At 40.1% G+C, this 288,358-nt stretch overlaps 5 protein-coding genes and 1 long non-coding RNA gene across 11 annotated transcripts; 1 reads left to right on the forward strand and 5 right to left on the reverse strand.

Moving 5' to 3' along the window:
* Nucleotides 1-1,123: 1,123 nt before the first annotated feature.
* LOC136563943 (uncharacterized) lies at nt 1,124-3,368 on the reverse strand. The gene is made up of 2 exons (XR_010784665.1): nt 3,168-3,368; nt 1,124-2,033 (listed from the first exon to the last, which is right to left on the reverse strand). It is a non-coding gene; the product is annotated as an uncharacterized lncRNA (long non-coding RNA).
* On the forward strand, nt 2,799-65,893 carry PPP4R1 (protein phosphatase 4 regulatory subunit 1). Of its 3 annotated transcripts, none has more exons than XM_066561608.1 (21): nt 2,799-2,903; nt 3,173-3,217; nt 17,923-18,058; nt 22,893-22,999; nt 36,859-37,001; nt 38,352-38,498; nt 40,072-40,179; nt 40,960-41,025; nt 43,124-43,282; nt 44,500-44,630; nt 45,732-46,255; nt 51,359-51,427; nt 53,463-53,638; nt 57,747-57,842; nt 59,122-59,307; nt 60,794-60,955; nt 61,432-61,532; nt 61,909-62,029; nt 62,126-62,260; nt 63,084-63,225; nt 64,800-65,893. In XM_066561608.1, the coding sequence occupies exons 1-21, from the start codon at nt 2,897-2,899 to the stop codon at nt 64,961-64,963; spliced, it is 2,925 nt and encodes a 974-aa protein (XP_066417705.1). In that variant the 5' UTR covers nt 2,799-2,896; the 3' UTR covers nt 64,964-65,893. The 3 variants fall into 3 exon arrangements, with proteins under 3 accessions (XP_066417705.1, XP_066417714.1, XP_066417721.1); XM_066561617.1 differs by having other exon boundaries at nt 17,974-18,058; XM_066561624.1 differs by lacking the exon at nt 51,359-51,427 and having other exon boundaries at nt 2,800-2,903.
* Nucleotides 65,894-71,767: 5,874 nt separating this feature from the next.
* On the reverse strand, nt 71,768-104,650 carry RALBP1 (ralA binding protein 1). The gene is made up of 10 exons (XM_066561645.1): nt 104,548-104,650; nt 87,809-88,102; nt 80,126-80,584; nt 77,999-78,348; nt 76,428-76,589; nt 75,828-75,959; nt 75,224-75,331; nt 74,363-74,484; nt 73,818-73,941; nt 71,768-73,577 (listed from the first exon to the last, which is right to left on the reverse strand). The coding sequence occupies exons 2-10, from the start codon at nt 88,050-88,052 to the stop codon at nt 73,314-73,316; spliced, it is 1,965 nt and encodes a 654-aa protein (XP_066417742.1). The 5' UTR covers nt 88,053-88,102; nt 104,548-104,650; the 3' UTR covers nt 71,768-73,313.
* Nucleotides 104,651-109,055: 4,405 nt separating this feature from the next.
* TWSG1 (twisted gastrulation BMP signaling modulator 1) lies at nt 109,056-132,727 on the reverse strand. 4 transcript variants are annotated; one of them, XM_066561659.1, is made up of 5 exons: nt 132,601-132,727; nt 130,477-130,642; nt 123,428-123,527; nt 119,559-119,825; nt 109,056-111,578 (listed from the first exon to the last, which is right to left on the reverse strand). In XM_066561659.1, exons 2-5 carry the CDS (start codon nt 130,597-130,599, stop codon nt 111,397-111,399), a joined length of 672 nt encoding a protein of 223 aa, XP_066417756.1. In that variant the 5' UTR covers nt 130,600-130,642; nt 132,601-132,727; the 3' UTR covers nt 109,056-111,396. The 4 variants fall into 4 exon arrangements, with proteins under 4 accessions (XP_066417756.1, XP_066417779.1, XP_066417764.1 ...); XM_066561682.1 differs by having other exon boundaries at nt 130,477-130,604; nt 132,601-132,703; XM_066561667.1 differs by having other exon boundaries at nt 130,477-130,661; nt 132,601-132,703.
* Nucleotides 132,728-134,826: 2,099 nt separating this feature from the next.
* On the reverse strand, nt 134,827-193,585 carry ANKRD12 (ankyrin repeat domain 12). The gene is made up of 12 exons (XM_066561693.1): nt 193,323-193,585; nt 174,105-174,242; nt 167,618-167,765; nt 160,615-160,761; nt 159,377-159,577; nt 156,010-156,152; nt 154,328-154,475; nt 147,233-151,914; nt 141,048-141,146; nt 139,025-139,168; nt 136,427-136,522; nt 134,827-136,101 (listed from the first exon to the last, which is right to left on the reverse strand). The coding sequence occupies exons 2-12, from the start codon at nt 174,189-174,191 to the stop codon at nt 135,916-135,918; spliced, it is 6,081 nt and encodes a 2,026-aa protein (XP_066417790.1). The 5' UTR covers nt 174,192-174,242; nt 193,323-193,585; the 3' UTR covers nt 134,827-135,915.
* Nucleotides 193,586-199,269: 5,684 nt separating this feature from the next.
* Nucleotides 199,270-211,440, reverse strand: NDUFV2 (NADH:ubiquinone oxidoreductase core subunit V2). The gene is made up of 8 exons (XM_066561705.1): nt 211,280-211,440; nt 210,154-210,216; nt 204,404-204,466; nt 204,202-204,318; nt 202,468-202,636; nt 201,146-201,255; nt 200,351-200,427; nt 199,270-199,437 (listed from the first exon to the last, which is right to left on the reverse strand). Exons 1-8 carry the CDS (start codon nt 211,319-211,321, stop codon nt 199,344-199,346), a joined length of 735 nt encoding a protein of 244 aa, XP_066417802.1. The 5' UTR covers nt 211,322-211,440; the 3' UTR covers nt 199,270-199,343.
* Between the last annotated feature and the right edge of the window lie 76,918 nt (nt 211,441-288,358).

The raw sequence follows: 288,358 nt of genomic DNA on the forward strand, positions 1-288,358 counted from the left end.
CTTTATGTAAATATTACACTTTTACTTTATGGAAATGTCTTGCTGATTGCTATGGACTTTTTTGAGATACATCCTGGAGATAACAATGCAGGTGTCTTTTATCATGTGCAAAGGATCTTGTCAAGGAATCTTCCATTTGTATCCTTCCATCCCTAGCTTGAAGCAGTGGTGTAGTGTTTGTAGTGTGTTTTTTCCTTGAGATAGAGTGTGAGAAAATGTGAGTTTATCATTCTTCAGTTCTTTACTTCCCAGCGCCTGTAAGAGTACTTAAGCTGACTATGAGAACTCCTGCACAAAATCTGCTAGAACATTTTGGTAAGTGTTACATTACTAGCTCCTTAACAGGTCTTGTCTAATAAAGCAAGGCTGTCATGAACATTTTCTTCCATAATGAGGCATGCTGGTTTGGAAAGGCCATTCATCTGCCAGAGTCAGCATTTGTCCTGAACTTACAAGGTTCTCTGTCTGCCTCATCCATGACCAGTGGCCGGGAATGTTACCATCAACTTGAACTTTGGATCAGGCCCTGAAGGAGTACCTCTGGATTTACTGAGGCCAACAAGTTTAGAAGTACCTGGTTACTTATTCATTAAATGGGATTTTTCATTGAGTGTTGGCATTAAGCTTTTTTTGTTTGTTTGTTTTAATTAAATTATTTTCCTCCTACTATGAGTGTTGTCACTGTATGAGCCAAAGGTTTTGCCAGAGTTCCCGCTCACGGAGGAAGAGACCTTTCCTGATGGCTCCTAGTGATGGCGCTCGACCCAGCTGAGAATAAAATGAGGTCTTGAAGTACACCTAACTTTTCTGTTCTAAGTCTATTGCTATCACATCCAGCATTGCCAGAGATTTGTGATGTCAAATATTTCCCCTGAATCTCTTCTTAAATTACACTGGCAGAGAATAGCATGGTTCATATAACTTAGTCATGGTGAATTTACTTGATTTACTCAGCTTTTAAGGTTATATATCTGAACAAAAGACAATGTAAGAAAGATAATCAGTATCCAGTAGGCCCTAGTGGCCCATCCAAAGATTGTCAAATAGGACAGAGCTTGTTCTACAGGATTGTAAGGAAAGGGATGTATGGATTTTAAAAGATTACACATTTTCATTCACCAAGGCAAAGAGAATGAATGACTGTGGAGATTTAATCCTTGTACAATTCACCAAATAAAACGAAAAATTGTTTAAAAGCAGCTTACAAGACATACTATCAAGCACACAGTTAAAAACAGTGCTAATGAAATTACATCTTTTTTTGCAAACAAAAAATAATTTATTTTGCTTTTTTGTGTATTAACAACTTCATCAATTATTATGGAGGTTTAAAACAAGACTGTGGAAGACTCAGGTAATATTCCCAGGTAGCACTAGTACCAGTACTGGTCCTTTCCTCTATCAAGTGCCCTGGTTATCAACTGAATAGAGCATTTGTTTCATCCAACACTTTTAATATTCCAATTTACAGTGGAAAAAAATCTATTAAAACAGTTGAAATGAGAACCATTAGCAGTGACCAAAAGGTACAGCCAAAAAAAGCAGAAAACCATGCGCACCTTTGTGCCTATGTACACCTAAAGTGCCTGTTTTTAAAGCAGAAGTCAGAAGTCACAGCAGTGCAGTGGGGCAGTATCCTGTGTGTTTAAGCCATGGGATCCCAGCTGGAGAAACTTGGCAATTCACATGAGGAGGATGCTCGTGGGCTATGCAGTGGTGGTGGCACGGCTGCCTGTCACAGAACCATTAGGCTTGGAAGGGACCTTTGGAGATCATCTGGTCCAAACCCCCTGCCAAGTCATGGTCTCCCAGAGCAGGTGAGGCAAGAACACATCCAGGTGGGCTTTGAATGTCTCCAGAGAGGGACACTCCATCATCTCCTGGGACAGCTTGTTCCACTGCTCTGCCACGCTCTCAGTGCAAAGTTCTTCCTCATGTAGAGATGAAACTTCTTGTGTTTCGGTTTATGGCCATTGTTCCTCATCCTGTCACTGTGAACCACCGAAAAGAGTCTGGAACCATTTTCTTACCACCTGCCTTTGAGATATTTATATGCATTAACAAGAACCCCTCTCAGTCTTCTCCAGACTAAACATTGCCCAGCACCCACAGCCTCCTCTATGAGAGAGACTCCAGACTCCCAATAATCTTTGTGGCCCTCCACTGAACCCTCTCTAGGAGCTCCTTGTCTTTCTTGTACTGAGGAGCCCAGAAATGGACACAGCACGGCAGATGTGGCCCAGCCGAGGAGGAGGATCACCTCTCTGGACCTGCTGGCCACACTCTGCTCTGCTAGGTCACGGAACCTTCCTCCCCAGGTAACCCCACGACGCCGGAGGCAACTTCTCCAGCCCCGCTACCGCATCTGGAAGCGCCCCCACAGTGACCACGGCGAGGAGCACCGTCGGGGCCTTGCTCCAAGTGACCCCACAAACTTCACGGCAGGGGAAGCTTGGTGGCCTCGCCTCAGCCTGCCGGCGGGCGGCAGGAGGAGCCCGAGCCCAAGCCCCGCGTTGGTGGAGGAGCGCGTAGGACAGGTGAGCGAGCCGGGGCGTGTGGCCAAGCCCGGGCGCTCTCCAGACCCAGGGCCAGCCCGGGCGGCTCCGGCCGTGAGTCAGAGCGCGGCGAGGGGAGGCGCGGCCGCCTCAGCGAGCGAGCAGCGAGAGCGGCTCCGCCGGGCGGAGGCGGGGGCAGCGTGTCCGGCCCAGACCCCTCCTCCCGCCTTCCTCCGCCCGCTCCCTCCTCCCTCCCTGCGCGGCTCTCCCGGGGACGCGGAGAGGCGCCGCCGGGCCCAGGGCCTGGACCGTACGGGTGCCCGCCCTCTCCCACCGCCGCTCCCACCGCCCGGCCGCGGGCTGGATGTAGCCGGGCGCCCCGCGGGGGCTGCAGCAGCAAGATGGCGGGTAGGCATCGCCCCCCTCCCCCTTCCCGCACACGCCGCCTCCCCGGCGAGGCGCCAGCCCTCCCTCCTCTATCCCCCCTCCTTCTCCTCTCCCCCGCCCCGGCTTCGGGAGCGCTGCCCGCCGCTGTCCGGGCTCGGAACGCAGGGGCTGCGGGGCGGGTCGCGTCGGGGGGGGGCGCAGCCCGCGGGCGGGGCAGGGTCACGCGTGGCACCGAGGATCAGCGGGCGCATTGGCACATGGTGCGTGTGTGTGTGTCTCCCCCACCGCAGATCTGTCGCTGCTCCAGGAGGACCTGCAGGAGGAGATCGACGGATGTGAGTGGGGACGGGAGGGGAGCGGCGGGGCGGCTTTCGGGCGAGGAAGTGGCTTCCGCGGGGGAGCGCCCAGGGTGCATTGTGGGAGGCGGCGGGGAGGAGGAGGAGGAGGAAGCCGTGGCCATGCTCCGCGCTTCCCGGTGTCCATGACCCGGTCCCGGTCGCGCGTGGGGCTGCGCCGGGCGGGCCCGCGGGGTGCGTTGGGCGGCGGGCGGGGCGGGGGCGCCGTTAGCGGCCGCCCCGGAGGGAGCGAGGGAGGGGGGGAAGGAGGGATGGAGGCAGGGGAGGCTCTGCTTGCGGGGCGGCGTCCCCTCATGGCCCGGGCACGGCAGGGCGCCGGCGGGGAGGAGCAGGAGGAGGCTAGAGCTGCTGCATCTGCAGCAGCATGTGGGTTGCTCGTTCCTTTTATATCTCTGTATTTTGTATATCTTTTTTTTGCGTCCCCCATCCTTCCACCCCTCCCCCTCAGGCTCTCTCTTCCTTGTGGAGGGTCTGGAGCACATGTCCTGTGAGGAGCAGCTGTGGGAGCTGGGGATGTTTAGCCTGGAGAAAATAGGCTCCAGGAGGGACCTTTCTGCTCTTTACAGCTGCCTGAGCGGAGCTTGTGGCCGGGTGGGGGTCGGTCTCTTCTCCCAGGCAACCAGCGATAGGAGAGAGGCCATGGCCTCAGGCTGCGCCAGGGGACGCTCAGGCTGGACAGCAGGAGGGATTTGTTCTCAGAAAGGGTGCTTGGATATTGGAATTGACTGGCCAGGAGGTGGTGGAGTCAGTGTCCCCGGAGGTGCTTAAGGAAAGTGGAGGTGGCACTCAGTGGCATGGTGCAGTTGACAGGGTGGCATTTGGTCACGGGTTGGAGAGACGATCTCAGAAGTGTTTTCACACCTAACTGATTCTGTGAGTCCTGACCCCGCTGGAGAGATCTGTGCAGAAGAGTTGATGTCAGGGTGCAAAGTCGCAGAATTGTGGCTGGGGTGATGCAAAAATTACTAAGTCAGGGCTGAGAAGCCTTAGCATGGCAGACTAGGATGTTACTCAGATGAGAACATGTCTGTTGATCGTGTCGATACTGAGGAGTTTCTTGGAAGCTGAGGAGGATGAATTTTGGGTGGAAAGTGAAAATGGAGGTAGAGGCAGGCGCCTGCCGTGGGTGTGCAGACCCCCCTGAAGGTGTTGTGTTGGCTGTGCAGTCTGCAGGATATCCTCTCACCAGGGCTGGAGTGCAGGAAAAAAAAAAACCTTGTGTTTTGTGGCTTACATTTTTAGAGGAGAGCTATTTAAACTTTTCAGGTTTCAACTGATGCATCTTCTTTTTCACGTTTGTCAGCTGACATTTAGAAGGCTCCTATTGTGCTTTGCCTTGCACAAAGAGGGAGCCTTTCCCTCAGGCTTTTTTTTTTAAATTCAGTGTGATAAGTCGCTGTTTGGAAACTCTGGGATTACAGAGGACTTTTTCAGAAGGGACACACTTAACAAAAAAATAAAGTGCATTCTTTAGTTTCCACTTAGAATATGGCTTTAGTTGACTGTAAGACAGGAATTGAAATTATCTGTAGTCACTGGAGGGGTGACAGAAGCTGTGAGTTCCTGGTGCTGGTCTTACTGTTATGGTCTTCAAAAATGAAAAAAAAAATGCTTAGAGATATGACTCAGTCCAGATGAGAGCATCCTGAAGGCAGAAACCATAGAAATATAAAGATTTGAAACCTCATTAAAAATTACTGAGGTTTTGATGGAAGTAGATAAAAGCAAATGTCTCAATACTTATGCATGGTATTTTTGGAGGAAAAAAACAGGACTCTCTATGAATCAATATGTGCTGTTTGGATGTAGTTCAGTCACACAGTGGCTTTTATGGTTCTAAATTGTACATGTTCTTGGGTGGTGTCTGTGTGCCAAAGAAAAATAATACAGATCAAGGAGACTGTACATATCTAGTCAAAAGTCTGTTTCTTGTGCACTATTTACAATAGCTGTGTTTTGTACCCATATACAACATGTCTTACACAATTATGGAAGTGTTTCCAATTGATTGGTTGCACGTAAGAAAGAGACAATTAAAAAAAATAAGACACAAAGTTGCAACTCCTGCCTGAACCCCACCCTACCCTATCCCTCTGTTGTAAATATTTCAAATGTTTGCAGCTCTTTCAAGTAGCAGAGTTAGACACTGGTTTAGAGGTGTATTACTGAAGTAGTTGAATGCAATAGTGATAAAACTGGAAGAGCTGGCAGCTTTTATGTATGTGTGATTCTGCCAGCTGCATTCTTGCTAAAAGTGTGCTAAGCTATACTTCAAGACAAATAAGAGAGAAATACTTGCAAGCATACCTGTAGTCCTGGTTGTATAATTTAGGAGGAGGAATCAGATAAATGTAAAATAGTCTGATTGATTGACTGGCTGTTTTGAAAAGTGAACTATGTTTTCAGTAAATATTTGGGCTTTTTACTGGTCTGATATCAAGCAATAGCAAGACATCTGTGAGGGTGTGCTGGAGAAATCAGGAGTGTTTAAGACTGGATGCATGTGTCAAGATCTGGTTTGGACATCTGAAGCTGAGTCTCTGATTGTGCATTTGGCTCAGGACATTTCACTAGATTAGGTATTCATCTGTGGCTCATCAGTGAGCCTAGGTTTGAGTCTGAATCATGAACATTTTTTGTTGTTGTATTGTTTTGGGTTTTTTTCCCTTTGATAATGAGAATTTCCAGTGTGATTCAGTGTTTCCTCCTAAAGAAGGAAAATCATGAAGGTGACTTAAGAGCTACCTTTTGTTGGTCGTGTTCTAAAGCAGTAGGAGAAAGTCCTGGAGCTGAGCAAACAGCCACGCACAGTTCCTGCTGAAAGTAATGAACCAAGCATCTGTGCATCTTTTAGATAGGCAGAGTGAAGAACAGCTGGTTTATGATCTTTGTCTTTTAAGGTTTCTGGAGTCAAGTGTTTTACTGGAAAGTTGGAGTTTAATCAACAACTTGTACAACTGTACAATTAGTTCTTCTCCTCATTCATTATGCCAACTTGTTGGGAGCTAATTAACCTGAAATATAGAAGAGTAAAATATTATCTCTTTGGAGTACTGTTTTAATGGCAGCTTGTGAAACAAAGTTTACCTTTTCTCTGAAGAAAACTTGATAAATATGTAGGTTAATGAAACATTCCAAGATTTCAACAGGGAGCAGTAAATCTGCTGTTGGAGTAGTGGAGACCTTCAGAATATATGCTGTGGAAGGCATCTATTAAAAAAAAAAACAACCTTCCTTTTGTTGATTTGTTTAAGAGGTCAGAGATTAAACAAGAGCTTTTATAAGAAAGGCTTTCAGAGAGTGGTTGATAAACCAGCTGGATTGACTTTTAAATAATTAATTTCAGCTTTGGTTTGCATTTCTATTTTGAAAGCTTCATATTATTTTTCTGCTCTTGGTTGCTTGGTAACCACTGGAAAGCTCTGATTTTTTTTTCTTGAGGTGAATGCATACTTTACACCTGGTACATTAAACAGATGATTGCTTTAAGTAGTTACATAGCTTGCAAATGAAATGGCATTTCAGTATTTTGATTTTAGCTGATATTTCACTTCTGTAGATATAGCTCCTGATGTCAAAGGCTGTGATAATAATTGAAGAAATTCTGGTTCTTCAGGAATTCTTTAGGCAGTGGCTTTTCCTTGTTTGCTTGTTTGAAGTAAAAGGAAAAATAACCCAAACCCAAGACAGTGAGTGTACCCTGGCTGAACATACTGAATGCTAGAAAAGAAAAATTAATTCCTAGATGTGAGTTGTTTTGTGAAAGACAATTAATTGACTCTAACCCCCCCAAATAAGGAACATAAAATTGCATTTCATTTATGTAAAGATAAAGCTACGAAGAATCCATGTGTGATATTATCCATGAAAGGAAAAAAAGAATAAAGGCACCTCACTCTAAAGACAATAGAGTGAAAATTAAAAAATTCAAAGTGGAAGCCTGAGGAAGAATCTCCATCCCACTACTTGGATTGTTGATTTCCTGGCTCTTCTATCTGAAATCTTGCACAGTACACAAAAAGTCAGGGAAAATTTGGCTTTTATTCAAATCTTTTGTTTTGTGCCTACAAAATCAAAACAGAGTAGTATAACTGTCTAAGATAAGTACAGAAAAGAAAAGAAAATAGGCAGCAAAAATGGTTGAAAAGCGAACGTGGGCTTGGGGAAAATGAAGTGTTCTTTATGGCTCTTGCCAGACAGTTGGTGTTCCCCCTCCCCTGGCTGTTTCTGAAGGCTGAGCTGATCAGTCCAGATAGATGAAATGAAATGTACCATGATGCTGACGTCTTTCAGTCTGACCATTGATGTGTGCGGGATGTGTGCTCTGAAAAATAGAGCCATCTGCAATTAGAATTCAGATTTGGGAAGGGGATAGCTTTATTCAACTCAGTATTTTAATTGTGATTTAAATCAGGAGAGAAAAGAAATTTTGATCTGATAACTGGTTTTAATATTGTTTTACATTTGTTTTTGGAAAAAGTCTTTGTTAGTGGTAGCTGATAGCTGTATTTGCATGCAATGTCGGGACTTCTGGTAGTTGCAAGTATATGTGCATGCTTTGGTGGTTATGTAGCTTACTCAGATTGTGAAACTTTAGCTTTTGCCATGCTGACAATGGTAAATTTCCTTTTTCTGTACCCTTAGTTTCCAGATGTTTTAACTAAAAATGCAGAAGATTGAGTTTTAATATCTACACATTGTTTAGACAGTTCTAGTTTAGAACTATTAAAAATGGGTTTTTACAGATATATATATATATATATATATATATACATACACAAACTCTTATGTGTAGACTTGTTTTCTGTAGTGCTTATTGCTTTATTTCTTTAGCAGTAAGGTAGTTCTTGCAGTTGGCAAATCTAATGTTACTGTTTGGATTTTACTAGTGGATGAAACAGTTCTAAAAACTAAAAACAGAGTAGTGATGATCCAACATAGCTCTATTTTTTATTATTGAGTTCTTTTCCATTGATTAAACAGGGAGGACAGGTCTTCCTAGCCTCTCCTCCCAGCAGGCTTCTCAGTGAGTGAAACACTTTTTTAGCTGAGCTGAAGAAAATTCTCTTTGTGCATCTGCAGATGTCAAAAGCTGTTTTATCATTGATGCTATGTTCTTTTTCCAGGTGATGAGCAAATCATCTGGCATTAGCAGTGAGCTTGTGTTGGTTGAATGCTTTTAATTAAATTATTCTCTTAGGCTTACGGTAGGGCACAAGTCTCTTTCCAAATGGAAGCTAATTTAAATTTTTTTAACCTTTTTAAAGATAATTTAAGTTTAAAACAAGTTGTTTTTTTCTTTTTTGTTGTTGTTTTGTTTTTATAATAAAATCAGTCCGTATTTCCCTGCGGTGTCAAATCATAGTCACAGCTTGATGCTGTGTAGTAGTTTTTATTCTCTGGTAGTGAATTATGCTGGCACAACATGCATTCAGTATATTAAAATTCACCTTCCCTTTCCCACAGCTGTACATAGTAATATCAGAAGCTTTTGCACTGTGGCTTCTTTGTTCCTTCACCACAGAATAAGAATTAGCAGATTTTGTTATGCTGGTAGTTGTTTTGTATAGGCTGCACATTGTGCAACTCTTAGACTTAATTCCAGCTTTGAGTACAGCTAAATTTCCAACATGAGGTTCAGATAGATGCCCTGTTGCAGTACTGACCTTTTGGTCCCATCAGAGTCTGAGCTCTGGTGAGAGTGCTGAGATAGTTTGAGTTACTGGGTTGGCATTTAAGCATTGCAAAAAAGTAGTAACAGGCAGACTTTCTGTAGTGATTGGAATCAGTTCTCTGGGGTGACTGAGATTCTGCTTCTTTGGGAATCCAATAACCCGTTCCTTAATGCTAATGAAGCACACTTGTTAAGTCCCTTGTTTTCCCTGGAGATCAGGGTTTAATTCTCCCAACACTTCAGTTCATTTCTTTGTCTTTTAATGTGGTGATTGACCCTCACAGAAACTGGGAGACTCAGGTGGACGGCTGTGTCCCCATGGAATTCTGGTGTTAGTGGTCTCAGGTGGGTAATGGTTAGTCTCCCTTTCTCCAGCTACCTCTTAGGATCCTAGAGAAAAGAAGATGATGTGAGGAAAGGATTGTACTTGATTTGATGTAGGCTAATGAACCTTTCTCGTGCAGCTGCACATTTTTTCTCCATTACACCTAGTAGAGGATTGAAGAAGTAATTAGGATTGAAGAAGTAATTTTCTAGGCTTTCAGCTTTCTGAGGCCACTAGCATCACTTCTGATGTGGGAATGTGCTTTTCACCAGCCAACTTTTATTATCCCATCTCTGGCAGGGATCCTTAGTTAAGGTTGCCAGTTTGGTTTTTTTTTTCATTGTCTTATGATTTATCTTCCAGGGCTTTGGATATTCTCCTCCTTCTCCCTTTCTCTCCCACTTGCAGCTAAAAAACAGAGGGAGTGAAAGAGTCACGAAGGAGCTGGAAATGTTCAAAATCCTCGGCTTAAGATAGTGAAACCTTGGTGCTTGCAGTTATTTCTGACTGCTGACCTATTGTGGAGCTGGCAGACTGCAGTGTGTTGAAGCTGAAATGCTTTTCTTTCCTGTGTGTGCCTTTTGCTGGTAAGGCTTTCCCTCTGTGTGGGCAGGAGGTTTTCATTGCAAGAGTTATAACATGAGCAGAACTGGATGAAAGGATAGCTTCTGCTTTGAGAGCTGGAGGAACAGTTCCCTCTTTGGAAGAGCAGGCGAGGGACAGCTGCTCCTAAAGGTTCCCAGAATATCAGTGCTCCTCTGTCTGCTTTAGAAGGTACAGTATAAGAGAAACTAATGTGGCTGTTCCTTGGTTAGAGGGATGCTGCAGTTCTTTCTGGCAGTAGGGTGTTAAAACCCTACTGGATAGGTTAAAAAAGTGTCAGAAAATGTTTGTGAAGGGTGTTTGTTTGCAGCAGTGGAACAACACCACTGACAGTTGAGACTGCTAGTTTGGTGGGTTTTTCTTACTGTGTTTAAGGTAAAGAAAATAGAGAAGCAAATAGTAGCATAAATAATATGGGTTATTCTGTGTACAGTTTCTGGAAAAGTTAAATAGATTAATGTATAAAATGGACGTGGTATGTGAGTGATATTGCAGGCTGTTGAAACATTTTTCTCTGATAAACAAATCCGCTTAGGGAATTTTTTTTGTGTTGTTGCCATAGTGCCTGAGCAGTTCCCAAATATTTGAATGGAGGAGAGACTACCTTTTCCTTCCTCTCTAGCCTACAGGAGGAACAGCTTGATTAGTCTGTAGGGATGCCTGCTTGTGCAAGTAATGTAAACATTAAATTGCATTGAAATGAACACCCATGAACACCCCAACCATGTTCATACTTTTTCTCTAAGAGTGAATCCACTGCATTCTGTCCTGCTCAACCTTCTCCCATAGACCAGTTTTAGACTTTATATGGAGCACAGACAGGAAGAGTGTAGAGAGTTGCAACAGGAATTTCTCTGTATGCCCAGGAAACACAGATGTTTATCTCACCTAGGGTTTTGAAAGCTGTCAAGCAGTGTCTCAAGAACTTTGTCTGGGATTTAAGTGGAGAGAGGAAAAGTGCAGTTTGAAAGTTGGAAGGGATTTATGTTGCAAAGCCATGTTTTATAGCTTATGGATGTCCCAGTTGTAGGGCTTGCCTTCTCTGCAGCGTTTAGCCCAAGTAACTGTATTTTAGTTACTGCAGTGATGCTGTCAAAGTCCCTGCACACTGGAACAACACTTGGTAGCTGATGTATTGTAACTCAGGCTGTCACATCAAGCATTGCAAAGCTTGCACAAGTCTTTGGAGTGTTTGAGCTTCAGCTGCTTGCTTCATGTCTCTCTTCCTTTTAGTTAGTCCAATGTTAAGGCACATATAGTTTGATCTTGGTGGTATTGTGGGTACCAGATACCCAGTTGTGTGGCAGAATTTGAGCATGGCCCCAAGCACAATGTCCTGTTGTGGTAGGACCAGAGAGAGCATGTTGGTTGAAGGTGGAAGTAGGATTTTCCTCCCAGTGCTACAAAATTCTCTGTCAGTCATGAGATCAGTTAAAAATCCCATGTACAGCAGTGCTCTGCAGAGAGAAAAGGGGTAGCTTTCTTTCACAGTAATGACCTTGTAGAGGAGAAAAAAGTACCTTAGAGGAGCTTCCTACTTGCAGTAGCTGGCTTTTTCTTCATTCCAACCTCATTCCACAATTCTTAAGTGCATGCAGTTATTTGGAAGGGATAGAAGACAGGGGCTTAAATGGCAGGGAACTTGAGTGCCTTGGTGATGGGCGTGACATGCTCCCTACAGGAAATAGGCAGACAGAATATAAATTGTTGATTGTTTTAACTGGTAGCTTGGATGTCCTTCTCTTTGTTTCAGTTTCCTCTGGAGCAGCATTTGTTGCAGGTCAAACTGTTAATTGGTAGAAGGTGCATTCAGCTGTTGTGCAAATAGATGACTAGTGAGCAATATGAGAGAGAACTATTCCTTTTTGTTGCGAGCAAATCAGGATTTTCAATGCTGCTTGCTGCCTGAAAGAAGCAAACTTGTGTATAGCTCCACCTCTTCTCTTTACTTAAAGAATTTTGTATTGCCCCTTGTTTCCTCTGATGCTTGATGAGAAATACAGCTCCTGTAGCAGCTTGATAGCTATCTTTTTGTGAAGGCCTCTGCTAAATAAAAATTTTCTCATGGCCTGTTACATTTAGATGACTGGGTCTTTAAAATTTGCTGTGTCGTGCTTGCATCGGTTTTGTGTGCAAACAGCTGCTGATTTTTTGATTCCTGTGTCTTTCATCTGCTAAGTGCTCCCCATCCCTAGCCCCTCAAACCTTTACTGGAGCTTTATTTTAAAGAGTTTGCTGTGTCTGTGCTTCTAGCTGTTAGCAAGCTCTGCTATCAAAGTGCTGCATAGGGGCTAATGTGGTAATTGCGTCAGAGCTGCTTTGCATTTCCACCTTTCTTATCTTCTTCCTTGCTCCTTCCTCCCTACTCCTTCTGCCCAACCCCCAAACCCAGTCCTGCTAAACTTGGAGTTCAGACAACAAAGTCTGTGCATACAGATGTAGTAACTTGACATTCATAAGAGGCTCAAGTCTGATAGTGCTCCATGGTTTGACAGGCTAATTTAGGGGAGAAACACAGAAGGAGAAGGGTGGTTCTTGTTTCTGCTAATATGGTAGGTGGGCTGGAATCTAACATTATCGCTTGCAGTGGTGACTTTTGCCAAGTAGAATAATACATGTTGTGGCTTCTCAGTTGCATTTTCAGTCTCAGACTGCAGCAGGAGGAAAACAGAGAAAGTAGGTTTTAAGTGTCTCATGGAAAAAACAGCTCCTGCTTTGTGATGGTGGGTTCTGTGATGACCAGTGAGTGATGCCTGGATGGTGCAGACAATATGGTAGAATTCAGCATGACAAGCTACACATTTTGTAAAATTTGTGTGATTGCCATTGCAGTAGCTGTTGGTTAATGTTACTGAAGCAGTGCAATAAATATGTGGTAGCAAATTAATCTGAAATAATGTCACTGATGCTTTGGTCTGTGTTGTCACCACAGAACCGGAGCTGGGACATCATGCAGTAGGAAAGAGTTAAGAGTAGTGAGTTCAGATGTGAGCAAATGCAGATGCTCATGCATTAGTGCTCATGGTGAGGTGAATTTTTGTAAGAAACTTTCTTACTTTCTGTAAGAAACACCACTTTGCAGCACATCAGAATCAATATGATGTTTCTTACAGAAAGTTACATAGAAATGAATGTGTTTACAATATTGAAGGGCTGAGAATACTACTTGTGTTTTGCAGAAGTCTGAACCTAAGGTGGATTTATTCTCTTGTAGCATGGAGGGCAATAATTTAGAACAAAACCTGCTGCTGCTATTTTGTGGTCATGATATCAAATGTCTGGGCTCATAAGATTACAATTCTTGCTTTACAGTTAAGCAGAAAAATTACTTGCCTGAACAGCAGAACAGAACTCAGTTCTTTCTGCATATAAGTGCTGTATTATCCTGAGTATAGATATGATAACAATTGATGTAGAGCATAATGAGTAGCTTATACTAAAATTGAATAAAAGTTTGTCCATTTTAGTAGATATATCTGCCACATAGTTTTTGCAGTAGATCATGAGAACTCTTTGGGGATACAGAAGATAAAATGAGAGAACTGTTAATATTAGTTGGAAATCTTGAATCCTTAAAGCTGTTTGTTTTTCAGCTTTCAGAATTGAAAGTTGCTTATTTTTTTTATTAGACTTCTTGTCACTGAGTTTCTATGCCAAAACAAAGAAGAATATGTTTCTGCCATGGGGCTCATAGGAAATACAGAAGAACAAGAAGAATACATATAGGCCTCATTACTGAACAGTCTACAGTAGAGAATTGTTTCTGCATTATTAAATAAGAAAAAACAGTAGTTATGTTTTTCAAATGTGATTTTGTGCACCTCTCTGTAAAAGATTCAGCATGAGAGACCTTTGTGAAAGATACTATGAGGGTGAGATATGTAGTAGAAAAACCAACTACCTTGAAAATTGGCCTAGAGGCTGTGGTTTTATAGGGGACTGAGTTTTAAATGGACCTCTGTTTTGTTGTATGCTCAGCCAAGCTTGGCAGTGGTTGACTAAGCACCCCTAAATGTAGTCTGCCTCAGCAAGATTGCTCTATAGTTGACATTAGTTAATAACTCTGTCACATTATTGTATCCTTGCCATAAAACGAGGGGAGCTTAGGGGAAACAGGAGAGCTTAAAGCAGGGAATGTTAATATATATTTTCACACAGTACAGTATGGACCAGCTGCAAGATAGATAGACAAGCTTGAGCAACTTCTACAAAAAAACACTCAAATGTTTTGATAGGAAAATGAAGGTGCACAGAGGAGAAGTTACTTGGCTTCTGTGATACAACAGAAGTTAATGGCAGTCAGACATGGAAGCAAAAGGCGGTGCCTGTCTTGTTATGTGATGCTTCCTTGTGTTTGGCAGTCATTGTGTAGAGTTTTGAAGAGAAACTTGAAAACTTTGTCTGGATAAATTATGAGTGTATTCATTTTGCTCTGCTTTGGTACTTGAATGTATGGAAATAGAAGCACTGTGATTGCTTTTGACATCATTGTACAATTGCTGTTTCTCCTCTTGACACCACTAGTGGCTTTGAACTCCTGGGATAGAGTGTTCTGATGGAAACTTCTGTTTAGCTCTACTTTTGCATGCTTACGTGTGAGCATGTAAGACCAGATTAGAAGGTAGTAAAGGCTCTGCACTAGCATTAGTTTCCAATGGTGTCTTGTAGCTTATATGCTTTCTGTGGATTTGGTCCAGACTTGTACCTGTTTGAAAAAGTAGAGAAAAATAAGAAAATTGACCCACAGTTTTTCTGCAGTAGATAAGTAGTACATGGCCCTGTTACCTGCTCTGCATTCTGAAGAGGGAAGAAATTTGTGTGTTCTGCATTTGAATTAAGCAGAATTTGTACTGGTTTTGACCAGCATAGAGTTTAAATTTCTCTATAATACCTTATCTGGGACAATGGTTTGGACTTGTGCTGAAACCAGTGTTGATAAATCACTGATGTATTAGTTACTGTTGAAGACAGGGCTTAAACACTGTCAGGGCCTTTTCTATTCCTCATGATGCCCTCCCAGTGAATAAGTTGGAAATGTGCAAAGTATCCCCATATAAGCTACTGTGGAGAACTTTATTGCTGTCCCAGCCAAAATCAGTACACTTGTGTTGTCTAGGGGTGTGGCTTGCATTGGTAAAATTCACAGAAGGTCCTGTGGTGCTTAGTCAAGTGCTCAAAGCTGGGTGGAAAGCAGAGTAGGGCTGAAGAGGCAATATTCAGTTAACAACCTTTTTGGTCACTGTTTTGGTGTAATGTGGAGGGAACAGCACAGTGACTTGGTTAATTGAATAATGCAAAATATGTTCTTTATGCATTTTAGATGAGGAGTGGTCAGGTGCTGGTGATTGATGTTTGTGGCAAGTTGAAGACCAGCATCCATGTGACGGGCTTTGTTGGAATTCTTTGTTAGTCTATGTTGAGTTCTTTGTTAGAATGGACTGTCTCTTTTGACTTGTACAGGTGTTGTGAAAGTGAAAATAAGTATGTAATGTAACAGCACTTTACTAGAACTGTGATACTTCATGTGCTGATTGATTTATTTTTACCACCCTTTTCTTCCCTGTATTATAGTTGTGTTAATCAAGATGCTGTCATTTGAATGATCTCTTCTATGACTATGAGCTGAGATGCTGGAATTATTTAAATAATAAATGTTGTTTGGTAGCAGAGGCATATCAAGCTCAATGTAGTGCTAAGCCTAATTTTACAATTCATAAACTCAGCAGAGCAAAATCCACACAACTCACAGTTTGAACTAGTAGGAGACATCAAACAGATAAATTGTAAGCAGATGCTCATATTTTTATCATTGATATTTACATCTGATATTGAGTGGTTTAGCAGTTGGATTGACTTGACTGGTTTCATGAGGCAAAAATTGTAGAAAAATAAATTTAGAGGGTAAAAGGAGGAACATAGAACAAGGCTGAGGTTGGGAACAGGGAAATTGAGTGAGTAAAATTGGTGGTGCGTGTAATGGTCAGCATTTTATTTTTTTGTATTCATGAGTTTGATAGCTAAGTAACGATTGTCAGCAGTATGGTTATTTTTATGTTGGTATTTTGACATACTTTCTTTAATTTATGTTTTTAAATTTACAGTATGATCAACAGACACTGAAATAGAAAAATAGGACCCTGTCATAGAAGTAACTGCACTGTCTGGTTTGGAGAGAAAGAGGCTGAGGGGTGACTTCATCACTTTCTGTAGATTCCTGAGAATGGGAAGTGGAGAAGGAAGTGATTTAAGTTTTGGTCAGCCCTGAGGTGTTTGGGCAGTTGGACTGGATGATAGTTGAAGATCTCTTCCACTGAAATAGTCTAGGTGTGAGATGGCAGAACTAGAAACACAGAAAAATCCTTGCTTTCAGTTGGATTTGTAGGTTGAATTAAAGGCCTGTGAGCCTGTGAAAGGACGTAGCCTGTTCCTAGTTAACTTAACCTGGCATAAAGTCCTAGCTTGTGCTATGAGTTCATTTTTACTCGCCTCCCACTTCCTGTGAAAATAAAACAGATTCTTGCAAAAAGCCCAAACTAAACAACAAAAATTAAACCCAAACAAACCCACAAACCCAAACCAAACACAAGTTCAAACAGTTATGTAAACCTGGAATTGCTAAACACTTTCCCTTTGTGTTGCAATAGCTTTTGGCAGCTGATCTTTCTTTTCAGCCTTCCCTTCCTCCCCCTGCAGTTCGTTATTCTATCCTCTACCTTACAAATATCTAACACCACTAATTCCCCTTCTCAGATTGCTCTTCCATTTCCTTTGGCTCCTAGTTCACTTTCTTCCTTTCTCCCATCTCTTAGATTGTTCTTACACTCTTGCTCTTTCCCCATCACTTTTTCATTTGATTTCTGGCAAGAATTTCATGTCCTATCAGCAACTGCAAAATCCGGTCTTTTGTGCAAGGACAGGATCAGTTGATGTCCATGGATTCCCTGTGTAGAAAATGGGAGAATTACTTAGTTTTTAAAAGGGTGCCATTACCTTAGTTTATGACTAAAAATATAACTCTCACAGAGCTCAGTATTTGTCTTTTGACATTTGAAGTACAGTAAGGAAGATGTTCAGGCAGTGGTAACTGTTTATGTATTCTGAATGTTGAAAATAATGACACACTATTTGGTAAGCAATTTATATAGCACAGCATAATTGTGTGGAAGGTAGAGGACAATAATATTTTTTTCTTCATTTTGTAGAGTTCATTTTTAAAAAGTTGTTGTTGGACTTGTAGGTCTGCATTCTGATCCTCTCTATTTGCAAGTTATGAAAAGGCATTTCAGGGAGATTTGGATAGACTGAAGAGTACAGGTAGTGTACTTTTGTGTTGTGTTTTCAGGACTAATGGAGGTGACCTTTCCAACAGGTGATCTCATTTGCAGCCAGAAGTGTGTGTTTGCTATGGGACTGAGTTTTAGAGCAGTTTTGAGGGCATACAGAAACTAAAAAGTGGTAATTCAAATCTTCATTCTTAAGTAGCTCTGCAGAACAGGATTGGACTTCTTTCCACTTCTTTGGTTCTATGTTGATAAATGTATATGAAGTTCCCTGATGATTTGCTGGTTAATAATTATGCAGTAATTGAAGTGACTTGTGCCCATTTTATTTGGTAGCCAGATCTAGCAACACACTCTGATTTTTTTTGGCATGCTTAGTTTAGATTTTTCTGTTTTAGAACAAAGTCTTTTTGGTCTGTTAGATCATGTTGTATAAACTTTGGGCTACTTGCAGCTATCATATTTGAGTTTGTGTCTTCAAAAAAAAAGCTGACTTTACAATTGGATAAAAGTAATTTGCTTGAGAAAAATATAAGGTATAAAAATACTCAGGAAGTTTAGTGATGAATCTTACTTGGGAACTTAGAGAAAATGACTCAAAATCCATTTATACATCATCAGTCACACTTGTATAGAAAAGACTTCATGGGGGCTGGGGAAGGTGGTGGGAGAATGTGATGCAGTTACTAAATATGTTGTCAATGGGACCTTGCCTAGATTTCTGTATTTCAGACCAACAACAGACATCATTTTAGTGTCAAACTACTGTGATTATAAGGAGTATTTCTGATGTCTCTGATAGTTGGTGTGGATGACTACAGCTCAGAGTCTGATGTGATTATTATACCTTCAGCCCTGGACTTTGTCTCACAAGATGAGATGTTGACGCCTTTGGGAAGATTGGACAAGTACGCTGCAAGTGAGAACATATTTAACAGGTATGCTTTTTAAATGTCTGTCTGGCTAATGGTATGCAAACTATTCATCTGATTCAAATCTGACTGAAGTTAATTTGCATGGAATACAAATAATTTCAAAAAACCCAGCACCTTTATGAAACTTCAGTTTCCACCCCTCCTTTTGTTTGCTCATGCGCCTCCTATTTAGAGAGAGCAAAATATTAGTGATAACAGAAAAACATTAGTTCACCTTTTAAGCAACTGTAGTAAAGGACTTCTTGAACTTCTTCCTTAATTGGAGAACATAATTTAGGTTTTTTTGCAGATGCTAACATTCCTGTTGGCACAGGACTGTAAGGTGATCGTAAACTCCGTCCATAACTGTGTGAAAGTAAGTTTAAGAAAATACTTCATGAACGGTCAGGAGAGCATAATGAACAGCCAAGAGATTGATTCTGAAATAAAGTTCTTGGCTTTCTCCTGTCAATCTCATCTGTAGTTTACAACTTGAGTATTGCTGCTTCTGGTTATTGAAAGTGAGCTTGCCCAGTTAATACTGTGTTCTGCATTTCCCCTTTTTTATTTCTGTAATGAGATGCCACTGAGATGGTTGTTTCATTTAAAAGCATAGGTATTGTAGCATACTTCAGACAGACACACATCCCACCTGATCCCTTTGCTCTCAGACGCTCTGCACTCAAATGGAGAAATTCAAGCCCATAGTTTATTTTAATTGGAACTGTAAATGGTAACATGATCACAGAAATGTATAAAATACGTTAACATTGAGATTTTCTGGTATTTTATTTGAACATGGCTTAGTTTGGGCTTCAAGTAAGCTTTTAATGAAGTGTGTTTGCTTTAATGCTGAATTCTTAATACAGTAATATGCAGAAGCAAAGTCTGTGATCAACCACCCAATAGGATAGCCTCTGTTTTGTTGTTCATGGCCTGGGTTTGGAAAGGATTTAGCCCTGTTCTTAACTTAAGTCACGTGAACTGTGCTTAAAATTCCACACTACGTGTGTGAACATATCATTGAATCAAAGCTGAAAATTGCAGAATGGTTTCTCTTGTTATAACCTGCATAAACCTGTATGCACTTATAACTTCTGAAATATGCATAATTTTCAAATTTTGTTTTTTCCCGAAATCCAAAATTGCTGTATTTTACAATTTAAGATGAAATTGACAGTTATACTACCAGGAGAGAGTTTTTGCATGTTTTCACTTTTCATGGGGAGGGAGGGAAGAGGAGCGTTCAGGTCTCCAGGTGACAATTATATAATAAAAGCCAGTAGGAAGGAGAACAAACTCAGAAACTCAGGTTGTGTATCTTCAGAAACTCAAGTTGTGTATCTTGAATTTTAACCAGCAGTGCTGTTCCTAGTATCTTACTTGCCCACCTAAGAAAAAACGGTGATTTCTCAGTATGGATTGCATTGGTTATGGGCATGCATAAACTGGGAACCCTTTTAATTGCTCTGTCCAGCTTTATGCACCCTGTGCTTTCCTGCAGGGAAAGGTGGTCGGACTAACTAGTTTTTCCTGATTTTTTTTTTCCCCTGTGTTTGCTTGTTTGGATTATTTTTGCTGGTACAAACATGTTTTTTAATCCTAGCTTTCTTTGTAGGCCTATTGTTACGTAGCATTAGAAAATACAGGAAATAGCAAATGATAATTATTAATGGTATAACTGAGTAGCACTTAGATCACAATAAATGATAGTGACTACTGCAGTCAGTTTCTGATGATTCAGCATTAGTCAGTCTCAGAATAATAGGAGGGATTTCTGCTAAGCAGAGGAACTGGAGCATTTAATATGAAAAAGATTAATTCAATTATATTCATTTATTCTTATGTCTTAGTATGGTATCAGCACATCCAATTACTAATGAGTAGTTTAAAAGTTTTAAAATACTATGATTGAGTTAATAATGCTTCAGTTGTTTCTGTGACCTGGAACCTGCATTTCTGTGGGAGCTTCATATTACACATTCCAAATTCTTGAAACATAATCATTGAATCTGGGTAAATTAGGGTAAGATATTTTTTCCCCCTTTAATTGGATGAATTTGCTTTTAGTATGGCAGGTTTTAATCTTTAAGTTTCATTTTAGGTATTATTTCTCTTTGCATTTGGTTTTATTATCCTTTTCTGTCTGGTTAATCGTCTACCTATGCAGCATATTTGCAGTCTGTGATTATATTGAATGATTAAAGTGAAGGGATTTTTAACAACTGCTGCAAAAGTCTAGTCTCCTTTAAGTGGATTCTTTGAGTGCTCATGATTTCTCAGCCATTTGTTCTGAGATGGAAATGAATCAGTGTCTGTGTCCTAAAAAATTTCAGGAGATGAGGCTTGGAAATAGCAATGTCTTCTTTGTTTAAATATGTAAGATTTCTCATAAGGTTAACTGAAAGAGAGAGAAGTAGGGAATCCTTTAACAGCTTCCCAAATGGTGGAAGGTTTTGCTTTGTGACAACTTTTGGTATGTTATGTTTTACATTTTTACTGGTTTAGGTGTTGCTCATGAGCACCACAGATGTTGCCTATGAGAATGGAGGGGAACCTGACAAATATTACAATAAATTGTTTATCGGCAAAATAAGGCAAGTGGGAGTCTGGCTGTGGTGTGATTATTGAAGAAGCAGCCTTCAGATTTGAGAAGCATCTCTAGGATATGTCTTAATAATCCAACATCACATTGCAGCAAGAGTACGTGTTGAGCAGAAAGCCAAAGTCATCACCCTGAAACATGGAGTCTTCTTGTGTCTGGTAGCACTGGTGTGTGTACATACATACAAGGATGATGATTCCTTTTTGCTACTTGCTTTAAAAACCAATTGCTAGTTGCTGGTGCAGTTTGGAGCTTAGCTTTTGTCTCTTTTTGGGTTTTTTTGTGTTAAAATCACTTGTGGGTTTTTTTAATCTTTATTCCCTTGAACTTGCTTCCATTCCTCATTAAGAAGGCTCGGAAGTGTAGAGCACTCACCAATAAATCTATTTGAATAGTGAGGCAGTTCCTGAACACAGTTCCTTCATTTCATATGAGGAATTATTGCTGCTTTTTCTCTTCAGACCAAAGCACATCTTGGCAGTAGTGCTGTTTGCTGTGGTTCCTCACTTGCTGAGACTCAGTGGGTTAGTTGACTTGTCTCTCACTTTCCAAGACTACATTAAATATGTAGGAGACACGTGTCCACACAGGCTGGTTTATGAAATTGCTTCATCTGTTCCTCTTCTCTTTTCAGAGGTGTCCAGCCCTTTAAAAAGACCAAGTCAACTCTGCTTCTAGGTTAGTGTGTCATGCAGTCTGTTTCCCTCTGTTAGGGTTTTTATGGCTGAATTTTAACTGCGTATCAAGATCTCTGCTGAGAGATGTACTTCTGTCAAGTTGAAAAGAGTGAGGGAGAAGAAATTAATTAAAGGCAAATGGTTTCTTCAGTTTGTTTTTTTAGAAGATTTTATACATCTGTATGTCAAAACAGTTTAATTTAAAATAGTTCTGCAACTGGCCAATGTGCAATATTTAAATTACTGATTTTCAGTAGGAGAAAATGTGTGCTTAGCTTTGGGAATTCATGGAAACCTCCTGCCTTTCTCTGATTGCATGGAATTGTGAAGTTCTTGAGCTTCCCTTGTGCACTAGGAATGTAACCATCTGTTCTCTTGTAAGTTGTTGACCACTGCTCACGTTCACTGCTTGTAGTGAACATAATAAAGTTTAGGTATGCCTCTGCTCTTGTCTACAGCACTGCTGTTTGTCAGCAGTGCTTCTACCTAGGCTACATCCTAGGAGTGTTTCTGTCCTTCATTTCTGTAATTACCTGGCACCTGACACTTGCTACTTCAGTGTTTTGTTGAGTTGCTCCAGGGCATTACCAGATCTACCAGTGTCTTGGACACTGTTCCTTGGCCCATTCCGATTCCATTATCCAGGGATAATTCTGCTAGCTCTCTGCACTGACATGTGACCCATGTTATCCAGTGGGGTAAGAAAAGAGTTATGCCATTGCAGGGTGTTTTTCAGGAGAAAGGTTGATTGCCACACATTCCCAGCTGCATTCAGGGCTGTCTAGGTACCTGATGGGTATGACTTTGTAGCACAGGCTATGGCAGAACCTTGGAGGACAAAATCCCAAATCTGACTATATCTCATCACTCATAAATTAATCCATAGAAAATTTTCTTGTGCATTTGAAGTAGTAACTGAGTTGATTATGACTTATTTAATATTTTTTTAATGTTTCTACTTTGCTTAATGTATGTCTCAGGTACACATGGGTTGGGTAGTACATGTTATTTTCACAGTACATACCCATAGCATTCAAATGAAGTTTGACTTTTAAATGTCAACCACCATTGGTTTAAATGTCAACTATAGCACCATTGGTATGAAAATCTTTGGCTTGAGTATTCATGCTTTTCTGAAATAAATTCAGAGTTCTATTTAAAAACATTTTAATGACACTAGTGTTACTTTGCTTTGTATGGAACAAGTTAAGGACGTCACAGATGAGGATGGATGGAAGGCTGATTCTGACTTCCTAACATTCAGCTCCTGTTTGCCCACTTAGAAGATGATTACTATTTCTGGTCTTGGTGGCTGGTTTCTCTTATCCTTGTAAATGAAAGGGATACTTTAATGTTATATTTAAAGGTTACAATTCTTTAAGATTATGCCAGGTATCAGAAGTAAGAATTCCCAAAGCAGGGCTAACTAAACTTACTATAATTTATAAATTGAATTTTAAGTAAATATATATAAAATTCTGTTTGGTGTAAGAAATTTCTCTGATTCACAACTTTTTGATTTAGCTGTATTTCTGGACACAAATAATGCTTCTTTTTAATCTTTCTTGTAAACTAGGCAAATGGTGGCTCGAAGTTTGCTGGACACTTTGAAGGAAGTCAGTGATGATGAGAGAGATTGTATTGCTGTGTTGGAGAGAATCAGCAGATTAGCTGATGATTCAGGTAGGTAGCACTAAACATTTTACTGGGTTGATGGGGGAAAATCAGAGGTTGTAAACCTGTGATTAGCACAGAAGCAGTATGTTCTTTCTCCAATATTCAAACGAGGCTTCTGCAAATTCAATAAATAGTGTAACATTTATTTTTTCTTAATCATCCCCCAAAGATGACTTTTTTCCTTACTGTTTTCATCAACAGATTTACACCCCTTCAAAATGTAGGACTGCAGCTTTCCAATAGTACATTTTTAAGTAACTTTTATTATTTACTTTTGCTACTCAAAAGATCTGCATGATTATTTTAGATTTGTAGATCGATATTTGTTTCTTGCCTTGAAAATAAACTTGGAAACCATCTGTGCAACACTCTCATAAGTTTTGATAGAATTTAAATGCTGAAGTTGTTCCTTTGCACCTTTTTGGGCAACCAGGCGTGCAGGTAAGAGAAGCAGCAAGAATTGGTAAAGATGCAAATATAGAATCAGAGAATGGTTTGGGTTGGAAGGGACCTACCATGGACAGGGACACCTTCCACAAAACCAGGTTGTTCAAAGCCCCATCCAGCCTGATCTTGAACACTTCCAGGGATGAGGTATCCACAGCTTCTGGGTAACCTGTTCCTGTGCCTCACCGTTCTCATAGTGAAGACTTTCTGCTATCTGCCTTCTTTCAGTTTGAAGCCATAACTGCTTATCAGTTTGAAGCCATTACTGCTTTACCTGGCTTTGTAAAAAGTCCCTCTCCAGCTCTCTTTCAGGCCTCCTTAGGTACCAGAAGGCTGCAGTAAGGTCTCCCAAGAGCCTTCTCTTCTCCAGGCTGAACAGCCCCAGCTCTGTCAGCCTTCTCTCATAGGACAGATTCTCAATCTCTCTGATCAGTTCCATTACCCTCCACTAGACTCACTGCTACAGCTCTACATCCTTCTCATCTTGAGATCCCCAGGGCTGGATGCAGCACTCCATATGGTGTCTCACCAGAGCAGGGGAGCAGAATCCCCTCCCTTGCCCTGCTGGCCGATGCTGCTTTTGATGCAGTTCAGGATGTGTTTGGCATTCTGGGCTGCACGTTGCTGGGTCGTGTTGAGCTTGTCATCAACCAACACCTCTGAATCTTTCTCCTCAGAGCTGCTCTTAATCCATTCTCTACTAACCCTGCATTGGTACCAAGGTTTGTCCCAGCCCAGGTGCAGGACCTTGTTCTTGGCCTTGTTGAAATTCATGAGGTTCACATGGATACACTTCTCGGGTACGTAAAGGTCCTTGTGGCTGCTGTCCCTTCCCTCCAGCATGTCAGTCCCACCACAGAGCTTAGTGTAGTGGGCAGACTTGCTGAGGGTGCTCTCCATCCCACTGTCCATGTCACCCACCAGGATGCTGAACCCAATATTGACCCCTAAGGAGCTCCAGTTGTCACTGGTCTCCCCGTGAATATCAAGCTGTTGACCACAACTGTTTGAGTGCAACCATCTAGCCAGCTGTTTATCCACTGAGTGGCCATCTCCCAAATCTGTGTCTGATTTAAAAACAAGGACTTAAAGACATAGTGTCAAATGTTTTGCATAAGTCCAGGTACATGAGGTCAGTTGCTCCTCCCTTATGCACCAACACTTTAACCCCATTGTAAAAAGCCAACAGATTTGCCAGGAGTGGTTTGGCCTTAGTGAAGTTGTGTTAGCTCTTACACATTACCTCCTTATTTTCCATGTGCCTTCTCACAGTTTCCAGGAGCAGCTGCACCATGGTCTTGCTAAGGCACCAAGGTGAGATGGCCCTGTGTCTTCTTTTTTTCTCTTTTTGAAAATGAGGGGTTTGTTTTCCCTTTTCAGGTTGGTGGGAACTTCAGTGGACTGCCACAATTCCCAAATATAATGGATAGTGTCTTAGCCACTCCTTCTGCCAGTTCCCTCAGGACCTGTGGATGCACTGCATCGGGTCCTGTGGACTCGTGCAGCTTCAGGTTCCTGAGATGATCTTGAACCTGATCTTCTGTTGTGGGCAGTTCTTCATTCTCCCAATCCCTTCCTTTGCCTTCTGGAACTCAGATGGAGAACTTGTCACTGAAGACTGAGGGAAAAACATCTTTGAGTACCTCAGCCATCTCCTTGTTTGGGGTAACCAGGTCTCCCTCTTTCTTCTACAGAGGACTCATATTTTGCCTAGTCTTCCTTTTATCACTGCTGTACCTATAGAACCTTTTCTTGTTACCCTTGACATCCCTGACCAGTTTTAATCCTTTAAAGCTTTAGCTTTCCTAACCCAGTCCCTGGCAGCTCGGACAATTTTTCTGTATTCCCCCTAGGCTACCAGTCCTTGCTTGCACCCTCTGCAGGCTTCCTCTTTTTTGCTTGAGTTTGTCCAAGAGCTCCTTGTACATCCATGCAGGCCTCCCAGTGTTCTTGCCTGACTAGTTCTTTGTTGGGATGTATTGCTCACGAACTTGGAGGAGGTGATCCTTGAATATTAACTAACTTTCTTGTGTAGCTGTTCCCTCGGGCTTTATCCCATGGTACCTCCACCAAGCAGATCCCTGAAGATGCCAAAAGTCTGCTTGTGAAATCCGGTGTAGTGAGCTTGCTTGTGCTCCCTCTTTGCAATGAGTAGGAAGGCTCTGTAGATCCAGTGTGTCTGTTGCTAATCAATATATTGAGACTGCTGAGTGTTTAGAATAAAAGGCAAAAGCAAGAGAAAAATTAAAAACAAATGTGAAAGAAAGGGAGTGCTTAAAAAGTCATGGGGAAGTGCATGAAGGGAAAAATGATGTGGACAGAGCTGTGGCAGAATTTTGGTTTAAAAATTATCTAGAAAGAATTAAGGGCTTGATTTCAACATAGCTAGATACAGTTGACATACCAGAAGGAAGAAAATCTAGCAGCAGAACATCAGAAAAGATCTGGTCATTCTTTTTTAATTGTTGGTATGCTATGAAGATAAATTTGTATTAAATCTTGAATGAGAAGAAAATGTTTCTTCTATTTAATGTCTGTTAGTTTTTCTCACTTCTTCTGGAACTGCAGAAGATAATGCTTTCCAAGGGTAAAAATATATTCTGCTGATTTCTGTTATTCTGTCACTACTGTCTTAATTTAAAATGCATGGTTTTATTTTTCTGAGGGAATGTCCTTGTTTAGCCAGGAAAAGTAGCCTGTTGTAAGCATTACATAATTGTATTGAGTACCTCTCCAAGGATTCTTTAAAAAGGAAAAAAAAGTCACTATTCACTTACAATAAAATGTGTCTTTAATTGAGAACAGTGGCGTGCTACTGTTTATAGAGTGCTTTCCTAGAAAAGCTCTGCTTCTGAAATCTGCATATACAGTTGCCTGTGAATAGTTTAGAGCATCAGACACTTTCTGAAGCTCCTCTTCAGTTTAGAAAATAGGACAGATGTGTCCAAGGGAAAATGGCCTCTTGCAGCAACTTGTAGCCTTAGGCTTTTCATTGGTGACCAACTAAGTGTGTCAAATTGAAGTTTATTTAGGCAGAAGTGTAGTGGAAGCCAAGAGTTGAGCTCAAATCAATTTGTTGCCTTTAACGAGGGTGGGGTACATTTTTAGTCAGAGCTGATATTTTCTCAGCGTCAGTAAAAGCAGCAGTTCAGGCTTTTCCTGCACTGTAGAAGTTGTCTCAGATCTGCCAAACTAGTAGTGCTGGATTCTGCAGCTGCCCCACAAATTAAATTTCTGCAAACTTAACTGTGAGTCTTGTGCCTCGAGCAGTTGCAGTATTGGACTTGGCTGGTTTCGGTAAGACAGGTTATTAGAATAGCCTTGTGTTTTAAACCATGTGAAAATTCAACAGGGAGCTTGATCTGCTTTGTATCTTCTTAATATATGAGCTTGACTATTATTCATACTAGAACACAGTGGATTTTTTTGTTTTGTTTTGGTTTTTTGGTTTTGTTTGCAGGGGTTTTGTTTTTTGTGTGTGTATGTTTAAGGTTGTTACTATTAGACTTATTAATTTTTGTCTTGCTTCTTTCCATTTACAGTATTTATTTTTCCAATTTGTCCATAAAACATAAAAGACCCTGAATTTAGAATAAGAAAACATTGTAAAAGTGCCTGTGTGTTTTAACTTGCTTGGTTAGGGCAAGATATTTGTATGGGTAGAGCCCTCCTGGAGTCAAACCTTCACGTTTGAATGTTTAAATAAATAAAAATAAAAACAAACTTGCAAGTCAAACTAATCTATGACTAAGTACAAGTCTTTTCATTTCTAACTGTTGATGCTTGTTAGTCTTATGCCAGTTCTTTTAACATTTGGAGCTCTTTGTCTTCTCTTGTCAAATCAAGTCACAGAAAGTCAGATTTTTTTTCCAATTTTTTTTTACAGTAATTGGTATAATGAGATTAAAATTGAAGAATATATCCAGGATACACAACATCTATTGTTTCTGGGCTACTGATGCTGTTTTCTAAAGTAGGGGTACAGCAGTGAACTAGAAATACCAGCTATTCTAAAGTTGCCCAGAGAGTGCTCTGCCCTGTTAATACCTTGCATTTTCAGAAATCTTGTAGTGGGGTTGATGTATTTCAGACATGTTCTTTGCTTGAAAAACAGTCAGTCTCAGGGTTTTTTTAAAATTCTTTGGGTTTGTGGTGTTTTGGTTTGGGTTTTTTTTTTTTTTTAGCTTTTTTCAGGTTTGTTTTGGTTGTTTTTAATACCTTTTAATAAGCTGGGGCTATGCTGAGACAGCCATTTCTGTGTTTAAAAGCAGGAGAATTTCCAATAATTTTCATTCTTCATCTACTGTGATGAAACTTTAAGAACCTAAATGTCATCTTGGTTGTGCTAAATACTGTTTTAATGTGGAATAAAAATATTCTTTACTAGAAAAATATCTGAGTCCAAATATGATAGTAGGATGGAAGAAAATTATGTGAGTATGGTTTGCTATGATTGATACATATATTGAGATTCCAACTGGGTAGCCAAGACACATTTTTTGAGGCATCATGGCAAAAGTAAATATTAGCTCTAAAACTGGTTTTATAAAAGCTTTTTTAAAAAAAATCTGAGAGAAAGAGCTTTTGATGGAAATTAATTTGGACCCTTTGAGTAGAGTTGTAGTGAATTGTATTTTGTGAAAGAGTTTTGATTACCATTGTTTCTGCACATACAAATGATATAAAGAGTGCCTTCTCCTGATAGTATCAGTTTGGACAGGGTAATTTGGACTCCTGGTAATGAATTAGTTCCAGTTTACACTTGTAGCCTTAAAATCAATCACAACATCAAAATGTTGTGTTTCTACTGGGAAAAAATACCCCCTTCAGGTGGTACTGGACATGAGCTGCTCCCAGTTCTGCCAGCACTGGGAGCAGCTCATGTCCAGTACCACCACCAGAGCATTTGCTCTGCCCTGTTGTCATGTGCTGCTCTTGTATGTATATGGCACAGAACAGCTGTTCCATGGAGGAAACCCATCAGTGGAATTTAGGGAATAATCCCCTGCCCCCAAGGCCCTTACTTGCTAAAGAAAGTTGTTCTCTGAATCTGAGTTATTTGTAAGACTTCTGTTTTTGTCTTCATTGCTGTACTTGGGTGTTGCTGTTAAATCTGTGATTCTGCTATGGAATTTGGGTGTTTTTCAGTCCTAAACTGGACATCCCTGCTGTCTTTGGCACCAAGTTTCCTAGAGTAGTGACAGCTAAGAAAGATACCTTGTAATGCTTTTGAATCTGCTGTTCAATCACTTTGTAATTTCTCTGTTTCTTTAGGGATGTTAGGTATGATTTCTCACTTAGATTTTTTTATGGTGTCTTTGAATCTATACAAACCAAGAAGTAGTTTGACATATAAGCTTAGTACTTGGCAAATGTTAAGTTATCCCCCATAAACCCTTGTTAGATCAAAAAATGCTTATCTTTGTATTAAGATAGCTGGGTCTTCTTCATTTTCAAATGTACACTGGCCACAGGCTTGTGAGAGCTTGAACAAGGGCCTTATGTCTGAGTTATTGACTTAAGTAAATAAGCATAATTCAAACTTTTTTTTTTTTGGTACCAGCTTGTGAGTGGCTTAGATGATACAAGATTTCATCACTGTGTGCTGAAGTGCAATTAACTGGCTTTAAAAGTTAGCCCCAGCCAGAATTACTGCATTACTGGCATTTTGCTTAGTGTGCAAGAGGCTTCAGAAGCTTCAAATTTTATTTTCTGAAGTTTCTTTAAAAGTGAAAGTCTCTATCTTTGTTCCTAAAATGCCTGTGTAATGTAGCTTACTATGAAATAGATATGCATAGATATCTTTTTAAAGAAATGATGGGGGAAAATAAAATGACATCCTGAAGGGCTGGTGCTTATTTGTCTGAATATAGCCAGCTAGGATGTTTTTCTTCTGAACGAAAAGTAATCTCTTTACTGCAAAGAATCACTTGTAAATGCAGTTTCCAAAACAACCTGATTTTGAAAACAATTATTAGGCTAATTGGTCATTAAATTTTGAAGCTCTATAATCAGGCTTAATGTGGATGGCCTCACAACCCTAATTACTTAATAGTGTGCTTGAATGGCTTTATTAATGTAGGTTAAATTACTGCTGTTGGTATTTTGAGACATGCCAACATTACCTGTCAAACAGCACATAGTGCAGCATTTAATTTAACAAAAATCTTCATATGTAAGCAATATTAATGGGAATGATAATATTTGCCTTTCTCCAGCTGCATTTTCTTCCCTTCCCCATCTTCATGTTCCAGGATTTTCCCTACCTCGTCTCCCACCTCATGCTACACTAAGAATTTTCTCCTAAGCTTGATGTAAACTTCTTTTGCCTCTCCATGCATCTGATGAGTGACTAATGATGACTTTTCCCTCGCTCATTAGTCTGTGTTTCACTTCTCGCTCTGCCAGTCAGTAGTGAAATCCATTTCTGGTTAGTAGGAGAAAAGAGCCTGACTACTGAAGCAGCACATGCATCAGCCTTTCTGCTGGACTCCTAAGCTAAATGGGATGGGCTCTGGTTGCAGTGTATTTCCACTTGTCGAGCTTTTATTTTATCTTCAAAAGAGGTAGAAAAGTCAGAGGGAAGGATGAAATGGGAAATGGTAGAAATCAAAAGGGAGAATGCGTGTGTTTGTAGAAAGAAGGAAAAAAGAGGGAAATGGAAGACTCTTTTAGGGAAAGAAGAGGATAGATAAAGCTGTGTCAGGGGAGGTTTAAGTTGAATATTAAGACAAGGTTCTTCACCCAGAGGATGGTTGGGTGCTGGAACAGGTTCCCCAGGGAAGTGGTCACAGCACAAGCCTGGCATAGTTCAAGAAGCATTTGGACAATGTTCTCAGGCACATGGTGTGACTCTTGGGGTGGTCCTCTGCAGGGCCAGGAGTTGGACTTTGATGATCCTTCTGGGTCCCTTCCAACTCAGGATATTCTGTGATTCTGTGAATTACTCTTTTATTGAATTGAAGTGTTAATGCAAAGCCATGCACTTACACCTTTCCCTGTTGCTCACAACCCTTAGTAAGAACAAAGGGCAATATTACTAATATTCAGGTGTCCTTAAAACTTCCATAAAAACTGTCAGTTAAAGCAGCTTTAGCATCATCAGTGGTTGTTCTTCATATACAGTTTTACAACACAAAAACCTTACAGCTCCTCACAAATCTAGTGGAAGTTCACTGCTGCTTGTATTTCAGAATGGTCATAGTGGGATAATGAAAGCACAGCAGACGTTTTTTAAAATACTGTTCTTTGCTGCAGAATAAAGCATTGTGAAATAAATCTAGTTGTGGGGTGGCACTGAGTAATGACTTGATTTATAAATAGCTGGTCTGAAGCAATTAGTTGGTATTACACTGTGCAGTTCTAAAATAATCCCTTTTTAATTTTCAGTATGCAGCTGATGGTGGTGCTTTACTGCCTCATAGCTGAAGTGGAATAGAGAGTGAACTAAAGCCTCAGCAGGGCTGAAATAAACATTAGACATTTATAGATCCAAGCTGATCTATAAATGTGTATGTGCTAGGAGTAGCCAAGTGAGCGTGCTGGCACTTTGCATGAGATGGTGTCAGATTTTAGGGGAAATGGTTTTTTTCATGGATAAAGAAGAAATAGTTAATTACTTCTATGATTTTAGAGTCAGTTTAGGATGTTGATTTGAATGGTCATTTGTGAAATAACTAAAACTGAGTGTTTGTTTAAGCAGAAAAAAGTCTGCCCAGGTTTTGTAGATGCTGATTTGAACATATTGATGGTTTTGTGTGATCTGGACATGAAGAGAGGTAGAACTGTGTCATTTTATTCTGGAAACTTCTTTTCCAAATTGTTTAATGAACAGAAGAAATGGAAGCTATTTTCAGTGTCTTCTGTCATTCTCTTAATTTTTCTTGATTCCTAAAACTCGGTTCGGTGTAATTCTGTATCTAGATAATACACTAGATATGATAGAATGAAATAAAATGCTAATGAGTAAGGAAATCTAGTATTTTATATTAATATTTATTTTCAAAGGTTTTGTTTTAACAGATTGCAGGGTTTCTTTTTAGTAGATTGCTACTTTAAGGAATAGATAGACTTTGTACTTTCAAGAGGTTGTTTGAAAAGATCATTTAAAAATACTTCCTCTGCTGAACAGAAAAATACTCTTCCAGGCAAATGTTATGTAGAACTTAGCTGTACAGAGATTTTTCCAGACTGCCTAAAATAGAAAGTTGACGTGAAGCAAAATTCTCGTCCTGGTTAGTTTATACTGTGTGAAAGCCTGGTCCTTGACTCTATTGTACAGTGCAGAAAACACAGAGGTGCAGACATATTCCCCAGCTGGATGAGCTTATGCTTTACAAAGCAACTTGTAACTGCTGTGCACTGTTCACTCTGTTGATAACTACTGGCTTTGGCAGAGGTAGAGTTAATTTTCTTCATAGTAACTAATATTGGGCCATGTTTTGAATTTGTGCTGGAAACAATGTTTAAGCTGCCTTCTTCACTGTGAAAGTGAGAGGAATTCGTACCTTCCCATGGGCAGGCAGCTGTTCAGCCATCCCCAGGAGAGCAGGGCTCCATCACACCTGACAGTGACTTGAGACCATAAACACCACCATTCCAAACTTCCTCCCATTCCTCCTTGTCCCTCAGCTCTATATGATCAACCTGACACCATGGTCTGGGGTGTCCCTGTGGTCAGTTGGGATCAGCTGTCCTGGCTGCATCCCCCCTTTGTGTGTCTCCTGCTGATTGCTGGTGAGGTGGGGTGAAAGGCAGAAGAGGCCCTGGCTCTGTCTAAGTGCTGCTCAGCAATAACTAAAACATCCCTTATCAGCCCTGTTTCCTGCAAAAATCAAAAACATGGCCCCGTACCAGCTACCATGAGGAAAATTAATGCTGACCAAAACTAACACAATGACCAAGCTGTAAATTTGGTTTTAAACAACAGGGAGGTTTAAACTGAAATGGCAGACACTGTTATGTATTGAAGCCTCCTGGAATCCCTGCTTGGAGCTGCCACCTGTTCAAACTAAAGACAAAGCTGAGGGATAGATGAAGGGAATAAGAAAGCACTCTGACTTCAGTAGATTTTTTTTGGCGTTGTTGCCTGGGTCTTAAGGAAACATAATGCAAAAAAAAGCTCTACTGTAACTGCATCAGACTGCAAGATTAGGCTCTATTCAGTACACACTGGAACATATGCCTCAGCCTTTGGAAGAATTGAGCTCTTATCTAAATTGGTAAGCTTAAGGTTCAGGTTCTTGCATAGCAGCAGTAATTCCCCAGAACAGCACAAACGCCTTTTGATGGCGAATTACAGTGTTGTGTTACACAGCCAGTTCCCTACACAGCCCTCCTTGTTCGCTGCTTTGAATCGACCTTACAAAGATCCCAGAGCTGGGTACTTAAAAGTTAGGGAATGTAAGAACTAAGGTGACTTTACAGTTCTAATTCACTCCTGGGCATGAATGTTTCAAATCTTTAATTGCATCATCTCATCTGCCCGTGTTCTTCACAAAGCCAGAGCTGACTTGGTAGCTCAGGAAGAAAGGGGCTCACTTTACATCTGCAGGTCGTTAGTATTGTTAGGCAGCTGACATAAGTGCTGCATAATAGATGAACCCTGTTCTGAAGGAAAAAGATCTTGTGGCTTTGGTACATCCTGCACTCTTGCTGGAGTGCTTCATAAAGAAATGTATAAATCCTGTTTCACAGCAAACCTCATCAATTTAGGGAAAGGGAGTGTTGCCGTTTCTTTATCAGTGGGTGGGCAAACTTTGGAGGTGTCAAAGAGGTATGCAAACAGTCTCCCCATTTTGAGTGCCTTGTGTCCAAAGTATGTACACAGCTCTTGATATACTTAATACAGCGTTCTTGTTGTCTTTGATTGCAGAGCTATTTCTTCAGCATCAAGACAGAGTTCAGACTGCAATCAAATGAGTAGTGTGCAGTTACTCTGTGAAGAGCCTGGTTTGAACATTTTGCACAGCTTCACACTAGAAGGAGGAATAAATTTGCTTTCCCAATATTTTGCTTCTTTCCCTCAGTTCTAGCACCTTCTTTTACCATTGCTTGCTTCCATCATCAGACAATTCTGCTACTTGAGGGAATTATGTGATTGCACAGGGAGATCAATATTAAGTGCCAGTTCTTGCTGTTTAATTATGCTGCTGTGGTGAGGCAAAAGCTGCATCAGCTAGATCAGTTCTTTGATAGGGTTTATTGTCTGGCTGCATGAACAGTAGCATTGGCATAAATGGAAGCTGCAGGTTTTGTGTCCGGGAGGGTGGGAACTGCCCGAAGCAAATTTAGAAGCCATTTAAGAAGAACTGCTGCCACGCATGCAGCCTCAGTCAAATTGATTTTGCTTACTCTCCATCTCCTTTGACCTCTGCCCTCTCTCCCTCCCTTCCCCCAGTCATCTTCTGTCTGCTACAAGAAACAAGGCATGAGTCCTAAGATGGGAGAACAAGACCCTAGGGATAAGTATTGTTACGTAAGTCTCCTGTGCCAATTGATCATTTCCTGGGCATGTCTTGAAATAACATCCTTCTAGGAAAGGTGGGCATGAGTTCCTCTAGCCCTGGCTTTGGGCACTGGTTCCCATTTCTTGACCATCAAGTTCCTGTCCTCCTTGCCCAGCCTGATGGTTACTCACTTTGCTCTGTTTGCCACCTACACCCTTTTCAAATTGCCCTTGGGAGAGGGGCTGTGTAGAGCCTGTTTGCAGAGACAATCTCTTGCTCTGCTTTCAGTGGATACTGGGCAGTTGCAAATGGAGGGTGCAAGGCTTCTTTAACTCAGCTACCTTTGAGCAGGTTGTCACACAGGTGGAAAAAACCACATTGATGTGTCAAAGTTGGCATGTGAAAGAACTCCTTTCTCAGGCACACTTCAAGCCCATCTTCCAGAACTGAAGAAGCCAGGCCTTGTCAGATAAAAGGACCAGAATTGAATTAAATGTAGGAAGAAAACAGTTACTTTTGCTGACTTGACTCTTGAAAGCACCTGATCTACTTTGGTTGACCCCCCCACACCACCTCATCCTAATGAACAATTTCACCTTCTCTTCCTCGTGTTCTAAGGACTGCTCTGGCAAATTTTTATAAGGAAGCAAAAGATGAGTTATTACAATAGGAATATTTTCTTTCTTTGCATTAGTATGATATGGCGACTGCAACTTTCAGAATCAATAATCTCATTAACTATTAGTTTGTCCTAGTTACAGGTGCATATTTTGGTGCTACAAATGGAGTGTTTGATCACAAAACTAGAATTCAGCATTTTGTTAAGGTGTGAATTTTTGTTAGATCTGCTAAAACTTGCACATAGTTTGTATAGTGTTCTTCAGGATCTGACTTCTTCAATATGAACTTCAGGATGCCAGTATTGCTTATGGAGTTCAACCTGCACATGTTTCAGAACATCTGAAGTTTCAACAAAAATGTTTTTCTACTGTGTGCTCCTGATAACATTTGGGAAGAGATACAGAAGAGATTGGAAGACTTTTTAACTTTATTGTCATGAACAGCAAACCTATATGATATTGATTTGTCTGAGACTTCATTTTGTATTTTGCAACTTGTTCAGCAACTCATAAACTTTCCAGAGTAACCCTGAGAGTGTTCAAGGCCAGGTTGGATAGGGCTTTGAGCAACCTGTCTAGTGGAGCCCCAACCACCAGGGTTTGGAACTAGATGATCTATAAGATCCCCCCCAACTTGGATTTTGTTACGTTTTTCTATAGGAAAAGTAATTTAAGTCTATAGTGAAGGAACTGGAGCCCACAAGCATTTAATTACTTTGTGTGCAGTGATCTTTTCTGTTGTCATTGTTCTCAGTGAAGAAAAGACTGCACGCAGCAGGGGACTTGCTTTGTCTTTGTTATGTTTTATTCAGACCTGAGTTTACACTTGTAGCCAGTGTTCAAGAAAGCCAAGTGCTGCACACATTTGCCATGTTAAATACAAATGCGTGTTGCATGCTTCTGTTTAACAAAAGGTTGTATTTTTAGTGAATCATGTTAATTACAAGTATTCCAAGGAAGATGGTTCAGGCTATACCATTTTTACCTGAACAACTTTTGGGTAAAAATTCAGTAAGGCATATGTATCTATCCTGTGACACATACATCTTATTATTTAAAATATTCTAAATCAAATTAGTGTAGTTTGAGAGTAACTGATGTTATGTCTTTTTGTAAGTAATCAGTTGACCAGTGGTAACTGCATATATCAGCAAATCCTGAAAGGGCAGAGGTACTCAGTTCAGATTTTTTTTATCCCCAGGGGGAAGTTAGGCACGTAATAAGGTTCTGCTTCTTAAATTGAATCTGTTTTTCTAATAGTTGGAATTGAATCTACATCTGTATTGTTTCTCTTGCTTCTTCTTTCATCCCCCAGATATATGTGCATATTCTGTGGGGATTAGGATTCATCCAGGCAGTGTGCCATTTCTTGAATTTAAAAATTTAATTAAATATTTTTTAAATAATCACCAACTTTGGTGAGAAACACATCTCAAAGGTTTAGCAGAAGCAGCTGGAAAGATGCTTTCCTTTTCCATCTGACAATTACATCAGTAGCCTTAAAAAGCAAAAAATGAAGAACAGCATCTGTGGTTATGGCTGGTTGTCTTGCTCAGTGGGATCTTTCCTGAGAGGCCGTGGCCCATACTCTCCCTCAGTTCCTTTCTGCTCACAGTGGTGCCAGTTCTGGGCTGACTTTCAGCATAGGAGGTTTCTGTGAAGTAGGTGATGCTCGTAGGGAGTTTGGACAATTCTGATGTAGCCATGATATTTTCTGAAAAATCCTCTCCTTAGGATTTTTCCTCCTGAGAAGCTGAGAGGCCTCAGGAACAAAATGTAAGCAATGATCTGCTGCTGTGGAATGCAACAGGTGGATCTGTGATTGGCCCATGTTGGTTGTTTCTAATCAATGGCCAATCACAGTCCAGCTGTCCAGACTGTCTTGGTCAGTCACAAGCCTTTGTTATTCCTTCTTTTTCTATTCTTAGCTGGCCTTCTGATGAAATCCTTTCTTCTATTATTTTAGTATAGTTTTAATATAATATATATCATAAAATAATAAATCAAGCCTTCTGAAACATGAAGTCAACATTCTCATCTCTTCCTTCATCTTAAGACCCCTGTGAACACCATCACATTCTGATACTCATAATGTTTGGTGGCTGGCTGTCTTACACCTCTTCTTTACTGAGAATGTGAGATGTGACTTTTTAGTAGTTCAGCAGCAGAGAGTGTACTATCTGGTTTTGTAAAAAGATGTCAAAATGAAGCTTGACAAACACACTGACATGAACACTTGAGAGCATACTTTGTATGTAGAGTGCTGTAAGAAGCTTACTCTTGAAGGATCTGGGAGCATGCTTGTAAACATATTGGGCCATTTTTTTTGGTTTTGTTTTGACCCTTACAGAGCCAACAGTGCGGGCAGAACTGATGGAACAGGTGCCTCATATTGCTATGTTCTGTCAAGAAAACAGACCTTCAATCCCTTATGCTTTTTCCAAATACCTGCTACCAATTGTGGTGCGATACCTCGCCGACCAGAATAACCAGGTAAGTTTCTGGTAGGAGTAGTTTGCTAGCTGGTGAAATACTGTTGCGATGCCAAATTATTTAAATTTAGCATGGTAAAAGTGTGTTATATTTTGGGATATAAGGATTTGGAATGGACATGAAATACATGATACTATAAATTTATTTAAAGAAAATGTAATGACAGTTTTTTACATTTAATGTGATCTGTCCTGATTTGGGGCCTTTTATCTGATATTGTATTCATATGGATAAAATTAGTCATTTAGACAAGTTTACATAACTTAAATTGTGGCAAAAAAGGAATAGTAGTAATAAGAAACGGAGTCCTTTGTATAATTCAGTTTTTTAACATCATGATGTACCTTCATTACCAGTTATTTGTATATCAATCCAATAAACCTTTTGGACTGAGCTCATGTGGTTTGTTTCTCTGCATGTATAAGTTAGCTTGTCCAAAGCTTTCTTGAGGCTTCTCCAGTCATTTCAGACTAGACTAATGCTAGTTGAGACATTATTTCCAATATTTTAGGCCTCTTGAGTTGGTCACTTTTTTCCCTGCCCTTTTCAAAATATACAGAGTTAAAAATAACTACCCAAACCTATTTTTCTTAGTAGTTGTTTTGCTAATTCATGTGTAATAAAATAACTCTACTTTTGTTTGATGTTCTCCTGCTAGAAGATTCAGTAATTGTTTTCATTGTGTTAACCTCTGTTAAATAGTTCATTGGGCTGTGGATCTCTGAAACAAAAAGCTCAAAGGTGTTTCCAAAATTGCTGCATTGCAGTATGTGTAGTCTCTTGCTCTATGTAATGTTTTCTCTTCTGGTGAAATTACTCCTTTTGGAGGTAGGGGTTAGCAAGCTATGGCGTCAGTAATGGGTATCTTATTTTTGCACAATTTTTTTTCAAGTGGGACTAAGCAGAAATGTGTCTCAGAATTTAAAGGCATTGGAAATAAACACAGTTTCTCCTTGCCAGCCTATTTCTTGTTAATCTCAGAAAAAGAGGATTTGTTAAGTATTAGAAATTCGTTGCTCTCCATTAATTGTGCTGCTTTTTCTTTGCACATTTGCTTCAAATTTGCCATGACTGCTCTTTTCGACATTAAAACAAATTGTGTGTGAACCCAAGAAACACCTGCACATTGTCAATTAAAGCAGGTATCCACCTCCATACTTCCCAAAACACAGGACAGCAAACTTGAAGTGCTTGCAGAAGCACTTGTGGAGCACTTGTCCTGTCACTGTGTGCAGTTAGTACTGCTGTGTGTTGGTATATAGGTACAGCTTCCAAAATACAGCACGCAGGTATTTCAAAAAATAAAACTGTCTTGAAATTGTTGGTTCAGTTTTTGTCTTTTTGTGGCAGGTCAGAAAAACAAGCCAGGCAGCGTTGTTAGTGCTGTTGGAGCAAGAGCTCATCGAGAGATACGATGTGGAGACCAAAGTGTGCCCTGTGCTGATAGATCTGACAGCTCCAGACAGCAACGACGATGTGAAGACAGAAGCTGTGGCTGTAAGTAACAGCAGTGCCAAATCACACAGCCAAAAATTTGCCTGAATGCTTGATAGTGCAGTGGGGGTGGTGTGTTTCCAAGTGGCACAGCCATTACTAAAAAGAAAATGTTATATTCCCTCTCCATAACAAATCTGTAACTTCTTCTGTGCTGTGTCAGTGCTGTACACTCAGGTCAAGTTAAGATTTAAATTCAAAAACTTACATATACTATTTAAAAAAACCCCAGCTGGACAAGACAGTGCAGGGGATAATTTTATTGACTCCTAAAACATCTGCTGTGTTGTCTTTTTAGTTTTTTGAATGTTTGTCTGTTTATTTTATGGAAGTTTAAATTGCCTGTGTGGAAAATTTCCATCAGTTCAAAAGCTTTAATGCCTCAGTTCTGTTGCTCCTTGCTGTATGTGTGTTCTCTTTATTGATTTTGTGGTGTTTTATTGGACAAAGTAATAAGCATCTGAGTTGATTAACTCATGGTTGGTTGGTTGGTGGCCATTTTTTTGCATTAGACACAACCTTTGTAATTAAATTGTGTGTGTTGAATTAAAATAGTTAGTAGATGAGTTAATTTATAATGGAGAAATGGCAGATGTAGGCCCTTTTGTTTCCTTTTTTTATTGCAATTTATATTGCTGCTTTCTGCTGGGTGAACTTTTTTCTGTTCTTTTTGCTTGAGAGAGACCTCATTTAATATTTTACTTTCCTACAGTGGCTGGACTGATAAACAATAAAAAGTCTCTAGCACTGTTGGATTTGGCACCAAATTTCTAGTGCTTCTTGATGAAGCTTTCAACTACAAAAGGGAATAAAGTATAAACAGACTAGTTTTATCTGTCTTCATGTTTTTGAAGGTATTGAAACTTGACAGAAATTTCTGTACCTCATCAACCCCCTAGAGGTTAGAAAAGTCATCATTTTTTATTATAGGGGAATGAATGTAAATAGTTCTGCTGACATGGTGGGGAATAGTAAATGTAAAATTCTTTTTGCTTTTTAAAGCTTTTTTTTTAAGTTTCAGTACAAATTAGAATGAAAGAGCAGTTAGAGAAAAGACGGGTCTTTTTTGGTGTGATACATTTCTTTGGGAATTTTATGTTTGGGAGTTGCATGTATGCAGTGTGGTGTTGTAATTAATTTTAAACCATACAGGACTCAGAAGTCTCTTAAGCATATTAATTGTCAAGAATTTTCTGTTAATTATACATATGTACATTTTGTATTGAAATAGTAAAAGAATCATGTACTTTTTTTTAAGATCTGTTGGGTAACAGGAGAATAATTTCTAAGAGTCTAATTATCTTTGTTAGCTGGGAATTTGATTCAGTTTATTGGAAGATCAATGTCATCTTCTACACCTGTGTCATGTCATGACAAGTAAATGGGAAACACAGTTCTTTGCAAAAGTGGCCAAACCTTTTCAATTCAAATGGCATTTTGTTTTCACTATTTTTTCACAGTTTTCAGTAAAATTATGTTCATCAGGATAGAGAGTAGATGTAAAAAGCCTCTGCTCAGCTGACACAGAATGGTGTGTTATGCAAGCATCTCTGATTAATGTCTGTCTTGTCATTAGATTATGTGCAAAATGGCCTCCATGGTTGGAAAGGACATCACAGAAAGACTTGTGCTTCCCAGGTTCTGCGAGATGTGCTGTGACTGCAGGATGTTTCATGTTCGTAAGGTATGAATTATGAGCATCTGGTCTGGATTATCTGTGAAAAAATGCGTCATGTGCTTGGAACTTGCATGTGACTAAGAAACTTCCCTGGTAGATCTCATTTGTGACACGTGTTAAGTGAAAGCTGTTTTTGTATCTCACATTTCCACAAATTTTAGTATTTGACACTGAGGTTTTTTTCCAGAATCACTACCCTTATTACTAGAAACAAAGAAAGAATCTGCTTGTCCTTATGCTATAGATAGCTGCAGTGTGATTGGGCATTTGTCCTTATGGTTGTGTTGGGAGCCAGGAAAACATGAACCAACTGTGGCTGATACAGCGTCAGCCACCTGAGCTCATATCTCTGTGCACAGATGGAATTCAAGATGCTCATCTTCATCAAAGATGAAGTAAACCAGTATTCCATCATGATGTTTAGGTGTGGAGTTATAAGCTATCCAGTGGCAGTGTTTGCTCATCCTGCCACTGGATAGCTTATTTCCCTTGATAGCTGCATGTGTTCTTTAATTTGACAGCACCTCAAATACATTTTATCCTCTTTTATTTTCATTTAAGTTCTGGGGTTCTTTTGTGATTAAAAAAGACTGACTAATTTTTAAGAAAATAAAATTATTTATTTTTTAAAAAGCATGGAAAATGATGGAATGGGAAAGTAGCTCATAATGAGTTTGCAACAAAACATATTTTTCTGATTTTAGAAGTTGTTTATTTTTTTCGCCTTGGATTTTGCTGTATTAAAACAATCGTCTGAGTATTTAATTCTTGCATTCTGTCTGCAAGGTATGTGCAGCCAATTTTGGAGATATCTGCAGTGTGGTTGGACAGCAAGCCACTGAAGAAATGCTGGTAAGCCATTTCTTAAAGGGTTTTTCTTCTTAATACAGCTCAGGAGTGGAGCCAGACAAGCTACTGAAGAAGAGCAGTTCATGAGAGATTGCAGACACAGGGGAGTGTGGCAGGGGGATAAAGTACTGAGAGTGCTGAGGCTTATGTGTTGATATTATCTCTTCAAGTCAGTTTTCCTGCCTCAAACAGCCTCCTGGAAAGGAGGGAAAGAGAAAGTAAAGTAAAGGAAATAAGTGAATCTCAGAAATAACAAATGAAATAAAGGGAAGAGAGAGAAATTCAAAATGGAAGAGCAGGGAACTGGATAGAGTGGTGAGAATAGGATCCTTAACTGTGCACGCTTTCCCATGGTGGGTCTGGGGAGCTAGTGGATGTTGATAGATTTGGAGATGTGACAAGGCTAGGGAGGAGAAATCATCTTGGCAGGCTCTGGGATCCCTCTTCAAGCATTCTCCTCTTGGGAATGTGGACAGTGAGCTTGTGGAGGGCCAGCAGAGGCTGATGAATCAGTGCCCTGAATTAGCGAGGGACTTAGATGGACAGAGTGTAAATGCAGGCATGACTTCTGCCAAAGGCTCTGCAACTTTTTGCAGTTGTGGTGTTGGGACAGGTAGGCCTATTGTGGCTCTCGGGCCATTTCTTATACCCTTAAAGCATTTGCTGCATTTTTCTCTAGCTATTGAGCGATTCAAGTCATTTGGTAGTGAAGTTTAGTTGTGTGGATTTGCATCCCATATGCTTCCTGATTTGGGATGTAAATTGATTTCTCTCACACAACTGCCTTTTTAGTGATTAGCGTAATGAATTTGGATTAAAACTTTGTAGAGGGTGCACTTAAACTACTATGCAATAAAAAGTGATGATTATTTCATTTGAAAGCAGTAATGTGTGGCAGGACAGCTGGGGTTCTCTTTCTATAACAGAAAATGCCATTTTCTACTCTTCTTGGATTATTATTAGAAAAAAGGAGGGATGTGAAAAGCTGAATGATAAAACTTCATTTTCTAATCTAAAAGCTTTTTTAAATTAGAGGCAAAGTCCAGGATACTTGGCTGCAGAGAGCAGAGACAGCTGAACATGAATAAATGTGAACAAGGCTGTAGCAACAGCCATTGGATTGGTCATATTTTGTCACTGTGCCTGTTGCAAAGCCAAGGCAGCTGTGCCTCACCTGCACTCTGTCCACCCTTACCATTACTGTGTCCAAAAAGCCCAAGCACCTGAGCACCTTCAAAATGCTTCAGTTATATTAGTAAAAGCACTGCTCTGTTCAAACATGTTTTCTCTTGAGCAAATGCAGTCTTTCTCTCATTCCCCTGTTCTTCTTTGCAGTTGCATTGTAGGATAGATGGTGGCAGAGGTTGATAAATCTAACAATGACAAGTGTAGGTAGAAAATGAAGTTTTTTCTTCCTGAAGATGCTGTTTAGTATTTCAGTAAGAATCTTACAAAAAATCTGAAGTGATCTCTGATAGGTAAAATGTTAATCATAGAATCAAAAAATGTCAAGGTTTGGAAGGGACCTTAAAGATCATCTAGTTCCAACCTCCCCTGTTATGGGCAGGGATGCTTTCCACTAGATCAGGTTATTCAAGAGCTTACCCACCTGGCCTTGAACACTTCCAGGCTTGGGGCATCCACAATCTACCTGGCAGTGTGTTCCAGTGCCTTACCACCCTTGCAGTAAAGAATTGCTTCCTAATAATGCACCAGTATTATTTTTCTTGTGCCTGCTTTAAAAGAATGGTGTAGACATGAGGTCTTGTCTTTTGATACGTTTGTTGGTCTTGGGGGTGTTTTAGAAGTTGGGCTTTTTGGGGACTTTCTGGGGGTATACATCAGGTTTAAGAGTTAGTACTTCCTTGCAATTCTTCAGAGAGGTGAATTTTCCTTATCTGTTTCAATAAGTAATAGGAAAGCAGCAGATTAGAAGTGTAGTGCTACTGAATGTGTGTTCTTTGTCTTGCAAATGTTAAACTGTGCATCTGAGTATGAAGGTGGACAACCAGGTGAAGAAAATGAATGTGAAAAGAGAACTTGTTTTGAAACAAATGCTGCTTATTAAGACTTGCAAACTCACTTACTGTATTCCTAACAGCTGCCAAGGTTTTTCCAGCTCTGCTCTGATAATGTGTGGGGAGTTAGGAAAGCCTGTGCTGAGTGCTTCATGGCAGTTTCTTGTGCAACATCACAGGAAGTCCGGAGGACAAAATTGTCAACCCTTTTTATTAATTTGATTAGTGATCCTTCCCGATGGGTAAGAATTGCTTTTTATTTTTTTAATAGCTGTTGTATTTGAAGGATTTTACTGCAGTACTCTATGTAGAACTTCTCATGGGTGTGGGTAATCTAACTTATTCCATGCACCTCAGGCAAAATTGTTCTTAAACTGGTTAGTTCATTGATGGGTGTAGAGACTTCCTCACATTTTTACAGCAGCATGTAAGAAAAACTCTGTCAGTGGAGTAGCTTTTTTTAGCTACAGAATTGCCTGTGATTAATATTGCTGAGAATCATTAACAAAACTGGAAAATAAATTATGATAGACTTGTTCTTCTTCAGGTTCCCTACCACCATGTTGTTTTTTGAGGGAGGGCGTGGTGGAGTTTGTGGTTGGTTTGGAGGTTGATTAGTTTTGGCTTTTGTGGGTATTTTGGATGTTAGCGGTGGGGAGTGTCTTATTAATTAAATTTTTATTGTTTCTTAGGTGGTGGGTTTTTGTTTGCAGTTTTTTTTAGGGGGGTTGGGTGGGATTTTTTTGTTGTTTCTGGGGGGATAGGTTGGTTTTTTGTTTGGGGTTTTTTATTATTTGCCATATTGAAGATTTAGTTTTAAACCTTAAGTTTGTTGCTAAGCAGACAACTTCCAAGAGCAAAGGATCATCTGCACAGAAGCATGACCTCATGGATCTTAGACAGTCATGGAAGTTGTAGCCCAGCAGAACTAATCAAATAACAAAAATTGAGATAGAGAATTGTTGAGAAGAGGAGAATAAACAGTAGGAGAAAGGAGGAGCAAATGCACGGCATAGCCAGATAGGAAAGGGAAAGAAATGTAATGCTTATCAGTCAAATTTCTGAAAGTGAAATGTCTGTTTCCTGTACATGATGGTTTTTTTTCCTTTCAAGTTGTTAAAATTCTGAGCTGATCTCTCAAATTTACCTGCTTCTATTATCTAAACAGATTCTTCCTCCTTTGGTTGTGGGGAATAAGCCTGTCAGTTTGGTAGCCTGTGATTTAACTGGTTTCACCGTGCTTTTTCATTTTTCTTAACATTTTTTTTAAACTTGGACTCTGTATACATCTGGCTGATTCTTTCCAGACAAGAGCCTCTGCTCTTGATTTCCTTAGTAGGCTTACAACCCTTTCAATTCCTAGTAGCAGGCATTTTATGTTTTCTAGGACAGCAAGATTTATATATAATATATATATATATACATTTATATGTATAATTTTGTTTTTTCACCCTTCTAGGTTCGCCAAGCAGCTTTTCAGTCTCTGGGGCCTTTCATATCAACTTTTGCTAATCCATCCAGCAGTGGCCAGTACTTTAAAGAAGAAGATGGTAAAAACCCAGAAGATTGTGATTCTGCGCAGGAGAACAGGTAAATTTGCTAAATCTACAAATTAATTTTGCCTCCTTGTTCTTCTTCTCCATGAGCTGTTAGAAAAACTAACTTTCCTGGATAAATTGAATATTTAGTAAATGGAAAGATCTGGATCTTCTCACCTCCATAGACCAGAATTAGGAGAGATGACTGACTTGATAGACAAGGGAGAGCAGTGTGTACTGTGTACCTGGGTGTTTTTTTTGGCATGGTCTCCTGTAAGATCCTTCTGGAGAAGCTGCTGAAGTTGGGTTGGATGAGAAGATAGTGAGGTGGGCTAAAGGCCCTGGCTGGGCCCAGGGGCACTGGTCAGCAGCACAGTGAAACGGTCACTGACCGTGTGTCAAGAGGGGTCAGCACTGATTGAGTCCAGTTCTGTTTAACATCCTCTTTAGTGATCTGAGTGGTGGAGCAGGGTGTGGCCTCAGCAGCTCTGCTGATGGCACAAAGCCGGCAGGAGTGGCTGCTTCACCCACAGGGTCGTGCTGCCATCCAGAGGGAGACATGGAGAGGCACACTGGAGAGGGGGCAGTGGAGGGCCACAAAATTGACAGATTGTTGCATCTCTCCTGGAGAGAGTCTGAGAGAGACGGGACTTCAGCCTGAGAAGAGAGGGCTCACTGGGGGGGTCTTACCAATGTTCATAAACACATGAGGAGAGAGTGAAAAGAGAATGAAGCTGGACTCTTTTCAGTGATGCTCAGTGACACAACCAGAGTCAATGGCCACAGCCCCAAACACAGGAGGTCCCCTCTGAACATCAAAACCTACTTTTTTTACTGTGAGGATGACTAAGCACTGGCAAAGGTTGTCCATGAAGGCTGTGGAGTATCCATCCTCTGAAGTACTCAAAACCTGTCTGGACACAAATCCTAGGCAAGTGGTTCTGGTTGTCCCTACTTGAACAAGGAGGTTTGCCCAGGTGGCTTCTAGAGGTCCTTTCCAACCTTGACCCTTCTATGATTCTATGACTTCTGTTTTGTTACAGCATAAATAAATTTACTTTGACAAATAACAAGTTGATAGCATGTGTGTGAATTTTCAAGAGCATAACAAGTGCATTTTGGTTTTTTAATGTCCATTTTCTTTGGCATTCAGCAGTGAGCAAGTCAGGACCACAGAAGATGGCACAACAGATGAAGAGCACAACAGGACAGAGGATCTGTCTTCACATTGTGATGATAGTGATGATTTTGCAACAAAACTTGAAAATGTCATAGAAGATCAGAATACAGTGTCAAATAACTCCAAGAGGGAAAGTGATTTCCAGACTGAATCATCCTTCCATTGCACTTTGCCTTCAGAATCTTGTGGGGAAATGGCGGATGAGAATGAGCAAAGTTCTCATTGCTGCACAGCAGCTGTGCAGGAGGCTGGGCTGAATTCACAGGAAACCTCTCTTTCAGAGCAGGAATTATACAATTCTTTCCATTTCTGGAGGACTCCACTTCCTGAAATAGATATTGACTTTGAGCTTCAGCAGAGTTGTGATATAAAACTCGATAGAGAAATTCAGGAACTCACTATGCCAGTGTCTCCAAGCATTCCTATGGCAACAAGGAAAGAATTAGAAGAAATGATAGAAAATTTGGAACCCCATATAGACGATCCAGATGTTAAAGGTATGGTAAAGATACTGAAGCATTTTTAATGTTTGGAGATATGTATATGTTGCTTCAGCAGTTTGTGCTTTAACCTCTTAGTTATTTTAAAAGTCAGAAGTACTGTTTTCTCCTGGTCCTCAAAGAGATTGAGGAAAATTGATAGTCAATTAAAAGGGAATTTGCATTTGTGTAAAGATGTTTAAAAGGAGTATAATTCCTTTTATAAACTGAATGCATGTGCAGTTAGGCAGTATAAAGTTCTGTCTGCCTGTTTTGACATTATAATCAAATAGATGGTTCAAAGGCATAAGCTGTTGATAAGCAAGTTTATTCCTAATTAGCATACATGCAAAATAAGGCAGATTAAGAGGGTTTTATTTTTTTAATTATCAGTGTGAATTATGGTTTTCTTTTTACTCATTATCCCTTTGATTTTGGATGAAATAGTCTCCATTTTTTTCTGCAAAGGCTTTATTTATTGCAGTCACATGTTTACAGCTTTAATGCAACAAGTTTGTCAGATCAGGCTGATAATTGATCCAAGCTGAGTTCTTGAAGTGAACACACATTCTCCATTTTAAAAGCTCTTGAAGAATGGAGAAGAGTTTCATAAGTGTGATGAGGTGGTGGAGCAGCACTTCAGAGACACCTCCTCAGCTAAAAGGACTTGGCTCTTCTACACATACTTACTGGAAATAGGTTTTTCTTGGTATTCATATGCTGAATAAATTCTAAGACACATTGGCTTGAGTGTCACAGTCAGAAAGTCTGGAGGGACCACTAAGGAGGAAGCCATGTTATTTTGGAGCTGAAGAATCTCTAGGGGGGAAGCATGCCTCTATACCAGAAGAAGTAGGAGGAAAAGGGGCAAGTTGGGGGAAAATATTTTAGAATAAGCTGATACTGCTTTCAACTTCATTTTACTGTTGGTAGGTTGATATGCTAATAACTTTTCTTAAATCCATTTTGTACTTTTATCTAATCACTTGTGAAGTCAGCAGATAAAACTTTGCTTTAGGAGTGCTTTGGGCACTAAGGAAAGAGGTAAGAAAAAAATTTCACCCTTGCTAATGACTTCAGTCTTCATATAACCCATCTCTGAAGCCAGCTGCAGAAGCTTGCACTGCTGCTCAGGTTTACTTTGTAAAGCTGTTCTGTCTATAGTTAGAGAACATACCTTAATGCATAAATTACAGTGGTTTATGTAAGCATGTAGTTGTACATCCAGAATTGTTCTGTGTTACGAGTTTGTTTATCATGTGTGTTCATGTCTTGTTTCAGAGCAGGTTTTTGGAATTCTTTTTGTTTGTTTGTAGGTCTCTTGACTGGGTGTCAGGAGATTTTTTGTGGAGTTGTTGACCAACATTTGCGCATTTAAGTAGAAGAAAACTGTTCCTAGGTTGTCAACACCATGGGTTCCCCCACTCTGACTTGGTCAAGGCTGTGTAGTGAAGCCCCATAAAACATTCCTCCTAAATTTTCTACTCTTTTTCCTCCTGCCCGTGCTCTTGTTATTCAGTCTAAGTGCTCAAGAAGCTGGAATTTAACAACATGCCTGTTTCAATTTAGTAATATTGCAGTTTTAATTTTGCACCAAGTGCAAGTAGTATTAATTTTGCATGCTTGTCTGAAACGCTGTGGCACACATAGAAGTGGTTGATATCCAGACTTTAGTCTGAGTAGCTGATTTAATACCTGTGTTTTGAATCTTATGCTTCCTAAATTGTGACAAAAGGTAGGCTTGCTCTGGGGGTAATCCAGAAGATCAGAGCCCTGTCTTTGCTCATGGCAATATAATCTAAAAATGTTGTTGCAAACTGATGGTATTAATATTCAATCAAAAGCTTATCTTTAATCTGTTTTCATGGAAATTTTATGAAACTACCTAATTTCACAGATAATTTTGTCTCCAGTATACATGGCTTACAAATGTATGCCAAACAGCCCTGATCCCAAATGGTCCATAGGGCCTTACCCTGCCTGCACTTCCCCTCTCTGCAAAGCTGGCCATTATGTTTTTGAGTCTTGTACTGTGAGTAGGCTTTGCTTTGACAGCAATCACTGAGCAAGCTAGGAGGGTTTTTTTCCTCTCTTTATTTCTTTTTAAATCCCTGTGATCTTTTTCTTGCACTTATTTTCTTCATTGGCTTGCTGTCACCTAAGTCCTGGACTCCTGCTTCCATGCTGTGCTCCTGTCTTTATTGCTGCATTCCCAGCCAAGGGATGGGAGTAGAAGATGCTGTGTTCTCTGTGGTGGGTAAGTGGAGGCCTGCCATACTGGAGAGCTTCCATGGGTACACATCTTCTGGCTTCTGTAGCAAATTGGCCAAGGATCCTGAAGGCATGACAAGATGAAGTGATGAGGTGTGGTTTGGGAATGAGACTGCAGTGTATGATGTTTTGCGTGTGTCAGTAAGATAAAGTTGTTCAGATGACCTTGTCTCTGGCTGTACCTTGCCTCTCTACGCTTGACTGTGCAAATTCAGCAGCCTTCTTTTGACATGGGTTTTTGGTTGTTTCTTTTTTCTTTTTTTTTTTCTTTTTTTTTCCTTTTTTTTAATGTTTTAGAAATTTATGAGAAGAAGAAAATTAGTTCCTGTTGTGTGGAATCATAATGGCACAGGATTTTTGCAGTTTCTTAAGATCACACTGAATTTTTATTACTTGACACTGCAGCATATATAGTGATGGTAATAAGGTGCTGTTCTTCACTGGTCAGTCAGAGGAGGTTGATGATTTCTATTCTGCTAGTTGGTTTCAGAGCCCGTCCCTGACAGCTGAGACAGATGTGGAGATTTGGTGCTGAAGTTCAACCAGCAATTATTCTTTCTGAGTCAGAAAAATATGGTTTTGTTGGGGTTTTCTTAGTGTTTTTTTTTTGTTGTTGTTCCTTCCTCCCATCACCCTCTGCTTTGCACTGGATGTTCATCCCTAGCAGCTGTTATATGTATTCCCCCTCCTATTTCCTTTGTTATTTTCATTTCCTTTCTGGGTTTGGCATTCCTCTGCTTCACATGTCTCACTTCACCCTTGTGGGTTGTATGAGTTGCTTCTCCCCTCACCGGCTTGCATCATTGTAGCAGAAATACTGAGAAAGAATAACTCAGTTCTTACCTGAGGAGTACCTGAGTGTACCATGCCAATGGGAAAAGTCAAAGGAAAGGCATCACCAGGTTGCGTAGCCCAGAGCATGGCATGTTCAGTGCATATCCCCATCTTCCAGATGCCTTGGATGCCAAACACTAAGGGGTTGCTGTTTACATACACACTGGTCATGGTTGTGTGGTTTGGGTTTGGTGTTTTGTGTTGGGGTTTTTTTTTTTGGGTAGGGGGGGTGGGTAGTATTGGTTTGTTTGGGGTTTTCTCAGTGCACTTCAATAGAGCAGTTTCTGTTTCAAGCCTTAGATCTTTGCTTCAAGGTGTGGAGACTGATGAGATCTCCAGCAAAACCAGTTTTTTAACGGTCGTCAGTAACCAGTATAGAATAATTTTTTTCCCTAATCTTGTTCTCAAAAAAGGATAAACTGCTTCACCTGAATCTCACTCTTTACCTTGGGGTTTTCCTTCCATAACTAGCTTATTGCAAAGTGATAAATCTGAGCAATAGGTGGTTGAGCATTCAGCAACTGAGATAAAGAGAGAGCCTGTCTTCTCACAGGCAAACTGCTGGCTACCAGAGCTACACAGGCTGTGCAAAGTTAAGCACTGCTATTGTAATCCCTCTTGAAAGGACCTTTCCAATCCACTGGCCAGACATCTGGAAGGTCTCAGGCTGGGAGATGGGAACCTGCATGTTCCTGTGAAGTAAGCCAGCTTTTTAAAAATCATCACAGGGTCTTCTTTCAGGTCACGTTTTTCCAGTTCCCCTGAGGCTGCTGCTGTCTTCACTTCCTTCAGAGATTGCTTTTCTTTCCTCAGATGTTTTTATTTCTTTATTTTTCTTTCCACAGACTTTTTATTCAACTGCCTTTATCTTATGATCTGTATAGAAGGGGCTAAATCGTGTAATGTCAGCTTTTCTTAATATTATTTGGGGGAATAGAGGAAGCCTGACTTGTAGGCTACTGAGGCTGACTGTAGCCTAAGCCACTTAGTTACAAGCTGCTTTGCCAAAAGGAGACCTAATATGGACAAACCAGCCCAAATGTGGGGTCAATTGATCCCATTCCCTTATAAGAACTATAAGTTAGGTTACAGGCACTGCCTGCAATAAAAGTCTAAAACATGTTGTTGATGGAACAGGTGAGGAGTAAGTGGAGAAGAAACTGTTCTTATGTTTCAGTTACTTCATCTCTGTACCCATTGCTGCCCATAGCTTTTGCATCTGAGTACAAAGTAAGGGTAGGGAAGGCAGATCCTTTAGAAAAAAGAAAGAAAGTAAAAAGAAGAAAAAAATAAATGAAACATCAATGTATTCTAGTGAAACATCAGGAGAAACAGAAAACAACAATAAGGTTTATTGAAAGGACAGAAACTCCTGAAAACAAGGAAATTCAGTAAGACCAGATAAAATATGATTTAGAATTTATAGATTGTACCAGTTATTTTAAGATGCAGGTACAGTAGCCAAGACTAAATTCCTCTTTTCTTTTTTTAAATACATCTCACCTGAATGAAAGTTAAAGAAAGAGTTAATTAATGGTCTAAGATCCAGTGAACATTGACTTTATCTGAGCCATGCAGTTACCTAAGTTCTGTGCTATGTGCAAAACTGACCTTTACACTCCAATTTTTACTGACAGTAGTTGTGAAAGCTGGTTAGCCAGAGATTCCCTTCTTGAAGCATTTCTCTGTCATTCACAAAAGGGGAGCTTTATCCTTTACTTGAATTTGAAATGATTTTCTGGAAACCATTGCCTGCCTCATGTCAGGAGGGAATCTCTTCATGAGAGATGAGGAGCAGCAGCAATGCTTGACTCTTCTTTTAGCGAGGACCTTAAATATTTATGGACTTTCAGTGAATGGCAGCACTGAAGTCACAGATAAGCACTGAAAGAAAGCACTTGCCAGTCAATGAAATCCTTGGGAGTTTGGCTTCTCCTGTCCTTCACCCCCACACCTTGAGATTGTAGAATTGACAAGAAGCTGAGGAAATGCACATTTTTGTCATATTTCTTCTAGGGCAGGCAGAGGAAATCAGGACAGGTGTTGTCTCCATCCTGTTAAAGCCCCTAAGCAAGGGCAGTCCAGGTATGCAGGCTGAGAGTGGGGCATGGGTGGGGAATATATCTTGGAAAATTCTCAATACCTGCTGTAGATACTTTTATTGCTATAAGTAATCTTTGTTAGCTCTGAAATATACAGAAAATACATATACAGTATTGAAGCAGTATGTGTTTACCTAGTTGGGGTAAGCTTTCTTCACTTTTCAGTGAAGGTGAGAGCACATTTTTCATGAAGTTGTCCTTCATGAAAGACGTCTTCAAGAAAAATGTCTCAATGTGCAGCAGAATATAATTATTTTCCATTTTCTTGTTTGATTTCTCTAAATTAAAATAGTTTGGAAATAAGCCAGGCATTTCTTGCCCTAGCATAGCCACTTATTTTCCCTGGTATTGGGGGATGATTTATTTAACATTTAAGTTTTGGGAAAATTTATTAACCTTGATCTTTTTTATTCTCATGGGTCTTAGAGTACACAAGTTTATTGTCAGTGAAGTAATACTTGTAGAGTAAGGTTGCAGCAGTCTTATTAATATTAGAAACAGTAAATTTCCTTATTTTTATATATTTATATGTAAATTATATATATTATTTAAACTATATTTTTCACATGTTTTATAGTGGAAGTATTAGTATTATGTTGGTTATACTTTAAGTTTTTAACAGTTTGTTTTTCCTGTTTCATGTTGAGGAATACAGTAATAAAGCAATAATATCTTTGGGTTATTTTTTCAGAAATTGAAGAGAGTTAGAGAGTTAGCATTGCATATTTTAAAAAAATGTCTTTATTCCTGCTCATGTGAACCCACAGTGTGTTTTCCAATTTTTGCTAGATTTTGCTAAGGCTTCTAATCTAAGATTTTGCTGAGTTAACAATTTTTGTTTCTTGTAACAGCTGTATATCTGTATATCTGTTTCTTCTATCTACAAATGAGTCCAACTTTCTTTATTTAGTACTTGTTAACAACCATATTGAAAATGCTGGAGGGAGTAATTCAGAATTCTGTAGTTTAGTATGGCAATGTGGGATTAAAAAGGAGCATATGGGTTGTCACGTAATTTCACAGTGAACATTTAAGAAACCATGGAAAAGACAAAATCTATGAGGAACAGATCTTCCGGATGGCTGGATAAATTTAATAAGTGAGGAGATAATTCCTCCCTGCCTTCTTGGAAAGAAGAGGAGGAGGAGAGTGGCAGGGTAGATTAATCTGCACTGAATTCTGTGTCACTTGCAACTGAGATTGCCCCTGATATCTGATCTCAGGTCAGGCTATAGCCAAGGAGCATTGCTCAACAAAGCTTTCTCTAACTGGCAGCAAACAGAGGGGTGGAAATCAGAGTAGCCTCAGAACTGCTGGATCTTTTCCAACAGAGTGGATAGCAGAGTATAAAGTGCTAATGCCTTTTTTAGATGAATAAGAGAACATCACACAGTGCAACCTTCTTATTTGTTTGGAGGATCCAAGAAGGCTGAAGTATTGGGTCTGGCATATTTCTATATAGATCTCCCTTTAGAGTTGCTATTAAAATGTAAGAATTTAATGAGCATATATAAAGGGAGAAACAACCCCTCAGAACTGAAATCCTTTGTGTATTACAAAACCTGTTCTCAATCTTTGTTTGAATTAGTTCGTCCCTCTGTCTCTTAGTCCCACCTCCCACAAATGGCCCAGTCTCTAAGTTAATATTTGTGGGCTATTCTGCCCCAAAAAAAACTATTTGCACCATTAATATTTACTAAAATTGTTAAAGAGCTGATGCTGCCATAACAGCAGTCTCTTATTCGTCTTGAGTTATGGGGTTTGTTTGTTTATTTCAGCTTTAGGGACAAATTTCACTGGACTATGGTTTGGTTGAGTACCCTAGAAAAAGAGTGAAGTCTTAATCTAGCACTTAATTCGTCCCTAGTTTGGGATTTAACAATAGGATATTAAGTTGGTGTACCTCTCCTGTAGTTCCTCCACCATCTTTCAGTTCTGTCTAAAAGTTGAATCTATGGACTTGCTAAAAGTTTTATTGCAGTTTAGTCTCTCATGTATTTGTCTTTCGTGTACTGCAGCACAAGTGGAGGTGTTGTCTGCTGCACTCAGAGCATCCAGTTTGCATCCTCAAGAAGAAACAATGGCCAGTGTTGGCAAGGGAACAGATTCACAGACTGAACTAACCATCAATGACCAACAGAGTTTTAAACCTATACTGGGTGATATTGTGCCTTTAATTGGTGACACTGTTGAGGTAAGAAGAGAGTTTTGTACTTTATTTTTTCCCATTAGGATTTTCAGGGCTCCAGTAACAGAGCTGTAATTTGCATTCATGGGATGATTGCAGCCAAATGCTTTCTACTTTTGGCTGGTGTGGCATTCCCTTTTGTTGGATGCTATTGAAGTGCTAGCTACTAAAATAAAATTACTTGTGTTGGGTGCCTTTGTTTTTGCCAATTCTGTGCTTGTCCATGTAAATTCTTTAAACTGTTTCTGTTAAAATCTGTTACAGAATTTCTGTTAAAATCTCTGTGACTGTTGCATTTGCAGATGTTTTAATGCTACCACATTTTATTAATGTGAAAGTGCCTTGCTTAAAATAGATTCCCTACTGATAATGAGTGAATCTTCTTCTCCAGTGCCCTTCCTTGAACCTGGAGAATGAGATACTTTGTTCTCATTCTCTTTGCTCCCTGTGAATTGGTTCATTATGGTTTACTGGTCTGCATCAGAGAAGTTCAGGACCTGCAACTGAGATGTTGTGTGGACTGCTGGAATATTCTAGCAATCAGTAACATCTTGAAGTTTTTTGCATTTACTTCTTCAGATCTTCTCCCTGTTTCCTGCCTGACTGTAGTTCTGGCATTTGATACTCTTTTCTGTTCTTTGCTGTGTCAGGCCAAACCTACTACATCACTTGCATGCCACAAGCTCAGGTGGTATTAAATGCTGTTGTGCTGCAGATAGCAATGGTTCCAAAATAGGCTCCATAAAACAAGAGCAAGTGATTTGTTGAATCACTCTACTGAAATTGTGTTTTCCAGATGAAATTTTGACAAGCATCTTTGAAATGTCTAGTAGTTAATACCAGTTCAGTATAAAATATTTTTGTCCTTCTTGAATTAGAGCAGTGTTTCTTGATGGCATTTAATTAACTTTTTCTCTAAGCTGTTGGACTACCATCTAGACCAAAAACATACAAGGAGTTCAGGAATGTGGCATTTACATGGTTACTGCTGATGATACACAATCATAATTTAACTCTACAAATGTGATTTGTTTCAAAAACACCAGACTGCCTCCAATTCCTTTATGTCAGGCTCAAAATGCTTTTTTTCTTATAGGATCTCTTCTTTCTAATGCTTACCTGAAACTACAGTGTACATTTATCCTCCATTCTTAAGAATTTTGGGGGGTGGTGAGGGTGGTGTTAGTGCAGAGAGACCTGTCCTGAGCTTTATGCTCTTGTGTGCAGAGTATAGTGCTGACAGAAAATTTGACAACCAGTCGCATCGCTGGTATATGTTGATTTTGCATGTTTCAGTTTTATGCTTCAAGAGGATGCTCCTAATCTGTCAGTTTCTTGTTTGTTACTGGCACTGAATCAAGTCCTCATTTTACAAGTGAGCAGATATTATAGAGGTGACCTAGAATTCTGGGAATCAAGCTGTGATCTGTTGAGCAAGTAGATTGTTGCCCCTAGCAGTGAAGAGACCACTGATTTTCACAGGTGGTTGTTGGGGTTTTTTAGTTTGGTCGGGGTTTTGTTGTGGTGGTGATTGTTTTCTTCTTGTTTTTTTCTTGAGATTTTTTTAAGTCTCAGCATAGCAGTGTGTCAGTAGGGTACCAGACTCTTGAGAGAAGTGAAGCTGTCCAGCATTTTATATTTGAATGCAGCCTGCACAGTTCTGCACATGCTCCAGTAAGCAAAACCACATTCTGCTTGTCCTTTGGCAGCTGTACTGGTTCATGAAGGAGTTAATGCTGCATGTTAAAGAGAGATTCTCTATTCAAATGAAAATAAATGATGTAATAGAGTGGACCAGTAAGATTTTTGGGACATGATGAAGCTTGTTTGTTGAGGGCAGCTGTTTATTTTTTCTCAGGAGGCACTGTGTTTTTATTTTCTTTAGGTTTTATGTTCTTTATAAGGTTTAATAAGGGGATGTGTATTGGAATCTGTTTTTATTTGGAGGTAGAGGGAGAAAGGAAACTGGGCTAAAACCTTCTCACTCCTGTCTGGCACAAGTACCTCTTTCTAATAAGAATAGGATGGATGCCAGGAGGAGATGGAGTCCTGACACTGGCCTCTTCTTTGTTTGGGCCAGCTCCTCTGTCAGGAAGCACCAGCACTGCCTGTCCTGGTGTGCAACCCGTGACACAGAGCAGAGGTCTTTGGAGCACAACCCCAGAGCTCTTGTAACACAGCCAAGGGAAGCTTAGCCTTAGAGATCTGTAAGAGAGATCATGGCAAAGATTTTGCATTTGGTACACAAGATGCTTTCAGGCTAAACCCTGCTGAATTTTCATGTCCTGGCTCTCTGCAATGCTCAGTTTGGTGTGTGCATGGAAGAAGATGGAACTTCATTTTCAGGGGTGGAGATACTGCATAACCTAAATACTGACTGATGGCTGTCCTGCTTCTCTACTGAAGCTCTTTCTCTCTGGAATGCATATCTGACTTTGAAAGTGGCTGAGTGAAAACATTCCCATCTGTGACACCCTCCATTATATTCAGTGTTTGACTTGGTTCAATCCATAAAGTATGATTTTTTAAGCTTGAGCTTTTGGAACTGAGCAGGGAATGTGAGATGGAGTCCTGTCACTTTTATTGGAACAGAATGATGACTAACCTCTGGTCCCATGCAAACTGGCACCTCATGGAAGCACTGTGGCTAGGGTGTACTGGCTGCCTCATAATTCCATGATGTGCAAGACATCAAAACTGATGACTGGCAATGCTGAAAATAATCTCTTTTTCAGGGGGGAAAAAAACCCAAACAAACAAAAGGCTAAAAAAGAGTGAAGGAGGAATTGACTGTCAAACTAAAAATCCTGCAGAGATAGTTTTCAGAGCCTCTGGAGGTTTTACAGTTGGAGCTGTGTGCTGCTGGACACATTTAGTTATGGAGTTGCTTGCAAATCTGTTCTTTCCTTGGGTCTTTAACACCTTCTTGCTGCTGCCTCTTAAGCCTGACAGGTGACATGGACTGCTGTGCCAGAGATATGCAATTGCCTCACAGCTCTGCCTGTTCTTTATCACCTGTAATTATACCTCAGCAGCTAAAATTGCAGCCCAGTGCTTAGATGAAAGCAGCTTGTGGAGAGGGAAAAAGCAACTGTCTGAACTCAAACCAAGGAAGACAGATTGTATCCTGGAGGCTTTTTTGGGGAAGAATTTTGTAGTTTGCTGGAAAATTCTTGTTGTCAAAATGATCTGAGCAGCTGGTGGAAGTAGGCATATTCTTGTTGCTTGTGTTGACCCTAGGAGCTCACCCTACAGCATTTGTGAATAGATAGATACCTTGGCTCAAATCTAGCAAAAATGCCTTTGTCCTGTTCCAGCACACAGCAGCCTGATGTACTTTTCAGATATTCATTGCATTCTGCTTGAAATTCATGGTTTGTTACACGAAGCCCATTGTATCTGGGGAACTGCACTTGTAAGGAAAGTGTCAGTGCTGCATCCCCTCTGCAGCACAGTTCATTACAGCCCATCACACCTCTGCCACTCCTCAAGGCCCAGATGTGTAGCCAAGGTGCTAAAATGATCGCTGAAAATTATTTTAATAGGACTGCTGAGAGAAGCTACGACTCTTGTCAGCAGCTGTGGCCAAGTAGTAGGACTCAGTTTTATAAGGTGAAGCTTATCCAGAGAAAGTTAAAGAATAATCACCTCCAGGAAGGGTGCAACAGCATAAGTCTCATCAGGTTCTACTCTTCAGTGTGAGGGTGGCTTTGTTTTGACCATTTTCTAGCACAAATCCAAAGAAACAAATCCATCAAAATCAGCTATGGGTGTTTTCTTACTTTCCATTCAGGGGAGAAGCAATGGGACTCATATGTTAGTTATATTTTCCTTAATGCAGTCTCAAAAGTACTCCTCTCCTGTTATTTTCATTCCATAAGAACCAAAATGGAGCTGAGTAAGAGGCGCTTCTCTTTGAAATTAAAAGTGGATTTGTCTTGCAGACCTTTTGATTTTGGGCTGCAGCAAAATTGTATTTGATATTAAAACATATATTCCTTTAATCTAAGAAATAGACTCTGAGGCAAGGACAGCACTTCTTGATGTTGGTATTTCTTTTGTGTTTAATCTTAGAGTGTGTTTTATGTGACCTTTTATTTTCTTTTTTTCACAGAGTATGGATTCTACACTTCACTATATTCATAATGATTCAGATTTGAGTACCAACAGTAGTTTCAGCCCTGAAGAAGAAAGAAAATCCAAAGTACAGGTAAATGACAGTGATTTCTGGTTTTCTTATATGTAGCAGATAAGTGAAATTTTTAAAAATATATATGGGTATTTCCTTTATCCCTTTTTTCATTCAGTCATTTCTGACATGATCTAGTTTCTATTAAATACCTCTTAATTAAGTAGTTTTAAATTAGTCCTTGTTTCCAGAGTCAATGGCTTCATTTAGCAATTGTTTCCGTTACATTTATGCATGAGAGATGACAATATTATTTTGACATGAGATAACAGTTGTCATAGATCTTCAGGCTCTGTTTCATTTGGTTTAGTTTTCAATGGGAACCATGCTGTAGTGGGACTTAGGTTATTGAGGAAACAGGATGAGGATGGGTTTTTTTATTACATGTTTTGAGAGGAACCACCCCCACCCCTTGATAGCTTTTTGCAGAACAGTTTTGAAAGTGTTTCATTAAGCTGGAACTGCCTCTGGTATTTTTTCCAAAAGGAATCAAGTGTTTGTTGTTCCGTAGTCTGTGCATCAGTGTGACTCCTTGAGTGGGAATCTCAGTCCCTCACTTGTTCTTGGCAGTGGAGCTATTCAGCAGCTGTGTTAGGCAAATGCTCTTGTGCACCCCTTCATAGAGTCAGTCCCTGACACAGCTGAAGCAAAGGCAGTGGTAAAGAGGTTTTCACAGAATTTTGGTTCAGATGCTTTGATTCCTCAGTGGACAGAAGGATAGTTCTTCACCAGAGATCTCTTTGTCTCTGGAGAAGCCTCTTTCTCCCTGTTGACTGTTCAGGGAGTTTGGAAGCAGTATTGAACACACTGTAGTCTGCTCCCTCCCCTTCCCTGCTTCCCAAGGCATTCTAATTTAGTTTTCTTCTCTCCACCTTTTCAAGATTTTGAGAGAATTAGGAAAGGTTTTTTTGAGCAAGTCACATCATTTGCTGTTTTACCTGTCTTTATGGGTGGCATAAAATGGCCAATTGGCACAACATGTGAGCCTGAATGTTTGCAAAGGGTAGAATGCAGTCTTTCCATTTCCTAGACTCCCTAAGGAGACTTGTCCACTTGCTTCTCTCTTGAGTTGGTCTGTGCATTTTCAAATAGCCCCTAGTCATGTTATTGTTCCTTTGGAACCTTTTGGTGGAACTTAGCAGATACAAAACTGTTGTGCTCTTATTAAGACACTGTAATTAAATAATATTCTGTAGTGATGGGGAAAAAAGTGGGGAAGAAAGAATGCCCTGGAATGATAGTGAGCCTTATGAGGAGTAAATGAAAATGGTGTGGGTGCTGTGCCTTTCTCCTGCTGCAGGATGTTGTACCTCAAGCCTTGCTGGATCAGTATCTCTCCATGACTGATCCGTCCCGCGCACAAACAGTGGACACAGAGATTGCCAAGCACTGCGCCTACAGCCTGCCCGGCGTGGCACTGACCCTGGGCAGGCAGAACTGGCACTGCTTGAAGGACACCTACGAGACTCTGGCATCTGACATGCAGGTGAGCTCAAGCAGTGAACAGTCTGAAATTCTGACATGTGACAAAGACTAATTGCGACCTCTGTAGTGGTTTCTCTTGTTCACTGGATGTTGGGCTGTTGTGCTTTTTACACAGAGCTTTCCATCCCTGGCGTTATTCTACAAGGAATGGTGGTGCAGTGGTTGTTTCAGAGGAGGCAGGGGGTGTGGTGCTCAGGTAGTAAAGAAATGGGCAGGTTAGAGTGGGAGATGGATCTCCAGTAGGAAAATGAGGGCAGGTTTCTGATTTTCCGTGCATGCTTGAGATCTTCTGGCAGTGTCTGGGAGCCTCCTAGGTTTGAGAATTTGGGCTGTGCTGCTGTGTGAGCAGACATGCCCCTGCAGGCATGTCTGGAGCTCAGTGAGTCAGCCTCACACCAGGCCTTGGTGCCACATCCAGTTAGTCATACAGGAATAACATCTCTATCACCATGCAGCAGCACTGCTGCTTTAAAAACAAATCCTGGAAATAGCAGCATTTTCCTTGTTGTCAGGTGGTAAGGAGGTGGCTTTCTGCATTTTGTGGTTTACAATTGTTTCCCAGACCTCCTTTGTTTCCTTTTTTGGAGATGCTCTTTTTATTTTTTTAAATATTCTCAGACTGCTTCACCTCTCTTGAACTCGCTGCTTGCTCTGTCAGAACAGCAGTTCTCAGTGATACATTGTGAGTAATTTTATACATGGCTATTGCTCATGTTTTCCAGGCTCCCTTACAGCCATTAAAAACAACCAGCTAATAATTTAAAACACAAGTAAAAACAAATTGCCCTGTGTGCAGAAGTGTCCAGAATTTATCACCAGTCTAATCTGAATTACGATTGGATCACCAAACCAGGGCAAAAGAACAGTGCCCATGCTAATTGGAAAGTGCTGGCTAAAGAATAGAGATATTATTTTATTTTTAAAAGACTTTCTTGAAATAATTACTCAAATTAAACAATGTGCCCTCAATTTAGGGTGTCTGATAGCTCCACTGGTCCTTGGGCTGTTTGGGCACCAAGTGTGGAAGAAACTACCTATTATGGAAGCTAAAATATACCAGCTGAAATATTGTGGGATATATGTCTTACTCATTTTAGTTTTAAAAGCAGAATGAGACAATAGTAGCATGAAACTAATTTATGCTGAAGAATTTAAAGCAAAAAGTAATGTGTGCAAGAGCACTGATGTCAGGAATACTATTTTGCTTCCTGGCACCTGGAAAATTAAAATATTTTGATGACTTATATTTGAATAGTTCCTTGATATGGAGGTGGAAGAAATGATACCTTGTCATTTGTTTTCTCTTCCATTTTCTTTTCTTTTTTTTTTTTTCATTTTAAATTTCCAGCGTAATTTTCAGTTGTTATATGAGACACTGTAAAGATATATGTAAGTAGTGGAATTTACTGTGAGTCCAGCTTGGATACTGACCCTCAGGTTTGCCTGCAGCACTTTGGATCAATAACATTGATTTGTTTCTATTGCAGTGGAAGGTTCGGCGGACACTGGCATTTTCTATACATGAGCTTGCTGTCATCCTTGGAGACCAGCTTACAGCTGGAGATTTAGTTCCTGTCTTCAATGGCTTTTTGAAGGACCTCGATGAAGTGAGGATAGGTGTGCTTAAGCACTTGCATGACTTCCTGAAGGTATGTCTGTGTTCTGCCCATGTAACTCTGTGGCAATCTCTGCCACAGAGTTGCAAGAGATCTCGGTTGTTGCTACTTGATTTTCTCTGAAGAGCTTTGTTCATGTTTATTCAGTATAGGATATTTTTTTTGGCTCTAATCTGTCTACACAACTTACTTGTCAAATTTCTGTAGAGGTTTCTTTGTAACTGCCTCATTTCTGGAGCCGAGAGACACAAATCCTAAAACTATCTTTACTATTTATGCCTCCTTTCTTAGAGTAAAAGAAGAGACTTGTCACTTTTTCCTTTCAGTAGTGCCCCATGCGATTTTACAGTCTTAAGCATTGCACAGTTTAGCCCAGAAAAGCAACACTGTTGCTAGATTTAAGGGTTTTGAAATAAAAAGAGTGTTTCATTAGTTGTATTTAAAGCTCTTGTTCTGTCTGCTGATTGTAGCCTGTAGCTCTTTATGTAAGTTTGTATTTACTGTTTCAGCTTCTTCATGTTGACAAAAGACGAGAGTATCTTTATCAGCTTCAGGAATTCCTAGTGACTGATAACAGCAGGAACTGGCGTTTCCGTGCTGAGCTGGCTGAGTATGTGCTTTTCAGAATGATTATTTTTATTGTTGTGGATATTGAAAAATGTGAAAATCATATGATAGATGTTTTGCAGTCTTATTCATAATTTAATTTTTTATTAGTAGATGGTTCTTCTCCTCCTCCACATGTCCCCCTTGCTTAAAAATTCCCAGTAGTTGTATTGGCATTATTGTGAATAAGTGGCAGCTTGATATTTGCAAGTGACCCACATTCAAGATGATGGCACTAAAAATAGATTTTGCTTCCCAGTAACTTCATTATGGCCACATTGCATATTTGATAAGTGTTGTCATATAAATGATGATACCCAGTTAAGCTCCCTTTTTTCTTATTGTGGCACACTCTCTTTGGTTGTTCTTCCATCTTGTAGGCAGCTGATTTTGCTCCTAGACCTGTACAGTGCCAGGGACATCTATGACTACCTGCGGCCTATCGCTTTCAGCCTCTGTGCAGACAAAGTGTCCTCTGTCCGCTGGATTTCCTACAAGCTGGTAAAGCAATCTAAATAAATTTAGGGTGTCAGACTTCTGAGTGTTGGTGGGAGTAATTTTTTAATTTACTTTTTTATTCCTTCTTATTTCTTCAAGGTTAGTGAAATGGTAAAAAAGCTGTACATGGCTTCAACACCAACCTTCGTGGTAGACCTCATGAATGAACTTGTTGAAAAGTTCTGTAGATGCCACAAATGGTCTGGTCGGCAGACTTTTGTCTTTATTTGCCAGGTGAAATGTCTTTTCATTTATATTCTGGGGGTTTGGGGAAGTTGGGTTGTTTGTTTGCTTTTTGTTTTTGTTTGAGTGGTGGTGGTGAGCAGAATTAAGGGGACTGGAGCTCTCCAGCTGTCCATTGGCACTATATTGGTGAATATTTGAGAGCATTGTTTCCAAAGGAATAGTTTCATGGCTGTTTTTTTCTCTGTTTCTCCATAGACGAGCTTGACTGCATCTTTAGCTCAGCATATTAGCACCAGGTCATCAAATCTGATATTGAATATAGAGCACAAGTGTAGCAAAATAATCTCTGAGTTGGGAAGCTACTTTGTTGCTCAGCATGAAATGAGATTGGTATAATAAATCTTTAGAAATCAATGCGTAGGTGCTGCCTGTACCTCTTCAATCAGCTTGTGCAGCTTGGTCAAACCAATGCATTCTCAGCAAAACAAACAGGAATTGAAACTAGTTGGGATCCCAAGGAAATGGTCAAATTTGGAGGCTGAAGCAGAGGTGCAGACTGAGAGCCACTGTGGCTCCTGCCCAGGTGGACAGTTCTTTGAAGTATTTGGAGAAATGTGAGCTTTGAGCTTATTTAGAGAATTGTTATTGCTATTAACCATTTTTGTCTCAATATAGTATCTAGTTTAAACAAAGACTAAATTAACTGTGAGAAGGATTGTAAAGGTCCTCTGCTTTTCTCTCCTGTTTTCAAGTTGTACAGTGATTAAAAAAAAAAAGGGGAAAAAAAGGAGTTCCAGGTTTCTGATTATGTGTTGAGATTTCATCCTCCCTGTGCTGAAATGTAATGAAATTGCCTCTGTGTTCCTGCCAGACTATCAGTGAAGATGACTGCCTGCCCATGGACCAGTTTGCTGTGCATCTGTTGCCACACTTACTACACTTGGCATCTGACAAGGTTCCAAATGTTCGAGTCCTGCTCGCAAAAACATTGAAGCAAACCCTTTTAGAGAAAGGTTAGTGGCAGAAAGAGTTGCAATGGGCTGGCTGCACAGGGGTTTTTTGTCCCTCAGTTTTCCTAAATTCAACTGGGAAAGAAGAAGCAACATCAGATGTGGGCTGCTGTTGCTTTTACTCTCTTTGATGTGAGATATTACCTTGGCTGACATGAAGCTATGACCCTGTTGTGGTGTCCCACCTGCTGTTGTGTAATGTTGAGGAAATGAGTTCTTGCTCATATGCCAGCCTGTTCCTTTGGTGTCATTTTCCATGAATGGGCTGCTTGGTAGAGGTGTCATCAGAAAGCACAAGTGAGCAACTAGCATCTGTGAAGTTGTTCAACAGTGCCCTTTATTTAGTTTAGAAAATAAAAAAGTTGATGTTGTGTGTAATAAGACAGAAAAATATACACAAATATAAACTACCATTTGTTTTTTCTCACTGGAGGAGAAGAGATGGCTGATGTTTGGGCTTTATATTTTATGGTAGCAGTGGGAAGAAAGCTTCTCTGGATTCTCTTCAGGGAAATAAGATATGCAGCTCTCAAATTGCAGAGTGTGCTTAGGAAAGCATCTCCAGTGCATTGCAGGTGCCAGAAGAGTCAGCAGTGCTCAGAGCCCAAAGCACTGTTAAGGAAAGCAAAGAAAAGCAGCATTAGAAGTATTAGGCTATTTTCGAAGACAGCTGAGTGTCTACACTTGAAATACTTCATCCATTTCTGGTCACGTCCACTCTCAGCACCATACACTGGCTTGAGGACTGCTGAGCTGTTGGGAGCTGCCTTGTGCATGCTGACTGAGGAAGCATATGGAGGCAGCTGAGACGGATGAGCTGATGGGCAGATTTATCTTCTGTTAACTGTGCCAAGGATGTCACTGTTCTTCCTGCTCTCACATGGCATTGGTGTTTTTTGTGTCCCCCACGTGGATAGTGCACCTCCATTCTGCATTGCCACTACTTAAACTTGTGGCAGGTAGTCTCTGCCTCAGAGGTGCTCTGTGTCTGATTAGGGAGGGTGGATAGATTGGGGAAGGCAGGTTTAAAAAATCAGTTCAGGAGTTTTTAAACCTCAGATCTCAACTAATCTTCCTGTGAGCCATTTTTAGTTACACTGCTTTTTTGCACCTTGTGTTCATCGAATGTTGGAACTTCTTCCACTCTTATTTCATATTATCTTACATCTATAATTTGATGATTACTTGGCAGGACTGGCAGGGAAATGGAGTGGCATGGCCATGGGTTGGTGGTATCTTTCCTTTGTCACAAATACAAGCACTCTCATCTGGAGTTGTACCAGGCTTTTCCTTCCTCTTTGTCCATGGAGTTTGGCACCCTTTTATACTGAAGGGCTGTAGAAATCCTGTACTTGTGCAACATCATTAGAACAACTGTATTCTGAAACATTAAATGATTTTTAAGGTGAATTCATAGATATATTTGGAAGTGTCTTGTGTGCCTCCTCAGATATTCCAGTTGGACTGTAAGAGTGCACTGTCCTCTGAAATTTTGTATCTCACGGCGTATGATGAGGCTGGCATTGAATTATCTGCTGCCCTTTCCTCCCATAAGTTTTGTGCATTTTCTCTTACAGAGTATTTCCTGAATTCTGCCAACTCTCACCAAGAAGCTGTGGAGCAAACAATTATGGCTCTTCAAATGGATGGTGACAGTGATGTCAAGTACTTTGCCAGCATCCACCCTGCCAGTACCAAAATTGCGGATGATGCCATGAGCACTGCTTCATCAACTTACTAAGTTCCCAATGTTGCTATAATTAAAAAAAAAAAAAAATTAAACCAACTATCCTCAAATGCTTCTAAAATGGTTGATTTAGAGCAACCTCTTTGGAAGGAGGGATTTCTTGCCAGATTTAACAGGTGGATGTTATCTAAACCTGATAACCAGGGATTTTAAGTCAAGGCAAAGTAAACATACCTGTGTCAGCTTGACTTTAGAAAAACACTGCTCAGAGGATTATTTTTGCCACCGAAGCCTTAAATCTTCTGTCTTCCTGAACAAATGAAACTTGAATTGGCAGATCATTTTCATTGTAGAAAGGATGTGATGATTTCCAGAGACCTGCATTGTTTCTCCTGAGGAGTTAACTTAGCAAGTATTTTCTGTAGCAGCTGATGGGTGGGATGGCCAGAGAGGCGAGTTTGTACAGGGACTGAGACCTCCAGTATTAGAGCTAAAGTTTTTATCAGTCAAGGACTTGATTTGTGTGCAGCTGGGCACACCCTTAAGTGGGAATAGCTTTGATGTTTGTAAATGGGAAAAGTAGAAATTTGGATTTCTCTTAAGGGCTCAGTGCTAACACTAAACTAGAATCTGATTTTAATCCTTAAATGCAGCATATTGCTGTATCCATTAGCAGAAAACTTTGCTGAGTACCTGTGTCCTAATTATTTTCATGCTGGTCATGACCTAAAGGAAATTTATTAGCACATGTACTTTAAGTCAGGTATTTTTAACTTGATCATGATCAGCTCTGAAGGTGCAACTTTTTTCTTCATATACTGTACATATCTGTGAGCCTCCTTGGAGTGCTGCAGTCTAATCATGTTGTTTAAAAGCTGTTGTGATACAAGTTGTTCTCTACTTGTCCAAATAAAATTTATTAATAAGATGGAAAGAAATCTTGTGACCTTTTTAAGACATTAAAAAAATAAGTTTGAAATTTAAGTGGACTTTTTCTTTCAGTTTTCTACACTTTGGTGGCTATTCCAGGGGCAAGGGGTTTGTTTAATGATTGTGAAGAATTCTGCATTTTGAGATGGAATATGCTACAGCACAGATGTACTTTGACCATATTGTTGAGGTTTTGCTGGATTCTTCCAAGTGTCCCTTTTGCCTGGGAGCCTCTTGCCTCCAGCCTGAAATGTCATCTTGGCTGGAAGTAAGTCTGAACATCCACCTCAGTTGGATTTACAGAAAACTGTGAGTCCAGACTGCCCTTAACCTGCCTGCAGTCCATTGACTGCTTTCCTTTCCTCTCATTTAAAATTACTCCAGTGTCTCTTTCTGTGTCTTCCAGGGAGAACTTCCTTAAATCGCCTTTCTTCCAGCCTGCAGAACCCAAAGTGTGTGAAGTTTTTTTTTTCCCCCAAGGAAGTAGAAATGGCTGTGGCAGCTTATCTTTGATGTATTTTAGCAGAACATTTTCACTTATCAGTCAGGTACCTGATGCCCTGGCAGTTGAGCCTTAGGGGGATATCTGTTTTTCACCTCCTGTTTTTTTGGAAAATAGATTATTCTGCAGTTTCTTCTCTTGTAAACAGAAAGTTGCTATTTGCTCCCCAGAGGCTGTTTTTGTACTCCTTAGCACAGCCATGGAGGTGGTTAAGATGCAGAGCCATCTCTTTCTGCCTTGAAATGTGGTGAGTTTGGAGTTTTTTTGGGTAAGTTTGATTTCCTAAATTGCAGAGTTTTTTTCTTTTATGCTTGAGGACTTTTGCGGGATTTCTTTATTACTTTTTGTAGATGTGTGTTTTTCATCTGCTTTTTTGGTGTAGATTTTTAATATAATTTTTTTTTCCTATGCATGTCCCTTTTCAAAATTGGCAAAATCCCTGGAGGACTAGGCAGGGTGACAGTGCTGTGGATGGCAGCAGGCTGTGTGGAAGCAGGGAGTAGTGCAGCTCTCCCTGCTGCCCTAAGGAGAGCACCTGAAAGTGACTCATCTTCTCCCAGGCCAGATGGTTCCCATTTCAGCAATATGCATTGAAGTGCAGTTGATTTCTTCATTTTGTTCAGAGAACATAAATCCCATCATCTGAGGGGTTTTTTTGCCTTGTGTCTGGCAATTAAGTTGTAGTTGAATTGTGTGTGAACAGGACCTGTTGAGACCAGAGCACAGTATTCACTGGAGGAGTATTGGGGTTTAAATCCCAGTGTTTGGAGTCTGAAATTAACATGGCCCAACCTATTTCCATCACACCACTCATGTACTCTTCCACTAGTCCAGAAAAATGAAGGATTATATCTGATCCCTTTATTTTCTAGTTACTTCAAGGTAAAACACTTCTATGTTGAAAAATGAGACAGAATTTCTGGATGCTTTATTTATGCAGTAGTGGCTCAGGCTAGGAATCAGAGAGAGTGTTTGAAGCTTTTCCTAAGGAAGACTTGAGTGTTTTCAGTTTCAGAGTGCCTGAATCTCCCTTTCATGTAACAGCTGAAGACCATCTCCAGTGAAGAGGAGAAATGGCTTTGTCCTTTCTCCTCCACCCAGCCTGTCATGCATCTATCCCTTTCTTTTCTGCTCTATTTGATGATTCCCAAGAAGCAGAGGGGAAGGAAAGACTTGCTTTATTGTCAGCATTTCCCTGGAGCATTTGATCTACAGCCTGAGGGATGTGGACTCTATTGCTGAACTCTGATAAGGGAATTTCTCATGCCAGCAGTGTTAGCAGTGCCAATAATTCAATCTTCATTCTGTCCCTAAGGATATGGGGTTTGGGGAAATGTGCATCCTTGTTCTGAGCACTGCTAAAGGGTGCTGGTTCTTCTGTGGAGCAGTGTCAGGGGGTGCTGCCAGACATCCTGCTGAATTACCTCCTGGGTGCCTTTCCTGAAGAAAGATTTGAGCTCTGTACCTCAGTTCATTTCTCTTTTGGTCAGTGTTTCCTGAGCAGAAAGGGAGGTGGCTCCCAAATTGCCATCTGTTCGTTCATGGTTTTCAAAAGCTGTATCATCACTCAACTTTCACCTGCTTGGTAGAATACCAGATTGGTTCTTCACAGCAATTTTCATTGTTTGCCATTTAATCTTTTAGGTCACTCATCTTGCATCTTCTTCCTGAGAATTCTTCACAGGAAACTCCTTTTATTCCCATGTCCTGCTTGCAGTGCTGCCTTACTCCCACTTGCTGTTTTTCACAGCAGCTTCTCTCCCTTCAGTTGTTTCTCCCCCAGGGACCCATCAGGATTTGGTATGGCCATTTCCTCACCACACTTGCCTGCAGATTTCATGCCAATAAAACCGGTAAATGTCTGCAACTCTGTTGGGGGGGGTGTTTATAACCAAGACATGAGCAAGGCTTGGAAATTGTTTTTTTCCTGCTCTGAATGTCCCAGATGGCTGCTGCACAAGCTCCTGGCCCCGTGGGTTCATTAGGACAACAGAACAGCAGGGCACTTGTTAGAGCCTTGTTAGTGCTCGGCCCCTTGTCCCTGTACTGCCAGCAGTCAGGCTGCAGAGGTGGCTGGTTGGAATTGGGAGTGGAGGGGCAGGAGGGCAGAGTCTGTCCCATGGCTCTGGCACTCTCTGATTGAGTTCCCTCCTGCTGGCAAAGGCTCCTGTTGGTCCCTTGTCTTTTGCTGGGGAAGCTGGTGTGCACCTCACGTTTTCTGACCTGGTTTCAGGAAGGATAAGAAGAGGAGTCTGAGGCAGGCAGGTGGGCAGAAGCTGGTTCTGTATTCCACTTACTCTGTCCTTCCTGATACTGATGGGAAGGGTTTGTCTCCCTGTCTGTGCCAGCATGGAAAAGATATTTCAAGTGATCAATCATTTCTGTATGTGCAGAGTACTGAGAGACTGCCTTAAAATATGAAAGTATGACAGAAAACCTCATTTTGCATGATCTTCTCCCTCTGCCCGAGTGCCTTCAGATTCTGCCTGTTAGTTTTAATTAACATTCTGTTTAGATCAGAAAAATAAATAAAGAGCCCAAATTAATAGGATTATTTTAGGGTTCAGTTGCTGTTGAGGTTGATTAGAATACTCTGTCACTTAGCAGAGATAAATAACCAAATGTTTAAACATCTTACAGCTCTCTGATCATTGTCTGCTTGAAATTCTGTGACCTATTTCTGCAGACATATAATAACGTCTCTGTGTGGGAAATGCTTAAAGGGATTACCTGCAGGTGCTTTGGGATTGTGACTGTGACAAGTGAAGGTACTGAGCACACTTCTCTGCATGTTTTTTAGCAAGGCTGAGAGGAGGAGACATGCACTGTTTGAACATCAAAAGGAATTTAATTTATTTTTCAGTCAGTCTGGGTTTGCGGTGTAAGAAAAACCCAAATAAACTCCATTTGAGTAAGGTACTGACAAGGCACAAATGGGGCCAGGCCATTTCTCTTGTACTGGTCATTGATCTCATGGTTTCTTCTGGTCTCTTGGCTGAGGGTTTTGGGTTTTTTTAAGTTTTTTCCAGTCACCTCCTGGATCTTTGTGCCTGACACTGTTTCCTGTAGGCAGTGCTGTCAGCAGAAATGTCCTGCCCCCATCTCCCTCAGGGACCTGCACTGGGATAAGCCCAGGCAGTGACTCTCAGTAGTGGGAGTGTGCAGCAGCAGGAGCTCATTGGGACTCCCAGGCACATCCCCTGTGTGGCAGCAAGTGGTGTTCATTGGTGCAGAAATGTGGGATGCAGTATTCCCATCTCTCAAATACAAAATGCTGGGATTGCAGACTGCCATGGTGATCTGCGGCGTTGTAGATGAACAAGGCTATGGCTGTGCTCAAGGCTCCCTTCCCCCTCCAAGGACCAGCTGTGGTTCTTCTCCTGGACCAGGGGGTTCAGAGACAAGAGGAATTTGGGAAGGGGAAAAGTCCATGCAGAGCAGCCCAGTTTGCAGAGTTGGTCTGAGAACTCTCGTGGTTCGGATGGGGAATTTTTCCAGGCTGTGGGAGTGGGGCTGTCTGGTTTAGAATCATATGTTTGTGCAGTGTTATCCTTTGGCAAAGCTTCCAGCTCAGGCTGTTAAGGCAGCAACACAAGAAACTCCAGAGGAAACGTGGCAGCAAGTCCTTTGTGTCAGCAGTGACAGTGGCAATGCAGAGTGCGCCGGGAGGGGCCTGTCCTGACAGGTTCTGTGGCTCTCCACCTCTGGGAGAGGGTGGGGCAGCAGCCCAGGGCTTCCTCCGAGGGACAGGAAGGACAGACAGCCGTGCTCTGGCGCAGGGCACGGTGCTGTGGCTTCTGCTGCTGGAGTGTGTTTTAAAGAACACAGTGGAGAACTTGTGCTGTTGGATATAAGCCATGTTATATGGGTCTGGACGAGGCATTTTTCCCTGTGCAGATGAAGCATTGGGAGTAAGAGCTGCTTGCTGAGAAATGGAAACCTTGACAGATGAAGCTTGGTCAGACCTCTTTGGCAGAGGTTCAGGTTGAGGTTTTAATTGTTATCTATTTTTTTTTAATTGAAAGAAATTAGCTTTACATGGTCAGGTATCAAATTCTTGGCTTCAGTACATAGATTTTAAAAATTGCTACTTAACTCATCAATCTGAGGGGACAGAGAAATAAAAGTCCCCCCAGTGCTAGTGTAGGAACAGTGAATAGAGGTGGAAACCTTCTGTACAGGAGTCCTTTATGTCCATGGTAAAGGACAATGAATTTCTGGAGGCCCATCTAGCATTTTATTTTTTTTTTTATCTTTCAGAAAAAAAAAATAATAAAACAACCCCAGTTCTTCTTAGCTGTTCAGACAATACCAGTTCACTTCAGGCTGCTGCTTTTCAGGTAAAAAGAGGGAGGGAAAAATCCTGCTTGGTGTGCCAGATGTCTAAGGCTGTTCCAAGTACAGCTGCAGTATTTCAATGGGTATAAAAGCTGTTGTGATTTCAGTAACCTGTGGGCAACCCCCCTCTTTGTGTCCTGCCTCACTGGCACAGGAATCCCAATGATTTGTTCATATGGTGCTTCCTGATCCCTTGGGCTTGGGACTGTTGGATGTGACCGATCTGTTCCAGGCCTGTGTTGGAAAGGGGTGTCAGAACAAGCCAGGTGTGTCATTGTCACCCATCCTATCACCTGGGGCCACCTCTAGTGGAAGTGCTCAGATTTGAAGAAGGGAGCCAAAGGCCAATCACTCACAAATGTTAAGTCCAGAACAGCAGAATTAATGTTGTGAGCTTGTTCCTGCCTCTTTTCAGTAAATGTAAATCAGTCTGGTATTTTGTCCAAAGGGTTTGACAGAGATGCTGCTGCTGCACTTGGCAGACACAGGCTCTATAAGGTGTTAGGTCTTAGAGGCTTATTTTAAGTCAGCTCAAATGACACTTTGATTTATATAACCTGGTCCTTTAGGATGTGTATGTGCTTCACACAGGTGCCCAGGCTGCTCAGGTATTTTTCTATGGCCCTTGGGATTGAGAAATACATTATGTGATTTGAACAGCACACTCAGATTATTGTGCTGCAGTTACTTTCCACTTTATTTGAAATTAGCTTTGGCTTTTTTTGGCTAATGATTCACAACTGCCACGTGCAGGCTTTCCAATGGCTGCTGCTCTGTGGCTTTTTCACAGCAGGCATTGGGATGAGGAAGCTGCTTCCGTGCTTGGGGTAGCCAGGTCCCCCGGCAGAGGAGGAGCAGGAGCGCAGCCCCAGCCTCACCTGTGCTGAGGCACAGAACAATTCAAACATCTCTCAGGTGGTTTGACACCAAGTTTCTGCTTACAGGAGCTGTGCTGCTGCAGGAGCAACAGCTCCACCTGTTTCAGACCTTACTTTGAGTAATTTTTCATAGAAACTTCTCAGCTGCAGGCACCCACCTGAGAAGAATAACTGTGATCTGCATTATGAAGTAGATGAAGGAGAAACTACTTTCAAATGGCTGTTGAATTTATTTGCTTGATAAATACAATCCTAACAAAATAAAAGTTAACCAATATTAAGAGATTTGTCTGAAGAACATTAGAAAAATCCATGACAATTCAATAGGAATTAGTGTGAATTAAACAAACAAACAAAAAGTTTAAATATTGCCAGCAAATATAAAATGTATGTAACGAAGGCAAGGGAGAATGCTTTAGTTTACATTTGTAATCTGATCACATTTTCTGTGTTTATAAACTTTTTTCCAAATTTTAAAAAAATACTATGCTGTTTTTTCTATAACATATCAAAGCATTATTTGTACAAAAATCAAATCATGGCCAATGATTCACAACAGTGCAATAGATAAAGAATACAACCACATCCAACAGGTGCTGAAAATAAATATCCAGATTAAAAAATAAGATAGCCTATATGCACTCTGTGGAGTTTCTGTCTATCTATGGATTGAGGGCTGAGTCCAATGAGCGTATCCAAAACATTAAAGGGCCCTTAAATGCCAGTGTGGGTGGAGGATTTTGAAGGGCAGAAGCATTAAAAACAGCCAAACCCAAACCAAGTCCCGGGTAGTGGTGGTTGATTTGTTAAACACCAACAAAAGGAGGCTATTGCTGAACCCCCGGTGCCTCCCGTTGGTGTGGCTCTGCGGGCTCCTTTGGAATCCCAAGTGCCTGGCATTTGTGCAGGGGCAATGCTGTATTGCTTGGTCAGGCAGATACGTCCTAAAGACATGACCCCTCCCATCCCTGCCTACAAGCAGTGGCTTTTTCCAAGAGATGGAAACATTTAAAATGGATGAAGACAAAGCGCTTGGCTACACGGCAGCAGTGTGAACAGGGCCTGTCTCAAACAGGAGTGATGAGGGTGGTTAATGATGAGTCAGTGAGTTACCTACACTGCTAAAGGACATGGACATTTCCATCATTTGGGGACATAAATAACATCTCTCAAGTTTTTACACTTATTCAGTACATCTCAGAACAGAAATGAAGCTTAAGGGCATGTTAGGTAAACATGATACCCCACAGTCTCCCACCGTTTCAGCCAACCCAGAATAAATTTAAAGCTCCCTTGTATATAATCTGCATCAGAAAGGTATCAAAGGCACAAGCAAGAAGTGACTAGGTTAATAAGCAGAGATAATGGTGAATGAGGATGAACAGATCCACAAGGCAAATCATTAGTAAGTGTGGGTGGGTTTTGTTTTACTGAAAAGGAGATCTTCCAATTCTGCTCCAGTGAATGTAAATAATGATTTTGGTTTGAAATAAAACTGTTACTGAATTATTTTGAATCACCTGAAGGAAACCAGTCTTGAAATAATCTGATACTAACTGGAAAACTCTTCTGGCCTCTCCAAACTCACCTGAGTCTGATGAGTAGAAGCCACAAGTATTAGAGACAAAAGTCTCCAGGGCTTAAAAGAAAAGTTTCTTTACAGAATGTACACAGCCACCAATAATTTGTGCAGTTTGACTCAAATTACAGTAATTTGCACAGTTCGGTTGATTTCGTGCATAGCCAAGGAGCCAGATCAAATGGGAGTTTCTTTCCTGTCTTTACTTGGGGATGGCTTGACTTGCTGCTCCTTGCTTGCTTTTGGCTGCTCTTTGGCTGCTTTTGTCTCCAGGACAGTGTCTCTCTGCTGCTGAGAAACGCCCCCGCGCTTTTCCGGCTCCTCTTCCTCCTGGCCCTGCTGCTCGGATTTTGCGCGCTGCAGCAGGCGGAGCTGCACCCGCAGCTCGATGATGGCCTCGCGCTCTTCGTGAATCGCTTGGTTCAGGTGATTGTTCTTGATCTTTTAAGGAAGGGAAACAAATGCCAGGGAATGACAATATGTTCCTCTGACACACAGTAGCTCAGGGGTGTTTAGCACTGCTGGCCCAGGCAGCAACAGGGACTCGCACACAGCAGTAATTTAAAAGCTGCGTGTGGCTCACAAGCCTGGGCAAAACTGATGCACACAACCAGTTTGCACCTGTGCAATCACATGAGCACCACAGGAGAGAACCAGTGAATGCTAAGAACCAAATCCTACCTCCAGTTCCTCGTTCTGTCTCTGCAGATCCTCCAGGATGACCTGCAGCTCCTCCTCATCTTCACTCTCACTTTCACTCTCGGAAGAGTATTCCTCGGTTTCGCTGCGGCCGTGCTGCTGGCGACTGAAAGAGCAAGGGCAAATTCCACTTTAAATGCTTCCTTGAGTCTGCCAGAACTGTGGCAACACAAGAGACTTAACTTTCATCCCCTCAATCATCTGCCAGTGGTTTAAAGAGCAAAATCAGACTTCCATTTCAAAGCTTAATTACAAAAAAAAAAAAAGCGGTGATTTTATAGGGGGATTTTTTTAGTGCACAGGGTCAAGTTTCCTTTACATCATAATTCCATTGTTAAAACAATAGAAAATATCCTGCAAGATTCAAATTTGTCAAGACTTCAATAAAAACAAGTGGCTTTCAACTGTGATGTTCACTGGGTGAGCTTTTAAGTGTGGTTTGGAGTATTCTTTCAGCAAAGCATTTATGCATTTTTAATCCCAGCATGCTATCCTGGCTGGGCTCTGCTGTGAGCTGTCCCCTTTACCTTTGTATTTCAGCTATTTCTGCTCGGAGCCGATCTATTTCTTCCTTCTCGGAGGCGATCTGTCTCCGCAGAAACTGCTCCATGGCCAGCAGCTCTTCTTGTTCTGTTAAAATCTCATTCTCCTGCAATGATCAGTTAGTTCACTTAAAGACTTGACTTTATTTCCTACAGGAACATACAATAAGTATGAGATGATGCTGTTCTCTGAAATACTTTCGGTGGCAGTGGTTAGCATGTCTGCTTTGAACTTTGATCCATCAAGACCTCAAAGCAAATAAAAAGTTCAAACCCAACAATGTCTGTTCTAAATCCTCAAGATAATCACTATACTGAATAGTTGTGGAGATGACACACCAAATCCTGGTATGTTTGGCTGCCTTTCCTTAAATCACAGGGGAAAGCTCTGGCCAACCAGTAAAATAACTAGAAAAACTGAATTACGTGTCTTTGATCTTCTCCCCTCTGTACTTTCCTCCTTATATTCATTTTCAAAGCTACTGGGGGAAGCAACAGGAGGCAAAAAAGCCAAAAGAGTTGCCTTATTTCCTTTGATCAGCAGGAAAGCAGTTAACAGTACTGAACCTGGCTACATTGGGAAGTGGTGCTTTCTATGTACATGAACAACAAGGGCCACTTTTTTTTCTTTCACAGTGTCTCCTTTCTGCTGTTAAGCTCTGGGCTCACTCCTGCAGTCAGCATTCCTTCCCTGCTTCACTGGCCATTAAAACAAAGCCTTGTGGACACAGAGACCCCTCTGAGCCTGCAATGTCCCCTCTGCATCACAAGGGACAAAGGAGTGTTTAATAGATCTGAAATATAAAATACCATTACCAGGCAAACAGGTAAGTGCCTGCCAGCTACCTGTGCAAGCAGAATATTTATAACTTCTTCATTCTCATTCATTTCTTCTTTGGAGACATCCTCCTTTGAAAGGCTAGCAATTTCTTGTGCAATCTTTGTTTCACACTCCTGCCAGAGAAAGAAAACAACATTTAAAAGGACAGCTTCCCTGGGCAGTGTATTTGCTCTAAAAAATATTTTTTTAATGCTTTATTTTCCAAATTTAGAACCACCATCACAGTTGTCTTCCAAATTTTGAGCATGGTCTGTCCCATCTGTGGGACATAAAATAGTTTAAAAAACACTTCTCAGATTTGTTAACCTCAAGTCTTCCAGTAATTCCTCTTGGTACTCTAGGACTCAATGCAATGAGCATGTGCCCTAGCAAACATTAAGGTTTTCATCACACACACATTTTTCGTGAACAGCTGTGAAGATCTCCCTGTCCCTGTGAGAGCCAGCTAAGCAGAAAACACAATTGCTCATCAGGCATGTAAAGTTAAAATGAGAAAATCTGCAGCAAAGAAGACTGAAAGGTGTTTTGATCTGACTATGTGTCTCTGCACTGTTATGGATTAGGATCCATGATTTAGCTGTCTGGCCAATAAACAGGAAAGTTACCCACCTGTCTCTTAGCTTCTCTTAGTTTCCTTTTAAGAGCTGTTAAGATTCTCTGCACCTCCCAGAGTCTCTCTTCTTTGGATAAGTCTTTTATCCCTGCCTGCAAGTCTCTGTGTAAACAGTTCAGAAGGAACTCCTAGAAAGATTGCCAAAGAAATCATCTTTAAATATATTGTACCAGAGCAGATTGAAAAGGAAGATGTTTCTTGCTTTGTGGCAATGGCCTGGGAGTTCTGGTTTCAAACCTTGACATGTCCATGAACAAGTGTTAACACAAACCCAGCATGGATCCAGAGCCAGCTGAAGAGCAGTACTAAAGAAACCACCCTCCCTAATGGGCTCTCCTGACCCTCCTCCCACAACCAAAGTACTGACCTGCATAGCAAAGCACTCCATGGATGACACAGCTATGAGCATCACAAGACCATAACAACTTTCCACACATGAAAAAGGAAAGGAAATCATCAAGCTCTTCCCAGTGGTCTCACCAATAGGATAATTGTGATGGACTTAAAGCACGTGTTACAAACTTAGGAGAATTTTCTACTGAATGTATAAAATCCAGGGCAAAGATAAACAGAAAAACACTCAGGTAATTGCCAACCTGTCGCCTGATTTCTTCTTTGATGCTCTCTTGTGTTTCTGGAAGTGCTGGCATTGTTGCCATATTTGACCAGCGAAGAGGTTTTGTCACCTGCTTGAGGGTCACATTTCCAAAGAACTCTTGAACATGTGTAAAAAACACGTACAGGACCCGATTGCTGATCTGAAAAGGACAGGGGGATATTGGTTAAGATGATTTATTCTCATCATCTTTATCTGCAAAGCACAGTGTCCTCCAGAAACAGCAGCCTTTAGTAAACCTTTCTGTGAGCCACAGTCATGTCAGTCTGTCTTGAGATTAAAATCTGGATTGAAAAGTATCTTTACATTCAACAATGCGGTGTTGGCCTCAAGGGATCACTTCACTGTTTCTCTTACCTGTGCATCTGAGACACTTTCATACTAAACTCAGCATCTTCACATCTCTTAAACAACCAGAATTATTTCCATCACTGATAGACACAGAAATGCATTCAATCTCTTTGTACTCACGTAAAGACAGATAGCAAGAGGGAACATCAACCCTACTGTGTTATACCTGACGGCTGGCTACACCTGCTCTCTCTTCCCCCAACCTCTAAGTATTCTTACAGCTTCTCTCTCTGATGACTTAATATAGTAGAAAAAAGTAGTATGCAAGTATCTTTCACTATATTCCTTGTTTTAACCTGAGACAGAAGCAAGTATATTTATTTTGATACTTTATCTTCCACTGACATTTAAAAAATTATCCTGAAACAAATATTAGAGTTGTGTCATTACCTGCACTTCAATTGCTAAGATCTAGTTACCAACAAAACATGATTGGGCCTGCATTGTTTTACCCTAATTGTAACTTCTTTTCCTAGCTAGAGAGGTTTCTGGCATAGCAAAAAAGCCTGGAATAACAGCTGGCCCTTCTGCTATTGGGCCTCCACCTGGACTCTAATTATAAAGTCAGGCTTTTCTAACTTGTGGTGTTTGCTCTAGAAGATCCACACCCAGTAATGCCACATTTTCATCATGCACAGGACTAATTCTGAGCTGTGTTTAATGAAATATTTCCAAGATGTCTATTAAGGAATCAAGCAATCCAGAAACCACAAAATCTTACTGGAAAACCAAGTCAGTTGTTATTCCCCAGCCATTTGGCTGCAGACAACAAAGCCATTTTAACTAAGTCACTACTGCATCAGGAAGATCTACGTGCAGGACAGGGTTCATATTAAAATTAAGCAACAATATCTTAACTAAACTATCGCTGAATCAAAACCACACAGAAATTGTGTAGCTGTATGAATTACTGAGCAAAATCAACATTAAATGACTTCTCATAACAGAATTGAAAGACAGCAGTCTTTGTAATACTCTGATAATAACCCAAATATCAGACCCACAGTATGCAAGCCCACATGCAGAAAGTCTTTTGTTCCCCCTTTCCCAGCATTTCAGGTTCCTGAGGCATAAAGAGGAGCTGTAAATTAGCTACACTGTATCAGACAATACCCAATTCCCACCTGCAAAAGAATTCCTACAAAGAAATCTTTCTTGGGCTGCAGTTCTGCTCTAAGCCTTGCAGTGTGGAGCACGTACCTGAACAGTAGGGCTGAGCACTATAGAAATATTCTGGATGTTCATTTTTGTTTCTAGTTCCTTTGCAATAACATGGTCCATATGCACAATCAGCCATGAAATCAGGAGATGGTTACACTCTGGCAGCTCTTTGAGCAGCTTCTGGCACTCCTGAACTTTCTCAGCTTCTGTGCTCTTTCCACAAGCATCTTCAAAGCGGGGCATGAGCTCTTTGGTAAGCAGATTTTCGGGCAGTTCCCGTAGGTACTGTTTGAGCAAGCTGGCGACTGTGTTGGGCTCATATTCCTCCAGGTTTGGAGATTCCTCGCGATCATAGGCTGCCTTCAGCTCGTCAACTTTTGATTTTATTCCTTGAAATAGTTAGATCAAGAATTAAGAGAAAATTTGACTGTAAATGTCTAACAGTTATATTTAAACTTTTGGTTTTGGAGATGCCTTTATTTCACCTCTCCTTACAATTTCAGATAATTGAGAAGCACCTTCTAAAAGTTATGCACATGTAACAAAGTGAAAATCGTGACTCAAAATTACATGGTCACTGGTTCTAAAAGCACTGACTACTCCTATGAAGCAAAACCAAAGCACTGACAGAGCTCTGAATCAGAACAGGTACCAGCATTCCTTTTCATCAAGGAACACAAAATAGGGTGAGGAAAGGCTGGGGAACTCGAGATCAATTGTGTATTTGCATTAAGCTTCTTTCTGGCTGTTCAATTACCCATCCCTAACCCAGGCAGCAAATATGTTTTTAGTTCAGATGCTGTGTAACAAGCTCTACCTATAGCAGCTTTCCTTTGTCAAAACAAACCCCACACTTTTTAGTTTCCACATTTCCAGCTGGCCCTCCTCAGCAGAGGAATCTCACACAGGATCCTTGATTTGAGGCACCACATGATTAAAAGTGTGTTCACAATTATTCAACCCAGCCAAGATCTTCTACAAGGTGTTTGTATAACTCAGTGACATTCCGATCTTCCTAAGCTTGGGGAAATTTCATTCTTGCAGCTCAAACACCCACTCGAGTTACACCAACTTGGTGCACAACCCTGGCTTGGCTCATACTCAGTGAGCACAACTGGGCACACTCAGCCCCTGGAAAATGCCAGGAAAACATGCTCAGTTTCACGGCCAAAATGAGCCATCACAACAGCTGCAGGCCACTAAGGCACGGCAATGCTCTCTCTGAGCTCTCAATTTAAACAATGCTACACGCACAAGAGGGAGCTGTTGCACTGGAGAACATGTACAAAGAACACAGCAGAAATTAAGGAAAACACACCTGTGAAAACCCCCAACACATCGTGTGTAAAAAAATCAAGCAACCAAAATGTGTCACTAGCAACTGCTTAAGGTGCTGCAGTATTTCTGCATGCCCACCAAACACCATGCAGATGGACAGCAAGAAGATAGCTAGTGAAGCCTTTAAAATCATTTCATTACTGGTTTACAGTGAAGGGTAACTTGATTGAACATGCTTTTCCTGAAATTCCTTTCCTTGCTTGTTCTTGGTCCCTTCCAATGTAGCCACAGAAGTACTTACAGGAGCTGCATTTCTGGTGCAGCTCACAAATAAAGGGACTGTTTTGTCCAATGTGACTTAAACTGAGGTTTCACTTATGTAAGCTGGTGTTACACAACTACCACACTTAATTAGCTGCTGTTGCTAACCTTAGTGAAACTTGCATTTTCTGCTTATAAGCAAATTTGCTGAGAGAAAAGAAGTTTTCAAGAAAAAAATATACAATGGGACTAAATGGAAAAAGCAACTTAGTGGGAAGCATAAGCAATGAAATGGTTATAGCTCATCTTTGCTTTTGCTATCAGCTACCATTATATTTCTAAAGCAGAAGAAAAAATACAATATACTAACACATGTTATTCATTGCTACCATCCCATGACAAAAGCCAAAATAGGTGTGTTTTTACTGGCATTAAGTAGTACCACCACATTACCAATTTTTTCTGGTACTTCAGACCTACAAGTCTGCTAAACTTTGGCTAACCTGATTACCTTCTGGATAATTAATGGAGCTATAAACAGTGTGCCTAGATGTTGGAAGTGATAAAATAATAAGAAATTTGCAAGTAAAGACCTTAGGAACCTGGATGTCAGTGTGCCCAGAGTACCTGAAACTCTGTAGATGCCTTCACATTTCATGCCATACTTCTCTACGTAATCTATACATTCACGGAAAACTGCTGGCAGGCGGATGCCATCGTACATCATGGTCCTGTCTACTGCGTCAGACAAAGGAATGCCAAACACGGGTCTGTGACTTGGAACATCCACTTGAGGTATCTCTGTCTCTTGAATTGGCTTTTTCTTTTTCTTCTTCTCTTTCCACTGTTTTACAACATCTGCTGCAGTTAAGTCTTTTGACTTTTTCTCTTTGTGTTTGTCTTCCTTATGTTTTTCTTCCTTGTGTTTTTCATCTTTGGGTTTCTCTTTTATTTTAAAATCCTTCTCCTTCTTTTTGGAAAAGCTGGGTTTCTTGAAGACATGTATTCCCTTGGAGCGCTTCAACTTGGAAGGACTTTCAGCTTCGTCACCAGAACTGTCCTCTTGAAACGCAGCGTAGCCTTCCGCTGTTGGGCAAAGCAGGAGAAGGGAAGGGGACAGCTGTGAGTCTGTTTACTTTCCAGACAGCAACAACAAGAAGTTGCATGTAAGGAGGAGAGGGAAGAAGCAACAAGAATTAAAAAACAGTGCCTGTCTGACTCCTCGGAAGGTTTTCTTTAGTTAGACACTTGAGTGGATAAGGATTAAATCAAGTTGTATAATTACATCAAAGATAAGCCACAGAGCTCCTGAACGATCTAAACAATGAATACTTTATGTACTTACTCATAATGGCTATGTCCATCTTATGGGCTAGATTCCCATCTAATAGTCAAGGAAATGCAAAATAAAAACAACTGTCTGGCAACTTCTCTATGTTCCTGCAATCAACAGTATAAGAGTTGCTGTTAAGGATCATTGACTGCATACATAGAAGTCTAACAAATTTCAATTAACAACAAACTAAACTCCAGCCACCTAAAGTCCCAATCCTTTTCCAAAATATTATGAATTTAAAGACAAGTATGAAGTTAATAAAGTTTCAGTCTCAAATAAAATCCAAAAATCCCACTCCAAACATAAACCAAAAAAGCACTAGCACTTACTTTTCACTAGATGAATAACACAATTCCAGTAACACTAGAACAATACCTGCCCATGAAAGTGCAGATTTGCCTTAAAAAGCACATGGGAGAGATTCAAACAAGTCCCTGGGCTGAGCACACCACTCCAGCAGCAAACATCCAAGTGCTGTCTAAAACATGCACCGGGTGCTTTTAAGTCGCTACGCCTCTGCAGCTGGCCCTGCCTCACCTTCAGGCAAGAACACAAAAGTCTTTAAAGGTGGATTACAAAAAAACCCCAACAAACACACCAACAAAAAAAAAAAACAACCCACAAACGAACGCAGCAACATGCAATCCAACACAACTTTCAAGCCCACTAATTTTAATTTTACATATACAGAACCCCATGTAAGAAAAGTAAGCCTGAAACCTGGTCAACAATGGTGACATTGGACACGCCATCAGCACTAGCCAGGTCCCCAAGGCAGTGGGCAGCAAGCCCCCATTAGGAGCCCTTTGAGGCTCTTCCACTGCCTACAGGCAGAGCCTCTGCTCGAGTGAGGCAGCACTGACAGCCAAGTGCTCCTGCTGCCTGAATAGTTTTGGGCAGAGGAAAATTACCCTCTTGATAATATTCGAGCATATCTCGCATGAGGCTATCAGCTATAATTTTTTCCAAGTGGAATATCTGCAGAAGAACCAGGGGGCATTTAGTCTTTCCTCCTTCCAATTCTGAACTATACCAGACTGCAGAGTTTCTCAGCATTTTTTCAGCATATAAAAGAACTGTCTTTATTTTGAAGCCTCCTTGACTGGTAGAAGATAGCTTGTCATAGTCAAACAAATATAAGAATTTTATTAAAGCATGGAACTACCATAAGATAATTGCAATTGTTGAATCAGCTCAGTCTTTGCAGCTGATACTCTTCCCTAGGACTACCAAACACACACTTTCCTAGAAGACTGAAAAAGACTGTAGAACTGTTCCTGTCCAAGTGGATTTTAACATAAAAATGCAAACGTTAACTGAAGGCCAACCAGCAGCCAGGACTTCCCCTCCCTGCTTACTGACTATGTCACTTACTGGTTTTTGTAAACTAAACCCAGAAAGGGGCAAGGATTCAAATCTCACTCTGGTACAGAAGCAACTGCAGATCCACCAGCTACAGGACAAAGCAGGAGGACACATCTTGTGTTTTATGAGAATGACATGGGGCTGGCACCAAGGTTCAAGATGAACTTCAGAGATGTAAATTCCAAACAGAGAGCCAGGTGTCCCCCAGAGAGAGCCCGGAACAGTCTGCCCTCAGTGCTTCCTCCTGGGTAGCTGTGACAGCTCCCAGTCACACAGCGTGGGGGTCCCACACGCACACCAGGAAGTGCCAGCACTGGAACACAGGCTGGGAGGTTGGTGCCACCAACAGAGCACTGCTTACACATCCCAACACTGCACTCTGCAACACAATCTCCAGAGCCTTCCTAGGTCTGTGGTAATGTAACACCAGCAAGAGAACATTACTGAATCTGGTATTTCTTGAATTCGTGAGAAGACATCAAAGAGCAAGTTAAATACAAACCCAGCCTTTTAAAATTTATCTCAGTAACATAAGTCAACAAAGCTTAGAAACATAAACTAATACAGATTCACACAGAATATCCCAAGAGAGGATTTGCATGTCTCTCAAGAATAGCCTGATTTTCTTTACTATACTTTTGGTTATAAAATTGCTGTACCTCTTTCACCAGTGATGCAATTTACTGAAATATACACAACAAAAGTTTATATAGAAGAAACATTACCAAAAGTGCTTGAAAAATCAGGTAGTTTTAAATATGGAAAGAGTATTACCTACAGTATAGTAAACTGGTATTTCTGTCCACTGTTTCCTCAAGACTTCCAGGACTAATAGTACCCATTTTCCCATCACTCTATGCCACTGACATTTTCCTCCATCTATATGAGAACAGTACTAATGTAATAAATACTCCAATTTCACCAGCATAATGACACAGCATAATCTGCCAGTTCCTTTTGTTAGACTTTCCTTCCATAAGCATGCCTTCATTGCAGTTATTTTAAATGCAATGCTTCAAGTTACGTTACATGTAATGTAATGCTTGAAGTTCCCTTATCTTACTGAGAATTATAAAAAACCCTATTATTATTATTATTATTATTATTATTATTATTATTATTATTATTATTATTATTATTATTATTATTATTATTATTAAGAACAACAACAACAATAAATTCCAGTGTTACTCTGGAAAAATCTAGTTTACAGGCTTATAATCTTTGTCATGCAGCAAGTTCAGTGTCTCTATCAGTCTGCATACTTGGGAATACTTCTGTGTTCTCATAACAAAGCACCAAAGTCATGCTGTAGTATTTATTGTTAACTCCAAGGGTGGCATTATTCAGATCTACCATTTTGCAAACCTACTGCAAGAGACATTTTGTCCATTGGGTCTCTGATGGGTTTTTTAAAGTAAATTACAACTCTACAGCTGATTTGGCTCCCCAGGGAAATCTGCAGGATCTGTAATTAATTAATTGAAAGAAAACATGGATGGCTTTTACATATGAAAGAATTAGTAGGTCAAATATGACTGAAGTGCAGTGCAAGCATGAGTTACCTAATGTCAGTTTGTCAGAGGGACTGTCATCAGATTGTACAGCATTTCTAAGTAAAACTAAGACACACAAATGCACAATGAGCTTGAATAGATGGCTTCTACCTCCTCTCCTTGCCCACAAGATGCATTTTTATTATCAACAGAAACTTCCACCTTACAGACACTATCAACACTCACTATCCAACTTTCAATTAGATCAGTTTGTCTTTAATATTCACTTGATTCACTGATGTCACCACAGCACTGCCAAACAAATTCTGCATGCAAATTACTCTGCAGCACCGTGCCAGCAGAGCAAATGAAGCTGAAATAAGAAATTTCTCTTACTTTATTTTGATTTAAAATAATCACTGGCATTGAAAGGCAAACTTTTAAACTATCTGCAAATGGTACTTTGCTAATTAAACACACAGTGGTACATAGAAATATACAGTGATTTGTCAGCAGAACAGGATGTAGCAACGCACCCTATTTATCCCAAAGATAAACCCTGATATGAAGAGCCTCTAATCTTTATCAGGTGTAAGAATAACCTTTTAGTCTGCAGATCTGAAAACTGTATTCAGAGCTTCTCCACACATTGGACAGTAAAAATGTTTTGTTTGCAATAGCAGTGGTTTGGTTTCAGTCATCTACATTCTAAAGGAACACAGAGGAGCCCTGTCCAGCACATCAAGGATCTGTCTTTCAAAAATATTCCCTGAAATTTTCAGAAGAGTTCATATCAATGATCCTACTAACCTTTCACGTATAATTTAGTACAATTCAAATAATTCTCCATTTTCTTGAGAATTGTACAAAGAAAATCCAGTTTCTTGTAAACAAAAAAAATCCTAGCTGTATATTGAACCCATTCTGCCCATCAGCATCAATCTTCAGAAGTAAAATGAATAAGCAGAGTAAGATCTACTCCATACAGACTCTTTATCTACAGAAATTCTAATGGGAAGAAGAGCTTCTTCAGAGGTATTTTACCATAACATTTTTCTTCTGCAAGGAACTGCATATTTTATGGCTTTATCAACATGTGATTAGTGACAGGTGGTTAAACATTTTCAAAAATCAATTACAGTGGTTGCTGTTTCACATAATCCATTGCTGCTTAACACAGATCCACTTTTGCACTCCTGCTGTAACAGGACAAGTTCTGTTTGAGTCAGGGAACAGATCTGATTTAAAACTATGCCAGTAAAAAGAAAATTCCTTTTAATCCCTAGTAAATCTCCTAATCTAACTCACTCTACAGCCAACCAACACCCAGTCTATCAAAAGAGAGGGGAGAATAAAAATTAGTGGCTGAAACATTTTTCCAGTAGCTGATATTCCACATAAAAAACAATATTAAATTGAATTTTCTATTACCTCCAAAACATTTTTAGCACTTTTCCCCCAGAATAATTGCTGTGTATCATTAGGTTACTGACACTAACATGAAAAAATCAAATCATTAAATAACTATATCTATGTACAAAGATATGGAAAAGGATATTTTGCTAGCACACAAAAATGCTTTTTTATATAGGTGATAATAATGAAGCTAAGAATACATTACTCTTGCAGAAATTATTTACCTGAAAAACCAAACTGAGTAACTTTGGGGTATTTAACCTTCCCTGCTGCTCTTCAAGCACTTCTGAAGTTTACATTTAGAGTATTATCAAAATAGCTCAAGATTTTGTGGGATTAAATGCAGATACAGTTTCAGGTGTTAGAATGACTTTGTCATTAATTCACTAATATTGCAAGTTCAATAAACACTCACTCTGTCATAATGTAATGTTAACTTGTCTTTTTTTCACTGACACGTTCAGTTATATTTGTTTATATCCCAAACAGCATCATCATGGCAGGTTGTGCACTACTCAAAACCAAAGCAGGTAACCAGAAAAAATGAAAAGAAACAATCTGAAGACACACAACAAAATTGAAAAGGTGAAATAAAATGAAGAATCGAAAGGATGGGAGGAATAACAAAGGCCAAATCTGGAAGGAAAACTCTTAAAATCTACCATGATAAGCAACTGCACAGAACACTTGCAATTTAGACAGGTAAAGTCTATGTTGAGGGTATATTTACAATATTGATTATTTTTGGAGTGTATGAGATGTACTGAAAGCTTGGTATGTAAATTACTCTTCTATCTGACTGGCAATTATATGACAGACATATATTAGGGCCAAGAATGCTGAATGCCCTTTACATTAGTGCTGTAAGAGATTATTTTGTTCCTCCCAGATTTTGCATTTTTGTGTTCTTTGAGGACTTTTTCATACCTTTAAAGGTTCTTTTAAGTAACAGAGATTGCTTTATATCAGCTATAAAATCAGCTATAAAATGTGTTGCAATCTCTTGTGGAAAAAAACAGTTGCAGTGCCAATGTGCACAGACCCGTGTGGATTTGCTGAAGTAGCATTTTTCCTCCTAAACAACAGCCTTCAGCTACACTATCACCATGAGACACCCTGAATTCCATACAAAGAAATCCACATGATGAAAAATGTTGGCATCTACCAGTTCCAGATTTAGAGGTGTGCAATACAGAGCTCTAACAGAAAGCTGGACAGCAAAAAAAGCAACTACTGATAGCCTGAATTTAGACCTATCCAATCAATACCAAATTTTCAATGCCAATCCAGTAATCTGTATTAGGTCAATATGGTTTACATTACAGAAAATCACTAATGAATCACTTTTCTAAAAACCTGTAGGAATTTCAACTGTTGGTTTTAACTTGAGGATGCATCTTTGAGCTACAGTATTCTTTAGGCACACAGTTTTTAGTTAAAATAGCCATAGCCCTTCTTAACTGTGGTAGAAACAATTCCTGCATTCCAGGAAACTGGTTTGATTAAAAGCAGTGCAGTGACAGCAGATTCTTAAGGAGTGATTATTTAAATATGTGCATGCATATTACAAATAGTCATCATATTAATTCTAACAGAATACTGTCTCACTGTTTCTGATCTTCCAAATTCCACATGTAAGAAGTAGCAGGATACACTGTATCAGAGATTCAGACATTCTGAAATTTTGCTAAAACAAATACCACTTACAAAGTACTAGCACTTGGGCTGTGATATTTAGGTTTCAGAGACTTGGACAGGAAGTGTAATTCTGGTATTGAAAGTGCTCACTATCAGCTTAGTATTTCCAAGTGCCTTATTCTTTCAGAATATGTAAAAAAACTTTCTTGAATAAAAACTATTTCATGCTTTGAAAATTTTCTGCACAAATATAAAGGTGGGAAGTAATAGTTCTGTTGTTTTGGAGGACGGGTAAGCATTTAAGAAATTTCCACTCTGGATACTGATACACTGACAAAGGATTCTATAGTCAAAGGGTTACCTTCTTCTAACCTTTGCTCAGTGAGTTCTGGAAAATTCAGATCTCAGTGTTGGTTTCCACATTTTTGACCTCTGCAATAATACTTTGGCACTGCTGGAGGAAACTGCATGACCAGACTAAACTGAGAAGCTAGAGAAAAAAAACAACAGAGATTTTATGACTGCTCGAATAATGGTGCAGTGTGCACATGAAAACGTGGGATGGTACCCTGAATAAGGCAAACACAGAAGAAGGGGGACACATGGGAAAAGGGCTACAGCTGTTGAAACTGTTTCTTCCAAATGCACAAGTGTACAATTCAGATCAGACATACAGTTTTATTCTAGCTGGCACCTCAGCTATGATTAAAAATGGATATATTTGGAAACATGTTTGAAAACCTCCACTTAGAACGTGAAGAACCACTCCATGCCAGAATTTACCAATGCATCATGAAAGGTTTTGGATAAATGCATTTATTAGTAATTCTGGGCACATGCTTGGCACCTGTATCGCACAACAAAAGAAAATTAAGGTATGGAGTTTTTTTGCAAGAGAAACAGGTGCTGCACAAAGTCTGCTTGTAGCAGACTAAATTAACTTCCTCCACATTGAAACAAATTTAAAAGAACCCACTGGGAATACTTAGCAATTTTGAGAGAGAAAAAAGGAAAGAGAACTTGAAAGCATTGAATTAAAAAGAGAAGTTGTCTACTCACTTCTTTTTTCTTTTTTCTTAAATTTTCCTTTCTTCTTCCCATGCTCCTTTTCATCATCAGACACTATATCGGGAGGCTCATGTAAGCTGTCGTGAGGTGGTGAGGGCTCACCGGTGCGGTACAATCCGGGGAATTTTGTAGGACTGATCTCTTCAGAGCTGGGAGTACGAGCGAGTCCCCCACTGTGTTCTACCCGCCGGTGTTCACTGGGGCTGCTCGTGGGAGGCAGGAAGCACTCGGTCATTCTGATACCCAGAGAGCAAAGTGAAATCTTCTGCTACCTGTCCATCACACCTGCATCAGAAGAAAACAAAAAGAAAACCCACACAATTTTAAGCAATGGGTTTCAGAACACTTGGTTTAGAGCTTTACCCTGAAATCATAAACAGCAATACCTTCTACAACGAGAGTTCCAACTTCTGCCAAGACAGAGTAACAGAACATCAGGTCTTCAGCTCAGTGCTTGCAGAATTTGTGCATTAACTCCTGAGCCATATTAACATGAGGTCTGACATTTTAGCCATTTCTACTCTATGATATATAAAACATATATATTAAGTATCTGACTATTTTAATTGTTGAAATAATTCTTACAAAATTCATAGGCAGCTTGCATACTGATTGGTAGTATTTACTACAAATTAGTTTCCTAACTTTAATTTTTTTGGACATCAAATAGATTTGCCTGGAAGCTCAGAGTGTTTGTGAGCACTGCCCTTAAGGCAAAGATCATTTTCTTCTTTCCCAAGCATATTTTATAGATGCAAATAAGAACTCACCTAGCCTGTTGCAATAAGGGGGAAAATAAAATAAATACAGCTAAAGCAAATCCATCTTTTAATTATGCTGCTGCAAATTAAAGAAGGTAAAAAAATAATGATTATGCTTTTCTGGTATACAACAATTTCCCCTCTGAACAGGCTGGATCAGGTCATCTGCACCCAGATGCTGGTACATTGTTTGCTTGGGAGTTATGGCCAAATAAAAGTTTATACAAAAATTGCTAAAGGAAGCCAATGCATAAATTCTCAGCAGTGGCACTCATAAGCAAAATCTCTTCCTAGTACAGATAAATTTCAGAAATTCCACAGAATGGATATCCTGTATGGGACAGCGCACCTCTGGAGTCCACTTGGCTGGATTTGGCCCCTTGTGTCTAAATGGTCACAAAGGACACATTCCACAACACTCTTCAGCAGTATCACTCAACTCCAGGGCATTTATTTACAGATTGGTAGCATACAGAAAAAATACGACATGGTGTTGTATTCTGCCCAGTTAATACTTACAGATGAGTCCAGCTAAGTGGGTTTTGGGGAGGGTGATTTGTTCACTTTTTTGGGGTTGGAATTTTAATTTTTTTTTTTTTAATTCTCATCTTTCAGCTCTCTGTATGCAGATCAGAGTGAAATTTTAGAGTATGTATGCAACAGTATCTCCCTACAGGAGATCACTCACAGTGCTTATGGAAATTACCAGTTACTCAGATCAGAATTTGAATAGGGCACAGTAAGACACAGAATTACAATGAGAAAATATTAATGAAATCTTTATTTAATACTGTTCATTCCTTATTCTAGCTAAAGCAGAGGCACTGGCTAAAAATTAAGACAATGGGGTGTATTTGCAAATGCAATAAATTAAGACTGTACTTATGTTTCTTATTTTTTTATTTTACAGCCTCAAGAAAGCATTACTTTCCTATATGTAACATTGCCTAGGCCTTTAAATAAGGGAGAAATTTTATGATGCTCAAATTATATCAAGACCTATCAGCAGAAGAGAGCTTTTAAGCCTACTGAAAAAACCTCTTCCACTTTACTAATGGATGTTAATGTTCTACTGCCATATAAATCTTTACATTTCCTTTGGCTTTTACCATTTTCTTCTGACAGCAATAAAAGACTGAAAAAACCATGGACCTTCTAGGCATTTTGAGAAGGAACATTTCTAACAGGCTTGCTCTTCTGACAGTTTCTCCCTCTCAGACTTTTTCTTCCCAGTCTGTTACTGCCTCAGTCCTGCCTCCCCTCTGCAGCAGGTCCCTCCCCTCAAACTGCTTCTCTTCACCTGTGCAGTTCTCATGTGTCAGGGGATTCAGTAACTCACTGCTGCCATATGAGGAAGGTCACACTACTCCTCCATTAACTCTCCTCTGCCTCCAATTGCAGCAGTTTCCTCTTTGTGAGATGATTCAAGTTCCTAGCTGCTCCAACAGGCTTCTGCTGCTTGCTGAGCTGGCTTGTGGAAAAGCTCAACAAGCACTAGCAATGAAAAACAGAGAAGTGGTAGAACCACCATGACAGGAGTGCAATCCCTGTCTTTGGGCACCTCTGTTTTATCATACCGCACACACAGCTACATCTCCTCAGATTTCAGTTATTTCTTAGTATTTATAACTTAAAACTTTGATTTCTTTACCATCAAGTGTCAGCACTCCCATAGCTCTCGTCTAGACTTACCACTCTGTTTCACCTTTAATGTATCATAGACAATCTGATCTTCATCTGCTTTGGTCTCTGTGACTCAAGCTCAGCTTCCAACTTTCCCTTCATCTTGTTTTTCATTTGTGCAGTTCCTACTTTCCTGCTGCACACCACTTCCTTGCAGATAAAATTCTCTCCCTTCTTCCTCTGTTTCTTCTACCTGATTAGTTGCCAGTCCCCACTTCCTCCTGAATGTTCTCTGCTGCTGTTTTCTGTTACCTCATCTTTTCACCTTGTCCCCATTTCTCCCACTGGTTCTCAGTCTCTCCCCAGTACCACAAGAAGTCCTTTCTTACCTACCTGCCAACAGTGGGCTTCTTGACTCCCACCACTTCTCCTTCACTTGACATTTGACTCCTTCCACAGGAGCCACAAATGCTGTACATGACAGGATCAGAGAGCTTCTCGCAGTTCTGGCACCTTCTCAGACCTAGCTACTTTTTTCAGTACTCCCAAAATGCAGTTTCTTGAACCACCTTCCTGCTCAACACTGAGTCAGTCCTTCAGAATAACTGAATGTCAAATAGAAGCCTTCACTGAACATGGGCAGAATTGTGACCTCTCCTCCATCCCCCAAGGAAAGACTAAATTACAGGAGATTTTAAACATGGAAAGAAGGTACATCATTAAAACAAAATCTCCTCCATCATGCCATCACCATCTTTCTAGACCATAGACTAAGCACAGGAAAGTAGGTCGGGGAAAGGAAGGAAGATGCCTGCACAGGCAAAATAATGTGGTTTTTCAAGTCTCATTTTTGAAAATAACCAAACTCTTTCCTAAAAAAAATCAGTCTAAGCTGCATATTTAGTAAGTAAAGATGAGATTTAGAAAAAAAATAAAAAAGGGAAGACAGAGAGACATGACAGCCAGCTTTAATAGATCTCATTTTTAACAGTGTATCATCTAAGTTGGTATGAACACAGAAAAAGAAAAAGAAACATAGTCTGAAAGACCAAATTCAGCTCTTTCATTCACTACAGAAGGCTCCATTATTTCTGTTTTGCACTGAGTCTGTACTGTGACTTTGTGCTTTGTACCAATTGCAACAGCAGAAGCAAATTAGAGCAGGTGATTGCATGCACAGATGTTATTTTGTAAAGCTTCTGGGTGGAATGAAGGATGTGGATTTTTTCTGCAACAAGTATTATGCAAGACCACATCTGAAGCACAGTGGGTGTCCTCTGGTCATTCCATTTTGCCACAAACAGACACCTTCTGAATACCTGGGTGTTACACTGAAAATAGTCCCAAGAAATCACTAATCAAAGGATGGAGGCAGAGTGAGGACATTCACTCAGCTACCAGTACCTGCTCCACCATAATTATCCAAAAGTAAGACAGAGAGCACAGCAGTCCCTCACTCATCACCACAGACCTTCCAAATATCTGCATATGTGTGAAGGACCTGATTCTTGCAGAAGTGAGGCACACCAATTTTGGACAAAAATATCCTAGTAACAAACACAGCTCCATTTTGGAAAGCAATGAACCATAAGAAGAATAAAAACTATCACTTGTGGGCTAAGTATGTCAAAACACTTCAGAAACCATGAGTGGTACTCATATAACTGTTGAGGCTCTGGAATAAGATGAGAAGATCCAATTAGAATTTATTTACCAAGACTATACAAGGTCTGTATCACATCTAAGTTCTGTATCTACTGCATTTTTTACAACACACTGAAAAGCTTAATACAAATCTCTGTTTTCATTTGAACACTTCTTAGATGGCCTCTGATGTAATCCTGACATTTGACTGTATGGCAGCATTTCAGTCTTTCATTTAATAAGCAGTGGCCAGGTATAAAATCAGTGCCTTTTCCTTTCTTTAATAAGGTAACACAGCCATAAAAGGAGAAGGAATAAGGAAGTACTTCATGTAGACAGGCAAAGCAAGTTTAAAATTTCACAAGTCACAAGTAATCACACAAACACAGCATTAAGTAACTCCCCTGTGAGTCATGCACTCTTCATAATTGGCAAAAATTAAAGCCTCAAGAAGGGACTTCACAGAATTTTTTTGATAAAAAGAATAAAATACAAATTGTTTAGCAGAATTCAGCTCCTCAACCTCAGATTAGTTTACAGGGTACGTGATGCCATGAGAATGTTGGAAAATTTACTTCAAAGGAGGGTGTATAATCATATATTTGAAGTCACACAGGAGCAAGCTGTACATTTTTCAAATAATGCCAGCATCAGATCACCCCTAAAAGTAACAAAACTAGCTTTTGTGTGGTCTCTCATTTACCTGTAGATGGATAAAGTCTGGCAGCTGCAGCACCATCCAAGGCATTTCAAGTTCTGCTCTGAGAGTCCATTCCAGCTCAGGAGTGATATACAAACAGACAAAACTACTTAGCTCTCAACAATCAGTGAGCAACAGACCACATCCACATCTGAGTGGGCTCTTGGAGGAGCCAGCTCACATTTAGAATATGCAGCTGTATCCAGAATACTCCTTTTTACTGAGGGTATTCCAGTTCTTTAATAATCTAATCAGTATGGAGCCAGCCTTAAAATAAATAATTAAATAATACCATAGACATTTTAGAAAGATCGAAAATAAGGTTTCCAATCCCATTATGATAAAGTCTTGCAATTGCATGAAGATAAAATCTCCAGATATGTGGAAGCACATGCTTTCCAGTTTGGTTCACTTCAGGGAAAACAGTATTACAGCCCCTAGCCTACAAAATTCTGTAGAGCTCCATCAAGATGCAATTCACAGGCTGCTTCCAAGACACATTTTGGAAAAAACAAAAATGGGATCCCTGGAAGGGGATGGATGGTTGAATGCTTTGCTCCAGGAGAGAGCGCATTGGAAAGAGATGGACCAGAACTGCCTAGGAAAAGCCCCTGTCCCATGGTGCTGCCTCCAGCACTGGCTATACTGTCACACTCCTATTTTACTGTAACATCCCACTTCCTAGAAGAGGCAGGTATCCCACTACCTCTCCAAAGCAAGTAGTCTACAAGGAAAGTCTGGGCACAGATTTTTGTTACAGGGTAATAACCAAAGCCCTACACAGAGGGTACACAAACTGTGCCCCACAGGTGGCTCCCCCTGCCCTCCCCACCATGTGGCTCATTCCATCCTTCAGGGATATCAGAGCAAGTCCTCCCATGTCTTTCCTCAGCTGAACCAATGGCCATGGAAGCAGTTTCAAAGCAGTGTTCTACATTATGATAACAACCAAATATTTAAGAGGCATTCTTGCAAATAACTGTCCAGGTAACAAGCTGTTTAATTGCTTTGCATGGCAGCTTTCTCAAGTAACAAGCAGAAGGCCTGAACTCTGCACCACAAGGCACACAGGCACTGCACCCAGACCAGACTTCTGCAGGAGTATCTTGACTAATCGGCCACCTGCACTGCAACTGCTACTGCCCACCCTGAGAATAATCTCTCATTCTCCAAACTTCTTGGCAATGTGCTACTCCACTGTTCAGGATTTTCTGTTTTTAACCCCAGCAAATCCTGTTCTTGGTTCCCATGGTCTTGTCAGCACAAAGTAATCCAATACCTCCAGTAACAGTACTCAAGCCTGGTACATTAGTTTCTCACTCATGGTTTAGTCACACTCTTCCCCAGATTATCTCCATTTGCTTCCTTGTCCCCTTTCCTGCAGTGCAGCTCCTCCACAATCAGGACTGCACCTTGTCTATCTCACAATCTTTTCCTCACCAAGCAGGTGTTCACAACCTGGACCTGTGCAACACCAGTTTCACCATTCCTGTTCTCCACACCCAGTGTCTCATCTAACCTCACCTCTTGGCTGCTTGCTGTTTCCCAGGTTTCCCTCACCACCTTCTATTTCTCCCACACTCAGTTCTCATTAAAACTTCTGCAAATTATGGGCCACACATAAGCAAGGCAATCTGGGAGGTCTTCTCCAGCCAAATACAGGTTCCCCCTCTAAATTACAAATAGCACTAAAAAGATTTGCCTGATTAGCAAAATATTCATTACAAAATATTCATTATTACAGAAAAGAGATATATTCTTGCTAGCTGAATTCTCAGAAACAGTTTGAGGAATGTAGTTAGTGCTTTTTAAAAAGAAAATCAAATTGAAGTACCAGCCTCTGATACAAAACTTTTCAGCCCAAATTAAAATTTGGTAGCTTTTGATAAGAGCTGAATTGCTGAGAGTTGAATTGAATACTACAACTATCCTGCTAACATATTGAACCCTCCTATACTTCTGAAAACTGCCACACTGTGCAACATATCTAATACCCACTATTGTTTAGACTGGCTTTAGAATTATTCCTGGTGTGACAACCCTGCCCCTTCTCTCTTATCCGCCTCTCCAAATTCCCACTTGTACCACCAAGAGAATAGAAAGTTTTACTTTTAGTACTTAATAAAGGAAGGCAGGAAAATACAACAAAAGGTGTGCAGTTTACTTTCTTAAACACTATAAACAGCATCACCATGGGTTTTGTCTGCCCTTGGAACTGTATCCAAGTCTTTTTACAATTCACATTTTCTGACAAGCCCTTCAAAGAGCAGTCTAGTCCCCAAAGGTCTGCAGCAAGTTGTACAGAGATTATGATTTTGCAAATTAATACTAATTGTTATATTTTAATCAGTTCCTGGGCTGGATCTATTTAATGACAAATTCCTCTGATCAGAGATTTAAACTACAGCATTGCTCAGTCACACTCCAGTACCTGAATGCAGCCAGCTTGAGAACAGCTGTCAATTTAGTGGAGTCAGGGGAAAAAACCAAACATCCTAAACCCATGACTGGTTGAGCTGAATGTACTACAAATGACGTTTAAAAAGCAAATGCTATTCAGAGTAAAAAATGCAAAATTAAGCAGAAGAAAAACCAATGGATTTGGCATAAAATATTTTACAGGAGTTTTAAGCACTTCTGCTGTTCTTTCAACAGCATCTGCAGACTACCCGTGACAGATCAAACAACACAGAACAGAATCTAGTCTTCCAGAGAGGCCAGAGCTCTACACACTCAGTTCCAAACCCAGCAAAAAACAACTAGGCCTATAAAAACTGTATTTTTGTGTTCTGTGGGGATTTTTTAAAAGTGTCTCAGCTAACACATGCTAAAATACTAGAAATGGCAAGGGTAAACAGCAATTACCAAAGACTCTTTGCTTTGGATTTAACAGTGGCAGCAAATCTGGGAATGCCCACACACCAGAAATGCACACTACAATGCCCTGTAACAGCAGTAATTCACCTGGCAAACCCAACAGCAGCAGTGGAGAGGCAGTAAGGCACTGTGAGGCTCCTGCCAGCAGTGGAGCTCGAGCTCTGTGGGACTCTTGGGAACACGTTCAGCTGACACGTGCAGGCAGGTGCCCCTGCTGCTGCAGCACCATCACCTTTTGTACCCGTGCCAAGTACCGCGAAACCAGGGCTGGTGTGTGCCCCTCTACCAACATCACTTCACTGGGGTGTCTGCTGGTTTGTCCTCCTAGAGCCACCTAGTGCCACCCCCAAACACAGAGTGCCACAGAGAGCCTTGCCACACTCCATAAACCTGCTTAACACATAGAGGGAACGGCAGAGCATGGCTGCTGCACGGAGAGCTGCATGCTGAGTCCAGACAGTGTGGCTTTTTAATCCAGTATTCAAATATCATCTTTCAGACTGGATACAGAAAAAAAATCAATTAGAAGCACCATGCTTCTTCACTGAATTGGGTGAATTGTGATCGTTATTTTATTCATAGAATTTTCAAACAGCATTAACTTTGCAGAAGTCACTTCATAATCCTTTAACTGGGAAGGCAGTACAAACAATCCTTACCAAAGGCAAAGAATATTCAATTCTGTGGCCTTATCATACCCAGAAAGAAGCCATTTCTGAAAGTTTATTAGTGACACACAAACCTTTAGGGCTTGAACTGTGAAAATTATCTTTCTTATGCTTTACATTGCATTTTTGCCACCATCTATTGAGCATAGATGAAAAGATCTATCAATTACAGGACATCACTTGAACTGACAACTCCGTAGCAGAAGAGGAAGCAAAGAACAGCTTTGCTTGGATCTCTTCATAGTGTGATACAGGACACAGATTAAAAATTTCCATGTATGATTCATTTCATGTTTAAAACCCTGCATGTTCCAAGGCAACAATGGCAAAACATGTTCAGTTTCTAGTGAATATTAAATGGAACTATGGTGGTTGAGATAAAACCCATTCTACCATAACAGCAGAAAGGAAAAGTAAAAGAAGACTTTGATCCAGAAACAGTTTATTTTTAGTGATTATTTAATAACTGTTTCTATCAGCTGATTATTCTTAGTGATTATTTGATATCTATGTCTATCACCTTTGCTTTGGCTTAAAAGTCCTGTTTATTATCAAGCTAACATCAGTGGCTATTGACCTGAAAGTCAGCCTTCACTGGTTGCTTTATTAAGTCCAATTTGAGTAGAATCAAGCACAGACTGGGCTGCACGCAAACGTTTTCCCAACTTAACAATAATGGATCGACGTGTAACATTTCTGTGCTCCCAGCACAGCAGTTTTCAGCACAGCCTTATTGTAGATATAGTTCTACCCACCAAAAGGTTTTTTTCTGATGTAGCTTGTTTTATTTTGAGATCTGTTTTGAGACATGCCAACAAAATAATTGTTTTGCTGATCCATGTTATGTCTGCAGCAGGAACCTGCGGGAATAGATGTCAATGTCTTTCAAACTCATGTGATATATAAAAAAAAAAAGAAAAATTAGCATGGTATGTTACATTTCCATACAAGAGTAGGGCTATACCATCTCTTCTTCCCAGACGTATTCCCATTAATGCCAGTGACAGCTCTTCATCAACACCACATGAAGGATTTAGCCTTTCAGCAAATTTCTGAATTTTTAGTTATTTTTTTCAGTGCCATACGTAGAGATGGGATTAACAAGTTCTGCTTTCCGTGTCTGCCCCAGATTCACTCAATACCCAAGAGGAAAGTCAATTTAAATATTTACAAGCTCAGCAGATTATTAATTATGATTAACATCACCATCTCCAGGGCTGAGATGTTGCAAAAAGTCACGCATGTGAACACAGAAAGCATTCAGAAATACATACAAGGCAAGGTGTGGCACCACCCACCATGGGGCAGCTCTTGGTCTCTGCAGAGAAAGCAGGAATCTGCCATCCATTAAAATGCCAGTTACTGGGACAGCAGCAAGACCCACAAGTTCACACTATTTGCCTTGTCTTCTATCCCAATTTAGTCAGCCTTAGAAGAAAACTTACATGAAACACCTGCCTTCTAGAAAAATGTATAAATATCCTTAGAATTTAAAATTAAATTCACATATACTTTCTAAAACAGGTTTCATTTAGCTCAGTCTGTAGCATCTACTGCAGCAATTTTCAGCAATCCTACATGTTGAGAATACCACAAAAAACCTCCATACCTTAAGAAATTCAATGATTGATGTTTTCAACCTACTTGTCCAAAATAATAAAAATTAACTGAATAATAACACAAATACAACATTAAAAATACTGTATGCTTCAGAGATGGAGGAATGGTCTGGTATTTGATAGCACAGGACCAAAGAAGATCTGATTGCATTTCCAAATCTGTTGTGTTGCCTTGTCTAAACATAAGTCATGCTGCTTTAATTAAAATTAGAGCAGATAGTTTAATGGAAGTCTGAAAACACATAAGACCAAAGACGGCCTTTGTCCTATCCCTCCCTCAAAAGAAGATAAACTGCCTCCATCAGTGTAAGGCAGTTTTAAGAGTGGTGAAATCCTTGCACATAAGTACTAAAACCCACCAAATGTAATAAACCTACCTGTCAAAACATTCACCAAAACTGACTGTTCTAATGATGCACACCAACTGCAAACTTCTTTTACATGTTTGTGTGTCTTTTAGATGTGTTTGAAGTTTGACTGAAGTGACATTAAAACCTTACTTACTAAAGGATTTATCAAAAATGAGCAACCAAAAGAAGCACAGAAAACTGCAAAGAAATTTGATCATAGACCAAATAAAATATCATAAAATTGCAGCACACAAAATTAATGACATAGGTAAAACTGATGTGCCTTCTCCACTGCTTTTTGGGGTTGTATACAGGTTCTGGCATATTCAAAGATACATTTTGAAAGCCATTGCCAGAAAATTAGTTCTTATTTATCTTTGTGAAGGAACATGCATTTAAATATACATCCTGGTATATCAGTCACACTAATATACTGTAGCAGCTAAGAACTCCACAGGTTCATCACTTCCTCTTTCACCTGGAAAGCTGAAATTTGTTTCCTCCAACAATGTTTCAAAACCTGACTGCTTAAAAGGCATCTGCTCCCCAGTGGTGCAAACTGCATGAATTTTGGAGAACTGCAACCCCAAATTTCAGAATGAAATCTTTAGAAGCATGACCTGTGAAAGATCTCTGCATCTAGAATTAACAAGTGGCCAGCATGTGGAAAACTTAGAGAATTTGTCAAGATTAAAACACCTAAAGAACAAGAAAAGCTAAAACCACTGGACTGAAATAATCCAAGGAGGTTCTGGGTAAATCTGTTCAATCACTTGGTATTTTTGCCCCCAAGGTTTTAGTCCATTCAATCAATTAAAAATATCCCATAAAATATAAAAAGCTCCTTAGGCTATCTTAAAGGAATGGTATCTCCTTTTAAGCCACCGCAACTGAAATGTAGAAAAGGAAATTACTTTTTTCTTTGAATCCAGTTAAAAAACAAAAGGTATTTTGGGTTCTTTACAGATTAGCATTACACTTTTATATACAGCATTTGGTTCACAATATTAAAATCTACTGGAGCAGTACAAATACAGTAAAATATCTGTCAACTTAATTACCTTTTATCAGTAATTATACACTACATTAACACACTCAGTATTAAGTATGTGAAAGCAGTATACTGGATATAGGAAAACGATACCAGAGAATTATGAACTTCCATAGTATTCATGGCAGAAAACCACTACTACTACCATGAAATGAGAGAGTTTAATTGCTGGCATGTTTAGCACTAGAATTTACATTCAGCACTCAATTTAATTCATGCTAATAAAACTCACTGAAAATTTATTTTCATGGCAACATCCAGAAAAATTCTGCACCTGACTGCTGATCCTTGTATTTACAAAATACAACAGGGCAGGCTAGAAATGTTAAAGTAGCAACAAGCTTCATCACCAGGGTATCATAAATGTTAAACTTCACAAAAGCCATTAGAGGATAAACATTAAATTATAGCTTCAAGCTCATAGGTGTAAGTCCTATTTTACAAGTTAGATATGATTTTAAAGAGAAGTAATACCCTTGAAATTTTCTAACTTATTTTTTTATGAGAAAGAGAAGCTGCAATTTTTGCCACTGTGATATCCTTTTTCTACTAGTGTCAAGTTAAGAATTATCATCATATATTGTGTTTTCAAAAGTCATTCTTCAAGCTCTGGTAGTAGAGTTCTATGATCAGTTCCAAGAGCTCCTTTCTGCCAGATGTCTTGTCCTTTAGTGACAGGAAAAGCCCAGAGATCCTACTGAACTGTGAAACAGGAAGAAAACTTCATGAGCTGCCTTCACCCAGATAACAGAAACATGTGAAATTTTCATGCTAGAGAGGATGAAAATGTACAAAAATACATTTTATCTATACATAACTATTGGAATTGACTCAAGAATTAGTCACTGCTAAGAAATGTACAAAACAACGAACACGAAACTAAATTTATTCTCCTTAAAATAAATTTCAGTTTGGTCCAAACCTGCATTCTGATTTGGAATGTCAAACCTTACCACCCAGCACCCGCTCCTCTTTCTTCCTCTCCAGCAACCATCTGGCCCTTCCCACCTCATGCAAACAGCCATCACTCATCCCTTGCTTTCCTTGTGTGCCTCCAGAGACCAGAATAGCCAGTCTAAAAAAGCTCTGTTCCTTGTGGGTGAGAAAGAGAATAAAGATGGCAGAGTGGATATGAGGAATCTGCTCCTGCTGTTTGGGAAGCTGACCCTTCCACTGCACTGAAGGGTGGGATTATCCCTATCTATGAAAAAGCATAGCCTCCAGCAGGCAAAATGGGGCATCTGTGCACCTGCACACAGGGTCTGCCCCAGCACTGCACTCCGGTCGCGCTGCAGCTGGCACCAATCATGAACCATTCCCTGCTTCCTCCAGGGAACACAGAGCCTGCATCAAGCAAGGCAGGGATCACCTACAAGGTCATATCATAAATTAATGTGTACCACCAAGGATCATCATCCTTCTTTCAAAGAAATTTTCTCTTTGCATTGATTGCATAAGGTCTGTATTTCTGCCTACCTCCCTAGGACTTACAACAATTGAATAGACAGCAAGCTATTAACAATTATGGGCACACCAGGATAGATGAAGTGACTTACATCACATTCTTCAATTATTAGTATTATATCAGAATAGTTGCATTATTTTATTCTGCACTATTTCCTATTTCTGTAGAAAACAATACTAAATTAGCTTATTTAAAATACAACACTTGCTCTATAAATACTATAAACACTTCCTTTTAAACTCTGCTAAATATTACATTACTATTAATACACATTAACAATTCACTGTATGTACTGATTTATATTATTACTGTTTTAGCATCTGGCCAGCACTTTTTCATTATTATTATAAAATTATGTGTTTATTAAATGATTAGTTGCTATTTCTTAGTCAGGATCCTACACCAAGCTGCTTCTGGAAGAAACTAGGACATCTTCATTATCTGTACTTTTGCTTACTGAGCATCACAGGAACTAGACAAGGAAAAAAATACCAAATCATGTTCTCTATTTAAACACACCTTAATTAGTTATCAAAGGAAATACTGCTTGTAGGTAGTGAACTGATTGCTCTAAATGCTGTGATCTTGTGGCTTTGAATTTGCAGATCTCTGAGGTATATGTGGAATTCATCATTAGATAAGAAAAAGAGATGTTTTCTGTGCTTTTTTAATGCACAGCTAATAATAAAAAACACTAAGGACCCAGTTACACATTCCAAACATTTTTGGTCAGACACACTTTGTTCAGGTATTAAATGTTGTTTTTACCTTCTTATTATCCACTGAAGTCACTGTACCTGATATTTATCTTTTTCACAAATTCTTCCCTACTAGTTCAAAATTGTCACAGCACTTTACTGATGAAACCTAAATAAATGTTTTCCTAGTACATTATCCGCTAGTAACAGGACAGAATGAACTAGAAACTCCTTGGACATATTTGAGCCAACTCACTGCATGAGCCAACTTACTGGATCACCACTCCTTACTTGGGTAATACCATATAAATCCTCCACTTCCCAGCAGCTGCCCCAAGCAAGCTGTCATTCCCCAGTTTTTACTGCAGCCTAAAGATAAACTGGAATCGGGGAGCACTGGATCCCTGCTGCTATTCAGCTTTGCAGACTTGCTGTTACTGCCACCATCAAAGTCTGTTTCACTCTACTATACCTCCACACCTTCAACTGAGTTTGTATTCCTGATGTCAAGCCCAAAAGGCGAGGGATGGTTGGGATGAGAAGGGTAAGTGAATGGAGTCACACCTTTCCTTTCTCTAAACTCAGCCTGCATCCTTACCCTTCTGGTTTTGGCCATGGCAAGCAGAAGATGTAAACCTTATCTGGACAGCAGTCACCCCTCAACACCACCACCTCTGGGGATGCAGCCTAAGTAAAACTTCCTACTCCATAAGGTACTTCCAGCCCAGCTCTGGGCCCATTTGATATACTTTTTTTTTTTTAGCAACAATTTGAAAACTACCATCCATGAGACTCTGAGGAACAGCAGAAGGAGTTGATGAAGGATAGCACACCATGCACATAGCAAATCATGACTAGTGGTAAGGGTAGCAAAACATTCACTGATTCCACATAATCAGATACATTAGTTCAGAGACAAGCTTGGTAGATTATGCTACACTATCCTACTATAAACTGAAGGTAAATATCATCCTATATTTTGGCATTCTGGGGCTAGCTACATGATACCAAGCTTTACCCAAGGAAAGTAAGTTAGCATTTGGTGATATTTATTGCTGAACAGCAGCATCTTCCATATTAGTCTAAGAACTGCCTGCCCATAAGAAACAGCAGTGTTTACTCAGGAAATATGCAAAGCTTTTCTGCAAGAAAACACAGCTAAAACTCACTGGGAAGAGTGCCTGAAGGGTGCAGTGGAGATGAGAACTATAAAGAGTTAGATGCAGGGCTTGTGCATGTCAGCTTTGCTTTAAGGACATCTGCAGAACCAAGCCGTGCAGCTCTGAAGCAGGAATGCAGTTATTGCAATTCCAGGACAATTTATTCCAGTGTAGACATGCACATGTAGAAATGTAAACAATCTGCCCTATAGAAAAAGAACTTTCTTCCCCACATAACTAAAATCACACCAGTGATTTCACTGTGTAATCCTTGCTTTGGGGAAAAGCCCCACCAATCCATACTACAAAATATGCCCTCCTACCCCTGAATACACCTGAACTAAGACAGAACAATGTGCAGCAGTTGCACGTGGAGTATTAAGATTTGAAGGCAGCTATTCCCATGTTCCATTTCAGATGTGGGAACACTAAAGAAAATTTATTTTCTACAACCTAGAAATGAGATCTGTAAGACAGGAAATGTAAAGTTCTCTACTTCAACAAAATAGACATTGTATTCTTGTAGTTAGCTAGAAAATTATAGCAAAAGGGTTAATAAATTTCACACACTTAGAAGTACTAAATGCTCAAAACTACAACAGTTTGGAAGGGCTTTTTAAAATTCCTGTTTCTTTCTTGTTTATTTCTCTGTAGAAAAGAGCCCCCCAAGAGCTTGTCTCACTGACTGTAGGGATTATACCCAGACTGAGCTGAAATGAACTGAAGCACAGCACCATCCACCACGAGCTGTATGCAACACCTCAAGTAACATCAAAACCCAAATCTAATGGATCCCTCTGCCATTCCCCTGAAAGCTCATTAATAAATTTACATCCATTACCATCCTGCATCATATCCAACAAAAGCTTAACACCACCCCTGAAAGGGTGGGGGATGGCAGTGCAGAGCACTCACGGTAAGCACTTCAAGCCGTCTCCAGATCAGAAACCTATTTAAGGGCACAGTTAGGGCTGTTTTCCTGTGCTGAAACAAGGGACTTGCACAAATCACCCTGGTTTATGCAACTGGCAAAAAGGCCTTAGCCTGGGGTTTTTTAAATGATTACTTTCTATCAACAATTATCATTAACCTCAGGGACACTGGGGTGGAGTAAATCCAAACCACACCATTCTCATGAACAGATAATTCCAGTGTGGATTGCTGGCATTATCTTTGTCACTCATTTGAACATCTGTTATCACTTAAAAATAAGATGTATTTGCTCATACATCACCCACTAACATATCCTTGGAAGCATTCAAGGCCATCTGGGATGGGGCTCAGTGCAACCTGGTCTAGTGAAAGGTGTCCCTGCTCATGGCAGAAGGGCTGGAAGTAGATGGTCTCTGAGGCCCCTTCCAAACCATTCTGTGATTCTATGATGAACACTAACAGACAGTTTCTAAACAATATTATCAGGTAGGAAACATGACATCCTTAGAACCTGCTAGATGCAGAAAAATTACAACAGCAGTAAATTTTCTTTTACTGTTTTAAGATGAGACCTCTAGGTGAAGGTAAAAGAATATAAATCCCTGACCTCTCCCTCCCCACAAAAAAAAAAAAAAAAAACAACTAAAAACGACCTTGCAAAGAGCCAACCCGGAGCCCAAACTGAGCTGCAGCGAGCCCCGCACGATCCAAAGGGAGCAAACGCCTAAGGAAACAGGGCGCACAAGGTGCCCGTAAGGGCAGGGCAGGAGGGACAACACGGCCCGTAAGTATCGCACAGGGGCCGGACACCCGCCCGGGCGGGGAACGGAAGGGGAGAGGAAAGGAAGGGAAGGAAAAAAGCAAGGAAAGAAAGGAGAGAAGGAAGGAAGGAAGCAGGGAAGGCAAAGGAGAGGGAGGGTGAGCAGCGACCCGAGGGAAAATGGGCGGAGCCTCCCGAGGCCCCGCCCCTCCCTCCTGCTCGAGCAGCCCGCGCCGGCCCCTCCCCCACCCGGCAGCCGCGCGCGCCGCGGGGCGGTGGCGGCTCGCGCCGCCAGTTGTGCGCCCCCCCCCCCCCCCCACCCCTTCCTCCGCCCCCGCCCGCCCGCCCGGACCCGGAACGGCCCCGCGGCCCTCACCGGGCTGTCGGGCCGGACCGCCCGCCCCCCGCGCCCTGCACTGACCGTTGGGGGGTCCCGCTCGCCCGCGCAGCGGCTCCGCCTCGGCCTCAGGCGCGGCGGGCACGCCCCGCCTCGCGCCCCATCCCGCCGCCGCCGCCGCCCGGCGCTCGCAGGGACGGGCGGGGAGCGGCGCGAGCTCACGCCACCGCGCACGCGCCGCTGCCTCGCTCCGCGCGGCCGTGAGGGCGGGGAGGTGGGGCGGGCGGGCCCGGTCTCTCCCACCCAGGCGCGCAGAGCACGACGGGAGTTGTAGTTTCCCCCGGGGGACGCTGCCGTCAAGGGCACTACAGGTCGTTGCTGGCCGCTGCACTACAACTCCCAGCGGCCAGCACGCCGCGGGGGTGGTTCCAGCTTCTCTGCCCCCCAGGGCTGCTGAAGCCCCCAGGCCCGTGGAAGCAGGGTTTGGCTGCCTGAGGGGACCCCGGCCTCCGTCCCGGCGAGGGACCTCGGCGAGGGACCCCGGCGAGATATATGTGAAGCTCCCTCAACAGCCGCCCAGAGCCCGCAGGCAGCAGGTCCATCTCTCCTGTGGGAACACAAGGAACGTAAGCGTCCCTGAGCCATGGGCAGGCAGTGGCCCTTGTAGCCAAGAACGCCGATGATACCCTGGGCTGCAGTATGAAGAGCTTTGCCAGCACGTCGGGGGACGTGATCCTGCCCCTCTATTCAGCACTGGTGAGGCCGCATCTGGAGCTGTGTCCACTTTTGGGCTCCTCAGTACAAGAGAGACATGGAGCTCCTGGAGCAGATCCAGTGGAGGGCAACAAAGATATTTAAGGGGCCGGAGCATCTCTGTTATGAGGGAAGACTGAGGGAGCTGCATCTGTTCAGCCTTGGGAAGAGACAACTGGGAGGAGACCTCATCAATGTCTATAAGTATCTGAGGGAGGGAGGATGCCAAGAGGCTGGAGCCAGGCTCTTCTCAGTGGTGTCAAGCAATAGGGTAAGAGGCAGCAGGCAGAAACTGATTCACAGGAAGTTCTACTTGGATATATGGAAGAATTTCACCGTGCAGGTGATCATGCACTGGAACAGACTGCCCAGAGAGGTTGTGGAGTCTCCCTTGCTGGAGATATTCAAGCACCATCTGGACACAGATGTGTGCTGTGTGCTCTGGAATGATCCTCCTTGAGCAGAGAGGGTGGACCAGGTGACCCAGTGTTGTCCCTTCCAACCTGACCCATTCTGTGATTTTGTGATTCTTTTGCCAGTGATTAAAGATGGATATGGCCAGAGGAGTTGTGAGATTACACTATTCAGAATGAGAGGTCAGCAAGCACCACAATCCATCAGTCTCAGTGCGGGAGCTGACACAGCCCCATAGTGGGGGCACCTGGGCCACCTTCCATGTGATGTTACTGCTGACAGAACTCCTCAATTCACATGAGAACAGCCACTGGCTTTGGCTTCATCCCACATAATAAATCTGACCTCCTGAGAGGAGTTACCCACTTCTCTCTACTGCTTTCTGGAATGCGAGGGAAATGAAGAAAGGCTCTGGATGCTGCTTGAGGTGACCTGTGCCAAGGAACACATCCCCATCTCAAGATGCATCCTGTTTACAGTGGTGTTATAAGGAATGTTGTGGGGGTTTTTTTGCCTCTTACAATGCAAGTTTCTGTTACGTTGAGCACCTGCGTAATTTGAATCCCCTTCAGGACTGCTCATCAACAGGGGAATTTGTTTCAGTCAGAAGCAGGGCCGATTCATTCCCACAGCCTCAAGCATAATCCCCGGCCTATTGGACACATTAACATTGTGGCAGCGTGCCACCTGCTCCATTTATTCACTTGGGACTCAGTGCTGCTTAGTCCCCGTCGAATGAGCTCTTTGTGCCACCTCCTGCGGTAATGTAAAAGGTCCCCCACAGGAATTTGTGCTATTCAGTGGAAGCTACAAAAGGGAGGGTTGTAAACACTCCGATTAGTGTTGGAGCACAGCGATATTGTCTTCAGCACCTATTACATAACCTCGCAAATTCCAGGCTCCCTCCTCCTCTCCAGAAGAAACAGCGTAACAGCAAGGGCTCACCAGGCGATTTAACTTAACATCACAGCTAATGTGTTTCTTTTTTTGTTACATATAAAGGCCACCTTATTCCTGGCAGGAGAAGAGAGAAAGGGTAGTTCTGTAGCATCCCGTAGTAATTGGAGATGGTTCCCCATGAGGATCTCCACTTGAAGCGACAGTGGCCAGAGGCTCTCAGCTCTGAAGAATGTGTATTATTAGAGGCCACTGCCAACAAAAGGTCATGCACAATGGGCTCATCAGCTAATGAACCCAGAATGAATTTTCTCCCAGATTTTAAGGACAAACAAGTGATTGTGTGCAGTGCTGACTGTACCAATTTACTGCCATGTGAAACAGATTTGGATGATTTCTGACTTGCAAAATTCACTGTGGTCTGGGGCCAACTTACACAGACTGAGGCACTTTCTTACACCCTCAGCTTGCCCCACATTCACTCAGTAAACTCTTACTGCTTTAAAGACAAAGTGAAGCAAGGATTCTGAGGTGGCAAGCTCTCTGCTTGGAAAATCAGTCTCACTAATGTACCTGAGCTTCATAAAAGTAATAAAATAATAATGGAGCGGAGCTTCAGAAAGCATTTGGTCAGGGAAAGAAAAGGGAAAAGGCATAGATAGTGGTGTTAATGGATAATTCCTTCCTCCTATTACTGCTTCAAGAAAGCCAGTTCTGGAGTTGAGTTTGTCTTGGACAGATGGGAGTCTACATGGGCTGTACCATTCTGGGAAAACTTTAGACATGCTGTGTAATTCTCCTTAGCAATAAAGGAATACACAGCAAACATAAAAAGACTTAGCTTAGGAAATAAACTAGTTAGTCACATACTGAAACAAACAAGTGAAACAATGAGAGCCTGAAGATACAACAGGAAAACCTGGAAGTAGTAAATTAATCAATGCCTTTGGGGGAGAAAGTATGTTGTTCATAGAAATTACCACAGAGCAGGAGAACAGAGCCAATAAGGGTGTATGATGCTGAATTCTGCCTAAGCAACTCCTATGAGCAGTATTATGGAGCCATAGAATCACAGAATGCTTTGGGATGGAAGGGCCCTTAAAGACCATCTATTTCCAACCCCTCTGCCCTGAGCAGGAACATCTTCCCCTAGAACAGGTTGCTCAAAGCCAAATAATTCCAAGTTCTCTGCAGTAGGAAGAAAACTTATAAATACTTAATCAATAAAAAGTGTATAAAAAAACTTGAGTCTTGGCCACCTTTACATCCTAGATGTACTTGTCTGAATCAGGTTTGCTCTGTTTCTAGGAAGATTTTGTATCTGTGTTTTCCTATGTGAGTAGCACAAATTTTAATGATTTACTGGTACTTACTGTTGATTTGGTGAAATATCTCATTCCAAGGGAATGTGTCAAATCTTCATAAAAGTGTTCCTTTTGCCATGCCCAAGAGACATTACCATCCAACAGGAAAATATTAAGTTGTTTGGCTGTGCTCTGCAGGTATCCCATCAGCACAGTCTGTCTTCTCATTAAACTCCTCCCAGGCTATGAGTCTCCAGGCTTTTCCCATGAAGGTGGAAGTGCCAGCCATGGGACAGGGCACCATGGGTCACGGGGCTGGAGAGACCACAGCATATCCATGTTGGATGGGTCTGTGTGTCACTGTGCAATCGCCAGCAAACTTCAAGGCACTCCAGCCAGCAGGATGAGGGGCTTGGGAGCCAGCTAGCAGAATAGCCATAATTTTGGAAGGGACACTGGAGTGACCATAGATATATTATTAAAGATACAACAGGTGTTCTTATATTTATTTTTTTGGAATTAGATGTGAAATACATTAAGCATACTAAAAGAAAGCTAAGAACCTTATGAAATGACAGGAAAGCAATGTCACATTATGACCTCTGTACTCAAGTGTCTGTAAGGAAAAACAAACTTAAAAAACCTGAACAAAAACCCAAACCCCAAAGCAACTAAACAGAAACTTTTTACTTTTAAAGAAAGAATAACAAAAGGCCCTCCACCCCTTTTCGGTCAGACCCCCAACACACCAGGGATTTGTATAATTTCTTACTATATGAATTCCCTCTTTGCTTCCCTTTATGTTCAGTGATTTAAAATTCTGTCCCAAAGGACAGTGATAAAAGTGGCCAATGCTTTACTTGGAGAACATTCCTAACTAAAAGAAGCTTTAAAAACATGTTCTTATGAAGGTGATGGTTTGCTGGTTATCCAGACATAGGGTGAAATAAGAGACCCCAAAATAAATGGTGATTTTTTCCTGCAAAATTAATAAGACTAAATAAACAACTTTCTAAAATGGTTAGGTTTTTCAGAAAGAACATTCTGAGTATTCATCATTTATGTACATGTATTATGAAAAATACTTCAAAGCAACACTTTTAGGTATGGAAAAATCTGCTGGAGAGCTAATTCTTGGTATTATTCTATCCATCTAGATCAGTAACTTGTAATATGCTTCCTGGTAATGTTTCCCTGACAAACTCTTGAGAAAGAGCACACAAGAACCAGTAATGTCTTTTTATTAAAATACCTCTTAAAACACTCATCATCATAAAATACACTGGGTGTTGTTGCATGACATTTGTGTACACACAACACTTTCAGCAAATTCTAGACAGCATCAGGAATTACAAAAAGTAAGGCAAGCCCCAGAAGGTGTGCACTACCTTCTCTCAGGCCACAACAGACAACTGTGTTTACATTTTTATGCCATTCCCCCCAGTATTTCCTGGGACTCCTGTTAGGTTGCTCTCCCATTCCTCCTGCCCCCACTTGATTTGACCTCACAGTGAAATTCTGAGGATGTAAATGGAGACAGTGTCACAGATCCATGGGGCTGCAGATGCCTGACCAGAAACATCAGCCCTCTTCCTCCCCCAAGAAGATTCTGAGCTACCCTCATCTTTCCAATAATTTAAGACTGCAAAAATCTGAAGCATGCTAATGACCTCCTGCTTGCTTGATTGCTACGCGTCTCCTGTCTCGGTCAGGAACATGGATGCACCCTCCAGCTACAGTCACAGCTACTCTCGACATATTCTTCCTCTCCAATAATTTTAAGAAATTCTAGCAGAAAAAAAATATAACATGAATTGTAAAATATAGGAAGAACAACTCCTCCATTATAAGCTAAGTTTTTCTATTTTTGTCTATGATCTTTTATCACTTAAGTGTAAGTTTAAAGTATGAAGACATTCCATAATCCACTAGTTCAAAACAATAACATTCATCTTTCAAGTACATCTTTATAGCTGAAAAAGACACTGAAGAAAGTAATATTATTTAATGAGAGTAGATTTTTCTTTTATTATTATCATTATTATTATTATTATTATTCCATCTTATTGAAAGAACTGTATCATGAGAAAAACATTGAAAAAACATTCAGGAAAATTTTTCAACAAAATAAATGTAATATGACTGCTTTCATGTGTACATGGTACAGATAGACAGGTGTAACTAGAAAACAGTTTAATCCCTCTAGCTGTGGTTAATGAGAGAAAAATGAATAGTGAATAGTTCCTTTTTGTGTTTGCATATGTATATATGCATAAAAAATTGAAGGAGTTAAAACCTACATTATTATAAATACAAAAAGCTGATCATTAACTACTCATACACTTTATTCTTGTACTTAGTACCATTATCAGTGGACACCTTAAATCGGTCATAGTAACTGCTATGTAACTGTCAACATATAAAAACTCTTACTTAGAAAAATGCACAATGTTCTAAACTCAGAGCACTTTAACTTTGCCTTTGCAGACACATATTCCCTTCTTCAGTGACAAAAATTTATGGGGAAAAAACGAAGAAATTTAATATTAATAAAAATGTTTTGGAGTAAATATTCGCAGGAAATTACTAAATGGGAACATGCTTGCTGCCAGATGCTCAGCTGGTAGACCTGTACTACTTGCTTGTTCCTGTCATTTCATTCTTTATTCCTTTAGTCATTAAATCCATCATAGCTTTCATGTTTCCTTTACTGGACTAAATGTTCAGGGTGTAACAGCCCTAGAGAACAGTGCAACAGGTGGGAAATGCAATAGCACTTACCAGCTTTATTTTGGGATCTAAGAGAAGACTGAAAAGATTAATTTGTGTAACACATAAATTATGCATCATGGCCCCAGTGAAAAGAGAGCAGGGCAAATCAAACTTGGAGGAAAAGTATCCCATATATGGTGTTTTGCTGGGCAGCCCTTCTAAGAAGTTAGGATTTTATCCATAGCAGCCCATTCTTTGAACTTGAAGAGAAAGCATGAATTTTAATTTTTCTCCAAACGTCACTTCCACAATAAAAGCTAACCTTAAAAACTGGAAGGTAATAAAGTTAAAAAACAAAACCAGAAACCAAATCCCAAAAACCAAGCCCCTAAACAACATCCACCCTCCCTCCAACCTAGCAGCCATTTATTTATTTGTTGAATTTAGATAATGGAAATCTCATCACCGTATTCTAAAAGTTTCCCTACTCTAAACTACAAGACAGAGTACTATGTTCTGAAAACCAGTATAGACAGTACTTTCAAATCAAAGGAAAACAATCAGAACAATAATGATGAGCATGACTGTACCATTTGAGCAGAAACAGAGAAAAACAAGTTTAAAACATAGTGTTTAAACATCTACTAGTTAGCCTCGCTTATATGAATTAAAAAAAAAAAAAAAAAAGAAAAAAAGAAAACAGTTCTCTGATTTTATACATCCTCTTTTCCACCAGGTACATTTAATTGCAACCAGCAGGCACTCCACCAAAATGCAGTATTTGCAATCCCAGTCTCTTTAACCGAGACAGATTACTTTGGCCTCAGTATTGCTATATTACAATTTTCCTGCTTCAGAACATGCAGTTCATACATTTGACAGTTTTACTGCCATAGTCGATGCATTCTGGCCCAATGCACTCACAGCAGGCGTTGTGAAACCATCGGTATTTGGAAGCTCCCATGGACTCGCAAGAGATCTTGCACTGATGTATTGACATGCAGTCATCAAAGTACACCACAGTACACATGTGTTCTAAACCAAGAAGGGAAAAAAAGTTTGGTTTAAAAGGTGTTTTTAAAGGTTAGTTAGGAATTAGTTAAATGAGCAGCTGTAGAAGTATGATTGCAAACCGACAGGACTATGAGGCATAAGGAAAAAAGTGACAGTAAAAGCAGAGAGGCAAGGCAGAGAGACAAGGTAAAATCTATCAACTTCATATTTTCAGCATCTACAACTCAACCTGCTGTCTGATCTCCTGCTGGATTAATTTACTTCCATATTCACAGGCAAGAATGTTTTTAAGTTCTGTCCCCCAGTTATGAGAGCATAAGGATGAGTTATGCCAAAATTACAAGCAGGAATGAGTCCTCTGAAGGTAATATGCTACCACAAAAAACTTCAGGTTTAGAGAAGTTATTTTAAAAAACCATCAAAAACCATTATGTGGTTGTAAACGTTTCTTTCCCCCCGCCCCTGCCCCAAACTCCACAATGATCTTTAGCCAGATTAAATCACAGACCTAAATAATCCTTTTTTCATCAGCATGAAACTGCACACTTTTTTCTTTCTTTTTTTTAGCAACACCACCAGCTTTAATACTAATCTTAAGAAACCCCTTCTGCCTAAATGTTGACTTAGTGCTTCTAACACCCATGCAATTACTTGAAATGTCATGAAGTTTGGTGCTGCAACATCAAAATGGAGCTAAGGCATTCGCCACAACTATAAATAAAACCATTCCCCCCTCAGTCCACTGTCACCGTCATATTTTCTGAAAAATCCCTTTGCCCAGGATTCTTCTCCTTGGGAATCTGAGAAGCCTCAGAGAAAAAGGAAAACAATATGATCTCATTTGCTTCTCCTGTGTTTTGCTGCTTTGGAATGTGGTTTGGAGATTGTTTATCCAACAGGTGATTGATTGTTTCATTGTTTTCATGTGAATTGTTTTGCTTTAATGGCCAATCACGGTCAGGCTGTGTTGGGACTCTGGAAGGAGTCATCAGTTTTCATTAGTATCTTTCTAGCCTTCTGTCTGTATCTTTTCTCTATTCTTTAGTATAGTTTAGTTTAGTATTCTTTAATATAATATAGCATCATAAAATAATAAATTAGCCTTCCAAGAGCATGGAGATTCATCATTTCCTTCAATGACAGGGGTCCTCAGAAAATACCACAGTCCACTTCCAATTCTCCAAGCCGGCAGATTCCACCACCTTTCTTCTGTACTGACCAGGTGATTATACCATAAAACTTTGTTCATCCTCCAAAGGACCACAATTACATAACATTTACCCAGAGCATAACTTGGCAGACTTTGGGGAAAGCACAACTGACAGCTGTCTGCAAACAGGAATGTCTCCCTCAAGCAGATCAGAACAACTTGTGAGCAGGAGATGTCAAAGGGCCTTCTAGCCTATTACTACTCTTGGTGCACCTGGGAGAAACCCACTGATTTACATTCCAATGTGGATTAGAAAAAAGTAATACAAACTTAAATAGTAAATCAAGACAGTGGGTTTGGTTTGGTTTTTTTTAATTACTGATTTTGATCACTGTCAAATTATTATGCTACTACCAAAACAGCTGCAAGAAGGTCAGAGGATGTGCTGCCAGCCCACTGACAGCAACAGAGTATTCACTGCCTTGGTCAGGCTCCAAACTGATGTAAATGCCTTGCAGACACCAGATACAACAGGCAATAGGGATCTTGGGTAGGAGAGGCAGGCCCAGGGCTGAAGCAGTTTCTGCTCCAAGAAAAGCTGTGCTGCAGTTGTCAAAAAAAATCTTGCAGTACCTGAAGTACTGCTGGAAATATCAACAAAGTCCACTGTGGCTGTGTAAGTCCTCTCCCATTCTTGGCACTTCTATTTCTATAAGCCCTTATAATATATCCTGAGGCAAAGCAACCAGAGGAATAGAGTTCTCAGAGAACAAAATCTCTACCTGAAAGCAACCAACATGTCTACAGTTTCAATAAGGATGTTTGATTCACAGAGAGGAAGAGGAAAGAGCTGAACAGAAGTATGGTACCATGTGCAGAGTGATAGGTGTACACCTAAAGTGCACAGCCAAAGCTGAAAAGTAGTAGGGAGGTGCAGCCACCACAGCCTCAAAGGCAAGAAGGCAGAGGCCAGACAGAACTCCAACTTCTGTGGGGAATGCACAAGGACTTGGCAGCATTTCATCACCAGTGACAAAAAGTTCAGATTGCCATAGTCCCAAGAAGAAGCACACACCATCCATTCCTAGAAGTCCCAGATAGCTCCAGGTATCTGTTCCCTCTGCTCCTCACAGGAAGTTTTTAGTGGAAGGGTAGGGATGAGAAAGTAGGAGCAAGTCTCCAGACAGTATTCTCATTCCCATCAGTGATCCAAGTCAGTGCTGGGGTTCAAGCACAAGAACCTTACAGAAGCCTCTGTTGTACATTACTCATACTCTTTATATCCTTTTGCTTAATCTCTATTCAGTCCTTTGATTCCTTTTTAGTAGTTTTCTACTGAAGTGTTACTACATTAAGTTTGATCTGGGCCTGCCTCTCCTACCCAAGATCCCTATTGCCTGTTGCATTGTATCTGGTGTCTGCAAGGCATGTACATCAGAAATTCCATAGTCTTAGAAGGTGTCAGCTGGAGGAACAGAGCCTCTCCCTTGAAACAGGCAATCCTGGCTAATCTAGGAGAAGGCAAAATGATTCATGGCTATCTCCAGATTGGAGTGAAGCAGCTCTTCAGAGGAAGCAACCATCCAAGGGGTTGCCAGAAGTGCTCACTATCTGTTGATCATGGCACTCCAACTTGCAACACAGAAAGGGAAGCCTAGGGTAGGTCAGGGAAGTTATCAGGAAAGCTGTGCACACTCTGAGGTGTGCTAACTGCTCCCAGCACTTACAGACTGTCTTCACACCAGAGAATGTCCAGTCCCTTCTGCATAAGGAGACATCTGTGCTCACCTTCATGTTAACCTCATCTCTGACAGCCTCAGCACTGTTAGCACTGCTTCACAAGTCCTGCTGAAGCCTATCAGCTAATGCCTGCAGAAATGAAATAAACTTCCTGGGGAGGGAGAGCCTGTGATTTCTAGGATGTAAAGATCGATGACACTGAACAGGGAGACATATCTCTGGATAACGGAGGCCAGAGGAGCAGCAGCACCCAGCCTATGACTGGCAAAACTAGGTGGCATCAGTCAGCTCCTGAGAGACTGCAGACTGGTCTCCTGAATCACTCTCCCAGGACCAAAGCCAAAATTCAACCTTATTATGGTGGCAGTGACAGCCAAGGACATTAATCTTGACTGACTGGAGAGTAGAAAAGAAAGTTCATTTCCACCTGCACACAAGTCAAGGGGATTAGGTTCTTGAGGACAAGCACAAAAATGCTGCAAAGGGGAGAGAGCAGACTGCATGTGGCAGGCCAGAGCCAGCAGTAGATCCATCTGGTCCCAAGCACCTCTTGTAAGCATCTGGAGGATGTGCTCCATGCATATGTTATCAAATTGTTTCTGATGTCTTGCTCACTGAATGACTTGCCAGGTCTGAACAAGTCAGATTGTCCAGGGTGCACTTTGTTTGTCACAGGGCACTCCTGGTCCCCTCCTCAGCAACGCCTCTGTGCTCATGTGGAGGCTGAATTACTGAAAGCAGGAGTTCCTCCCCTCAAGCACTAAATCCTGCTCTATAGACTGCAAAAAGAGAGTTACACAGGGGAAAAAAATACATAACCTACAGGCTCAGCTGGGACCTGGGAGAGTACTTAAACTCTTTCACAGAGCTAATTACCAAGTCATCACTTGGCTCCCTCAGTGTAGATAAAAACAATATTACTTAGTGCAGCAACAGCTTTCTCATTTGCATTTTGCCAATTTTCACACCCTAAGGATGACAGACTGCAGATGCAGGGAGGGAGAAGGATGCAGCAGTAAACTTTTTTTCCCAGAACATTAATTTCTCACCTTTTCCCCCCTCACACTTCATACTCAGTGAAGGTTGTGTAGGAGAAACAATAATCAAGTCTAAATTAAAAGTGAACAGAAGAAACTACCAGGCTTTGCCATAAAACTATCTGTATGGGTGTAATATAGAAAAATTTAGCAACTCAGAGAACCTTTCCAGTTAATGATAACTTGCTGTATGGGATCTTTGCAGTTATATGTGCTGTGTAACTTCAGCTGTCTGCTGGCCATTTTATTGGTAGCTCTAAAAGTTCTTTAAAAAGATAACTGTCCATCCAGCAGTCATACCATTTTATCATAGAACAGCCTGGGTTGGAAGGGACCTTAAAGATCATCTAGCTCCAACCCCCCTTCTGTTGGCAGGGATGCACCTTCCACTAGGAGAAACACTAGTCTAGAGCAGTAGTGAAGGAAAAACAAGAACAAGATTAACCTGCAACTGCTTATGCACAATCCATTTACATAATCTACTACTTTTGGACAAGTCAATTTTATGTCAATCAATTTATAAAAAGAAACTTTAAAAAAAAAAAATCTTCCTAGACTACCTACAGAAGCAGGTGTCTCTTCACTGGAATTCTAGCTCTCCTCTCCCTGTTGCACTGGAGGGGAGCAGAATTGCAGACCAGACACCATGCCCTGTGTCACCAAGCAGTGTAAATCAGAAACCCTTAACAACAGCACAGATTTTGTTTTATTAATTGCCAAAAAATTATCTAGTTCTCCTCTCCCTCTCGCCAACATCCTGTCATCATCTGAAACAACTAAGCTTATTTAAATCTCTGAACTCACAGTTCAGAGCTCTGAGGGTATCAGCTAGAAGTACAGCAAAGAGAATGAAGTACAAATGCAGCTCCAGATTAGTAACCATCACAATCCTCTCTGAAGTAGAGGCTCAAGTGCCAGAAACAACTGATACAAAGAACTACAGCAGCTCCAGCAGCGCATGCATGACTTTGGCAGCTAAAACATTACAAGTCAGTTCACAGGAGGAAAGGGAAGACACTCATTAGGAAAATAACGGGGAAGTTCAAGGTCTGGTGGCTGGCTTCAGAGTAGGCTGGGGCGAGAAAGGAATGCTTTATATCCCACCGCACCCCACCTCCTCCCAGATCCACAGCCACCCTCCCTGGTGGTGGCTCCACGCCACTCAGGCACAAAGCTCGTGGTTCCCGTGGCTGGTGCTGCTTTTCCTGGCACTCACCCAGAACTGCATCAAGCAAGTCTGGCACCCTGGGCCAGCTTAATGGCGATCCCTGCGAGAGCGCGCAGGAAAGCTGAAATCAGAGCTGGGTTACACTATGTGACAAGGGGTATATGTAAGCTGTTGTACAATTTGTATTGTAAGCCTTTCCAAATTTTGGAATGTATTCCAGAAGACAGCACAGAGACCACTGTCCCCCTACAAAATCTACCTCTCATTAGCCCCTGTCGCTTAACAGGCCATGCCATCAGCTGCTGCCAGCACACCATGTTGGAGGGAAGCATGCAAAGAGCCACAGAAGAACCACAAAATGGAGGAGGCACAGCATTGTAAAGGAAACATAAAGCCTCTGTGTTCCTGCTCATAGGAATATTCTTTCAGATCCCTGATTGTCACAGCCTCAAACACAACGGCTTAGCAAGTCATCTTAAGGGTATGTCCATTTGCAAGACCTGCCTTCAAGCCTAGCAGCATTTCTGGGGTGAAGGAAAGGGTAAAGACTTGGTCTGTTTCTCCCACTGCAGGCTAAGCTTGTGTTTACTGCCACTGAGCAGACACATACACCTTCACAAACCCTCCCTCTCTTTCAGTGGCTCTAACACTTGCCAGCTTGTTAAAGCAGTGACCCATTGTGTGACTGAACTCTTTATGGGCAGAAGCCATCAGGCTCCAGAAACTCCCTCAGCTGCCTCACTGTGCCCATGCTCACAAGGTTCTTCAGTCCTGACCTACTGCCTGCCCCTCCACCTTTTGATTATGGTTTTTCCAATGAATTCAGCAAAACAGTATTGAAAACAATGCTACCCCATGGCTCACACAATATCCAGCACTCTTGGATGTCCAGCTGTTCTTCTTCCACCAAAATAAACATCAGCTGACCAAGGCCAGATGCTAATTTTTCTTTCCACCTCCTCTGTTCTCAATGCTGAAATCATCAATGTTTTTATAAGCAAAATTTAATATGACTTTTGAGAAAGCAGAGCACTACAAAGTTATTTACACTGTGACCAAGAAAAGAGACTCTTCAGCAGGCTTGTGTATTTAGATACTTAAAAGTATAGGAATAGGATGTGGAAAGTAACCTTCTATCTTTTCCAGTTCTTCACTGGTCACTAAGATGGAGAAGGCATAGCAAATGATTACAAGAACAGGCTGACATTTATTTCTGCTTTAAGTGTCTGCTGAGGCCTGAAAGCCAGTGGCATTTGGTAACTATTTCCAAATATAACTGTTGTTTTTGGACTGTCATCATTCCAGTAAGAGCTCTCTCAGCCTAATCTCTAATATGTTCCTAGTAAAAGAAATGAAGGGGACTTTTGACTAAGAAAAAATGTTGTGTTATGTATTTGTCTGTGTTGTTGAACTCAAAACTGCTCCACACCCTTGAGATGCAATTCAAATTCTAAGTTTAATCCAAAACTATCATTAGCCCATCCTGTTGGTACAGTAGTAAAGGACTGTCAGGGAACAGCCATCTGGATTTCAGTACCTAAGTACAGTGGGATATATTCGAGGCTTTACTAAACATAATTTTTTCCCCTGAGTTTAATTTATAATTGTAAGTACTATAGTCTTTGTTCACAGGGCTTTTCGTGGCTTTCCATTTTACATGACTTTGTACATTATTCTCATAATGGCAAGCAAGCATTTTAATAACATCAAAGACATATGAATGAGATGCTTTCTGCCCATCTGGTTTCCTAGTTCTGGAATTAATTTATTTTTCTAATGTGCCTTAGCCAAAGGAAATTAGAAAAGTTGCCATTATGGTTCCATTTAATCAGCAGCAGTCCCACTCAGAAACACAACTAGGTCATTGGTTCACACTGGTATGGAAAAGCAGCATGTCCATCAATTAGGGTATCTTTTATTGATAAGATAAAAGGGCCATCACAACAGCAACATATGGGGTTACGAATATTTAAAGTGTACGTTGGGAAGGAAGCAAAGCATTAATTGCACTAATAAATCAGATGCTCTTTTTCCCCTATTAAGCAGCAATTCCACTATGAACTGTTTATGAGATTCTTTAAAGCCTGACGTAATGATTTGCAGGGAAAAGTGTTTCAGGTTTAGTATGGAAACCAAGAAACAGTGTTTTTTTTATACCACTGTCAACACTAACTCAAACTTCTCATCTTTCCCCCACCCAACCACAGCAAACAGTATCCTGAAGTCTGTCCTCTAAACTGAAGGAAAGAATATAAAAAAATTATTATGAAATAGGAGGAATGAATCTGCAAGTTGAACCCCTATCACCAAGTTACTTGTTTTGAAGACAGTCTGCCACATATCCTTCCTTCATCAATCCTTCTAATCTCGCTTAGGTTTACTATTAATCCTGGATTTCATACAAAACATCCCTCTAAAGATTTGAAGTTACACCAGCTCAGATGAAATAAATAAACAACTGTTCCAGATACAAGAGCTTATGGCACATGGTTCCCTCAGTCCTCTTAAGCCATGTTTCAGTTGCCTACTTCTGCACCTATGTGTAATTTGGATTCAGGTTCTGGTCTGTCCTGTCTCCTAAGCTACAGATAACTGCTTCTAGGTCAGAGAACACTCCGTGCCAGTGCACATGAAACAACATGAACAAACTGCCTCATGCCACAGGAGTAATTATAGAGATAAACTCACGTGGTTCAGTGTCTCCTAAGAACATCAGTCATTTTAACACCATCTTCCACATTCCTCAACACCTTTGCCTCACTCCTTCTGTTATGTCATGCTCAAAATTAGGCACAAATTCTTATGGGAAAAGAAGAAGCGAGCATAGAGAATACAGGACATGCACTGAGAAGGCTCCTGGAAGAGAAAAGAGGAGATGCTAGGGATTTAGACACTACACTCATTACCTTTGTCACTGGAGTAAGGTGTGTGGACATTGTTGTTTGGAACAGAGATGTTCTGATGCTGTGGCTGGTTCACTGTTTCTAAAAAGGAGACGAGGTTCTCATGGTGTGACAGTTCTTCTGCCACAGGGAAGGAAACAATATTCCAGTTCAGCTGAGTATCCCCTTCTGTCAGTGCCCGGAAAAGGGAAGGAATTGGTTCATGCAACTCCTCGACAGTGCTCTTGGATGTCGGAGGTGTGTCACTGTAATTGCGAGGATTGCACATACCTGCAGAGGAAACAAACAGTAAATTACACAGAACTCCCCAAGCTCTTCTTGAAACAGGTAGGAATATTTGGAGAATTAAAATTACTTCTTTTTTTTGCTGAACAGAACAGAACTCTTTTGTATCTATCCCACTCTCAGCCCAATAGCAGAAGTGCTATCAAATAGAGCAGGATAAGTTTTCCATAACAGCAGGTTTTGGATTGTTCAGACTTCTACAAAACACACCTGTGACTTGTGGAAAGAAAAATCTAAATAGCACTTTGCTTCCCTGTCAGTGTTACAGCTTTGAAAATGGAGGGTTCTGTGGAAGGTTTGTTTTCCCTGGGAGAAGAGATTATACAAAGCACAGTATAATCGATAGGAGCATAAACCTGGCATGCAAGGTTAGGATTGAAGAAAGGGAGTATCTTGATAAGTCTGAGGTACATGAAACTTTTGATCACAATTCAAGTATTCCATCTCTGCTGCTGCAGCAGTGCACTAGATCTTTTTAGTCATCTGCCAGAGATACAAAGATCACTATCAGGACAGAGCATGAGTCTGAATTACTTCACTTGTGTAGAGATAGCCAAGATGAACCTCATTTTGCTACTTAGCTGGAGGGGCCACAACAGGCAAAATACTCATTTCTAGGTTACCTCTTCCTTCTTTTTCAACATCTTCTGCAGTATCTTTTTTGAAACCTTGTAATTTTTTTTCACTTTGCCAATTCCTACAAAATGTTTTTGTGATATGCAATGCTGGTTCCAGTTTTTTGTTAACCATTTAAACACTAATATTTATTACTAGCAATTAAACCAAAGGGTATTTCAATTTAAATCCAATCTGTGGAAACTTGCAAGATTAAAAAGAAAATTTGTATCTGCATAGGTATTTTAAACTCAGGAGTGATAAAACACTGTTAGAAGTCACCTGTCAAGAGACAGGCAAATCCATTTTCCCCATGTGCATCTGAATATAATTTTGGGTAGTTTCACAGACACAGGTTTAGACAGCTACAGCTGCAAAGTACACCAATTCCTGAAGTATTAAAGTCTTATGAGACATGAATGTTCAAAGTCTACCTGCCTCATACAACCAGAGAAGTATCTCCTGCTCCACAGATCCACTAGGGCTCTGGCTTCACAAATAATTGTGTTTAACTAGAGCCTTATCAAGCCCATAATCTTCTCAACCTAAGTAGATGGATTACCACGGTGAACAAAGCAGAGGGAAGTTTGTCCATGGTGATTAGCATGAGATCCAGCAAATCTTAAGCAAGTGGTTAGCATTACCAGCATTTGCTAACAGGAGTCTGCTCTATAAAAAGGTGAGCCAAACAGAGTAGAAAAAAAAAAAGCCTCTTTTCCAAAAAACATCCGGTCATAATAAAATATAATTCCACTTACACAAACACCCTACTGTACATGATTGTTTTCCTGCTCCTCTCAAGTAGGTTTGTTCTTTGCAGACCTTTCTAGACTCACTGCTTTAATAAAAAATTTCTATCACTTCCTTACCACCCTTTAATAAGCACTAATATTAACAATGCTTTAACAAGCACTATATTAACCATACAATTGCAATAGAGGATAACCACATGAAAATCAGTTAGGAAGATATCAAACCAGGTAAGAGTTTTGTACAGATACATCAAGGGATGTATGCTTTAGTTGATGTAGTTGTATTAATGTTGTGAAACAGAAACTAGTGGACCTTTCTAGACCTGTCAGACCAGACCTCTGTCAGGTAGGATTCAGAAAATAAATTTCACTGATAAAAAGGACACACAAGGGAAAAAAAACCCCAAAACATCAAGATTGTTTACCAAAATCCTGCAGAACGTATACAAGTTTGTGTGCGTACCAATGCAGTATGAAAATATTACCTTAAGATGGTACCAAAAAAATCATTGCTTATAGTTTAATGGGTAAATGCTCATCCACAAAGATCCTTCACTCTTACTGCTTTTAAAGGCATATGAATTATAATAATATTTTTATATAGTAAATATTATAAAATAGCAGCATTGGTTAAAAAGAAAATTAAGGTGTTTAACTTATGAGCAACCTGTAAGGATCAAACATGTCTACACTACTGCTTTGGAATGGATGAGAAGATGCAGAAATGGGCTATTAAAATGATGGAAGCAGATAAACCTTTACACAAGGGACTAGAAGAGCTTAACTCAAAGGGAACGGGGGACTTGTTGCTGTTCTCCCTCCTCCAGCATGTTTTTCCCTGTCAGAGAAGGGAGAGAACAGACACAAAACATGAGCACTAGTACAGTTAGTGGTGGAAGATAGGAGGCAATTCCTGCCCTCAAGGACATGACCTTTAAGACACAACAATCTATCTGCTTTTACATTAGACATGATCAGCTCATAAAGAAACTTAAAATACCAGCTCAGGTATCAGCAAAGAACTGTGTCTAGGGAGTCAGGTATGGCATGTATTCCTGTTTCCTCATTTGAATAAGGCTGCAGCAAGGATGATCCTACACTGAAGAGAAGAAGAATAGGACTGTGCCATAGAATCCAAAAAGTCCTGAGGCACCCAAAGAACCATCAGGAGAAGCTTTAGTTTACTCAATACTGGGAAACTGAACCTGAAACCTTGTTAATTCCTCTCCAGGAAAACACTATGGGAAAGAGCAGCAGAACAGTGAGTCACCTGCAGATTCATGAAAAGAAGCTCATGTGTGGACTTCACAATCCCAAGAGGTAGGTCCTTCTTCTCCCTAGAGATCAGTACACTATGCTTTGCTTTCTACACCAGGTTCTAAACCAGGGAAATAACCTGCACTGAAAGTGGGCATTTTGACACTAATCACCTTTATGAATTCAGAAAAAAACTGACTTAGAAAAGCTGAGAGCAGGTACAACACTCAAGATGCATCCCTTTCATGGAAGCCAGGATTTTGGATGGTGGCACAGGGAGACTTACAGCAGCCACAGGGAGATGAAGCTTTTGTTACATATAAAACAAGAAACAGAACTAGAATACAACCTTCTTGAGCTGAGACAGCACTCACTTGCAAAGATCTGGGCACTCTGAACACCACCTGTCAGCAGCAATGTCATCTAGTCCCACAGTAAAACCATATCTGCTTCTTTCTCACCCTTCTCAAAGAGCTCTTTTTGTAAGTAAAAGAGCAGTGGAAACACTAGGCCATGTATATTTACTAGCAGCCCCAACTCAGTCCTAAAGGTGTCCCAGTGCTGTACCTGTCAATGCACCCTTTACAGTAAGAAATCTCCAGAAACACAGAAACAGAAACACAGCATCCAACCCCACAAAACAGGCACTGGGGAGTTACCTCAAGATGACAATTCAAACAGGAGCTTTATGTTTGAGAGACAAAATTAATAATCAGCTATGATGACATTTAACAAGCAATACCTGGGCTACTGCCACCCCCAGCTCCAGAGAGCAGACACAGCCCTCAGATGTTTGGGTCTCCACAGCAATTTATTCCACAGCCACACAACCAGCTGTAAGGCGCTTAAAGCACAGATTCTGTCCCAGTGTTTTACTCCTATTTTAAGACTGTGACCTCAACATGTGGCAGGAGAAAGCAATGTAAAAAAAAGCAGGAATTCCCCCCAAAAGTGCAAACTTACCAACACAGTCACAGCACTCATCCCAAAGTGTGCCCAGGCAGAGCATACACTCCTTACAGCAGGAACAGTTCCCTTCCCCAGGGCGGCACTGACACAGCTCCTGGAATCAACAGACACTCATTACACTGCAGCAATCCCAGATGTAAAATAACTACACAGCAGAGTGATTTTTCCTCAAGCCACAACTCAAATTAGGGCATTAAAAAAGCTTAGTACACTAATACAGCAAGTAAACAGTGAAACAACTCCAGCCAAAAACTGATCCAAGTTTACAAAAGGATCTTTTGCAAGTTTGCTTTTTTTTTTCCTTAAAGGTGAAATTCTAAGGAGAAATCTGAAGCAAGCATTTAAAAGACAAAAATCCTATTCATGGGAAAGGTGTGTGCACTTCTGTGCATGTGCATGCCTAAATCTACAAGTTCTTTGAATGTTTTCCCACCACAACTGGAAACCGGGAGACCAATGCTTCTTTATATATAAATAGTGACCGTACATTATAATTTAACTAAAAAAGAAAGCTACTGTAAGCCACATATGCCCACTCAAGACATGCATGATGTCTACCATCACACCTATCCCTGGATCCTAAGAGGAACTTACCCATTTAAGTCATCTGACCACAGGACTTTCTGCATCTCCAAACACTTGTTACACATTGCTCTCTGTTTGCAACACTAGTGACCAAATTTTCCCCCCTTCCCACCCACCCCAGGTCTAGATGATTCATTTTTGCTATTATGAAAACAACATGCTTTGTCCCTCCAAACTGACACCTTGGGATACCTATGAGACTTCTAGAGCCTCTAGAAAGTGAAATTACCTACACAAGTACTTTTCTTTAACCATTAATAACCTAGAAAGATGGAAAAGGCGTGGAAACATAAAGACAAATATTTCTCTTCATACTACCTAAACCCAAAGTCTCTGGTTTAGCAGTCCTGCTGGAGACACACACTGTGGACTCAAAGCATGGAAAAAGTCGACAGGGATGAAGAAAATCTAAAAACTAGGCGGTCTCCTTCCCTCTAACTCAAATCCATACTAGTAACTCCAGTTTGGCCAAAAGACTGTGGCTGCATGACAATAATTCACAGCCTTGAATTACATCATAGCGCACAACGCAGACCGGCCAAGAAGTCCCTTTGGTTGTCCTGTGTAAGGATTTGGCTTTGATGACGTCTGTCTAACTATCACATTACACACAACTGGGGAGAAAACAAATCCTGTTACTGGAAACACTGACCACGGGATCGTTCCACCCCGGCTTTACTGGAAGAGCCATCGGCAAATCTGTTACACACCAGGCCCGGGAGGAGATTATGGCCATCCCCACTCTATGATCCCATTATCCAGAGGCAGAGGAGGGACACACTGCAGGAGGTGCTCGTGGACAGGAGAGAAGGGCAGGAAGGTGGTTTGGTTTGAAATTCTCCTATCCTGGAGTCTCCACCCATGGTTCCACCCCAGCTGGGCCAGGGGCACCTCTCCTTACAATGGTGGCAGGCACCAATGTCATTTTCCAAGTGGGGTTCCTTTCTGAAGAACCTTGGGAGAAGCTCAAATTGGGCAAAATCCCACTTTTAAAATAATTCCTTGCTTGCTATGGTTAAGAAGCACAAGGTAGGGGAGAAAGAGGCATTTTTATGGCAGATGTCAGGAACACATTTGCAAGGCACAGCAAGGTGCAGTCTTGCACCTGATCGTGTATGACTCCTGTTCTCTCTTTACTCTGCAAAACTGGCCACTGCAAATACCCACAGCCTGTTGGGCTGCACAGTGGCCACCCCTCGCTCGCACCAACTCAGGTGGGCACACAGAGGACCAGGGACAGCCCTTCAGAGAGGGAGGCCAGAGCAAAGTCTGTATTGGGAAAGGCCCCCAGAGCACAGCAAATGGAGCTGCAGGGCTCCCAGGCCTGCACAAGCCCTAGAATGTACTGCAGACAGGCTACAACGCAGTATAAATCCACTGATTCCTTATTTTTGCATTCACTTCATCCCAGATCACAAGTCATCTTGTATCCAGCAAAGAAACAAAATTCAGCAGCTATTGGTTGTGCTAGATAATGCTGAGAAATGCTGTCACCTGTAGAGTTTATTGTGACCTGTTTGCCTCATTGACTGATGAAGAGTGAACTGCTGCTTCACACTCATTTCTGCAAGTATTGAATTTTTATTTGCAGAGTGGAAAACTGGTAAGATTTATTACTTTTTCCTCCTAAAAATTTATGAATGGCACCTATCACTGTTTCCACACAAACTGTGCTGTTTCCAAGTAAAAGATGAAAACAGGCTGATTAACAAAATATGTACATTTTTCCACCACAGGAGACACCACAAACTTAGACAGATGACTTACGTGAGTTAATGATGCACTTCTAAAATATTTATCTTACCATTTGATAAACATATTTTGTCAGCTTTTAGAATAAAAAGCCTGAATAGAACAACTTTAAAAATAACCACGAGTTCAGCATTAAAAACATCCAACTTATTCTTCAACAGTTAAACCGGGCAAACAACTTTTACATTTTAAAGACACCAACAGGCCAGCATGTGGGAGGAGGCAATTCTCACTAAACTATTAAATGTAATGCATGAATAGAAGCCAGAAAGTTCACTAAACTAAAGTTGTTTTGGTTTTATGGAACAGTTCTCACAGAGAATTAAATGTAACCTTAAATTCTGCACTTGCAACCTGTTAACAAAAAATTCTGCTTAGCATCTACGTGTGTAAGCACTGACTTGGGGCCAGCACCATTACACCTACCAGTATTGTAACAAGTTTGTTTCTACAGGAAGGGCTCATGAGCTGTGCAATATTTAAGGGGTTTTTTGTTTGTTTGTTTTTTATTATTATTTCTTTATTTTAAAGTTGGAGGGAGAGGAAGGAAGAAAGAACGACCTGATTAGTTAGTGTTCTGCCACTTTGGGGCAATAACTGTATGTTTTTCCATATATCTGTTTGCACATCCATGGTTTCCTTACCCAGTTTTTGAGTCCTCCTGCCTGACTCATCCACACTGGATACCGGTACAGGATACATCTTTTTAAAAGAACGCTTACATGAGACGTGGGTGAAAGCAAGGCAGAATAAGGAACATTCCTTGTTGATAGCTGGGGGTGGTGAAGAGTCAGTGGAAGAAAATATTACTCATCAGTCAACTTGGCAACTTCCCAAGCTGAACTACTGAAGGTGCATTGGAGAATGTATTTTGCTAGGCAAGAAATAAGCCTCACAGTTTAAAAATACAGTATTAAGTAGGAAGTAGGCATGTTTGTACAATAAAGATATTCCTGCTCCACAGAGCAAACAAAAATTTTTAGAAAATGTTTGACATCTGAGTTTTTTCCGAAGCTTTCTTGAAATTCCAGAGACTATTTTCTTGGTGCAGGGAGAAGCAGGACCTGAAGGCATTGGAAACCTCTCTGCAAACTGGAAGGGGGAGTGAAAAAGAGCTTTTTTCCCTAGAACAGTTTAATAACAGAAAATCTCCTGGAAGTGAACCAACCAGAACTGTTTTGTTAACCCAACCGGGTTATGTACTGCAGCTACAACACACACTGGAAGCAATTTTTAGATGCTGAAGCCCTGAAGTTAAGGAGTGGCATTTATTTCATACCACAGGGCTAAAATGTCTTGGAAATTCTTTCAGGCTGACAAGTTTGTACACAGGATTAACAGGAGGCAAAAAAGACAGATGAAAAGAGATTTTAATTGGAACGATACCACATCAGCTGAGGTGGCTGCAGGTCCGTAGAGTTCAGAGAGAAAATCCTGTTTTCTCCACAAAACAACTCTCTTTAGAAAGATCATAAAACCATGCCTGAATTATAACACCATTTGTTTCCTATGCACAACAACAGTTTAAAGCACTGTTGCAGATGAGGCAGCGAAGCTCAGCTTCCAGCCCAACACTGACATTCCACCTGAGCCTGACTCCTGCCAGGAACTCTGCACCTCAAGAGCCAACCTGGAACCTTTTGCTGTGAACAATTGTGGGAACGTCTCATCTCGAGGTTTCTGCCTTCAAGGATTTCCTCCATGTTGCAAGGACACAATATGCCCTCCCCCCCGCCCAGTGAGGGCCTTTTCATCTCCTCCACACATGGAAACATCAAAACAACCCACGGGCCAAGCCAGCAGCAGATGTGCTCAATAAACACTCCACACACGCTCCCTGTGCACCCAGGGCTCCACCTGGAATGCGCGGCAGCGGTGGCTCGTGGACTCCGGTCCCCAGTCCCAGGGACATGGGAAGGAGCTACAGCCAGAGCCTTGAAGGGCCAAACCAATTTTGTGGACTCACTCTCTACACTCCCAAGTCTTACCCACAGCTCTCTCAACAGCTACAGGAAGCCACAAAGTTTCTTAGCGAGGGCTGAGCTTATGCAGAGAGATGCCTCAAGCTATTTTCTTCCAGGGTTTTGCTTAGGGAAAAAGAGGAGCACCAATAAAGCTAGAGCCCAGGATGCAAAGGGAAAACTGCATCCATGGGAGTTGTTGATCTCATGCACTGTTCTGGATCTAACAAAATAAATATTTATGTAGGGACCACCCTTAAGCAGAGGAGCTCCTAAGGAGTGGCAGTAATGACTGTACTGACTTCCAGCCATGTTGGCAAAAATATTTATGTTAACTGTATGCTTTTTGAGAGAGCAAGTCTCCTGTCCCTCTGTCTCCAGGACAGGCACCCTCCCTTTCTGCACACAGATGCAGATGACAAACACTCACAATCTGTTTGCTCCTCCAGTTGTCCCTGAGTTCTCTGAGTGACATTATCTGGGTTTCAAGATAGGGATTCTGCTGAACTTGAACAGCGATAAAAGTCGGTGAGGGAAAAACGTCATGCAATAGTCAAGCAACCTCCCTCAGCATGGTATTTTATTTTTAAGTTCAGATTCCTCCAGAGAGTTTAGAGGGGGGAAAAAAGTGCATGGATATACGCTACTTGCATATCTATCCAGGAAAGAACATGCATTTCATATGCCAGTGCAGCACTTCTGCCACAACAGCACTGAAGAAACAAAGGAAGCACTTTAAAACAAAGGAAAAAGCCAAGAAGAAAGATGACAATTGCTTCAAGTCAAAGCTTTAGGATATCTTCCTGTCCACAATCAGACTAGTCTGACCTGATCTGTTCTTCTATAAAGAATGAATACTGACTGGTAAGTCAGGCCTGTGTGCAGGAAGACAGCAGCCAGATGGTAAAAGCAAACAGTTTAATTCCCTTGCAACTGCACACAACTCACATGGCCTAGGCCACTTTAGGGTCTCAGAGAATTGCATTTGATTTGGATTTTAGGGAAATGCTTTAAAAAGGGACTCCACATCACCTGTACAAAGTAAGCGAGAACACACTTACCACAAGTAAAGCAGCTCAGTGGTTTCTCTGTATGCACAGGGCTGTGTTGCTACAGAGATGCCAACATAATCCAAGGAAAGCACAGTTGTATGAGCCATTTCCATGCACTGCTGAACCTCAGCCATTTATTGCCAGCTGAGTAAGGACTCTGGTAGCATTAACTCCACCCCTCCTGGGCTGTGCTCTATTCAGACTAGCTCATAAAAATAAAGTGTAAATGCTTGCTGTCTCAAGCTTGACTCGATAAGAGATGATTTCTCAAGAAGGAGATATCTGTTCTTTCACAGATGGTGGACTCCATCAGTGGCACCAGAAAAGGAGACACATCTTCCCTGTTGTCCCCTTTGCTTACAGAGAAACAAGCAGCAGATCAACAGCTTCCAGGACTGAAATCCAGCACCTGGACCAATAACTTTCCCCTGAATCAACAAATCTGTACCACTGGATTTACTATGTAAGTGCCATGTACATCCAACACCACAATTAGCATGTTACTTCTTACAAGTTACAATCCTGGAGCAGATTTTTAAAAATGCAAGAGAAGGGGCTTATAAGTGCATCAGTTTGTCACAGTGCACAGTGTCCAACATGCCAGCAAAACCACCGGAGTTCTGTTTGAAAAGGTAAAAATCAGAGGCCTCGTTCTTGCTCTCCTATTTAACAACTCCACAGATTGTGGTGGGGCTGGAAGAAGCAGCAATTTCTTTTTTTTTTTACTTTTAAAGCAAAGGCAGTGCAGAACCCAGAAAGAAGATGGTTCAGCCTACAGTCAGTCTTCATTCCACAGGATGGATTTGTGAATCTGGCAAGTGTTTTATTTGTAACCCAGACAAATTTTAGACAGAAGCCAGCAAAATGAAGTAAACATGGAAATGCTTGAGGCCACTTCTGCATCTCTTTTCAGGCTGTGACCATGCATTTACAGTAAGCACACTCACATCTTACTGCCATATGACGTTGGTGCTCTGTTATTGCCTTTCCAATCTACAAAGAGGCAGTAGGAAACAGTTGCTTTTAAAAAAGCTGCAGCTGACCACATGAAACCTCCTTTCTCAGTCTGGAGTCAAGAAGCATGCTCTGTTTACCATGACTAAAAAAATACTTGGTAGCTACCAGAACTGCTTGTAGTTTTGCTAGAAAAGGCCCTTTTGTTCTGCTGCACACAATATCTCTTAACTCCTGCCCTAAGAAGAGCAACCTGCTCTCACTTTGTTTCATTTACTGTACAGATATGCAGTGAGTCAAAAGTGGCACCTGGATTTAAAATCCATTGCCTACCAGTTCAGCTCATATGTATTTGGTTTGGTTTTTAGGCATCTTTTAATTCACTGTACAAGCATGATGCTATGGAGAGCATCAGGTGTCAACCCCTGGCCCTCTGCTTGAGACTTAAGGAACTGGACAAATTGAAAGTTAAGGGCAACATCTCAGACAGACATAATCCTTGGCCTGAAAAAGTTTCAATTAAAAAAAACCAAAAAGCATGCCCATATAAATATGCCCTTGGTATTCTCTGTCTATAAAATGGTTGTAAATCTGCACTTATATGGGTAGGAGATCAAACCAACCTCTTTACAGAGACACTACTTAACATAAAATGCCAGTTATTTGTATCTTTTCAGGAGGCGGTTTCAGGGCTGTTTTCTGCACACTGGAAAGCAGATGGAGGACGCAGGACTCGTACCTGTATCAGGCATTTGCTGACGTCGCTGGCACACAGAGCCTTGTTGCAGCCTGTTGAGGATGGGATCCACAGCAGGAACAGAAGGACAGTGACTGTGGGCGCTGCGATGTACTGTGACCTCATGTTTCCTGCAGGTGAGCAATTTTCACAAGTACTTCAACCAGCACTGAAACAAGAACCAGCGACTGAAAAGGCTGTTGGAACACAAGTTAAATTCCATTCCATTCCTCCCTTTCAATTCTTAAAATAAATATGAATATTTTTAAGAAATGCAAGCTGGGGTACTTAACAGCAAACCCAACCCCTCCTCCTCCAGCTAACTTGTTTGTACAAATCTTTCTGCTATTACACCTTTGGATTAAAACTGCAATAAAATTGAGGTGAGCAATCTCAAGTTTCCAGCATCAAATATGACATCCTATGATAAAAACTGCCTCAGATGAGAAAACCTACCAAAGGAGACTTAATTTTGTAAATGCCCAAAGCAAGAAGATGGGTTTTGTGTAGTATCTCCTCAGGCTAAGGTACACACAGGTCTGTAGGGCCAAGGCCACACAGCAACCACTTACAACAAGGTAAGTTGCCCCATCACCTTTAAGGCAGACAGGCAGCTATTTTCACATGGACTCTTAGATCAACCCAATCACAAAGTTGTTAACTTATTTTTTAAAAATATACAGACACCACCATTAAAAAAAAAAAAAGTACCAGACACTTTGAACAACGGAACTTTCAAAAGCCAAGCAAGTGTCTGAGGTCAACCTGAGACGACAAGCATCTGCTACATCAAACAGACAGGAACCGGGTTTGTTCAAAGCATTCCACCTTTCTCCCTTTGTGAAAACCCAGCCTGTCGGCAGGTGGTATTTGCCACGATTAGCAGCGTGCCACTCAGTTTTTACTTGCGCTTTGCATGTGAGCCCGGCTAAAAGAGGACCTATTGCACCAGGCACTGTACCAATATATAATAAAAGGCAGCCCATGTTTGGGCAAGCTTACAGTGAGCCTGTATTGTTCTCCTAAGAGAGAAAGAATGCTAATGGAGCACTGGATTGCTTTCTTTTGGTATCTAGAAGTGTTTTTCTGTTTTATGAACTACAAAACCCAGCACCCTCAATGAACAAAAAAGTGGAAAATGAAGGCACGATCTGGACATTCAAAGTCTGCGTCCGATTAGTCCTTCTTACAATGGTTGTTAAATGCCTCCGAATCTCGCTGTGCTGGGCACGCCGCCATCTGTACCAAGTTTTGCTGGGGAGACCCCCCTGCAAGACGCGGGGGCACGCAGGGAGAACACGGGATCTTTTCCCCCACCGCTTTCCCTCCCTGCCATCCGGAGCCAAGGACGCTTCCTTCCAGCAGCCACAGCCGCCGGCCCGGACCCGGACCCGGACCCGGCGGGTGCCGCATCCCGGGCGCGGGAGCGGAGGCGAGCACGCTGCCTGCGGAGGGGAGCGATCCAGGCGTGCTCCCGCACGGCTCAGCGCGGGGCTGCGTTACATAAAGGGTCCCGAGCAGCAGCGCCGGGCGATGCCGTCCCCACGGACACCCCTGGGGTGCGCACCGGGGTCCGGGTGTCCCTTCCCCGGCCTCCCCCCCCGCTCCAGTTCCGATTCACCGACGGCTGCTTTCCCAGAGTTTCATCCCGCGCGGCGTCCCCCCGGAGCAGGACCCCCGCCCGCCGCCCCTCCTGTCCCGCAGCCCACCGCGGCGGCACCGGCTCAGCATCGCTCCCCCGCTCCGCCGGGATCGCACCCAGGATGGAAAACTCCCCAAAAATCCCGCGCCCGGCTCCCCGTCCCCGCCGCAGCTCCCGAGAGGCCCGGGCCCCAAAGATGGCACTGCCAGGGGCCAGGAGGCCGGTGACAAGGAGAGAGATGTGGGAGAACACCCCCCCCGCCGGAGTGGCCCGGGGCAGGCGGGGCCCCGCACGGGGAGCGGGTCTCCTCCTCCTCCTCCTCCTCCTCGGGCAGGCACGCAGGCAGCGGGGCGGCCGCGCCGAGCCGCACCGAAACTTTCCTGCCACAAAGAAGCAGCCACGGCTCCGCTGCCTTCCCCACCTCCTCCTCCCCAGCCACCGGCTCCATCCCTGCCGCCCCCCGCCCACTACCCGGCGGCGCTCACCGGACGGCCCGGGCCGGGCACCCCGCGCTCCGCAGGCGGCTCTCGCTGCTCCGGAGGCGGCGGCGGCAGCAGCAACCCCGCGCCTCGTCCCACTGCTCCCCCCTCGGCCGCAGGCAGCGCGGAGGCGGCGGCCTCGCATCATCGCCCCGCCTCGGGGCACCGTCAGGCGCCGGGACCCTCCCCCCGGGACCCTCCGCCCCGGCGGGCGGCGGCTGCGCGGAGCGGGGCGGGAGGAGGAGGAGGAGGAGGAGGCGGCAGGGGCCGGTGGACGGGAGCTGCCGCCGGGACGTGTCTAGCGGGACGGCACGGGACGGCCAGGCCACTGCCTCCAGAGAGGCTTCTTCAGGGGAGGAGGAGGGAATACCCCCCGCAACCCGAGTGCGAAACTCGGGGTTCTGTGGGCAGGAGAGCAGCCCGGGAAGCCGGGTCAGGAGCAGCGGGCGCGGGGGTCTCTCCGAGCGGTCGCCGCGGGGAGCAGAGGGCGCCCGGAGCAGCGCTCCCGGGCCGGACGGAGGCGGGAGAAAAGGAACCGGGAGCAGCGCCCCTGGAAGCGCCAGCGGGGAACGCGATGAACTTCCCCGATGGCCGAGAAGGTGCAGGTGCCCGGGGGAGGGCAGGGGCCGCCTGCATTGGGAAGAGGCCCTGGGCTTCCGGACAATCTCTCCCAGGACCTCTAAAACGCGGCCGGACGGCGGCTTTATCCTCCCACGTGCCAAGCCCCAAGGGACCAAGGTAACAAGTTTGGTCCCTAGAAGAAAAACACAACAGGAGCCTGGCTGGGTACCCAGAAACTGAGAGTAGCTCTGGGGTTTCCCAGGAGGCAGCTGGACCCTGCCGAGGGAAACAGGGCCATCGCGCCAACGCGTTACTACCGTATTCCTCTCATCCCTTCTTCACAGCTCCCGGCACTCTGCTGAGGTAAATCATCCACAGGCCGCTGTCCTTAAACAACACAGGAGGTATCATCACACAGAGTAAACTCGGGGAAAGAAAAGAAAAGGAAAAAAAAAAAAAAGGGAACAAGCCTTGGATTCAAATCAGAGAAGCCAAGAGATCATTATCTATGGGTTTGAAACATTTGAAGCAATAAAACTTACTAAGAAGTTGCAATTGTAAAAACTCTGTTGCAGACACTGGGAAATAGTTTCTCCTTATAAAGAAGACCCAGACTAATGCTAAGAAACATCTGTCTTCAGATCTCCTTACAAGATACTGCCAAAATATTTTTCTTGTCTCCTGCAGACCAAGTACTTTTGTCACACACTTCTTTCCTAACACAGCCAAGACTTCTACAACCCAGTTTATTTTCTGTTCTTTTTGCTAGCTTCTTAACTACTGCTATCTCGTATTTCTGCCACTTCCAGTCTGTTACTTTTTACTACTCCAGCAACTATCTGATAGAAGTAACTTGTACCCACTTTCTAGTTAACACCTTGCAGCTTTATCCATTTTTCCTCATCTTTTCAAGCAGATAAAACAGATTTCTGCAGCATTTTAAGATTTTACAGCTATGTTCACAAGAGTATTTAACTTGGAGAAGAAATTCGCTTTTTCCTCAATAGTTTTAATTTTGAATGAGGTCAGGAAGATATTCCTGTAATAAAAGCAGGAACAACTTCTCCTTCCACAGGTACTTAACAAATTAAGAGTGAAAAAAAAACCCCCAACAACTCACAGGGCAGGAACTACATATTAATTGGCTTTCCTCTGCTTGAGTTACTATTTATTCTAAACTGGCACCAGCAGTGATGTGCAGAGGGAAGGAGTCTGCTGTACACAGAGTGTCTTGTTCGCTGCCCGTTTGCCCTCTGCCCCTGGAAATGCCCTCTGGACAGTCACACAAGCACAAGGAATAAGTTGTCTGGGGCAGCTCACCCACTCATTAAAAATCAGTTCAAACCCAAGGATTTTAAATCTCTTATTCTGAGTAACCAGCTGTCCTGCCCAAGCCTCACTTCCTTCAGAAATAATTTCACAGACATCAGATCTCAAGCATTCTTGAATAATTTACGGCCTGGAGGGTAACAAATCTTTTTCATGAATATCTGTAACCTCCTACTAATAAATAATTAACTGTCTGCTCATTAACAATACTAAGAATAAAAAGCATTAAATTTCACAACATGGAGATTTTTTTTTTAACTTTTCCATTGAGTCTCCTTATATATTCCAGGAATGCTAAGATTTGATGTATCAAATGTTCCAATACTAAGAAATTCCAACTAATAACATGACCAATAAAATTTATTAAGTATTATATTTACAACTATTTACATATCCCTTCCATAGATTAATATTAAAATAGACAATATACAATTTAAGAATTTTAATTCAAAGGCATTTTGTTGGAAAAAATAGGCTCTATTACGAGACCACCATATAAGAGCAAAAGGGTTTTTTTGTTTTACACAAAAATATTTTCAGTATAGGAAGTCATAGGTATGGCATTACAACAACAGACTAATATGAAGTATGATTTCGTAAATATTACAACAGTTTAGGTATCAGTTATTGAAGGGAAGGAGTTCAGAGTCCTGTGGAGCATGCAATACAGTTCAATCCTCTTACAGTTATGGTGATGAAACAAGCAGCTAAATCAAACGCATGCCATACAAAAAGGAACTGCCAACCAGGAACACACTACACTTAATAAAAACGACAACTTTGGTCCAATAAAACATTAGACAAAAACAGTTTTACAGTTAAAATATCTATTTTATACAGGTTTGAACAGTAATTACAAGACTATTTACATTTGCACAATATGTATAAAATAAATTATTTAAAAATGAAGACAATATTACATCTTTTTCAAAAAAGAAATCTGTACAGTAATTTACAAAACATAATAAGATTGATTCTTTTCCTCCAAGTCTTACACTTTCTTCCACAGGCTTTCTCATCATTTTTCTGTGGGAGTTCAACTGTTACTGAAGTTTCATAATACAAAGCTTTATAGCACATTTTAAGTATCGTTTGCTTTTTGGTGGATGTTTTAGTTATTAACAGCTTCCAGCGCTGTAAACTCACCAGGTTTTGTCATCTTTTTCAGCAATAAGCCCTAAAGCTACAGGCAATTTTAAAACAGAGATAACAGCAGTTACTAGGAATCTGAATTTAAAATCAGCATCCATCTTCTGTGTTTGAACAAGTGTCTGTGCCACACTTCTCTGTAGGAGCACCTGAATTATGGAGAAAGGTAGTATTCCACAGAATTAAGTGCTCTGTCTCAAAAGAAAAAATACCTTTTGTGCATCACTGCACCTCAGTCTCCAGCTGTCCACGGGGAGGGATGAGCCAGAACGGTGCTGGCTGTCATATGGGTGTCAGTTCAAAGTCATCATTAACATCAACAAGAGGAACATAAAATTCCTGAATTTCATAAATGCTGATAGATTTGTAGGTGGCAGGATCGAGCTCTTGCAGTTTAAGCTGCCACTCCAGTCTCTGCACCGCGTTCAGCGCCGCTGCTTCGTGCTGCTGCCTCATCAAAAGGCACGTCTGGTTTAAAATCGAGAAAGAAGTTATTGAAATATTTGAAAAAATACTATTGCAGCAAGTTTGCACATAGAAAATATCTCTAAGAGCCTCTCTGGTGATAGTAAATAATTCCCCCAGTATATATTTAGAAATTTGCAGACTATTCCATTACACTACATGGCAACAAAAGTTAGGTTTTTTCTATACTGATAGACCTTCCTTTGCGTTGCCTCCACAGAAGCCCATGATACTGCACACAAACCTACTCTTTATTCATCTCATCTTCATGTTGACATTAACTTTGGTCTGTTTTTTTTTTTTTAAGTGGAAAAACCAAGAAGTGTACCTTTAATTTGTCAAATTTATCATCCACGTCCTGCAGCCAGGACATGAACTGTCTTGCATTAAACCGATCCCTCACCGATGTTTTGCTGTCATCACTCTGCAAAAACCAAAAATTTATTAAAACCTGATGATTCAATCTGAAACATTAAAACACAAAACCTACTCTGTGGGACATAAACAGTAAACAATCCCACAAACACTGCTTCCCATGGAAAAACAGATTCAAAGTACAAAGGTATATGAAAATATAAATGTTGACCAACACTTCCTCTGTGAGCCAGCTGCTCACTAAAAATGGGTATTTTCAGATTTCCTCATGCTATTTACTGTGCTCTGGTTTTGAAATTTAGAATGGGAGGCTTAAAGATTTACACCCTAAAGTCTTAACTAATAAAAGATCCTTCCACAAAATGACTGTCTCTCTTTTTTCTCTTTAAAGTTCAGTATCAAATCAATATCCCTCAAGGAAAAGCAAAAACATTAATAAAGGAAAAATTAAGCAGCTTCATTTAACTGACAAGTTACACAAGTACTGAAAGCAATTAAAAAATATTTCCACCATCACAATCCCCAAAAGGAGATTAAAAAATTGAGCGGACCTGTATTATGTCCTGCTTAACAAAATAGTTTTATTTTTAATTCCAACTTTTTCAAAAGGATTTGGAATGTCACATCTGTCCACTGTGAAAAACTAGATTTACTCTATGCATAGTTCTAAAGCCAGACTATGCCAATCTAATATTTAAGTGATATTATATGATATAGTATATATATGATATATACTAAATACAAGAAGCTGCTGTTCCTCTTTCAGAGAGAAAAGAAGACACTGCTGGAATTTGTACACTGTAGCAGAAGGAACAAAAAGAAGCCCAACGAAATGTGCAAAGATTGACCTTTCTAGAGAACAAAATTAGTATTTGCTAATGAGGTAACAGGAAAATTGCAGAATGCACTACAAGACAATGTTTTCTTATGCATCTACATTCTTCCCATTAAACAAATTTTAATCAAACCATCAAGCTGGTAGTATAAAACATTGATTTCAATTATAAAAAAATATTTAATGATTTGCTGAACATTATATGCAATGTAATTTCCTAAGAAAAATTACCACAGACTAAAACACAAAGTTGTTGAAGCAGTGAGGGGGAAGGAGAGGCATTTTATTGCTCTTGTTATTATACAGATGGTAAAAAAAATGGCAGTACTTGGGGAGCACACCTCAACTTCTCCCCCAACAAAGATTCCTTTTGTTTCATAAATTCAAATATGGAATCAGCTTACTTAAAACAAATTGTAAAATGTTAACTACAAAAATGCAGTTATGTGCACAACTCATGTATTCTCATCTCTAAAAAGCTCAAGGCCTATGAATTGGAGCAGAAATAAAGCAAAGGATATTCCAAATTTTGGAAGAGAAACATTTTTGCCCTATCAGTTAGAAGTACTAAGGAAACGATGCTTTAAAAATTTGTCTGTGTGAAGCTTAAAAGGAGACAATATAATCTCCATAAACTGCTATCTCCTGCTGAATCACCTTGTAGGGCATAGCTCTAGTTCTTTAAAGACAGGGGAAAAATGTAGTAACTGACTGAAAAAACACTGGAAGCTGCAATAATTCTATAAAGGGCTGCAGAACCAATGTAAAATCTCCCATATGTTGGAAATGTATGTGCTTCATTTTAAAATGCCCAACATCCAATGCACCAACACTTTTATTACACCTAAAACATCAACATTTCCTCCTTGCATTATGTGCTTCTTACAGCCACTGTAACAGGTGTCAAATGCTGGTTCTGTGTTTGCTAATTGGAAAAACTGTCCACAAAATACCAACACCATGAGATTATTTTATCTTAAGAGATACAGCTGCAGCCAACTTTTGAGTGACAGTCCATACAACATACACAGATTGTGAAGCACATTTCTTATTTTATATGTTTTAATCAGGACTAAATACTCACACTGAACAGGTAAATAACAGGGCACAAGTAAGTCATATGAAGTCTGAAGTAATTTTGAAAAAGGTTATTTCATCTGGTAGCATTCAACATTTCACTGCTGGTCATCTGTTTTTTATGGTACAGTTCTAGCGGCTGCCTTGTACAGAGGAGGGAAGTATAATGTGGATACATCCACAAACATCTCCAGAGTTCATAAACCAATTTCATCACTTCACACACTACTGCATTCCAATTATCTGGATTACTGATAGATGTCATCTTCTATGCTGATAATTTCTTTGCTCTTGTTTAAGCTATATTTGTAAGCTTCAAAAACATGTTCTGTTTATGACTGAAATCTGTTTTTTATAACAAAATCAGCAGAGGAATGTTTTTATTTTATCCATCTCATAATTCCTGGACGTGAAAGAAAACGAGACATGGCAGAAAACAGAAAAAACACATACATACACCCATATCTCCCATTACTGTACACCCAATGGAGGCCTAATATAAGTAACAACCTATCATGGGCATAATCTTAATTCCAGGCAAATCAACAACAATTTTGCTATGGGAACAGAATTCTCTCTGAATGCTTGAGCTGGCTAGCAAGACCTTTTTGTCTGGAGCTGTGAAGGACAAATCTTTACCTGAGCATCCAGAGGCACGTTGTACACCTCAGCATCCAGGAGCACAGTGCAGGCACTGAAGGGCAGAGTTTGATTAGCCAAGGTCCTGGCTGCTCGGTAGTGAACACGTAAAACCTCTTGCTCATTAGAGACAATAAGCTTTTCCTAATTAAGATATCAACATACAGATATACATTTAGTAAGTTGAACATTCATACAAATGTCCACTAATTCAAACATATCTTTTCAGGGCTTACAGTTTTGAACACTGTGAGAAATTGGATTCTGAAGGTAGGAGGGGTTGTTCTTCTAATCAAATAGGAAATTTCAATTTGATGATGCAAAGATTGTCCCATGGATGTCAGAACTGAAAACACATTCTCCTTAGCCCCAGCCTTCACTGATGGCTGAATGTTTCCACTTACTGAGGCAAGTCCTGGTTAATGAAGGTGGTTAAAGATGAAAGGTAGGAGGAGCATAGGCTTGGAATACATATTTGTGAATGTTAACTGTATGAAGCCTTTTCTCCAGGCACAGTAGCCAAGCAAACTGAAGCAGAAATGCATTCTTTGCATGATAATTTTTTTAAAAACAACATGCAGTAACTCCCTAAGTTCACATCTGCATAAATATTCTTTCCTTTGGTTAGAATCATAGAGTCTGTGCTGGAATGGACCTTAAAGATTATCTATCTACAACCCCCCAGCTGTGGGCAAGAACACCCTCCACTAGACCAGTTTGGTCAGGGCTCCACACAGCCTGGCATTGAACACTGCCAGGGATGGGGCACCCACAGCTTCTCTGGGCAACCTGTTCCAGTGCCTCACCACCTCACAATAAAGAATTTTTCTTAATATCTTATCTAAATTTCTCTTCTTTTGGTTTACAACTGTACCTCCCCTTGTCTTACCACTATTTACCTGAGTTAAAAGTCACTTTGCCTCTTTTTCATAAGCTCCTTTAAGTACTGAAAAGCCCCAATGAAGTCTCCCAGGAGCCTTCTCTTATCCAGGCTGAACAGCCTCAGCTTTCTCAGTCTGTTCTCCATAAGAGAGGTGCTCCAGCCCTCTCATCAGTTTCCTGGCCCTGCTCTGGACTCACTCCAACAGGTCCATGTCCTCTTTCTGCTGGGGACCCCCGGGCTGGATGCAGCACTCTAAGGGGGGGATGTCACACCAGAGCAGAGTACAGGGACAGAATCCCTTCCCTTGCCCTGGTGGCCAAAGTACTTTTAGTTGCAACTGATTTCTTTTCACTCAGAACTTGAACCACGTTTACAATTTCTGTGCTGCTTATTTATTACTCTTCACTGAAATACTAAATTCAAGTAAAACCCCTCTCTCAGCTGGGTTTGTTAAGTCACACTGAAATTGTCAATTGAAAAAGTATCACACTGGGTTTGATGTGGCAGCTCCTTGTATAACTATGTGGAAATCCTTGTGATGCATCCATGTCAGAAAGGGGCCCTGTCTGTGCCCACAAGCTATCTGGCACACAATACTGGCATCTAAAGCTAGGTTACCAAGGAAAAAGGGCAACCTAAAACTAAAGAATACTCCTAAACCAGGAATATTTTCTCTATTTCTGTGCTCAAAATCAGTGATGATGACAGATGTAGCTCTAATATAATGTTAGGCAGTTTCTGAGCAGAATATTGCCAAACATGTTTCAGTCATAGAGCCACACGTGTCTCCTCTCAATACAGAATTTACTCTATCTTCAGTCAATTTGATTCTGAAGTCTACAACCATCATTAGCTTTCAAAACTACAGTGTGAAGCTTCTGCCTCTAGGATAAATCTGGGACACAACTCAGAGCAATTAAAAGGAAAAAGCTGTTGTCTTACCAACTTGAGGGTTCTGCAAACAGCTGTTCAAACTATTTTGCCCCTCCCCCCCCTTCGAAGTTTCTCCAATTAATAAATTTGGCTAGAAAGAAGATTACTTCTAAACATTGTTAAATTAAGAAAAATGTAGTCTGTTTGTTGAAAAGGCAAAAAATCCTAAAGCTTAAATCCAGGACATAAAAAATAAATTATTCTCACCCTTTCAATACTGTGCTGTAAACGTAGTTTCATCCTTACAACCTCCTGTTGTTTAAATAGTTCCTTAAGTGGGTCCGACAGTGATGGAGGTGGTGTAATCTGTGGAAAAAGTTTTATAAATAATATAGTGAATGTGTATTTCACATGTTTAGCATTGCTTATGTGATCTATTAAAAAAAACCCCAAGAAACAATAAGGCATTTTTAAAGAAAAATAATTTTACTTTTTACTTTCCATTAATTATGTGAATTCAATGTGTTTGCAGTGTTTGCAGTAAAAGGTTTTAAGAATTCCATACCATAAAATTAATAAACCCAAGTGAAAACAGCATTTCAAGCTGTTTAGAGCTTTTAACCAGTCATTATCAACATTCCATAGCTGTTCTTTTTAAAAGGCTACACTGTAGAATATAGTAAGAATACAACTTGCTTCCTGTTCTGAAGATTCTTTAAAGCAGAGCTGTTCGTTTTGAGAAGATAAAAACTACCTAGCAAAAAGAAAAAAGTAAAAAAAAGTAAAATATTGCTAAAAAAACCCCAAACCCCTTGATATATTCATACAATAGCCACAGCATTTTATACTGCACAAAAGATAATCAGCCATACTCCTAATCTTGCAATCACATAGAACACAGGCAAGCACAAAAAGCAGACTAGAGACCCACACAGTAGCTTGAAAAAGTGATTCTTCCTATCAGCTATTTAAGTAAGTTTTAAAAAAAACTTATTCCTTAGAAAGAAAATAATTTAAAAAATCAAATAGACTTGAGTGACATATAAATGCTGTTACTGATTTGCTATACTATAAACACTCTGCAACTTCAGTCAATTATGGTAAACAGCCAGAATTACTGTCTGGTCTGAGCTGTATGAAAAAACACTGACAAGGCACCTGGAGCCCTCCTGGCAACTGCAGAAATCAGATGCTTTTTCAGAAGTAAATAATAAACTTCTTGGCAGTTTTAAGGCTCCTCCCAAAGTTCACTTTCCTTTGTGCCAGTTCTATCTGACAATTCAGCATGGGTTTTAACACCTGACAGATGTAAGAGCACTGATACTGCTTTGCAAAGACTCATTCAAACTACATGAAACACTGCCTACTACCGCTGATACTCAAAACCTACAGCTCTAATACATACCTGCAGTTACTACTCATACCTAACACAAGCAGAAAGATAAATAACTCTTTCCAATAAAATAGATCCTTCAACTGTCAAGAAGTAATAAATCCATTATGGAAATACAGATACACTGTAGGTTAAACTAAACTATTAGTATAAATCTTGCAACTATACATTCCAGTAACAAAGTGATTTATCTACCAGAAATGCTTGAATTAGTATTATATTGGAAAATTATTTCAGGATAATTTTTTTCCCAATTGGAAGTTAGCCAATGTCTCTGGAATTATAGGACATAATCTGAATAACTGATTGCAGTTAATTCCTTAAAGTATTATATTGCATAAAATGATGTTCAACTCCTTCATATTTCAAACTACAGAACAAGATACACTTCATTTCACTTAGTGAAAACAATTTGGTTCTCAAACCAGTCACGTTTATGGCATATGCCATTTTGTGTAAAACAGCATATTTAAAAACAAATACACCCCCTATAGTATATTTTTCCTGAAGACTTTGTATTCATGGTACAGTACAATAGTGCTGTCAGAGTCTTTCAATAAAAATAAGACAAGATGCTTGTAAATAATACCAAGCTTTAATTTTAATAAACCCAAAACATCTCCCAAAATCTTCATGGTTTTGCTTACAGGAAAGCACACAGATAAGAAGCAAGACAGAGTATCTAAATAAGCTTTGGGTTTATGCACCTGGATTTTCCAGAAATAAAAATTTCAGAGCTGGCAAGCATCCATATCACTTGAACAATTTCACAGCATCACAGAATGGTCTGGGAAGGAAGGACAGAATGGTCTGGGTAGGAAGGGACCTCAGGGGTCATGGAGTTCCAAGCCCCCTGCCATGTGCAGGGATGTCACCCCCTAGACCACGTTACTCAAGGCCCCATCCAATCTGGCACTGAACACTTCCAGGGATGAGGCATCCACAGCTTCTCTTGGCAACCTGCTCCAGTGTCTCACCACTCTCACAGTGAAGAATTTTTTCCTACTACCTAATCTAAACCTGTCTCTCTCTCAGTTTGAAGCCATTCACCCTTGTAATGTCACTACATTTCAAATATTTTAAAATGTTATTCCCTTAAATTTACAGACAGTTTAATTGTGCAACAGAAATAAGAATCAATATCATAGAAATAATCTGATAATGAGCTGATCATTTGTGTGGACTTTTATTTAAACATGTAGAACTCTCTTTCAGCAGATTATATTCAGCCCTGAACACAGATTATGTTCAGACTTGTTGGACACTGACAGGTCTCCATGACTCCAGAGATCCCAACTGCCACTGGATACATTCATAAACTCTTCACTCCCACCCAGCTCAGCACCACCTGCCAAAATGTACAGCTAAATACTAGGTTTGGTTACAGACATTTATGGAATTTTCTGTTTTTTCCTCTCTTCTTGCAAACTTGGGAAGAGTGAGCCTCAGATCCTTAGAAGTCTGAACACAGGATTTGGGCAGTTGCACACCACCTGCTGGAAATCCCAGCTTGTGAACCAGCACTGGATTCAGACAAAGGAAATTGGTTTCTTTGAGACCAAAGGTCTGACTTAAAGGCTCTGAGGCAGGAACAGCCAGAGGAGCCTCCTGGACCTTCTAGTCAAAGAAATTATGACTAAAGAGAACACAAAAAACTGTCTAGGGAAAATACAAACACATAAGCTGGACTTGCAAGAACAGAGCATGAAACTGAACACCACACAAAAAAGGTGCCCTCTGTTTTTGCATAACCAAGTATCAAACTATTTTAAGGGCCCAGACTCCATACAGAAGAGAGGGAAACAAAGGGGCCCTGCCTGCTTCAGAGAATTCTCTTTTCCCAGTCTGAGAAATGACCCAGAAGAGCCAGACAGATCTTGGCCTTGTGCCTCTGCTCTACCTCCTTTGGAGCCAGCCATTAGAGCAGGTTTGATTGGCCAGAGCTCATGTTCAAGGCATGCCCTTCCCATCTCCAACACATCAAAATCCATCAGCAACTTTCCTGCAGGCCTTGCATGCTTCGAAACGAATACAGCTACAGCTGTATATCAACTCTTCACTCTATAAACCTTCAATCCTCATTTTGCTGCTACAAACCTCCACTCTTCTATGTCATCCAAACAACTGGCCTACTCTCATGCTCTATTTCATGCATTTTGAAAACATGTTTCTGGTAACACCCCTAAAATTAGATCTTACTACTTGAGTTTCTACAGCAATGCCAGGGAGACTGGACAGAATCCTCTTTACGAGAAACACATCTGAAAGATAGGCACAGGAGGCTGGCAGTGAATCATCCTGGCACCTCCTCTCAGGAAACAATACAGATAAAGATGACTGAACCCTGTAGAACATGGAATAACCTGAAAGGCAACAGAGCCAAGTACAATTGAAATTTCTCTGTTAGAAGATTTAGATTTGTTTCCTTCTATTTTGAACTGACCTGATGTCTCCTACCTTATGTTTTGTATTTGTACTGGTGAAAGGGAAGCCGTAATTCATACATGAATATCCTCACAGCCTTAGGTGATCCAGGTTGTAAATTACAATATATAAACAAGGCTGTGGAAACAAGGTTTTAGCACACCATCTCCTGGTTCCCACCTACAGCATGTCTGAAGTTCATCAGATAAACTACAGTGCATCATTAAAATTCCAATGCAGAGAACAGTAAACACACTGCTCCATACACCAACCATTCCCAGTTTTAGAGTGTCAGAGCTAAATATACAGTCTCCACACAGACCTACACAAAGGATATCTGTAACACAGGAATAATTAAAGAAAGAGTATCTACTTTCTCTCTATGTAAATTGATGAGGCAAAAATTTGGTTAACAGAGAATCATTAGAGAATTGAAGGAAAAAACTGCAAAACAAACATGACAAAAAGGTATTTTTACAGTTGCTCATTAAATTCTGCATTATAGGCATAACAACATGCTATTAATATTTCAGAGAGACAAAGCCTAGTCTTTATTTTCACTTTGTTGGACAATGTGTACAAGAAACAAACACTCATTTCTGAGAATGAAATGATCCTTAGTTTAGCAATTCTCCTGTTTATGGTATTTGTAACAGGAATTATTATGATTGTGATTTTCAATGGTGACAAAATAAAATCATTACATTGTGTACACAAGCCAATTCTGCCAATAAGTTAAATCTGAAATATTACTAATGCTTTAAACAGCATTTTTTTCTGAAAGGAAACCTAAGAAGTTTTATCAAAATTGTACATTTACAAAAGTGACAGTAATTAAATAAAGCACTTAGTTGCATTGGAGATTTTTCAGACAAACGAAACTGAATTGCTTACAGTATCTTCTTATTTAGAGCAAAACTCATGCTTTTTCTTACACTTTAATTCTAATGAAAATAATCACCAATTTCCTAATAATTTATTTTGGCTTCTCAAACTTTATCTTCTTCCTTTTTAGGAACTTGAAATAAAAAGTTCCACCTGTTCTCTCTACATCTGTAGAATATTACCAGGAGCATCAAAGCATATACAAAACAATTAACTGTTCAAAACATCATTACCATCAGAACATGCATGTGTAAGGAAGCAAACCAGAAATCTAAATGAGACAAAAATCAGTAACTACAATTCTTCAATTACATACTTACATTTTATCAACTTTTTTAAAAGAGGCTTTTTTTTTCAACAATAATTAAAAGCCATTGAGAATAGGAAGCACACATCCATCTCTGGTATTTTCTGAACCTGTTACCGGAGATTTTGCTCTCCAATACCTAAATTTATTTTCATTAACTGCAGAGTTCCTATTACACACAGCAATAGAGATAGGAAGTAATTATAAGGCAGTGCTTTAATATCAAAAGCTCTGCCCTCCTTATGGTGTCTACACACACATTGCCATTTATGACTGGGAATTGAATTCTATTGCTCAGGTAGAAGATGGGCCAGGAAAAAATATATTCCATGCCTCTCTACTTTCCACTTATCCCAAATTAAGCACTGAAGTGTGATGCCAAAGCAGTAAGCTGTAGCTTGGAAACAGTATGTACTTGACTAGCAGCAGCTTTAAAAAAAATTTAAATCTGTGTCTCCAGTGATAAAGATGTTACAGAAGCTGCAACAGCTACTGAGAAAGGTTTGCAGACTTGGGAAGGCTGACAGCCTGGTACATCGTGGTAAAGCTTACCTACACCCTGGTTCACCTACAGACCTTGCAAAAGGTCCTACCCACATCTTTCCTCAGACTGTAACTGGCCTAGTAATTCCCAAAGAATGAGAACAAACTGCTTGTACAGGGAATTAAGACTAGCTGCATAATGAAGCAAACATTTTAAAATTTACACATTAAACTTCCATTCACTACGTCATCAAAGAAATCCTCAACTCTACTGGAAAAAGCTAAAGCTTTTTACTCTCAAGTAAGGGTGAGTTACCTTAGATGAGCTGACATAATAACTTGACCATTCTAAAATGGAGAGCTTAGACCTAAACAAGTGTCTCTGAATGACAGATGTTCTTCAGTAAAAAGGAAAAGAAACCCTTGACATTATTTAATAAAATTATGAACACTTTAGATTGATGGATTACAAAAGCCAGGGCACAGCAGATTACATCTGCTGCTTTTGAGATAGCTGGCAGGCACTCTCCTGCTTAAAACATTTGGCAACAGACTTGGTATTTTGAAGCGCTGCATGTCCACCCCCCTCCAAACGAAACAGCTTTGACTAATTAGTTTTAACAAAATTATTGACAGCAGAAATTCAGAGAAGCTCTGAATAATTTACTTCACATTCTGAAAGAGCAGGCTTTACATACTTTGAAATATAGTACTTGCCTGTGTGCCCTTGACAGGTGTCATACATGGTTTGTCTCACAGTGACTGTGAAACCATTGTTTGTATTTCCAGTGAATAGGGCTTTTACATATGATGCTATTAATCAATATTAGTTAGACATAGGTCAACTTACTGCTTCCAGCAGAATATTCAGAAGCAAGTTAGGAAGAATATGGAAGTTACAAAAACAAAACTGAAACATGCCTTTCATTGCACTGCATATTGAAAGACCACGTTACTTACAGTTGGGATGCATATCTTGCTCAGGGGATTGCCATCCAGCAGGTAGGAGCCATTGAAGGTCACATATTCATCGTAATATTGAGGTGCCTGAGGAATAACACTGCACAGCAATTTACGCTTCTCCTCTATTTTCTTCCTTATGTGCAAGTATTCAAAATAGGGGTTTGCTCTCTCAGAACTGTACGGCTGAATCTCCTCAAGTTTCAAAGAATCAACAATAGCTGCCAATGACTGCTGGGTTTTCTCCTTGGCCTGCAGCAAAGAAGGGTTCGCTTGTACAGGCTGAGGCACGCGTGACACCTTCCTTTTACGTGGATGATGTACCTGAGCATCATCATCCTCAGTTAATCTAATTCTTGCTTTCATAGATGCTGACGATTCAGACTCTTTTTCTGATGTTTGTGTACAGCCAAGAGGATTCTGCTTGCCCTGGTTAGCAAGCAAATTTGCTCTGTTCCTTGTGATTCTTTGAGGTACTTCTTGCTGTTCCATCTTCTGATCCTCAGCAACCTCTTCTTCTACTTTAACTATTTGGCTGTATTTATGCACCTCTTCCTGTGTAATCTGTTGTGAACTATTTTCCAAATTGGATATAGAGGAGTACTGTGGTGGATCATCCACCAACACATTTTCTCTGTCTGCAGTGCAGGGGCTTTTATTAACCAATTCATTTGTAATTCCCTTTGACATTCCTGAACTTAGTTCACAGAGATCAACATTGGCTTTACTATCAACAACATGCACAGAGACCAACTTTTCTTGTTGGTCTTTTTCATTTCTAATATCTGAAGTATCTACTGTGTTACCATCCACTTCACTCAGGGCATTCTTACAAACAACTCTACTGAATGAGTTCACGTTTAACTGTGAACTGCAATCACTTTCAGGAGTATCCTTCTCTAATGGTAAATCATTCACCTTTTCATAGCTCTGTGAAACATCTTTTGCAGAGCTCTCAGAATATACAGCCACGGGTGCATCAGTCTTCCTAAAGTTTGAAGGGAAGAAAGCGTTTTCCAGCTCTCTGGTACTAGTAGTATCTGTTTCCAAAGGAGAAGTTGCAGTGTGAACTACATTTTGCTGCTGTACTAATGATGAATCTTGACTGATAATGCCTGGTAAAGAAACGTGTTTTGACACAACTGGAAGTGGCTGGATAGGCAAAGAACAAGGCGACTGTGAAGGCAAAATTGATGCAGATTCTTGAGAACCGGAACTTCCTTTAATTTCAGAGTGCTGAGGCAAAAATTCAGATACTTGTTGCTCTTTTAACGTCCTGCTCTCAGAATTATGCACTGCTATAATGCTTTTAGCATCTTGCTCTGGTACACCACAGCCTGAGCTGTTAAAGTCATTGTTTAATGAGTTAAGTCTGTCAAAAGGCACATCCCACGGTTTGGTTTGCTGAGTCACACCACTTTGACTACATGGCTCTAAATGCATGTTAGAGTCTTCCGAAGGGCTCATCTGAGCAATATCTTTAATGGTGCTTGTCCCCGTTGTTGCCTGCTTGCTGCTAACAGCTCTGTTGGGAGATGATGTGAAGTTTGACTGCAGAACAGCCACACTGCTTTGAAAATCTCTTTCAAGCGTGCTGCACAGTAGCTCTGGTTTAGGAGAAGTGCTATTGCAAGTCTGAACTGACGGCAGAGCGTTCTGGCTGTTTTCTTCTGATGTTCGAGGCTGTTTGCTGTGCTCAGAAACTGCAGCAGGCATGCTGCATCTTCGAACCTCTATAACAGGCCTACACTCATTTAAAACCAACTTAACATCTTCAGCAGATGCTGATCTAACATACATTTGTGGGAGCCTGTTCGTGAAAGGCGGCTTAATACGATCTGGCAACTCAGCAAGACCATCGGCCTCTTTTTCCACAAGGGCTGGTGATTTGGCACTTGCCAAAAATGGTGACTGTGAAAAAGAAATTTGGGAATCGGAACCTTCTGGCATAAAGTCCGAATCATACTCGATTACAGGCCTTGGAGTAGTAACTGTGGTATGGCAAGAATCCTCAGAGCTTGCAACAGAAACCATGGACACGGACCTGGAGCTCAGCCCCATCTTTTCACTTTCCGATTTGGGGGATCTGTTTAAATTATCTAAAACCAATGAAGCCTTTGCAACATTGACACTTCTTGTATCTACTGACTGTGATCTATTACTTGTAGCATCTTTCTGCTGTTTTTCCTTCATACAAACATCTGGCAACTCGGAACTTTTGGAACGAATCAGTTCTTTGCCTTTTACTTCAGCGAATGAGTGTTTGGGTTTTTCCTTCATTTTGTTATGCTCTGAACAAGTGCGGTTTCTCAAACGTTCCTTCTCTTTCTGTTTTATTTTTTCTTTATGCTTTCTATGCCACTGCTCTATTTCCAGATCTTTAAGGCTAAGCATTCTTTCGAAACTAGTTTGCATTAAATCATCGTTGACTAATCTTTTTTCTTTAGGTCGAGCATCCTTCGATGCAGGAGCTGGTTTAGGCTTAAGTTTCTCATGTTCAAGTTTTAGTTTAAGCAAACTACTTTGATGCAGTTTATCTTTGTGCTTATCCCTCTCTTTGTATCTGTCTATATCTTTATCTTTTTTATCTTTCTCTCTACCATCTGGAGTTTTCAACAAATCATCTTTTGGTTTTTCTTTCAAAGATGACAGTTTGTCATGAACTGTTTTACTACTTTCAGTAATAGTGCATCTTCTTTCCTCTTGCATATGTTTTGAGCTTGCTAGTGATGAGGTCTCCTTGTCTTTGGATTTGTCTTTTTTTTCAAATTCCTTTTCTTTAGTTCTATTTTTTTCTGATTTAGTATATTCAGATTCTTTTTCAGACTGTTTGAATTTTCTTTCAGTACAGTGTTTTTCTTTGCTTTCGGCCCAATGTCTGTCTTTATCAGCCTTTTCTTTATCATGCTTCTTATCAGTTTTTTCTTTATTTCTTTCCTTGTCATCAACTTTTTTAAGAGCACCCATGCTTTTTACTTTATCGTTTTCCTTATGGCACCTTTCTGCTTGCTGAAAACTGCACTTCTCCTTTACTTTCTCTGTATTCTCATTTACTTCTGCTTTATCTTTCTCCATTTTGTATTCATGCTTTAACTTTTTTTCTTTTTCTCCATGTTTTCTTTCTATCTTTTCAAAATCTTTTTCTTTGATTGAGAGTCGCTTTTCTGTCTTCTCTTTATTTTCCTTTAAATTCTTTTCCTGCTTTTCAGTATCTGTTTCTCTTTCTACTATATGTATGCTGGCTGCCTCATCTTTAACACCAAAACAGAACAATTCAATTTCTTTATCTGCAAGCGTAACTTCTTTTTCTTCTTTTGTATCTTTTGTTTTTTCATCCTTGAGAAACTTCTCGTTTTCCTTTTTGCTCTTCTCTTTTTCTCTCTCATCTTTAATACTTCTCTCTTTCTGGAACTGTCTCTCCTTAACTAACTTATCTTCTTTTGCCACATTTTTTTCTAGCTTTGATTTTCTGTCTGAAGAAAGAGATTCATGTTCTGTGTTTATCAAAGTATCATCATTTTCATCACTTTTGAAAAAGTTCTCTTTCCAAAATTCTCTGTCAAACTCAATACTTCTTTGAACCTCTTTACCAGTATCTTTATGTTTCTGTTTCTCTCTCTCCCCATCCTGTTCCTTTTTGTGCTTTTCCTTTTCTTTTTCTTTGTGCTTTAACTTATGCTTTTTAAGTGTTTTACCTTCCTTGTCAATTTTTCTCAAAGTATATTCTGAATTCTCAAATGTTGAGCTATTATCTTCCTCTTTAGTTTTAGGACTAGATTTTTCACCAAATTCCAAGTGAAAATCCTTTTGATGATGCTTGCTTTTTTCTTTGTGCTTGCAAGATTTGCCACTAGAACTTTCTACTAGATAATCAGAATCAGTGTTGTGATCATACCGAACTATTTCAGATTGCAGTGTTATTTCAGAACCTCCTGGTGATAAGCAAGTTTTGGTGTTTTCTTGCTTTAATGGTGTTGACTGCTTTTCACTTAACCCACAAGGATGCTTTGGAGATTTTCCAGCAGTGATATGAAACAGATGTAAAGAAGAATCTTCTTTTGAGGTAAAAGACTTCTTAAAGGTTTCTTCCTCTCTAGCTTTATCTAAAGAATCTAACCCAGAAGTAGCTATATTTGTTACTCTAGCATTTTCTTTTTCTTGCTTTACTTCTTGATTCTCTTTATTTTTGCTTTGATTTTTTACTTTCCTTTTAACTTTGCCCTTTTGCTTGTGCTCGTTTGTAACCATATATTCTTTCTTCACTCTGACATCAGAATTTGATGTCTCTGAAACAGAGCAAGGAGAGACCATTTTCTTGTCCTGCATTATTTCTTCATCTGAACTTTCAGAACTTGAATACAGAACTCTAGAGGGTTTCTGCTTTTTGTTTTTGAATGATTTTGAAAAGACAACTTTTTCTTGTTTCACAAATAAGCTGGTCTTTTCAACTTCAGTCTCATCTTCTTTCCTTGGGTCTTTTCTAAGAATATGTTTGTCATCAATCATTTTTTTCATTTCATCTTCATCATCGTCTTTGAACTCGTACTCATCTAGAGCAGATGGAAGGGGTGCCTTACTAGGGACCGTTTGTTTGCTGTTGTTGGCTACTGAGTCCTTTTCTGCTTCTGAATCAACATTCCCATCTACACTGGAAGGATTTACAGATGGAGCTTCTTCAGAATCTAGAGTAAGGAAAGCAAAAATTGAAATTGAAAAAATCAAATTGAATACTGATGGGACACTTGTCATACCTCAGGACAGAAGAGTTGAGTTCAGCAGTCACCTCTTTACAAATGAAAAAAGAATAAAACCTATCTTAAACACACAGCAAAACTTCTCACTAGAATTAAGCTTTTTAAGAGAAAACAAAAGGTCATGAAATCAAAGTTCTCCCCTTCCTTTACAGCTCTCACTTAGGCATGTAAAAATACAAAATAACATTTATATCTAATAAAAGTAATGCAGTTTAAATTTTGAAAACTTCACCTATTGTGCATAATTGCTGTATAACCTGACTCTTTCTAAAGGACAATACCCTACACAGATTGTTGAGAAATCAGTTGCTAAATAGTAACAAGTTTCTATTACACATATGTAAAAATATTTGTCTTAAGATCAATGCTTTCACTAAGCTGAAGTTGATTCTGTGAAGTGATGCCACAACTGTCCCTTAGAACAGAAGGACCACACACTGTATTTCAGGTTATTCTAATGCCAAAAAAGTTAACACTACATCAGAACATAGGGCAATGTGACTTTTTTTCTTTGAAGTATACCGAAACTTTGACTAGGAAATATTCCTAGGGTGTTGAGTTTTATGTAGAGAAACCAACTTTTACAATCATGTGACATGATGTTCTTTTTCATGTGCTTTTCACAGACCACAGAATGGCTGAGGTTGGAAGAGACCTCTGGAGATCATCTTATTCAACCCACCCTGCTCACGCAGGGATACCCAGAGCCAACTCCCCAGGACAATGCCCAGAAAGCTTTTGAATTATCTCCAAGGACAGAGACTCCACAGCCTCCCTGGACAACCCTTGCCACTGCTTGGTCATCCTCACAGTGAAAAAAATGTTTCCTGCTGTTCAGAGGGAACTTCCTGTGTTTCACTGTGTGCCCCTGCCTCCGGTCCTGTCACTGTGCAAAGTGACAAGAGCCCAGGTCTGTCCTCTTTGCAACCTCCCCTCAGGTATTTTTATGCATCAACAAGATTCCCCTGAGCCTTTGCTTTTCCAGGCTCTTTGTCATGTTCCTGGCCCTTCCCTGGACTCTCTCCATGGTGTCAATGTCTCTCCTGTACTGGGGAGCCCACACCTGGACCCAGCACTGCAGCTGTGGCCTCACCAGTGCTGAGCAGAGGGGGAGGATCACCTCCCTCAGCCTGCTGGCAACATTCCTCCTACTGCAGCCTGGGACACCACTGGCCTTCTCTGCAGCAAGGGCACATTGCTGGCTCATGGTCAAGCTGGTGTTGTTCAGCATGAGCCAGGGCTTTTTCTGCAAAGCTGCTTTTCCAGCTGGTCAGATCCCAATCTGCACTGCTGCTTGGATGTTTGCTCCTCCCCAGCTGCAGGACTTTGCACTTCCCCCTGCTGAACTACATGAGATTCCCACGAGCCCACTTCTCCAACATGGTAAAATTCCTCTGGATGGCAGCACAACTCTCTGATGCACCACCCACTCCTCCTCAGAATCCCCAGTTCTGTGTCATTAGGAAACTTCCCGATGGAACACTCTACCCCAGCTATTAATGAAGGTGTTAAACAGGAGTGGACACAGTACTGATCCAAAGTACAGAGGCAGTTACTGGTCTCCAAATAAACCTTGTGCCACTAATCACCGCCATACTGGCCTAGATGTTCAGCCAGTTTTCAATCCACCTCATTTCTTTTATCTAAAAGATTCTGAATTGTTGAATATTCTGTGAAAGCCAAATGAAAAGTTCCTGTCTGACACTCAAGTAAGTTACTCATGATCAAGAATCTTTTGCTTCTGAGGAGGCAACAGAATTCTTTCTGTGCTCCAAGAGGTGTTACATACTCCTCAATCTGCAGGAACACAGGAGAGACCAAGAATTACTGCCTCCCCTTCAGCAACTTACTTACCTGGTCACCCACAGAAACCAATGGTCCCACCCACTGGCAGGAACTTTTCTACACTGAGTAACTAAGTTACACCCATGTGAAACACTGACTTCTGATTGATCTACTAAAGATGGGCAGTGACTTTGGGGATATTTTTCACCATGAAACAAACCATCTCAGAAACACACTGTATCATAAAAAATATGGTATTTTCCTCTATATCTTTCTCTGGTAAAATCATCATTCTGATATTGAGTTGATCTGCAAAGTGGGAACGGCTTACTAAAGACAGAGAGAAAAGTAAAAAAAAAAATCAGAATACACATTTCAGGTAATTCAATTGAGAAATTTAACAAACTACCTCTAAAAATATAAGTGAAAGACAGCCTTAGCAATATCAATTGTTACCTGCAGCAAGCCTTAATAGCTTACACTACATAAAATATTAAGGCCACTTAAACTTAGGTGAAATGATGCATTAAGTATGCAATTAAATAGCTACTTTTACCTGAGCAACTGTCCTCGTCATCAGAGATGGGCACCTCTCTTTTCAATAGCATTTCCAATTCTTCAGTTTCAGCAACATCAACAGGCCTTTCCCCGTGCTTATTGGCTTGAAATGGATTTCCACCATGTCGAAGCAATAGCTTCACAATCTGCATCATTAAATAAATCAACTTTGAGGTTATCCATAACATGTTACTTGACCAGCATAAAAAAAACCCCACTGCACATGAAATGTAAGTAACACGATATGTGATCCTAAGTCCTATCTATGATACTGAGACTGGAAAGCAAGACTTCAGCAACTAAAATGTAAAGTCTAAGCAGTGCATAGAGTCTGCTCTGTAAAGGAGGTGAAGGGGAAGAGTAGAGACAGTTGCCCTTTGTTACACAGCATCATTATAAAAGAAAGAAACAGGGGCCTTTGTTCTTGCTGTTCTAGCGTTTCTTCACACCATTTATCTGGTTCCCCACCTACCAGGCTCTTTACTCCTCTGCAGTTGATTCACCCTCTTGCTCCAAATTTTATTCCACTTCAATAAGGAACAGATAAACTTTTGCAAATCACAGTACTATTGGTTTCCCCAGCAGTTCCAAAAAGCCCTGACAGAGATCCAAGTATCTAACTGGAGGAACAAAGCATCCCACCAGCAACTACATGCAATAAATCAAAATCATCAACTTCTCCATCATCAAATGCAACAATTTGTTAATATTACAGTGAATCCAAGGCCACTGCATTAGCACAGTGTCCAGTATTACTTTTTTTCCCTATGTATAAAGAATGTGGAAATTCAGCAGACAGTGATACCTTAACAGGAAGCTTCAGAATTATTCTGGTACATAATGTCAGTGAGATGGCCACAGGTACCAGTACTGATATCAGAAAAGCAAGAGGTCCTGTTCTCCAAGACTCTACAACAACTCTATGAAAGCATGATCTAAAGACCCAATTTGTTTACATACCTAAAAAACCAGTTACTAAACAGCTAATAAAAAAATTCCCAACAGATTATGATAATTAATTTCTCTCTTTTCCAGAAAAGCCTTTCACACTGAACATCTTGTTTGCAAGGTGTACTTGATTTAAGGATGTATTCTATCTTTTGCTTTATACAACAGATCGCATACCCAGTAATGAAATAAAGGAGATATAAAGGGAAAGCAGAGTCATTTCTGCATCTTATTAGCAGAAATCAAGAACAATTTGAAAGTTAATGTAAAGCACCTACAGATCTCCATTTATCTTCTCCAATAAGTGCTGATTGCTAAATTAAAAAAATAAGAAGAAAATATATATATCAATTTAAAAAGAAATATAGGATATATACCTTGAAATATTTATAAACATGTATGTACAATATACACGAATCCACAGTATACTTTTAGGAGACCATTTTCTTTTGAGAATCCTATACAGTAAAATTTCTCAAAAAAAGTCACTTAAGTGCTTATTTACTAAGAAACTAAAGATGAAACTTTTAAATATTTAAGAAAACAGATACTAGTAGAAAATATCTGGCAATAGAAGTCAGATGAAACAATCAGAAACAATTAGGTTGCTCCCAAAACAGCAGAAGTAGAACTACAAGGCCATATAACTGCAATGAGGACAGTGAGGATTTCTGAAGCTTCAGCATTTCAAACCACGTATTTATCCCCCTCCCACTCTCCCAGAACACTCACGTTTCTGTGTCCACTGCTAGCAGAATCATGAAGTGGGGTATCATCATCCAGGCCCTGTGTGTTCACATCTGCTCCCGCTGCTATCAGAACTTTAGCAACATCGTAGTAACCAACATTACAAGCTTCATGTAGTGGTGTCCAACCTAGAGTGAAGAAGGTAGGTTTAAGACAAAGATCAAAGATTTGGTTTTTCATTCCTGTGCCATAGATCTCTATTGCCTCTGAACATTTCAAAACACTCTCACACACAGTACTTGGCAGAACAGCAATGCCATCCATCTGATGAACAACACACACTTTATCAACTTCAAACCTCACATCGAATTCCAAGTTTTTCTGAGATTAAACAGTGGAATCACAAATCAAATAGTAGAAGACAAAATCTGGCACAAAATCCCCAGGCCAAACATATCAGAGATTCTTTGACTAGTAAACATTTGAACTCTGGTAAATACATATAAAAATAATATTATAATACATGGAAACCCTCTGATAACCACACTATTGGAAATGGTAAGTGTAGCAAATTGCCATAACCAGTGCTCCTTTAGAGTTACTGAACATGTACTAGGAATCAGTAACAACATCAGCAGCTAGATAACAAGCTATTAATAAATAATGGCAGTGAACTTATTCTGGTAATTCCCAGAACACTAGTCATTTTTTGCAATTATGATTTCCTCGAGTTCAGTGCTCATTCTCTGTAGCAGAGTGTCAATTGAAGATGACAACCCACACATGCTACATTCCTTACCTTAATTTCCTCTCCCTAGCTTGATGACTTCCACTTCATAGGTGACCTGAGCTGCTGTTGATGCCTTCTCAAAGCCCAGTTCTGGGGAGGCATTCAACTTTTGTTTCCAACATAACCAGTAAAAGAGTTTAATCGCATGAGCTTTGTATCTAATCAGTAGCAGTCTTGTACATCCATGAAGTGGAGGTACAGGAAACCCCTAAGTTATCTAATCCCTCAGTAATGGGATTTCTCACCTTCAGCCTTCACTCAACTTCCAAGCTGCCACTCATTTAAATTTTAAAAGCAGCTAAAAAAAAAAAAAGGAAAAAGAAAAAAAAAGGAAAAAAAGAAAAAAGGTTCTAAGTTATTCTAAAGCAAAACACTTCTTTCTGTTCTTCATACACTAAATTTCCTCTTCAATCATCACTTGGGTTACTCACTTCCAGCACTGTCTGGCTACCACCTCCATCTTTCCATTTTCTTGGCATTTGTCCTTTTCACACTCACCAACATGATAACACTCTTCTGCTCTCAGCCCTCTGATCCCTTTTATTCTCTGTATTAATTACCTTCATAACTTATTTTTCTCCACTGCTTTGCTTTTCCATCCTTTCACAATGTCCAGCCTGCCAACTCTAGTGCTGGCTTGCTGTCAGTATCTGTTTCCTTTACTCTTGTTCTCACACAGCAGTATCATTCTGGCAGATATCCCATGAACAGGGTTACTTCCTCCATTACTAATTCATTTTCTGCTCCTTTAGTTCTGCCAAATCCTTAGCTAAAAAACCTCTAATTCTCTAAACTACACTGCATCCTAAATTCCTACTTTTCTCCACTCATGACTCACTACTTTAATCCTCCCCCTCTTCTTGATCTCTCCCTCTGCGCAGTATTTTGAAGTTCAGCCATGTCTGCTTCTCACTTCAGATCACCAATAAAAAAATATCTCACTTGATCCCAAACAACTCCTCCAGAATTTTGAATGAAGCCTCCAACAACTTGTTTCCAATTGATTCTCAGAACCAGTTCTCAGCCACTGTCCTTTTCCTTTCATCTGCCTTTAAAATAAAATATCTGCCCTAGGTCAGACTGAGATGAAGCTGTGAAGTTAACTTCCTTCAGAGCAACCCCTACGGTAATGTGCACTGCATTTGGGAGCAACACCAGTACTCACAGCAGACTGGTGTTTTGGCTACTGCTGAACAGGGCTTGTGAAATGTCATGGTTTCTCTCTCCCTCCTCCTGCACCAGAGTTTGGGAGGGGACATAGCCAGGACAGCTACCCAAATGTGTATTCCATACCACAGGATGTCATGGAATAAAAGCTCACTGAAAGGACAGGGAAGGAGGGTAGTTTGTACATAATGGCATTGTCTTTCTTTCCAAGCATCTGTTACACCTGCTGAGGCCCTGCTTCCTGGGAAGGGACTGAATATTTGCCTGATGATAGGAAGTAGTGAATGAATTCCTCTTCTTCCCTTGCTTGCACAGGCAGCTTTTGCTGTTCTTATTAAATGGTCTTTAATAAAACCCACAAGGGTCTTTTTGTATCTTATTTTCTCCCAACACCTTGTTGAGGAAGGGATGTGAGAGAGCAGCTGGATGGGTGTCCGGCAGCCTGCCAAGGTCAACCCACTACATCTCTTCTTCAAGTGTTTCTATTATTCTCCCAGTGATTTCTATGGGCCTGTCTTCCCCTGAACCTCCCCCTCCTTTTCTAAAATTGCTCTTGTCAACAAGTTCTTCTCATCTCCCCTCTCAACTTCTTTGAAGATCTCATAGTGTTCTACTTCTGCTTGTCTTCTTCTCTTCCTCTACATGCCAGTCCTGGGCAGCTTCATGTTCAAATACAAATTCAGCTACCCTCTTCAAACCAAGAAATTACCCATCTATTTCTTACCTAAAGTCAAGATTTCAGTTCATCTCATTAATATCTTCTCTTGAAGTCAAGTTTGAGCTGACAACTAATTGTGCTATATAGTTCTCAGCTTCTTCCACAGGGGCCTGCTACCTCAACTCCTCTCAACCATTCCCTGAGAACATACTTCAGACCCATAAACCTAAGAATATTGTATATGTTACAACTTAACAAAGCTCATCAACCATTATGTAAATCACAGCAAATACTGACACATCAAATACTGACATATCAAAGCTGTCATTAATCCAGCAGGACTAGATGACAACTGCAACCATACCACTCTCCTCTGCCTTGCTGCCTATCAGTTGTCCCAGTGAAGACACTGCACATCACAGCACCATCACCTCCACCACTACTAAACTCTGCATCTCCTCACATAGCCCACAGTCTCACCATTTAATTCTGCCCAGCACAATCCTACCAAGTTCAGCAAGAACACAGAATCTGTGTGCACAGATTTCTGTCTACTGCACCAAGGCCCTGGACACAACTGAAACCTCTTGGGATTAAAACACTGTTCTAATCATACACTATGTACTACAGTGTCCCAGTACTACCACTGCCACTGGAAATGAAAAACACATCTTTGGGAATTTCCATGAAGTTATATTTTTTTCATTTGCATACAACATGAACTGAAAGGAAACCTCTGTTAACAAATTCAGTCTTACATTTAATTTATATAGTTAGGAGTACTCATATTAACTTACCTGCAAAATCTTTTACATTTACGTTTGCACCCAATCTGATTAGCTCCTTGACCTGTTTAACATCCCCTCGAATTGCTGCCATATGTAGAGGAGTTTCCCCTCGTTCGTTTCTCTTGTTAACTTTGTCCTTTTGTCTTGAAGAAGAGGTTGGAGTTTTCTTTTGTGTTGGTGTTGTTTGTAAGGAATGATTTAAGGTGGAATCTACAAAACAAGTTTTTAAATGGTCACTGTTAATTAAAGTGAGATGAAGTAAAAAGATTGTCAACACTTGCCTTCAAAGATGATAAATGACAGTGAATAATTATATTTAAATAAAAGACATTTCACCCTTCACAGGTGTCAGCACAATGCTGATTTGCAATGTGAAAAAGGGCATTTTGCAAAATCTTACTATTTTAAGCAAGTTTCTAGGAAAGATGAAGTCTATCCAAACTACAAGGTTCAAATACTCTGGTATAAATTCTCCTGAATCAAGACAAGGTGAGATCACACAGATGAGTATCTACCCTGCTTCCCCTTCCTCCAGCAAAATTCCACTATAATTTTATGTAGTGGGATGCCAGTTTAAAGAATTACAGTCTGTGTATTGTACTACATACAAATCATCACCTGTACCAACACAGCTGGACAGCTGGATAGCTCCTTAAGTTCCACAGCTGGGTGGATTGGATAGTTCCTTAAGGAAACCCACCCATTTGCTTTTAAATAGAAATTTTGTAAAAACTGTACACCTGTAGAACATATACATACATAAAGATTTTTTTAAAATGCAGCTGGACCAAGGACAGCTTGAAATGGTGAATTAAGAATAAGATGTCACCCCTCTCCCATTGAATCAGAAGGAAATGGTCCCATTTCCTCCTGAATTAATATCCTGCTCCAAAGTGAGAAAATGAGGTAATAATTAAGCTTCAATAAAAATAAAAAAATAAAGTATTTCAGGCTTTAAATAATCCATATGGAACAGTGTTTGAGAGGCAAAAATAAACAAAGGAAGAAATTAAATTTTCAGTTTTTACAGCTATCATGGTGCAAAGTTTTTCACACAAATATAGAAGATCAAAAATTTTTCATCAGATTAATCATCCATATGAAATAAATTTTTAACAGAAGTATGAATGATTTAAAATATTTGAAAAAAAGAAAAGACTGTTGAAAAACATCAGTGTTCTGAATATTCTGACTAGGACAGAATTAAACAGGCAGGAGGGAGAAAACTGTTAACTCTGTAAGATCACCTGGGCTGTTGTCTCTTGCTGTCATCTGCATGAGAAGTGCCATCTGTTTGCGCTCTGACAGAGGGTAACCAAACAGAATGCTAACGGGTGCTGATTTCTTATTCCCAGCATCCTTCTTCATTTTCTTTTTTTCCGGACCTTCCTTCTCTAGAAATAGGAACATTTCAAGACTCAAACTGTAGTTCAGTATATTTTTCTAAAAATAAAACCATCCTCTTAAGGCCTGTAAACATGTGACTGGTGACGGGTGATGAAAAACAGAAATTACACCTCTATCTTAGTGCATTTGCATTAGTGTTGGTTACCTGCTCTAATCATATTAGGATAATTAGCTACTGAGATAAAGCACTTAAAGCTGTAAGCAGGACTACAAAAAAATTCTAACAGATCAAAAACCTGTTTCATAGAAGGAATGCTGTGTATGTCACAACTTTAATTCTCAGAGATTAAAGCCAAGAACTTAAAATTTCTGTAAAATCAGCTGGTCAGCTTTCAACATTGAATACAGATCTGAGACTACGCTCTCTTCTACTTCTCTCAAGACACCATGGTAAAAATTAGGAACAGACTAGTTAATATTGGTATCTGCTAAGTAATTGGTTAAAAGATTGTTTCTCTCAAACTCATCCAGGTATTTTGTCTTAAAGCAATTTCTTCTCCAGAATTCATATCCTTCAAAAGCATACAGCTATTTTATATACATAACTTCTTTTTTTAATTCCTAATCTGCAGGCAACTCAGAGTCTTGAATACCTAAAAAACTAATTCAATATCCAAATCAGCACTAGTTGTGTTGTGCTCTATTGGTAAAAACATCTGTGTAGGAAAATTAAAAAAAACCCTTAACAATAAAATTGTACTTTAAATTTTTTACTGCAAGCATGCTGTTCTTTCTGCAATGAAAAGATACAGCATACAAATTTAGTACTTCCATTGAAATAACACATTTCAGATTGACCAACATAATCAGATATTTCTTAGCATATGCTATTTACTGCTCATGATTCTTTCCTTGAAAAACACACTTATTTTCATTCTGAATTATTCCTGACCATTCTATACCTATTTTCAGCTCAAGAAAATAATGTATCAAAATAAATGAAATAAAGTTTTTGATTATCTAGGTTTTACTTTTTTATATATTGAGATTGTCTGAGTTTTTTGGTTTTGCTTTTTTTTAAATCAGCACAATTTATTCCTGCCTCATGTTCAGTGCTCCATTTCAGTGGTAAATTATTCTTCTATTACACTTTATTAACACAGTGTTTGCAAAGCATTTCTAGATCTTACAAATCAAAAGCATCAAATAAGAACACCTGTTCTCACCAAGTTATACTGTAATTATGCACTTACTGCTCAAAAGGAGACAATTTAATTTAAATGGATATTAGACTTGATATATGTTGTCAGTAAATCTAAACAGTTCAACAAACAAAAATCAATATGATCAACAAAAAAGTCTTAAGATTATAGCAGGTGCACCTGATAATCCTGCCCCAAGATCTCATGGATATGAACTGGTTCTGACAAGAGGGGTGGAAGAAAGCAACAAACAAACAAACAAACAAACAACAACAAAAACAACAAAAACCAAAACAAAAAAGCCTGCAAAAAACAATAACAAAAAAACCCCAAGAGAAAGTGAGTAGGGCATATAAAAGAAAAAGTTCTATACATCAAAACAAAAAAATCCATGTTCCAAGAATACCAACACATAGCGCACTTTAATAGGACGTGACCAACTTAACATTTAGGAACTTCAACTTCTCAGCTATTCTTCATCTTACAGTAACAGAAAACTTTCACCACTGTGAACTTGATGTTTCTACAATTTGAACAGTAAAAACTTCCCTCATAAAGGAAAAGAATCAGTTTAATATATTAAGTTTAGATAGAATTTAATGTATAAAAATGACTATGAAACCCAAGTTGGTTTGGGGTTTTTTTGTTGTTGGTTTCTTTTGGTTTGGGTTTTTTTTTTTTTTTTTGGTTTGTTTTTGCTTTTTACATTTTCTATACTTTGTTTTCAGGTTCTATGGAATACAAATATCTTCTATTACATTCACATTCTCATCACTTTCTGCTGTTCTTCAGCAGTTAGAAATGAACTTATGTTCATTAGAAATAGAACATAAGAGATTTTTTTCACTTTTTATTAAAAAAATAAACTCTAGAACTCTTCCAGTGTCTTCATGTTCAACCACCTTTATTAAATAAACTTCATAATACACAGCCAAACCCCTCTGGACTATAGCTCTTTAACATTTTCCCTTGGCAACACAAGCTTTTCAATGAACACTAAAAAAAAATATTTTGAAATACTCAGGTTTTGTGAAACAGGAATTCAGGAGCATCTGAGTACTTATCTGTAAAAGGGCTCAATGAAATCCACCCACAATACTTAAAACGTACTGGCACGAGGAACATCAGAGACACTGGTGATTGTTTTAGGATAATTTACACATGACAGATTTTGTCCCAAGGCAACCAATAATATATCTGGTTTTTTGTTTGCTTGCCTTTTTTTCCCCAATTAGATAAATTACAAATACCCCCTCAAGTAATTTTTAATGTATTGGAAAATTAAATTATTAAGTAATGTAATATGTGGATTTCTCAAAACAAATCATGCCAAACTAACAGAGTATTTCATTTAGTAAAATAATCACCTCAGTGGATAAAGGAAATTAGGCAAAAAAACCCCGAAATCCAAACCCCAAATTCAAACTTCAGGGCTCATCATACACTGTTTTTATGTAAAAGACTACCAATATAGTCTAAATCGTAAAAATTAACAGGATCAAAAAAAAGGACCATGCAAAATTAAAATATGAACTGCTTGAAATGAATGTTATGAAGTCAGAAGATTGAATGATATACAACCAAAGAATAATATGTTCATTTCTAGGTCAAGACCACTTCTGCAGATGATGAAGTTCAGAGATAGAGTTTATGGAGCTCTGCGTGATCGCTGCAACCTGACTGAAGTTACTTCCAAGTTACTTCCAAGAGAAACACATCATGACTGGCTGTGTTTCCTACCCTCAGGGAAAGAGAAAGCATAGAATGTGATGCAGAGACCCCACAGTGTATTTAACAATGAAGAGATTTCAAGGTACTATTGTGATATCTAATTAATCAAGTTTATGACATATTTATTTAACAAAAGTTTATGACATATTTACTTAACAAAACCACCTCCACTTTCCTGCCTGTATCCCAAACAACAGTTAAATGAAGTTGTTATAGTTGAACAATAAGCCCAAATCCAGCAAGCAGTTTGTGAATGCTCCCTCCAACACTCCCACAAACCTCTTTAACTACAGAAATCATGAGCACAGGAACTGTGTTACTGTGATGTACCCATGCAGCAAGAAGAGGTCAGCTGTTTTGCTCTTCTGGATGTCAACTAAGTGCTAAAAGAAGTATGACTGTGCCAGGTTTGGACTACTTGAAAAACTGAAATTGAAGGAGTCAGAAAACAAAACCAAGATCCTGCTATAAATAGTAAATCTGGATAACATAATTTCCAAGAAAGATTAACAAATTACCACATTCAGTGTAATTGTAACTCATTGTTGTTCCTGAATAATCAACTCTGTAACAAGACTCTCTCAACAACTGAAATATTTTTAGGATCTGCAGTTATGTTTAATTATTATGAAAAATTCTAGCTTCTCTCTTCAGACTAGTATGGTGGAGAAAGCAAACAAATCTGACCTCTGCAAAATCAACACCTATTGCTCTTATTCCAATAACTGCATCAGAGGTTACTTAAAACTAACCAGATTACTTAAATAAATTAAGAAAATTTAAGCAACTCTGTTTAAGCAGTCTAAATAACTGATGGCTTTTCAATCAAATTATGGTTTTGGATTGGGAGACTTAAAATCAGAGAATTGATTTTAAAATATTTGAAAAATAATTCTGCTTTGATCATCCAATCCAGCAGTTTCAATCAAAGCTTGCATGTAGACTCCTTCCTAAGAGTTACTTATAAATAGGTTAAAGCTACACTGCAGTATAAACAAATTTGCCTGCAGGATGTATACATTGTATTATTTTTTTTGTGGTTGCTCTGACCAAGAACAGAGATGTCACAACGGAGCTCTCAGTTTCGGGAAGCCACCACAGCCAGGGGAGTGTCACAGCCCTGCACAACAGAAGAAACACAACAGGATGCTGCTGATAAAGACAGGGACAGAGTGTCCTTCCAGGTGTGTCCTGTTCCCAGGGGCCTCTTCAGAGGGCCACAGCTCTCCTGGGACTCACATTATCCTCCAGACCTGCACAGACGTGGCAGCTCCTGCAGCCTTCTCAACTGGCTGCAATCTTCATGGGTATCAAATTGTTAAGAAAGTAACTAAAAGGCTCAATCTCATAATACTGAATATAAATTTATTGCAGCATTTGCTTATGAAAAAAAATTAGATAAAGAGGTGGGCTATAATTGTTCTAGACTCTACAAATGCTGTTTGGTTTCAGTCTTGCCAAAACTGACTGGGTGTAAAATGTACTTTGTGTACAGTGTTGCAGAAATCAAATGGAAAAAAAAAACCCAAAACATTTCTGTGTTATGTCAACTTTCATTTTGGCTGTATATGTTCATTATCACTTGCAATATTTAGACAAAACCTGAAACACAACACAACAAAACAAAAAAAAGCCCACCAGAAAAAGGAGCAATTTTTACAAAAATCAGCAAAAAAAAAAAAAAAGGACAAAATTTAAGTTTACAGAAAATCCTGGAACTAGAACCAAGAAACCTTTAATGATGTAACGCTCTAAAAATTATGTATCACCATTCTTTGACTCGTTTACATGCCTAAACAGGATGAAATCCAATTGTCATGGAGTTTCTACAATCAGCTAGTAACCCTATAATGTAACTTGGGGATAAACCATTTATTAAACTATGAAACTAAAAATTTTTAAGTACCTCTAGCTACTTTTACATTTAGGGATTTTTAACTCAGACATATTTTTAAAGACCTTAAAGCTGATAGGAAGCTTTTCATTATCTTTTCTCCTTCCCCCTCTGTGTCCAATTACACTCTAATTTCCAAAAATTTACTTATTTCTTTCTCAACATTTACCATTTTCTGTACACAGCTATCAGGGAGACACTTCTGTCAGAAGTAACAGTTTAGCTCAGTGACAGCAAACCTTTTCCATGTATAATGCCATGTTTGTGCCAGAAGCAGCACTGCATTTCATGATCACTGATGTCACTCCTAATCCATGTCAGTGACAAACCTGGCACCAGTGTAAGTGTCTAATTCCCAGTGGTCTAATCTAATTGGTTAGGCACAGAATCTGCATTACAGGAACAGTTTTTTCATCCTAGCAGTGCTCCTCCTCTGAAGTTTCTGGAAGGTTTATGTACCAAGTTTCCCACCTGCAAAAGGGCAGTTGCTCTAACCTGCTCACCTCAGCAGAAATTAAAAGTTGACCAAGCTGTGGCATTTGCTAGCACAGTTAAGAGCCATGTGCCTTCTACTTTTATGCTAAATATTTCTTGCCCCTATTTGAACTGTCTATTTCACTTCCCTGCTAAAGCTTCTGACAAAAAAATTTTGTAGTGTGAGCATTGTCATTTTGTGCATATCTAAGCGTCTGAAGTAATCAATCTTGTTTGTGGCACTGTAACAATAGATGCTATAGCAAAAAACCCACAAAAAGTTCTGCTACTTTACAAGATGCTTGGGACAATGACTTATTTAAAGTTGATGGGGGTAAGAGGACATGTCAAAAGATTTGCAACAGAGAAAACTTTCAATATATATTTAACATTACAGCTAAATACATCTACTTCCATTATGAAGAAATAGTTATGGTCTAATATCAAGCAAAAAATTTAATAAAGCAGATGCTGGGAGCATACTTCTAATTTAGACATGGTCTTTTCAAAATCAGATGGTATCGTGAAAAGTGCAAGAATGCTGTAAAATCACTGGGAAGAGAACTAAAGCCAAGAGCATTGTTTTGTAATGTGACTATTTCAAATATGGATTTCATACTACAGTCTCTTTACAGTAATAAAAATATGCTTGTATTATCAAGTAGCCAAATCTGCATGAAATCAACCCTGAACAAAAATTAAACTCACACTGAGGTATACACTTCTACCTTGCATTTAAATCTAAGCATATTAAGGGAACTCTCTGGTCATGAAAATATTCAAATGTACAATAAGCAACATATAAAAAACTGTAGCACCAAGCCTTTGAGAAATTTGGGGAATTTCAATGCGTTCTGCTGGCCATGGATAGTGCTTGGTTATCAACGCAACTATTACTGAACTATTATTGCACAATGACACAGATAATTAATTATCTAAACCCAGAGATAACTGTACCTCTTGGAATGTATCCAGCTCCATCCATCTTGACTTGAAAAGAACTGTGTTAAGAATGGCAGTTTGAAGCCTTGAAATCAGTTCTAATATAAATAAGCCTAAGCTGGGAAGAACTACTTAGGCTCTGCAGAGAAAGTACAGGTGATAGGAACTTAAACTGAAAGGAAAGTGTGCTCTCCATGCCTAGTTTAGTTAGCTCTGTCACCCTAGCAACCTTTTCTATGAAGGACAGTACATCTACCAATCTATCCAAAGCTCCCTCCCCAAAAAAGGCTATGAAAGGCTGACAGCTGTGTCTCAAATCAAGGCATTCACATGGTTTTTCATCTGTTTACTCATTTGAACAAATGGACCTCTAGGGATGACAAAACAAAGAAAGATTTGTTACTGAAACAGAAGAAAAGAATGAGGTTAGGAAACAACTGGAGAATATAGATCAATGAAGGTGGCATGCTGGCTATTGCTAATGATAGGATGAAAGCCTATCAGACTGAGATGCAACAATCAGAAGGAAGCAAGCAACTTTTATACTTAGTATTCTTTTTAAAGAGAAAAAAAATCCACGTAAAAACATAACATACAATTAATTAAGTTAGGACGTATTTTACCAACAAATAATTAGTTAAGGAAATAAAAAGGTTCTACCTGCGTCTGAATTGCGATCTTCATTTCTGGATGGACTAATTGTAAAAGGAAGTTTACGTTTCATGGAAGACTTTTCTTTCATCTCCTTCCCCACATCACTCCTATCCACTTTTGGAGTTTTGCTGTAGGATGCAATCTTGTCCTTGCTCTAATATAAATAAAAAGTATACTAAGTAATTTTTGCATAAAGCAGGACAGTCTTATAATGTATACAGACTGAAAAGACTGATATGTGAGAATGCATGTGTATAAGTACGTGTATTACAAAATTTATTCAATAAACAAAAGAATCAATTGTCATTTATTTTTTAAATTACTAACTTCTATGTTATTTCTACTTTCAGACACATCACTGTAGAAATGCTGTTCACTATTAGAGGCTTGACTAATTAGCAAAGGAGCAACATAAACTGAACGAGAATTTGCCAAGTCTTGATGACCACCCCAATTTCCTTCCCTGACCATAACAATCCCACTAAAAGCACATTAAAAGCCCCCATTGAAATTTAGACTGTGAATTGCAAACCCCCAAAAACCCTTCTAATTACCCTCCCCTGCCTCCACTCCCACCCTGTGATCCATCAATATGTAATTCCCTTTCTATTTCAACAATAATAGTGCAATGTTTCAATTGAGAAAAATCTATGAAGAAATGTTTTAAACAGATATCAAATTTAGAAGAAAAAAGGTACAAGCTATTTGGATTCTTGAATTGTATATATCTAGAGATTTTGGCTTATAACCCTTATTTCAAATAAACAGAGAAAAACCTAAACAGGTTCACTATTAACTTATACTTGATTACTTCACTAATATGGAAGGAAAGAATGCAAAAGATATCAGGTTAGTGTAAAGAGAGAGAACTCTTGAGAGAACTCTCTGCAAACCCAACATCTTAGCTATCAATCAAGTTGCAATGCAGAGATATCTTTTCTGTCCAATACATGCTGCAGAAACAATTATCTACTCTGTCAGCTATCACAACTCTACAGCTTTATGTCATTCTTAGCACACGATCAGATGAAAGTACTAATAGATTAGCTTCCTAAAGGTAGAAGAAGAATATACACTCCCTTGCCAATCACTGAAAACCAAAAAGCTGGTCCTTGGTACTTCTTAAGTTTTATTCTGATTGGAGAAAAACTAAAAAATAACCTAAAGTAGAGGTACTGTTCTCAAAGGCACCTTTCCTTTTTCTTCAAAGAAACCAAACTCAGGTAGGAAGACATCATCTGACATGCTGAGTTTAAAATGTTGCTAAAAAGTTAGGCAGAAGTGATTAGAACAAGAACCTGTAACAAGCCCTACAAACTTCAGAAGACAAATATCTGTACAAGGGAAATGACAAAGAAGGCATTAGTCTGTATCAACAGAATTCCTGAAGTATAAAGGTTGCTGCCCTCAGAGAACACCTGTCATATTCACTCTAAGTTTAGAAACCCAAAAAATCAAAGTAAAATGCAGAATAAAATCCACACAACAAAACCAAAGACAACTCTCCTTCAAAAGCCCAAAGGAAACAACACCCTCTCCTTTTTATTTTTTTTTACATGCTAGAACAAAAAAAAATCTAAAAACCCAAACCCCTTAAGACTCCCCTGGGCCCTTGGAACATACAGTGCCTGTGGTATTAGTTATGAAAGAAGTTAATCCATCTAACAAGCCATCATTTCCAAATGCATCTCAAAGTTGGCAAGAGCAGATCCAAACTCCATTAAGCCTTTCTCCATCTCTTCCACCACACAGACAAGTTTCCAACTTGAGCCAACCCCACCAAGAGCTTTCTCATCCCTTGTTTCAAACAAACCAATTATTTCTCCTATCTATGTATGTGAATTTCCCACAATATGAAGTGGCATCAAAATTTTATTTCTTTCTCTAGAATATTATCTTATGTTTAGTACTATGCAATAAAAAGGATGAGCTAAAAATAATTTAAAATTTCTAAGCAGAAAATCTTGGTTTCAACTTGTTCAGTAGAGAAAAAAAACCCCACAACTTTTTGCAGTTGGTAATCTCTAAAAAGAATTCCTTTTTTGAGGGCATTCCTCAGTAAAAAACATCAGTAGGTGCTCACAAAGAGGCACAAGCTGCTTAAGTAATTTGATAGTGTTACATTCATTCTTAAATTGCTTATATGTATTATGTTAAATATTATGAACGATGCACTAGTTGTTGAATAATGACTGAAAATTAATTTTGTGATACTCTAATTAGGAGGAGAGACAGTTCAAAGTGCATACTTTCAGATAAACAAAAACACATTGAAAATTTTAGAAAAGGCTATACATAGAATACACAGAAACTGAAAATAAAAGGGAGACTATTTTGTTCTTTAGCTAATGTGGAAATAAGCATTCAGCATTCAGTGGTGGACTTTCCAATCCAAAAGATGCAACGAACAGGCTGTTTGAGAAGTCTGTATGAAGTTGATGCTATTTATTATTTTTGTATCTCTATTTCAGCATTGCCACCAATCAGATATGCAGACACCATCACAACTGAAAGAGAAGAAGAAGCAAAGAGCCCTGGCAAGGCAAATGTAAAATGACCGATTTGAAAAGCAGTCTTAATACAAAACAAAATAGGAAAAGCCAGGATAAAACCAAGGTCCTACAAACCGATAAAAATAATTAACTGTGCCATCACAAAATGCTGGGTTAGAAGACAGAAAACTCTTAATGGCATCCTGGATTCAACTCCAAGTAAAGGAAGTAGAGGAAGTACAAGTAGGAAGTAGAAACCCTGCAGGTTAGACCAGGCATTCCATTTTCAAGAGTGAGCATTCACTGTTCCAATTGTTCCTAGTCACTGCAAAAGCGTGGACATCTCTTTCTCAGGGTGTAAGGCAAGGTTCAAAACTCAGCATCAACAGGTCTGTTGCATTACTTTAATGTGACCCATGTAAGCAACCTAAAATGAAGTTGACATTTTTTATAAAATAATCTGTAAATCCTGTGGACTTTCTAAAGAGGCTGATTAATCTCAAGTGAAAACTGCTAATCAGAAAAACCCTGAAGAGATGTTGATGTTCAGAAAACTAAACTACTGCTGCAAAGTGAAAAGCGTTACATACTCTCCATGTCCACTACAGCTAGAGAACATTTAATGGGTTTAGACTGCAACAGGAGACTAGCAAAGGTTATTTATCCTTCTACTAAGTATCTAACTCTATGCCAGTCAGCATAATTAAGAATCAGAATAAACTGCCCAAGGAGACAGGAATTTCCATCAGGCAAGCCTTTAAAGAAAAGGTCTGGCAAACATCTGTCAGGAACTGAGTACAGCTTATTCTACTCTGGGGCAAATGGATGAACTGGATCTGCATGTCTCAACGTTTAATGCATGCCTCACTGGAGGATGTAGTAACAAGCAAGAATTTTCTCTGTCAACAAAACCATACTAGTGTGCTATGATGAGGAACACATTTTTAATCTGTTCAACAGGAACTGTCTCAGAAGGTTAACAAACAGCAGTCTGGAGAATTTCTTGATATCCCATTCCAGCTCTATTGTCTGGTACTGCTACAATGAATGACAAGACACAAAAGGAGACAACAGAGAGCCATATAATCTAGCAGATGTACTAAGCCCTGGGAGAACAAGCATTCTTTTTCTGCCTATCAAAGATAATTACATACTGAAGCATATTCTGTATGGTACCAAATGGTTTTGGGCACTATTGTTGGAGTCTTCCAAGGAGAGAATTAATTCTTACAAACTCCAAATGTGCTTCTCCTTTGGAAGAGATCTCCATAGTTTACTTCCTTAGTTTGGCCATATGAAGTATAAATTCACACAAATTAAAATTTTATCATGTTCATATGTTAACAAAATATCTCATGCCTCATGAGATAAAATAGCTCAAGCATTAGATGGTCTAGCTGCTGTATACACTTGTACTATTTTTTATGCTTGCCAGATGAGCAACTGAAATAAAAATACATGTACCCTAATGCATACATGATATAAACTCAGCTTATTAAGAGCTGAGTTAACAATGTTATTTCTAATGGGTCTTTTGAGTTCTCAGAAGACCTGAACACATAGTTGATTCACATAGCTATTCACTGGTTGTTAGGACTGCATAATAGGCATTAATTTCTGGACAAATATGAAAGATTATGCCTAATAATAACAACAGTAACTTCACTACATTTCTCTGTCAACAACTAAGAGTGCACAATTAGAACCAGCTAAACCATAGTGTAAAAACTATGAAATGAAAATAAAACCCTGCAAGTGTTTTTTCATTTATCTTATGCTAACCATTGGAATAGTCTTATGCCATTTAGGTCGCTACAGTTTTTATTTTGTGAAGAATGAGGATTTTTTTATGGACTGGTACCCTTTAGAAATACTTGTCACTTGTAAGAGGCACTGTTTTTTTATGAACATTATTTCACACTAGGCCTCAGCACTTCCTAACACCAATTACATTAGCTAAGGAATCCCTAACATTTTTCATACTTCTAATGATTTAAGAACTATAACTTTTAAATTCATGGCTGCAGATGTTTATGCATTGAGAAAAATCCTTATTTGCTTTACAGATATTTCCACTACCTTTTGAAGATATTTCATTAAAATTATCACTGTTGATTTGTCCTGGTCAATCTTTACATCAGATCTCTATATTTGTGTATGTAGCACAGATTTACCTTCATGACTTTGTGTTGTTCAAACTCACACTTTACTCTTAGCCTATAGCCTGCCTGATTTCAAATAATTCTCTTGGCTGAATCTAAATTATGACATTTTGGCAATATTTTCTCTATCTTTCCTAATCCACTCTGAAGAGTGCAGATTAGTCAAAGGCCAGCTGAACACTTCTGACAACTGTCCATTAGAGAACAGGTATGTGACAGTTTAAGTGACTATTTAACATAACCATGTATTCAGTCCTTCTCAAAATACGACAACTGTGTTTATTATGCTAAAAACCTGAATACAGGAATATTAACTGAAACACTTCTACTCTCCATTAATAATATTAATTCTCTGGGTTTTTTTAGGATCTTATATTACAAGTTGTTTTATATCATGCAATTCCAAACCAAACCCTACATTATTCTAATCTCAAGCTGTCCACTGTACCAGGGTGGACAGTGAGCAACATTGGACAGAACAGTGCAAGCAGTTTATCAGCTTACTTTTTGATATCAACTTCATCAGTCCATCATTGGGATTCCATATTCACAGCCTTTATCAAACTTCCATTCCCTACTCTTTCCCTAAATTACTGAATGACACTTCAATTAACTTGACCATATCCCAAATAAAGACCAGAATAAATGGGAAAAAAAAAGAAAACCCAACATTATTTCATCCCTTTACTAGTAAGCTGATTTCCTTTCCCCATTTTATTCTGTTATCTTCCTCGTCCTATCTAAGTAGTCCATCAGAGTCAGCAGAAAGAATTACCTTTGCCTCACTTTACTGGGACCAATGAAACAAAGTAGAAAGAGACTAAAAGGTCTAAAGGTTTCTATGAATGTTTGTGGAAGATAAAAAGTTACAAGTAGATGCTGAATCTTCTAATCTTTTCCTGTTTTTTAACCTCCTCCTGTCTTATATCCATTCATCATCAGATGGTCTTGCAGAGAATACAGATTTTGACACAAGAGTAAGTATGACCACACACACACAGAAAATCCTTTTCTAGAGAAGGCAGTTTTATAGATTGTTGGGAAACAAACAGATTCTCTCTCCTTAGGGCAATATACATGTCACTCATCATTGTCAATGGAGAGGATTACTCCAGCTTCTGTTATTCATTAGTAGCACAGATAAATCCGTGGTCTATTGTACAAGTGTACTAGGCAGACAAACTGAAGAACTGGGTGATTTGAAACTTGCCTCCAGAACTCTGAAAATCACGGGATACTTCACACTTATAAACAACAAACAACCCTTCAGCATGACATGATATTCCTTCATTTTCCAACACTCAAAAAATGGACTGTACAATTTTTAGATGGGACTCCCTTGTACAGGAGCTACTCTAAAGCTTTGTGCAGCATTTTGCTTTTAAGTTCTCCCTCACAGAGGGAGTAAGTCCCTCTGTTATAAAGGGATATTGGAAACTGCTGGGTTTTTTTGGTCTGTGCTCTGTCACAGGCCTTCACACATCTTGTGTGTTTGTTACAGAGAGAAATACACAGTAAAATAAAATAAAATATGGATTGTTGTTCTTGTGAGTACATGAAGATTTCAAATTAGCTAAGATATGGAGACTATATACTAACTTATATCAAATAAAACCAAAGCATCCAGCTCCTTTTAAATTAACTTCCACATTACAATAAAAGTAGAACTCTATCCCACAGTTTAACTTACAGTTAAATAAATGTAAAAATGTATAACTTTTTTCAATACTGAATACATCGGAACACAGATTAATATTTATTTCTTCCAATTACAGCAACAAAAATCATGAAACATGCTTCATCTTACTGAAATTAAAGGGGCATTAATAAAAAAATTACCTTTCTTGCAGTTGTTTTTTCCACCATGGTGCTATTGCTGTCAGAATTTTCAACTTGAACTGTTTTTGTAGACCCAAATTTGGGCATTTTATAGCTGTTTAGCTAGTTCTATCTTGTATCAGTGGGTTCATCCTGTGTCTGAAAAACAAACAAACAACATTACATAAAAATACACACAGCAGTGTCATTTCAGGACAAATGTTACTGCAGATGGTAGCAGAGCTGGATAGTACCCCAAAAAAGACGACTAATAACGACACCTGGCTTCAAGCATCTTCCTCACATGCAGCTCAAACCTTGGGGCAAAACCCCAAAAGGTCTAACACAGCTCTTGCTGGGGACGGTGTATGAAAAAAGCACCAAGTCACCTGCTAAACTACCTCATCCCTCTAGCTTACCTTTTTGGAAGACTGAACATTTTTGGCTATTTTAACAGGTTCATAGGCTCAATATCTCACTTCGTGTTAAATGTCCTAAGGCTTAAAAAGATGAACAAGATTTCTAGCAACATTGGAAAGAGAAATAAGGCTTCCTAGCCTGGGAAACTAAAACACTGTATACTCAAAGTAGTATGGGAAAAAAAAGTCAAGTCCTGTGATTTATGATTCTTTCTGGATCAAGAGATGTCCTTTAGAAGAAAAATCTTCTAAAGCTTAAACCTGGAACTAGAAACCTTAATTTCCACTGTCTATCAAATCAATTACATAAGCCACTAGTAGAGCCAGATATATATCTATATAAAGCTCCAAGAGCTGTGTAGTGTTTCATCTCCATGGTACACCAAACAAGTGTCATTACAGATTCACATGATGAAAGAGGTCTGACTTGCTTCTTCCACAGCAGGAAGAGCCACCCTTTTTGTAAGAATGGCTGAGAGGAAAGGTCACACAAAAGGTAAAACTGCATTTGACAGCACTTTAGAGCTGGTGATTTTTTATGGGTCTTTTTGAGTTGATGTATTTTGTTACAAGTATTTACATGATCACAATCTTACTGAGTTGTTGTAATTTTATGCCTGATCAAGTCATCATTTCAGGTACAACACTTCTACTGTTGCTTTACCATTAATGTTTTGGGATCATCACATAGAGAATCTGTTGCTGTTTTAGGACCATGGCCCCTATTTTGGTTTGACACAGTTAACTGACAACAAATCTGGTGCAGATAACTTTGAAAAAAACATTTTGCACACTACACCTGACACATGAGACATTGATATTCAAACAAATTTCTACATCCTGCCCACACATCCATCCCCCACAAAGCTTAAACCTTGGAAAATTTGAATATTTGTCTAAGATTAATACTGTTGTATACAACAACGTAACATGCTACTTTCTTAATCTTCCAGAATCGGAGGAGAAGAAAAGTTCAAAAAGCTAAATCCTTGAGACAGAGAAGGAGGCAATGTTGCACTAAGGTCTGCTGTTTTCCTCCCTTTCCCCTACACCTGAGGAAGTTGTTTTTTGTTTTGTTGGGGTTTTTTTTAACACTAACCACAAGCTTATGAAAAACAGGAAGAGATTAATTAGAAACAATCTCACATTCTATAACCAGAATCTTGTCTCCACTATGATACAATATTGTGAAACTCAATACTGTTCTACTCTTACTTAAGACAAAAGAAACATTAGTATACTCCATTTATGGAGTGTTAACAGGATTTATGCGGCCTTACTGATACAGAGAGTAATTGTTCAATTTTAATGAACATTAAAGCACATGGTTATCAGCCTTTTGTTTTTAGCTGCTTTTTGTAACACCTGCAGGAACAAAAAATGATTATCAGTTCAAAGAAGAGAAAGAAAACTACACTGAGTTTCCTGTCATTTTACAAAAAAACTTTCCTGAATCCTAAAAGAAGCAACAAGTTACTATCTTCACAGAATACTACTGTGCTGATTAGACCAAACATAATGTATTATCATAGTAGCAAATATCTGTTCCCATGGGTTTAACAAGGGACAAGTCATAAATATGCTTTTGCTCATTTAGTCTCTCAAATCCTCTCTGTAAGTTTCATTTGTAACTATTCCCATTGTATATATCATGATTCCCATTGTATATATCATGATTACAGCTACTTAAAAAAATCAATGGGTCAAAGCGTCCTTTATTATTTTAATCAGAATATTTTTCATTGCATATGCTGCTGTTTCCTTTCCTTCCTTTTTTACTGCTACCTGGCTCCCTGAAACTACCTCCATTCCTGCTTTGCTTCTCTTTCTTTCCTGGTTTCATATGCCATTCCCTGGTGTATGACAGCAAGAAGCCAAACTTAAAGAGCTCAGTAAAATTGATTTGCTTAGGCTTGGCTCCCTTGGTCTCATTTGCTTCACCAGCAGGAGTTGCTCTTCACAAAAGGCCTCCCTGCATGTCTCACCTGGACAGCAACAGTTTATTTTTTAAAATGGTAGAACAAAAAAACCCAGCCTCAAGTATTGTATAGGGGCAAGAGGATTATGAAAACACTTTCAAAATAGATTTCAATTAAAGGTATTTTTAATAATACAGTTAGCATAATATAGAAATAGAAATGAAAACAGAAAGCAAAGGATGTTTCCATTTTCTTTACCAAATGATCAACAGGCAGAAGCAGATGTGCAGGAAGTTCCACCTGAACATGAGAAGAACTTTATTGTGCAGGTGACCAAGCTCTGGGACAGTTAACCCAGAGAGGTCAGAGTCTCCCTCACTGGAGGTATTCAAAAACCCTCCAGACACAATCCTGTGCCATGTGCTCTGGGATGGCCCACTGCAGTCTCTTCCAACCTGACCCATTGATTCTGTAATCAAAAGTTAACGTGAATTCATGAACTTCTTGACCCAAGTCAAATATGCTTTTGAAAAAAAACCTGCTTTGGAAGTTCACCAAAACTGAGTGTTATATATTGGATTACCAAAGCAGAACCACCACACTCGAAGACTAACAAACAGCACTATTTCCATAAAGTGTTCCAAGTACCAGATTGTTGCACATTGTTGCACAATGGCTGTGTAAAATTTAAAACAGACATAAATGCATCACATATTTGAGGAAAAAACACTTTTCATAAAGAGTAGATATTAAAAAAATTATTAAAATATCACTATGGCGGCCCAGAAATTAGGCAAACTATTCAATTGATGATTACATAGTGTATATAGCAATAAAATTTTCTGCAGAAGAAGTGATTTTACTGACACTTCAACTTTTATTTCCATTTGTCTGGAGTTCAATGCCATTTCAACTCAAGTTCTAAACACAAATGTTTGCATTCATAGTGAAAATGTAGAACATTAACAGGGTCTTTCAGGGAAACCTAGATCTGTCTGCTTTGAGTTTTCCTCACTGCCATTTCTTAATGCAATTACTGGTTTATCAGACAATCTTGATGGCACATTTTGAATCACCAGAACCCTAAATTGAAAGTTAAACTCTTTACATCCAAATTATTCTCCTTTGTCACAACAAGCAGTGTCCTCACTTTTCATCTGACAGACAGGCACAGCTGTGCTTTCTCTCAAACAGACTGATTTCAAGCTTTTCAATAAAACAGAATTTGCTTCCTACTAAAGAAACTTCTCTGTATGTAACAAAATCAGATATTCTTATTTTATGTTTGGACATCTTTCTTGCACATTCATTACCTATAATGAGTCACACTACTGGAAATACTGTTGAACTCTTCTCTCGGTCATTTTCCAGCTAAGGAACTAAAAATTATATTTTCTCCTTGAAGTAATAAAGGTAAGCATTTAGACAAATCTATGGGCAGTGACATAAAATGCTAAGATTATTTAATATAAAAACCCCTGGACATAAAAAAAAAATCCCCCAAAAAATCCCACCAATCACCAGAATGTCAGATATAATTAGCTACAGAAAATTAGCGATATAATAAATGTCTAATGCCAACAAGTCACTGTATTAATTTGTATAAGCTTACAACTAGCACTGATGAAGAAGCTTTGAAAAAGCTTCTCCTTACCTATGCAAAAAACCAGGGAATTCAAGCAGTACTACAACAGTGCTGCTGCCACTGTCATTCACTCCTTTACCTCTTTCATTCTGTTCTTCTGAGAAATTAAGGGCCATGTGTTTGTGTTAGATGCATATGTATGAATCACTAATGACTTCCAAGCCTGTAGATGGATTTTCTTTTAATTTGACAGCAGCAGAAATTTTCAAATATATTAAGCACTCACAAATTTCATGGGAAAAGGTGGCCAGTGGATAATAAGAATAACAATAATAATCCATCACTGTTTTTTGCATGGGAAGGCTTCAATATGAGTTTCATGGCATACTATCTGGAAGACAACTCCACATGAGATGGCCTTTGTAAACCACTTTTCTTTCTTCTCTTAGCTATGGGGGGGAGTTTCAGTTGAGACCTGCACATTACCAGAGTCAGTCAACCACAAGACACAAATTGCTAAGAAATAAGCATCATTAGTTTTGGTGCTCACTGAACTACCTGTTTCCTTTCTGGTTCAGACTGTGTTCCCTTTAACACCTACAGCAAAATGTTACAGGATGCTTTGGGAAGGTTTTCTTTGGTAGCCCTGCTGTACAGCTGATCTTGAAGGTTAGCTGCCTGCTGGTACTACATCAAAGCAAGATTAACCTTCTATGGGAATATCAGAAATTGATGAGCTCATTTCCAAGACACTGCATCTACCCTCCTGCTCAAGAAAGCATCTGCATTTGAAAAGCAGGAGTCTAGAGTAAGGCTATCTTCTCAACTACCTCTGCTTCATCTGCAGGGAAGAAGAAAAACAAAACCAAAATCAAACAAACAAACAAAAAAAATCCCTCTCTCAATAAGGACTTACTCCAGACTGGGAAACAGTGAATCAACTATACCAAATTTCTGCTATAAATAGCTGACAGGAATGCTTCCGAATGTTATAATAAAATTAAACTACTGAAAATGACAACTATGGCTACATCTAAATTAGCAAGAAGTAAAGAATTATCAAGAGCAGATCTGTAGAGTAGAACAGCTGGTAATAAAATCCCAATTTACACTAGTCACATTTAGCAGATTTGCTCTGGACTACTTCTAGTGCAGTTCCATGTACTAAATGCACATTAAAGGCTGGAATACATTCAACAATTCCTAAACAAGTCTCAGCTTAAACAGGAGGAATCAAGCTCTGAAAACACTACACATAGCAAACTAAACTACAGTGAGGAGAGAGGATAGTCACTGATTTAAACTAAGACTGACCTGATTTTCTCTTAGCAATCTCCTCCTTCCCAGCCCTAGAAATTTGTCTCTTCCAAGTTTATTTTGAAATGGCTGGTATGATCTAGATCTCAAAGCTATTAAGAGTCTACCAAAGGAAAAAAAAATAGTTAGTGGATGAGTACAAGAGAGATGGCTAAAAACAGCTGAACTGAGGGAAAGGCAGGCAAAAGCCAACATTACATATTCTGCTCAGAGAAAGCCAGCTGGCCAACCCGTATGCACACACTGGCTAATTAAGAAGTATGTAGGTAGCTCACGCCTAGCCATACCAAATGTTATCTGCATTCTGGTGGGAGTGTGTCAAAGACAGATGAGGTTAACACACTGGGAGAAAGGGAACGGGTATAGTACAAAGGACCAAAAAGCTAGAGAAAACTGGTATTTTCAAATCTTGTAAGAAGCAAGAGTTTTAGCAAAAAGATGTTCATTTAACTAAGTTTAACACTCTGTGTTCTTTTTTCCTCTTATCAGGAAAGTGCAAATGACTTCAGTATTATATTTCACAACAAAAGCATCCTTCAGCAAATAGCTGAGAGAAGTGATTTCTTTCCAAAAGAGAGGTTAACTAATTATTGATGCTAAATGAAATGTGTGATGGGAGATGTAGCAGCACTGCCAATTATTTTCTTCTTATGGAACTCAGTCCTTCTGCACACAGTTACTCAACCAGAGCCACCTGCTACCCAATGAAATGGCTCCTGGTAAATTAACATGTAATCAGATCAGCATCTACCTTTTCACCTACAGTGTCCAGTAAGAAAGAAGGGCTTGAGACATAACAAGAAATTATTCAGGATATTTCAGTTAGAGGCTGGGGATGTGCTAAGAGCACAAGACCAGCAACTTGCTATTGTGAGGAAAGAGACCATTCAGGTTACAACATACAGTAAGAGGGCAGTGAAGTCCAGTAGGACAGGGCCAGGCTTTTCTGGGTTGCACCACATCTACAAAAAGAACATCTGTCTGTATTTTAACCTGGTATCCCACACAAATATGTCTAAAGCTTCAGATAAGCCAAATGACAGAATGCAACTGTGACAAGGAGGCAGTGGAGAGAGAGACTTGACAGGACAATGCTGAGAAGGGATTGTCTCTGGGAGGAAAGCACAGGGGACTTCATGATCAACACACAAATATTTTTCCTCAGAATATTTTTTTTCTGTGTTACAGAATACAAACCAGAAGCCTTTAGTCCTGTCATTCCTATGCCTTGTAAAAAAGCATGAGCATTCCATATCCTTTTTGTTTAAATTGAGAATGACCAGCTTATCCCTGTGGTCCATTTTCTATTACCTCCTTGGACAGGTATACTTGCAGAAATGAAGTTTCAAACATGGCTGATGTCTCATGAAAATGTCAAAAGGATGGTAAAGGATGGGAAACTGCCAAGAGCAAGCACTTAAAATCTCATCAGAACATTATACGAAACAGTGTTTTGTATAATGACCAATGTTCTGAAAGGTCAAAATTTCAGTTACTGCAGCCAGAAAAATATTTGTACCAAGGTCTTAATTGAAGAAAACAGTATCAAAACAGCTATTCTCTAATCATTAGAGCAGTTTATTTGATCTTTATAATGAAGACACTGAAAAGATCATTAAAGGCTTTATTTGAGCAGAAATATCTTAAGGTTCTTGTGTTACACAGATCCCCCCAAAAAAAGACTTCCTCTCAATCATTTAGCAACTGAGGGCACTGCTGTAGTCCAACACATATTACTGCCAAGTAGGAATAGGGAACATTTTAACTCCCTGGGTGCTAAAGTCAAAGTTGAATAGGTACAAAATCTAGACAGTAAAACATTTTTTCTAAAAAGCTGATAATACATTAGATATATGCAGCTATAATGGACTAAATATACACTGCAATACATCCCTACTGGCAAGCCTGCCTCCTGCTGCAGGCTAGAACCATATTATTCTCTACAAGCTCAAAGGAAACCACATTCTGCATAAGAAAAGATTAAATAAAAGGCTATTTGTGTACACTGTACTATGTGAGATTGTATTTTTACCATCACCACTTCCTGTATGTGGTACACACTATAATACCTTCAAACACAATGAACAGAACATTTTACCAGGCTCTTTTTGCCCTGCGCTCCATGTGTCTCATTGTACTCACAATTCAGTTCCCTGGCAGTAACCAGCAAATAAATTACTAACCACTACTGGCTTTAGGTAGCACAGCAATTTAGTATTGTAGAGAGAGCACTGTCTGAATGATACATGCAGTGGCTTTTGCAGATGAAAGGTGACAAGAACATTTTTATTTGGAAAATATTCACAAGGTCTTTTCACACAATTGCGACAGTTCAGTGCATGCACATTCCGGTGTCAGGGTTATGATGAAAGAACTAAGCTCCAACACAGTCTCAAACTAATGTGCCTAAGGCAACAGTCTGTTGCTGTATTAAGTGCAAATGCAGTACCCAGCACGGACATGAGTCACAAATTTGGCAGATTTTACAGCATCTGACGATAAAAATATGACAAAAACATTCTTGGTTCAGAAGTGAGAAATTCTTTTTTATTACATTTTTTCTTCAAGATTTGCACAATACTTGGGACAACTTTGTGGCTAGACCATGCAATGCTGGGATTAGTTCTACTCTTTTGCTATACCTATTGTGCAATCTTAGAGACAGTGCCTTACCTCTCCCCTGCAGCAGTTTGTCCTACCAGATTTTAGCCGATATAAAAAAAAAAATTGAAGAAAACAAGCATCATCCTAATAAACATACATTTCTGAAATATGTGCCATGAGCTAAGTTGTGTATATATATAGTGGGTTTTTTTGGAGACTCCTCAGATGCTAGCTAACAGACAGAACAGACTCACTGTCCTATCAGAGAGCATTCCTACATTTTAATTTGAAATGTTGAGATACTGAGATTCAAACATAAGAGTTGCCCAAATCTTTCTGCAATAAGCAAAATAAACTACTTATTTGAACTCCATTTTATAAAGGTGTCCTTTGTAAAATAAAGTGTAACAGTAAAACAGGCATGGGCAGTGACTACTCACAATCTCCAGAACAGCTTTTAATATACTCTGAAGTACCTACTCATTGCATACCAGACTACACTATACAGGGATAGGACGAAGGCCCTAAAAAACAGCCAACACGCAGGCAGCAAGAAAGATTTTCCAATACTTCAGCTGGAACTCACCACTACTTCCTACCAAAATAAGGAATGTATCTCATAGTCTAGGAATTTCTACTAGGAAGAGAAAAAAAAAATGAGAGGACATACAACTCTTTCCTATGCAGAAAACAAACAAAACCTTTGCAGTGATTTTGTTGCACTTGCCTATATAGTTTCTTGGGCTCCTACAGATAATCCCTATTTTAAGAGCCTGAGTTTACCTGTGCCTGGTTTCAAGTGTCAAATTCCACAGATTTCACAACACTCTTCAATTGATTTCTGTGGTAGTAGTAGCAGCTAGACACGTCAACTTCTTTATAACAAATATTCTCTAATGGAGTGTGACTGAATCTACAGCTTTCTAGTCAATCTTTAGTAAGATTTTTCTCCTCTTTTATTTTAACTAAACACATATTTATCAGAGAATACAAGAACTTCATTGTACATAGAATTAAAGAATAGTTGAGGGGAAGAGACATTTAGAGGTCCATTTAAGTCTCTCAGTTATCTAGTCAGATATTTTCAACTTGAGCTGAACTTAACACAGACCAGGTTGAGTTTGTTACTTGAGCAAAAAAACACAGTAAAAGAAGTATGGAAAGTACAAAACTTCCTAACTGTAGGCACCTATAAATCATGCAGCAGCACTTCACAGGCAGCACACTGTGGGAGAAGAAAAAACGTTGGCCCAAGATTTAATTTCCAAAATCCTATTTACTATTGAAAACACCACATCCCAGTATGTCTTAGATATGTGTTACATGGACTGACTTCAAGTTTAAAGGTGCTATTGGTTCATACATATGGTTCATTAGAGAGATCATGCTGTAACAGCTGTAAATACTGATCATCAGTAACAGCTGAGCAAGAGATGACTCCTCTTTTACATCACAGCTTGTCTTTAGAATTCCCTTGCACACCTTCCCAAAGGTTTTCTTGCAACTACATAATATTAAATATAAACCAAGTAAGGACTGAAACTTTTACTGGAGTAAATTGGACATTTCCTGTTTCACAAATTCTCAACTAAAATTCCAAAATCTACCTGTCAGAATAAAACCAACATGCTGACAACCTGGTGAAGTTCTGAGGAACCAACAACCACAAACAGCTGCAGCAAGTGGCTAAACTTGCTCCTAGAGAAAGATTATTTCTCACTCTTAACATGATTCCTGCTATTTCAGCTTGTCTTGATTTCTACCTTCTTAAAGGGATGAAAACTTCTACCATACCTTAAAAAAATACAACCAAAAACAACATCCTAAATAAAAAGCAGCATCTACCCCAGACAAGTCTAAAGAAATTACTATTCATAAATCAAAACCAGGAGTGTTCCAGCTCCCTTCACAAATATTAATTTCTTTTCACAATATTGCTGGAAGATGAAAATGCATTATTTCCTTTGTTTTACAGATGGCAAATTTGGTTGACAGAAATAAAGAAGCGAAGAAAAAATGAACTGAGTTTGACCACACTTGTAACATCAAAAACATTATTTTTGAGATTCTTTTGCATTAGATAGTAGTCAATACTTGTTTAGACCATAGCTACTATTGACTTAGTTTTCAAGTTCTGCAAGCAACCACTCTTTCTGCAGAAGGAAAAGGTCAAACAGTCTCAAAGCAGAAATCCCCATGTGAGGAAAACACTTAGCATGTGCTCATAAAAAGCCCATAGCTCACACAAAATCCAAAACAGACTGAAAATAGGTAATTTTCAGGGTAGGTGTTAAACTTCCTTCAACATTGGACCCTCTCTTCCTGTAATCTTCTTGTAAGTTACAGAACTTCTTTCAGCTTATGCCAGAGGACTCTTCTTAGAGCAGTAACCTAGACTGCACAAATGCATTTAACCCCAGACATTCGTACCGTTTATCATTTAAAGTGGAATATCATCCAAAATCCCATCAACTCATGATGCAGTTCTGCTGTGTGCAGCAGGGCAAATGAACAGTGCTGCTCTAATACAGAGCAGACAGCATTTCTGGCACAGCAGAAGGTAAAGGTTAGCCACACTGCAGAACACAGCAAGAAGTCATGCAAATACGGACAAGAAGCACTCGTTTTACTTCTTTTGCAACACACTCCTCCCATTTCCTTCCTCTACTTTCTCTGAAGTTTCCAGTCTCAAACAGATTCTGAGATCCTCCCACTGCAGATATCACTCCACTCATCAAGATTACCAAAAAAAAAAAAGAAAAAAATCAAAGCAGTTTGTTGGTATCACACTTCTAAACTCATATGGAATTAATTACTGTTTATGTCTTTCCAAGACACTGCAAAAACACATAAAAACGAACATTTTGTCAAAATATCCTTGCAGGTGCTATGTCAACCAACTGAATATTGTTTGGCATGTAAGACCTAAAAATTACTAGCAGAGCATGACAGAGGAAAAGAAAAAGGATCTCAAATATCTAAAAATGACCTTTAAAATTCTTTCACATGGATAACTGAAAAGGAAAGAGCTAAAAAAAAAAAATGTGGTAGTCTGTACTTTACTGTACTTTAACATCTCATAGCAGTATTGAAGACCAAGTATCCAAAAACATAGTTTTCAAAGGATGGGACACTCTCAAATTACTATTTAGATTCATGGACCCTAAACCTGTGTAAATCCGTGTGTATCAAGACCTATCCAGAAGAAGACAGCAAGAAACTGCCAACAAATCCCTGTAAGGTGCTGAGAAAGGGTAGAAAGCAAAAGGAGTAGAGAGGAGATTAATTCTTTTCTAACTCTTGTACAGCTCCTTTCTAGGATGTTCAACTCCTTCCTTACTTAAAAAATAGAAGTAAAAAAAATCCTTAGAAATTAATCTCTTTACATAACATTATTTAGGGTGAAAATACAATGTTGACAAACACAGCCTGAACAGACAGGATGGCACAACCTTGAAAACACATGAGCAGGAAAGATGGTGCTTTGCAAGATGGATCCCTTAGAAAGATTTTATATAAACAGAGAGTTGAGAAAGGAAAGCACTGATGAGAAGGTACCTGAAGGAAGAAGAAAGTAAGATCAAATATCATGATTTCTTTTTTCCATTTTTGAACAGAAATAGTTTCACAAGTCTGAAATCCTAAATATTAATTGTTTAGTAAAAGGAACACATAGGGTCAAGGAACTCTCTTTACAATAAGTACTTTCTGATTTATACAGAAATAGTACAGATGTCAATACTCAGGACAAACCTTCAGAACAGCAGTTCTACCAGCTTGAGATGATGGAATTCTCCATTATATCAGAGAAGTTTTTGAAGGGCTGTGGGCTTGCTTAATAGTGAACCATGCAGACTGGATACATATATTACAAATGAATTTGCAAAATCATAATCTTAAGTAATTAGTAACTTTCACAACAGGCTTGGAAAAAGGCAACTTTTTCTAGAAAAGTATGAAAGAATAGGACGTTTGATATCACAGTGGCATCCCAGACTGCACAGGAATGGCAGAATCTTTATCAATAAGCCAGTATTATCTTGCAAAAAAAACCCTGACCATTCTATTACCACTATCCATTCAATCATAGAATTTCCTCTCAGTAACCAAGAAAAGTGCTGCATGGAAAGCATTTACATTTTATGAAAAAACTGATTTAAAATTGAACAGCTTAAAGTACAAAACCTGGAAGTTTGTGGAACTTGCACCTGATGATATTTTCATTAAAGAATGGTTAGGAATTACTTAAAAGCAGAAACTCCTCCCCCTGATTCTGAAGCTTCTCTTTATGCATATAGACATACATTCCCTACCACAAAATGGGAAGGATAAGATGTAAGAAATGAATGTTCAGGAACAGGGTTATCTTGGGTTATCTCCTGGCATTATCAACAAACAAATAAACAAAAAAGCACTGCCTCTCCCAGAATGCTGACAAATCTTCCTTTCAGAAGTCAGACATCAACCCTCACTTCAGTGTGGCAGGAGTGGCTCCCACATAGTGACAAGGGGCATCATTCCTCCTGAACCACTTATACTATTTCTACAGCATTCCTTCATGTGGGCCAGTAAGGAACTGAACTGCTGCCAGAATTCAAGATGAATCTGAAGGACACTTGTCAGTATTGCATTATTCTCAAGTGCATTCCTCTACTCTCAGATTAACCCTTTGTCTTTTCATGGAGGATACTACCATTATTGTTCATACACTGGCTGGCTGCTCTTCAAGGAATCGTTAGAAAAAACCAAATAGAACGGCTTGAATAAAGAATTGTTTGTCTTCTTTAAAGAATTCCAAAGGATCAAAAAAAGGACTAAGTTCCTTTGCAGATGTTCTCAATATTCAAATAATTTCTGAATAAATTGTCTTATTGCTAATTATATTTCAGCTACTTTTCGTATTTCTCCTTCAGCAACAGAAAATAAGATTGTTTCACTTTCAGTTTCTCACTCACAAGCTCAGAGTCAAGCACCAGAAGAGACATTTTCCATTAAGTTATAGCACAAGTAATGTACAGAGGACATAGATGCATTTGTCTTTCTTTAAAAAGAAATATCAGAAACTGCATTTTTAACAGGCAAAATGAAGTCCAAAGAAGTCTTTCTTATGCAATCAGCTAATCAGTAATTTAAATATTTTTTTAAAATTACTTAATTAAGAATCTGTACAGCAGAACTTGGTAGAACGTACCACAGCTTTACAAGACTACCACACACAGGCAGTACAAGACGAATGCATCCTCTGACTATTAAAAATTAAATTAGTCAGGAAAAACACATTAACTACAACAGCTGAAAATTTATCAAGTCTTCAACGATAAGTTCAGCAAGGAATCTCAACGGACTAACTAAAATTAGAACATAATATTTTCCTTGCACTATTGGGCCAAATTCCAGGTTCAACTGGTCATGACCATAAGCACACTGCTCTAGCTGAGCCTGCAGGGAGCCTGGGAGGGACCATATTATGGGGTCAGAGGGGCCTTCTGACCTCAGCTGGTCCAGGATTCTGTCCCATGAATCAGAAATGCAGATATTCTTTACCTCAGCAGCAGGATGGCTATGGGCTGTTCTCTTCTCCTGCTGACACATTCAGCATAGGACAAGGTTTGTGTCTTCTACATTCTCCAGAAACTTATGCTATGTAGTTAGGACAGCATTTATTCTAACAAAACCTCACACAGCTGGCCAGAAGAGCTGGTGCATCTTGTGAGTATGGGTGCCATACTCCAACCGAGTCAGGACAACTGTGCAGAATGCAAACATCATACTCCTACTGAGGGAAAGACCTAGGGGTCAAAATAAACATTTACATGGAAAAGCAACCTCACCTCTTGGAATCAGACACAGATAAGTTTCCAGAGTGCCTGAAGGGATTGCCCTTTATTCTCAATAGTCTCTCAAAATAAAGGAGATTCTACAAAGAGGAATTCTATTCTAGGGAAATAAAAGAATGTGCTGGCCCAAGAACTCTGGCTCTTAGGAACCAAGAACACTTATTGCAAAATCCATCAGTCCTCCCTTTTAACCTACAAGTCTATAAACTTGAATGTTCACAGGTGCTTCCTCTTGAGTCTTTTTTAGGATGAGCTATGGGTTCAAAGGAAACACCTGCACAGTTTAGCTTAATATGATACACTCTTTAAACTACATGGAGAAGTGGAGTTGTAAACGTCAGGTTTGATCTACAGGTTATTACTTAAAGATGTAGCTAAATAAATATTTTTCAATTAAGAAAGATTATTGCATACACAGAATCTACCAGAATAAAACTTAAAAGCCTCTTTATCAGTGCTTTGACAAACATAAAATAAGCAAACCTACTGCCAAACAATTTTCAATCCTTCCACAGGAATCTACTTTCCCTCTGGAAACCTACAGATCTCCAAGACAAGAGATTTCATAACTATGCCATACGTTATTACTACAACCTCAATAATTTCTATCTAAATCTTCATAAAGTAATGATAATTTGCCAATCTAAAACCAAGAAAACCCACAACTTATCTGCAGCACTGCCAGAAAAAACATGACTTAAAACACACAAAGGCGCTTCAAAGGCTAATAACAGATGAAGTGCCAAGACCTACTCACAGTCCCTCAGTTATAGCAGGATTCAGGACAGGTAAAGCAGGTAGCTGGAGTGCTACCATTCATAAGAAGAATCTAAAGCAGTAGATGCAGGACAGAGAGCAATCTTGGCTTACTCATGTGTTTTCAAATGGATAACAGAGGTTTTTGTCCTGGCTAAATCGTGAAGACATGCAACATATTCAACAGGCTTTATTGCCACCTCTTGGCCATCACCAAAGCTCGCAAAAATAACAACAAAATCATCTGTCAGCTCCTTTACAGAAATAATCTTTCTTTGGGGGAAAAGAGATAGCAAGGGAACAGATGGAGTGGAAACAGAGAACAAGCAGAATACTGTTTGCAGACAAGTATAACTATTTAGGGCTGTAAAACTACAGTGAGTACTGCAGTTGACTTTCATTGAAGTTTTACTGTGTCATCTGGAGAATCGAAGGGACTGGAAAGCAAAGAACCAGGTATTTTCAAGACAAAAACTAGAATTATTTTTTATTTGCTTAGCAAAGGTAAAATGGGTGTCAAGACACCTGTTTCTTCTTGAAGTCAAAAGATAAATAGATTAGCATTACCCACACATGAAAGAGAACAACACCAATGAAAGGCCCATTTTCCCTTCATTACTAAACTAGTAGTAAGAACCCAGATTAGTAGGTTGCTGAAGAGTACAGAGCGCCACAGAACATTGGTTTCTCTCAGTTAGTTGTTTGTTGCACACAATATTGAAGGAAACAAACAAGAGGAAGACATTTCCACGAACCAGCCAAGAAAATTATCTGGCCAACAGAGCTTGAAAGGCTTGATAGCCAGATACCTCTTAAGTAGGAGTAATGCAAAAGGTTGGAAAGAGAAAGGAAACCATAGGAAATGTCTTTACACATAAGCTCATTTCTGCTGTCATCAAACAATGGAACTTTTTAAGATCTACTACAGAACACTTGGAAATGTGTAAGGGTTATTTGGGGTTTGTTGTACTGAATACCTTCTGAAGCCCAGAGAGGAAGAGAAAAACTGCTTTCTACCTGATGCTTTCCAGCCTCATGAATGTAAGACATAAGGCAAGGAAAGGGTTGTTCCAATACTCTCTATCTCCAGCAAGCTACTCAAGGGTAGAAAGCAGATTACCAGAGAAGAAAATTATATAAAGTTTTGCTCCTCAGAGTGCATTTTTAGTTTTTGCCTCTAATATAGCCCCTAATTCTGTCTCTAATGTTGCTAATGGCTTTTCTTAACATAAACCAGTGTGAAATCAACCCACTTGTGACATTATCACTACCTAGAGCACTCTGTGTAGAAGCCATGGAACTGGGGAGCATTTATTCATATGTTGCTTGTGAAAGACGAAAGCAGTTGCAGCAGACATAAGGATATCCTTCATCAGATCCAGGGAAATAATCTAAAATAAACTAGGGCAAAGTCATACTCTCAAGGGATTCATGTCTCTACATGAATATTTAGTCTTCAAGCAAGGTGGCAATAAAGGTCCTCAACTGCCTCCATAAGCTTACAGAAGACCTTTTAAGACTCTTCTATGTTCTGGAATAATAATGAACTGACAAAAAAAAACCCCTAAAGATTTTAGCAGAGCTCTGACTTTTGTTATTCTGTTAATAAAATCATTCAGTGTAATAACACAAAATGCAAGTCTGAGTTTGTGCTAATATTTATTTCATACCATCTGTCACTAGAGTCTAAGTAGATTCTAATGATGTAGTTAAAAAATAGTTTGATTTGGAGACTAAATGACCAATCAACATTTATAATATTCCATCTGCAAGAGAACACAGAAAAGAAGAAACACCAAACAGTCATGCCCAGCCCATCACTTTGTAGGGTAAGATCAAAAAAATGTCAAAAGTAGGTTGTTCTGAGTGTGTATATTAACAGTGTGGTAGCAGGTTAATCATTACTTATTTCGTGATCAATAGTTTTTTCCAGTTTTAAAGAGCACCAACTGCACTAGACTCTCAGGCAATTTCATCAGCCTAAGATGGTCCAAACATGGTAAATCAGTTCAACAAATACTATTTGTTTTCCTGCCTGTATGCCTAATACTGAGGAAGAAGTTCTGAATATTGAGGAAGAAGTTCTAGCTCAGTCATTTCTTAGGTGCCTATATTTCCACAAAAAAAGGATATCCAGGGCCTTGCACCTAGTTAAGTAAAAGCTGCAACAGCTTTTGGAGTTTCTAGCAGACATCTAAGGGTGCAAAGAAACTATTTTTTGAGAATGACTGGTGACCACTGATTTGTAAACATAGATATTCAACTTTCAGAGTATGCTTTTAATCCCATGGTTAAGTGGTAACATAGCAGTACCCCCTGCAACAGAAGCTTCACACAAGCATTCATTTAGCCTGCTTTTTAAAAGACCCTTTCCTCTAAGAAGTCACCAATTGTGCAAGCCTGTTGGAAGAAACTGCACACAGACTTCAGTTTGTGGCATGGGGCTTGCTTTCTTACACAACATCTGTCCTAAGCTTTAATGCCTGTAGTATTCTGAGTTCACAAACAATTCTGAATAATCCTCTGGGTGGGAGAAGAACACACAAAGAGATGGCAATAGAAAGGCAGAAATATTTATAATTGAAAGATTGAGCTGTCATCTTTGTGAAAGAACCAAAGGCTCTCTGATCAACTGCCCACGCTCAGTGATTACTACAGAAAAGCTTGGAAATAGGAAAAGGGACTCACACACCACACACTGAAAAACTAACTTTGCCACAAGAAAGCCATCATGGTCCTGTGAGTGCCAAGAAAAACATTGGTACTCCTTGACATTTTAGCTTGCAAAACACATACAGAAAAGTAGAACTATTAAGGGAAAGGTGGAATGTAAAAAGACACAGACAGTCAAGGGGTTCACCATTACCTTCCCAGAGAAATATTCTGCTGTACCTCAAACCCTACAATTTTATTTGAACAGAGCAGTTCTCAAGCTTGCAGAGAAACCTACTAAATCCACAGAGGGTGAGATTAAGGTCCCCAGCTGATCAAATCACAAGGTCAGCAGGGAGTCTGAATTTCCACCTCAAAGAATGAAGAAAAGCAAGAGATATGCAACACCTGCACAAACCTCAAATAAAAAGAACAGTTCAAACACCTTGACATCTCAGATAATGCTGAAGATCTGTGGCTCTGGGGACTTTTACCCAATGAACTATAGCAAAGGATTACTGCAGAAGAAGGAAAAGAAAGCACAGGCTCCTTGCACTACTCAGCACCTGCACAGCAGCTCACCATGTCCCTGCCTACAGTAACCAAGACTTGAGGACAACCAAGCTACCATCAACTTGCATACTGAAAAACACCCACACTCTTGCTGTTTCAAAATTAGAGAGAAGGAAGTGCCCCCAACCTCCAAATCAAGGCTTGTCAATAATTTGTCAAAATGAATTATTTTAATAATAGTTAATCATTTCTTATAGACATGATGATCTCACCCTTTCCTAGCATTCCAAAATTAGACAATTTTTTCCTGGAACATAAGTACATTTGGACTGCTCCACATCTGTCCAATAGCTTTTTGTTCCTGTAAGCATCACCACTCACTCACTTACTTTTCTCCATTAAAGATTTGTTTTATCCAATCAGTTACCTTGTAATTCAGGGGCATAGTATTCCCTTTCTTCCATATCACATGGGCTGCAGAAGAAAGGCATGGAACACAGTGACAGTGTCCAGGCAATTTCCATAGGAGCTCTACCCGATAATACCAATATTAAATAATTGATATTTAATATCAATATTAAATAACTGATATTGGAACATGTTGCTCAGGGAGGTGGTGGAATCAACACCTCTGGAGGTGTTTAAAGAAAGACAGGACATGGCACTTAGTGCCATGGTCTACTTGACATGATAGTGTTTGGTCATGGCTTGGACTTAGCGATCTCAGAGGTCTTTTACAACCTAATTGATTCTATGATTCTGCAAAAGATTTATTTTATTTGGGAGTTTAAAGTAAAAAAAGAATCCTTTGATTTCTTATTGCATACGTATTCTTTGGGAAAAAAAAGACCAAATAAAAAAAAAAAACCAAAAACCCTCCACCAAAACAAAAAAACCCAACCAAACAAGACTGAATATTATCAATCGTACCTCAAGAGTCTGACAGAAATTAGAATGAAGACCTGAGCAACTGAGCCTGGCATTCTCTCATTCTTTGCCCTTCCTTTGTTGCCTGCTGTCACCTGTGCAGCGCGAGTTGCCGCGCTCCGTGCACACCGGCGGCTGCCTGGCACTGGCAGGGGCGGCAGGGAACGAACGCGTTATGCTGCCGGGCAGCCTCGGCGGGGCCGCCACCGACGGAGCAACTCCCAAGGCTGCAGGGAGCAGCCGAAATTCCCGACACGGAGGCGGGGCGTGTGTGTTATGTGCGTGTGTGTCTCTGTGCCGTGCGTGTGTACACTGCCATGCCGCGCTCGGCACCCGCGCCCCGCTCGCCCGTGCCGCCTCACAACCTTCCCCGCACATTCCCGGCCCTGCCTCCCGCGGGAACCTCCCGTAGGCGGCGGGCCCCTCACGCCGGGCGGCGGGGCAGGAGCCAGGCTCGGCGGGCCAGGCGGTGACAGCGGCGGCCATGGCCCCCGCCGCGGCGCTGACGGGCTGACAGCGCGGCCGGACGGAGCAGGGCGGGAGGCGCGGTGCCCGCTGCCCGGGGGGACACGGCGGCAGCGCTGACACCGCCGAGGCGGGCACCGTGTGGGCGCTCCCCGGGCTCGGGGACAAGGGGGCGGCACCCCGCGGGCACCGGGTGGGGCCGGGGGTCCCCGCCGCGCGCCGGGAAGGTGCGCTCCGGTCCTTACCTTCTCCCGGGAGCACGGCAGCGGGACGCGTCCTCCTCCTCCTCCTGCTGCTGCTGCTGTCTCTGTGGACGGCGCGGCCGCGGGGAATCGGGCAGGGCAGCGAGTGCCGCCCGCAGTGCTCAGGGGCTGAGGCTCAGCCGCGGCTCCGGGGATTGCAAACACCCCGCCCGCCCTTGTTTCCTTCTTTCTTTCTCCCTTCCTTTCTTTCCTTCCTTCACCTTCCTCCCTTCCTTCCTTCCTTCCTTCTCTCCCTGTCTCTCCCTTCTTCCCTCTCTCCCTCCCTCCTTTCCTCACACCCCGCGCCGCCGCTCGGCTCCCCCCGCCCCCCTCCCAGCGGCGCTCCCATTGGTCGCGCGCCGCCCACGTGGGCCTCGCGCAGGGCACGGGACGCGGGCGAGCGGTGCCGCTGCCAACGACAGAGCGCTCGGGGCGGGGTGGGCAGCGCGGAGCTTCTCGCCATTCCCAGAGCCGTCCCCGTCCCGAAGGAGACGGGTGCGGACGCCCGCAGGGCGACGGGAAATAACGGGCTCGCGGGATGCCACACACGGACGGGGCTGGGACGAGGACTAGGGCGCGAGCATTGCGCATGCGCGGCGGGGGGGTTGCTGGGGGCAGTCGCGCATCCTCTTGGGCTGCGGCCGCTGGAACCTTCTGGAAATGGCGGCGGCGGCCCCGGCTGGTCACAGGGCGAGGTGGCGGACGAGAGCTTTTCCGGTCCGTGCCGCGGGACGGGAGCCAACCTAGAGCCACCAGCGCGTCCCGCTTCGCCTCGCTCCGTGCGGGCGCTGCCGCCCCCTCCCCGGAGAGGGGTTTTTCCGGCGGTGATGGCGCAGTGAGTTTTAACTGTCCGGCGCTCTGCGCGTGCGCGGCGGGCGCTGCCACCCCCTTCCATCCTGTGTTCTCTCCCGTCGCCGGGCGCTAGCAGGCACGGAGGGGCTGCGGCTAAAGGCCCCGCAGGTTTTGGGAGAAGCCCCCGGACGCAGGTGCGTGTGGCGCGGTGCCGGAGATCCCGGGGTGGCCGTTCGCTTTCGCGAAAGGCTGCGGGATGCTGATCCCGCCGCGCCTTGGGATGTGGGCAATGCTGCGTCCCCCCACCCTACACTCAGGCACGATTCCCATCCACCTGCCGCTGCAGGACAAGACAACTTCTGGGTTTCCAAACTAGTTTTTGGGGGTGTTCTGCTTGTACAAATGAGACAAACGTCATATAGAGACATCTAAGGGGTTACGGAGTTGACTGACGATGTAACCCTAGTTGCAGCCTTGGAAGGGGGTCATTCATCTGCTCTCGTGAAAGGTTTTGCATCTGCTTGTGACAATAGTAGTATGTGGCAGGACTTGAGGAACACGTCTGGTGCTGTACTCATGGCTTCTCGAGTAATGCTCTCCAGATCGCTTCTGGGAGGTGCTGAAGTGCTGCCAGGTGTAGTATTTTGACACGGCAGCTTTAAACAAAAACCCTTTAGCATAGTTTTAATTGCCGTGGTCACTCTGCTACTGGATGGCTTTATTCTGTTACTGGATAGAAATTCCTTAATATTTCTTATTCATCAGAAAAGTGAGTTTTTTTCAGTATCAAAAGATAACTTTGATTGAGGACACCTGTTATGTGGACTTGCCATATATTCTGATCCACCCCCATGATGTACTGGCACAGATAGAGGATAGCATCAAAAATGTCTCATATTCCCATGCTCCTTGGTTTACTGTTCATACAAACTTCTCTCACTTGCTTTCGCAATCTTCCTGTACAAATGCTGGTACAGGTAATTTGTGTTGTAAAACAACTGCCTTCACTTTAATTCGATTCTGTTAGTGTACAGTGGGTACTGTCTGGTGGCCAGGAACAGCTCTGTCAGCTGAGTGACCATGTCACATAGGGAGTTGCCTTCATATTCTTTTGTGTTTGGCTGATGGCAGAGGCTTCTCTAGAAGTGGAAAACTCTTGAGTAGCAGACAGCCCATAGGCTGTCAGCATAAGTGGAGTAAGAGCAGTTTGCAAAGGCAGAATATTTTTTCTTTTCATGGAATTATACATGGATCCACACTGTAAAACATGACAGGCTACAGGTGTGGCCTGCATTGTGATACTGCATTTTGATCCTTGTGTATGAGTAGTATGAAATTCCAGAAATTTTGTGTGTGTTAAGTGTTCATAACCAGCAGCTGAAGTATTGGGGAAGGAGTCTCATGATCAATATCTGCAGCAGGAGATGTTAAGATCTGATAATAATATCTGTCAGTAACTGGAAAAAAATACCATTCCTTAAGCCTTTTGTAAGAACTACTGTTTGGACTAATGAAATGTATCAGTCATTTGATCACTAGTTGCTACCCCTACAAGTGTTTCTTGCCCTTGTTTCCAGCAGCCCCTCCCTGTTACATCTGGCACAGCTGCAAGATGCTTTTGTAGCTGCCCTGTGTTGGTGTGCATAGGACTGCCCTTGATGTGCCCTCCCATCCTGTGTCACCAGCCCTGTGAACCACTGGTCTTAGGACAAACAGGTCCAGCATCTGGTTGAACTGAATTCAGTCTAGTATCTGAAGGACTGAAAATTTCAGACTGTGGTACCAAAATCTGACATAAGAACTTGCAGGATGCCACACAGGTGAAAGCATGTGCACCAGCCTCTAGCAGGTACCTAGCAGGTCAGCCCATAGGGCCAGCAAACATCCTGCACAGGTGGAATGGGATTTCACTGCTTCTCCTATTGAATAACAGAACACTGTTCCAGATAGCATTTTTCTAGCAGTGTGTGTGGCGGTCATGGAAATCTTTTCTGTTATCCAACATTACACACTTCATTGGGTATCTAGAATTTCCTATTCCTCCACACTTCCTTCTGTCTTCACCAAAGGAAAGAATCATCATCTCCCACTCTCGCAGTCCAGTGGATTCTTTTGGTGTCCTGTACTTCTGTGTCTTAAATCACATTTCCTTTCTCAAGACTACCTATTTTAAAATCTTCTCAAGGTAGTTGCTTTTATTTTTTTTCTTCCCCAGTTTCTTTTACTTTGTTATCTTCCACTTTTAGAGACTTAATATAATATGTGAGTTCTTTAATTTTTGCCTCATTCAGGAGAGGCAAAAAAGACCACTGAAAACACAGAATCTGTTGGTACTGGAGTAACAGTTTCAGGAACATGTGGACTGGTGCATTTTTTGCCTAACTCACCACCCAGTACTCTTATAATCCAGGATATTAACTGCTTGATTGGAACAGCAGAATTGGGAGTGTGTAATTATTTGACAGGTTAGTGCTACTGCCTAGAATTAATATTAGTGACCCTCTGCTATTGAGGATAATGACAATTCTGTCCTGTTAATATTTGTTACCAAATATGTCCTACTGTAAATGTATATAGTAAAATACACATTTTTAATACTAGTAAAACAAGCACAAGGTATTATCTACAGCTATTAAAAACAGAACAGAGAACTGGGAGGCATCAATTCTTGCAGTATTCTGCAACTCTTTCATAATGATCACTTTGCTAATTCTTATCACAATCCTGCATAAGTTACCATTGTGAAAATAATTTATTGTATATAGTTAACAGCTACATGTAACAAATAATGCAGAATATGTATTGCTACTTGAGATGTTTGAAATGTTAAAATTTCAACAAAACCCAAAATAATGTGATTTTTTTAAACCATTTAATACGATGATTTCCCAAACTTTTTTGAGGAGAAACCAGGACCATAAAGCCTCATATAATTGATTGATGAATGAAGAGGGTAAGATGAGAGAGAAGAGTAATAGTTATTTTCTTATATGTCTACAGTCATTTCACAGTCCTGTAGCTGTCCCTCTAGTACTCATTTTAAAGAGTGATGTATCAGATTTGTGCCATGCAGTAGGGATAATGTAAATTATCCTATTCTAGTCAAGTGATTGGCAGATTCTCACATGTTGCATCAAAATGACTGATAGCTTGTTTGTGGGACATCACTAACAATCTCCAAAATATGGGAACTGTGGAGGTCCATGTTCTGATCCTGAGACAGACATCAAAATTGTCACGTGCAGATGGAATAAATTGGGAAGAAAAGTGGGATAAGGCTACAAATTCTTTCTGGCTTTAAAAATGGGTGGAATCTGGCATTCTAGAGCTTTGTTTTTTGTATAGTTGGATGTTTCAACCTTGGCAGGTCCAAAACTGTTTCCCTTCAACACAATTATGCAATCCCATGGGATTTCACTGTTACATACAAAACCATGAGTAACTGTAGCACAGTACAGTTCCACAATGCATGCAACCTCCTCCCCTTTCAACATGTACTTCAAAGGTTAGGATAAGGTAAAGCTGTATGAACTAGAATCCAGCTTTGCTGTTAAAATGGAACAAACAGCGTACTCAGGCTGGGATACTGAAATGAGTCTGTCTTTGCATCAAGATGTGAGATGCCGTCTGCCTCATCTCATGTCTCTAGAAGTGCCACACAGTGCCAGATGCCTGGCCTGCTACAAGGCCTGAGGCTACTACAAACATGGAGTGACCTTTCAGAAGAGCATTCACAGGCTTTAAATGACAGATAAGATTTCAATCCATGTACTATTTTCTCCTGTGCACTATGTTCTGTACTGCTTCTACACAAGATTTTTTTTCATGCTTGTTTGGAAACTGCTTCACTCATGAGTTGTATCTATTTATTGAATTTTCTTTTCCATTTGTACGCAATTCAATTATTTCATTTTATAAATATAGTAATATGGAAGAGATAGCAAGTTTCTCATACGAATGGTTTACAGATATATTATGTTCCCAGAACTACCAACAGTAACACTGCTTTTTTAATGGCGTGTGAAGGAGCTTCACAGAGTGTGCTGAAATAAAGGTGGAGCATGATTAGACTATGTGACATAGCCGTTATGCAGGTAATCTGTAAAAACACCATTTAACTCTGAAGAGGGAGAATAGTTTGGTGAAGTACTATTAATTAGACTATCAAAACAAACTAAATATAATGTAGAATAAAATTATAAATGATACAGTTAAGCTTCATCTCTCTCATCAATTGTAATACAAATATAAGTTCCAAGGCAGATTTGAGACAAGACAGACACAATATGTCTGTCTCGGTGACTGATGTGTCCACATTTCCTAATTTACATGGAAATGTATGTCTGTATAGCTAAAGCAAATGCCCAGTTTTATAAACATAGGTATGAAGTCTCAGTATGCAGTCAATTTCTTAAAAAATTATCTTCAGCTTTTTTATATTGAAAGAAATTCCTCAATTTCACACAGATTAGTTCTTGCAAGTAGATGGTGCACAGTAATAAGGTCAAAGAAGGATCTGTGAATCAAAGATCCAGTGTCAGATATTATTACCCTTAAGCACATGTTGAACTGTTCTCATGTATTCTGTCTTCTCCCAACTCCATAGCTTGTCTGTACTAAATAAACTTGCAAAGGAAGTAAGTTGGTTTCTGTTGCTATTAATTCTTTTAGTAGAATACTGCTGCTCTTTGGGGCTTTACATTTTTCCTGATTACAGAATGATATTAAGAAGCATTAAGCATAAGAAGAACCACTTCTAACTGCAGCAATGAGATTTTTTTATATAACACGGCTCAGATAACCTTTCTTGTTTACGTGTGTTTGATTATAAATTGCCAATAAAAGTAACTTGATGAAGTTTTGTCAGATGATCTCCTTTCTTTTTGGTTCCTTGTGCCTTTGCCAGATCTGTAATTTAGCTTTTGCTTCTTCAAAGAGCTTTAGAAGAAGCTGAAATTTTCAATGACAGATCAAAAGATGAACTTTCCATCTCTCGTTGACCGTCAGTGGACATGCTCAGGGAGTCACCTTACACAGTCTACAGAACCACTTTTCTTATAATCTGGAATTGTGATTAAACTGTGCTGTAGTTAAAACCACAGTAAGTTAGATAGTCTAGTTGCTGTTAATTTTTAAAAGCAAAACATTAGAATGTACATAATTTTACTGAGATTGAAGATACTTTATTCTTTTCAGACATTCTTTTCAGTTCATCTTATATTACAAAAATCCTTAGAGATCATCTCGAACTCCAAAACCTGGTCCTTTGGGTGGTTCAGTCAGGGAAGTAAGGCCACCAGCTGGCTCACAAGAAAAACGTCCACTCCTGAAAAATGAAAGCAGTTTATTCATTGCTGATATTGATAAAAACTCAGATTCTGTTTAATCATTGGATAGAAGACAGTCAAAAATCTGACTTAAGGCTGAAGGCACTGTTTTTTGTTTTGTCCTTCCCATTCAACCTTCAGAAAAAGTGTGATGTAGCCGTTAAAGTGAAAGGGTTCCAAATCCAAGTAGTGACAAAAAAATTCATAACTGAAATGCAAGCTAGGACCACTTGTTGTCTTTTATATTCATTTATACTTGGCTAGGCAGCATCAAATTTTATCAATCACAGTTTCGTTATAGGTGGGTGCTTCCCTGTGTTTTTTTGAAACTGTAACTGTTTTAAGATTATTGTTCTTGTACTCAATACATCTTTATAGAAATAATAGGAATAAGTAACACCGAAGTCAAATTAATTTCCCCATTGACACAAATGTAGGTGGGCTAACAAAGAACAGTGGGAAATAACAGATAAGAGAGTTCAGCAGTAACACCTTTCTCACTAACTTACAATCTTTGGTTTTTGTCAGAAATCAGAAAAACCAACACAACCAGCCAACCAACAGGAATTTGTTGGTTTAAATGATCTAGACAAAAATTCCAACAGGTGACATCATTCACCTATTAAGTACTAAGACAAATCAGAATTCATGTTTTCACATTCCATGCTCCTCTGGTCAGTCACCAAGAACATGCAAATTCTCAGTTCTTTCCAGTTTGTTTTGGCTTTGAATACATGCACTTCTGTTCAGTAAATTAATTAATGCTTCTTAGCTGTAGGCTGTGAACTCAAATCACTGGAAAAGTAATTTAGTTTCTCAGAAGAATCACCTTCGTGTAGGTGACCAATATTATATATATAATTTATAAACACAGGCAATTATATATTATAGTTTGTTATACATATAGCTTACCTTGGGCCTGGTTTGGGAACTTTGCCAGCCTTCAGCTCATCAATTATGTCTTCAATATCTTTGGGTGTCAAATCTTCCTGTTTAAAAAAAACAAAAACATTACTGACAAAACTGAGAGAGTCACCAGTTATGCTAAATGCAGCAACTTAAATTTATCAGATTAGTGTGACCCTAGCACGGGTAATTTTGATCCTATCCATTAACACACATAGTGGCTTAAAGAATTTTCCTGCAGGAAAATTGAAAAGTCTACTGTCATTTTAACGTTGAGACTTTATTTTGTGTGTAGTTGCAGAAATTATATTAAAACAAACAATGTTTGTGTTTTCAGCTTCCTGATATTAGGGAGCTGGATCTCTGCCTACCCACTGCACACATGCCATGACACATAATGTGTGTCATGCAGAATGGTGTCGGCTGCAAGAAAAAGATTTTGGGTACAGTTCAAGACATCACTTCTTAAATTAGTGCATACTTTGCAACAGACTGCTTTAAAATGCTTTCAAAAGCTTATCAAATACCTATGTAAAAATTCCAGATGTACAAGCAGACCACAGTCACAAAAATGCATCACTCCTCTTGTATAATCAAGACAGTAGCTGAAATTAAAAATACACCGATACAAATGAAGTGTTCTAGCAAGAGGCCAAGAAACTAAAAGATGCTGCAGGATATGAGTTCTTCCTGTCACTAGGAATTGGAAAACTGACCACAACTTCACAATCTGGAACAACTGGAAAATACAGGTAAGCCAGCAAAGAAGCTTAATCTTTTAAAAGGGAATGTAGTACTTACATAGTAATTGTCATTTATTTGTACCATTGGTGCATTTACACAAGCACCCAAACATTCCACTTCTATCAGCGTGAAGAGCTTATCAGATGTTGTTTCCCCAACTTTAATACCTAAACCAATAAATTAATTAGGCTTAGTAGTGGTTATGAACAAGAGTAATAAAGCATGAATCTAAGTACTCCATGGACATTGCATTACTTGTAGTTGGACCTTAAAAGCATTTGCACAGTTAAGCCCCCTTAAATGAGTCAAAAATGTATCCATTAAACAGAAGTTTCTAATGAACCATTAAGTCAATTTTCAGATACATTTTTGAGACCTTGTTTACAGGTATGAATCACCGAAAAATAACCATGAAATGACAGTTCTAAGAAACACAACAGATCTACTCAAGAACATTTTTAGTAATCAGTACAATAAAATGGAAAAATAGGGACACATAGCTTTTGTGTGCTGATAGGAAATGCATTAATATACAATGTTGAATATTCCCAAATTAACCAACATCCAAACACTGTTAGCTACAAATTCATAAACAACTTTCAAGTTACACACAGAAGATGATTTACCAAACTGTACACATACTTAGCATCCATGGCATGTTACTGTTCTACTGCTAGAGATACAGACCTTCCCCAATATGCGAGTTAGTCCAAGTAACATCTCAGAATCTGATCTCTACAAAATACTTCCATGGAAGGAAGAATACTGAAAAGCAGTTTTCCTCCATTTACTAGTAGGAATGGGATGGAAATAATCAAAGTTGTAAGTAAGGCCTGTCTCAGTAGAAACTACAGAATCATCCTTACTGCTTTGATTTCTCAAGCTGAGAGTTTCAGTTGAAATTAAGCTATCTATGCAGTAACAAGACATTTCATCTAAATATGCCTTTTTGAGACAACAGAGTATATGAAATTACAGATGACTGGCAGCTGTTCTGCAGCTCTTATTACTGGTTCTTAGAAAAAGTTAACACAGCTTTTCATAGAAGGGGAAGAGTTGTCAGTTGCTGATCTTACCCTCTCTTCTCCCCATAACCACCCAAAAAGGAGGAAAAAAACCCAACCCAGACACAAAACCCCTGAGTACTCCTTACATTCCATGATGCACCATTCTAAATTGACTTCTTCCATGGAGAATTCATAAATTATCTTAACATCATGTTATCATCCAGAGGGACCTTGACAGGATAAAGAGTTTGGCCCATGTGAATCTTATAAAGCTGAACAAGGCCGGTTTTCCACTATAGGAAGAATTTTACTTCAGTACCATGAAACAAAGGTAAAAAAAGATAAGAAATAAATTACAAACTTGTATCATACCAAGTTTCTTCTTAATGGCTTCTAAAATGCTGTCAGAGTCTCGCAGCATGCACGGCGTGGTGGTGCAGACCTGAATGTGGTATTTCCCAACAGGTTTGCGATTGTACATGGTGTAGAAGGTTGCTACTTCATAGACTCTCATGGGAGGCATTTCTAAAACTTCAGCAACCTGTGAGAGGCAAAAACATGCTACATTGAATTCTCAGAGGGCAGCAGTAAGGGCATTTAGCAAACCACTTCAGTGAAGTCACCTGTCCTGTTTGCAGAAACAGGTAAGCAGGAGGGTGGGGGTGGGTATCAAAGCACAAATGTATTTTATTCCAAGCGCCAAGACCGGACACCTGAGTTCTCTGAGTGGCATTGTCCTGCTTGAGCACAAACTTGACTAAGCACAGTGAGGAGCTTGAGTCAGCTCCCCTCCAGGATCTCTTGTCAGACACGAGGGGATGCAAGGAGTCAGCTCTAGCTCACACTGCACTTGGGCTGTGTGAATGATCCAACCTATACGAGCCTGCTCACACTAATCCATGGAAGCCTTTTGGTAAGGAATACCTTTAAGCTGGTACTGTGCTTATCTAATTCATACAGAGCAGGTCTCTCTCAGGTTCTGTGACACACCAGGCTACATCTGCAGATTCCTGTCCCAGCTAATAAGTAAGGATTGGAGCATGATCTCCATGGAGCCAGTTCTAGTGCAAGTATCCCTGATCTCATTAACATGGAACCCTGGCAAACTGCTCAAGTTGAGAACTGGCTCTGGTTTCAATAGTGTAACTGTTTTATGTTCCAGTTTCTCTAGCAGGCAAATAACAAATCATGGAAAATATCTGTTCACTTAAAAGCCTTAAGATCATTTTAAACATAATATCAACCTGAAACTGAAATAAACTAATATACACTGCCAGCATTAATGGAGCTTTGAGGCTTTATGTCATGCTGTAGAAACTGTAGCAGACATAACTTGCCTTTCTTTAAATGCTCATTTACTGCCTTCAGTCATTCCTCTAATGCTCACAATCCCCACCTTAAATTTAATTTAAAACTTTACACTTTAAAATTGATGGTATGCCAGATGGTAACACAAAGTACAACAGATTTATTCATATGAATATAAACCAGATTTTTTTTATTTCTTGGTATTTGGTTACTGTCATGCAGCCTCTCACTTTGGAGCAGTGTAGTTGTTTGCCTGGTTATTTTGAAACAATTTTAATAATTAACCTGACAAGTCTTCTGGGCACTTGCTGTGAGGTGTTACTCAACACTCCTGACATCAACTACACTAACATTGCTCTGCAGAGTCCTTACAGATTTAGAGACTAAGTATAATCCAGGCAATGTGAAATGCCATTAATATGGGAGGAAGAAAACTCCACTGACATTACCTTTTTTTCTTCCCCCACATTCAGGAGTGAGCAAAATCAAGTCTCTGTTCCTAATTCTATGATCACTCTGGGAGAAGAGCCTATCTGATAGGTTTTATCTAATTTTTTATTTGTTCTGCCTGTAGTTTCTAGCAATGGGCTAATATTATATAAAAAGAGCCATAAGTTTTTCTGCATTAGTTTTCTCTTTTATTTTTAAAAATGTAGTCTCATAGGGAATTCTCCCAATTCTGTGCCACACGTAAATTTCCGTGTTTTAGTAAGGTTTATTAATTAATGTTAATATTCTAGTAAGATATTGAAAGAAAACAATAAAATTAGGCTTGAAAGATAATAAAGTACTAAATACCTTGTTCATAGCTGATATGGGCAGCCATCCATGCTGTCTTTGGGCCAAATCCAGTACTGCCATGACAGCTGCAGACTTGTGTCCCTCTGGGTAGTTGTTTATGATCGCTTCTATTCGCTTGTTAAAGGCAAAGAAGGAAAACAAATCAGTACTGCTCTAAAGACAAAGTCTGTGTATTCAACTTTTTTTTTGGTCTGCATACCTTGAGGTTATCAGGTGTGAACTCAAATGGAGTATCTGGATTGTTTTCAGGACTATCTCTATGCTTCAAGAAAAGAAGAAAAACGTGTAAAAATGGGTTGTTAGAAAAATATTCAGGACATATTTACTGTTGTAAAATACCTTCTTATTACACAGTTACAGTTGAGCTGCTTGAATAAAAACTATGTATTCCACATAAAAATAGAGTACCAAAGTGATTAAATATATTTGGGGAAGTTATCAAAAATATTGATAATTATTTCATCACACTTGAAAATCATTACCTATTCCCATTACTTCCTACTAAAGAAATTATTTACTGAGAAATACATGAAATTATTTATAGAGAAAATGTATGGTGTTGTTATCAAAATACATATTTTTAACACTGTTAATACAGTTTGATAATTATGTTCAAATTTACAATAGGCAGAGTGAGAATGCTCTGGTTAATACCCTAATAAACAAGAGACTAAAACAACAGTTCATTTTTCCCTTTACCATGAAACATTAATTTTAAAAAAGCTGCACAATTCATCAAAAAGTTTGTTGTAGAATTAAAACATCTGCACATTCAAACACATTATTAATCCATTTTAATATACTGTTTTGATTTGTAATGGATTTCAACATTTTCATTTTATATACAGTTCTGAATCAAAATGTAAGAAGCAGAATTCTGAATTAGTATTTCCAAAATAAGGTATTCTAATAAGTTATTTTTAAGGTGGTCTTCTAGGGAAACATCAAATTTTAATTATTTCTTCTATAGTCAGAAAATACAAATTTGGAGGTCTTGAAAAAAGTAACATTTTCCTGTAGCAAAATCTTAGTTCTGATGAAAATCCTTTTCCACCAGAAAATATTCCTGCACAGAATTTTTAGCTGTCTCTAAGCAGCTCATTTTGGTTTCTTTTAAACACCTATAGTTAAGTTTAATTCCAAACTTCATATGGTTTTCATATTGAGAAAATTGCAAATCAAAGGGAAAGTTTGTGGGAAAATACAAGCTATACTTGAGGCTTGATGTTAAAAGTAATCCACAACTAGCCAATAATAAAAGCTTTAGAAGTGCATTTCGAACAAAGTAGCCCCCTCCATTGATTTCCACTTGCATCATTTCCTCCAGTAACCGAGGGTGATTTTGCAGTTGCCACACTACACTCCTTACTAAGCAGCAAAGGATTTAGTGAAAACCTTAGCATTGCCAAGACACCTGCATACTGAAGTTTGTATCATCAGTGAAGAACTTAGACCATGTGTGGTCCACAGCTACTCTCAGATTTAGAAATTTTAATATGGAAATATTTCAAGGGCAAATACTTCAATTACATCCGTTGGTCTGTCCAGGGATTACCTTTGCTTATCCTGTCTATATCCCAAAGCAGACAATATGACTGCCACCATCAGTTTGAAAGCATTGTGCCCTCACCACAGTTTCAAGTCCAATATAAAACTACCTTTGATAAATACTTCACCAAGGATGACTTTCCTATAAGAACAGGAATTATAGAAAGATGAATGATGCCCTTTGAACACACTAATATCTTATTTAGTGTTAATTTCTTGCTTGTTTTACAACATAAAAGAGCTTTTAGGAACACAATTCCCATTATTTCAGACTGACCCTTCCAGATAAAGGATTTGATGACTCATATTTAGTCTTGGTGAGTGTTTTCTACCAATTTTATTGGTAGAAAAAGAGTTAAAAAGCTCTCAAAAAGAGGCTGATGGAGAGAAAACTGACTGGAAATACTGGACAACTTTTATTATTTTTTCCCTTACAGACCTTTCCATGTCTTAGCTGCACAGATCAATTCCACAATTCATGGTATTTCCATAACTTAGCTTTTCCTTCTCAAATCTGCATGCCTATTTTGCTATTATTTTGCCTTCCGTAGCTATTTGATAGTTAACAATTGTACTTCATCTCAATTGCTTTTGCAAATAAATGTATTTGCTTTATTAAAAACTCCCTCTTTGTCTGGAGCAGCTGTTCTTTTTGGTGTATCATCTCTAAATTGCTATCCTTAAATGCCCTACATGTGAAGAGGAATAATAAAGAGTTTATATTGGAAAATACAGGTGTAGCTGTAGCAAGGTTTCACGATATATTGTAAAGGCTATAGCAGAGGCGACCAATAAATAAAACATGCCACCTTTTATATTTTCCCTTTTCCCGAAAGGGCTTCATCTAATTCTGGGCCATGGAGAGTGACAGTTTTCATCAAGAGCTTACACAGTTCTAGGACTCCTGAGCAGTTAGGAATTTATATTTTCTCTAGTCTTACATTTATCTGACAATGTGCCATTTATCTGAGACATGCATACACTGACATGCTCCTAAATGACATGGGTGCATTTCCATGTTTTTTCAGGATACAGATTCTCGAGAGCAAGATCAGAAATAAGAACACAGTATTGGAAAGAGTGTTATTTTAAATTACAGAGTGGTTGAAGTTGGAAGGAACCTCTGGAAGTCATGTGGGTCAAACTCTGCTGAAGCAGAGACACCCAGAGCTGCTTGCCCAGGACTGTGTCCAGATGGCTTCTTCTCAATCTATCCAATAATGGAGACTCCACAAGCTTTCTGGGCAACCTGTGCCAGTGCTCTGTCACCCTCATAGTGAAAAAGTGTTTCCTGATGTTCTCTGAGGCCATTGCCTCTGGTCTTGTCACCTGGCACCACTGAAACGAGCCTGGCTCTGTTCTCTTTGCACTCTCCTCCCATGCAAGCCTTTTTCCAAGTCTCTTCTCGTGCTCCCCAATTTCCCAAAGTCTTATGTGACGTTTTCATTCTGTTCATACATTGACTGTATCACATTTCTATTGCAGAACAGAGCCTATTTAAGTAGGAACACCTTCACTGCAAAGGCTACCCAAGCCACAGATGCCAGTGCACTCCCATGGAAGCCACTAAGGCTGCTGAATGGTCACCTCATATTCCTTTTGCCACACCAACCTGGGCCATTTTATTATTATGCTTTCTTCTTTCCCAGTGATCCATCTGTCTTTCCTGGCACAGAAAATTATTAAAGAGCACTGAAGAATTACAACAGAATAGTTAGAATAATTTAGTTTCCATGTATACTGCCAAATCGTTGGCCTGAAACTTGACCTATGCCCTATGGTAAACACCAGTCCAAAGCACTCTAAACCAAAATGAGAGAACTGGGTGGTCTGCAGGGGCAATGTTTAGGGCAACAACCTGCTCAGAATCCATATCAAATCAGCACTGAAAAAACATGTATTACTTCTCCTTTAAGGGGAAAGTACCCTACATTCACTACTCCAACAGAACTCAAAATATAAACTCCTCTTACTTCAAGAATGGTAGAAGTGGTCTCAAACACAAGTATCTCACTGACCAACTTCACAAGTAACTAAAACTTGAATACAGCAATTCTTCAACCTTTTGTGCTGAACACCCTGTGCAGCCCTATGACAAAGCCCACATCAGGGCTGTTGATGTGTTAAAGAAACTCAGTCTGTGTATTGAAAACAATAAAGTAGCAGAGCTAAATTTTAGCTGATAAGAAGGCTAAAATCAGGTAAAAGTCAAGTATAGAGAATGCATGTTTCAATGAAGAAAGGTAATCATAATAAATGTCTCTGGAATCAGGCCTTCCCTAGGCATCAGAATGTAGAGATTTGGAGCATCACTCTTACAATCCTATGGGCAAACAATCTACCTAAGTTTGTACTTGATATCCTCTCACTGGAAGTGTGATGTAGCTGCCTGTGATGGCACTTTAATGATTGAGAGAAAGGCTCTTTCTGGGTGTTTCAGAATACCAAGGCATTTCAGCAGAAGTTCTCTTATTTATTTCTGTGTGTTTCTGTTAACATGTAACATGTTTGCAAAGGGAAGCACAGGCATGCCAATCAGAAATGCCTTTTAATACTAGATTTTGTGATAACCATGTTCCTTGCTAGCCTGTCCTCTGCTGTTACAACACAAATACACTGCATGCATTTACCTTCCTCATGTACAGATGAAAAGTGCAAGAAGCAGCAGCAATAAGCTTTGTAAAACAAACTCATGACATTTGTGTGTAAACTGACATACTAAGAGGACCACCACAACAGGTCTGAGTTACTTCCATTAGTCCTGCACGAGCAGTTTTTAAACAAACTTTTGATACTTCTGCTTGTAATTAAAAACCACCCAAACAAACAAAACCTTAAAAAGTTTTTCCTCAACAGAAATCCAGGAGGAGTCCAATTTTCTGATGTACATGAACACCTGGTGTTGATGAAAAGAATGCCTTTGTCTCAAACCAGCAGGACAAGTTTCCCTTGAAATCTCCCACTTTAGGTACCATCTGGAATTTAGTTAGGGCAAACAATTTCACACACATATAGTGACATCCAACTGTCTTCCTCCCATTACCTTTTACTTCAGAGAAGAAAAATTATTACCTTATTAGAAAACAACAACTGAGGAAAAAACAAGGAAAAACCAAGTTCTTATGCTCCTTTAGCAAAAATTCTGCTGCGGAATAAATCATCAAAGATGCTATTAAATAAACATCTGCAAAGCACTCAGCTTTTCTACTTGCCTTTCTCTGTTATCAGGCTCCTCCCTGCAGCAAATAATTTAAAAAATTACATAAATCTTGAATTTACAAAGCTATTTAGCTTCATATGTCAGACATAACAGCCATTAGGGTGCCAAAGACATCTTCTGCCTGTCTTCACCAACCTCCAACTATACTTGAAGTTTCCTAAATTGCCAGACTACAGCATTTCCTCTATTCCTTGAACACCAGCTCTCACCCTGTAAATCACCAGTTCCTGCTCAGATTTCTGGAAAATTACACAAAGCATATACTGAGATCCTATTAACTTCATTTTATGATTAAAGCTGTAGAGACAGCTGCAGAAAGGAAATAACAACAACAACGTGTCCAAAAATCCTGAGCACCTGTTTTCAACAGAGGTCAACTCTCTAGTAAAGGGCTGATTTTTACCATGTTTTGAGAAAATGCCAAATTATTCAGCTGTTAAACTGCAGACCAGCTAAAGCTCTGAATGAAGCAGAATGGCACAAAATACACACTCTCTTGAGATGCTTCAGGTTCTCTTCAGAAGTAGACAGGCAATACAGCTGCTTCACACACTTAAATTCAAGGGCTTTTTAGTTTTTTCAATTGCTACTACTGTTTATGCTTTTTATGACAGTGCTTAATGGCCTCAATTACAACTCATTGTATGACCTGCTGTATCACACAGAACATGAACAAGAACCGTACTTTTCAACTCCTGTAAACACAGCTAGGACCTGAGCCCACGGGTAATTCTGCACCAAATTTCAGAAAGCAAGAAACTGCACCTTTAAAAAGTTTAATGAGATTCAATTACAAACTCAACTAAAATAAATAAAGGAAACAAGAACTGGTTTATAATTAAATAAAGTTTAAGCAAAGTCTCATCTGCAATCACATACAAATTATGGAGCATTTTCACTCTATAAGGCAAGAAACACAAGAGACAAAAACTAAAATAAAAATTATGGAGCATTTTCACTATATAAGGCAAGAAACGCAAGAGACAAAAACTAAAATAAAACCTAAAATAAAACTCCATTACAACTCTAATAGAAGGCTCTATAGAAAAAAAAACCCTCTTTGTAAATGCCAGTAGGTTCTATAGCAAAGTTCTGCCCATCAGAAGCTTTTAGGCAGATTTGAAGAAGCACATGCCAGACTCTTCTGACCCATCCCCCTTACAGTAAAGCAGATTATTTACCACAAATAAGGCTCCAGTGGCATTGCGCTCTGCTGTTCCGTGCAAGTATCGGATATGTCTTGCCTACAAGTAAAGGACAGGGTTAATAATGCACATTCTACCAGTGGCTGCTTTCAGAACCAGTCTGATTGCCATTCTAACTGTAAGCCATTAATTCTACTGCCATCACTAATAACTTACAATAAGTCAAGAAGTGATTATTAAGGGCTCTCCTGTACTATTCGGAGAGCAAATCTCTCGACTCCCGCCTTGACCAGTTGAAACAATGTAGAAATTAAAGGATTTAACTCTGCTACTGCTAATTAAAATGCCTTGAACACAAATTCTCATCCAACATTTCATGAAGAATTCCCAATTTCTGACTTTACATGCTATCTGCTATAAAGTTTGCAGAAACCACTACTACTACTGAAATTCTTCTCCATAAGCATTTGCTGCTGAAGTTCTTCTCCAGTAATCATTTGCATGCTTCTTCAGCTTTAATCGAACCAAACGCTTAGAACTAGCACAGGAGGGCAATGTAAACACAAACCTGAAGAATGAACAGAACACAGACCTATAGGCAAGTTCTGTTCAACTATTCTCTGTACTCTCTAACACGCCAGAACAGATCAAGATTTCTAGATTCTGGCCGGTATTAGTAAGATTTGATAATTTTACCGCAAGTATTTATTCTATTAAAAATTAATTTTATATGAAATTACGTGTATTTTAATACTTGATTCTTGACCAATTCTGAGCTTTCTTAAAGTAGAATCACAGAATGCTTTAGGGTGGAAGGGAGCTAAAGATCATGTCGTTCCATGGGCGGGGACACCTTCCACCGGACCAGGCTGCTCACAGTCCCATCGAAGCTGGCCCCGAACGCTCCCAGGGATGGGAGAGGTCATATGACAGGGAAAGGCTGCAGCCATCCCGTGACATTACACTGCGTGAGCCGCTGCTAGAAACACTGAGCTGACCCGGCCGTCTTTGCACAAGAGCCGGCACTGCGGGTCCGCGGTCCACGGACTCGGATTCCAGGCACCGCCCTACCCGCAGGCCCCGTCCCCCACGCCCCGCCGCGGCCTCCCCGCTGTCCCGCGGCCTCTCCCGCTCCGGGCCGGGGTTGGCAGGGAGCCCTTACCGAGCGTGCGGCCGCAGCGCGCAGAACAGCGCACAGGAGCATGGCGGCGGCAGCGCCGATCCCCGCTCCTGCTGCTCCTGCCGCTCCTCCTTGTCCCGATCCCTCTCCTTGAGGCCCGGGCTCGCCCTCCTCCGAGCCGTGCCAAGGAGACCCGCAGCGCGCATGCGCCGGGGCGCGCCCGCAGCGCGCGTGCCCGCTGTGGGAGCGGGGGCTGTCCGGGCTGCCCGGGCCCGCGGGGATCCCGGCCCGCCAGGGAACGCGGCCTCAGGGGTGCCTTGGGATGTCCCCGGGAGTTACAGCCTCTCGTGGCACGCACCAGCGTGGAGAAAACAGATTCCTTCGGAAACAAGGGCTGGTAACAGCGGAAAAAGGGCAGAAAACTAGAGAGGGTTTCTTTCAGCCCTGTGTTTCCCACCTTCCTACCCACTTGTTTGGGCTGCTCGCACCTATGTTTTGTCCTCCTTTAGGAGAAACAATAAACATTGATGGTCTTTTTGGCCTCTGATAAGCGTTCTCGTATGACACCATAATCCAGTTAATACATAATACAGTTAATGCTGGAACTGAGGATCACAGAATCACAGAATGGTTTGGGTTGGAAGGGAATTAAACATCATCTAGTTCCAATCCCTGCCATGGGCAGAAACATCGCCCACTAGGCCAGGCTGCTCAGATCCCCATGCAGCCTGGGCTGGAACACTGCTGGGAATGGGGCATCCACAATTTATCTGGGCTAGATGGCAGTAACAGGCTCTTCCTTAGGTGCAGATGGATCCTCAGAACAAGGTTGGCAGGTCCATCCTTGTGTGAAAAACGTCAATCACTTGTTTTTAGAATTTTAAAAGTTTAGTAGTAATAAAATGTTTATAGAAATAGTAGTATAATTAGAGTAATGAAAATTTGGACAATTAGGATTTAGGACAATACGGGAGAATAAGAACAAAGTTACGGACGTCCGGGTACCTTTTTCTGGGCAAAATAAGCCCGAGAAAGGACCCACGTTAACAGAGGATTAACCCTTAAAAACAATAGCCTGTTGCATATTCATACACCTCATACATGGTGCATAAATTCCATTCAAGCACAGGATTCTGTCTGGTCAGTGTCAGCTTCTTCCTCTTAATCCTGATGGCGTCTTCAGGGCTGAGCAAGGTGGGAAGAAGTTTGTTTCTTCTGATAATGGAGCAATAAATTCTCTTCCTCTGAAAGATTTAAGGTGTCCTGTGGCTGCTATCTGGTGTGAGTACCTCATTCCTTTCTTAAAAAAATATCCCACATACATCGTTCCTATTTCAACATTAAGTTATAACCTAAAACTATATTTAACACACTAATTAAAAAAAAATAATACAGCATAACTTTCTAACATAACACATATAATATTCATTTTAATATTTGCGAAAAGCCAATAATAAAATACGGATTTTTCACATAGTGTGACACCATAATCCAGTTAATACAGTACAAATGCTGGAACTGAGGATCACAGAATCACAGAATGGTTTGGGTTGGAAGGGAACTTAAACATCACTAGTTCCAATCCCTGCCATGGGCAGGAACATCGCCCACTAGGCCAGGCTGCTCAGATCCCCATCCAGCCTGGGCTGGAACACTGCTGGGAATGGGGCATCCACAATTTATCTGGGCTAGATGGCAGTAACAGGCTCTTCCTTAGGTGCAGCTGGTTCTTAGGGACATGGTTCACAGGTCCATCCTTGTGCAGAGCCTTGATCATTCAGGTTTTGTGATGAGGAGTGCAAATGTATCTTTTACACTGTCAAATAAATTCACATTTTTCGAATAGCAGCCAAGAAGGAAGTCTTTTATTCCAATGAGTACTCAGCATTCTAGATTGGCAAAGCATCACCTGATGTTCCATATCTTTTATGATATCCTCCTTCTCTCTGAGGAGGAATCTCCCCTGCAGTCCCCACCCTCTCATCTACCCTAGCTTTCAGTGGGGCAGCCTTATTAATTTCATGAATTTCACACTGAAGACCTATCCATGCGTATTTCATTTTTTTACTAAAACTCTGATGATTTGCAAGTTGACATTGTGAGTAACAATTACATTTAATAAGTACACAGGAGAACAAAAATTCAGCTTTCCTTACAGTGTTTTCCTTCATCCAAAGCATTAACTTCCTTTTTCATCTCCTTACTTATGTTGAAAGACCCTCTTTTATTTTGTAGAAACTTTCAAAAAGGCAGGATTAGCTACAGCAGACTGAATTGTATTAAAAAGATTTTATGATTATAGTATGAATTTGTACTGACAAAATGATCCATCAGGGCACCTGTTGGGACAAAAGGCCAGGTTAGCAAGAGCCACAGTGGTCATGCCTGTGTAAGTGCACCTGAAAAAAGAAAGGTTTCCTGTAAAGAAACCTGCATGTATGGGGAGACAAGTGCCAGGATACATCTCAACAGATAGCTCTAGGGAAAACCCAAAACACAAAACATTGCATGTATTAGGACATTTTAGGATATTTATTGCTCTTTCAGATAATTGTATGTATACCTATAGGGATATGAACATATGTGCGCAGATATACTTGGGAGCTGTTAGTGTAATTTATGTCCTTTTAACAGAATACTTTTCATTTGTACTGGGGATCAGGCAGGATGTGGTATTAGCTCTGATTAGATTACTGCCCTTCAAATTTGGGTTCACTGTCGTCAGGGGTTGTGTTCCTGCTGCTTATTCATCATTTCCTCAATGCTGACAGATACTATCAGCATTTTTAATTTAAGTACTGCTACCAGTATTTCATATTTATATTGATTTGTTTTCACTGTTTACTTGTTCATAAACCTCACTTTTTCACTTGCAATCAAATAATTAATTTCTGTGTCATTTGATTTCTTTATTAGTATGCATTATGCCCAATAATTGCTTTCAGGCTTTTGACTTAAATGTAAATAATAGTAGAGATATTTAATGGCTGTTACATTACTCTCCATTTTGAAATACAAAAATAAACAAATCAGCTTTCGTTAATCTTTAACCCATTATTCATGTCCACATGTACAGGCATTCACTGTATATTTTCTGACATTCAAAAGTAGTACTTTCAGCCGCAGCAGTACAAGTAATATTAACCAATCATAGATGAAAATGTTAGATTTTTATTATTTTAGAATCATAGAATCATAGCACAGTTAGAAGAGACTTTTAAGATTATCTAGTTCTAACCCTGTTCAATGAGCAGCAACACCTTTCACTAGGCCAGGTTGCCCAGAGCCCCATCCAACCTGGCCTGGAACACCTCCAGGGATGGGGCATCCACAAATACATGCTCTAGCATTAAGTAATATAAATAGTATGTAATTTGCAGTGTGGGGACTGTGAATGCTGGCAAGCCATTTGAAGAGATTGTTTTGAAAGCAAGTCATCTGGAGAGAACCTAAAATCTATCAGATAGTATCAGAGACTTTTTATCCCATTAAAATACCTTTAAATAGCTCTGGTGTCAACTATGGAAAAGAGAAAAAAATAAGGCTATCAAGATCTCTCTGGTCTTTCAAAAAAAATTTTTTTAATACATTAGTATGTTTGTATTTAACCAGTACAGACATCTCTTTTAGGAAGTGTAAAAAACACAGGGGACAAACACAAGAGATCATATTAAATAATTAAGACCATAAAACATTGGAAAACAAAACATTCTCAGTTGCAGTCTTCATGTTGCTGTGCTGTACAGAAAACCAACCTCTATACCCTGGAGTGTTTCAGATTAATAAATGTTGTTATCCTTTTGATAGGTTAGCTTTAATTAATCAAAAAATTATATGTACTAAGAGAAAAATTAGTGTAAAATATGACCTGAGACCCATTTCTGTAAGCAAAGTAGAGGCAAAGTGCCTGGTTGCTTAACATACTCACTCAAGAACTGTAAAAATTAAAATGGGTATTTATTAGCATCACAGAAGAACTCCTCCAACAAAAGATGACTGTATGGGTAGTGTAGAGATTGCAGATGGAACCACTTCCACAGAACATTCTTCTTTAGAGAAATATCTACAAGAGAACAGAGACTAAAAAGAAAATGAGAAGGCACATAGAACATGGAATAAAAACAACCCACAATTACTTTTGTTAACTATTGGCCCAAAGGCATTGTACACTTTTACAAGTCCTGGACTTTCTACAAATGCAGTTGTTTCAATATGCTGTAGCAGTTTAACTTTTATGTGAAAGTACATTTCATATTATGTATGAAAGTGTAAATGGACTTAAAGTTTAAAAAGAATCCTTATTTAAGCTACTACTCAAATTATTTAGAAATATGTAATGATAACTTAAATGTACCCATAGAGATAGATACTTGTGCTGGGAATAAAATAATCATAGTATGAAATTAAAACTTTGTTACCCAAAGATGAAGAATTCTTTTCGAATGTGATTAGGAATTATTGAATTTATTTTAGAGATAGAAAAATGTGAGGAAAATGTGTACTGACCCCCAGTAAGCTACAAGAAGTCATCAAGAGCTGGGAAAGAACACAAGCCCACCAATTCTATGGGCATCCTATTCCACAGGCTCTATTTTTCTCCTAATCTGAGAGAAATTCAGTTCATAGTGACCAGACATTCATAATCCTTAATTTGCAGCATAGGAAGGGCACTAGGAACAAATTCTTCTGAATGAATAGGGAGGAATGAGGAGGTAAATACAGTCACACACTTAGCATTAGATACTTAAATGCCCAGGCTAGGGACCTGCAGTCTTTCTGGAGTTAGCTCACCCCTGTGCTCCCTTTCTATAGGGCCTGCAGGGCTACTTTCCTAGATTAGACTCCCAAATCAGGTAGCAAAAGCTGTAAGGAAGAACATCTTCCAGATAATGTACACAATTTAATTTTAATTCTTGCATTGCTTCTGTATTCAGGCTAAATATTAATTTAAGATGAAGAATGTTTTGATGTGTAAATAAACTGGTGTTAGAGACATTGCTTCTCTCTTCAACAAGGCTATGACAGGCTGGTGTGGCTTCCATTGGCATCTCCTCACTTTTTCATGTAAATAATCTCTGAAGTTCAAACACCATTCAGAAAAGGTATCAGCCTCTTTTTGCAGCAGCTTTGAACTTTCTTTATTCAAAAGGGCAACTAGAACTATAATTAGGTACAGCTAGCTGTCATTATATAGCTCATTTATTATTTATATCTTCCTCCCACAGTGCCTGTGAACCTCACATCTTGTGTTGGCAGAGATAGGAGTTTGAATGTTGTTTTCACAGGCTTTAAGCAGCACAGTAATCCCTGTGGCATGGCCCTGGATTTATAATCTGGGCTTCAGGGTGCTGACCTAATGCAGCCAGTGAGGTTACAGCCTGTAGCATCCCATGCCCAGAATTTACTGAGGCAATCTCTCTCCACCTTTCAGGCAAGCAATCAAGATGAACCCTCCTGCAGACAGCTACTCCCTGCCTGTACTCTAATTCTTGTCAATCCCTCACTGAGGTCTCTTCCCACCTCATGCTGGGTACATGATTGTTTTGATGTTTTGTGAGTTATTGTGTTACCAAGTTCTGAAAGGTATCTGGGAGATCGGAGAAGAATTAACTGTAATTTTCAGTGGAGACAAATATGGGAAGACCATAATTGGATGGAGTTTTAGGCAGTTTTCTTTTAAGCTCCTGATGGTCAGTAACACACTGTCTTTTTACAAAAACCCTGCATGACTAGAATGGTGACAGCTTTAGTAACAGGTTGCATTGCTTTGTCACGGTCTTTAAGAGCAAGTTTCCTCTCTTCTGCAGTATGCAGATTTATCTTTCTGGGATGCCTTCTTCCCCAGACCCTTCTCCATATATGACTAGCAGATGGAAAAGCAAGAACTTGAGAACAGCCTGGTGGGTATTGAGTGGGTGAAGTTAAAGCCGAATTCAGTAGAATTGCCAAAATAGTTTTGAAATATCTGTGGAGCTTTTTCCCTGCCTCTCCCATTTTAAAAAGAATAAATAAAGATTTAGACTACAAGTTGTTTTAGAAAGAGGGCAGTGCAGAAAAGGAAAACCAGTGACCTACTTAAAGAGAAATTAAAATGCATTACACCTCTCGGGGCTGAGGTTACAAAAAATAGTAACAAAAAAATGCAACACAATGAATGTGTGCATGAAAGGAGACAACATCTTCTTTTTCCCCTAAAGGCAGCAAAATTCTACCAGGAATTAATTTGCCTTCTGGTCAGATTATTATTATGCAGTTGTTATTATTATGCAGTTTAAAGGGCTGGTTTTACTTTGCCTAGTAAGACTTCTAGGGTACTGCCTTTCTAATGCATTAGTATCTTGTCTAAAAACAAATGCTGCTCGTTCTGTCAGGTATCCTAGGGCACAGTAAGTTTCTTCCCTCCTTGTCTACTATCCTGTCTATTATAATAATGATACTGTATTATAGTAACTTTTTCTACTGAGTGATTAGACACCATCCTAGATGACCAGAAGCTGTTTTTCATTTGTTCTTTAATCTTTGATCTGTTCACCTTGGATGGTCCTGGCAGGACTTTATGCTTCTGTTGGCATAGCTCTTGCTATCACCAGGTCAGATCTGCCTTTCCCTTGCATCAAAGTGGATCCTCAGGGAAGGAATCTATTTTACCTGATGTAAGCCAAAACATGCATTCCTACTCAGAGCTACCTTCACAGCCTTATGGATAATAATTACAAACACAGGAATTAAGTTTGTCTTATATCCAAAGCCTGGAGAGTAATTAACTGTGTTGGGAACAGACGGGCTGATTTGATACCTCAGTGATTTGTTAGAATCCAGCTGTTCCACACTTCTGATACCTGTGGTGAAACAAATCGCTGCCAAGCTGACAGGAGCATCCTGGTGCACAGATCCTGCTTGCAGCATGAGAGCCTCCCACAGCTGTGTTCCCTACACACTCACACCTTTCTGGGACCCAGCACCTAGCCTGGGTGCCAACAGAGTGATTGCCAGAGCCTGGGCCCAGCTTTCTCATGAAAACTGACACAGTGATACATGCTCATGCTGCAGAGCCTGAGAAGAGACAGAGGAGAGTTCCAGACCCAAAACCACACATGCCCTTACATGTTTGCAGTGTGCTATTCCTGCCCCAACAGAGAGTGAGACTTCAAATTTCCCATTTGTCTTCCTCTTCCGACCATGTTCCTAAGAACTTCATTTCATCCTTTCTTTTAGTTTCTGTTGCCCACTCAGCACTGTCTTTAATCATCGTCAGTCCTTCTAGTCACTCTTCTTTAGGTTGTCTTCTTCAAAGATCCAGGCATGATTTAACCCCTCCTCTCTTAAAATCTTAAAAACTCACCTGCCTTTCCTGTTGAGTACTTTATCATCCTTTCTCTTTACGTCTCTCAACATACAATTCCTATCTGGGGTTTCATTTAAAAAATTCCCACTTTAATGCAGATTTTGCCCTTGTGCTTTGCTGACTTCTAAGTCTATTATGTATTTCTATCACTCTCACATTCTTTTCTCCTTCCTGAACAAATGTCCTAGTGATTTCAATCTTTCCCCATTCACAGCCCTTCAGAATTTTGCTGCAAACACTTTCCCTAAATTTGGCCACCAAATATGGGAAAGTTCTGACTTTCCTTTATTCTCCAAAAGATTGCTTTTTCTTTCAAGACAAGCTGCATTTGGAACAGTTTCTTTTATTTAACCCCTGTAATTATTTTGATTCAATTCTACAATATCTATTTTGTGTCAGAAACTGGGTGACATCATGAACTATGGGACCAGCGAAGACACCAGGTATCATTTTGCATCCTGGACCCTTCCTGACTAAATCCATGGTTCAATCTGCATGACACTTGCTAACTGTCAATCACTCCTCAAAGATAAGCAAGGACCTACCTTGGCACTAACTCAACAGAAATGCCTGTCTCTGCTGCAGTGCTGCCATACAGACAATGCCCTCTCCATCTTGGACAATGTCCTTGTGCAGTGACAAGAGATCACCTGGCTTTGAATTGCCAGCTCAAGTTTGGCATCAATTCAGCCACCTGGGCTGCAGAATGGTGAGTCATGAACAAAAACCAAGTGCATGGGAAGTCCTGGGCAGGTCCTTGTGCAGGTCTGGTTTGGGTGGGTTTGTGGAAAATCTGTTACAATATGCATTGCCCAATTGTTTCATGTTTGCCCTGTGCTGCCCACTAGGAAGAAATTTATGAATATCTAATATGTGTATGAATATCTAATACAACCTTTTAATTCCTTGTTAAAGTTCTTCTTTGCTCTGATGACAACACTTGAGACTGCTGGAACTGATAGCAGACACACTGATGGGTACTGATGTGTCATTTTCTTGCACTTCCCCATCTGTCTTCTCCTGTTTATGCTTCGATTTAACCTCCTGGAGACAACATAGGATGTAAGAGAGGGGAACTCAGGGGAACTGTTCCAGTGACCAAACTAGTTCTAACATAAGAAATCTATATTGGAAATTACTGTAAAGACTTCACTGGAAGAGTGATGTAAAGGAAATGGGAACCAAATCCCAGTTTTGGCAGATGTATACTTCTCTCTCACAGTTTCTCCTCCATTTGTGGTGTGGATGATTCTAAACTGCCAAATGTAATATTTATTATCTCAAAATCTGCTCAAATCACTAGATGTTCAGTGCTTGGAATGCTGTCTTTCCTATTTTGCACAACCTAACTGTAACTAACTGGTGTTAAGTTATTCTTGTTTATTATGGAAATACAAAATGTGTTACTGTGCTCTTAATCTGCATAGACTGAAACCATCTGCTGTGGTTCACAGTTGAAGAACAGGAGATTAAAAATTCCCTCTAGTATTTGTATCCAGCCCTCATTAAACAAGTAATCATTACTGCTACCAAGTTGCAAGTCAGAGAAGTGCACAATCATCATCTTAACATTTAAGCATATGAATGACCTGTTCCTTTTTATAGAAAACCCAATATTTATGTGCACATTTATCTTTTGACTGATAGGAGAAGGCAGTTTACAGTGGCTCAGGTAGAGGAGGAGTAGAGGGTGTTCTCAGATGAGTCAGTGAGTAGCTCCATGCTGAGTAAAAGGTGATTTGACAAAAAAAGAGAAAGTCATGCTGTGCTCATTTGCAGGATGGCCTAGTTTACCTCCAGAATGTCAGGAAGCAAGACTCAGTAGGGTACATTTTGCAGTGAGAAGACCTTTTTGAGAAATATATTTTGTTTGTGTTGTACCTAAATATGCTACAAGTCTGCTTGAGTTAAAGCAGAAACATGAGGCGTCCTGCCTGCCTTTTACCCAGACATATCACAAGACTGTTTGACTTAGGAAGTGAAATATTGTGTAATACCTGTTTGCTCAGCATGGTTTCACAAAAGAGCTGAGATAATCATACCCAGACTGCAAAGACCTGAATCAGATGGTCAGCATGTAGTCAGCAAATCACCCACCTGGAGAGGCTGGACTGGACCTACACACAGAAAAGTGTAAAATCTGTCTGGCAGACAGAACAGACTGGCTCTGACCTAGAGAAAGAGGAAGCAAACCTTTGGACCAGACTGGTCTTGATCCACATGAAAACTATGTGTAAACAGAAGTGACACACAGTGGAGATTGGGGAAGGGAGAATACGCCTCCCTTAGTTCTGGCTTTGTGGGAACTCAGCACATCACTCCAGATGTCCAGAGTTGCCAGGAGAACCCTTGGGGGTCTCGGAAATCCTGGAATGTTGCCAAGAGTGCTTGGTGGCTTGATTTTGATCCATCCACAGAAGTGACAGCAGTTTGAGGACATGAGAATCACTTTAGAGTGAAGGGTGTAACAGGGACACATTTATAGGGTGAAATATAAACGTCAAGGTTTTTGGTACAGGGGGGTTATGGAGACAAGATGGAGGGATCAGGGCGTGTCTCATCCTTCTTCTTTCTTCTTCTTGTCTTCCATCTTCTGTGGTGATGTTGGCACTTGGGGATTGGTTTATGGTGAAGGTGCACTTGCCAACAGGGGTGAAAAGTATTGGGAAATAAAAGTAAATATCATGTACGTAGATTTTAGTATAAAAAGACATGACCGCCCCGTGGGTGGTCAGAGTGCCCTTGGCTGCCTTGCAGATCAGACCTCTGTTGGGCAGACAGAAAATTTTGTAGATAAGAAACAATAAACAATCTGAAGATCGAAAAGCTGAAGTCCAGACTCGTCCTTTGAAACGCGTGCCACCCAAGAACCACCCTACCCGTGTCGGGGCAGAGACAGACAGCCAGACCGGACATGGCTTCTCTTGGAGAGCTATCAAACTCATTCCCCACTGCCTTAGAGGCTGAGAATTGTTAAATGATGTAACCATCAGAAACCACAATGCAGCAGCAGTGTCACAGCATTGTAGATCTAAGGCTTCGTGTTTGGGTTTGTATGTTTAAACATTGCTTGATTTTTGTTTGCTAACAGGAGGTTTGCCTAAAAGCTGAGCATAAACAGATGCCTTCTTGAAGTGTTGACTGGTTCACCCTCTCAGAACTCTTCCATTACAATGGTCCCCAGGGCTCAGTTGCTCATCAGCAAAAAGCAGATTCTGGTACCAATACCAGTTTACCAGGCTTTGCAGGACCTGAGAAGAAACTCCTGCCAGGGGATGTAGTAACACACAGAAGCTGAGCACAGGAACAGGACATCTGTGAGTCCAGTAGACCAGGTCTCCTGTGCAATTAAGTACTGAAGTATTTTCATCCGTGTATTGAACACTAAGTATACTTACTGGTTTTGGATACTCAATATATGTAGATAGAATTGTATCCTGCACTTTACCCATGCACACCCTGTGTCATCCTCTGGCCATCAAAATACTGATTCAGTCTTGGTCTTAAATCCAGCTGAGTTAAACCAGAGGTGAATTTGGTTCTGTCTGATTGATAAGTAGATTCTTCTTCTGTTCTAAATTAAATGCAGAAAGAAATAAGAGCAGCAAGGCTAAATTTGTTAGAACAGATTTGAATCCTTATTTAGCTTTTTTTCCATGATGCAAGTCTTCAGCTCACTATCTACCCTTATGTTTCCTAGAACATATTTTGGATGATGATGCTGCACTCTTTCTGGAACCGTTTACTCAATGTATTTGTTGTATTTGCGCAACATTTTACAAACAAGATAGGTCAAATTTTTTCCTTGTTGACATAATTCAACAGGCTTCACATAGGTTCAGCTGGAAGGAATGTGGTCCAGTTAGTTTTGTTTAGAGATTTATTCAAAATTAATTTTAAACTCTAGGTTTGCACCTAACTTTCTGGCTGACTTTAGAATTGGAAAATGCCAAGGCCCATTTTTCACTTGTTAAAAATGACACGTGTGAATAAATGTAAGAAACTTCCAGGCCTTTGTCATTAGATTTTAATTGTATTTTTGATAAAAAAGCTTTCAACCACCGGTCTTTAAACTGTTTTCCAAAGAAAAGTTCTTTTTCCTATCCATTTAAGGGAGCAGGTTCACTCATAATTACCCTGGCCTGACTTCTAGAGGAAGCAATACACTAAGATCTAAGCTGTCAAAAGGAGGAACCACAGAGCTTCTTGATGGATTGAGTCTAGAGTCAGTTCAAAGAGGTTGAACCTTTTGCTGACTTCAAATATACAACATGTATTTTGTATCATAGAAGAAGTTTTAGAAGGAGGAGATGATACAAGGCAGTGTTGTGACCCTGTGAGTGCCTCAGAGAGTTTTAAACAGTGTAAGTTAACAGGCAGAGCTCCTCAGGCACAGACAGCCTCAGAACTGGGTAGGTGTAAAACTATCTTCACATCGAAAGATCTTGTAAGATGACTCAAGCATGGCACAGAATCTCACCCCAGTGCTTTATATCACCATACTTCCCATGTGTCATTATGAATATAACACTTTTCTCTCAGTCTGGAAAGGCCTGAAATAATGAGTTTTATACTCACAGCATCTTTATGCCTGGATGAATATTGTGCTAGTTTGGTTCTGAAGGTAGGCTCTCTAGCCAAGCCTTATAGATGCTGTAATCACCTGACTCCAGAGAAGATATAAAAATAATTGTGACTCCTTTTATCATATATGATGCAAATAGCATGCGTAGGTCTGTTTAGTTAGGCAGCCCTCCCACCTGATTTAAAACTGTCAAACTTCTCTCCTTGTGTCTAACACATACCTACATCCAGCAGTATTCTTTTCGTTCAAAACAAACAGAAATAGACCCCTTTTCAAGCAATGTGTAAGTAAATGTGTTTTAAGTAAATGCGGAACACATTGCCATGCAGAGTGTCCAAAGGCAAATTGTATGCAAGTTGAAAAAATGGAAATAAAGCAAGTTCATTATTTGTACCCCCACCAAATAAACAAAATAGGTACCAAAAGCTATGAAGCACAAACATCACCTCTGTGTGAGTGCCTGAGCTTCAGGCTGCAAGTATTTGTCGTCAGTATTTGCGTGCTCCATTAAAAAGTGACGTACTGCTGGCCACGGCAGGACTGGGTGGGTCTTCAGTGTGACCTCCTGCAGCCAATTCCATGTTCACACAGGATGTTTTTTAACATACAAGTGGAAAACAAAGGCCGATGCTGATACCATGTCTTAGCAGGCAAAATCATAAGCACTAAGTTCCTGTGAGGGTTTTTTCAGATATTCAGTTCACTTCAAACAAGTTCACGTCACAAAAAAAGTGAGAAACATTTAAACAAAGTTTTTTTTAAGGTTAGTGTTTGTTAAAAGACTAGGTTTGAGTCCTGAGGAATGCACATGGTCTTGAAAGGTTGGCATTTGTGAGGCTGCACTCTTACATGCTAACAGATGCAAAGTTAGCTTTTCTTTGTTTCTATATGGTGGGCACTGTATATTAATCTAGGATTGGTCAACAGCTGCATTAGAGCTTCTTCGTGAAGGTTTGACAGGTTGATTTATTCTGGCTTGTTATCACAAAACAAAAGGATGAAGTCAGGTTCAGCCTTTGATATGAGAGATCGACAGTCACAAGCAAAGTGCCGGTTGCTGCTGGGGCAGTGCCTTGTTCTGTCACAGCTGCTGTCTCCATCCTGCCATCCAATTGCTCCAAGAGCCCACAGTGCTGCACTTGCCGGCTGTAAAGGCCAAGCTGATGGAGAGCATCCAGCTGTGGCTCAGAGTAGTGCGAGGAGCGGGGCAGCTCCGCGGGCAGCGCCTCGGAGGCTCGGGAAGGACGCGGAGCGGGGCGCGCCCGGCGCTCGCTGCACGCCCGGTCATTGAGTGCCACCCAGCGGGGCTGGCGTGCGCTCCCGCTGCCGCACCCGGGACCGGAGCTGCGAATGCACCGGCGCTGCAGGGTCACAGCACACGGGGTTGGTGGAGCATTTTTTTCTTTTCGTGTGGCATTTTTTAGTTTTTTGCTTTTCTTTTTTTTTTTGTCTTTCTAGTTAAAATCTGAGGACCACTTATTTTCATATGAAATATATCAAATAGAGTGTCTGCTAGCTGTTACTGTGCAATGATTCTCTTTGCATTCATCTGTGATTTTCTCCAGTGATTTCTATTTTTGGGTTCATTATGGCCTTGTGTACAGCCTTTTTAAACTATTGGTAATAAAGTATTTCCACTTTAACCATGGTAACATAAAGTCTTCAGACGTGTAAAATATATTGTTTGTATATTTTTAATAAAGAAAGCCTGCTGGAGTAGACAGTTCTGTTGTGTATTTAGCAATTTATTACATTACCCCTACATTTTTGTTAGGTAGCTACTAAATTAAATACTAGAGAGGACCAAAGTCATTACCTAGCATTTGGAAGAAAATCCTGTGCAGGCTTTCTAGATCACAGTGCTTAATAGCTAAAAGAATCACACTTGGGAGCTGTGGGAGTTAGGTCTTTTCCTTCTCAAGAATGTATCTGTGAAGTATGGCACTTACCAAAATAAAAACTTGTGAGCAATGCTGGTGTTCAGAAGGTGGAACATAAGTTCTTAAAGCATTGTGAGTGTCAGAAGGGAGACATTACTGTACCCCCCAATCAATAGATGGCTCTATTCTCTGCCACTTGGAGCAGTCTTTTGAGAAGGACCTCCATTCAGGCTGTCCATTCATCTGTACTTAGGAAAGATTGGTAAAAGGTGAGAATTGTCACAATGCAAAAATCCACTTACATAAATTTTCATTCATTTATGATCTAAAACATGTGCCTGCAGTAGATAATGCACAGTATTCCCAAGCTATAGAACATATGACACAGAGGAAAGATGCAGACTGAGAAGATAATGTTGTTCTTCACAAATCTGGAATCCTGGAAAATCTTTGTTTATAAATTTATCCTCTGATGACAGCATGCAAGATAAAGTGGAACAGATACCAGACACTCTATGCTTGATCTTGTGGCTCCCTTTGTCAGAATAATTTTCATTATTTAGAATGGTTAATTTAATGGAAATGTTAGGAAAAAAAAAACCCTATTGAATGATTAAGTGCTATTCACACAGGTTAAATGTAGAGATGGAAATTAGCCTTCTTTTTCTTCTCCTGTATCCAATGGAATGAGAAAACTTTTTAACAGCTGAAATATTGTGTAAATGAATTGAGTATAAAAGCAGCCCTTAGAAATTAGAGCCCTAAAAAAGAGCTAAGAATATCACTGACTATTACATCCAAATTTGTAACTGTGTTGTGCCTCAAACATGTTTGTCTGCAAAGCATGTTCTTTCCCTTTTGTTGCCTTGTAACCAGGAAGATAATTTACTGCAGTTCTTTGGGAAGAACATGCACTTCTTCACACTGCTTAGCCAACAAAAGGGCAATGTGAGATTTTATGGGACAATTCCACTTTAGATGCTTGAACAATCCAACATGCCCTTGGTGGCTCAGGGACTGCAATGATGCAGCAATGTTTTTGGCCAGCACATGATGTCTGTGTGTCTTAGTTTCCCAAATGTGGAGTAAATTTTTACCACATTTTAAAATTTTTACCCATTTTAAATTTTTATGAGCCTAAAGGAGATAACAGATCAGGCAACATATTATTTATATTATATTTATTCATGTGCACAAATCTTTCCAGGAAACAGAGGCCTATAATTTGGTACAAAGCATACTTATGTTTTTACCCTTAGTGACAACAATTTTCATGCAAATAACAGAAACCAAAACATTCAGCTGCAAGCTTTGGGATTTGCACATGTAAGCACAGATCTATATATGGAGCTCCCCCTACTGAAAATGTGGTGCAGCTAATGCTCTGGTTCATATGGGAGGAAGAATTAAGAGGCACTAATTTGCATGTAAAATTCTAGGGATGTGCTGCTTCATGTTATGAAATTTTACTAATATACTAAACAATAGGAACATATTGTCACCATGTGTAAGTCCTATATCACCAGATTAATTCCTAGACATTTTCTTCATCGTTGTAACATATTAATGACTTCCATAACATCTGAATACACCCATACAACTTCAGACAACTAAATGATTTATGAGTTTACAAAGATTCTTTTCCACTTGATTTTTATCTTCTGAAACACAGTGTGTTGTCAGAAAACTAAAACCTGGCCAAGTAAGGACCTTGATGTTACCTGCTGCCACAATCCTTTAGTAAGGATTATGATGATGATGATGATGATGATGATGATGATGATGATGATGATTGATAATCCTGTGTAGTCCTTGGAAGAACAGCCACTGATGGGACAAGATCTCTACATAGATCTTGGGTATCCAATTTTTCCAAATTACCTTGTCAACCAAGAACCGGTGCTTGACTCGTTTCTTCAGTGCTGTGTCTTGACAATCCTTGGGAGATGCCTTGAGGGAAGTACTGAAAAGTGACATTTTGTAAAACAAATGGAAGTATTTTAAGCATTTTTTCTATCTTCACAGCCCTTATAGTTTCCTAAAAATCTGATTTTTTTCAGAGCTCAGCAATTCCTCTTATTTACATATGTGTGAGGACAGCCTCTTAATCTTAAGAAATCTTAATGTAACCCAATCTTCATCCTCAAAATGGCAATTAAGAACATTGCCTAAGTGAGCACACATTTTTATAAGCTAACCTTTGCAAGGCAGTAACTTGTGAATAGCAATTTCTCATCTCCCCTGCTATGCTGCAATTTAGTCCTCTGGAAAGACATTTTAGGTAAATTTACCAAAGGCAAATGTAATGATGATGATGATATATTAGGAGCTCCCAAGCTGGTTAGTTTTCAGAGGCAATAGAAATTTATGGAGATCAGTAAAACAGCCTGTGCTAGCCTCTGGTCACAAGATAAAAAGGTGTTTATTTTTAAAAACGCGAGTGAGGATTGAGAGTCATAATCTATTTTCCACACTATTGCACCAGGTCAAGGCACCTTTGGTGTTGCACAGGGAAAATGCAGCAGCCTGGATGCCCAGTGCTCCCCAAATACCAGCAGAGTTTCAGAGCCAGAACAGATATAAAATCCCCAGTCAGGTGAGCCAGTAGGTAACTGTTCCTGTGAGATGCCTGTATTCAGGATTACATGGGGATGCCATGCCCACTGTCGCCCCATCTCATTCCCTGGAGTACCAAGAGATCTAACAGCTTGTGTGATAGTGAGGTTGTGTTTCACACACTTTTAAAAAATAATAAACTCGTTTAAGGATTGTTCCCTCTGGGGAAGTTTTAATCTATGTTAGCTTAATTATAGCCCTGACAGAGGAAGGACAAGAGAGTTAATTTTAGTCTTCTTGTGAACCTTTATATGCTTTTAAGCTGGTTTTTGTTTTGGTTTGAAGTGCTTTTGAAGGGACATATATTAGGCTGAAAAGAGATATTCCAAATCATTAGAGAAACTACCTGCAGAAACTGTTGTGCCCTGTCAAAAGTATCAGTGTAACTTTAACTGTGTTCCTGTATCTATATGGATAATTTCACTCCACAGGAAAGTTTCTGCTTTGTAGCAGTGACTTTATATCCAAAAATATTCCCATTTTATTTCCCTGGGGTAGCAGTGGTCGGAAGCTCTGCTATGACTTGTGAGCCAATAACAAGGTGGGGATGGAGAGGAGTGTTCATCCAGCACTTAGTAGAAAGCTATGTTGGCTACATAACTAATTTCACTAATGGAACATAAATTCTCACTAATGGATTCCCACCAGAAATATTTTAATAGGTAGCATCTCTTTCGTAATACTCTATTTCTGGCTATGAACAGTTGCAAATTACAGTGGGGCTGGATAATACACCAGAACAACTGATTCTTTTTCAGCTCAAAAATACCCAATGCAATTACTCTACATAAAAATACCTGAAAATAGGTAGATTAAACTATCATCTACCTTTAGATAGAGCCTTTACACCACCAGAGTGACATAAGCAGCCTGGGAGCAGGGAGAACCAAGTTCAGAGTAGCAACAGGTGCAGATAGAGAAAATATGGAATTACTTGGTAAAGTACTAACAGTTGAGAAATTGAGAGATGTAACCCAAAAGCTGAACTCAATACATTAAAAGGACTAAAAATTGATACATATTCTCATACTGCTATTTGCAATGAGGTAGATAAATGTAATAGGTGTAACACTTGAGTGTATGAAAAAAGATCAGTATTTGATAAATATAATTACTGCTTCAAGAATTGTGAAAAAACCCAGAAAATCTGAAGCATCATATTGTAAACACTAATGCTAGAAAAGACAGAAATTAAAAATATCTCCTCAACAAACCTTCAAGCATCACAATTTTTAAGTAGAGAGGCAATTTCCTAAACCAGACTCTGCTAAGCTCAGAAAGAACAGAAGTATCAGATAAATGTGTCTGGCAAAAGGGTTATTTTACTACCCCAAGTTTGTGATTGAGGATGCAATATATGCATATAAATACATAAAGTAAGATTCCAAAATATGAATGTGTTTATTTACAAGTCCAGGGATTATACTTTACAATCAAATAAGAGCAACATCAAGACAATATTTCTATTGAGACATCCAGCTTCAGTTGTGGCTTTGTTATCTATGTACATAAATACATTCACAGGGAGCTCTATCTTCTGAAAATCTGGTGTTGACAACATCCTTGGTCAGGTGGGAGGAAGGACAAGAGAGGCACCAGTCTGCCTGTAAAACCCTAGAAAAATGCAGCCCCTAATATCATAAATATGGATCATACTGCAAACAAGTGTAGTTGCAAAAATAGGGTGACCCCAGGCTACCAATACAGTTGTTTTCTATCACAACAGGGAGTTTAACTGTGGTGGTTTCAAATTTAAACAGTCCAGAGGCTTTGTTGCTATGGCAGCATCAGCCCTCCACTTCAGAAGTCCAAATATATGTGATGCCATTCAAGTCCTTCCACATGTATCCTTTTTATTTCATAACAGAATGTTGGAGAGCCAGCATTTAACCATGCTAACACAACCACTGTGTTGAGCAGAGTTAAGGGTGTTGCTCTTAGGAAATACATTTCAGTGGCATCGAACTTGATGACAAGAACCATGACTCATAACACTGAAGAATGTTTTCATGGCTAATAATAGGCTGCAATTAATATTTTTCCTGAAAAACAGTTTCTGCTGTTACATAAGTCTGCAGATGATGATCTCAGGGACTACAATGATATTTTTATTCCAATCAGTCAGATGGCAGAATATTCTATAAAAGTAGAAGTGGGTTGTATTTATACTTACATGAGTCTTATTACTGGAGGTGCACCTTTCATCCTCAGTATGTTCATCTTCTCTCTGTTACTGATAGTCAATGTTAACTAAAAGCTCTTGTAAAATTGTGGATCTTTATTGCTAACCTCTGAAATGTTTCTGCAAGGTATGGCATTGATACATGTGACATACATGTATGATTATTGGCTCAGCTGAGAAAATTAGCCTTTCTTTTTTTCAAATTTTCACACAATCCTCCTGTTTTTCCTCGGTCAGGGAACTCACATATGTAGATTTTAAGAGATTGTTATGGAGGCCTGCAATCAGGAAAATTGCACCCTGGTTTCTCAGTTTTCCATTTAGTGCTTTCAAGCTTAGAGACTCCTGTGTGTGTTTTCCTCTGAATGAGGACTACAAAGGAGTCATGCATAATTTGTACATCCTTACAAGTATCCTGGAAACATCTCTTAATTTCTCAATCAGTAACTCAGCAGATCCTTTACTTTTTAAATCAGATTTTGTATATGTTTGGGTTTTTAATTTTATATCATGAATTTTGTTGCCAGGACTTGACAGGTCTTTGTAAATGCATCAGTGAAGACATGGGCTCCTCAGTATGTTGATGTTAAGACTATCCTGCACTTAATTCCTGTCAATTTGCATGAGAGAAAAATGGCATTTGGCTTCAGGTTCTAGTGCAAAAGAATGCCTTGGAACCCTTTGTTCAAGACTGGAATTGTTAAAGGGAAAAGAAAACTCTATGTGCAGACTTTATTGAGAAAGTATTTATCTACCATATACAAGATTTGAGATCTTGTATAGAAAGAAAGAAGGCAAGTAGCAATATTTGAAATCTTGTATAGAAAGGAAGTGAAGACAAAGTACAGTCATGGAATCATAGGCTGGTTTGGGTTGGAAGGGACCTTAAAGATCATCTAGATACCATCTCTTTCTGCCATGGACAGGGACACCTTCCACTGGACCAAGCTGCTCAAAGCTCCATCCAGCCTCGCCTTGAACACTGCCAGGGATGGGGCATCCACAGCTTCTCTGGGAAACGTTTTCAGTGCATCACCACTCTCGTAGTAATGGATTTCTTCCTAATATTTCATCTAATCCTGTCCTGTTTCACTTTAAAGCCATTTCCCCTTGTCCTAACCCTCTGTGCCCTTGTAAGAAGTCCCACTGTCCTTCTTGTAGGCTCTCTTCATGTAATGGAAGACTACTAGAAAGTCTCCCCAGACTGACAGATTACTGAAAGAACTGGTTGTAAAGTGTCTACTTGAATTATTTTCCAGTCATGATGTATATATTACTGCTTAATTAATAATTTATATTCTTAATCCTAGACATTTATTTAAATTAATAGAAAAGGGTAAGAAAGTTGCAGCCAGGATACTGAAGGACTTTCTTTTTTCCATTAAAAATAAAAGCAGATGCTGCAGCAGGCTTTAAAAAAGCTACAGAATTTGTTCTGAGGGCAGTAAATCTGACTTTTATCAAGCAAATTTGTAGGAGCTATAGGAGAGAATAAAATCAGACCATGGGATTTTATGTAAATGTAAATATGAGATATAGGGGAACATCAGCTCCGATTTCTTTTTAGTTGCAAGTTTATTGCAGTCTTTTGAAGGTGTCAATGAGCAGATCATTATGGTTGTTCATACAAATGGATTTTCAAAAATATTTAAAAGATTTCTTACCAAAGGCATGTAAAGCTAACATGAACAAAACCAGAAGATCTTTTTGGGATGAATATAATGTTGAAAAATAGGAAACAAATGTAGGAGTTAACATTCTATTTTCACAAATATATTTTTCATGTAATTAAATTCTTGCCATTGATCTAGAAAGGGTTTTACTTCAGCTGGGAAGGGTGCTGATAAAAATAATGACATTGATCTACAAAATGGAGCTACTCCCACAAGAAAAAGAGTAAGCAATCTCAAGATCATCAACTTGGAAAACATTCTGTGGGAGGGAAGGGGGAGAGATGTGTTAAATTTTATAATACCACAAGTAGTACAAAGAAGGGAGTTGAGGAATGGCTGTTCACTATTTCTGACAGTGTAAAAGCTACAGAATACTCATTGAAATCATTTGGTATCAGGTTTAAAAGCAAGCAAAGAGAGGAAAGTAGGCTCTGGTGAGACTTCATTATGGCCTTTCCAAATTTATGGGTAATTAGATTATAGGAAAGATGGGGACAGACTTTTCAGGAGGACCTGTAGGGATAGGACAAAGGGTAATGGTTTTAGGCTGAAAGAGGGTAGATACAAACTAAAAATAAGTTTCTTTGTTTTTGTTTTTTTTTTACCATTGGGGTAGTGAGACACAGGACCAGGTTGCCCAGAGAAGGGTTAGCCGCCTCATCCCTGAAGATATTTAAGGTGAGGTTGAATGGGGTCCTGAGCAACCTGGTCTAGTTGAAGATGTCCCTGCTTGATGCAGGGGAATTGGACTAGATGACCTTTAAAGATCCCTTGTGACCATTCTGTGATTCTAGGACACTGTCACCTGAGTGAACACCTACAAGTGAGCAGACTCCAGTGATTTGCATTGCTTGAGAAATGTGAAGGGCCTTACAGACATTTTGAGTCTTTATTTGTGTTTTATTGCTGTGAATAAGTAAATACATGCCTCTTGCTCAGCTTAATTTCACAGGCATCTTTCCACACAGCTACATATGATACGGAGGATGGATTCCAGGTTTTGTTTTGTTGTGTGCATGAAACATTACAGATTAGCAAGTTCCTTTTGAGACACTCAGAGCAGATGTTTTTATATGGCTGCAGAGCCAAACTGAACACAAGAATTACTATGAAAGGCTGAAGGCAGGACTGTGGGTGAAGAGAAAGATAGGCTTCTTTCACCCACTCTGGCTCTGTTTTCCCTCCTTCCCTAAGCCAGTCCAAGAAGATACTTTTACAATTTATTCATTTGTAAGAACTATTAGCTCCTACGGTGGAAAAAGGCTGCCCCTTGGAAGGCATTAAATTCCTGATGCATCGAGCAGAGCTGCTAATGCAATCAATCTCCTGCACTAAACAATGCTGGGCTCAGCATCAGTCTGCATTCAGCCTTATCAGCCCACTGAGGTTTGGTCCCTCTTGCAAATCCATAGGGTAAAGGCATCCTCTTATGTTGGCAGCACTCCCTCCTGTGTAGTGGGTCACGTCTAAATGCATCCAAATGCACCATCTGGCTTTTGAGTTTAGCAGCAGGTGTTGGCTTCCTCTGAAGAGAAAGAATTCAGTTTAAAAAAAACAGCCAGAACTTTGCTTATTTTGGGATAAAACTGAGATAAGTCCACAGATTTGTTAACTTAATGACCAAACTAGCTTTGGCAAATGAAAACAAAAGACAACAATGCTTGGAGTCGTATTAATCTGTTTTGTGCAGTGTGTACATTAGGTCTCTAGAATGATGTTTTCATAGGGTGTTTTTCTTATATGTTTGTGAAAAGCAGATAGGCCACTGGTTTTCAACTGATTTCCACCCAAACTCAGACTTTCTTACTCTTCTCCCTGCTTACTTTCAGTCTGGCTTTCCTCTCTTGCAGCAGAATCATGGTTATCTCTTTCCCGTCTAAACATCCATTCTTGACTTTATTTTTACTTCAAACTCTTCTCCATCTTATTTAATCTCACTACAAGCAATTCAGCATTTTAGATCTTACTAATTATTTTCCATCTCCTTTGCAGCTCCTGGCTCGTAGAGGGTTTGTCCAGCCCATTGCCTTCATTATTCCAACTCTCATCTCAGAACCAGTGCTCCTTTACTTTTCTCAGCCTGGTCTGGGGAGGTAGACTGAATTTCATAATGGTTGGGATGTGCCCCCAAGTACAGGGGAAGGAGGAAGAGAGAAACATCCACATTTGGACTGTGAAGGCTGCTCCCAGAACCAGGCATCATGCTCATGGGTGCAGCCACAACTTCCTAAAGTGTATTCCCCATCCAATGTATACCCCAAGGTCCTGGCCTGGGATTTCTGGAAGGTCTTAGAGTGAGTTTGTGCTGAGGATCTACAGGGTGATCAGATAAGATTTTTGACCACTGGGACAAATTTCATTCTATTGTCACACTCTACAACTGCTTAGGAGATGTAGGAGATGCACAGGAGGAAGCTGGTGGGCCAGAGAGGTGGGTCAGTATCCCTTTTAATGTTTGTTCTGCTCATATAACTGTGAGTGGTATCAGTAAATGAGGAGTACTTTGTAAAGGCTGAAAATCTACCTGCTTTAATAACCTCTGGAATACTGAGATTAACAACTGATACTTGGGGAAAGGGAGGGAGAGTAATCTCATTTTACTTTGTAAATCAGAGTAAATGTAGAATCTATTTAAGAGTGGCTACTGTAGAACATCAATCTCCTCTTTTTAGTCACTGCTTAGGATGTCATTGACATTTTGAAGCCCATACATAACACTGTTGATTATAACAACTGTTAATTAAATCTGCTTGGTTTGGTTTTGGTTTTGTTTTTTTTGGCTTTTATTTTCAGTAAGCCACTAGTGTTTTTTTAAAATGCATTCAAGCATTCATCTCTCCACAGATGTTTTATTCTTTCTGCAGAGTGAGAGGATATGCAGGCACAAGCAGAAATATCCTGAGTTCCCTGGAGAGCAGGTGGCCATACTTGTTTATCACCTGTGACCCAGAAAGAGAGAAGCCTGCCTTCTGCACAGCTTGAAGCAGGGACAGACCTGCTCCCTGAGTGACTGGCAAATGTAGCTGTAAATGCTGCAGTGCAGAGATTATGGTCCTGCAGCCTGAATAACCATCATCACAACATGACACCAAACTGGGAATGAGAGACCTGGCAGAGGAGGAAGAGGGAAGATGTCATTATTTGGGGATCAAAATTGGTATCCTATTCCTCCCCCTCAACCATATCACTGCTTTTCTTCTTGAGGGGTTTTTAATGTCAAAGATGTATTTGATGTAGTTGTTAGTGCTGAGAAATTAGCAAAAGTGGTTGAACAGTCATGCTGTCCTGCAGATATTGTCTTAACTCACCTAGAAGATTTTAAAATAAAATTCCTTAGGTTTTCATCTTGAACAAAGGTGACTCAGATGAGATCTTTACCCTTGGGCTGCAGATCACATTTCAGGCTGCCAGCCTGCAGGGAACATAAGAACTGATTATTCCTTTTACTGGAACAATTAAGACTAATGTGCAAGCTAAGAGCTGAAATGTCATCCTAAAGACAGGCTAGGAGCTGTAATAGCTCCTTCCCCTTGAGCTATTCATCCATAAGGTAGATACTCAGCTAATCCCTTGATCAGTTATGCTAATCTTGGAAGACATCTGACTAGCCACATATTTTATAGAGTCATAGAATCACAGTAGGACTTTGGCTGGAAGGGATCTCTAAAGGTCATCTAGTTCCAGCCTACCTGCTTTGGGCAAGGATGTTATTCTCCAGATCACGTTGCTCAAAATCTTATGCAGTTTGGCTTTGAGCACTTAGAGGGATGGGGTAGCCACAGTTTCTCTGGGCAATCTCTTCCAGTATCTGACCACCCTTAAAGAAAAAAAATTCTTCCTTATGACCAATCTAAATCTATCCTCTTTCAGTTTAAAACCATTTCCCCTTGTTCTATCATGTGGGCCTTGGTAAAAAGCTGTCCTACTCCTCAAGCCTGTCAAGATCCCTCTAGATGGCATCCCTTTCCTAAAGTGCACCAGTTTTACCACTCAGCCTGGTGCTGTCTGCAGATTAGCCTAGGGTGCATTCAGTGTCACTGTCCATGTCATTGGTGAAGAGATTAAATAGCATTGGCCCCAGTAGAGACCCTGGAGGAACACCATTTACCACAGGATTTCACCTGAACATTCAGGCATTGCCTGGGACTCTGGACACAACCATCCAGCCAGATCCTTGTTGATCTAACAATCCATGCATCAAACCTTCAATTCAGAGATAACAGTGTTGGGAGGGACCATATCAAAGGCCTTACAGATGTCCAGGTAGGTGACATCTGTAGCCTTTCCCCTGCCTGTTGATGCAGTCAGTCAGAGAAGGCCATGAAGTTGGTCAGGTATGATTTGCCCTTGGAGAAACCATGTTGGCTGTTTTTAATTAACTCCCTGTCTTCTGTATGTTTCATGTGTTTCAGCAAATCTTCTAGGAGGATCTGGTCCATGATGTTACTGCACATGGAGGTGAGTCTGAATGGTCAGTAGTTCCAGGGTCCTCCTTTCACCCAGCATTCCTGGGGACTTTGCTTGATTACCATGATTTTTGGAATATGATGGAGAGTGGCTTGGCTACTACATCAGTCAATTCCCTCAGTACCTGGGGATGCATCTCATCAGGTCCCATGGATTTAGGAATATTCAGGTTCTCCAGGTGCTCTTGAATCTGATTGTCACATAACCATGGGTTCCTAATCAACTTTTGAGGAAATAAACTACTTTTTAAACTTGGAATTTGCTCCCAATTCTGATACGTTCCTGAATTATTAATAAAAAAATCTTTTTAGTTTTCAGATAGCAGGAGCATCAGCTCAAAACTCTAATTCTTTCTTACTCAGAAAATAGTTTTCTGAGCTTGATTTCCTATTTTATGAGTATGTTTAAATCAAGTATTCTATCAAAATCTATGATCTGTTGAAATCTGAGAGGATAACTTCTTTTCATTTTCATATCTCTTAACTGCAATAAATATCTAAAAAACTTAAATTATAGAAAACAGATAACAAATTATTAAAAAGTAATGGTAAAAATACTTTTTTCATAATTTTTTCTTTGTCTTATTCTTATATTTTCCAAAAATAGCTCCAGCTGAAAATCTGGTTAAAATCAAGTGCATCAAATCAAGCAATAGCAAAGAAATTGTAACATGCATTAGCTTGACCAATTGGGAATAAAATCAGGTGCTTGCTATAAAAATATGGCCATCAAAATGTATCATACCTTTAAAAAGCAACAAAGAGGCTTGTTAGTCTCATTATTTAGCCATAGGGAAAAAATATAAAGAGAGAATTATAAGAGATTAAGTCACTTGATAGAGGGCAATCTTTTATTTTTTCTGGCCTCTTTCACTGAAAGGTTATGGTTGTAATCTAAGCCAATAAAAGCTAAAAAATCCCCTGTAACTAGCAAGCATAATTTTTCCATGGAAAACCTCAGTTTCACTAGAGGGAAAAATCTAAAAATCAAAATATAGTTTTCAGGGTGAAAAGGCCCAGGTGCAAACGTGTCATCTTAAGCACCTCACGCAATGTGATTTCACCATACTCAGAACACTTTCACAGAATGTATTGTTTATTTGTAATTCCTGTGTAATAAGAACGGATATTTTTTCCTTCTGTAGTTTAAATCTTTCTTCCACAGTGTCTTTTTAAGTATTTTCCAAACAGCTCTCCTTTCACTGGCTTTTTTATCATTTCTAGATAGACTGTCAAAAACTCTCAAACTTGGCTTGTTGCTGTTCTTTCCAGAGTCAATCCCCAAAGCACTCAGTGTACAGCTTTTGGTCTCTTGAAGTCAGTGGATGTGACTGCCTGCCTGACAGGTGGAGGGGAAAATCTGCATTGTCCTTTTTGGATTCAATTTGTGTGGAAATTTACAACTGCTCACATTTCTGGCAAACCGAAGCAGCAGAAAAAAAAGAAGCTCGCAATTGGATGCAGAAAATTTACTGTGACCTTATTTTGGAATTTCCATTGAAATGACATAATCTTGGCCAAAAAAATTGCAACAGCCTGCATCTGCATTCCTTCCATACAGTTTCACAAGCAGCACGTACATTCTTTCCCACTGTGAGAGCAAGGCCAACATATAAACTGAGTAGAGTAGTTATTATTCTCCTCCAGAATGCCACTGTTGATTTTCAGTCAGCACAACCCATTCCAACACCATGCATAATTTAGCCATTTTAAAGGTATTGAGGGAGCTCTAATGGGTTCACTTCCATGTAAGTAGTTAGATTACTTCTATGCATTCTGAGTTCAGCACTCTCTGAACTCTGCCTGATAGTTAAGCTATTAAGAATTAAGTCATTACCATGAAAATAATGATCTAGACTTCCAAGGAACCCCCTCTCTGAGATGGGGACAGCTTGCTTTTTCACACTGGCTTCAAAAGTCTTATTTGTGTTGTTAAAAAGGAATTGTGTCTAAAATAGAGAGAATGTAGCAAATTGATACAACATATGCAATCCAAGCATCTGGTTCAATGAATATAAAGCACCTCATTTCCAGTGAACTGCTTAGTTCAATCAATGGTTTACTCCTATGACTAATACTCTGCACCTTTTTCTGCGTGCAAGCTCAAAGCCTTCTCTTTAGGAAATCATATAAATTGAATGGATCCTTTCTAACAAAGCATGAAGATTCTTTGGTTCTTGTATTTTGTATTTAAGTTTTTGACAAATGAAAAAAATACAGAATTTTACTTCTATGACCATGAAAATGTATGTCTACCTTAGATTATCTCCTAAAATGACCAGTTTCTGATCATTCAAAGAGGAACACAGATTTCTCCATTACTTCTGAAAATGATCAAAATATTGGCTGGAGACCAAGAATCCCTTTTCATACTGTCTGCAGGAGGGAATGAGAAATCCATAACAATTGTCTGAACCAATAAATGATGTACAGTGGCTCTGAGGACACACAGAGAATTCAAGGACTAAGCTCTGCCAGGAATTTGGTGGCATTCATTCCAGTGACCCTTCATCCATTTTATATTTATATTCAAGTGCCACTTTTGGAGAACAGGTGATCTTGGGGCATCTTTTGGAAGTAAAGGAACAAGATATAAATCTCATGGTCCTGGCTGGATTTAGATACCCTGCAGCCTCTTCCCTTGCTACCACGGGGATTCAGTGGCCTGTGTGTTGCAGGCCAGCCCTGACGTGGTGTAACTGTATATCCTGGGACCAGGATGCTGTGAAAAGAGCTGTGTGGGAAATCCAAGAGCAGCCTTGTCAAGGGCCTTCCTTTCCATGGCTGGAGAGTTGCATTAAAGTCCAGGCACTCACCCCTGGTCGTTGCCTGAGCTACGCTGTACGTCAGTGCCTGGTCACCTGGTACAAGCAGGAACAAAAAAAGACCCTGTTCGTGATGGCAGCCTTCACAAGCATCTCACTCCAGTCCTTTAAACTATTGCCAGGAGCACAAGGCAGAAGTCTGGCAATGAAATTTGTGGCAGCTGAAGCCTTGGTTTTGCTGGAGAGAAGCCTGTATTTTAAATATCCATGCTAGGGAGTTGTGTCAAAGCCAATGTTATTATAGCCAGTTGTGTCTGGAAAAGGAAAGACAGACATGTACATAAGAAGCAGGAGACATGAGCTAAGAAAGAAGACTCATAATGAGTTCAGATTAGATTAAATTAAGGAAAGCAAAGTAATGCTTTTAAGAGAGAAAAAGAATCCTACCTATGCTTGTCCAATGATAGGTTTTTAATTACCTATTACCACCAGGGAAAGATGTCCTGCAGTCTCTGCAGTTACTGCTTTGAAAACATTAGTGGAAAGCAAAAGGCAAATCCAATGACAGGATTTATTATGGAAGGAAGAACTAGTGAAACAGGAAGAAACATTATGCTTCAACATAAATCCATTAATTGTCTCTCTAAGAAAAGAGACTGTAACTAAAAAAGAAAGAAAAAAAGAAAAAGAAAAATAGAAAAAGGATGATCTTTTTCTTGCATTAGCCCCGGTATGGTAGCAAACAGCTTACATGCTTTTTGTCAATGACCTGGATATGCTTTTCAGCTGTTTCAATCCCTTTGAAGCTGGCTGTTGTAGCTGTGAGTGGCACTTTGTGTTGAGTTTCCAGCCTTTGGACTCTTTCTCTCCAGACCATTAGATAGCAATTATTACAGTACACTTAAGGCAATTCTTACTAGACTAAGTTATGTTTAGTACTAATTTTGGAAAAAGTAGCTGGGAAATGGTTGAAACTGTCTGTGGCGTGTCAGCTACATAAATAAATTTTCCATTTTTCTTTTCTTTTACTAACAAAACACCACCAGGATACAAACTCATCCTATTTCATGGCAAAATTTCCAAGCCCTTCTAGATAGCCAAAATTTCTCAGAAATTCTCCTGAACCAAGTAGGAAATGAGCTTGCAAAACCAGCAAATATTGGAGTTGCAGCATCTGCAAAGTTTCTGCACCAGTACAGTCTAATATTTAAAACAAGAAGCAGCAGGGCTGGGCATTTACCTGTCTGCAAGGCACTGGCTGGCCTGTTCCCACTTGCTAGAAAACTCAGTAGAAATACAATGCCTCTCTTGCCAGAGATGTATCTTACGAGAAACAGGATCACACATGGCTGGAAAGCAAGATTAGCAGGTAAAGCCAAAGCTGGGATGGGGATTTCCTCTCATGTTACCTCTCAAATGCATTGACAGCATTTGGGCTCTCCAAATGCTGAGTGTTACCTACACAGATTTTATGCTCTATATGGGCCCTCCCATGCAGAACAGACAAGGAGGCTGCTTGAATTACCAGGGATATGGTTACCAGGCATATGGAGCATAAACAACAATCCTTTCTGTTCTATGGAATTTCTGATTTTATTGCAACTCGAATGTACTTCTGCAGTTTATTAGTATTTGAAGTAAATACAGACAAATAATAGTTGCTCCTTTTTTGACTAGATCTTTCTCATTCACCCAGATCAGGAGTCTGATCTCACATTTTTAAAGCAGGGTAAGCTCTTTCCATTAAAATTTCAGTTAATCCTGATTTATACAAGAACAGCAGAAGCAAGACCCAAGCCTCACATTTCCAGATGGAGGCCTTTTTGTTCAAGTTGTCATTCTATCTTTCTCATTCCCTGTCTGTAAATTTATTTGCAGCAGTTGCAATATTAGTCCTTATGAATGTTTTCACAGCACTGGGGGATCTTCCAATAGTGAGCTACCAAGAAAAAGAAAAGCATCTTCCATTTTCTAATGTGCCACCTGTAACCCCTCCATTAAGCAGGTCAGATTTTTTCATCATATTCCGTGCTCCAATGCACAGTAATTCTAGAGAGAATTCTAGCAGCTGAAAATGGGTATTTCTGACAGTAAAAAACCAGGTAGATTTAAAAATAATCCAGGGAAAATATTCTGTGAAGACATTCCTCTGTAATGTGTGATACACGACAGGTTGCAGATGGATCCTTTTTTATTTATCACTCAGTGAGGTGCCTGCCTACACGTCCCCAGTGTTATAATCCACTTGTAGCAGTCATCAAAAAGCAGAGATACCTGTGAAATGGAAAGTAAACAAGATCTTTGTTTTTGGCTTTGCCAAGGCAAATTTTCATGGCACATTAATAAAATTTGTACTTTGTTGGGACACTTAATATATACTCAAGAGTACATCCCCTTCCTTTGGGGATGCCATCACTTAGCAAGATGCTAAAAATGTCTTGAGAGAGGATCTAGCATCACTACTGCACTATTTTTTCCTCTCTGTGTATGCATGTGTGAAAACTTTGGCAGCTGCCTTGGAAAATCCACTGTACATTTTTCCTCCAAATTATCTTCCCCCCACTTTCTCCTCATTTTTTAGAACCATGGGTTTCAGACAAAATTAGATCCACATAGGGCAATTGCCTGTGTGGGTTCAGGTGAAATAATACTGAGAAAGCAGTTTTTTTCTGCTTTCTACTTTTCTACTGGTACCAAAAGTGCCAAATTCTACTTCCTCTGCTACTCTTAGCTCAGCAAATGGCCCCAGGCATTTTCAGTCATTGAGGGGTCGCTAAATTTGACTTTGTGAATTAGAACAAATTAGTGCAAATTAATGGCAAAGACTGAGGGGCAGGACCCTCAAAAAGATTTAAACCTCATATTCAGATGTCAAAACCAGGTATTACTGGATAGATATAGATATTGATATAAAATTCACTGTCTGAACAAATAGTGAAAAAATTCGGTCCTTATTCTGAGAGATGCTGTTACAACATGGAAGAGATACAGTTTTAGGTCCAAAATAATTATACCACAATTTTAGAAAAATCGAAGTGGAAGCAATCTAATGGAAAACCTTTTAAAAGCAGTAAAAATATATTCCAAAAATTCAGTGAAAACTATTACAGGTCTAAAATCTCTGGTTTTGGAAAAAAAAGAAAAAAGAAGGGAGTGGGGGTAAATAGGACAGATCTGAACTGTGAGAAGAACAGATAAAGTATCTAAAAATAGCCAGCCACTATTAGCAGTTGCCAAACATGCCTTGGAACTGTAATATAATTCTGCCTGGCCTGGAAAAGAACCCTTCCTGCAAATCACAGTCCCCAGGCGCCAAGGTAATAATGAGAATTGTTAGAAATTGTACAAAAATAAAAAATCAGGTGATACCATGGGCTCACTGAGCAAGTGCAGCATTAATGGCACTTGGAGGGCTCCATCTCAGGATACTCTCTCCAGACCAGAGAACACTCTGGAACCTGTACCCAGTGAACCAGGTATTCACCACATTTTATCCATTTTCAGGCAGACTTGGTTGACTCAGTAAGGCAGGGAATACTTGGGAATTCAGCAGCTGGAGAGGCTGCTTGAAGAGATTTGGAAGTCATTGAAGAGATGGGGATGGGGGAAAATATTAAGATTTCTGTTCTTTGTGTCACTGTGATCCTGGTGTTGCAGGGAACTTGACATAGCAATTAGGAATTTGCTCAGGGGTGGTTTCTCTGATGGTAGATTTGCTCAGCCTCAAACAAGCAAACAAACAAACAAACTTGCTATCCTCTCAATAGTGAGATATGTTTTAGTTACTGCCTGTGATTAAAGTCATTGTAACTTGTGGGCCTGGATGGGATCCACCCAAGGGTACTGAGGGATGTGGTGGAAGTGCTCACTGAGCCACTTTCCATCATTTGTCAGCAGTCCTGGCTTGACAGGGAGGTCCCAGTTGACTGGAGGTGAGCAAATGGGAGCCCCATCTATGCCCCAGGGTGGAAGGAGGACCCAGGGAACTGCAGTCCTGTCAGTCTTAGGCCATGCCAGGGAAGATCCCGGAGCAGATCATCCTGAGTGCCATCATGCAGCATGTTCAGGACAGCCAGGGCATCAGGCCCAGCCAGCACAGGTTGCTGTTTACAACTTCCTTTAAAAAAAGAGGGAGGTGCTGATCTCTTCCCTCTGGTCTCTGCTGATAGGATGCATGGAAATGACTTAAATCAGGGGAAGTTCACATTGAATATTAGGAATAGCTCTTCAATGAGAGAGTGGTCAGTCACAGGAATAAGTGGCCCAGGGAAGAGGTCATGACCCCAAACTTGGTGTTTGTGAAACCTTTGGACAACACATTTATGTATATGGTTAACTTCTATGTTGACCTGTGTGGAGTCAGTAGTTGGATTCAATGTTCCCTGTGGATTTCTTCCTACTCTGAATATTTTGTGATTTGATTCTATGGTTCATTGGTTCTATTTCAGCATAGCTGGGGGAAAGAGCTGAGATCAAGGTGCTGCAGGGGTAGATACAAAGTAAGGGAACAGCCTGTAGCCTGAAAGGTTACAGCATGGCAGGCTCTGGGCAGAGCTGGAGGTGAAGATCCCAGTTCAGGCTTGAACAATGAGCTGTCTACAGGGTGAGTATCAGTAGGTGTTTGGTGGTGAAGCTGCTATTATAACCAATAATAGTGGGCTACTGAGGGATTCAGATGCCTAAGAATGGGCTCCTAGTGCTATGTGAGGTGTCTCATTGTCTCTGGAACATCCATGCAGTGTGTGTATGACAGAGGACCCTCAGGAGACATTTAATCTTCTGGAAGAGCAGCACGACACCAGGCAAGATAAGATACTTCTAGTGCAAACACAAGACCAGTGTCTATGAACCCTCTTCATGTCTCCAGGGTAACCTGCCCCTGCAGTGGATGGATCTAGAGGATTATTGAATGCGTGTCAAAGTGTGCATTCCCAACTGCGTTGACTAGAGGTGTGATCCATTTGCCTGGACAAGGACATACACATCATCATTTGATAAGCCTCAAATATTTATCTTGTGCCAGCTGAGGTGGCCAGGGTGTCTTGCCTACACAAGCATAGTTATGTGTCATTTCAGATGGATGTATGTCCCCCTGATATCCTCTGCCCTATGTCCCAGCCTTGTGCGCCTCGGATTTCCTGGAGCATCTCAAATGGCAGTGGATGCCCATGTGTGAGAGAGTAAAGAGAGGCCCTAGGCCAAGGTCATCCTGCCTGGTGTCTAGCAGGATCTTTGCCCTGCAGCAGGACACAAATTCCCTGGGAGCTTCCTGTGATAGCTGCCCTTGAGAGTCTCAGACAGCACAGGACACCTATGATTTAGGAAGCTGAACTGACCCTTTAACCTCCTCTATGTGTAATGATGCCGCAGACAGCTGCCTTATAGGCAGCTACACTGTTCACACCTAAATTTAGGTGCCTGAATCACATTTTATAAATGGTTTCTAATCCCATCACTAATGAATGTCACCCTCTTTAGTTAGAGCCCCACACTGTTCCATCTCAGTTTCAGAAGCTGTGCAGCTCCAGTGTTACATAAACCATGCCAAGCTCCACTTTATCTCATTAGTCTGGCAGTCTGCATGGCAACTGGATGAAAGCACACGGGGAGTACAAGAAAGAGTTTGGAATAGAGTCTCAGAGCCTATCTGTGAGTGTGTGATTGGAAAGCTATCTGCAATCAAAGAAATTAAGGAAATATTTCTCTTTGCTGAAAAAAGGCTGCCTTCTCCTCATATTGTCCCACACAGTTCATGAAACAAATGAATGGGAAGAGCTTTGGATGAGTAAATTGCAGTGCAATAACATGTTGAGATGCAAGTTGTTGCATAAGATTCTTTGAACTTTTAGAAAATGTTTTGAAGGTACTTGTTATTATTCAGGTGTGACAGAAGGATTTATCTAACCTGGCATGCTATGCTTCCTTCCCTGATGATGCCCAAGGATCTGTTGTACAGTCACACATTGAATCTCCCAGCTGCTCTCATTAGTGGGCTGCCTGTGACAGCCAAATTTCAGCTTAAAGCTGTAGGTGGTGCCTTTGGGAAGCCCTTTTTAGCCCTTTTTCTGCTCCTGGAGGGACTCATATCTCTCACAGATGGGAAGGGCTCTTGTTGAGACACCAAGAACACGCCTGCCATGGATTGAAGAGAAAGTTTACACACCACTTCAAGTGTTAGCTTTCATAGCAACTCACTCCAAATATCAGGAATATGAATTGGCAGAGAAATTATTAAATACTTATCACCATCACCTCAACACCCCATGGTCAGGTGTAGCTACACATGGGACTGCTCAAGTATACAGGAGCACTCCAACTTGGGCCCTGTGCTATGGGAGGCATGTGAGCCCTCCTAATACAGCAAGAGGCTTCTTTGAGCTCCCTCTCAAAGCAGAAAAATGAAGTTAGTCAATCTAATTAGCTTTAGCAGTGGCCAGGAGGACTTGGTCCAATCAAATATCTGCTTGGAACTGCTCTCCTGCCTTGGTGCCACCCTCCAGAGCTGGATGACCAACAGTGCAGTCCCTGGCAGCAGGTCTGACACTCCCAGAGCTGGTCTGACTACAAGGAATGAATGACTTTGATGGTGGGCATCTGGTACCATTCCCCTCAGACAGTGTGGAGTGGAGCAGGAACTGTCTCCTATCCAAAGCTGTGAGATGTGTTCTGCAGGGCTGAGATAAGGGCACCTGTCCAGTCTTTATGGCAGCCTTGTGTTGATGAAGGGAGCAGAGCAAAGCCTTGTTGGGTGACAGAATCTGGCCCTTTCTGTTCACTTGTCCAGGTATAATTTGTAATGCTTCCCCAGGGAATGGATAGCATATTAATTCTCACTTTAACCTGTCCCTTTTAGTGATCTGAAGTATTCCTCAGAGATAGATCACAAACATACACTGCCAAGATGTGTGAACTTTTTCAAAGAAATACAGAATTTGTCCTAACTGGAATATCCCAGTGGTGAGTTCTGGAAAAGGCAGAATGATTTTGTCCCTGTTGCTGTAGGTGTCTGCTATAACAGTCTAAAGTAAAGTAAATTTGTTGAAATTCTGTTCTTAAACATAAAAGACTTTTGGCTCACTGAGCCTCAGAACTTTTTGACATTTTTTCACTAATTATTTATTGCTTTAAGACTCTAACTACCCTTTTTATTATAAAATCATAAAGAAAATGTCTCTTCTCAGAAAAACTTACTGTTCAAATAGGTGCAGAAGACAAGCATTGTATATTTTCTCTGTATTTTCTCTAAATATATGATCTATTGTTAAGTTAGAACAACTCAATAAATGGGGCTGGAATTATTTGCAGTAAAACTAAAAGCCCAGTCAGACTCCATGAACCCAGTCAGCAATATCTTTGTGGGGAACTCTATTTTTAGAGGGATCTCACAGGAGATATTTGTAACTACTCGCTCTGTTGTGGAGATGATTCTGTCACAGAATACTGCTGGACTTGTTTTGAAGGCAGATTTTGGAAGATTTTTATCATTGTTTGGGCTCTGAGTGATTTCTGGATGACAAATGAGCTCATCTGAATAATATGATGAAAGGACAACCTGCAGCTGTCCTGTTAATACTTACATAACAGCTCCTTAAGCCACTGTGCTGAATAGCATAAAAATAAAATGATTTATGTGTAAGTGCAATTCTGAAAATTTCATGTTCAGTTAATATAACTTTAAAAATTTCCTCGTGGAATAACTAACTTTGTAAAAAACATTTTTTATTTATAAATTTTATTTATAAAGAATGTAATATTATTTATAAAAATATTTAAGCAGAAGCATCCCGGAACTGAATTACCCAGTGCATACAGTTTGCAAATTTTGCAAATTGCAATTTAGTATAAAACATGGTGCATGTGCTGAAAAAATGTTTCAGTTTCTTGCTTTTGAAAGGGAAAAAAAAAGATCTGTAAATTCCATTGTATCTGTGCTGGGATAATTTTTGCATTTCTCAAATGTTTCCTAATGTTTACAATTTCTCCCTATCTCCTGTGTTTCTCAGCTGTTTCTGTGCTGGAGCCTTACAGAAGAGCAATAGCCCTCATACTGTAGTCATCAGACTTACAGTTATTGTCCTTCCTGAGGTTTTTACACAGAGTTATTGTTGGCTTGCTCTTTTTTTTTCTGCTTGTTGTCATGCAAATGTAGGAATAATGAGGTTAATATGTGGGTCAGATTCAACGCTGAAGAGGAAAGCCTTATGCATTTCCTGACAGTGTAAATTCCCAGGACCTTTGGACAGCTGGCTGGAGCATGGCAGCAGCCAACCACAAAGAGAAATGGGGACAGCAATAAAGAGAGCGGTGACAAGGTCTGGTCACTGCTGTCTCCCCTGGGAACAGTTTTGGGCTCCCTGTGCACAACTGCTGCAAATTTTGCCTAATGGTAGGGGGCTTGGATACAGCTTGAAGGTGCAGGGGTTAGCCTGAGCCTCCCAGGCTGAAGAGACCAGAAAATTGAGGCAAAAGAAGGACGTGACTCCTGTCTGCATGAGGGGTTTGTCATGCACAAAGCCTGATGTGTGAGGAGACAGAACTACATTTTGTCTGTGCCATTTTTCTATAACACTTGAAGAAACTCACTGGATTGCTAAAATGAATCACACATCCAACAGACAGGACACAAATGGATTTGTCCCTCTGTGTATTTTCTTTCATGCTGAAGTAGAACAAATCATGGAGATAAAGTTTGGCAACAATGCATTTCAGACTGCAAAAATTTCAGCACAAACAAATTATTTAGGTCAATATTTCAAGCCTTGTCCTCTCAAATGTGGTCCTGATTTGTAAGACAGATAGACAGAAGAGCCTGGGATTTACTTACTATTGCTAATAAACATTTTAACAAAAATTAATTAATTTTAAGAGGTTATTTATTAAGTTTTTGTCAATAGAGCTTGTTTGCCCCACTGTTACAATGAAGCCTGTTTTTTCCTTCATTGAGCTTTATAAAGAAATGTAATTTTCTATATATTCCCATATTCTTTGCATTAGCTAGAAATCAGTTTCCAGCTTTTTCTTCCAAGTTTCATGAAGGCTTAGACACGTTAATACTGTGAAAGTTGCCAGATGGTGTTTCTGCAGGTACTATTTACAAGTCCCATTTAACTGACAGTGTACTCAGACTTTAAAGAAATAAATTTTAATTGGGCTGTACCTGTTTTTAAAACCCACATTGAGTTTCATAACATAGCAAAGCCACTGAAATTCTCCCTTTAACTCATTCAGGCCAAATTTTGGAAATGCTCCTCTAAGAATATATGTGGGGACCATCATGACTAAAGACAGACTGAAGCAAGTGAACAAATGTTTCCCCAGAGCTGGGCCTGTTCTCCCCTAATAAAATCCCTTTTAGGGCTCCTTCTATGACTGCATCCCCCAACCCCCCAAACAAGCTCCCAGAGCACATTGCAATGTAAATTATAACGTGACTAATTATGAGAAACTTGCCTTTAAATTTTGTATTTGCTTTTAAATGGATGCTTGCCAAAATTGGTAACAGCTTTAAAATGGGTATATGAAAGCCAGGAATCTTACAAACAGGCGTGCTCATATGTACATTGAGATAAACACAGAGCAAAATGTGAGGTTTTGTCAGTTAGGGTTCTAAACCACATGTTTCAATTACTACTGAAATAAAAAACAACAAAACAATGATGTGCCATTAATAGGACTTTTGGATAAACTTTTGGTACGCAGGATTACTTGATTTAGCCTCTGATTTCCAACATCTGCTTTAGATTCTTAGCAAAGATATTCAATACTAATTATTTTGAGGTTTAGCAGCCATGCAAAACATATCTGTGAGTCCTGATAATTTCATGTCTCCTAGCCTTGAACTTCTGATCTGTTCATAACCACAAGACATTTTGTCAACACTTGGTGCTTTATTAAGTTTAAAGCATGTGCAGATTTGGGAAAATCTTTTGATTTTCCTCCTGGTTTCCTTCAATTGTATTGTTGTACAGTTTGCATTATTTTACCCAGCAGTGGGTGAATTTTTTTTTTGTTCTTGTGACCTGGATTAAACCCAACCTCAGGGAACTCTCTATGAAGTTGACATTGAGTCCTCCTGGCAAAAATGACAATGGTACCTACAAGGGCACAATGACCTTGGTGTCAATGACAGCATTCACCAAAGACTGGAGGCAAGATAAAATAACAAGTTACATGGCTTTTTGCCAGCTGCAAATGTAAGCTTTTGTAGGACTAACTCCATTTGTATGAATGTGTAACTAAACTCAGCAAAACTATTCCCCTCCTGGGTCTCAGCAAGAGCAGAGACAATATGTGATCAGTGTGCTCAATGGAAAAAGTGGCAGTAGGAGCTAAAAGTAGGAAAGTTCCTGGGCATTTCAGAACCCCCTCCTTTAGCAAGTGCTTCTCAAAGTAGAGAGAAGCTTTGCCCTGTGTGGGTCACCTCCTGGTGAAGCACTGAGGAGCAGACCCTCCTGTTCGCGCTCAAGCGCAGCGACGTTTCTAGTTTCTAGTGATCATCTTCATATAGAAACTGCAGACACAAACTTGTAAATCCTGTTTCTCAAAGGAAGCCCTTGAACATGGAAGCGTTCTCACAACAGAAGCATTCTTGTGAACAAGAAGTCACATCCTTGTCCTCAGCATGGCTGGTGATGAAAGAAGCTATTTAGGACTTCCCCTGCAGTTGGAAGTGTTATGGAATATGGATTCCAATTCTGCTTTCCCTCTGACCTTGGGAACTATGCTCAGGAAACTCTTTAGCATCACTGACTTTAAAATCATCAGAGATGGATATGACAGAGGTTGAATCCAGGTCAAGAGTCCTAAGAGCTGAGGGGCTCAAAGGTCCTCTGTGGAGAGCAATGTAAATCGAACTCTGAAGGGGAAAGTGGTTGTAGGGAAAAAACCTTTTTCTGGGTGAAGTAGTCTATGGTGCTCAAATACAGGCATGATCACATATGAAGAAACTGAATTTAGAGAAAGAAATAACCAGAAATAAGAAATGTAATAATTATACTATATCATAACTGTGATATTCAATAGAATATTGCAACTCCTTGCAGAAAATCATGTCTTCAGCCTGATTACAAAATTAAAAGAGAAAATATTTTAACTCAACAGAAAGCCCTTATATATACATACATACATACATACATACATAACATACATGCATATATATATATATTTTTTTTTTTTTATTATTTTTAATGCATCTTTGCTGATTAAAATTGTACTTTCCTCTTAAACATAACATAACCAGAGGGGAAGTATAAATAGATGTCATGGAGCTGTGATTGTTTCAAATTCATTGGACTGGCTAGCTGTCAGCAAGATAAATGAATCATCCGTACATAACTCATATTGTCATATTTATGTGAGTGGGATTGAAAAAAGAAAAGAAGTCAATAAAAATCAAATTGAAAAGGAAAATATTGCTGCAGTACGGTTTTCCAAATGCATGTGACAAGTGAAAATGAGATGTGATAAAAAGTGAAATGTGAAATATTTCAGGGTTTTTTACTATTGTTTATATGTTTTAATACTTTATAGTTTATATGCCAAGCATTAGCTCAGCATACAGGCTCATGAATTTTATCTGTTTCTTATTTAGACATGAGATGAGTAACATGGGTACAAAATGGGCAGATTTTCCAAATAACAATTACTAGCACTAGTAGTAATGGAGAAACTAGTTCAAATTAAAGCAAGACACAGTCAGGAATTAATTTAGGCATTTACACCAGGCATTCTGGGAGAAAAGAATCCCATCTCCTCAAGACAATACATTATATTTAGCAAGTGGGAACGTGAACCAGAGATGATCAAAGTATCAGACTGAGAGATGTTGGGGAGAGAAGTGATGAACCAACCTGATCAGAAGGAAATAAAGTTCCCATGCTCGAGCAACAGAAAATATCCCAACTTCCCTTTCCCTCCAGTGACATGAAAGAAAGACAGATAAGCCTTGTGCATTGCCACACTGGATGTATTCTGAGTGTCAGATCTCTTGGACCAGTTTTCCTCTTTTTATCCTTAGCAATTTTTTTCTAACACCTAAACATTCTAAAGTAGAATCCTAGTTTGAAAGGCTTGAGATGTTACAGCCACAAAAGAAACGTTAATCAGATATTAGAAAATATTATCTACTGTACTGTACATTGCTGAGTGGATATTTGTGTTGAAAACTCAGGAGCTAAGATGTCTGAAGTGTGGGGTGTGATGTTCCACAGACATGAAAAATGCTGAAGAAGCTCCAAATGTCCATCACTCGGTGTGAGTACCTCTAGAGCCCAGTAGCCACCTAATCAATGATGCTGAGGCCAGAGGAAGCCGCAGGGAAGGTGTTACATTATATTACAGTCCATCACACAAGAGCTCTGGAAGAGAGATGTGATAAAACACATTAATTAGTGATGCATTTTGATGACAAATCAATCATCACCTGAGCTTCTTTGTATTTATTGTTCCATTTGCTGTGCAGGGAATATGGAGAGGGGCAAAATCAGACATTGTAACAGGTATTGTTACACAAAACCCACCAGTCAATGAAAGAACTTCAAACCGTCCTGAGACCTTCCTGAGACCATCATCCCTTTGTGTGGATGAATAAGACTATGCCAGAATTTCAGGGGGGTGGTGGGAGGAGGGGAACATATAGTGGGTAGCCTTCCAAATCATCAATATAATGCTAAATTACCTTGTTTCAAAACCATATATCTTTATATAAAGAGTACCGCCTGTTCTAAAAATAAGAAGCCTTACTCTGATCCCATTCATAGCTCAATGAATTAGGGACATTGCCAGCAAGATCCACAGAGTTTCTTTAATGCAGAACAAGTCAGTGACAAACTGCATTCTGGATGAATCCTGGGGGCTAAGCATGTGACCCATAGCTGAGTCTTATTCTGTAATTGTAAAAGGCTTTTTGAAATCCATTTAAGTCTATTAGTGCTCCCAGAAAATTGTGCACTCATTCATTTTTCTCAAAACAAATATCCTGGACTTAATGGAGTGTAGTGTCCTTTCACTACCAGTACCGAAGAACTCAAATTATGCATTATTAAGCTATTAAACTGAACTGAACAAGAAGAAATGGCACTTACTGGCAAAACCACTGTTCTAAAATGCTTGGTGATAAGCTGTGGAAACATTAGCAAGCTGTTATAAAAGTGCCATCTCCTACCAGCAGCTATAATTTTGTTTCCTCTAACAGTTAGAACACATTTATGAACACGTCTTATGCACACACACATCTGCACAGAGGAAGGCGCATGCAGGGGTTTACCTGAGCTGTCACACACCGAGATGGCAGGGGATTTCAGCAAGCCAGCTCACTCCTGAGCAAGTTGCAAGCTGGTTCCTGCAGCATTCCTCTCATAAAGACACTGTTCCCTCTAAGTAGTCTCTAAATGCCCTCTGAAATCAGAGAGCTTCACAGACCTCAGGAGGTAAAGCAAAAAACCTTCACGAACCCCCAGATAGTTAGTGACATATTTTGATGACAAATGAAACATCACCTGAGTTTCTTTGCATTTATTGTTCCATTTGCTTTGCAGGGAATATGGAAAGGGGCAAAATCAGACATTGTAACAGATATTGTTACACTCTTGCTAGGTGATATGATTCATAAACTTGAGATTTTCAAACAAAAAGCAGATGACAAAACTACAAAGGCTTCAGGGGTGTGCAAATATCACAAATGATCATTTAATGCTTCATCTGTTTGAAAAATCTAGCAAAACTAAGCTATTTTTGACTTCAATGGTAACCAATTCAGTAACTTGGTCTTTGCCTCTTAGGGTGCTGTTCAAGACCCACAGTCAACCTCCATGATCTTTGCTTCACACTAGACTTATGGCAAAGCACTGCTTTCATTGCTTTGTCTGCAATGGTGACACCCATTATCACATATTTCATTTATTTTATCACTCTTTCTATTTTTATTCCCTGACATCAATTTTATAGGTGACAAACATTCTCTTGAGTTATGACTGAGTTGCCTCCTTACTCTTTCCCTAGCACTTGCATTAAAACCACATATTTGGATCTGCTTGCTCAAAATTGCTACAGTATGGAGTGAGAAGAGCAAATAAAAATGTTAATTAATTTTTCAGAGCTGATGGTGGAGCTAAGCCAGAGCTACTACCCCTCTCTACTTTTAGTAGGAGTTTTATGGTCAATGAGCCCAAGAAGAAAGTACATTCTCTTGAAAGTGTATAAGAAAATAAAAGTTTATACCATACCATGTCAAGTTGAAAGGAGTTCACAATGACTGTGCTCCCATCAATAAGTAGTTAGAGATTTATGACTGCAAATAAAGTTTTTCCACTCAGGGATGAGCTCAGCACCTGTTTTATGAAACACTGATATGGGCCATTACAGCCCAGTACAATGAACCAAGGCAGAATCCGTACACCTGCTGGGTTGATGGAAAAGCCCTGAACCCTTTCCTGCATCACCATGCAAGGAATCTGGCTGGAGCTACAATTTCCAAAGCATCATCCCTAAGGTTTAATACCTGAATCTCTGCTGCATGTTTTAGATATAAGTAGTCTGACCACTGAGCAATTATGGTCTCTTTGCCACCACTGAAATGAAACTGCCTTTACTCACATTTTTCACATTTGTGTTCAGCACATCTGGAGGTAGGTCTGAGGCTTCAGGCACTTGGTTGGTTGGTGCCATTCTGGGAGGGTGTAGGAATGCTGGCTGGTGAGGGGAGCATCAAGAAGAAGACACATCTGGGCTTCTTAACATCTTCCAGCTGCCTTTTTTTTTTTCTTTCTTTCCAAACACACAGTCATGAAATAAATTTGATACATTTCAAAGCAGAAACTCATTATAATCATAACCAGAGAATCACATAATAATGGAAATTATGTATTGGAACAAGGTCACTTATTGAGGAATGTGGATTTATTGTTCCATTTTATCAGCCATTAATATTAGGAAAGGAGAAACCCTCTCCTAAGAGTCAAAAACACACAAATTTTCAAGTGAACTTTATATTTAATAATCAGTTCAATTGGAGACAAGTAGACATTTACTTTTAGATTGCAAATAATTCTAGGACATTATAAAATGATGTACATTTTTATTGAATACTTTGTACAAATAAGTACACTGTATTATTTATTGAGGTCATAAATTCCCCAAATCCCCTCATCGAGTTCTGATTAATTGATATTTGACAAAGTGTTTAGTGCCATAGATGTTTGAAAATAAAGAACAGAAGAAAGCTGTATGTCATGAACTCTCCTGAGGAGCATTTAAATGCATAAGAATTAGATGCTCAGGATCACTTTATTATAAATATGCTCTTTCACCTTCTGTGTATTTTTGTTCATCCTTTCCCAAACCTGCTTTGGCCTTCCCTTGGAGGCGTGTAGGAGACAAATACATCCAAAGGTTGGTGGCATTAAAGAAGTGATTTTTTGAGATCACTTGTGAAAATGAGAGAATGATGTTATAAAAAAAGTGCATTTTCAGCCATGTTAAAATAAGCCTTCAGCTTTGCTGTGGGATAGTAATTTACCCTTTCATTTTTAACTCTTTCCTCTTATAGATATTTCCTAAGTTTCCTAAGTTTCTTATTTTCTAAGCGCTCCTAAGTTTCTTATTTTCTGCATTTCATTTTGGTCCCTGCAATGTTTTTCCATTTAATGGGCATTTAATTCCATGCTCCAAGGAGGACTTTTCTCAGCTCTTTAGGACCAGAAGTCTACATGGACTGGTTAACAGTGTACCTTTTGCTTCTCTGATTTTCTCCCGCCCAAGCACTTTTCAGAGTTCTGAGGAGAAATGCCAATAGGAGGATGATTAGTTTCCTGTGTAGCTTTTCACTCTGCTATCCCACTTCTTCAATTCTTCTTCTTTGTTGTACCACCACTGAAGACCCCAGTACATTTTTACCTTGAATCTTGTGCAGATGCTTGTGGTCTGGAAAAAAAAAAATGTTTTGCTTGCAACAACATGAGCCAAAAAAGTTTTTGAGAAAACAAAACTCAACAAAACAGAACCAAACAGGTGCAAGAGGTGGAAAGAAATGCTCTCCAGTGAAAATGTTGTTCCTTATACCTGGCTTCTGGTATTGTTGCACTTAAGAGCTTGATGGAAATGGGACAATGCAGATCCTGGCCACTGCAGAGGAGCCACAGAGCTCTCCTGAGGGAGCATCCATACACTTGCTAGACATCATAGAGAGTATGGAGTACAGTAGCCTGCCACCTCCATGGGGTACTTGCATTTGTGTTCATCTCTTGGGCCATATTTTTGGGTTGAGTGAAAAGATGGAACTATTTGCAGAAAATTAGCCCTCCTCACAGCAAAATCTCTGTACCCATCCTGCACTTCCCCTGGCTCCGTTTTCAGTCAAGCACTTTAGTCACGCTCCTGTCTTTGGCCAGGTTTTGGGGGAATGGGAAAAGTACATCATCAGAGGCTATCCAAAAAAGCAGAGCCTGCCACTCAATGGGGCAGCCTGCCTGCATCCGGAGACCCCTCTTCGGGGTCTGTCCCTGCTGCTGCCCGGGGACGCGGCTCTGCCCTTCCCTCCTGTGGAGCCCGACACCTCATTCCCTCTCAGCGCTCAGACCCCCCTTGCGTTGGCCCGTCCTCGTGTCCCCGTATCCCTCTGTCCTGGTGTCCCCGTGTCTCCGTGTCCCCTGTCCCGGTGTCCCGCTGTCCCGGTGTCCCCGTGGGCCCATGTCCCCATGTCCCGCTGTCCCCGTGTCCCGCTGTCCCCGTGTCCCAGTGTCTCCGTGTCTTGGTGTCCCGGTGTCCCCATGTCCCGTGTCCCTATGTCCCGGTTTCCCCGTGTCCCGTGTCCCTATGTCCCGATGTCCCCGGTGTCCCCATGTCCCCGTGTCCCAGTGTCCCTATATCCCCGTATCCCGGTGTCCCCGTGTCCCCGTGTCCCGATGTCCCCGTATGCCCGTGTCCCATATCCCTGTGTCCCTGTATGTCCGTGTCCCGGTGTTCCTACGTCCCCGTATCCCGGTGTCCCCGTGTCCCCGTGTCTCCGTGTCCCGGTGTCCCGTGTCCCGGTTTCTCCGTGTCCCCGCGTCCCGGTGTCCCGTGTCCCCGTGTCCCGGTGTCCCCGTGTCCCGTGTCCCCGCGTCCCGCTGTCCCCGTGTCCCGTGTCCCGGTGTCCCGGTCCCGATACCGACGCACGATGGCGCCGCAGCCCCCGCGGTGCCGCCGGGCGCTCTCTGCCGGGCGGCTGCGGCCAGCGGAGGCTTTCCCGCTGGGACAGACACCAAAGCCAGGCGACACAAACATCCCCACCTTGGAGTGACCGCCAGGGTGCGGGCAAAGGGACATCATGGATGTCCTCCGCTGTGTTTCGTGCCCCTCGGCGGCTCCCGGGGCCGTCGGATGTCCCACACAGCGGCTGAGCCACCAGCTCGGGGGGGAGTCAGACTTGCAAAAAGAAGAGGGGGGGATGAGTTTTTTCCTTTTCCAGAGGCAAATTTTCATGAGGGTGTGGGCTTGGAGAAGGTGTTGGAGGAATTTTGTGGCAGAAATGTCTATGGGTTACCTGCCTGTCCTCTTGGGACTCACCTGTAGAATAAGAGAGACACGGGTGAAAAGGTGGCACAAAGATGTGTTAGCTGAAATGTGCTCGCTGGACTGAAGCAGGATAAGAAGCAGTCAGCATTATGTATGCATAGTATACACACACATATATATGTATAAGTAATGCAGACTAAGGACATTATTGAGATTTAAATGCAAGGAAAAAAAGACCCAGCCTTCTTTTTTTTTACAAGCCTTTGACTTCATTCGCTTCCGTGCCTTCAAACACATGCAAAGTAAGGCCTAGCAAAATCTTTTGCTGCAAGCAAAAAGCAAAAACCGAGGAGCACTCTGAATGAACCTCTGTGCTTCCCTGCTGTGCTTGCTTTTCTTAGCTGGGTTAGGTAAAAACTCAGCAGAATTTGCTGTTGTGCCTCTGTTTCTCCAAAATCTATCACCACTGTGGAAAGAGGGAAGGAGTGAAGGGGGGAAGGGGCCATGTAATGCTTCATATGGCAAGGAATTCAGGAGGGGCAGTGTGGACTGAAGAGTGAAGGCGGGTGTGTCATTATCTGAAGGATTTTGTTGTGCCCCACTGCCTGTTAGGAAGCAGGAAGCAGCAATGCCCTGGCTGTGAGCTGTGGAGAATCAAGACCAGGTTTCCTGCTGCTGAGTCTCTGCCCAGCCATGCCTGGCACTGGGAGCCAGGCACTAGGGCAGCATGTGTATAAATAAACTCACCAGTGACTCCATGGATGTGCACGACTCTCATAACAGCATGGCTGAAGCTGTTGTCCTGAAGGCCTTATGCCAGCAATATCAGAGAATGGGGATTTGGGTGTAGCCTGGAGATAAGAAATGCAGCATTTTGGTGGGGCAAGGCCACCATTAGCTGAAATTTGCCATAAGCAATTTATCGGCATTTTCAGAAAGAGCCTGTTTGATAATAAGGTACTTTTCTTCCCCACCCTTCCCTAAGTACAAAAATATCCCATTCAGCTGTGCTGATCTCCAGACTGAAGTCAAGCCTGGAGGAGCTGTGGGAGTTGCTGATATGGTCTCATTTGGCAAGGGTGGAGCAGCATGCAGAGCTGGATTATTGTCAGTCAGGCTGACAAAGCAGAACAGAGCATCACCACAACAAAACCCTCTGACCCATGTTATGCAAAGCATTGTTTGTTTGTGACTGCTGGGCTTCTGGTAAAGAGAAAATCCTGAGAAAAACTTAATGGTCCTTTAAGGGAGCTCTTAAGAGGTTTTTTCAGCCCTGCAAATTATTTACGTTAACAGGCTGCTTACACATGTTGAAACTTGCTTAACAGTAAGTTATTACTTGTTATTGTTATATGTTGCTGAAAAAGGAGTATTTAAATACATACATTTTTAAAGGGTTTGTGAGAGGCAGCTGGATATAGTTATGTGGGGCAGAATTATGCTAAACATCAAGACCAACAAGAATTTAAACAGTGAACAAAGCAGGATTTCATATGGAGCCTTGTGTCTGGTGTACTGCCAAGCAGCCCTCTTTTCAGCTCTCCCTACCCCACGAGCTTCTGTTCCTGTCACAGACAAAAAAAGGGAAGAAAACCTTGGTCTTTTCTTTCAAGACATCATCAAAAACTTCCACTACATTGTCAAAGGGGGGCAGTCTCAAGCAAAGCAAAAGACTTAAAAAAGCAAATCCCTGTGAACCTGAGTGTTTATGGAAAATTCTGAGAGAGGTGCTTCATTTGATGCTGAGGAGTCCCTCTTGGCACAAGCCGCAGTTACATTTTTCACGGCCACAGGACCGAAAGGGCTCTCCCCTCTGAGTGCTTTTATAGGAGATGGTGAAACAGTGATGCAAAATCATAATGATTAAAGTGCAATACATAGCAGGCAGCAGAAATGAGCTGATAGTCTGTTGAAAAGAGCAGTAAATAATAAACAAGACTATTGAGAGATATGAAAAACTTAGCCTATTCTGTTGCTAATAGATAACAATGACAGTAGCCTGAGGACAAGGGTAGGAGAAAGCAATGAGTCTTTTCATAGCAGTATATCTTCTGTAGAATAAGAGGCAACAAAATTCAGTGAAAAACCCTCAGAAGACAATTTGTCTGTATGTGTTATTAATGCAGGAGGAAGAATTGAAAGTGTCTTCGGCCCCAGAGAGAGATGTGTGTGCATCACCCGTCTGCTCAGAGTGAGGGCAAAAAAAAGGCAAAGCACCAAATAACGAAGGAAATTCTGGATGATCAAAAAATCCAGACATAAATCTGTTAGTAGGATGAAGTATGAGGCAGTAGTGGCAACTGGATAAAATTAAACCAGTGAATCTGAACATTAAATGCTTCTCTGGCACATCTTATTTGTTTCACTGAGAATACACAGGAGCTGCAGCTGACAAATGGTGTTTATTAATGAGCTAATATACTGGATTTGAACACTGAGAGGGAAATAAAGCAAATGACTGACAGCACTGAACATTTTATCTTGATAGTTTCTGTAGAACACAGAGGCAGAGTATGTGCATCCCTCTTAGGCAGGTTGCTCAGGTCACCAAATGCTTTTGCCAAGAGGCAGCAAACCCATCCACTTCTCCAGCCTCAGCACCAATGTGCCTGCCCTAGGGAGCAGTTGCTAGAGTTGTGCCAGATTTTGGGTGCCTGCTGCACTATGCCAGCAAGTGACTACCTCAGTTTACAGTACAGTGACTTCTAGGACATGAAGACCTCAAACAATTTGAACATTATCAAATAAATATTATGTTGTAGGCAAGCTTTATTTATTCAGTTAGTGCTTTTATTAATATCTATGAATATATATGAATATTCATATTTATGAATTTATGTTAAAATAAATGTTTTATTTAGGTTAGAGTAGGACCCTAATTAAAAAGAACATAGTGAATGTATAGAAAGCAAAAAAGCCTGAGAAAGCCTCCAAATGCAAGATGTGACAGGAATTCAGATCCTTGGTTAAGGAAAACTATGTAAATAGTCAAAGTCTGCAGTAAGTGTATACAGGTGTCACACTGCTCAGTAAGGTGCCTCTCTTCTTCTCTCTTCTTGTATTGTTTCTGACAAAGATGACTTTCTGAGACAGGACACCAAACAAAACCCTTTGTCACTGAGGATGACCATGTTCTTACAACCACAACTGCTTACAGAAACTGGCAGAGTGGAATCTGTGTTTTTTCTTATGCAGGAACACCCTAGACTTGCCTGAGTGCAGGTTGGTTTCCATTTTAAAAACTCACCCAGAGCTGAGTGATGGTTTTGTATAGCGTGGTGATTCTGAGCTGTCTGAATGCAGAAGAGCTTTCATGACATTTTGCCCTCTCCCTCTGTGTCTCTCACCCAGAGAGGCAAGGTTTTCCACCCTGGCTTCCTACAGCACAAGAGGCCTAGAAAGCAGGAGCTGTAAGCTCCAGCTACCTAGAGATACTGTCCCTCTGAAGTCTCACCTGTAACTAGCCACCTTTTTTTTTTTTTTTTGAGTGAATCACCCACTTTTTAGATTTTTAATTCTACCAGAAGCCTCAGGCTTTCATAAGTAGGTTGTCAGAGATCCAAGCAGAGCACGAGAATGGTTCCACAGCTGGGTGCACTTTCTGGATTCCTGACTTCCTCACACCACCCCAAGTGCCTGTCTCTGCTCAGTACTCATGTTCAGGCACTTCCAGAACATTTTCAGAGCTTTCATACCTCTTGTCCAACCATTTAATGTTTTACCTCTGTCTTCTGTGGATCTCCAACTGTTTGGGTGGACCAAACACAAGCGTTAGTTCAGCTGGAGCTAAGCAGGCATTTACTTTCAGATTGCAAATAATTTTGGGACATTATAAAATAGTTTATATTTTTCTTATATAATTTCAAACATGAGAAGCTGTTTTACCTGTAGCTGTTTTACCTCCCTCTATATGTGCGATCTGCGATATTTACAAGCATTTGAAACATGAAGGGACCTACAGGGTGCCTTAGATTTATTGCAACACCTTGAAATCAGTGGAGAGTTGATAATCTTGGCCACAATGTAACTATGATGCATTTTTGTACCTTCCTGCAGTTTCTTATTACATCTGTGATGAAACAGAAGCACTGAATTAAATGGTTGAAGATGTGAATCTGCAGAACATATGTACCACTCTTTTAAATTCTGCTTAACACTTGCTTTGTCCTTAACAGTACAGCTTCTGAGCTCACTCTGAGTCTCCATATGGTTGTCCCCACAAAATGCCTCTGAGTGCACTGTTATTGTTCACATTCTACAGGATGCTCAGGAACAAGCAGATTAGGTGAACTACTTGATGACAACCAAGTCTTGTGAATTCCAGTCCAGTGTGTGGATTTGGGAATAATTTTCTATGCCAGATATTGATTGCTTTAAAAAAGGGTCCATGGGATACAATTTCAGACTTCTTAAATCTCAGTTGTGAAGAAAGAGATCAAATAAATTTCCCAGTCTCATTCCCCACTGATGGTGTGCCATGGGGCTTCTCCATCTTTCAGGCTAATTGTCATTTCACCTGTAATTCATTCTCCCACATCAGGTGTCTGAGACAGTGATCTAATATGCTGATAAAGGAGAATCCTGAGAGAAACAGAGATTTGGTTCTACACACCATAACTATTCGTGAAATTGGCTATCATCTCTATAATTACATTTTGTGCAAAAGCCAGATGAAGCTGAACTCACTGGGGAATAGGCTATCAAAAATTAATACACTTATCTTAGGGACAGAATTTCAGGTATTGTTTTGAGAGAACGAAAATACAATAAAATATTATCTTTATGGTGTTTTTATGTTTTTTTACAATGATGAGCAAGAGGAGATAAAGTATTAAACATTACATTTCAGAATGCTGTTGTGATTCTCCCATTTCCATTTCTGCCCCAGGGTGGGCTCCCAGGCTGGAATTTGGATAGGTTATGGAGCTCTGTGAGTTTAGCACATCCTGCTCATAAAGGAAGGAAGCTTGATCTCAAGAGATATGGGGAGACTGAATTAAGTGAAAACTGATCTCTGGAAGTTTAGAAGGATGTGCATGTACCTTGAGAGCTCTTCTGAGTAAATCTGTAGAGTTGCATCAAAAAAATCTGGTGGGGAAATCATGATGTTACCTTGTGAAAATTACCTATTAATTAAGCAGCACCCTGCCTCCTTACCCATTCCCCATACAAGATTTATTGATTTCTAGACAGAGTAATTTATGAGACTGGAAGGAGGAATTAGCAAGTGCCAGTCAGACAATTTATATTGGTGGGTTTCAACAGGAGAGCAGACAGTAAATTGTTGTGACTCGGTGCAGTGCTGTGAGTAGATGTAAATTGCCACCCACCAAGAGTTCAGAGCCATTAAGTGCCAACACTTATTGATTAGTATGTGCTTTTTCCTGCTAATGGCACCAGTTTCTGAACTGCCATGATATGATTCTGACATTCATTATAATTTCAGTGTCTTGAAGGGGACTCAGCTGCTTTTGCCCTTGACTTCTGTAAAAATCCTTCCTGGTGTCACCAGTGTTCTGTAGACCTGAATTACAAATACAGTGACAAGAGGCTAAGATCAAGGCTGCTGCCAGCCACCACACTGAAAGCATCCCCAGCAGAGGTGTGTGATAAGCTGTGCATGTTTGTGGGTAGTGAGAGAGCTGGGTCAAGGTAAGAAAGAAGGAGGAATAAATGCTGATGAAGATTCTTTCTGGCCTCTCCTCTCCCAAACCCACACAAGCTTCATTTTATACTCCCTTTTGTACTTAGCTGTCAGCCAGCATCTTACCCTGCAGAATCCTCAAAGAAGACAGATTTCACCCTTCTGTTCCCTGGGAAAGGACACTATTGGTTCCCTATCACTCATGATTAACAGACTAAATATGCTAAAATACAGAGTCATACCCTCCCTCAAATCTGTTAGCTGAGATCAGAAACAGTCTCTCTGATTCCTGCCAGCAACCAATCTTCTTCTGGGATCAACCACATCATCTCTTTTCCTGGCAGAGGATGGACTTGCAGAAGCATATGCTGAGAACAAAAAGGCCCAAAGGAAGTTTTGTCTCAGCTCCCAGGTGTATTTCTGCCAAGAGCTCAATCTGAAGGGCAGTGTCAGAGAAACCAACTAGGCAGAGCTATCTCTACAGAAGGGGAGAAGGATTTGGATGGGCAGGAGGCTGATGAAGAGAGGCTAAGCAGCTCCTCCTGACTGCTCTAATGGGACTCCTCTGGGCTGCTGCATACAGAAGACAGGGATTTCTTCAGGCCATGCCCTGGCCATTTCAGTCAGGTTGTGAAGCTGTACAAGCCCACAGGTTTGTTCAGTGGAGAAAGGGGAAAACCTGTGTTTAGAAGGGAGGAGTCTTTAAAGCACAGTTGTCAAAAACGACCAGTAACAGCCACAAGGTGCTAGACTATGTGAGCAGCTGGTATAACACCTACATACGTGGGAAATAGATAGCAGTTCCTTTTCTGGCACTTTAAAAAATCTTGTATAACTATCAGTTAAATTTGTCACACACAAAGGTCAAACAGATTTCATTCTGTCGTTTACTGTGGCCATCTCATCAGACAGCCAGGGTTTCTTTCAGAGTAAAGGGCTTTGTTCCTTCTTTACAGAAGTTCAAGTAAAACCAGAAGAAAAAAAAGATTTGCTCTCACTTGTCATCGCTCAAGACTTGCATGAGCTTGAATATCCACTAACTTCCTCACCCCAACAAATATAAACAGAATACTTTTTGTGTTGAAGGGAAACAGACTTTCTGGAGGGAACAGAGAAGAAAAGACTGGTTTTACCTTTGTCATTAACACTGTCACTCCTTCCCCAGAAGTTTGTTCCTTTAAAATATGTGGGAATGGTGAGGGTACACAGAGAGTTCAGAGACAGATGAACAGCAGAAGGGTGAGACAAGGATCCAGAGATCTCATTTTGTCACAATCTGCAGTTTCATAAGCATATCTCACCATGTTCCTAGTGGAGAGAAATCATAGGTATTTTTAAAAAAAATTATACAACCCTGCCATAAACTTTGCAGAATGAGATCAGGAAGAAAGGAATGAGAGTGCAGTTCTGAGAGCAGACATTATCCTTAGAGCTTGCCAAGTAATGGTTGATACCAGCTCACAGAGAAGCTGAGTCTCCACAGGTGTTCAGAACTCAGCTGCATCTGCCACAAAGTACATGGGAAGAATGTAGTTCAATTTTTGAATATGCAAGGATATCTCCTTGGGGAAGCAATGGCCTTAATGATGAAGGTTTGAAGGAGTGAAAACAATTCATTAGTCATAAAGAAATCTTGGTGAGCCACCCAGTCACTCAGGAATTTAAGATGATTCTTGTTCCCAGTAAGAATGCATATGGCTTTCAAAAACATGTAATAAGAATGAAGTGTTGCAAGAACTGGATCTGAAGAGTGAAGGAGTAAACAAAGGGAATTAATCTTTGGATTTTTAAAGTAAATTAAATCCCCCATTGAACTAGAAATCTGACACCTGAATAGTATGACAAATCAATGTGTCTGCCTTTCAAAGGCTGTCCTCCATCTTCTTTTGGTTTGTCCCAAAGAAAGATGCAAACCAGACTATGCAAAATACTTCCCAAACTAAAGTGCAGTCTGGCCACAGGACCCGCTTGTCACACTGTGATTGCAGGATAATGCAGCTCACAAACCACAATGCTGTGCCTGCTCCCATGTACACATTTCTTTCAGCTTTTGATTCATCTCTTTGTTCAGGCAACTTGAATTGCTCAGCACGTCTGTTTGGGCTTTTCAGAACAGGCTGATTCCTTACTGGAAGATAAATGGTGGATGTACAGCTTGAGGACATTCGTTCTTAGTTTACCTTAATCAGAGCCAGCCAAACCCAGGAAAGTGTTCTTCAGAGAACCATGTAATTATTTTGACATTTGGGTTTGTTCCAGTTTGAAATGAAATAAATTTTGTCAAAATTTCTAGAAGAAATTCTCTATGAAGAAATAAATCACACAGCAAGTACCAACAACATGTTTTTTTTTTGTAGTGCAATATGCCTCCTCAAGAGGTAGGTGTGCAAACCATTTGTTAAACAAATGTGCAGATGGTGGTGCTCCATATTTGGCATAGTCTGGAATGAGATCTTCCATGAATCCAAAAGGCCATCTCATCTAGAACTGGATGCTGAAGGGTTTTGGGCCTCTCAAGTAATTGCTTCCAGGACAGAAAATGTGGAAGTGGTGGTGAGGCAGTCCTGCACTGTGGTACAGTGCTGCTGAGAGCTGCTTTACCACACCACTACTGGCTCAAGAGGCAGCTTCCAGATGGAAAATTGAGTTTGATTAACTGAAGTCCTAATGAGAAAAAACACCACATCATGTCATGAGTTTTATAACTCAAGATCATGTTATTAAATCTTGTCCAATAACTATTAGCCAGTAACTGATGCAATTGCTCTCTCTGCTTGCACAGATGTAGCCGAAGCTCTCTTCACAGAGAGCAGCAGGCACAACTTTCCCAAGGATTTCTCCAAGGGAAAGGCAGTGAGAAACCCCAGAGAAGAAGAGAGAACAATTCTTATCTCCATTCGCTGTTCCTGTTGTTTGGCACATGTGGAATGTGTTATGGAGACTGTTTACCAAGAGTGATTTGTTAATTGGACTCTGCTGATGCTTGTTTGGATTGAATGGCCAGTTAGGTCAAAGCTGTGTCCTGACTGTTGGAGACAGTCACGGGTTTTTCTTCAGTATCTTTTTAGCATAGTATCTCTTTAGTATTGTTTTAGTACAGTTTTAGTGTAATATGACATAGCTTAATAAAGCAATTGTTCAGACTTCTGAAATCATGGAGTCAGAGCACATTATTCCCTATGTTGGGGTTGCCCTGCATTGATACACAGAGACCCCCTTCACTCTGAACAGAGGCAGCAAATGGATGTGTCCATCCTCCCTTCAGAGCAAAGCCAAAATTTGCATCACTTAGTAGTTCCCTACAGCCATTACATTAGGTTAGTTTCCTCATGCCATGCCATGCCATGCCATGCCATGCCATGCCATGCCATCTGCTCAGTGTAAAAGGCTTCCAGATCTGAAACACGCCTCTCCACATAGGTCCACAGCTTCCCTTTGCTGAGCCTGGCTGTCCATAGGCAGCCTGGAATACAAATAAAAGGAAAGGGATTGAAGTAAGGCTGTTTCAGGGCCAATTTGCATCAAAAGTTTGGATGGTGGACTTTTTTTTTTTTTTTTTGGCAATTTTTCAAATAAAATTCTGCAGTCAAAAGACTGCAGGAGTCAGAAGGCAGTTGGGAGAGCTCAACAATGCTCTTTGCCTTGTTGGGATCATTTGTCACACTGGCTTGGTAGTACAGAGTGAGATGAGTGTAATGTACCTTTGAAAATGCTTGCATTGCTTTTTCTACAATATCCATGTCCAGACACTTATGGAATATGCAGTTTTCTCTTGGTTAGTGTATTCTGCTAGATGCTGCTGCATTATTTCAGAAATGGGCAGAATTTTTGCTGGAGTGATTTTCCTCCTCACTTGGAAAGAAAATGTAACTTAGGAAGTAATAATTGTTGTAACATTTGAATCCATATATAACTGAAGACAAAGCTTATGTAAGGTATTCTTAAGTTCTGGAATTTTTTTATTTTTTAAGGATAGGGACATTTGCTGGAGAGGAAGATTATATTGGTGTCTTTAGTCAAGAAGATATCAGTGTGAATTCAGTCTTTATTTGGGAAGAGAGAGAAAGGGAAGAGTGAGGAAGAAAGTGATTTTCAGCACTGTAGTTCATATAAGGCTACAGCTTGTGCTTCATTAGACACTGAAGAATCAAAACCCTACTCATGATTAGGTGGGTTTGGATTTTTGAGAAGACGTGAGGGAAAAGTTGAGATTGTTATGAGTATGTTTTATGTTACTTTAGTTAATGGATAAAGTGAAATTGATATAAAGAGGCTTTCTGGTCACACATTAAACATATCGGGCTACTACACTAATATACAGAATGGCAGTCCTCTTAAACCACATTTATAGATATAACTATATATGTAGGTGGTATATATGTGTATATGTAAATTATATATATATATAAATGCATATATATATATACACATATATATAAAAATGTAAACATTAATTTCCTATATTATGGACAAGGGTATTAAAGGGTATGAAAACCTGGCAGATTATCCACCCCATTTACTAATACAGTGAGGGTTGATGTATGTCAGTTATACACAATACACACCAAACATAATGCATTCACTGTTACTCTGTCCATTAGATACTTGAGTAATGAGATTTCAAAAGCTTTTTGAGGGCTTGGCATTAACCTGGGAGATCTCCTACCCACTCTTTGTCTGCTGGAGATAGCACACTTCTTTTAATTTACAAAATGATTTAATGCACTGGGGCTTTGAAAGAGATGGAGTAGCCATCAGTAATGCCAGGGGGAACTGCAAACTGCAGATAGCAAGAAGCATTGAAAGCATTTCTGTTACACAACTTGCCAGGCTTATTTTTTAAAACATTATTAGTCAAACATACCACATTAGACAAATTATTTTGTAAATTTGCAATCTTAAGCAGCTTCATGTCAAAAAGCATTCAAAGTTTTACAAATGCAAAAAGAAGAGGAGTATATTGTTATGATGTTATTTAACTTGCCAGTGGTGGAAGAATGAGGATAATATAGCACCCTTACATCCATGTCCAATAGGACACCAAAACATGCAGAAGGCACCTAAATCTCTCTGCTGAGACAGATACTATGTGGGACTTTCCTGCAGTGTTTTATGATATCAGGGCTCACAGGCCTGCCCTGCCTGTCCTTCCATGGCAGACAGAAGACTGTAAATAAAATACTGCTGGTATCTGCCTGCTGACCCCAAAAGGGATCTCCAAGGTCTCATGTGTTGTAATGGAGGTGTGTAAATGCTCCAGTGGTTCTTTTGCTCTAAGGTGTTGTAAAGAAGAAGCAAGAGGCTGATGAGTTGGAAAGATCTCAAATAGTCTCAGTTTTTGATTGTTCCCATGATAAATGTCAGCCACTTGGAGATTGATGTTAGGCTCTGAATTTGGGTACAGGGCTGTTGTTATTTCCAGGGAAGCCAATATAATACTCTAGGGCGGAACAGGACCAAATGTCCAGTCTAAGTCACACTTCTGTCTTCTCTCTCTCAGAGTGGTTGTTCTGATATTTCCTGTCCTCATTTCCATCCTTTTTATCGTGGTTACTTAGAAAGCTGTTTCATTTCTTTGGTTCTCCTATGTCATCACAATGCATATGTACCAGTAAGGTACAAATGAGACATTTAGTATAGACTAAATCTGGACCTTTCCTCCCTCAGCAGTATTCAACATTCAGGCCAGAAATATTTGACAAAGCTCTAGGGTCTGTTTATCTTGGAGTAGGGCAAACTGATTACAGGGGTATTTAAAAATGCACTTCAGTTGCTGGGAGTTAATCTGAGCATTGTTAGAACCAGTCAGACAGAACAATGGGTTAAATTAGTCCTTGACTATTAGTTCAGTTTAAATTTGGCAAATATTCTACTTCATTACAGTAATCATCCCAGAGAGGGATATTCAGAGCTGGGTCTCTGTACAACAGCCCTGGTTGAAGTCCAGGGGCAGGAACAATCTTGCAGGGGCTTTTTCAGGAGCCATGCCTTGGTTCTTCCTTAGGAAAACCATTACTGGTAAGCTATAAGGAAAGATGGTTAGCAAAGTCTGAAAATGAATCAGGACCTTTTGGGCTATTTGTGTCTGGAGAGATTAATGAGCGGCCATATAAGCAATTTATTATACAGTAAACATGGGAAACAGTGAATGTAAGGAAGTCTGGTTTTCTTTAAGACCATGTTTAATTTCTAGCCTTGACCTCACTGCAATAATCAAAGCCTTTTTTGAGCGTCCTGTCATTCCTGCAGTTCCCTCTCCACTTAATCTTAAGCCTCTCCACAGTATCTCCAGGCCCTTCCCCACCCAGTCCTACCAGTGTGAAAGAGCTGGCTGTGGCCAGCTCTGATCTGGCACTTAAAATATGACAGGTAAACAGCCAGGTTCATGCTGTGGCCGTTAACTCAGCAGGCTAAGGATTTTCAAAAAAATTGTTGGGATTTAGGGCAAGATTTTGGTGCCTAGACATTTATGTCATTGCCCAAAACTGGCGTCCTGGTCTAGAGGCTTGCATATGGGACTGGAGCTAAGATACAACACCTATTGAAGACCTGCACTTCTCTGGAGCAGCAGATGGAGGATTCATGTGGACATCTAAAATAGCTCTAGATGTTTTTCTGAGCAATTGAATTGTCTCCCATTATCTATTTCAGCCTTTAAGTGCCAGATTTTATTTAAGTCAGCCAAGTAATGCTGAGTTGGACAAAGAGATAGACCTCCCAATGATACAGAATAGGCTTCATTTCCTCAGTAGATGGAGCTAAAAATGGTACTGAGTAGGCACAGAAAGTGAACATTTGTGCTACTGAAGTGTATCATTGCTTGGTAATTAGTGAAGAATAGTAGCTGGCTCTGCAAGTCACTGTGAACTGCTTCAAAAGCGTAGTCATCTTGCAGTGAGGTACTTGAAAAGGATCCCTCTATCATTCAACATTTTTTTTTCCACACTCCAACTTAATAACTTTTCTCTCTGAGACTTCTGACAAAATAGAGGTGTGTTAATAGTGTCTCCAAAACGAACAGGTCTCCAGACAACTAGATGGGGAACATTAGTGTTCAGGGTGAAATGAAACCAAGATAACAGCTTGTAGTCTTAAGCTTAACAGAATCATAGCATCACAAAATGTTTTAGCTTGGAAGACACCTTAAAGATCATTTAATTCCACCCCTCCTACCATTGGACCAGTTTGCTCAAAGCTCTATCCAACCTGGGTTTTTCTTGAACGCTTCCAGGAATTAAGTATCCATGACTTCTCAGGCCCACTGTGCCAGTGTCTCACCACCTTCACGGTAAATAATTTCTTCTTAACATCCAGTCTAAACCTGCCCTTTTTCAGTTTAAAGCCATTGCCCCTTGTCCTATCACTTCCTGCCCTTGTAAAAAGTCCCTCTCCTGGTCTCTTGTAAGCCCCCTTCAGGTACTGGAAGGTGCTGTAAGGTCTTCCCTGAGCCTTCTCTGCTCCAGGCTGAGCAACCCCAGCTCTCTCAGGAAGTCTCTACAGGAGAGGTTCTCCATCCCTCTGAACCTTTTCATGACATTTTTTTGAACTTTCCCCAACAGATCTGTGTATGCACATATGCATGTATGTATATATGAATGCATTAACACTTAGTGCAAGTCTTTCCACCTGTTAGATGTTGCACTCCATTTGTGGATATTGTAATGCTTCTCTCTTTAATAATCAGAAACAGCATCTGTCTGAATGTTACTGGTGTTCCAGAGGGCCTCTTAGGTTATATGTCATCACAGACAATATTTTTAAAAACTGTCTGTAGTAATAATTTGCCATAAGAAAACATGGAGAAATGGAACATATCCAAGGAATGAGGCTTTTCCCTTATTTCAGTAAAAGACTTGAAAGTTTCTTTCACTATTAGATAAGACATCACTACCATGACAAAGCATTTAGGGAATATTAGTATTGATAACATTTAATCTAAAGGTCAAAAAAGAAAAAAACCCGAACAAGCACCTTAAAAATTCCCCACTTTATTTGTTACAGGGCTCTCAAGATAAAATATTTTGAGACAGAACATTCTGAAAAGCAGAGTGAACACTGCACACTGAATTTAACAAGTAAAAATACTGACAGCTGTTCAAAGATAAGCTATTTCCTAGGTTTCCATAAAGAATTCCCTCATCTATACTGCTGAATTATTAAATAATTCAGTCCCCTGCTTTGATGAGTGAATTTTTTTAGGCAATGAATTTTCAGCTTTCTTTTTCCTACACCTCTCATTGGCTTTTATACAGCCATAAAACCATGACATAAACCAGAACATAATCCATCACACAGCATAACCTTCTGCAAATACCATGGGAGACTATGCTTCAAATATGACACTAATTTAGAAGCACTGAATTGGAATGTCTGTACCATGCAACTCTTTTGTGGGGGTAGAAAGAAAAGTCATCCTTAAACCAAAACTGAATGCAATTACTAGTGGGTCATTGTTGTTCCAGGCATTATGCTACACCTGTAAGCCAGAAGGGAAGTAAAATTTAGGCTCCTAACCATAAAGTATCATTCCAACAGGCTTTCAGCTTCTGATAGTCTTCACATGTGTGGGGATTCAACCCTGCATGGACACCGCAAATGGTTTGATGTTAAAACCAGCAAAGAACACCAGATCAAGAGAAAGACCCATGCCAGATCAAGATTCAATTTTACCTAAAATATCATCATATCTGCCCACAATGGCTACAACAGCTGCACCTCTCTACTGCCTACTGAGCACACATTGCCCGATAGTATTTTTGACAAAATTTTGCAATGAGTGAGAAGACGGTAAAAGATCTGTTAAACTATCCCTATGCCATTTTCACCTTCATATCATATCACAGAACACAAGCCTGCTTCTGTGCCTTGTAGTGCATTCAGAAAGCACTACAGAATACACCATTTAGGCAGTGAGCTGCTGCTTTTCAGTGCTTTTCCTGGGTGAATGTGTCACCAGTCTCTGTTCCTTCAGATGTCAATATGCTGCCAATGCCCCAATGACTCTCACAGCAGACATGGAAAGGATTACAGACCCTGTAGCCTCCCTGTTCATATATGAAGTGGTGCAACAGTGAGAGCAACAAACTCAGAGATACAGCAAGTCCATTTGGCATTAGTCTGGTGTGAAAAGGATTAGCTTTATTTTGAAAATTCTGACTGGGTGTAAGGGAATCTGGTAAATAAGATATTTGCTCAAGATTCCATCTGCATATTTACTTGGGATTTTACAACCTTACTCCACTGTTGCTCACATTCTTGGAAAGAGTGAGGAAACTAACAGGATTTCAAGTCTGAATGAATGCAGTGATGGTCAGCAGAGTCTTCTTCCACCCCTAATGGCACAGGGGGAAGCACTTTTTTCCCTCAGATGTGGATCTCTTTACAGCTGCTTGTACCACTAAGGGACCCAGGAAGCTTAAAGGGTTACTCTTTCATCCATGAGCCCTTCTGAGTGCTCACTAAGGGATAAGTTTGGTTTTTTCTCTAACATGTATGCTTTGTGTGTTGCATTAGCTTAATGACTGAGATCATGAGGTGATTTCATCATGGTAGGGCAGTCCTTGAAATGCTGCCTCATCTGGAAGCCAGTTAATAGAATAAAAAGCCTTCTTCTGCTGCCACAATAGAGAGCAGCAGAAACATTTGGGTTTCCGAGTCCAGAATATAATTTTCTCATGGATATTCTAGCAAGAACATTTTAAATTGAAGACTATTGAATGGAACCTCTTGCAAAGAGCTTAAGAAATTTTGTCTTATCTCAAGAGTATTAAATAAGTTGAGCTGAGCACCAATAGGATTTTATTTCCAAACCAAACAAATCCGGCCTAATTGGAAACCTTAAAAAAAACCCCAAAATTTAAAATATTTATGTTTTTTACAGAAAGATGAAATTTTTATAGGAAATGGATGCAGCATCTTTTTAATACATTGTACATGCTCATCTATACTGTTTTAGATGGTATAAAATTCAGTATTTGCTTCATGCTCCAGAAACTGCCAAATGTTTTCCATAACCCTTCTTCATATTAAAATATTTCAGATACATCTGTACTGCACTAAATCCTATGCTGCTATTTGGCATGAACTGTATCTTCAGACTGTTCTGCAGCGTTAAACTGTGCCAAGAATGAAGTATTGATTGCTACTTATTGTGCACAGCATACTAATAAATCCCAGCTTGGTGCCCTGGCCAGCCACATAATATATACATAGCCCTGGAGGAATGGCTTGTGCATTTTAATAGTGCTGTCCTAATGGAACAAGGCACTAACAAGTACCTTTCAGGATTCTGTGAGATGAAGGAATTGATCCAGCTGAGCCATTAGCATACACACTGTGAGCAAAAGCAACGGGCTGCCACGTCTTCAGTTTAGCTCATGGTGCTGGAACAGGGATGTCTCCACCTGGGCTGGAGGCTGCAACCAAGAGAAAGAGAGAAACTTAAACAGACAGAGATTAAATTTCTCTGCAGTCCTATATGAAGGACAGACTTTATATTGCAGTATTCACACCATCTTTTCATATAATTTTGTATCCTATACTTTGGCATGCTCTGACTCCTTTTTTTCCCAGAGCATCATCATTCTAACTGATCCTAAGATTTCAGGGCAATTAAAAAGAAGTGTTATTGCACACTAAATCCTAAAATTATACAAATGTGCTTATGTGAAGACAGACTCATAAATCTGTATACTGAGACTTTGATGTTAGATCACCCAGCCTCTATGCAAATGCTAATTTAAAAAATAAATAATAGATTTCCTATAGTTTTTATATATATATATATATATATATAATTTTTTTTAATGCTAAAAAACTAAGATATGTAGATCTGCCACTTAGGAACATGGTTTAGTGGTGACCTCAAAAGTGCCATGTTGGACTTGATGATGTTAGAGGTCTTTTCCAGCTTAAATGATTCTCTGATTTGGTGGTTATATGGTTCTATATGCATCTTGTACTTGAGTGTGTACCAGCAAGAATTTGATAGCATCTTCTCATTTTCATATAAAAGGCCTTCCAGGCCTGGAGCAGCCCCTCTCAGTCTTTATTCTGGTATTATTTGAGATCTTTTCTGGTGGAAGTACCTGGAGTGGGTCTGCACAGTAGCTGTGGAAGAAAATGACCAAATATTAGTGGGAAATTAATAATTTTTCCCATTAGCAAGCAGTGGCATGGCTGATATAAGTGATGAGGTGAAGGAAACCCAGTAAATATACAGGGCTGACTCTCAGAAAGCAGAGCAGAGGAGGAGTGAGTAGGAATTATGAGGAAGAGAGACTTGTATTTCATGGGAGAGGACAAGGGAGGGATGAAAAGGCAGAACCCAGGAACATGGCTTTCAAAGGGGGAATGAATGGAAAGAGAACATGAAATAATCAAGAACTGAGCTAAAATTCCCAGCTGGGACCTTTCTACCTGTGCAAACAGAGACTGAAGGTGGGCTCTTCTAGAGGTAGAATTTCACAGTCTTGGTAGCTTAGAGTAATGAGGGCAATGAAGGAGTACCATGCTGGTAATAACAGAGTATTAACTGATTGCCACAAAATCTGCTTTAAAAAACCTTATACTGGAAGCTGTGTTCTTTCAGGCCTTGGAAAAAAGCCATGAGAGAAATGTCAGCTAAATACTTGAGTAAAATACATGAAAACAAGATTGAGGAAGCCCATTTACATACTGAGTATGAAGTAGGGTTTTATGATCCTGTTGTATCTGGGCTTCTGTTGATTATTTCCCTGCATTATTTTTTTCTGAAATGTCACCATAAACACAACCATAACAACTCTTCTGGCTGTGGGATGCTTGACTTGGTAGTATCTATAGTTACTCAGAGTATAAGCTATTTAATAGTCAAATCTTTCTGGGAGCAGAAAATTGCATAAAGGTTCTATTAATGGTATGGAGAATACAAAATGTTATTTTTGTGTAATGGGCACTGAACTGAAGTGTCTTGCCTTGTTCTGTGCACTGTAGCACTTCTGTTCTGGGCTCAGTAGTAATTCAGTCACAGTAAACAGAACAATGCCAGAGAACATTCTTGTCAGTGAGATTTGGTCTTACATGCTATTGTAGATTTAAATACTCCCTATCACAGTGGTGATGCAGGATAGCTAGCATTCCCCACCCCCCCATTCCTAAGTATCTTTGGCAGGAACATTCCCAACAGGACTACCCTGCTTCAAGGGCTCTCACTCCTGGAGTGTGTGGGTGCAGTCACTCCAGCTGCATTGCCAGAGGATGGTCCTGGGGACATGGCACTGCTCCTGCCCAAGCATCCCGGTGGAGTAATCTTACCAGTTCATTTATTTTGGTGCACTGGCACTCCTTTTAAATTAAGAACATCTTAAATGTATGGATGATATTAGCAGTGATAATTCTAGTCCATTTGTTCACTGGAGCAGGTGTCAGGCTCATTAGGGCCTCTCTGCACGTACTCACCACAATGCACACAGATGGATGTGGAAGGTACCCAGCAATTAGGCTAGTGCAGAATTAAACAAAGCTGTGCTTGACCGTTGTGTACATGCAGAGATAAAAGACAGTCCAAAATAGTTCTTTAATGTCCTATTCTTAATATTTTATTTCCATAAAGTGCCTAAAATTATTTTATTTAGGAGACCTTTGTGTAGGAAAAGTGAACATTCAGCGCTATTAATAATAAAGCTGTGTATAATGTGCATCCTAAAATGCTCTGCATGTGTCAGGTTGCTAAGCCCTGCAAAGCTGCTGTGAGGAAGAACAGTATTTCTGGGGAGTGTTTCTAGATGCCGGCATCAAAGCTGAAAAGTCCCAAACAATTTAAAATCAGTAGTGAAGTTAAAGCCTTTAGTCCTGACACTGCACCCACCAGAAAAGTAACCTTCTCTCACTTGGCAATCCAATCCAGAGCTCCCTGATATGCAGCTTTGCAGGCTGCAGGATGGTAAAGGTTTTGCAAAGAGCTCTAATAAAGGTGACTTGAGATGGTGCAACTGCAGGAGCAGGTGTGGTTTTTGGGTCAGAGCTGTACTGCAAATTTTTTTGGTTTTATTCCCCCCTTTATCACATGTCTAATTCATTTGCAGAACCTGGCAAATGCAGCAGCAGATTTTCCATTGCCTACCACTACAATCAACAACAAAGGTGATTATTGTTTTTTAAGACTGTACTTTGGTTTGGGAGCTGTACCATTCTGAAATATTATATGTTCATGTAAATCTTAGTCAAATATGCATTTTGAAAAGATTAAACAGAAGCTATTGCATTTGAATTTTTGTACTGGAAATTGATTTTCTTAAAGGGTTTTCACAGGCTCTTGTCCTGGTATAAATTTCCAGCTTTGATCTTGCCAAAAGACCTATCATGTTTTATTTCAGGTACAGTGGGAGTGAGATTCTCAACAAATGCAGTCAGTGTAAGGCAAGATTAACAAAGGGATAGACGAAGAGGCATTTTTAAAAAAAGTTATGTAAGGCTTGTTCTGTGGATTTATCTTTTTTAATATTATACAATCCTGGTAGCTCTGGGAAGCAGTAATTCTCTCCAGATCACCTGCACATTATGCTGTTGCTTCACTGATTTCAGGGTGCTGCTTACTCATCCAAAGGCCTTGTGTATTTTGAGGGAGAATGTGGATTATGGCCATCTCATCCAGGGTATGTGAAAATAATTGCAAGCAATGCTGGTGGGCAAATGTCCATTGCTAACTGAGTCCTTTGGCTTTTTCCACCTTGGCAATGAACAGAAGATCTCCAGTTGCAAATCTATCCATCTATCCATCTTCAGATGGACAAGAGTGTTTGAAACAGAAATAACAGAGCTTTAAAAAGGCAGAAGAAAAGGTCAAAGGGTTATAAAGATACTGAGGGCTGCCCAGGCCAGGCCTGATCCTCAGAAGCACCTGGACATTTGTGCTGTGGGCAGGGGAAAGGAGGGGGTGCTGCTGAAAATAGAGTAAGTCTCCTGGATTTGAGATGACCAGATATTTTCCTCGTGTACTGTTGTCCTTGCAGACTGCAGGAGGCCTGTCAGGGAGGCCCTGGATGAAGTTGCCTTCCAGAGTTCCTGATGTTTGTTCAGGAAAAGTTGTGTGGTACTTCAAGGTCTTCCATTCTGTTGACTTTGGGCATCCCATGACCACTGAGGAGGCGAAAAGTTTTGCAATCATTTGTGTGTTGCAATCATTTGTGTGTAGGCAGGTGTGCCTGTTCTCTTGAAAATGCCTCGCTATGGACATTATTTACTCATCCTATAAAACTGGAACTTGAACTTCCTTCTTGCAATACCAGTCCACCAGAAGACACTCATGTGAGAGCTATATTAATGGCAAGTTTTATTTCTTTCTTGTCCCATCTGCAAACTGCATACATTTCTTTTAGTTACACATAGAAATATGTAGCATTCTCCCTACTAAAACATCTTATTTTTGAGGTTTTGGGTGTGCTCTCCAGGCATATAATATGATTTGTTTATTTACAAGTAGAAGAACACACAGTGTGATTTACCACGGCATTGTCTCCCAAGGAGTACAACATTACTTAGAGAAAAAACTTAGATAAGATTTTAAGAATAAAATTTAATTATTAACAGGCTTTTTACTAAAGACCTTTTTCCACATGAGTGGTTTTTCCCTTAGGATCTTAGGCTATAGAAGAGGAAGAACCCTTCTGTTTATTAAGCCTAGGCCCCCACTTTATTGTGCAAACTTGCCGCATAATACCATGCCCAAAATTTAATCAAATAGTGCTTCTCATGCAAATAGCATCGAGTGCAGTTGGAGCACACAGGAATATAGGACAGATCTGAGCCTTAATCTTTCCATGAGTGTTTAGCATAACAAAAGCAAACTGGTTGAGTAAGCTGATGGAGAATCATGTGTTTAGTGAGAAGAGAAGGGAGACAAAGAGCGAAGTCTTCCAGCACATGGTGTGATTCTGCACCATTCAGCAGAACAGCTCCTGTTCATGAAGACAGAGTACCTCCTGCTTTACAGAGTCTAAAACTGATTTCAAAAGACAATGCTTATAGTACATGATTGTATCACATACAGAATGACTCTTTTCTTATAGCAAAGGTCTAAAGCAGATTGCTTGAAAATGTATCTTCAAAGTGAAAGTTTATATTTCACTGGGAGAGGGAGCAATTTTTTTTTCTGAGAGGCATTTCACTGAAAAGCTTGAAATAGGAGTTTCTGATGAAGATTAGTCTTTGAAAAAATCACTCAATGTACACAGGATTGAAATTGAACTTTGGGAAGCTCAGGTGGAGGGGTATTTTAGTTAGATCATGGTGGTTTCACTTTTTTTTTATTATTACATGTTGAGCCATAGGAGCCAATTTACACTGAATAATACTGATATTGTACAAAACCTAGAGACATTTTTAAGTGCCTTGTCTGTTCATTTTAGCAAAATAAAGTACTTGCTCAGCCTGTACTGTTAAATTTGTTGAGCCATTATTGAATGCAATGACAGTGAACTTGAGATGTTTCTCAGCCTGCTGGCTTAGCTCTGTATTTGTGTGTCACTAGAAATTATAAACCAGATTGTCCTTTGCAGTAAGCTCACCGACTTTTACCATGTGGGAATGCCCAGCTAGCACAAATATCTCTGCAAGATACTGGGCTCTGCCTTTTTTGAACAACTTTATTAGCCTGGCCAAAGAGTTTTGCTTCCAGCTCTAAGCTAGCTCCCCACGTAGCAGCTAATGTGTACCTGCACTGTGCTTAGTGCTGCAAAAACATGCCTCAAGCACAATTTGAACTGAGAACTGAACTAAAATCATGTTTCAAAAATCCATATCCTCTTAAGGCCTATATAAACATATTTAGCTCAATTTTAAGTTTTATTCTGTCACTTTTGGATGTATCACTTGCTGAAGCAGGCTAAAGCAATGTAGAACAGTTTTAAAGCTACACATGCACACACACAAGCACACTTGAAGCTTTGCATTTTTTTCCTTAAAGTGTGTTTTGAAACCAGTTTAGTTAAATGGCTATAATCTTTGTGTTTTGACAGGCAGAGAGATCTTGGTGCTTTGAAGTTATCTGGACCTTTGCCAATGTAGTCAGGATTATTTAAGATCTTCATGCTGTGCCAGGGCTTGGAAGGGCGATATAGAGAAAAGCTACAGTCTCAAAAGATTATCTGTAAACTGAAAGCAGGGTCTGAATGAACACTATCAACAAGCAACTTGTGTCTTTACAGTAATTAAAATAAAAAGGTGCTCTCATTTCAGAATTCACAAAGTCATTAAACTCTTTCAAGTGCTACTTCCCTGTGAGCATCTGATAAAAACAGTCCAAACTCCTAAAAGAGAACTAAAGAAATCCAAACCCCAAACCTCATGAAAATCAAAACAGTCAAACTTTATGGGAAAAAACCAGTCCAGAACAAAATAAGCCATCTGCCAGTAAATCATTGATCTGGACATGGATAAACCACAGGGCAAGAATGAAATATTCATAGTAATTAGTGGAATAGACAGAATAGAAACCTCTTCTTTGCACTTGCCGTTGTTATGGTGATTCTTCCTCCAAACACTCTCTCCTCCCCCCACATGACATTGGCTCTCTCCATAGCTTTCCATCTGGCTCTGCTTTCTTGTTTATCCCAATGAAATTAGCTCGACTGCTCATTTGTCACCTTGGAGGTGTCTTCGCTGTGAACATGTGCGGTGCGAGAGAGCAGGACAAGCAGATGGTACTTGAGAAGAGATAAACAGACAGATGCACTAAAGAGACAGCAAAATTGTTGCTATGAAATAGTGTCTGGAAGATGATGAATTGGGTTTGGGTTTGGTAAGGCACGGCCAAGTCTTGCATGCAAAGAAACAGCATTCCCTCATCCTTGTTTTCTTTTTGGTTGCTGGCATGCGCTGTGGGCTCTCCAAACTGCTGAAGCTCCTGGATAAGAAGAATCAGGGGTACCAAGAATTTCAGAGAGTACACTGAGGTTTCATGTGATTTGCTGGAAAATGTGACACATTTTCTCGTCTGCTTCTCCTTAACAAAATTAAAAACACAGCTCCATAAATCTGTGAAAATAATTTCTGGTTTTAATGTATGCTCTTTGCCTAGAAACAATTTAAATCATAGTGCCATTTATGACATCTCTAGTATCTTATTTATGTCTAATAAGAGTGTGTACAGGAAAAATTGTAATTTCATAATACATTCATTTAAGTGCATTAAATGCAGAGTTGGTCTGGATTTATGTCAGGGATCAAAATCTCTTGTCCAGAAAGGTACAATGAGAGTTGTTCTAGAAAACTGGTATCGAATTAAGGGCAGCAGCGGAGGGACAGCCTAGGTGTAGACAGAACAGGGAAATAAGAGGCATCATCTATAAAAGTGTGACCTAGTTGGACCTTTCTGCTAGGCCCAAGCCAATCTTTTGGCCACATGAGAATTTTTAAGATAATGAGTATGACATGCTTATGTGTGTGACACAGGAAAATTGGAGACAAAAGCAGGATAATGTTTACTTTCAGAAATTAGCACTACATTTGTCTAGTTACTGGGGTCAAATTTCTGTTTCCTGTTGAATACTAAGGCCTAACAGCTAACAAACCTAACTCTGTGGAGATCTTCCAGCAAGGTTGCCAAGTTGCAGCTGTCTGATACACAAAGTGTCACACCTATACACATAACCTGGATTAATGAAAAGGCAACTCTTCAAAGAGGCTGATGGTGGAAGGGAAGGTCACTTCCAGTCCCTGTGCACTGCCAGGAGGGAGGGATGGGTTGGAGCTGGAACAGGAACAGATGGAGGGGAAAAGAAAGAGGAGGCAGTGAACTTGGGTACAACACAAGTGTGGGGTGAGCCCACCGCTGTGCATCTCAGATAAGGAGCAAAATGAGGATGTGGGAGAGGAGAGGAGAGGAGAGGAGAGGAGAGGAGAGGAGAGGAGAGGAGAGGAGAGGAGAGGAGAGGAGAGGAGAGGAGAGGAGAGGAGAGGAGAGGAGAGGAGAGGAGAGGAGAGGAGAGGAGAGGAGAGGAGAGGAGAGGAGAGGAGAGGAAGGACAGGAGGAAAGTAAAAAGGATGAAATTTGAAGTGGATTTAGAAAACACTGTGGGTGTTGGTGAGAAAGAAGATGGCTTTTAGGACTTCCTAAACTACTGGAGAAAAAAGTGGGTCTGGGAACCAGTGGGAAAAAGTCAATCTTTTTAGGACTGGCTCACAGAAAGGATAGTGATGATCCTGGACTGCAAAGGAAGCAAGTGTTTTCTTTATTCATCACACATGTATGCCCAGTCCCTCAACATAAATGAAAAAATGCTGTCTAGAATCAGTAGCTGACAATACAGATAAAATATATCAACAATATTTATAATTTAAACAGTCATTTCTTGCCTGTGAACATTGGCATAATTCAATATGCTCTGAAAGCTCCAGGAAGTTCATGAGTCTCAGAAGCTGATGGGTGACTGTTGCTCACTCCCTTCCCATGCTAAACACCAGAGTGAGTGTGTGTGTGCAATCCTCCAGGGCTGGCACAGCAGTCAGCACAGGGACAAGACCACAGCCAGGATGGAAGCACACTGCTGAAAATGAGAATCTTTTTCTTGGCTTTTTTGCTCTTTGACACTGCCATGGAAGGTCTGCCCAGAGCCAGGCTGCAGCAACCTCTACATGTTCTCCAGACCACAGAAGTTTTGGATGGGGGCTTTTTTTTTTCCATGGGCTAGGAATGCTAATCCTGTGCACATTTCAAAGCAGCATGTGCTCAGGATAAAAGTGGAATTCCACATGAATAGTCTCATTTAATCTTCATTTGTCATCTCAGGGATAAGTATACACTGTTTCTCTGACCTCTAGTGTGACACAAAAAGTGCAGACTAAAGATAGTTGAACTGCAGCTTTTATCCCTGTAACTGATTTTTTTCCTGTCTTTGTTTCAGATTTCAGGGAAGTAAGGTGAATTTGTCCATATTTGAGCCATGGTTTCTGTTTCCCTGGCACAAAATAGATTCCCTGTTGATTTTGTACTGGAGATAAAAGATTTTGCTGCAGGAGGCATGCTTGTGCTCATCTCATTTGCAAAATGTATCTCAGTTTCATAGAACAAAAATAACTGACATAGGCAGGAATTGGATAGACTTGATTTAGGGCTAATCTATTGGTTCAGAGACAGCACCTTAGTGCCCTGGACACCTTGAGCACCAGGTGGGTTATTTTTGGTCTCATATCAGTGTTGTGTCATTCCAGCAAGTCTCACTCTCATCCTGAGGTAGGAGCATATTCAACAAACTGATGTACCTCAGTCATTCATGCTATAAGGCGTGGGTTACCTCCCATGTTAGAACAGGATCTACAAACCAAGGGCAGAGTCCAGATTCCCACCATACCCCTTGGGTACTGTCTTTCTCAGCCTCTCTCTGTGCTTTGAGAATGGAGCACAGCAAGTTCTGTCTCCTTGAGAGGCTCTGCTGTAGATTAGGGCTGGTGTTTTCACTGTGCTCCCGACAACACCCTTGCCAAGGGGAGGAACTGAAGGGAATCTCCCCACTTCCCTTCAGTTTTGCAGAGAAAATTTGTTTGTGGCAAACATGAGTACCAAGTTAAGAGTTGCTGAGCTAAGAGATTTGGTTTGCAGATGTATGAGAACAAACCTACCTCTGGGTAACCAGAAAAGGTATGTTTAACACTCATAGGCAATAGCTGAATTGTTTGGGATTGTTTGAGACTGTAACTGAATGATGGGAGGCCAGTATGGTTCAGACATCTGGCATGCAAAAAGAAAAAAAGGAAGCTCAGTAGGTTAAATCCAAAGTTTGTTTTAAAATGCAAATGTAGGGAAGGTCTCTTGAAATTCCAGTTTGTCCTTTTCTGTTAAGGGAGTGGCATATAGAGATGTTTTTCATACATTGCATACACTGATTTTCTTTGTAAAACAGAGATTAAAACAGTTAGAAAAAGGAATGCTGAATACTAAAGGGAATTGCATGTAACACAGCTGCCTAAGTGGGTTTACTGGCTCACAAGGAGCAAGTAAGGTCACCTAGCACTCAGGTGATGCAAGGCACTGGACAGTGAGTGCATCATATTGATGCAATCCATTTTAGAAGTGAAATGATGGACTTTCATTTGTAATTTTTTTCTTATGGAATTACAAGGACATAGTAAATGGGATGGAAAGGAGCAAAGAAATGTTCAGGAAGAGCACTCTTTTGATCACAGTTTGCTGCAGGGTTTAAAATGATATCCAGGATTTCCAATATTCTGTCAGATCTTCCAGGAGAAAGAGACCTCATATTTTAGAATGAATTTCCATATTTGTATATAAATACATATTTCATACAAATACTCGTGGCTATGGCCAATATGTAAAGTGCACAAAAAACCAATTCAGTATGAATTTAGAATCTTACTCTCCAATAAACCAAAAATTACTGTATCTTCGATTAAAAAGATTAACTGATGTTAGTAGCACATGCTAAACTTTTAGGTCAGACACATGATGGAAGTGTTAGTGACTTCATAAAAACGGGTAAAGCTTCATCAGGGGAAGGCAGATGAGGTGTTTTCCTTTACCTTACTGAGGATCCTCAAGGACAGTATAGCAACCTTAACATGGTGTGATGGTCCCACTTCTTTATGCCAAACAGAAGAAATACTTTCAGTGCAACTAAGGTGAGTCTTATTTAATATATTTTACCCTAGGTAGTATGAAGCAGAGGACCAACATAATTATAAGCATGAGAAATGAAGCTGTATTTTATCCATCCCATTTTAGGAGAAAACAGACTCTTGCAAAATAAAATTCCTTGAGGAATATTGCCTACCTTGAGGAGTAGCAGCATTCAAATAGCTAATGATTCAACTTGCAAATCAACAATTTTCACTACAACAGGAAGTGCTCCAGAAATCTCATGTCTTATTTTCCTGCTACTGTGTATCATGCTTGATCCCATACTAGGACATAAATAAATTTACACAGATAGTTATGCACACATAGATAGTAGGAGGTCAAAGAAAAGTCTATTGGTCAAGACTTAATCCAAGGTTTTGGATGTTCTGTCTCTCCCATAAAGGGAATGCTTTGTTTTAATGTCCTTAACCTGGCTTAGCATGTGATGAACCCTACAATGGAAGGCCATGTCTTGCAAGGACTCTACTCCTCCTGATGTTAAACAGATTGCTCTATTCTCCTAATTGCTGCAAAACTCAACGGCACTTGGGAAAAAAAAGTATTTGGTTTAAAGTCCTGACATTTAAGATCCTGACATTCCTCAGGTACAAGCTCATTCTTGTACTGGTATGTTACTTTTCTGTAATTGCATGCCAAGTTGAATTTGCTATGTGAGTATGAAAACCAAGAGGATGTGGAGAGCCATGTAGTGGGGATAGCAGAGCCATGGGAACAGCCTAATATCAACTGTCAGGCCCAGGGGTCAGAGTCACATCCTCTTATCATCCACAATTTGCATGTCTTCCTAGCCTTTTCATCTTCTGAAGAGAGAGCTGACAACATCTGGCAATTGCTGGGGAACACGAATTTTGTCACATCAGATAAGACAGTTTATCTGTTTGCAACCAGCCAGTCTCTGCAGCACATATGTCAACTCTTGAACAGCATCCCAGACCTCATGCATCAGGGGTTGGGAGTCTTCTGTAAGGCCTCTGTGGAATCTGATGAAATGGTGAGATCTTTACTGGCATTGCTGAGAGGTGACAGACTCTCACAAACCATCCCAGTGATTTCAGCTGTTGAATAGCTGCTTACTGTTGTCAGAGAAGGCTTCCAGTTTCACATTTTTTTTTCTGGTTGCTGCTTGTTAAATATTCCAGGTGAGTTTGTACAGTGGTGGTGTTCTGACAGCTCTCCATGGAAAAAGCAAAAAGAACAAAATGGACAATCCTGAGGCATATGAGTATTTTCAGACTGTTTGATCGAGGGCTTATGGCAGTGGTTCCTTACAGCACTGCCAAGTGACCCAAAAGATTGGAATGGTATATTAAATGAGAAATTACTTAGTCACATCTATAGAAGATGATTTTAAGATGACTGCTCTTTTTAATGAATAGGTGTGATGCTAGAGCCTGAAGGTATTGTAAGACTTTAAAACCACAACAGTGAGTCCAAGACGAGAGAAAAATCTAATTGGGAGAACGAGGAAGGAGGTTTCATTTCTACCATGCCAAGAGCTTTCTTCTGTGCAGGGAGTGGGAAGCTAGAATGAGGCCAAGGACTGTCTAGTCTTAGTACCTCTGTGTGGAGTGCCCTCACCTCTGGTCTCTGCACTATTACTGTTCAGTGAAACCACAATTTTATGAGTTTCTGAGGCAGCATTTACTTCTTGGATTTCTTTTCATCCAGTCAGCAGAGTAGGAATGAACATGGGACCAATTGAGATGAAGGCTAATATTAAAGTGTCAGCCAAGTAGACTTGGCTAAGAGTAGGGTGCAGCAAAGTAAGGGAATTTTCTAAGCCCATTTTCACGAAATAAATTTGCTCAGTGTCTTTTGCAGTTTAGAAGTTTTGCTGAGCTCTCTGTTCTTGGAAAACACTTAGACATAAGGTGGGAACTAACTTATTGATAGTGATATCTATTCTTGACCAAATTGGACCCTTATAATTGTTGTTCTGGCCATCTTCAGAGTAGATTGCTGAAACACAGCCCTAGATGAAGCTATTCCTGAAGGCTGTGAATATCACCTGTTACCAGAGAAAACTAACCAAGGAGGAGCTATATACTTTTACATGGATTTGGAGAGGAGTAGGTATTCTTAACCCTGGAGAGCTATGCAATAATAGATCTTTGATGATCACCATCTGATTTCCAGTTGATAGTTTTTAGGTATAATGATATATTAATTTTTTTTTTTTTTTTTTTTTTTTTACTTCTAGCTGTCCCAGAGAATATTCTTTCATAGTGTAATTTCACCAAAGTACTTGGAGCATTTCATCATTCTAGTGCAAGGTGCATATTTCTTTTCAATATTTCCTATGCTCTCATTTTCCACTGAATTTGGTACTTGGCAGTCATGCCAATTACTTCTGTCACTTCCAGAGAAATTGGTTTGAAGAGCAAAGTATGTCAATTTGAGAGTAGTTTGCAAAGCAGTTTGTTACAATAGTGCGAGAATAGCATAGTCTCTTAAATTGCATGTGTGCCCTTCAGCAAGAAATGACATTTTTAGAGCACTCAAAGTAGACAAATCTGAAACCTTAGAAGCACCCAAGATGTGTACAGCTGCAGTCTGATGACTCATTATTAACAAATAATTAATCATAGACTCAAGTCAAGTAAGTTTTTGCTAAAGAAAAAGATTTTGGGTGTATTTATGTTGAAGATTTCTTGCAGTATCTGTAAGTTCTCACTACCTGATCCCATAAAAATGGGATCTTTCAAATTATTAACTCTCAAACTGGATGTATGTATTGTATTTATTCCGTTCAATTGACACCTATATTATTGTGCCTATGTCTTCACTAGGTGAATCACCAACTTCTATGAATTTTGGATTAAACATAATTTAGAACCTATAACTATATTTGCTAATGGCTACGATTTTAATTCCAGGGAGTAATCAGACACTGTCCAAATATTTGTGTCAAGACTTACAAGGTATCTGTTATGTACAAGAGAAGACGCTCAAAAAGTTAAGTAAAAAAAGTGAAAAAATTGTATAGGCTTTCTTCTCCCACTTCTTTATCGAGATGTATTAAATAAAAAGAAAATGAACTTTGAAAAATATGAATCATAGAATCATTTAACTGGGAAAAGAACTTGAAGATCATTGTGCTGAACCATTAACTCATCACTTCCAAGTCCACCACTAAACCTTGTCCCAAAGTGCCACAGCTGCATGTCTTTTAAATGCCTCCAGGATGGTGATTTAATCACTGCCCTGGACAACCTGTTCCAACTCTTTTGGTGAAGAAATTTTTCTGGTCTAAATCTCCACTGAAAGAAGAGACTAAAATAAGCGTGAAATTGGATTGGAACTACCCCTGAGACTTTCTCCTGGAAATAAATCTTTACAGGACATTTATGTCTTCAAAGGAAGGTTGCTGGTGCCTCTGAAGGAGTGTATGAACTACCTTACTGCATTTTTCAAGTGCCTTTCTCCAAGAGATCATAAGAGTGGAGGAAGAGAATCTCAGGCAAAAGTACACACTAGTCTAGCCTCTAAGTAGTTAATGGGGAAGGTCAGGCTGTTCTGCAGCCCAGACCAGTGTAGTAAACACAGCACCTGAAATGAAAGGAGAAGAAATAGCCCAGCTTAGCCTGAGTCATCCAGGCTGCAAACCACAGAGAGTGAAATGGAAAGAGAAAGATCCTCCCTTGTTTCTCACAGGGGAGAAGTGCACTGAGAAATCAGTGATGATTAATAAACATTATTCAGACATGAGGTAGGAAGACAAGTAACTTTCCAAGTAACTCCCTTTACTGCAGAAGCCAAGTGGAAAGCAAGCCAAGTCCTTTAATTAGGACATGATATCTTGCTCACTTGTTACCTCATCATCCAGCTGCAACTTCTCACATCCTGGTTTATGAACTCCCAGGGATGGAGAGCTTATTTCACAGGAGGCTGATGCAGTACATGCTGCTACAGAACCTGCTCCATAACTGGCATTGGAAACACTCTTACTACCACTAAACCCAGCAGGATAATATGGTTCAGAGACAAATTTACCCCCAAGAAAATGTATGTGTGTAGAAAGCTAACAAATTAGCTTGGTTATATATGAACTTTAAAAAGAAATAAATTCTAATAAAGAGTGGATCAGGAGAAAAAAATCTTTTTGTTTTAGTTTGTGTATTAGATGTGAGAATTGTCACATGAAAAATGTGTGAAAAAAACCCAGGCTCATGAGGCGTCATGCTTACCCACAGAGCTAATGAGAAGAAACTATCCAAACAAAAATAAAAATTATTTATGGAATAGAAATGTTGTGTAAATTGCAGAGTGCACTTCCCTAATCTTTGAGACACATTATACATTATTTATTGTCCATGAATAATTTGCTAGGGCAGTCCCTATGCACCTTCTGTTGCATAGGTTACATAGGCAGCACTGCTGCTGCAAACATTTCACCACATAATGTTCACCCCCTGGGACATTTCCAGAAATGAGTGGGTCCTTGGTCTGTTAGAGAGCTGGGTATTCTTCTTCCTCTTTCAACTCAGTAGAATTAAGGGAATCCAAAATTATGTTCAATTGAAAATAGATATAGCTGTGCACAATTTTTATGGTCTTTTGAAGTGATCTCTTTGCTCTGTGTGCGAGTCTGAAATTCCTGCCCCCTCCCTTATCCTTGTTCCAGAGATTTTGCTTTTAATGTTGCATGAGAGAACTTTGACATTTAAATCATTCTGGCATTCCTGATCAAATCATAAAGACTGCCTGTCTTCATTCTGCAGAAAATAAATACATAAGGAAACATTCTTCTAGCTCTTCACTTCTCACCAAGATACCTCCTTCTAGGGTTGTATTCATCCTTCCTCCATTTCTTTCCTTCAGTTTCTCAAGTCAGGGACTTGAAATTCTCAGGGCTTCTGCATCATTCACTTACCAACACATTCCTTGGGAGATGAGCTCTATTTGGTTCATCTGGTGTGAGGACTATAAGCTCTCCTAACCCCATTTTGAACAATTAATAATTTCTTATCCCTCTCGCAGATCCAGGATAACCGAGCTTCCCAAGCTGTATGCAAAATAGAAACAGTTTTACCAATGTTTCCGTGGGCAGAAAATGGATTACTTATCCATCTGGGTTTTATCATTGCAGCTATTTCAGAGCCATCCTTACCACACAGTCTTTGAGACAGATTGCAGGATCCATTTGGTTTTGAATAATGTCAGATATCCAGCTCTGTTCCTATCAACAGCTAATGATGGAGATGTCAAGCTGAGATGATTTCCAAAAGACCAATTTGTCCTTTGTGTCTGTCACCAGATCTCAACACCTCTGCAAGTATCATTTAATCTGGCTGATTTAACATGATTTTAGGGCTGGACAATGCCCCAAAACACTTGAGAAACAAGTGACTCAATATAGCACCTTTTGGGGACAAACTTCATCTCAACACACAGGCTCAGGCTTGAAAAAGGCATCCTGGAAGCGCACAGAGTTCTCAGCAGCACAACAGAAAGGATCTGAGGTGTCTTCCTGTATCAGAGCCTTTGATAATTGCACCACAGGGAATGTTGCATCTTAATCTTTGTGGTGAATCTGAGAAGAGAATCAGAAGAGAGACAGTTGAAGTGAAAATCCTGCAGTGGCATGTTTCCTTGTGCAGAGTCCTGGATCTGAAGAGAATGTGGCAGAGGGAGCACGATGACCTTCTTTAAAAGTAGGACTTACAAACAAACTGTGTGTTATCTTTTACATATACTGCATGCTCATCTCTTCTGGGAGTACAGCAGAATTTTATTCAGTTCTAGCCACCTGTGTGTTGGAAAGAGCACCTTAGAAGGTCCTACTAAAGTCCATTAAAAGCTCCATCCTCTGTTCTAGCTTTGCAGGAAACTCATGGTGTTTG

Source organism: Molothrus aeneus, chromosome 1, assembly GCF_037042795.1.
Source record: "Molothrus aeneus isolate 106 chromosome 1, BPBGC_Maene_1.0, whole genome shotgun sequence".
Classification (NCBI taxonomy): Eukaryota; Metazoa; Chordata; class Aves; order Passeriformes; family Icteridae; genus Molothrus; species Molothrus aeneus.

Bases quoted from the DNA above. Each gene is read 5' to 3' on its own strand.
- PPP4R1 (XM_066561608.1), top strand. The intron at 40,180-40,959 runs GTATGAATTATG...TCTGTCTGCAAG, and splicing joins GGATGTTTCATGTTCGTAAG to GTATGTGCAGCCAATTTTGG. The intron at 62,030-62,125 runs GTAAAGCAATCT...TATTTCTTCAAG, and splicing joins GCTGGATTTCCTACAAGCTG to GTTAGTGAAATGGTAAAAAA.
- RALBP1 (XM_066561645.1), bottom strand. From the start codon at position 88,052: ATGACCGAGTGCTTCCTGCCTCCCACGAGCAGCCCCAGTGAACACCGG. The intron at 80,585-87,808 runs GTGAGTAGACAA...TTTGCCCAACAG, and splicing joins TAAGAAAAAAGAAAAAAGAA to CGGAAGGCTACGCTGCGTTT. The intron at 75,960-76,427 runs GTTGGCAATTAC...CAATCTTTCTAG, and splicing joins AAGAAGAAATCAGGCGACAG to GAGTTCCTTCTGAACTGTTT.
- TWSG1 (XM_066561659.1), bottom strand. From the start codon at position 130,599: ATGAGGTCACAGTACATCGCAGCGCCCACAGTCACTGTCCTTCTGTTC. The intron at 123,528-130,476 runs GTACGAGTCCTG...TGTTGATTCCAG, and splicing joins TCAGCAAATGCCTGATACAG to GAGCTGTGTCAGTGCCGCCC. The intron at 119,826-123,427 runs GTAAGTTTGCAC...TTTCCTCTGCAG, and splicing joins TGAGTGCTGTGACTGTGTTG to GTATGTGCAATCCTCGCAAT.
- ANKRD12 (XM_066561693.1), bottom strand. From the start codon at position 174,191: ATGCCCAAATTTGGGTCTACAAAAACAGTTCAAGTTGAAAATTCTGAC. The intron at 167,766-174,104 runs GTAATTTTTTTA...TATTTATATTAG, and splicing joins AAAAAACAACTGCAAGAAAG to AGCAAGGACAAGATTGCATC. The intron at 156,153-159,376 runs GTAAGTTAATAT...TCTTCACTCTAG, and splicing joins AAATGTAAAAGATTTTGCAG to GTTGGACACCACTACATGAA.
- NDUFV2 (XM_066561705.1), bottom strand. From the start codon at position 211,321: ATGCTCCTGTGCGCTGTTCTGCGCGCTGCGGCCGCACGCTCG. The intron at 210,217-211,279 runs GTAAGGGCTCCC...CTTTACTTGTAG, and splicing joins GCGCTGCGGCCGCACGCTCG to GCAAGACATATCCGATACTT. The intron at 199,438-200,350 runs GTAAGCTATATG...TTCATTTTTCAG, and splicing joins GTTCCCAAACCAGGCCCAAG to GAGTGGACGTTTTTCTTGTG.